General features: G+C 42.5%; 1 protein-coding gene across 1 annotated transcript; it reads left to right on the top strand.

The window, feature by feature from the left end:
* The first annotated feature begins 93607 nt into the window (after positions 1-93607).
* Positions 93608-273901, top strand: C8H1orf21 (chromosome 8 C1orf21 homolog). Its single transcript, XM_065409039.1, has 7 exons — positions 93608-93664; positions 165261-165466; positions 204930-205024; positions 252846-252922; positions 254002-254073; positions 257582-257642; positions 273165-273901. The coding sequence occupies exons 2-7, from the start codon at positions 165373-165375 to the stop codon at positions 273201-273203; spliced, it is 438 nt and encodes a 145-aa protein (XP_065265111.1). The 5' UTR covers positions 93608-93664; positions 165261-165372; the 3' UTR covers positions 273204-273901.
* The last annotated feature ends 14457 nt before the right edge of the window (positions 273902-288358 follow it).

Below are 288358 nucleotides of genomic sequence, written 5' to 3'. Positions count from 1 at the left end.
GCCTGGAGTGGCCATTATTAATTTTTAAAATCCTTGTGGGCCCCCACCTTCTGCACTCAAAGTGCCAGAGTGGGGAAATCAGCCTTGACAACAAGTATCCCCTCCCCATCTCTCTCCTTTAATGTGGAAGTTCAGTGCCAACTAGAATCTAATCTGGATGAGTTTTGATGTCACTGGGCTGCTGAGCACCTTCCTCAGTTGTGTAACTGAACATACTGTGCTTTGGGTCTATCAATACCAGCTCTGTATGGTTGCTTTGAAGGCAGGTGGGAAGACAATGACTGTCTAGGGCAGCAGGAGGGAAAGGTAGGGAGAAGAGAATGACCTAGAGGAGTTGGTGCCTCAGAGCAACTTCCCCTCTAGCTTGCTGAGATAGATATTGCATTAACACTTCATTAGAGATTACAGGCCCAATTTCCCATTGCCTTACACCATGAGACCCCTTGGGACTGTCACCTGATGTGCTGAAATTACCTCTGAGCCTGTTTTTCCTGATTGCTCGGGACTCCAGAACCCTGCCTTGTTGAGCCAGACATGCTAGCCTGCTGCAACACTGACCCAGGTCTGAACTATACCCCCAAAGCTGCAAACTTTAACTGAAAACCACTCAGCAGGTTACCTATCTCCAACACCCAGTTCCCAAGGGGATCCAAACCCCAAATAAATCCATTTTACTCTATATAAAGCTTATACAAGGTAAACTCATGAATTTTCTGCCCTCTATAACACTGATAGAGAGAGATGCACAGCTGTTTGCTCCCCCAGGTATCAATCACTTTCTCTGGGTTTGTTAACAAACAAAAGTGATTTTATTAAGTATAAAAAGTAGGGTTCAAGTAACAACAGAACAAAGTAAGTTACCATACAAAACAAAACACGCAAGTCTACGCCTAATACATTAAGAAACTGAATACAGTTAAATCTCACTCACAGAGATGTTCCAATAAGCTTCTTTCACAGACTAGACTCCTTCCTAGTCTGGGCCCAATCCTTTCTCCTGGTACAGTCATTGTTAGTTCCAGCTCAGGTGGTAAGCAGGGGGTTCTCATGACTGGCATCCCCCTTTGTTCTGTTCCATCCCCTTTTATAGCTTTGGCACAAGGCAGGAATCTTGTCTCTCTGGATCCCCCACCAGGTCCTCTTTCTAAATGGAAAAACACCAGGTTTAAGATGGATTCCAGTTCAGGTGACATGATCACATGTCACTGTAAGACCTCCTTCTTCATTACCTAGTAGCTGGAAGACACATACATAGGAAGGCTTGCAGGTAAACAAACCCATTCACAGTTCATTGATTCTGAAGCACCCTTAATGGCTTCCACTTAATATGTTTACATCATTAATACAAGTTTATATCTTATTCTCCTAACTCCAGACAGAAATAATACATGCAAACAAATAGGATGAACACACTCAGTAGATCATAATCTTTGTAACGATACCTTACAAGAGACCTTTTGCATGAAGCATATTCCAGTTAAATCATATCACACTTATATTTCCATAAAATGTATGGAGTGCAACGTCACAGGCCCCTCAAAAAACAAGTCAGTTTTAGGGCCAACCTAAATTCCTATCTGCAGATGGTCCCTACTGTGGTTGCTCATGGGAAGAGATAGGCCAGCTGAGAGACAACCTTCACTTCCTCCTTCTTCACATGACTTGGCAATGTAAAGGAATCCAATGTCGGCTGTTTTTAATCCTGAAGTAGGAGATGGTGTGCCTTAGTGTTGAGGGATGTACCCTACCGTATAATCTTCCGACCAGTATCTGTTCTCCCCTAAATGTGATAGCAAAAAATACTTCCTAGCCATAAAAGTAGCAATTTCACAGCACATTTTATGGAGTTCCTAGCTTTTGTCTACACTGAGTATTTGGGTTGGTTTTTTTGTTTGTTTGGGGTTTTTTTTGCACGGATATAGCTGAACGAATACACTGGTCTACAATTTTTGAGAAGTCGTCTGCTTCAGAGATAAAATGTGCTATTTATTATGTATTTTGATGTGCTGAATTCAAATATGACAATTAAAACAACTGATTGGCTACTGTTTCTAAGATATTTAAGTTTTTACATTTTATGTCTATGTATATTGTGTAGATAGAGTTTTAATCATAAATTGTAAACCTAGGTCTTTTCATGTCTTTATGGTTGCTTTACATGATAATATTTCACCTGTCCTGTTTATGTAACACTTTAAAAATCAGCAAAAGGGCTATATAAATAACATTTATTATGAAACAAAAAGGCAAAAAACTATTATGTACATAGTTTAGTCCTATTCAGTGTCTACTCGGCGCTTCTTGGCTTGTCTCTTGTATTCATTAAATGGAGCATCTCTTGTCACTGTCCAGCAATAGTCTGCAAGCATTGATGGGCTCCATTTGCCCTGATAGCGTTTCTCCATTGTTGCAATGTCCTGGTGAAATTGCTCGCCGTCCTCGTCACTCACTGCTCCGCAGTTCGGTGGAAAAAAATCTAGATGAGAGCGCAAAAAATGTATCTTTAGTGACATGTTGCAACCAAGGCTTTTGTATGCCTTGAGGAGGTTTTCCACCAACAACCTGTAGTTGTCTGCCTTGTTGTTTCCGAGAAAATTTATTGCCACTAACTGGAAGGCTTTCCATGCCGTCTTTTCCTTGGCACGCAGTGCATGGTCAAATGCATCATCTCGAAGAAGTTCACGAATCTGAGGACCAACAAAGACACCTTCCTTTAGCTTAGCTTCACTTAACCTTGGAAATTTTCCACGGAGGTACTTGAAAGCTGCTTGTGTTTTGTCAATGGCCTTGACAAAGTTCTTCATCAGACCCAGCTTGATGTGTAAGGGTGGTAACAAAATCTTCCTTGATTCAACAAGTGGTGGATGCTGAACACTTTTCCTCCCAGGCTCCAATGACTGTCGGAGTGGCCAATCTTTCTTGATGTAGTGGGAATCTCTTGCACGACTATCCCATTCGCAGAGAAAACAGCAGTACTTTGTGTATCCAGTCTGCAGACCAAGCAAGAGAGCAACAACCTTCAAATCGCCACAAAGCTGCCACTGATGTTGGTCATAGTTTATGCACCTCAAAAATTGTTTCATGTTGTCATAGGTTTCCTTCATATGGACTGCATGACCAACTGGAATTGATGGCAAAACATTGCCATTATGCAGTAAAACAGCTTTAAGACTCGTCTTCGATGAATCAATGAACAGTCTCCACTCATCTGGATCGTGAACGATGTTGAGGGCTGCCATCACACCATCGATGTTGTTGCAGGCTACAAGATCACCTTCCATGAAGAAGAATGGGACAAGATCCTTTTGACGGTCACGAAACATGGAAACCCTAACATCACCTGCCAGGAGATTCCACTGCTGTAGTCTGGAGCCCAACAGCTCTGCCTTACTCTTGGGTAGTTCCAAATCCCTGACAAGGTCATTCAGTTCACCTTGTGTTATGAGGTGTGGTTCAGAGGAGGAGGATGGGAGAAAATGTGGGTCCTGTGACATTGATGGTTCAGGACCAGAAGTTTCATCCTCTTCCTCTTCCTCGTCTGACTCAAGTGAGAATGATTCTGGTGCATGAGGAACCGGCAGTCCTTCTCCGTGGGGTACTGGGCGTATAGCTGATGGAATGTTTGGATAATGCACAGTCCACTTTTTCTTCTTTGACACACCTTTCCCAACTGGAGGCACCATGCAGAAGTAACAATTGCTGGTATGCTCTGTTGGCTCTCTCCAAATCATTGACACTGCAAAAGTCATAGATTTCCTTTTCCTGTTCAACCACTGGCGAAGATTTGTTGCACAAGTGTTGCAGCATATGTGTGGGGCCCACCTCTTGTCCTGATCTCCAATTTTGCAGCCAAAATAAAGGTGATAGGCTTTCTTAACCATAGTGGTTATACTGCGCTTTTGAGATGCAAAAGTCACTTCACCACAAACATAGCAGAAGTTATCTGCACTGTTCACACAAGTACGAGGCATCTCTGCTCACTTTGGCTAAACAGAAATGTGTCCCTTTGCAAAATCAAACACTGACAAATAAGAGAGCATGACACTGTATGATTTCTAGAGCTGATATAGGGCAATTTGTTCAGCAGAGTGATGTAAGCTTAGTTATGATTGCATCATCCATGACTTCTAGGAATAACATGATGCAATTCATATAATGTATGACGCAATACCAGCTTCAGAGTGCATCATTCATTGTTTTGCCTAAAAAGCAAGTACTGTCCAAACCCAGTCATAGATTTATTCATAGATCCAGTCAAAGTTGTATTTTAGTCATTTCTGGTTTAAATTGAGATCCCTTCCCTTTATAACTCACTTATCCTCCGCCATTCCCAAGTCAAGGGTCGTATATACTGACCCAATAGCATATCTTGAAAACTAGAGCCAATCAACAATTTTAAGCGTCACTTTCGTTCTCAGTGACCCAGAATTAGTAAAGTTTGACTACATTTATTTCAGAAGCATTTTGGCTGTAGAGCAGTGATATCAGCCTGCTAGATGTGCTGCTCCAGTGTAAGAAGTGGCATCTTACCTTGTCATTGAGTAAGACAGCGACAACGTTGGCTTTAGACTTTTTTGGTATGCAAATTGGGTTTATATAATAAGTGACAGTCTCTGCATGAGAGGTCAGGGTCTGTATGTAACTGGCCTTTCAACCCTGTGATCCTCATATGTACCAGTTTGCTTTATTGTGACTATTTATGGATTTTTTTATTTTGAATATGGTCTTGTCAGTTACCAGAGCCTAGCCACTGTAAGAAAGAAATCAGAAGAGAGGAATAGCAATGCAAGTGATTTATGCTGCTCATGCTTGAAAGAGAGGCTTCTGCAGGCTAGAAATTAGCTCATCTCAATGTGCTAGTTTGCACTGAATAACTGATGGAGGGAGAAAGCAACTGACTCAGGACCTCTCAGTTGTGTTAACTACATTTTAATATTGTGTGTGATTAAACAGAGTTTAGTTTCTTATTGGCACCATCTTTTACTAAAAAAGTATCCTGTGCCTGTTCAGTTCATAAACCCTCCACAATAAATTTGCAATACATCTTCAGTTTTGAAGAACATTTTGACATCCACATAGCAGGAAATAAAAAGCCACCTTCCAATCAGTTTCAGCTCTATAATATAAACATGTCCCCTTTCAGTCATTTGCTCATAGCAGAGATTTTTTTGGTACCAGAATTGCTCAATTTTTGCACACAAAAGGACTGGGAGATTAATTGTTTCATAGCAACCATAGATAGAAGAATGAAGCAGAAAGAAGTTACACTTCTGACCAATCCACACATTCACCCAAAGGCTGCTGATATAGTACATAGCAGATCTCGTGCTTTGTACTGTAGAACCAAAAAAGAGCCACTGTGGCTAAACAAAGTAAAAAGCAGTGAGAGGCAAAAAGGCATCTTTTAAAAAGTGGAAATTAAATCCTAGTGAGGAAAATAGAAAGGAGCATAAACTCTGGCAAATGAAGTGTAAAAATATAATTAGGAAGGCCAAAAAAGAATTTGAACAGCTAGCCAAAGACTCAAATTTTTGCTGTTACTTTTTAATTACATCAGAAGCAGGAAGCCTGCTACACAACCAGTGGGGCCACTGGATGATTGAGAAGCTAAAGGAGCATTCAAGGACGATAAGGCCATTGCAGAGAAACTAAATAAATTATTTGCATCCGTCTTCATGGTTGAGAATGTGAGGGAGATTCCCAAACCTGAGTCCTTCTTTTTAGGTGACAAATCTGAGGAACTGTTCCAGATTGAGGTGTCATTAGAGGAGGTTTTGGAACAAATTGATAAACTAAACAGTAATAAGTCCCCAGGACCAGATGGTATTCACCCAAGAGTTCTGAAGGAACTCAAATGTGAAATGGCAGGACTACTCACTATCTGTAACCTATCATTTAAATTAGCTTCTTACTAAATGACTGGAGGATAGCTAATTTGATGCCAATTTTTAAAAAGGACTCTAGAGGTGACTCTGGCAATTACAAGCCGGTATGCCTGACATCAGTACCGGGAAAACTGGTTGAAACTATAATAAAGAACAAAATTGTCAGACACATAGATGAACATAATTTGTTGGGGAATAGTCAACATGATTTTTGTAAAGGGAAATCAGGCCTCCCCAATCTATTAGAATTCTTTGAGGGGGTCAACAAGCATGTGGACAAGGGAGATCCAATAGATGTAGTGTATTTAGATTTTCAGAAAGCCTTTGACAAGGTCCTCACTAAAGGCTCTTAAGCAAAGTAAGCTGCCATGGGATAAGAGGGAAAGTTCTCTCATGGATTGGTAACTGGTAAAAAAGATAGGAAACAAAGGGTAGGAATAAATGGTCAGTTTTCAAAATGGAGAGCAGTAAATAGTGGTGTCCCCCTGGGGTCTGTACTGGGCCCAGTCCTATTTAATATATTAATATATGATCCGGAAAAAGGGCTAAACAGTGAGGTGGCAAAATTTGCAGATGATACAAAACTACTCAAGATAGTTAAGTCCCAGGCAGACTGTGAAGAGCTACAAAAGGATCTCAGAACTGGGTGACTAGGCAATAAAATGGCAGATGACATTCAATGTTGATAATGCAAAGTAATGCACATTGGAAAGCATAATCCCAACTATACATATAAAATGATGGGGTCTAAATTAGCTGTTACCACTCAAGAAAGATCTTGAAGTCATTGTGGATAGTTCTCTGAAAACATCCACTCAATGTGCAGCGGCAGTCAAAAAAGCAAACAGAATGTTGGGAATCATGAAGAAAGGGATAGATAATACAGAAAATATCATATTGCCTCTATATAGATCCATGGTACGCCCACATCTTGAATACTGTGTGCAGATGTGGTTGCCCCATTTCAAAAAAGATATTGGAATTGGAAAAGGTTCAGAAAAGGGCAACAAAAATGATTAGGGGTATGGAACAGCTGCCATATGAGGCGAGTAATAAGACAGACTTTTCAGCTTGGAAAAGAGATGACTAAGTGGGGATATGATAGAGGTCTATAATCATGACTGGTGTGGAGAAAGTAAATAAGGAAGTGTTATTTACTCCTTCTCACAACACAAGAACTAGGAGCCACCAAATGAAATTAATAGGCAGCAGGTTTAAAAACAAGCAAAGGGCAGTATTTCTTCACACAATGCACAGTCAACCTGTGGAACTCCTTGCCAGAGGATGTTGTGAAGGCCAAGACTATAACAGGGTTCAAAAAAGAACTAGATAAGTCCATGGAGGATAGGTCCATCAATGGCTATTAGCCAGGATGGGCAGGGATGGTGTCCCTAGCCTCTGTTTGCCAGAAGCTGGGAATGAGCGACAGGGGATGGATCACTTGATGATTACCTGTTCTGTTCATTCCCTCGGGGGAACCTGGCATTGGCCACCGTCGAAAGACAGGATACTGGGCTAGATGGACCTTTGGTCTGACCCAGTATGGCTGTTCTTATGAGCAAAAATTGTATCAGACATATTTATACAATCCAGAGCCCCATAATACTAGAAATGACTCTTCTAATTAGTTGCTTTAGACATTGGTAATCCATTGGAGGTGTAATGGGGCACAAATCTACATTAAAATCAAGTATATCTGGTGCTATATTATGTCACTGATCAGGATTTAAGTATTAGAAACAATCTCACACTGAAAACCCTGTAACTCTGTAGAAATACTTGGCATTTCTCTTTGCTTTTTCTCATTGTTTGTTCACCTCTATTTCACTGAATATATTATACAAATATTAGCAATGAGTTTTCAGTTGGCTACTAGAAAACCTTGTGGATTCCACACTCCTTTAGTTGCTGCACTGTTTTGAATGACAATACAGTACTAATGAGTTGCTTCTCAATAGCTGCAGATGTCCAGGGAACACAATAGAGGCCTTCAAATAGTCCTTTTCTGTTTTGGCCTGATTAAAAAAAGTCTAATACTAGCAACCATCCTTGTCTCTGGAGACTCTTGAGATGGTTCAGATGCCCAGATAAAGTGGCCCCTATTCAACAGTACCTACATGATGGCATGGTTCGCAGAGTCTGGCAGCTAAAATTATATCTAGCCCTTTGAGTATTATAAATGGAATTAAGCAGGGTGTGTCATTACCCAATCACTAGTTTGAGCTTGTTTGCCAAATTTAGATGAGGCAATTTGTGGCCTGCAGGTGGGAAAGTTGATTAGACTCTGCTCAGGCAAACTCTTTAATGAGAGCTTCCAGCACCTTTGTTGACACATGCAAGTGGCTGAGATTAGAGTACTCTTTACAGAAGAATGTGCACTTGTAGCCCATTCAGAGCAAGACCTGATAACATCTTGCTTTGCAACTACCTCTGTAAACCTGCACTTGACAGTCAGCTTTTCAAAAACGGATTTACCAACCAGACCCAAACAAGACATATCAGGATTAGCTGTAATGCAGAGAGACAACATTTACCTGCTGTGCAATTGGCCTAACCGTGCTCTCTGGAGGATAAGAAATCACTTATCCAACAAGTAACATGTCTACACAACCAAATGGAATTGTTAAAGCAACACTGCATTCACCTTCATATAAAGATTAAACTTTACAGGGCAGTAGAGCTTTCCCACATTATTGTGTGGAGCAGACACACGCTTCAGTCAATCGTGGATATAAAATGGCAAGGTAAAACACACAATGCTGCCTTTGAGCATACTGGTCTCCTTAGCAGGCAGGCAAGGCTGGATGATGGAGAAGCCAATTATATGGAGGTCATCTCCTATAAATGGAGGAGTAGGGTTTCCCCACTTGTCAGCTTCTCACACAATTGCTTCTAGGCCATTTTTCCATGCGACTGCTGCTGCCACCCCCTTCTTCCCCCCCATATATAAACTTCTGAACTAAATCACCAAAGTCCTTACTCTGCCCACATTTAAGTCCCTCATACAAATCCAGTACTGCTATGCTCCCTACAGGAATCCTGTTGACTTGTGTTTTATATTCTACTTTTAGTCTTTCCTAGAGATCATGAGCTCCTCAAAGCAGGCACCATTCCTCCTTGAATACTTTGAGAGTGCTTAGTACATTTGTCACTATAAATTAAAATAGACCAGTGCAATTTGCTCCATAGTGAAGTTTCTCCATAGGGAAAGTCACATGGTCAGAAAAGGAAAGACTGAGATTTATCTCAAAGGGAAATGACACTATTATGTAATACTCTCCTGGGGCCCCCTTATCCCCAAGGTGCTAGATCCCTTCATTGCACCCTCTTTAGGACCAGTGGGCCCTGAGTTCAAGTGTGGTGCCTCCACTTAATGGCCAGATGCATAAACTAACAAACTAGAATATCCAGGAGGGGTTCTAATAGGGAATCAAGAGATCAGAATAATTACATTGCTTTCTGGGTATACAGAGAAGTGAATTACAAGAAGGGGAATGGAATGCTTGTTTGATATCCTTCAAAGACCCAACCAATCCCATGGCCACAGACATTAGAAGCCCACAAACTAAGTCAATATAACAAGAGCCTCCCACACCCACAGAGTTATTTCATGGGCCTTATGTGGGTGACTGAATTGGAGATCAACATGAAGGTCTGGTGTCCCTTACTGGAAGCTAACAGCTCTTCCTTTTAGCAGGAGTGAGTCCGTGGTGACCTCAAGCTCTGGCCATCCACTGGCTCCTGGTGCAGGGAGGTCTACAGGGTGCTACTAGCAGGCAGTTCTGAAATGGACTCTTGTCCTGTGTGGCAGAGTAGCTCAGGAGCCATGTCCTCTCTGGCTGCTCTACCCTGACCACCAGCAGCCAGCTTTCTGGTCACAAGGTCCCTCCCAGGGTCAGCTCACATGCCTGGGCAGTCCCACAATGTGAAGGCTCTGTGGTGCCTGCAGGTAATTGCTCTACTTTTCTATGGGACTCCTGGTCGAGGCCCCACAGTCTGTATGTCCCTCAAGCACAGGTGAAGCAGGAAGTCTCTGTTCCAATCTCTGCCTCTGGAAGCTGATGAAAGATGTTTCACTATGGCCCCCAAATTGGCAAGGAGACTATGTGTATAATAGCCACAGACATTCTCTTAGGTTTTGTCTGCACTAGCACTTTTGTCAGTAAAAAGTGTCAGTCAGGGGAGTGAAAAAAAAACACCCAATCTCACTCCTGACTGATCTAAGTTTCACCAACAAAAGCGCTGGTGTGGACAGCGCTAGGTCAGTGGGAGATGCTCTCCTGCTGACATAACTACTGCCACTCATTGCGGTGGTTTAATTATGCCGAAGGGAAGCTCTCTTACCTGTAGATAATGCTACCCTGGCAATAACAGATAAAAATTCCACTGAAAGAAGCATCACCAAAATTCCCCTTCACCCATGCCCATCTCTCTGGGCCAGGGAGAAGAGATGTCTTCCCGTTCTCTGAAGGTTAGTTAGTTTGGAATGTGGTGGACTAGGTACAGGGTAATGGAGGCACAAGAGTTCCAAAGGCAAGGGCCCAAACTGACAACACCCCCACAGCTGTCCCTCTTTTTAATACCAATGGTGCTCTAGCACAGGTGCCTCTGTCTGCAACTCTGGTAGTACGCACATCAGTCATGTGGAAGAGACAGGCTTTGTGGTAGACCCTAGAGCAAAAGACATACAGAACATGACAATAAGTCAAAGCTGCTGGAGAAGCTTAGGAATGCTTGAGAGGGTGGTGTTTTTTTGTTTGGTTTGGTTTTTTTAAAGAAGAAAAGTGCTTTATTGGAGCTGTTTGTCTCTCTCAAAGCCAGCTGCTTTAGTTTGGCTCCCACCGCATCTTAACTAAAGACCTTTCTGTTGCACTGCTGGGGGGTTTCTGGGGTGGGGGGAGCCTGACAGCTTTCATACTTTTTTGTTTGTTTGTTTTTAAGTGAGAGGCAAAATAGGTTCTTCTCTGAACATTTGAGCTTTCATTTGAAATGTTCCAACTTTGCAGTGCTCTTATAAGCAGCTGATCTTTGAAATAAAATCCTGCCTTGAAGACAGAATGCAAGAAATCTTGTTTTCTTAGTTTTAATAAAAAGTCATTAAGGGAATCTGACAGAAGAAGAGGCAGTTTCTTCACACAAAGGCTCACAAAAAGGCTTATGGAAAAGCACTGTTCATCTGATCCTATTACTTTACCAGTGGATAACAAACTGAACAATTGACCTCAGCTGAAACATCTTATTTAAGGTTGAGACCACTGAAATGAGTGGCCTCCAGAAATAAGTGACCACAGCAAGAGTGACAACAGAATTTAATCAACTTCCCCATTATTCTCCAGTTCCAGCTTTAGAAGAGAGGAGATACCTTTAATAATCTTTTCTTTGGGCTTCTTGTGATGCAGTTTAACACTTTCCCTTTTGGAATGGGGGGTTGGATGGGGATTGTGTCATTTTGGCAGGGTTGAGAGAATCTTTACATCAATCAATCTATGATGTTCGGCACATGGCTTGGTTTTTCCTGTAATAGCTACACTATAGCAACTCGTATTCTTGATCCCTGTGGGGGGCTATTAACCCATTAATAGGATATAGATATTCCCTGAATGGATAATTATCTTTCCAATCGAGATGAGCAGAGATGGTATATTGGATGGCCAGTTCAGAGCAGCAGGGAGTTGGTGCTGTTTGCACAGGAGGTGATACTTTAGAACTGCATGAAGTCTATATGCTGCTGGCAGAGACCATAGTGTCAGTTCTCCAGATGCTTTATGTAGCTATTTTAAAGTACTGAAAAACCTCATTGGATTCCACAGACAAATGTTCTGGGGGCAGAGGAATGGTTACCCATCCCAGCTCATCACTTCTTTGTTCTGATCAGCTGGAAGTTCTTGTGCCATGTGATCAAACCTGCTTCTGTGGACTAACAAGATGGGAAGGCCAAGCTGATTCTAAGTAATATGTGCTGCTGGCTACATTATACACACTGATGTACCTTGTACAGAGACAAATATTATGAACTAGGAATGTACATGGTCTATTTATTGAAAGGGCATTCACTAGAAGACTTGGATTCTGTTCCCAGCACTGGCACTGATCTGCTCTGTGACCTTGCTGTGAGCCCTGGATTCCCTCAATGCCAACTGGCAGAGGGCCCCCATACCATAACTCATCATGCCTGACAGTCCCCCACACTGCACTGTTGTCATAATATACATCCCAAAGATATCAAGTAAGTATCACATGTAAACAGGTAACATGCTGGTCCTGAAAAAAACATTGTACAGTGTATGTACGGACTGTATACAAAATGTTGTGTGTTGGAAATGTGTTCTTAAAATGTGATTGGGAGGCAGAGCCATAGACAAAGGAATGTGCATATTTACCTGTCTGACTGACTGGCTTGGTCATAGGCACACAGCAACAGAAGTACATTTACACAGAAAGTAAACAAAGCCCTCAAGCTAGACAAGCAGGGGAGAAGGCTGCTTAACAATCTCACTGGGAGACAGAATCTCTCTTCCCCACCCCCCTCAGAAGCCTTCCTGGCTCTTGAAACAGACAGTCCATTTTGGATAATAAGGTGGCAAAAAAAATGTGATTCATCACTGAGGGGACAATACTGTACAGCACCCTTTGAACTACTTATGACACTGGTAGACTAGGTGCCAGCTCATGCCAGAGCTCCAGGCTGATTTACTTGTGTATTAGTATAGATCAAAGTGATTGTTAAATGAATAAGTATTTGGTATTTAAACTTCATGAAAACTAATGGGATGTTATTTGCATAGTTTTCACTTATCTTTATCCCCTTATAATATAGTACAAACATTTACATTGTGTATACCCCTGTAACTAAATAACCCACCAAATGAGCAAGAAGCCTAGTAAAATGCAAATGAAGAACTACCAGAAAAGTGCTAATTTCAAAGCAAGTAGTCATTGTGTGTGATGATCAGGGGTCAAAGACTCAAAAAGCATTCCTCACTCTCCATCACCAGAGGAAGAGCTGATGGGGGGGGGGGGGGAGGTAGTGACCCTGGCAACTTGTTTTCTCTGAGAAGAAACTATAAGTATGGATTCAGGGAGAGATCCTTCATCTCTGTACTGTTTGGATTCTAATAGTGCGGAATAACTGAACAAGACGACCAATCCCCTGAGTTACTCTGGGTAGCCCTGAAAGACTTTTGGGAAACTGACAGATGACTTACATTTCTGCCACCATTTGGAATTATAGACGGTTATTCACCTGTACATATATTTTACCTACTTTAATCTCTCAGTAACTCACTTCCTTTTCTTAGCTAATCAGCCTACAGCATTGGCTACCAGCATTGTTTTTGGGGTGAGATTTAGAGTACCAGCTGATCTGGGGTAAGTGGTTGGTCTCTTGGGACTGGGAGCAACCTGAATGTGATGTGATTTTTGGTGTAAGTGACTTTTTAATCAAACACTCCAATTTGTCTGGGTGGTCAGATAGACTGCAGTGTTTAAAGGGGCTGTCTGTGATGCCATGGTAAGATCGGTATAGTGATCCAGGAGTTCACGTTTGTTTCTGGCTTGGTGAAATCTAATTATAGAACACACCACCAATTTGGGTGTCTGCCTTGTTTTCTGACAGTCCGCCTTGAGGGAGCCACTCCAGACAGTGTGACACTTATGAAAGCCAGGGCCGGCTCTAGGATTTTTGCTGCCCCAAGCAAAAAACATTTTGGCCGCCCCCCCCCTTTTTTTCGTGTCCCCTGCCCCCGGCCTCGCCCCAACTCCACCCCTTCTGAACCCCTTCCCCAAATCCCCAGCCCCGCCTCCTCCCCCAGGCATGCCGCATTTCCCCCCCCCCTTGCTTCCTGCGGCCCCTCGCGACTTCCCGCCCTAGCTCACCTCTGCTCCGCCTGCTCCCCGGGGCGTGCCGCCGCTCTGCTCCACCACCGCCGCCTCCCCTGAGCACCCCACCACTCGGCTTCTCCTCCCTCCCAGCCTTGCTGCGTGAAACAGCTGTTTTGCGCCCGACAAGCCTGGGAGGGAGGGGGGAGAAGCGGAGCGGCAACACAGCCTTGTTGCTAAAAGTCAGCGTGTGTAAATGCTCTTTGTTGGTACTTTGTCGACACTTTTGCTGACAAAATACTTCCAGCCCCACGAGCGGCATTAGCTTTGTCAGCAGGAGATCACTCCTGCCAACAAAGCTGCATTCACACTGCCACTTGCATCACCAAAACTTTTTTGTCTTTCATAGGGGGCTTTAAGTACCCGTGAAAGACAAAAGTTTTGTCGACAACTTTGCAATATAGACATACCCTAATAAGAGAACTGCTTAGGCAAAGATTGTAACTTGCTAAAATTAAGTTTTAGTCACTAGAAAACTTGTTTTGTTTACTTGTAACCATAGTTGTCTTTTATTCTTCCTTAGTATCACTTAAATCTCCATTCTTTGGAAATAAAAACTTAGTTTTGTAATAAAAAGAATCTCTCAGTACCGTGTATTAGGTGAGCTGAGGGCTCACCCTCCACTACTAATGGGATGGTGTGTACACTGTCTCTTAGAAGGCAGCTAAGAACTTTTGAGAGTGTCTAGTTGAAGGGACTGGACACTGCAGGGAGACATCGCTGGGGAACTTACAAATTGGGGTTCACTGATTTGTTACCTGCAAGGCAAGGTTTGAACTGGCAGAGTCTTGAAGAGTTTGCTGGCGAGACAAGCACACTGGGGTATCACAGAACCAACACACAGCTAAGCAGCAGCAGACCTCACTCCTGCTGAGACAGAGGGGTAACAGTGGCTTAAGTTCTGGTCCACAGCAAGACGTCACACTTGGACACACACAGGTGCCGACTTTTCAAAGTGTGTGTGTGGGGGGGTGCTCGACCCCCAGCTCTGCCCTAGGCCCCACCTCCACTCCACCCCTTCCCCCAAGGCCCCACTCACACCCTGCCTCTTCCTGCCCCCGCTCCACCCTGCCTCTTCCTGCCCCCACCCCAAGCGCACTGCATCCTTGCTTCTCCTTCCCCCAGTCTCGCACACACTGCAAAACAGCTGTATTGCAGGAGGCACTGTGAGGGAGCGGGAAGCGCTGATCTGTGGGGCCTGCTGGTGGGTGGGAGGTGCTGTGGGGGTGGAGGAGAGCTGATGGGGGGGGGCTGCCAGTAGGTGCTCAGCACCCACCATTTTTTCCCCCGTGGGTGCTCCAGCCCTGGAGTGGCGTCTATGCTTGGACAAGCCAATTGACCCCTCTGTGCCTCCATTTCCCTTTCACGCTTTGTTTTAACTACTTTTACTCTAAGCTCTTTGGGGCGGGACTGTATCCGATCATGTTTCTGTACAATACTGAACTCAGTGGCCTGATCTTAGTTGGGGTCACTATAATTTAAACAAACATGTCAGTGTTGAGAAGCTAGATTTCTTGGATTATAAACTCTTTCTACATGGTTTTTCATGCAAGTTGCATAGAAGTGATTTTTCTTCTCAGGTAGTTGTAACAATTAAACTCTTGAATGCCCCATGCCCAGCCAAAGCTTGAGTACGTGGGCCAATTTTTATTACTAAGCAATGTTTTGTTAAACAGACTCAGTGTTTAAGAGACTCTGGGATGGGGGGAGGGGGTGAAGAACAAGCTTGTTTGAATTTTCCCCCAGTACAACCCGTTGTATTAAAGGAGCACACACACCCATCTAGAACTCCATTACAATGCAGTTAGTTCAGTTACACTTGTGGAGTCCCTACCAGTTGTGTACAGGGTACTAACTTATGAATCTTGTTATACCATCCCAGCTCTCCTCCTTTCTTTGTCCTGCAGTAGGAGTAAACTGAGTTAGAAAGAAAATGAATATGCAACACTGAGAATCTGCCTCAGGGCTCTTAGTACTAGGAAAACTCCCGATCATTTCAACAAATTGTTAGGGGAAGGAATGAGTCAGGAAATGCCAATTTGTCGTTGAAACACTGTGGAAGTGTCTGAATTTTGAGAACATCTGCCAAACACAGGCAGGGTTCTGATTGACTAACCTGCCAGCTTGCCTGGTGGGCTGCTGGAGAGCTCATGCTTCCAGGTTTGCAGCAGCCCCATCATGTGGGCAACCCTGTTGTTGGGGCCCTCAGACTTCCTGCCACAGAGCCAGGACCCTGGAAGTCCCAGTTCTAGCCAGGCTTCCCACTCCATAGCAGGATAAGGATGCCACAACCCTCACCTCCTGAGTTGGGGAAGCCAGATTCCTCATTTGGGGGAATGTGGGGTGGGGGGAAGAACCAAGAATATTTCAATTGTTCTGAGTGAAATTTTGGAAATGTATAGATTTTGTGCTGAATTGGAATGAAAAAGTTTCCATGTCTCAGAATTTCCCATGGAATGGAAGTCTGAGTTTCAATCCACTCTACTTAGGACTTGTCTACACAGGGAAATTTACCAGTACAATTATAGTAGTAAGTTTATCAGTATTTACAAGTTCCTACACATCTGCACTATAGTAAACTCTTCCCAGAACATTGGGAAGTATATTGAGGTTTCAAACACAATCAGAACCCATTCAATTACACTCTTGGCAATTTTCCCCCAGTGGCTCATTTTGTACTTGGAAAAAATGCAACAAGTTTGCCATCTAAATAGCAATTTTCCTATAGCTAATAATTGACATGTGTGTCTATAGTGCCTTTCAGCCAAATGAGCCCAGACTGCTCAAGTTTCAGAAACCACACACTGCACATGCACAAATCATTTCCCCTACCTCTACAGTGGAAGTTAGCACCCAGCAGCTGATCAGTATCCACCAACACTATACAACTCTTCAGGGCAGAAAGTGAAGACTACTATATCCATTTGAAGCTACAGAGGGAATTTAAGGTCAATTTAATGATGATTACTCAATTGAAATTTGGCTAGGAGATCTTAAGTACCATATATCAACTCTTTGCAGTTCAGGACTTGATTTCATGAAAGCTTGATTTGAGCCAATACAGAGGGGATGGCATACCAGTTCCTCTCTCGAGCTGCCTTACTGTTTTCCAGAAAGTCTTCATTAAAGAGAAAAGAAAGCTAACTCTCTAGCTATTATGGTTCCAAAGAAATACTTGGTTTAATTTTTTATGGCTATCTGTTTGAGTCTGCAGAGAGTCTGAAGCAGCTGAGAAGTGTGAACTCCACTTTCAAATGGGCATTAAATGCCAATTATGCTTTAGATGTCAACATCGCTAAGCATTTCACTGCTCAAGGTATGTAAGAAAGATGAGAAAGTGTCATATTATGAAGATCTACACAATCTATTCCAACTGACAGCTCGTTTGGATGTCACAAAATGCATGGCATCTCCAAGGCTCTCCATTTCTAGTCCCCTCCCATCATGTCAAGAAAGAGTCAAACTCAAGTAGCTGGCAGGCCATTTGATCCCCACCAAGGGGAAAGCTAAACAATTGCATCTGAACCTCTGGGTGTATTCAAACTTCAGTAAAGGGGAGCCAAGCAGAGGCCTGACAGCACATGATCACATTTTTGATCATCTGCAGAATTTTGGTGCCTCAAGTGGCCAGACTATACTGTGAGTATCCCTTCCTCCTCTGCCCTCCCCCGCCACCCCCCAAAAAACAAAACAAAATAAAACACACCCACACCCACCACTCAATCCTTGGTTTGATGTCCCACCTGAGAACCAGCATGCAAGGCAATATTATATGTTTGTTCAGCAACAGTTAAGGACAGCCTACTGTATCACTAACCCTGCTTCCAATAGGACATGTTTTTTTCCAAGCCTATTCCTTCCTAGTTTGTGATCTTACAGGATCATGGGCTGTTGGCATGGATGCAGGCCACTTTGTGTAAGTCACTTGGTTTACTTGATTATTCCTGAAGATACCAGGAATAGCATATCTCCTGTGCTGTTGAATTTATTAGAGATACTGTGCATCCTATCATAGGAGTTTCAATGCAGTATTAATGAGCAACAGCAGTTGCCAAATAAGCACAGAAGATCAGCAGTGAAAGTTAACTCTCCCTATCCTCTCACTCCTTCTCTGTATCTCCAATTTGGCTAGAAGTTACCCAGCTACCTCAAAGTCCTCATACAAGAGTTCTAAAGCTGAACTTTAGTGGGATTTAATTCTAGATGGAGTTGAATGCAGCTTCTGAACATTGACAAGGTGGTTGCTGTCTTGTACAGTTAGACACTTGTTGGAACATAACATGATTAGCATGCAGTAGAGAGATATTTAAATGCCTTAATATGACCTCAGTAACTGGAGTCAATTAGCTGTACTTCTTCCTGTCAAAGAGCTTGGTCTAGTACAGGGGTCGGCAACCTTTCAGAAGTGGTGTGCCGAGTCTTCATTTATTCACTCTAATTTAAGGTTTCGCGTGCCAGTAATACATTTTAATGTTTTTACAAGGTCTCTTTCTATACGTCTATAATATAACTAAACTATTGTTGTATGTAAAGTAAATAAGGTTTTAAAAATGTTTAAGAAGCTTCATTTAAAATTAAATTAAAATGCAGAGCCCCTTGGACCAGTGGCCAGGACCCAGGCAGTGTGAGTGCCACTGAAAATCAGCTCGCATGCCGCCTTTGGCACCCGTGCCATAGGTTGCCTACCCCTGGTCTAGTAGTAGGATAGCCCAGGAATTGATAGTTCAGACTGATAAACAGTAACAGTTGCCAGTGGAGGAGATTAGCTGTTAGGGGGAAAAGGCTGCTGAGCCAAGCTGTGTAAAATATTTTCAATGAAACCTGAAACCAAGCAAGATTCACCTGGTGTTGAGTTTCGCTGCAGACATGAAGCTGAGCCCAGGTTTGTTTAAAGATTTCATGCCTTTCAAGGAAATACAGGCCCAGCTTCAAGAGATTGTTTTGAAGTGAAACTATTTGGATCTCAGTCAAGCCAGAACCAGGTAAAACTTGTGAGGTTTCATTTGAACATGAGTCTAGTAGATATGACTATGTGGAGCTAAACCAACAGTGAGATTTAGATTAACACACAACCCCATTCCCAGAGATCGAGTTTGCTGAGCTGCACACAATTTTGCTACAATGTAATTAATGCTGTAAGTTACCCATTTGTCCCTTTTAAAATGATATGCTTTATGCAACTACCTTAAAGGTTTCATTTGCAGAAGTTTTTTTTCCAGGATAAAGTGAACCCTCAATCAGATATTGCCTCCTGTTAGATTGTTAACTTCAAACAGTCTTCAAGCTTCCTTATGCTTTGACAGCTGCTTTTCCCTGTGTCATTGGTACACAGATGTCCCTTGCTGACAGAGCAACAGAACCAGATCATTTAGAATTTGCATCATTTGATAATATTGCTGTATTTTTTCCCTTTTGATAAAGCCTTACTCTGGGAGAAGTAAGCCAAGAGCACTACTCATTTAAAAAAAAAAGGGGGGGGGATATACATGCATCATTGCTTAAGTGGTTAATACTCCTAAGAAATTTCCAGATAGTTTGGATTCTTGCTTTTGTAGAGTTAGCTTGGCAGCACTGCTGACCTAGGATTAGAATAGTCACTTTGTGTCTTCCCCAGGAAGAAGGGAGCCTTGCCCTCTAATGTAGAGCTCTATTAGTTACAAGCCAGGCTGACCCTCATGAAAGCCTGGTTTGTGTGGAGTCAGAACTCTGGCTCCTTTTAAAAAGAGCAGTATCCTGCAGGGCCCAGCCTGTTCCATTGGGACCATTTGGTGACTTTTGTCTGGTATCTAGTGTTTCCCTCAGGAGTAACTGCCTGCTTAATTTGGAATCAGTAGACAATGTATTTTTAAAACTGGGATAACCCAGTTTATCACCTCAAAGCAGCGCTATACGGAATATAAATCTGAATTAATTTATTCACACTTAGACGTTAGCATTAAGTTAAGGTGGTGTCGCCAATGCTCATGATTTAATTGCAGGTACTATGATTTGGTGATTTATTTATTTTTTCTTCTGAGAGACACAGCTCCTGGAATTCTGCTATTCATGAGAATTTCATTTAGAAATAACATTTCTAGTCCTCATGGTTTGAGGGGGGAAAAAAACTTGGAAATGAGAACCCTTGAAAATTCAGAGGCAGAAGGCAAAGAAACAATTGGATTTAAAAACCAATCTCTGACTTTGAGGCCTGACTCATGGTTTTTGGACACTTGGGACTGGCAAACTGAGTAACTCTGTGGTCTCTTGAGGTTTAAGGACTTGCATATATCTTAGCAAAAGTCCGATACAAGTTTTATTTTCCCAGTCCCTCACTCCAGAAACTAGGCTATATTAAAGTCATAATTTCATTCAATATACTCCAGGAGAACCTTATCTGGTAATTTATAAGGGTATCCTGAATAATACATTTTGTAGTTTTCCTACAGGTTCAATCTACAACCAAAAGACATAGGAATTTACCATGCCCATCTAGACTTCACTTGCACTTAGGGTCACAACCTGTTCAGTTACATCAGTGTAAATCAAAGTTCTGAGAGCAGAATCTAGCCCTTCATTCTAATATGGACAAGCACACAAAGGGCCAGGTTTTTCCTGTTACGACTGTGATACTACATTTAAACCAAAGGCTCAAAGTCGCTTAATGCTAATATAGGAAACACTAGCTTTACAGACTCTTCTCCCTCCCCTCCCCCCCATTTTAGGTAGCCCAGGTTACAGTGAGTGGACAAGGGAGGAAGAAAAAATGAGACAACCCCTTCTTTCTCTCCCCCCACCCAGACACAGAAATGTTGGGGTCTTTCCATTCCTAGAAGAACAAATATCTACAATGGTATGCTTATTGGAAAGTGACTACATGTACCATATATTCAGGACTTCATTTATCTGGTGATCATAATTTTAGGAAGGCAATAAAACATGTACTCCAAGATTAATCTATTACTCTAGACAGTGTTATCTGGGGACCATACACTCTCCAGTAACCATCTGAATCACGCAACTCATTACAGAATGGCCTGTTTGAAAGGTCTTTCCTCATGATAATCACTGATTTTAGCAGATATGGGAGCTGGAATTTGCTGATACCATCTATTGTGTGTGACAGATGGACAATATCCCGAAGAAGCCTTATGGAATCAAGATAAAGTTTAACTTAAATCAGTAAAGATTATCGATTAGGATTAACACCTTTGGGGTACCTTGTATTAAAACAGTTATGTATGTGTTGTTATGGCATTGTACGTACCTTCTCTAGTAGGGAGGCAGATGCAAATGTACCTCCATTATCAACACGTGAAGCCACCCCACCCAAAGAGATACGCATAGACCAGTACAACCTGGATTCTCCAGGGACCAGGAGATAAAGAAAGGGGTTTTGGATAAACAGACTGATTTTAAACTAGCTCACAGCCACCTTCTTGATTCAGCAAACAGTTGAGATCCCTAGTCCATGGAGGGCCCCAATCCTTAAAGAAGGATTGGAAGGACTGGGCCTACTTAGGCCCCTAAGACTGGGTGCTTGTTCATCACAGCTTCAGCTCAGAACTTGTAACCACAAGAAATTGCCCTTGAGTGGGACTTTGAAGGACTGCTCTTACCAGAATTAACCCAAACCCTAATGTGGATTCTATCAAGATTAGCATGCACCTAGATTCTTTTACTATGTTTTCTCTGTAACACTTTTTACCTTAAGAATAAAGTAAGCTTGCATAAGAAGTACTGTGTGGTACCTTATAACTGTGGCAATTAGACCTGTTAACTATCTCTGAAGTGAAAGCAAGCAGATGTCCTTAGGTATCCTATCTGTGTTGGGAAATACACAGTGAAGACATGGACCTATGCAGCCTGGAGATACCTCGGTCAAAAGGGAGAGAAATGCAGGCCTTCACCCAAGAAAGATGACAGCTGAGGGAGCTGGAAGCCTGAGAGCAGGTGCCCTTGCTAGACTACAAAGGGGAAACAGTGCAGATGCTCTGAACTGTGAAGCTGGGTATCGGGAGAAATGGAGGAACTAGGAATGCATCAATCTCCCTTTCCTCCTCATCTCTGCTCAGTTGGAGTTATTGAAACTTGTGCTGTTTGCCATCTTCTTTCCCCCACACACTGCTGAGCTCTCTGGAGCATGGATCACTGTACCTGGGGGTTTATGGGGAGCTTTACAATCAAAGATATTTGGTTGTGATTATCTCATCTCTTCCATACCACTTGTGGGGGCAGTCTTTTGCCGACAAGAACAAGTTGCCAGATTCATAATTCTGAGAATTCAGAGAACTCAAAGGATTTTTTAACCTTGCAGTGAGTGAAGTTATCACATCACTCATTTAATGAAATATTTGAGAAGAGGGGTGTTCACAGCTGGATGAAATATGCTGTATGTACTACAGTAATTTAATACTTTGCAGCTACCTTGCAGTCTGTTTATTCTATTGTCTTTCAGCTCAAGATCCCAGAGTGCACTCTACACAAGTCTTAACGTCCTTCTGAGTACTGTATTAGTACATCTATTCTAGAGAGGGATAAACAGAGGCCGGAGAGATTGTGCCTTGTCCCTGGTCACTATCAGAGCAGCAAAGGGAATTCAGGATTCCCAACTCCCCCCATCAACCTCTCCCCCCCCCCCCCCCCCATCATCCATGCACAGCAATAGTAATTAGACACACAACAATTTTGGGACCAAATCCTGACTCACTTTTTCTGTGGTTTAGGAGCCTGGCCACACCACTGTGCCAGTGGGTGCTAGTCTGATCCATAGGTGAGAGACCCCCGATGAACTGCTTCATAGCCATCCAAGCCCTGCCTCAGCTTCTGGAGCCTCACAATCCCACTTGGCTTCCAGGGGGACAGCATCTGTGGTGCAGGAACCAAATGCGAATGGAATACATCTTGCAGGGCAGGAAGCCTCCAGCAGGTCAGGTGGAATTTTAGGGTACAGACCTCTGTGGCTGTTAAGGTGAAGGAGGTGACATGGGAGAGGGACTGCCTCTACCATTACCTCTGCATGAGGGGCGATGTCTCCTCAACTGGGTGACAGCCTGGAGACCTGGAGGAAGCTGTGCAGCCCTCAAGCCAAATCCAGGATATAGACCCAGAACAAAGCTTTCAGCAAGCAAGCCCTTCCCCCGCTGTCTATATCCCCATATACACCATAGTATCGGAGTGCTAAGAACACATTAATGCCTTTATCAGCACAACATTCCCATGAGGTATCCCCATTTTACACGTGGGGAATGGCGGCAGAGACACTAAGTGACTTACCCAAGGCCACCCGGTTTGGTGCAACGCTGGGATTTCAACCTAGAGGTCTTTAGACTCAGGCCAGTCCCCCAACCATAATATTCTCTCTCTCTGGATGCACTTAATTTCTCGTCCCCACACCCTTCAGCCTTCCTCAGCCACCAGATAGTGTTTTACATGCTCTGCCTGAGCACCCTCAAGTAGCCCCCCTCTTTAGATTCACAGGTGACTATACTAGGGCTACAGCCAACGCAGGACTCCCCATGAAGCGATTGAGGGCAGGGATGGTAGGATATGTACTGAAAGAGTGACAGATCCACACTGCTAGAGGTCCTGACCATGAAGATGCTGAGAAGTTTGCACTCCATACCACGATGTTCTAAAGAGAAACCAGGCCTCCGCAAAGCTCCCGTGATTATTTAGATATATACCTCATCATTGTAGTAAGTACATAGACAGGAAATACAGGATTTGGGCCCCAGACTTTGAAGTGCAGGAAACTTTAGGTGCACCACTGCAGGGCCAGCAGGCAGCTCTCTCTCTCTCTCTCTCTAATGTGTGGGAGGCATAGTATTATTTCTTGTATATTTCTAGTGTTGTCATAGAAGCAACTGGTATATTTTTCAGAAGCAGATCTGCTTTGGTGCTTCCCAAGCTGGTATATTCTGTGCTTGCATGTTTGTGGCTTGTCTTTTGGAGAGAGTTTCAAACCCACTTGAACTTTCAGGGTCTCATAGCATGCTGCTCATTTTAATAAGACCCATGTGACTTGTCTACAGCTCCCAGATTTACTTTGCATGGGGTGGATAGTAGGGGACAGAGGGAGTATGGATGAGACATTGCTCAGTAGCTTTTAATTATTAGTACAAAAGTTAACATTGTTTACTGAGAATTACTTAAATGTCAAATATTTTTGGAAATAGTGTAGTACATTAAGTAAGTCAGAAAGACTGCCCAGGAGTTGAATTCATTGAGTATAAGCCAGCCCAACTCCCCTGTAGGATTTTCCCCATACAGAGGAACAGAAATTGTTTGAACTCAGAGTTAGGCCAGGGCCATCCAGGCAGATACTCTCAGCCCCATCCACATCCCACTGGGCCCCAGAGCAGCAAGGTTCCAGGAGCAGCTACAATATCATAGGCTCCCTTGCTGGTTGCTCCACCCCCTTGAAAAGGGTGGGGGAATTCAGAGTCATCATTATCTCACTTGGGTATTTCCTGCCAATATGTGAGAGGTGGGGAAGGCTGTGGAGAAATAAGACAGAGTGCAGCCATTCCTGCCGCCTCTGGCCCAATCCTAGCACAACACCCTCCCAGGAGCTTCTCTGGGGTTAGGAAATGGGGACAACTCTGTAAAGACATTGATCTCTGAGGGCGGAGAGGAGCGAAACAGGAAGCAGAGTCCCTTCCACTCATGGAAGTGACAGGGATGATCTGGCCCTCTTTAATAACCAGGCACTGCAGGTAGTTACTAAACATCACAAGTTCTGGTGATACAGGGAAAATGAAGAGCTTCACAAAGGGCATTTGTAACTAGTACTGAGTTCAAGTTCTGCCACTGTCCACATTGACTTAGGGTATGTCTACACTATGAAATTAGGTCAATTTTATATAAGTTGATTTTTAGAAATCAACTTTATACAGTTGATTGTGTATGTCTCCACTAAGCGCATTAAGTCAGCGGAGTGCGTCCTCACTACCATGGCTAGCATCGACTCACGGAGCAGTGCACTGAGGGAAGCTATCCCACAGTTCCCGCAGTCTCCAATGCCTGATGGGGCAAAAACATTGTTGCAGGTGGTTTTGGGTACATGTCGTCACTCTCCCCTCCCTAACCTCCATGAAAGCAACTGCAAACAATCATTTCGTGCCTAGGTTACCTGTGCAGACACCATAGCATGGCAAGCATGGAGCCCACTCAGCTCACCACTGCTGTTGCTAGCATTGTAAACACCTCGCACATTATACTGCAGTATGTGCAGAATCTGGCTAAGAGATGGCAGCACGAGGACGATTGTGATGAGGATATGGACAGACATTCCTGAAAGCACAGGCTGTGGCAATTTGGGACATCATGACAGCAGTGAGGCTGGTTGATACAGTGGAACGCTGATTCTGGGCCCGGCAAACAAGCACAAACTGGTGGGACCGCATAGCGTTTGCATGCGTAAGGCTACTTTCCTGGAACTCTGAGTTGCTTTCCCCCGTCCTGAAGCGCAGGAATACCAAGATGAGAGCTGCCTTGACTGTTGAGAAGCAAGTGGCGATAGCACTGTGGAAGCTTGCAACACCTGACTGCTACCGGTCAGTCAGGAATCAATTTGGAGTGGGCAAATCTACTGTGGAGACTGCTGTGCTTCAAGTAGCCAATGCAATCACTGACGTTCTGCTATCAAGGGTAGTGACTCTGGGAAATGTGCAGGTCATACTGGATGGCTTTCCTGCAATGGGTTTCCCGAACTGTGGTGGGGCGATAGACGGAACGCATATCCCTATCTTGGCATCGGACCACCTTGCCAACCAGTACATAAACCAAAAGGGGTACTTCTCAATGGTGCTGCAAGCACTGGAGGATCACAAGGGACTTTTCTTGGCCATCCCACGTTGATGTCGGTGAAACGTGCATGACGCTCCCATCTTTAGGAACTCCAGGCTGTTTGAGCAGCTGCAAGAAGGGATTTACTTCCCAGACCAGAAAATTACTGTTGGGGATGTTGAAATGCCAATAGTTATCCTTGGAGACTCAGCCTACCCCTTGCTCCCATGGCTCATGAAGCCATACACAGGCAGCCTGGACAGTACTAAGGAGCAGTTCAGCTATAGGCTGAGCAAGTGCAGAATGGTGGTAGAATGTGCCTTTGGACGTTTAAAAGCTCACTGGCACAGTTTACTGACTAGGTTAGACCTCAGCGCAACTAATATTCCCATTGTTATTACTGCTTGCTGTGTGCTCCATAATATCTGTGAGAGTAAGGGGAAGATGTTTATGGCGGGGTGGGAGGTTGAGGCAAATCGCCTGGCTGCCAATTTTGAATAGCTAGACACCAGGGTGATTAGAAGAGCACAGGTAGGTGCGCTGCGCATCAGAGAGGCTTTGAAAACCAGTTTCATGACTGGCCAGGCTATGGTGTGACAGTTGTGTGTTTTTCTCCTTGATGCAAACCCGCCCCCTTTGTTGATTTTAAGTCCCTGTAAGCCAACCACCCTCCCCCCTTCGATCACAGCTGGCAAAGGAAATAAAGTCACTATTGTTTTGAAACCATGCATTCTCTTTATTAATTTTTTTAAAAAGTGAGATAACTGACAGGGTAGCCTGGGTGGGGTAGGGGAGGAGGGAAGGACAAGGCCACATTGCTTATTGTAGCCACACTACAAATCAAAACTGTTTGAATGACAGCCTTCTGTTGCTTGGGCCATTCTCTGGAGTGGAGTGGCTGGGTGCCCAGAGCCTCTCCCTCCCCGCCACGTTCTTGGGTGTCTGGGTGAGGAGGATATGGAACTTGGTGAGCAGGGCAGGCGGTTGTACAGTGAATGCAGCAAGGGTCTGTGCTCTTGTTGGCTTTCCTGCAGCTCCACCAGACGCCTGAGCATGTCTGCTTGCTCCCCCATTAGCCTCAGCATTGCATCCTGCCTCTTCTCATCGTGGTCACTTAATGCTTTCCTGGACTCTGCCACTGAATGCCTCCATGCATTCAGCTGTATCCTATCAGTGCAGGAGGACTGCTTGAGCTTGGAAAACATGTCATTGTAAGTGTGTTTTTTTCCGCCTTCTAATCTGCGATAACCGCAGGGAGGGAGATGATAGGGGGAGCATAGAAACATTTGCACCTGCGGAGGGATAAAAAGGGAGAGTAAAAATTTAAGATACCTTTCTGAGAACAAAAGGGAGACTCTTTCACAGTGAATCAAGCAATTCACAGCAGACAGCACATGTGCTTTAGGTACAAGGTCGCATTTTGCCTTTTATATTGAGCGCCTGCCAGTATGGTGACACATCACACATGGCTGGGCAACAGAATTCGGTTTCCAGGCAGCCATGGTAAGCCAAAGGGTACGTGGGGTTGGCTTCTAACGCCTTGATAACATGTGGGAATGTTTTTAAACTACGGCACCCTCCTTTCCCATAGCAAGCAATGCCAGTTGGGTTTTCCATTTAAAAGGAGGGGCTGTGGTTTTTAGGTGGATGTGCAGCACACACACTTCTCCCCACCCCACCGCATGGCTATTTTCTGGGATGATCCCTTCATCCCACCATGTGGCTATTCTCAGGGATGATCCCTTTTAGCCAAGCGCAAACAGCCCAGCATGAATGGGGTCCTTTTACTGTTCCCTTACAAAAATTCCCTTATTTCAACCAGGTGACCATGAATATCACTCTCCTGAAGCTAACACAGAAAGATATAGACCGAATGTTGCTTGAATGTGACCAAAACCCATGACCATTCGCTGCCATGGTTTGTGCTGCAATGATTCCAGACTACTTGCTACTGGCTTGGCGTGGTAAAGTGTCCTACCGTGGAGGATGAAATAAGGCAGCCCTCCACAGAAACCTTCTGCAAAGGCTTTCACAGTACCTCCAGGAGAGCTTCATGGAGATGTCCCTGGAGGATTCCCGCTCCATCCCCAGACACATTAATAGACTTTTCCAGTAGCTGAACTGGCCGCGAAGGCATCCCAAGTCTTTAGGGCAAATCAAACATTAAACACTATTGCTTTTAAACCCTGTACTGTAGTTACAAATGTGCACTCACCAGAGGGGCCTTCTCCGCCTTCAGGGTTGGGGATCCCACCTTGGGAGGTTATTGGCTCCAGGGTGATGAAAAGCTCCTGGCTGCCAGGGAGAACGGATTCACCGCTTGCCTGCTGAGCATTCTCCTCCTCCTCATCCACAAAATCCTCCTCTGTGTTGCATGAGTCTCCCCCCTCCCTTGCAGGTGTCCACAGACAGTGGGGGGGTAGTGGTAGTGTCCCCCCCCAGAATACCATGCAGCTGATCATAGAAGCGGCATGTATGGGGCTCTGACCCAGAGCGACCATTTGCCTCCTTTGTCTTTTGGTAGGCTTGCCTGAGCTCCTTGACTTTCACGCAGCACTGCTGTGTGTCCCTGTTGTAGCCTCTGTCCATCATGCCCTGTGTGATTTTGGCATATATATTAGCATTTCTTCTTTTTGATCGGAGTTCTGCCTGCACAGATTCTTCTCCCCATACAGCAATCAGATCCGGTGTCTCCTGTTCGCTCCATGCTGGAGCTAGTTTGTGATTCTGGGGGGACTGCATGGTCACCTGTGCTGCTGAGCTCACCACGCTGAGTGAACAGGAAATGAAATTCAAAAGTTCCCAGGGCTTTTCCTGTGTACCTGGCTAGTGCATCGGAGTTGAAAGTGCTGTCCAGAGCAGTCACATTGGAGCACTCTGGGATAGCTCCCGGAGGCCAATAACGTCGATTTGCATCCACATTACCCCAAAATCAACCCAGCAAGGTCAATTTTAGCGCTACTCCCCTCACTGGGGAGGGGAACAGAAATCGATTTTAAGAGCCCTTTAGGTCGATGGACTGGGTCTGCTTGTGTAGACTCATTCATTATAAAAATCGACCTAACTTTGTAGTGTAGACCAGGGCTTAGTTTCAGTTGATCTCAACAGGAGTTGAACATGCTTATCTGAGGGCAGAATTTGGTCCATGGGTAGTTGGTTTCCTTCAACACTACTGAGAGCATGAGTAGACCTATGAAGTCTGCACCCTTAACTAGCTTTTCACCTTACTGAAGGGGTCTTCTGAAAAGACATTAATACATGCAGGGCCGGCTCCAGGCACCAGCAAACCAAGCAGGTGCTTGGGGCGGCACATTTTCAAGGGCAGCATTCTGACAGTCTCTTTTTTTGCTTCGGGTGGCAAAAGCCTAGAGCCGGCCCTAGCAGCAGCAGCGTGTTGTGTGCAGTGGTGCCCTGGGGCCACTGCAGTTCGCGCCGCGGGGGAACAGCACCTGCACCTTGTGGCTGGGCCGGGCAGGCTCCGAGCAGGGGACACTCGGGCTGGGGGCCACCCCTCGGGGCACATGGAGCCGGCTGCAGATGCCGTACAGCAGCCACCCCCTCCCCCCCCCCCAGCGCCGCATCTGGGGCTGGGCAAAGCGGCCCGAGCCGCCCAGGGACTGCGGCAGGGCGGCCAGAAGCAGCAGCAGCGGGGCCATAGAGGGCGGGGCGCTGCCGTGCAGGTCCCACGTCCCGCTCTCCGGGGCTCCACTCCCTCTGGGGCTATCCTGCCCTGACTCTTCAGCCCCCTGCCGGGGCGGTCCCCCGGCTCTGCCCTCCCGGGTCCCAGCCGGTCCTGGAGGTAGGAGTCCTGGCTGGAGGGACCCTGGGCTGAGGCGCGGCCCGGGAGCTCCGCTGCTTACCCTGACCCTGCCAGCGCTGGACCGGCTGGAGGAGAGGGGGTAGCGGGCAGAGTCAGCACTGGTGGGGGGGAGCCCAGGGCTGGGGTGGCAGGGGGGTGCGGGTGGGGTGGGGGAGAGAGCCCAGGGCTGGGGCGGCAGGGCGGTGTGGGGGGGGGGGGGGGGGGCGGCCAAAATTTTTTTTGCTTGGGGCAGCAAAAAACCTAGAGCCGGCCCTGAATACATGGACCATTTTACCCACTTACTGCTTCTCCAGGATTATAACATTCACCTGCTTACACTGTTTTGTTTGATTAGCATGCCTCTTCCTCTGGAGCCTGTAACATCAGCTGATAGTGTGCCCTTTATCTTTTGTAAGTCACCAAAGCTCCACTGACATCAATGAAGCTATACTGATTTATACCAGCTGAGGTGTAGCTTGAACCAAGTAATTCAGTCTAGGAGTGCAGTCCTGCTGCACTTACTCAGAGTTTGATCCTGTGATGTGAGACTGCCTCTCTGGAGGTGCTAAAGTGCACTTAATTTCTCTTGTCTCGGCTTATGAAGTGCTTTGCAACCTCAAATGCCCTTGAAGACATCAAGTGTCTACACTGTGCCTTGCAAGTCTGGAATTCCAAGAGATCATAAAATGACCAATTCCCTTTCTACTATCAGAAAAAGCTATGGATTATAGTCTCCCACCCCCCCTTTAGGTGAGGGTCTACAGCAGTGAGCACTTTTCCCCTACAATATGTTAGCTTCACTAGATGGCTGTTTCGGCACATATATCAGTGTCTCAGATCTCTTACCTCAACCTAAAGTGATCAGCAGCTACCTCCGTTTCTCTTTCAAATAAGAAACGGTTTAATCCTCCAGCCACATTAAGCAGCACTCCTTCCAGGTTATTGGAGATCTAAAACTAATGGCTAGCCTGGCCACAAGAGTCCAACCAAATAAACTACCTCCTCATGGAGTTCTTCCTTCCCAATTGTTTCTCCCGAGGCCTGACTCATGGCTGTGGCTGGGGTACAATGCTCAAAGGTAACTAGACAAAAGGGTCCAAATAAACAGTATCCAACCACATCTGGTCCTGAACTCTGTGACACTAAAAACCCCTCAATGCCAACTGGCAAGGGGGTAAATAGATTGAACCAGGATGTACATACCAGAATCAGGACAAAGGAAAGCCAAGTCATACTGCTTATTAATATCTTTGTAAAAATCTATGTACTGATACTATTTAAGGCATTTCATATACATAATGGAAGTATGCTCTTATAGTTTGTATCAAGGAGTTAATTCTCAGCGAAGGTAAAGAACTGAGTTCCTGCCAGACCAGAGTTGTTTATCCATTTATCTGTAGAAATGTGAATTGAGTATTATCACAATCACCAGTCAGATTGAAAGACAGTTGAAGGATTGAGAGATTTAACAGGAAGAGAAGAGCAGTGGGGGCAGGGGAACGGGAAGAGAAGAGCCTTATCTGGGGATGCACTTCACAGGTTTACTGGACAAAAACTGGGGGACAAGGAAAGCACCCTATTATCCTTCACCTAGGAAGTAAACAAACTGCATCCACATTCATGAAAACAGGATCACAACTAGCCTTGGTTGGAAATGCTGCAAAAGACTTTGGGGGAAGATATAACTGCTCTAGACAGGGGGTTAGCCTGTTAAGTTAAAGCTCTAAAAAGCATGTTATGATTTTGTTTTCTATGTAATCCTTTTGTTTCCATTATTCTTACCAACCATCTCTTAAATTTTAACCTTTGAGAATAAATCTGTGGTTGCTTTCACTGTAACATAACTCAGCGCTCAAGGAGTTGATCCTGGGTTGACTCATTCAAGCTGAGTATGTTCACTGTTCTATTGGGCCCATAGACCTGGTATTACTGAATGTTCAGTGGATAACACTCTTCAGAAGGTAAGCTGAACACTACCAGGGGAATGCTTCAAAGGACCTCGAGGACTGGGGTGCACCTATTGTTAGCCTGCAAGGCAAAGTAAGGGCTGGCATAGTCCAGAAAAGACTGGTTGGGTGGCGAACAGATTGGAGGTGTCTGGGAGCTGGGCCCCAGTTATGCACCAGCAAGTCTCTCTTGGAAACAAGGGGACTCTCGGTCCTGGGTACTCCAAGAACCATCATAGACTCTTCATCAGGAATATAACCAGCTTCCCGTACACCTATAGCAGGAAGTGGATGAATGGGGATATCCTTTCTCCCTCTTTGGAAGCCTGGACTCTGGAAAGCAAGTAGATACTCACCCTAGGCTTTCCACATGCTACTACAGAGTCTACCCAGAACACTCTTCAGACAAAGCGCACACGCACACACACACACACACACACACACACACACTCTAAATAAACTCTTTTGCCCAACATTTCTCCTTCCCCACTCTCAGCTTTAAGGCACCTTTAGGTACTATCCAGGCTCCTTCCAAGGCCCATTCTGGAGAGGACCCCACACACACCCAAGCAGCTACCACTCTCACCACATGTGTGTCAAGAGTCACCTAACAGATATACCCACTTTCTGTGTCTTATATGCCTACCCTTTCCCGGAACACACTGCTGCACATCCACAATTCTCAACAGCCTTTGGAAAAACAACTCCTAAAATCCCCTTGTTCTCAGGTGAGAGGGAAAACAAGCTACAAACCTAGCACAGCCTCTCTTAAAGGGCCACTATGTCCTGTCAAAATATGGAATTGCATAAATGTGGGCCAAGTTCTGTTCACCCTAGTGCAATTCCAGAGCAGCTTCACCTGACTCTGGGTTTATACCAATGTAAACAAAAGCAGATTTCGGCCCTGAGCGTATAATCAGTTCAGAGGATCTGGCAGCACAAACAGGCTTTGTTTTTTCTCCTTGACACAGGAGAGTACAATGTGTGACTCCACAAGAACTTGAAATTAAAGATTCTGGATATTACCGCATAGTACAGAAACAACGGCTTCTGGATACTGCTGCAGGCAAGCCAGCCTGCAGCACTACCCACGAGTTACCTAAAGGGGAAATCAGTAGTAAAAATTCAGTCAGAGTTGACTTTTTGGTTATATGAATTAGCAGTAATTATATACTAAAAGCAAAACTGCAGTGTAATTGTGATGTATCTACGCTTCAATTACAGTGTCTATTTTAGGAAGTGAGAACTAAAGTAGATTCAGTAAAGAACAGAAACAGTAAGCAAGTTCTCAAGTAATAGTGCATATTATAAAAGCAACAGACTTATAAGTAAGGAGTCACTGAGGATTAAGGACTGAAAGGTGAAGCTATTGCTATATTAGATTTTTGAAAAATCTAAATATTTTAGGGAGAAAATATGAGTCTGATCTATAACAGTTTCATATTAGCAAGTTATTCCTGGGCAGAAATGGTGGGAAAACATTGAAATTGGTCTTTCTTCTAGAATCATAGAAGAGGGGGGCAAGACTTTAGGTCTTCCAGATGCAGTACCTTCTTCTAGTCCTTTGTCTAGTCTAGTTGTAGGTCTCCAGTTATTTACATCACTTCAGAGCACACTTCATAGATACAATCAGGAAAAACTTCCTGACAGTTAGCCTAGATTTACCTTTTCTTAACTAGGAGTAAAAGGATGAAATTCTCTTTGTATCATCCTAGATAATTCTCCTCCTTCCTCGGTATTCACACCCTTCAGATATGTTTATAATGTCCTTAGACTTTGATTTAAGCATATGCTTAATGGTATCCCTCTTCAAGAGCACATTAAGTGCATGTTTAGCCTTAATCACATGCTGAAGTGCTTTCCTGAATAAAGATGAAAGTTAGCACTCAGCCTAGCTATAGCTTTTAATATTGTCCTCAAATCAGTTTTCCCTGATTTTTGTTTTACTCTTCTGTAAAACTAATGGTATAACATAGATAGATCAAAGATGGTGGAAGTCACAAAGATGACGAAAAACAAAATATTGGACAATATGAAGGCTACTTTGGAGTCATTACAACTGTCTCAATGTGACTGCTACATAGCTTACATACAAAAAAAAATCTGTAGAGAATTTTAGCTGGATGTATGTTGCTGCTTTCCTTTAATTAAAAAAAAAGTGTTCTCCAAAATAATCAAAGACATCAATCTACAATAAGTACCAATGGCTTATGATTCTAAAGTTTTTAAAGGCAGCTGGTCAGAAATTATTTTCAGCAGCTTCTAGCTTTTTTCTTAAAAATCTTAGAGCATCCTTTAATGTTGTACTGTCTCTGCCTCTGTTGAAATCCTTTAAGGAAAAAGTCAGGCTGGAGGGAATTTTAATGGCTAAGTTATGCCCTTTTGAAGACATGAACCCCACAACAGTTTTAAACTACCGCATCACTAACAACGTGATAATACTAATACTGTTATTATCTAGGAGGAGCCATGGCTACATTTGACAACACAGAGCACAGTATACCAGATGATGCTCTAGAGTAGTGTCATGCAAAATAATAAACAAAACTTGTACTATCAGTATTATAGACACTACAGGAGAAAAAAGACAAGCCATCATACCTTTCAGACTGGTACCTTTCCATTTGTATGTTGCCATCCAATCTTGAGTGGATAACTCATTCTTCCCCCTCCCAAAATTATGGCTCTGGGAAAGTCTCATATTAAACACATGCCAGGACACAAACCAAGCATCTATTTGGTACACATAAGGCTTTATTCCCTCTCATTGCCTACCAGCTCAGCCCCATGTTATAGGGCAACTCTCACCCCCAAATTCCATTTCACCTACGCTGCTTTTTCATTCTTAAGATGATTTTTATTACAGTAGGACCTACACACCCCAATCAAGGCCCCAGTGTGCTAAGCACCATACACCATAGTGAAAAGATAGACCTTGCTCAAAAAGCTTGCAACCAAAGTTTTCTTCCTGGATTAGGAATTCTCAATATAAACTTTTAAAAATAAATAAATGCTCAAACAGGCATCCAGATTAGCTCTCACTCTGCAGGTTAAATGACTTAAATTTTACATACTATATGTATTTAAAAGCCTCCTTACACTTAAAATCCATGTACTAAACATTGGAACAAGGACTTACCAGTCTAGCTTTGGGTCTATCTTTTGCCTTAGTTTCTCCTTACACAGGGGAGTGCTCTCAATCTTCCAGCTGAAGTGATTTAGACCTTCAACCAAGTAGAGAAGTCCATCCTTTCTGGATTGTTAAGAGGTGGGGGGAGGAGTTTTTCACTCCAGTCTTTAACTGGGCACAGTTATTGCTTCCCAAGGGTCTTGTTTCTCTTCCACAACACTGTCCCCGGAGTTCAGCTTTAGCCTCCGCTAGATTAGACTCAGTATTTCCATATGCCCCTTGTTTGCAAGGGTCACTACCTTACTTCGCTAAGCCTAGGTAGCATTACAGGGCAAAGTCACATCTATCTTTTTATATAGGTTCCAGGAATGCTGGAACACTGTGCATAGTGGGGGCAGGGCCGGCTCTAGGTTTTTTGCCACCCCAAGCAAAACAAATTTTGGCCACCCCCCCACCCCTGGGCTCTCCCCCACACCCCCCCTGCCGCCCCAGCCCTGGGCTCTCTCCCCCACCCGCACCCCCCTGCCACCCCAGCCCTGGGCTCTCTCCCCCACCCCATTGAACCAAACTGTAAACCCTGTATAGCAGAGAAACCACTTCAAGCCAGGGGTTGCAACAGCACCCCCTGTTCCAGCACTTATGATGGAATCCCAGTCCTCAGAACCCTAAACAACTAGTCCAGCCACACCTCTAGAGTCTCAGCTGTCTCATCTTTTCTTCCCAGGAACTCTTCCTACACTCCCAGCCCTTTCACTCTTATAGAACCCTGACTTTCCAGGGCTGCGCTCCCGGAAATCCATCTTCATTCAGACCCCTCAGAAGTTGCTTTTCACTAGACCCCCCACAGACTGTTCTTATGCAGGCCTAGGTTAATCACATGATCCACCTGCTACATTACATTGCTCATTTCCTACACCTGGGGAGGTGAATAAAGTGTGGCACAGGTGTAGTTGAGCCCCAACCCTCTTAAAGGACCAGCTCACCCTGTGACAGCACATCCCTGTTATAGAATTCTTACCCGGTTTTTATTCATTTTGGGTCAGACCCTCTAAGGTATTTAGGCTTCTAACTTCCATTGATTTCAGTAGAAATTTGGAGCCTAAATATATTTGAGGATCTGTTCCTTTACCCCAAATACTAAGGGCCAGATTCTCAGCTGGTGCAAATCAGCATAGCTCCACTGAAGTAATTTACACCAGCTGAGAATCTGGCCCTTAGTATTCAGGGTAAAATTCTGGGCCAATTAAGGTCAATAACAAAATTCTCATTGGCTTCAGTGGGGATAGAATTTCATTCTTGATATTTAATAAATGTCTATTTAAAACTAAATATTTTTAATCTACTACTGATAAAGTTTTTAAATTTAAAAAAATCTGCCATTGCTATTAAAAGATAGTTGACACTGCTCGTTAACCATATTTACACTCACATAATATAACTGCAGGCTAAGGGATGGGCTGATCCACAATTACAGAGATAGCACTGCTAAATTTCATATTCTGGGCTTTAAACTTTAGTAGATTTTTATGGGAGTAGAAGGTCACTTTACTAGCTATATTTATCACTTGACAATTAACAGAAAGGAAAAAATAGGGCCTTTTGCTCTCAAACTAGAACATAAGGTCAGAATCATGACTGGCATTGGCAAGGGTAGGAGGAATCCAGCGATATTAGTGGTTCCTCAGAGCACAAATAATCATCATTAGAATGTTGGCAGCAGTCATGCTCTGATACGCTGTGTCGAATGGGCTAGCAAACAGTATTTTTCTCATGTCCTGAGCTGTTTCCCAGTTGTAGACACAGTTCCTAAAAAAAAATTAATAACAACAAATTAAAAACAATGTGCTCAATCTTTCTCGTCACTTCCTGGCATATGAAATTTAAAAAACATCAGGAGAAAAATACCATTTGTTTCCAGAGTCCTTGGGGAACAGAGACACGAAACTTGGACGTGACTCAGAGGCTCGTCTAGAAGACAACATTTGTCACACTTCCCAATATTTAACTGATCGAAGAAGCTAGTATCTGTAGCAAATACGTGAACTATAATTTAAGTCATTTCCCTACAGGGGGATCTATTCTGATCTCTGTTCACAACTTAACTCCTATTATTAGCAATGATGGGCGCTGTATGCATATTGAAGGAAATTCACACTTATGCTGTTTTGGTAGTCTGTCTCCAGCATACTCTTGTTTGGTGCTGGCTATACTTAACCCTGCCAGTGCTAATAATGGTTCCAGCTTGTGGACAAATTCTTGCAAAGTTTTGAGGATAAACCTTTCCTCTAATCTCTTCTATCCCTCATCTAATTTCCTCAGACCCCCACCATCCCATACATTCCTCCTCTTCTCCCCAGGAGAAATGTATGATGCAAAGTTGAGATTTTAAAAACTATCCTGTCCCTAGTTAAGATATAACATAACCAGCTGGGCAGTGATGATACAGTTCATATACATCAGATGCTAATTCTGCAATGTTAGTGAAAATAATGCAGTGTAAGTAAGGGACAAGTGCAGACTTAGAGTTAAGGGGAATGTTCATCTGGGACCGGCCTTTTTTTTTTTTTTAAAGTTGTGTGGGTGAAAGAGGAATGGGTGTCCTACCTGCAACTGGCCTCTTCACTGTAGGACCAATCCTGTGTTCTAACTTCTATTCATCTTTGACTTTAGTGACAGCTGCTTTCGTACAACCAAGAACTGAGTCTTGGCTGAAATACATTGGTCACGATTAGTCTTCAAAGTGCATATAGGCCCCTATCAAAAGACACAAGTGACATGGTTGTGTTTCCTCATTCTTTGTAGTGTTTCCCCAAATACTCTTCATTACTCAATAAGACAGAAGGCAGAGGCCTACTCCTTACACTGCCAGACAGGGGAGTTCACCTCAGACTAAATCTCCTGCTGCCCACATACCAACAGCTGGAAAGGGTTGGGGTGATGAGGCAGTGTTCCACACTTAGGCCCAGATATTCAAAGGTATTTAGGCTAACATTGAAGATTTGGGCTTTACACCACAATCAAGATCTAATTGTTTAAACTAGGGAGCTGTATAAAATAGCTGTCTAGGACAGAGACAGTATCATTGAATTAGCTCAAGTTTAATAGAGAAGAGAGTCTGTTATAATGAGATAGGAAGGCTCATTTTAGTTTAGCCAAGAGGGCAGGTTTGGGGTGGGATTTTTGGCTTCTTGATTGTGTTATTTTAAACATTTTTATCTAGAGCTCCCTGATACACCCTTCTAACAGTAAGCTTGATACCAGGGTCTGTTAGACTTAGAAAACACTTCTCTTGAGAGGCTCTTCCACAGTCCTGCAGATCTCACTCTTGGGACATTTTTCTTTATATTCAGGCTGGTTTATTCCTTTGGTCAATGTCGTCCTATGACTCCCATAAACAGCTCATGTATATTTAACATACTAGAGCGTCTTTCGTGCAAAGATTCCAAATAGGATGACAAACTACACAGAAACTAGCATTAAGGCCACATCCAACAATTATCCTTCTCCCTTAAACACCCACTTTAAAGTATGCTCACAGATTCCAATACAACTTTGGCTGACACTTAGGGCTTGTCTATACTTACGCGCTGGTTTGGCGGCAGGCAATCAAACTTCTGGGTTCGATTTAGCGCGTCTTGTCTGGACGCAATAAATCGAACCCAGAAGTGCTCGCCGTCGACTCCGGTAATCCTGCTCGGCGCGAGGAGTACGCGGAGTCGACGGGGGAGCCTGCCTGCCGCGTCTGGACTGCGGTAAGTTCGAACTAAGGTACGTCGACTTCAGCTACGTTATTCACGTAGCTGAAGTTGCGTACCTTAGTTCGAATTGGGGGGTTAGTGTAGACCAGGCCTTAGAGATCACTATTCTAGGAATCTAATTTTGCTGACCCCTTGAGTAGTTTAAATTGATTCTATACACTGGGATCACTACATCTGTCACTGAAATGCACACACCTCTGATGTAGAAGGCAGTAGATTTTAAACAGCATGCAGCTGCATTACACACAGTCCAGATCAACAAATGAAATATATAATCTTCATCTGAAACCATTAGGGGCAAGGGCGGTGTCAATTTTTGAATACAAATGAGATGTTAGTCAGATTGTTGTGTTCTATCTTCTTGATTATTTGTCCGGTGAATCTAAGGCTATGTCTACACTTTAAACACTACAGTGGCACATCTGTAGCACTGCAACTCTGCTGCTGTAACACTTCAGTGTAGATAATTACTACAGCATCTAGAGGGGTTCTCATGTTGCTGTACGTAATCCACCTCCTCAAGAGTCAGTAGGTAGGCCAACAGAAAAATTCTTTCATTGACCTACTGCTGTCTGCACTGGGGGTTAGGTCGGGTCAATTAAGTCTCGCAGGAGTGTTAGAGATGTCGTTATGCCGATGTAACTTTTCAATATAGACCAGCCATAAGAATCTCAGATGTTGCAACAAATAACAGTCAAATAGTTTAATAATTAATTTTCCTTTCTGTCTAGTCTGAATGCCCCGTTAAATACATTATACAGTAGAACCTCAGAGTTATGAACATCTTGGGAATGAAGGTTGTTCGTAACTCTGAACAAAACATTATGGTTGTTCTTTCAGAAGTTTACAACTGAACATTGACTTAATACAACTTTGAAATTTTACCATGTAGAAGAAAAATGCTGCTTTTAACCATCTTAATTTAAATAAAACAAGCACAGAAATAGTCATCTTACCTTGACAAATCTTTTTTTTAAACTTTCCCTTTATTTTTTTAGTAGTTTACATTTAAGATGGTACTGTACTGTATTTGCTTTGCTTTTTTTTGGTCTCTGCTGCTGCCTGATTGCATACTTTCAGTTCCAAATGAGGTGTGTGGTTGACTAGTCAGTTCGTAACTCTGGTGTTCATAACTCTGAGGTTCTACTGTACTGGCTAAAGATAAGAGGAATACAGTTGATATGCCCAGTATACATGTGAGATCCCTTCAGATGTGTGAATCAATACAATATTTATGCTGTATGAGACCCAGAGAATCCAGATGATCTCAGAGTAAAATGAGTCTGGAAGTTTTACATCACTCTTATATAGATTTTATTCTTTAATACAGCTGCATAACAAAGTATAGCTATTGTAGGATTCCCCAGTGGACAGTGTTAGGATATCCTGAAGAAATTTCTCTGCAAATCATGTGGAACATGCTGAGGTTTGTGCTAAGTTTAAAAATATTTATGTAGCCCATTGGAAGAAGGTTAATATTTCATATAAAGCATGTTTATTTGTAGGGCAAGTGACTTTTAAAAAAAAAAAAAAAAAACCAAAGATTCGAACATGCATCTTGATTTGTTTCTTTATGACAATGAGAACAGCTTTCACAGCTGAAAAATATGGGAGAGATTTTCTAAGCTGCAAATGGCAGCTCAGCATCTAACTTCCAGGAGCCATTGGTGCCTTTGAAAATCTCTCTCCAAATGACCTATTTCATTGAACGTTCGAATAGAATAATGCTGAAAAGGCTCTCCCTTTTGATGTGATTTTCCACCTCCCTAGGAGCTGGTCCATCCAATGTTTTCTGGGTTTACTGCAACATATAAACTCTTGTATGTTGTAGGTACCAGCAACATGCTGGAAGTTAGGATGTTCACCCTTCCAAGCAAGGGCAGAGTCAATGGGTGTTCCTTCATTAAACCGATTTGACTTGCTCCTCTTATTTTCTTAGATAATTAAGGTTTCTGTGGTCCCCTAACCTATAAAAGGACCCAGAATACTTGTATGAAAATACAAGTGGGGCTTTAGGAGCTGTGGTTCTGATGCAGCAGCCCTTCCTCCACATGTGACCAGTGACTGGAGAAAGCTGAATAGGGAGCTGCAGGAAAACCCAAAGCTGCAGATCCATTGGCGTTGCACAGCCAGACAGGTGGACAAAGGGGAGCAATAAGTGGCCAGAATCCCTGCAGAACCTCAATAGAGATAACCTCCTCCCACAAATCCCATGGGATCCACCATGTTTGGGGATCATCTTTAGAAATACATAACGTCCAGCCTGGTGCAAATTATGTATGCTTTGTGTCCTCTTTGGGCTATTATTTGCACATTCACATATGTAGTCTCTGTGTGTGTCTGTATGTATATATATACTCACTACATTGTGTTTAGATGTATAATGGATCTCATTAAAAAAAAAAAACCACAAAGCGCTACCCAGGGTTCTAGGTGCCAGGGTTCTACCAAAAGTTAAAAATACAATTAGAATGAAAGGGAAATCTGGCAGCTTTCACATACCTTCAGCCACAAATCTAGCCAATCATAAGTAGACACCAATCCCCAACAAAACTTTATTTCTCTAAAAAACAGCAGCAATCATGACCCAGCCTCTCCCATTCCTTCCCCCAAAGCTACAGGGTTGGATTTTCATTAGTCCCACTGGAGTTAATGGGAGCTTTTTCATTGACTGTAGTGGAAGCAGAGTTAAGCTGGTGCTGAGTGTGTTTGAAAATCCCACCCTAAGCAAAAAGGAAGGCCTTGCCATACCTCTGGAATTTGGGTTGCACAGGTGACAGTCTCTCACTGAGAATGCCCTAGTAGCAGATCCTTCCCATTTAAGCCAGGGGGAGTCCAACTTGAACTTCTTCACTAATAAATAGCAACTGTTGCTCAATGCTCTGCTCTAATCACTACACATAGTTGGGATTAGTTTTCAGTTTTGGTTCAGTAAAAGTGATCATATCATCTACTGAATAACAAAATCAAATATATAGAGCCCTGCATGGATACAAAATTTGTATCCGCATCTGATCCGCGATTTGCAAACATGGTCTGCGGATATCCGCAGATTTGCAGGACTCTACATATACTCTTTGATCAGCATCAGTTATATTTCTCTGTTGATTCCCATGACATGCTGCTAATTGCTAAAGTCTTATTCACACAGACATGCATCTTAGCTTTGTCCCAGGGCCTACCAAATGTGAAGACATACTTTTCTTTTTCCTTGGAAAAATCTTGTCATGCTGGACAGATCTAATACTTAACTGTAATGTCTCAAGCATGCTGAGTGTAGTGGGACAACGCGACAGATATAGTACAGTACGAGTGTCACACTGAGCTGAACTTAGCTGTGAATAGAAATAAAAGACTATGCAGGCCCCCCAAAAATGGGATAAAGAAATACGGCCTTTCCCAAAGGCCCACTGGGTTAACGTGGAACTGGGATAATCACAGACTCTTCTGTTTACAGTGCTGCTGTTTTCCAGTGCTTGTTCTGTATCGGTCCAAGACTGATATTCTGTACTGCAGTTGCTTCGGGAATTTCTCCTGATATTATTTAATAATGTGTCATGTCCCCGTGGGGATGTGGATCGTGGGTAGAGCTCTGCAAATAATGGATTTTTCAATTTGCTGGCAATGCTGAAAAATAATTTTTAAAAATGCTTTGATTGACACAAAACTGAAAATTAAAAAAAACCATTTCATTTGAATTTCAAGCATTTTTAGGATAATTTTTACAAAAAATTAAAGGAAATTTCAAAGAAAAGTAATCTCAAATAAAAAATCAAAATGTTTAATTTCAAAATGTTCAAATAAAATATTAATTTTGGGGAATGATTTGGTTGGTGTGCTTTTTACCCCCCAAATTTGGCAAAATTAACACTAATTTGCAAAATGTTTTGGTTGACCTGAATCTGCATTTTTGCCAAAAGAAGTTTCACCCAGCTCTAATAGTGGGACAGTTTGACACAAGAAAAACAATACCTGTATCATTCAAGGTACTGCTTCTAAAACCTTTATAAACCTGGCCCTCCTCCATAGCTAATCAGAGCTCTAGTTGCAATGGAATGGAGGGAGTTTTGCTGTTTGAGGGTGGGGGTAGTAGAGCTGTTGCTGTGGGGAACCAGCAGTCACTAGAACAGGGGTGCAGCAGGCAGGGCTAGTTCATCTACAGGAGCTGTACAGTAAGGGTTGTTGAGTGAATCTGAGGCCACCCAATGGAGAGCTGGGAAGAACGGAACCCTCCACCGGGGTTGGTGCAGCATAAGGATTAGACCCTGTGTGATACTTTAAAAATTAAGTTGAATGACAGGGAGATGTAGACTGACTAACTGATCCAGAGGATCCCAAGAGCAGGGAAAAAGGGGGATTTATTTCTGTGGCTCCTCTTGATATAAATGGGAGGAATTATGAAACTCTACCACCTTGTACTCTCCTCTCTTTGCAGCAGTTTGAACATTTACCGCTCCCTAAACTCCAAGTTAGTCAAAAATCAAACTAACCTGCCTTCCACTGCATGCAGTTCTTCTGACACCCATGCTGAGCTCAAAACTCCCATGAAATCATGCAATTTTTTCTATATTTCTTTTCCTATTATTGCTGCTTCCCAGGATATTTGTGCAAACTGAAGTGTTCTGCTTTGTAACCAGCCTCTTCTGCCTATGCCCTTTCTTTGGAAATGTAACAGTTTTTGACAGTTTGTCATCACAGAAGAGACTTTGATATCATAAAAACTGGTGAATTGAGAAAGAAAAGGAAGTGGATTGTGAAGCAGTTTTGTACACACATTACTAGATGACCAGCATTGATAGACATGAAAACGCACATAAAAGTACATGCTGGTGTGATGAGATTTTTAATATAATATTTTGTCAAAGGTTTTGACAGAGGGTATCTGTGGCTGATGAATCCAAAAGTTGAGACATGTCAGAGGAGCAGTTCAGTGGATAAAACACTGGCCTAATCTACCAAAAATTTGGTCCCAGTCTATTCTAAATTGAAATGAGTTTTGTGGTCTCACCCTAGTCTAGATTCTAGCTGACACCTCTGAATAATTCAGCAGAATATCTCTCTCTTGTCAGTAACTGTTCAGGTCCAGGATAACTCTCAGAGAACCTAACTGATCGAAAGTGCTCACCACGTCTCTCCTCTTACCCTGTCAGAGGGTGGTTGTGCAGGCCAGAGGTGAGGTCACGGCAGTTATGGGTAGATTGTTAGAGGCTTTTTCACTCTGTCTCCTGCATATACAACCTAAGATCTCAGCTTTCTATGTTACTCAGGCACTTTCAGATGGTAAAGGGCATAGGTGGGAGGAATAGCCACTTCTCCACATTTACATTTTTTAAAGATAAACCATGCTGTTTAATTTAATATTTGCCTTTAAAGAATGAATTGCTGCAGTTATAAATCTCATACCAAGCAATGGATTTGCTAAAGAAAAACAACATATCTACACATGCAGAGAGATGGACACAAATCAACAGAGAAGAACTCTTTTTTACTCAGATCCTGCTCTTTACAGAACTTCATTCTAAGCAGAGGATTGCTATACTCGCACACGGTAATGCAGTGAAACAATTTGGGGCTTTCATTTTACTTCATTCTAAGTCAGACTACAGCCAAATTTGCTGTGCTGTTTCCATTGCAGTCCCAGCTTCAGACAGTGAAATGTCAAAACCTCACAGAAGTTTTAAGGATTTATTTGAAGACCTTTGGAAAATTGATCCCCAAGGCTTCTGGACATGTTTTTAAATGCTGTTTTGTTTCTGCTCTTACAAGCTATTGTTGAGACTTAACTGCCAATGACTCAACTGCATCATGGAAAAAATGGGGGAAGATCCCAGGTCACATCTGTTGATGGGTATAAATAGGCAAATGACTGGAGATATTAGTACAAATCAAGAACAAAAGGCTACGGGTTGGATTGTGCACAATCCCCCTCTATTCTTCACTTGCCTTACATCTCTGGAGCCTGATTCTCCTCTGCATTACAACAATTTTATGCCAATATAACTATTGAAATAACCACTGTGGTATTTAAGCACTGCACAAGTAAATTATATCTATATAGTTACAGCCCTAATCGTCTACTCATCAGTCTTTCCTACGTATAGACAACACTGATTGGTGTCAGTATGTGTTATGATAGGCAGGGCTGGTAGCACTGCATTTATCAAGGTTGCCTGACATGTCCCGTTATAAGGCTCTGTTTTCAGTTGCTTATAACCGCCACATTTCAACTATTCGGGCTGAAATTTTCCATGCCAGGTCACTGTCCCAGGCAGAGTTGGTTTTTTCTGTTTTGTTTTGTTTTGAAAACAGTTTAGCTGTTTCTGAGAATGAGGCTAGGGAAAAATACATTCTTTTGCCCATGTTAAAATATTCTGGGGAGCTTTTATTTGAGACACTCCAGCACCCACCCGCTTTGCAGCAAGAACTTGAAATTCAGCAGGAGGGTGGCCTGTGTCAGTCTTTTTGCTGTTCCTGTGAAAATATGCCCAAATTTGACCAAGTTATAAGCCTTTGAAAAATTGCAATTTGCAAATGCTCAGTAGAGACTTTTTAGATTTTTAGTAGCTAAATTCCTGGAAGATTCGATTCACACCGATTGTGCTCCAGCCTTGGGCTGAGCAGGACTTTTCCTGCAATTGCAGCTCTGGGATGCTGTCAGCCGGTAGGGGGCCAGGCACTAGAAGTCAGAGCAAGGAGTCTGTCTCTCCTGTGCCCTCAATGCCCCTCCTGTTGGGCTGAGGCAGCATGGAGGAGGGAGCTGCCTGATTTAAATGCAAAAGGGACAAGAATCAGAGCTGGGAGATGTGGGAGAGACTGGACTGGAGGCTGGTAGTGGGTGAGAAGGAAACTGGGACTAGGAATTGGGGTGAGAGGGAAACAGAGCCAATAGTTTTGACAGGGAAGATTACATTTGGATGAGGAGCTGGAGGAGAATGGGATTGGCAAGGCAAGGACACTGGATGGGAAGGAATAGGTTAGGAGAAAGGAGGTGGGCGAAGGGGAGACTGATCTGAGAAGGAACCAAGGTGCAGGGTGGGAGCTGGGAATATATGCACAAGGACAAGGAAACTGTGACTGGGAGTCCGGAAGAGAGAGACTTGCTGGGCAGACTTGCTGGGCAAAGAGACAGGGACTGGAATAAGAAGCTGGGGGTGGAGGTGGCAGCAGAGACAGGATTCGGACAGGGCCAGAAGGCTCAGGCTTGGGGAAAATGGGTAGAGCATGCTCCCATCCAGAGTCTGGAATGGAACCCAGGATTGCTGAGTTTCACTATTCCTCTGCTTTCCGCAAGTTTCTATGAAACCCACTAGCAAAGTATCTCAGGACCATCACCCTCCACTGCTGGTCAATGCAGGAGATGACAGTCTACTTCTGCTATCAGTTACGCCATTAGCTTATGTGGCAGAGGTCTGTGCAGTGGAGCTAAAGGTTCCAACCCTGCTGATGGCCCATGTGGGTATCAATATGATGCCACATGATTAAATCTGTTTTTTCAGTTTGCTTTTTCAAAAACCTAGGATATTACACATAAAAATACATTAAAATGTTGCCGGTGTGACCTTAATTTGGCCCCGTAACAATCTTTAATTACATGATCACAAATTATTTTTTCCACAGGTCCCCTGCCCTACTCAGTACTGAGAAAGGACACGCTCTGGAGATGATTTAGAGCTGTGTGGTGAAGGAGGCTGTTGTCTGTTGGACCCCTGCTTCATTAGCTGAAGAAGTTGGAAGATGAGTAGTGAATGAGGCAGGGGATTACTGGAAGAGAAAGGGTGGTCTCATGGTTAAGGCAATCGAATGCTCCCCTGGAGAACTAGATTCTATCCCTGTCTCTGCCACAGAGTTACTATGTGATGCTGGGAAAATCACTTAAATCACATGTGATCACTGATTAGTTGTTCCGCATTTTCTGGGTGCCTGATCTGAGACCCTGGGGTCTGATTTGTAGAAGTGCTCTACTGACATCAATGGAAGCTGTACTATGAACATATAAAATGCTATACACTGCTATGCACTCTGAAAAAAATCAGGTCCTAAATGTCTCAGATTGGATCCCATTTTGACGTTAATCTCTCTGTGTGTCAGTTTCCTGTCTGCATTTCCTAACTTTTGAGTGTTTGACTTTGCCTGGAGCTAACAGAGATGGATCAAGTCACCAATGATTAGATTTGGTGACTCCTCTTTATTTCCAGGTCACTTTGTGCAAGATCAATGCTATGGACATACAGCATGTGTCATACCTGAACACTTGTTTCCCTCTGAGATTTCCTATTATTGCTATTAATCCTTTGTTTGCAGTGAGATAAACAGCTTTCCAGCTCATTTTTAGGAACCATGGACAAAGAATTGCAAGTGATGGCGCAAAGGAGGAGAGCTTGGATCTCAGAGCACTGCAGGCAGGTCTTCAAACTAACAAAGGGCAAATACTGAAGAGGAGAGTAGTGCTTTTTAAGGATGAGTTTTGTAATATTCCTTCCTTTAATTTTCAACTTTTTAAATGTGTCCCTCTTGGGAGAGCCTCAGAAAATACCAGATTTTAACCTCTCTTTTAGCTGATTCTCCTCTGATCCCAAACTGTAAGATTGTTATCTTGATAAGAAAATGTGCATAAACTGTTTTTCTGACAACTTAGCACAGAGCATCTTAATTTCTCTCTCCAAGAATCAAAGTGAAAATAGTTTCTGGTGATTACCCTCCCCCCTGGCCCCAAGACCCCGGAATAGGCCAGCCACTCAAAGAACCAGACCCAATACCATGTTCTACAATCCATGTAACCAGTCTCAACATCCACAGCCTGAAACCTGAAATCACACAATTTAAAGCTCCCTAGGAGGTCACGTTCAGGGTCATGCTTTCAGCTTTGCAACAAATATCTTCTGCACAGCCCTAGGTAATGCCAATGGCGGCTGAATATGTTCATCCAGAGGAGAAATTAGTACACTGTTGGCTTCTGATAGCAAATGCAACTCCCACGCAGTAGTAGGGCATATAGCATGCTGTCCTCCACCCTTTCATACAGCTCCAATTGCTGATAGTGACTGAGAGCATGATATGGCCCCGAGTCAAATTCACTGACATGCTACCAATATTTTAAAGTCTGGTTGGACTATGAAAAGGCACCTTCTTACTTAACAGAAGTGCTTCCTATGTGTGTATTCATGGTTATATCTACTGGTCCAAGTGATAAAAATGAAGGCTTTTACTGCTCTTTACTCTTCTCAGTCCCAGAGAGCCTGAACAGCTAACAGGGAGTGAACTGGATTCTATTCCAGCCTGAGCATCCTCTACAAAATTGAAGCCAATGGTTTTGAACAGGTTTTGCAGAGGGACTAATTTTGCAAGCAGAACCTTTATTACAGTGATGATACCCAAGAAGAAAAGAACCTACTTGGATGTTCAGAGCACAAGCTAGCAGCTTGCAGGGCTGACAACTAGGAAAATAATCTCTTCTTACTCATAAATGGAGCACATTTGATACTGAAAATGGTGGCCAGACCATGAAAGCTCATGATGACCTTTCAGAATAGAGCACTTTAACAAGGGGCTTCCACACAAAATATCCCAAAACACAACAATGTCCAGCTTAACTTGTGATAAAGCCTTTGCACCAGGGATGGATGTCTCTGCTGAAAGGAGGGATGAGGAACTGAAGAAGGTCTTTATTCATCTTCCTGTTTAAACATAAAAACACTTTCTCTTACTCAAGGACTGAGGCAACTATACTTGGCAAACAAATGCATAGTAAGCTGCATTTAGACAGTAATGTTTAAAACTTGTTTCTAAAAACGGTCCTCAATATGTCATTGCACCAAATGGCAGGTATTTGGGGAAAAAATGCTAGACTCCAGAGCCTCCTATAAGTGAATTACCCGACCTGCCTACTTCAGCTGACATAAATTGAACTCTTTCTGGTGTTATCCGGTCTATTCTAAAGGCCAAATTGCTCTGCAGGACATATTTTTATAAATCCCAAGGACAAGTCATCTCTGCCAAGGAGGATTTAACCAGAGAGGGGTTAAACTTTAGAGGCCCGGAAATCATCCCTCCCTCCCTTCATTTTGGTGACCGAATTTTAACCAATGTCTCCCCTCTCCAACACATCACTAACCAATTCAGTGGTGAGTATAATTTGCTGTATTTATAACCCCATAACAGGTACACTGCAGCCACTTAGACTGAAATTTTCAAAGGCACCTCAGGCAATTAGGTGCCCAAATCCCAGTGAATTGCAATGGGATTTGACTTGTGAAGCCAGCTCGTGCCCTTCCTTATGAAAGAGATTAATGAACAACTGGTGCCACTCCTGACTGAAACCAATGACTCAGAGAAGGAATCATCTCTTCCTCTTTCAAACATGCAATAGTCCGACCAAAAATGAAGAAGCCCACACTGACTACTTCAGTCTTAGCTAACTACCACCCAACATCAAACCTCCCACTCTCATGCAAGCTCACAGAGAAGCTAGCAAAAGGCCAAATATAAGCTCATCAAACTGAAGCTAATAATCTACATCCAGCCCAGTCTGGATTCCGGCCAGGAAATGGAACCGAAACCACTTTAGCGGCACTGACTGGATGATCCCCTCTTGCCAATGAGTAGAGGACAGATATCCATTCTTATCCTGATGGACCACTGTGCAGCATTTGATACTATTGAGCATGAAATTCTCCTGTGTTGCCTGAGAGAGGTGGCAGGAGTCCAGGGTAATGTGCTAAAATGGTTTGAGTCCTTCCTGCACCCACGCTCCCCACAAGTAGTGATGGGAAACTGCACCTCCACCACTAGACGCCTCACTTGTGGGGTTCCACAAGGATCAATTTTTTCCTCTGGTCCTTTTCAACATCTATATGCAACCATTAGATTAACTGGTCAGATGACATGGACTCAAGTGCCAGCAATATGCAGATGCTAAACAGCTCTACCGGTCCTTCCCCACATACAACCACACCACTACCATCACAATGGTCTAGTGCTTGGATGAGATCAGCTCATGGATGAACAGCTGGCTGAACCTAAACCTGAGGAAGACAGAGGTGATGCTGGAGGACAGAGGAAAGTATTTTCAGGGGTTTGTAGCCCCGGTCTAGTCTAAGGGCTGGTCCACACTACCCGCCCAATTCGGCTGGTAGAGATCGATCTTCTGGGATCGATTTATCGCGTCTCATCTGGACGCGATAGATCGATCCCAGAAGCGCTCCCCCGTCGACTGCGGAACTCCTGCTCGCTGAGAGGAGGAAGCGCTGTCGACGGGGGAGCCTGCCTGCGCCGCGTGGACCCGCAGTAAGTAAATTTAGTTCGATCTAGGAAACGTCGACTTCAGCTACGCTATTCTCGTAGCTGAAGTTGCGTTTCCTAGATCGATCCCCCGCCCCAGTGTGGACCTGCCCTTTGATACATATCAACAATTGGTGAATTCAGTCCATAGTTTAGGAGTACTTTTGGATTCCTCACTGATGCTGAGCTCTCATGTCACAACAGCAGCGAGTAATGCTTTCTACATTGCTGGTTGACTAGAATACTCATGACAGAAGAAGACTTGGCCTCAGTTATTCATGCCTCCATCACCTCTTGGCTGAGTTACAGCAATGCAGTATACCTTGGAATGAAGCCTTCAGCATCTAGAAAACTCCTACTAGTACAGAACACTGCAGTGTGTCTTCTCAGCAACACAGGCTACCATGGGCATATCACACCTGTCCTCCACTCACTACGCTGGCTCTCCATAGACTTTCTAATCAAGTTCCAGGTTTCAATGCTTATCTTCAAAGCGCTCCAGGACTTGGGCCCAGGGTAGCTAAAAGACCATCTCAAGCTGCAGGACAAAGACCACGGCCAACAACTATGCTCCTTTGGAACTCTCAACTATAAGTTAGCACTGACCCCCAACTTGGTAAGGCAACTCCCATCTTTTCATGCGCTATATATTTATACCTGCTTACTGTATTTTTCACTCCATGCATCTGATGAAGTGGGTTATAGCCCACGAAAGCTTATGCCCAAATAAATTTGTTAGTTTCTAAGGTGCCACAAGGACTCCTCATTGTTTCAACTATAAGAGTAAAACTTGTCCGTGCAGGAGACAGAACCATCTCTGAAGGCGGGGAGGGTCCAAGACTGTAGAATGAACTCCCTAAGGAAATAAGGACCTCACAACTTTCCACTCCAAGAGCAAGATGCATTTCTTTGACCCAGCCTTCTCCAGTAAAAACACATGCCAACAAGTATACTGAAGTTATATAAATAAATGTAAAAAAACCACTAAAACAAGACACTCCTCTGCACCCTCTGGGAAGAAGATGAGAACAAACAACACGTGACAGATGAGTAGTCAACTGGCTTAATGCACGACTGGAAGGTACTCAGTTACTACGGTGATAAGCGTGGTATAAGAACCTATGAAGAACAGAACAAAGCACCTAACTCTCTGAGGTGTCCTATCTATTGCACCATGCTGAATACCACAGAGCAGGGGAGTGGTTCTGATAAATAGTCACACATCCAGGAAGAGCTGGTCAAAAACAGAACACAATCCAAGATTGTGTTTTATTAGTAGCATTATACTCAGCATTGTACACACACATAACAAAAAGATGGTCCCCACCCGAAAGAGCGTACAGTCTAAGAGACAGATACCGCAAACAGCTGGAGGGAGCCGAAGGCAACACTGAGACAATACTGACTACTGAACAAGCAGTGGACACAGTGCACCAGCTCCCTGGCCTTTGTCCAGTGCTTTGTAGACATCGCAGCAGAGGGAAGGAGAGACGTGTACATTTTGCATCAAAACTTTAAAGTTTTGGAAATTCTCCAACCAACTACATCAGAACCAAACCTTCAAACCCTTTGAGGTTTAACTATCCCTGACTCTTCTACAAGAAGAATGAAAGAATCCTGCTAAGAGTAGAGATGGGCTGGAACCAAAACCATGAATCCAAATACCTCCCAGACATTCAAAGCTGCATATGTCACCTTTCAAACACAAACCAATCTGCTGTTAAAAAGGATAATTAATAGAACTTACATTAGAGCTACTTTGCAAGTGTCCAGCCTTTTCGCTTTGCCCTCAAATGCTGAGCTGCATTTTCTGAGTCTTTAATCTACATCAGAGTGTCAAGATGGCACTTTTCTATTTTAATTGTTAATTATACTTTAAGAGACGTAGATTTCTTTTAGTGATTTCCTCTCCTTTGCAATTACTGCAGATAGTAGTGATTAGAATACTGAGAGTAATTAGAGGGCAGTTTTTCTTTAACAGGAGGAAATTCTCTATTGATTATCAGACACTAAGGCCACGAGTAAGGTAGTGGAATGCCAGGTGCTCCTTTTGGCAACTTGATTTCATGTTCCTAGCCAAGATTTGTTTTACACTAGATAGGGGGATTGCAATGCTATTGTAAAACCAAACAGGTGAGGCTGACCAGCTATTTCAGGCCATCATGGCTGTTGTCATGATAATTGCAGATTGCAGTCTAAAGGTATAAAAATTTTAAAGTTAATGTTTGAAATCAAATTTACACAAGTTAAGAGGGAAGGTACTATACATCTGGGGTCAGGTTTGGGTTATGGGGGATTGCGAGTATCGGTTACAAAGTTCACGAGGTACATACATATCACATAACCAGCATAGATCCAGATTGGGGTGTGGGAGTTTTTAAAGCGTCAGTGGATAGGTGGGCTAATACTCATCGAAGTTGATATATATGCATCCACTTTCCCATTCTCTTTCCAGGATGATACTGCTGTTACTTTGCAAAACCACCTTCTTTTATCTATTTTTCATTTGTGGTTTAATATTGCATAAGTTTATATTGTTTGGGTAATTACCAATATACAGGATTTCCAGGCTGTAAGTACAGCAGCTTTCGGCAGGCATTTTAGTTTATTAGCTATGGCACCCTGGAAACATAATTAAGCACTTTTCATTTTCTTCTTAAAATGGTATACAAGTACTGGACATTAGAATCAGAAAGATTTCCAAAACAGAGCATTAGGGTAGCTTTCCCTTGGCAAACTGCCATTGACAGGGGTCAGCAAAAGTTCAAGATTTCCTATTGTGTAACCTTATGTGCTTAATGTTTTTTATGGTTTTTTTTTTTTTTTTTTTTTTTGTGTCTGAAATGGCCTTGTCATGTGAAATCACTACATAATTTTCACTTGGCTCTTCACTCACATCTGAGCTGTCATTCCCACAGAAGCCAGTTTGACTTTATGCTTAATGAGAACTTGAACAAGTCCTAAGTAGATAAAGGTTTATGAAATGCAGTAACTAGTGAGCTAAATTAGAGAGCCAGCTAACTTCCAAAAGGATGGACTAAGTTTAGGAATCTCAGGAATTTTTGTAAAACCAAAGACCTTTCTGAAGGTGCTTAAAAGAGATCCCATAACTTGACTCTGCTAGTCCAAGTGTCATGGTCAGATTCCAATACATCCTAACTAGATATTTTTAAAAAAAATCTCCCCACCCCCAGTCCTAAGTGTTATGTAGCGTTGCTGGATGGTGTTAAACTATTGCAACATTCCAACCCCTGTGAGTGAAATGATTCATATATTGTAGATACACATCATTTGTGATGCACTTGGGGATCCTTCTATGTGAAGAGCGCTATATAAATATAACTCCTTATTAACATGCCTTGTTTGTTTATTATATGTGATAAACTGACATCTCTCCAAATAAGCTGACATCTACTGTATTTATATAGCATGGGTTACATTTTCTGAATTCAGCTGGGGACTCAAATCCAAATACACCTCTACCCCGATATAACGCTGTCCTCGGGAGCCAAAAAATCTTACCACGTTATAGGTGAAACCGCGTTATAGCGAACTTGCTTTGATCCACCGGAGTGCGCAGCCCCGCCCTCCTGAAGCACTGCTTTACCGCGTTATATCCGAATTTGTGTTATATCGGGTCGCGTTATATCGAGTTAGAGGTGTAGCTGTACCTCCGGTTACCAGACTTCAGACTATAAGTGGTGCAAGAACTCAGATTTGGGCTTGAAGTTAATAATGTAAACCAAACCAATATACACTGGTGTCTTCCCTTCTTGTAAGGCTTCTTTAAAAGAGAATTTGTTGGAAGAGCTTACTGAAAGCTTTTCACAAGTGACATTAACAGATAACATTACTAATTTTTGAGTGAACCCATTCCTTTCTACATTTTTTTTGTACTGCTTCTGTGGCAAGCATATTTTTAAATTAGACTAATGCAATTACATACCCCAACTCCCACTGAAAGTCCATGGGTTTTGGATTGCTAACTCACTTAGAATGTGTCTCTCTCTCACACACACACACACACACACAATTTTTTTAAATAAGGAAGGGATGTCTGTGCTCAGAGCTATGAGGCAGTTGCTGTATGGCATTAATTGTCAAGTTGTAGATTCTCTGAAGTGCAGAATGTAGTAGTAGCTTTACAGGGGGCCTGGACTGAACTTCTTAATTATGTACCAACTACATAACTCATGTGACCAGATCCTCTTAGCTTGTTAGATCTGAAGATGAGGTGACAGTCAAAAAGAAACAAGTTATACAGATATAGCCTGTTCAAGAGAGCGCACATAATTTGGAATAATTTGCCCAGCCCTATAATGTTGCTACCCCTCCCTTCCTCTTTAGTATTTTCCCAACACAGATATCAAGTTTGCTCCCTATTCCAAATAGAATTACATCCTTCCTCACTCCACTCAAGAGTCCAGCTATACCGCCTGCGTCCAAAGACCTGCCAAGGTTGTGCATTATTAATAATCATTTTTAATTTATTGGTGCTCTTGACCAAAGGCCTCTTGATGTTTTAATGAAGGACTCAGCCTTGAATTTGTAAAGGGACCAAGATTCATCCTAAGAATACTTCTGGTGCCTAGCATTCTACTGTGAAACATTGTGAGGAAGGGGCTGTTACCAGTATTCTCAGCTTTCAGCTCTCTCTTAAGTCTTTCACCTTTTTGGCTGTGAGCATTACAGCAGATCTTATTGCTGACAATTGACACCGCAGCAACATCTTTCTGATGCCTCACCAAATTTACTGTACCTTTATTTCATTCTGTGATACTGCCATACACCTCAGATGTCAGCGGAGAGACAGGCTGTCCCCAGAAGGAGATCCATTTGGCTTGACAAGAGGTGAATAACTTGACATGATTGTAAGAATTAACAATCCTGAATGTGTCTCAGTGAGGCTTTTGGCATGTTCTTGATTGTCAGATTTATTCTACTAGCAGCTTCTAGCTACAGTATTATAAATGTCCCACATTATTCAGTCTTCTTCGATGCTCCCGAACACAGTTGAGTTGTATGCACCCCTTATATAGGGGATTCCCCAACTTTTCCTGTTCTCATAGTTGAGTGATGCATGTCTATCTAATCTTATTCAGAAAGTGCGTATATCTGGCATTTGAGGGCCATAATTGGATATGGTATATTTCTTCACTACCCATTCTAAACTTTTGGATAATGTTGCTCAATACTGTTAAACAGCTGCTACATTTTATCCCAGAGGTAGCTGCTCAGTGTATGTATAAGTTTGAAAACAAAAAGTTCAAATGAAAATTTCTATATAAATATTAGAGCTGGTTAAAAATGCCAATAATTTTTGCAAGACATTTTTTTAACAAAACATTTTTTTAAAAATCCCATAAGAGTTTATTGGGTTTCAAAAAAACAAAACACATTTTGTTTAATTTGGGGGGGGGGGGTTAATAAAAATTCAGTTTTTGAAAACCAAATCTCAAAATTTTTTACTGAAAATTTCAGGTTTGGTTTCTGGTTTTTCAGTGAGGGAAAAAAATCAGAAAATTTCAATCAAAAGGAAAATTGGGAAAACTATAAAAATTTTCATTTTGGTCAAAAAGGCATTTTTCATTTTAAAAAACTAAAGAAAAAATGTCAATCCACGCTAATAAATATAAAGCGTTATTATTAGTACTGCATGTTCACTTAAATTCCTTCTCTGTTAGTAAGCGTCTCAGGTTGTCATTATTTTTAACACTGCACTTTTAAGCTACCAAATACTGTTATGCAATTGGAAACATTCTATTTTCTACGAATTAGCTCTGTACTGTAATGTAGTCATTGGTTACTCATAACACATTTCTTTCAACAGGAGTAAGGTGGAAAGTTTACGTAAAGAAAGCAATGAAACATGCAAACCATATCAAAATCCCACAAGATGCAATTTGTAGCAATTAGTGCTTTTGGTTTTGTACCTCACTGATACTATCCTTTCATTCTTTCTGCTACTTGTCTACTACGTACAGTTTTTCTTCTGGTGTAACTACGTTGGTTAGGGGATGATTTTTTTAAACCGATATAGTTATACTGGTATAACTCCTAGTGTGGGTACAGTTTAACTAAATGTGCTTATACTAGTTTAGATTATTCCCCTTCCAGTATAGGCATAAGCTATGCCAGGAGAAGCACTTTTACACTAATGTAACTGCATCCACACTAGGGGGTTTGTATTATACTGGTATAATGAAAGCTGTACAACTTGTGTGTGTAGAGAAGGCCTAAAGTGTAACTGCTTTGACTGTCACCCCACTTCCTGCCCAAATCTAATTTACTTGTATGTTTACGGCTGTGTCTATTTTTACATGACTTCCTATAAGATTACCACTGTGTTGATCTTTACCACTGTGTTGATCATAGCACAGAATACACCTGCTGTTATACTAGAGCTGATGTTAGCATTGCAGATGTCAACCTTGGAGTCCACACCACCTCAAGTATGCACATACATAATTCCTCTATAACGTTAGTGCCAACACCAAGATGGCTCTCATAACTTTGCCCCTCCATTGAACCAGTTACAGAGAGGAAGGGAACTTAGGGTATGTCTAGACCACAATTAAAAGGTATGACTTCAGCTTGAGCCAACGTACCCAAGTAGCTTTTATCTAGCTAGCTCAGGTCCCAAAACAGCAAAGCCGCAGCAATGTGAGTTTCAGTGTGGGCTATACAAACCCACCAGAACCCGGGGTAATTGTTTGCAGGGTTAGCTGTGTTTTATCTCGCACTGCTATGGCTTTACTGTTCACAGCTTCACTGTTCTAGCTCAGGTATGTCAGCTTGAGCTGCAGTCATGACTAGAGATACCTTCAGTTATTCTAGTGCAGAAGTAGGTAGCAACAGAGGTGCTTCTGTACATATGACCCTCTCCTGAAGACAAGATAGTGACTATCTGTAGTTATCTTTCCAGCTCTCAGAAGCAGATTGTGGTATACCATCATCCCTATTGTAGTTGCAACCAAACTTTTAACCCTTCTTCCTGGTGGACTGATAACATGATTTTTAATATAAAAGTTGGATGCTGACTAAGAACCTGTAATCTCTAGTTTAAGAACACTTTCATTGTTATTTCTAGGATGTCTAATATGTTAATCTCCTTTTCTCAACACCTTCCCCCACATTACCTCCTCCTTACCTCTGAAAATAAAAGGTTGAAGTATTAGGTGCATTTTCTCCAGTGCATCTAATAAAATTCCATTCACAAATAGTATATTACATTAAAAAGCTACAGTAAAAAAAAAACATTTTTCCTCCACCTACTTTCATCTCTCCCTGCTAATGAAATTGCCATAGTATTTGATTGGGGGGGGAAAAGCTAAGATTGAAATGTATGTACTTCAGCTTGCTTTAAAATAAGCTTCACTGTAATGTATTAAATTCCTCTATCCAGCTTACAATAGCAGCTCTCATGCTTACATGAAGTGAGACTATGGAATTCTAAAAAGCAATCTGAGTCAGAGATGGCTAAGAACTGAGTCTAAAACACAGGAAACTGGCATATTTGCTTTAAAACTAGGTAATTTTGTGTTAAGACCCATGAAGAAAAACAATTAAAAAAAATACACACTCCTTCAACCATTAGCTGTTTGTAGAATTCACACTTTTTGTTTGGAAGCATCCACTTTTCTAGTTAGCTTCCCTCTACCTTTTTGGACTGATTTCTGATGAGGACCGGAAGTGCTGAAACGCCATGAGTGAAAGAGACAAATCAGGTGCTATTTAAGGCCTGTGTGACGTTGCACTCTATACGTTTATGGAAATATGCTTATGAGTGTAAATATGACATAACTGGAATATGCTTTGTGCTAGATATGCCATGTAACATATCTTTGCAAAGGTTATGATCTATTGAATATATACGTCCTATTTGTAAGCATTTATCATTTTTATGTCTGAAGTTATGCGCGTTGTCTCTGTGCTTGTATTTGAAGTGTTTGCTGTAGGAAACACATAAGGGAAGGGTTTATTCAAGTAATTGGGAGTACTTAATTAACAATAGGGTTACCATATTTTCACAATCAAAAAAGAGGACACTAGGGGGGGAGGGGGAGCCCCGCTCTAGTCCCGCCCCCATCCACTCCCTCCCACTTCCCGCCCCCTGACTGCCCCCCTCAGAACCCCCAACCCCCCCCGCTCCTTGTCCTCTGACTGCCCCCTCCTGGGACCCTGCCACTAACTGCCCCCTAGGACCCCACCCCCTATCTAAGCCTCCCTGCTTCTTGTCCCCTGACTGCCCCCTCCTGAGAACCCCCCACCCTAACTGCCCTCCTAGGACCCTACCTGTCCCCTGACTGCCCCGACCCTTATCCACACCCCTGCCCCATATTCACACTCCCACCCCCAGACAGACCCCCAGGACTCCCATGCCCTATCCAACTGCTCCCCGCCCCCTGACAGGACCCCCAGAATTCCCGACCCATCCAACCCCCTCTGCTCCCTGACTGCCTCGACCCCTCTCCACACCCCCGCCCCCTGACAGGCCCCCCCCCCAGAATCCGTGACCCATCCAACCCCCCCCCACTCTCTGTCCCTTGACTGCCCCCTCCAGAAACCCCCTGCCCCTTCTCCAGCTCCCTGGCCCCCTTACCCTGCCTTACCTCAGAACAGGGTGTTGGGCTCCGCGCGGAGCCCGACACGTGGCTGCGCTCCCCAGCACAACACACAACCCGGTCCCTGCCCCCGCACAGTGCTGCCGGAGCGGGGCACTGGGCAGCAGGGGAGGGGGAGCAGGGGAGAAGGAGAAGGGGGGAGGAGGAGCTGCCGAGGCCCGATGCGAACGGCCTGGCCAGCCGGCAATCTGAGAATGCAGGGAGGGAGGGGGGGAGTAGCTCTACAGCTGCCGGAGTCCAGCCCGGCCAATGATCTGAAGCTGCGGGGGAAGGGCTCTGGCTGCCGGAGCCCCATGCGAGTGGCTGAATTTCCTGCAGCCCTCCCAGCCACGCCTCGCTCTGCATGGGGGGGGGGGAAGCCTGGACATTTTTAGCTATTTACAAATTTCCCCCCGGACACTATTTTTAACACAAAAAGCCGGACATGTCCGGGAAAATCCGGACGAATGGTAACCCTAACTAACAATGGACTTTGGGAGATGCCAATCCACATCGGAGATTTCCTGGGAACGTTCAAACTAACATGTAAACAATGATGTCAGCTTGCAAAAAGCTGAATCATTCATGGACATGTGACTTGCTCAGGTGGCTACAAACTCCATCTTGTTGCTGTGATTTTGCACAGAAGAACAAAGGGGTTTCTGCCCACAAGAGAGAGAATATAAAAGGCCCTGGAAGCCTCTCCATTTTTGTCTTCAGCTGGCTCAAGAGAGATGGCCTCTCCACCCCAAAGAGATGCCGGAAAGAAACACGAACAAAGGACTGTAACGGTGTCCTTTGTTCCTGTTGTGTGTGAGTGATTGCTGGACCCAGGCCATAAACTACAACGTTGGTCTGAAAAGGATTGTACCTGAGATAACATCTAGGGCAGGGATTGGCAACCTTTGGCACGCAGCCCGCCAGGCACGCTGCTCCAGGCCAATGGGGGCTGCGGAAGTGGCGCGGGCTGAGGGATGTGCTGGCCGTCACTTCCCGCAGTCCCCATTGGCCTGGAGCAGCGAACCGCGGCCAGTGGGAGCCGCGATTGGCCGAACCTGTGGACGCGGCAGGTAAAAAACCGGCCCGGCCCACCAGGGTACTTACCCTGGCAGGCTGCGTGCCAAAGGTTGCCGATCCCTGATCTAGGGTGAGAAGTTAGTATTTGTAACTAGATCCTTAGTGTATTAAGTTAGCCTTGCATACTTTGATTTATTTTACTTAGTAACTTACCTTGTTTTGTCTGTTATTACTTGAAACCACTTAAATCCTACTTTTGATACTTAATAAAATCACTTTTGTTTATTAATTAACTCAGAGTAAGTGATTACTACCTGGGGGAGTAAACAGCTGTGCATCTCTCTCTATCAGTGTTATAGAGGACAGACAATTTATGAGTTTATCCTGTATAAGCTTTATACAGAGTAAAACGGATTTATTTGGGGTTTGGATCCCACTGGGAGCTGGGTGTCTGAGTGCTGGATACAGGAGCACTGCTTAAGCTGTTTTCAGTTAAGTCTGCAGCTTTGGGGGCGTGGACCAGACCTGGTCTGTGTTGCAGCAGGCTTGTGTGTCTGGCTCAACAAGGCAGGGTTCTGGAGGCCCAAACTGGCAGAGAAAATTGGCTCAGAGGTAGTCTCAGCACATCAGGTGACTGTCCCAAGAGGGTCTCTCTGACTGAACCCGTCACAGCCTGTGCTTGTTGTAAATTAATTTCACAATGTTGTGAACAACTTTTCAGGATAATGAGTGTACTTGGGGCTTTTTTGTTGTTGTCTGAAGGAAGGCAAGTACTCAACTGTATTAAAACATTTCAGTTGGGTGATGGACTTGCAATTAACTCCATAGATAGTTTAGTGATGGACTGCAAATTTAGTGACACTTATACAGTAACATCAGTCCAGACCTTTTTTAGCATTCTGCTGTAGCGAAGCAATTTAAACCTGGAATTTTCAGGAGAGATCCTTTCTTTAGGTCTGAAATGTTTGTCTGCCAGTCCATCTTTCCTTCGCAACTGAGAAATTCTATCTTTGCCAAGAATCAATTTCTGCCACATCAATCATGTTTCAAAGGGAGATGTTCAGTTATCCCAACTCTGTGACTAACTAGTTTACTTGCCAACTTCAAAGGCATGGTGTTCTCTATGCATCGCACCACTTTGAAGGATGGCTTTAATTTGAAATATTTCCATTCTTTAGATCCACATTTTACTGGGCTAGCTAAGTAAAGGATATTTACTCCCCAAACATTACTTCACCTCCTTATAATTGCCAGAGGAAAATTTGTAGCAAGGGGCAAGGGGACTGAAGCTGAGTGCAAAAAGAGTTATTTTTGTTCATAAAAACAGCAAACCTATCAAAGATGCACAGCTTATAAAGGATAGGTGCTTCACATCAAATAGAAACACAATACTTTATTTATTTAGATAGCTCATTCTGAGCCAAAGCTTTGGGTAAGGGTTACTGAGGGACACCAAAAACAGGCCACTAAACGATAGCCACCAAGAAAAGCAAGCTACTGGACTTACAAATGTAACCCTTCTGCCCATCTGAGGCAGAAGGGTTACATTTGTAAGTCCAGTAGCTTGCTTTTCTTGGTGGCAACAAGGGCTGGGTTCAGTATTTAGAGGTTCCGTTTCAATAACACAATGCAAAACCAGCTCGAGCCCCCACCCAGTGACCTTGGACAATTATATACCACTCCCCGGGCGCCTCTAAGAGGCAATACTTCCCCTCTCGCAAGCATGGAGTCTGAGTGTAGCAAAATCCTTTTAATAAAGGAGGGAAACAATGCGGCATTATGTTGGGGAAACACCACAAACAGGATTCATAACACAAACCATGAGCAAAAGACCCACCCCCCCAAGTAAGTTTGGCAGCATCCTTTTCCCCTCAGGGTCTTAAGTCCAGCAACCCAAAAAAATCACCCAAAGTCCCAAAAGTCCAACACCCCTAAAGTCTCTTGAGTCCAGCAACCCAAAAATCACCCAAAAGTCTCTGTCCCTGGTCAGTGCAGCCCCAGAGTTCAAAAGTTTATCTGCCGAGTTTTACCTCCCAACCTGAGGGGGGGGGGGTGTGCAGCAGTGTTAAGGGGCACCTTACGTGGTCCAAGGCCGACTGCCCCGCCTCTCCATGGGGTTCTGCTGCAGCTTTCACCATGAGCCACTCCACCAGCCCATCCACTCCACCAGCCATCCCGTGAGTCGCTTCACAAACTGCTCCACTCCGACAGCCACTCCGCTCCACCAGCTGTCCCGTGAGCTGCTCCAGTCGTCCCGCAAACTGCTCTGCTCCACCAGCTGTCCCAGGAGCCGCTCCAGTCGTCCCGCAAACTGCTCTGCCAGCTGCTAAGCAACATATCTTCAGCCCCCCCCCCCACAGCTCTCAGTGATTTTAGCTCTTTAGTGATTTCAGCTTGTAGTAGGGGAGCCTCAATGCTGGTGCACCATTGGCCCAATGTAAATTCAGCTCAGCAGCCTGTCACTAGACTCCTAATAGAATTAAAATTAGCTCTGATATTCCACAGTAGAGAGAGAAGATGGTGCAATTGGTATTTCAGGCCCTCAAAAGGGGCTCTTACCATCAAGTACAAATATCTGTCCCCAGCCTCTCTCAAGTCACTGGGTTTTGGAACCCATGTCCCTTGTCTAGCGAGTGCTACTTAGTTGATGACGAGTCCCTCTGTCATAAAACAGTTTCATTGTCCTTGAGTCACATAATCAGGGTAACAACACTTTAGTCTTCCTGCCCCAATAACAGAGAAACTGGGGATCCCACAGCAGCCAAAGTGACCATTTGGGCTCATGCTAGGCGGGGTGGGTTTGCCTATGCAAACAAGATCAGCCCCTAAAGTTCTTTTCCACAACTCGCCACAATTCACCACCAGATGTCAGGGTAGAGCTCATCCTGACTCTGCTTACACAAAGAGAAGAGATGCAAAATCCTTCGACAATACGGTGCCAGGAAGAGCAGAGAGGTGTTGAAATGGGATTTTCAAATGATGAAGAGTGTCAGAAAAATGGAGAGAGCTAAGGAGAGTTCCAAAGACCGGGGATTGAAAGCTAGAACAAAACAAATACCGGCCTTTAGAAACTGCAAAGCAAGGCTACACCGTAGAGAGAAGAAAGGCTAAGACAGAGCCGTAACTAGGCATTTTAGTGCCAGGGGAAAGCAAGCATATTTGTGCCCCCTACCAGGGTTTTTTTTTTGTCATTTTTCCACCCCATTCATTGGTAACTCATAAATGTTGATAGTGGGAGGAACACAACTTAAAGGTTTGAGGAGGCAATGTGACCACCCCACAGAGGTTTTCAAACTGCAAGGCCAGCCCCCTAAGGAGGCGGGGCTCAGGAAGGGAGCACCACCTCCATCCCCTGATTCACCTCAGCAGGTCACCTAGCCTGTCTGGGTTGGGGGGGTGCAACCAAAAAATCTGGGGGCCACATGACCCCAACATGCCCCCTCATGTGTCACCTCTGGCCCCATTTTTCTGCCTCTGTAGCGTTGCGCCCTTGGTGGCTGTCTTGCTCGCCCCACCCTGGTTACAGCCCTGTGCTAAGGAAGCAAACAAGCACATACAGCATGCATACCAGAGAATGGCAGAAAAGACCAGGTTGTGTGATTGTTAGAGTCAAGACTTTGACCCCGAGTCTAAAGTCTACCAAGGCCCCTTTACATCACTGTGGCAGTGCAAAGAAGCCTTACATAACTCCCTGAGACTGTTCCCTGTACATAGTCTCCCTGGCTATCAATGTTTGTGAGATGCTCAAATGCTACTGTGATGAGTGCCACAGAAAATCATACAAAAGTATAAATCATTTTGTACAGTACAAAGAAGAGCAATAAATAAATACAGTAACTCCTCACTTTAAGTTGCCCCAGTTAACGTTGTTTCGTTGTTACGTTGCTGATCAATTAGGGAACATGCTCATTTAAAGTTGTGCAATGCTCCACTCTTATGTTGTTTGGCTGCCTGCTTTCTCCACAGTAGACAAATAGTATTATCCCCTTTTTATTGAAGAATGGTAAAATGAGTCACTACAGTTAAGAATTCCATGCATGAACAACTTAGTCAGTGGCAGAACCAGGAGCAAAACCCAGGTGTTCCTGGCTTTTAGTCGTATGCTCATTTCTGCATAACAGTCCTACGAAGTGGAATAGAGATAAGCCCTTAGTAAGTTGTGCACTGTCAGGCTCATCAGTTGCAAGAGAGGGCCCTGATCTTGCACTGAGAAACACAGGCAGTCCTGAATGCAGGATAGAGGAAAAAGTGTATGATGGTGAATGTTATTCAGTCAGATTCTCTGGTGTATCTCTGTCAGTCAGTGGAGTTATACCGGGGTGAATTTGGCCCATTATTTCTACCACTCAAGCATCTAAGTGTCTAACAATTGTACATGTGAGCCCATAGCTGCTGTGCAGTCTCCCTCTCCACACCAGTACTGTATAATATACAACAATCCACTTAAAAAGGATGTGGCCAAGGAAGCCAATTTTCTTCTATGAAGTCGAATGAGTGTTCTGTTACTCTATTAGGACAACGTAGGGCCAGATTCTGCTCCCATTGAAGTCATCAAGAAACCTTTAATTTCATATTGAAATCCCTTTTTCCATCTTCAGCTGGGACATGATCAGTGCCCAAGCCTCTTTCATGGGAGATATTTTTTTCCTAATTATCCCTCCAGTTAAAATCAGAAACGTAAATGTGTCTGTTTAAACAGTACAAATGGCACAGAGCTTTTTCTCTCACATAAAAGGGACCAATAATGCCTGGCTCTTAGATAATGCTTTTCATCAGTACATCTCAAAGTGATTTACAGAACAGGTAAGCAGCATTATCCTGGTTTTACAGATGCGGAAATTGAGGGACAGGGAGGCAAAGTTACTTGCCCAAAGTCCCCAGCAGGCCAGTGGCAGAGCTGGGACTAGAACCTAGATCCAGGGCTCCATCCACTGGAAGACCACACTGCCTCTCTAGGCACTAGGATGTGTCCAGTACTATATTGCATCAGATCTTCATATTTACTCTTACTATGTTTAATAAATTATCAAATTGCAAATGAATCCATTTTATGTAATAATAAAGTATAGGCCATGTTGCAGATTAATAGAGTTGTAGAGATGTGAAGTGATAATAGGAAATACAATTTAAACATAAGTTTGAACTATAGTGGTGACACTTAAAAAGTTTCTTGCATTTTGAAAGATTCAGCAAGGCCAAGAAATGCTCCCTATCCTTAAATGGGAAATACCATTATTACCAAGCAATAGCTTTCAAAACAGAAGAACCGTTTAAAGCAGGGGTTCTCAAACTGTGGGGTCGGGACCCCTCAGGGGGACATGAGGTTATTACATGGGGGATTGCAAGCTGTCAGCCTCCACCCCAAACCTCACTCTGCATCCAGCATTTATTATGGTGCCAAATATATAAAAAAGTGTTTTTAATTTATAAGGGGCATCGCACTCAGAGGCTTGCTATGTGAAAGGGGTCACCAGTACAAAAGTTTGAGAACTACTGTTTTAAAGTGTGACCATTAAGTAATCAGGATGAAACTGAATCTACTGCATTGTCCCTATTAAGCAACTTGTCTTACGAAGTGTAAAACTCTTAGGTCTGAATCCTGCACTGAGAACTTCAGGGCCTTCATTTGTAAGTAAAGGGACTGTTACCAGATTTGCCTGTTACTTTGGGGTATGCTCATTTATAGGGTTACTCTTCTTGGGGAGTGTTCTGTAATTCTATCAATGTACTGCTTGTGTCACTGGTGTTCTCATACGGAGCTCTACTTCTCCCTTCTGCAAGTTCCCTCCCAATGGAGCTACCCTGCAGGACCTAGGTACCCCAGGGCTGGGTTCTTCCAGCCCCAGAAACAGACAAACACACACACACATTAACAGAGCATGTCTGAGAGGACCGGGTTAATCAGCACTCTCAAGCTGACCCCTTATATGTCCCTGGACTCAGTAGGCTGGGTCAAGCAGCACTTCCAAGCTGCCACCCTCATATGCTCCAGGTTCAGCATGTCCCTATCCCCACTTTCACGTTACAATTGTTCTGGTAGTAACCCACTTGATGAGCAAACCCCACAGGATTTTTGGGCGCTGCAGGGATCTTTAGCTTAGGTATGAGGAGCGTTGCTGTAGAGAGAGAGAGAGAAGCAACCAGCTTAACCATGAAAGTTATTTATTGCCAGTTATTTAATAACCATACAAGGGGAGCCAAACAAACAAAACAGTTATAATATTAAATCTAACTTAAATTTGATTATAAAAGTCAGGTTTAGAAAACTATAACTGACCACACAAGTCAGGGTCAGAAGGCTATACCAAGAGCGAGAGAGAGAGAGAGAGAGAGAGAGAGAGAGAGAGAATTAGGTTCTCACCACTCCATGAAGCTTGAATCGATAGGGGTTCCCAGGTGATGGTGGTAGCTAAGGGTCTGGAGTGCTGGAGACTGCCCCCAGCATGATCAGTCAGGAGAAGATGAAGTCCCTATGGAACTCATGCAGATTTTGGATCCAGGCATCAGAACACTTACTTGAGCATGGATAGGGGTTTTTGTAGGGAAAGAACAATGGTTCAAGGGAGAACACTAGATTTGTTTATGGGTAAAATGATGGCTCAAGGGAGTATACCAAAGTTGATTTGTTCAGGCTAGACAATAGGATCTGATCATTCCTGGCTATGAGTGGTGTTCCTTCGAGGGAGCTCACAATGCAATTAGCCAGCTTCAGTATTTTGGATACCAATAAAGGATTCATTACTAGAATTGGTCTGATAACTATAGAGCTGGGGATGGCATGGATTCATTAACATCTGGAGCAGAGATTCCCCATCATGCAGTGCTTTTCTGCTCACACTGTTCAGTGTGGTTCTTGCTTTGAAATCTCTGTTCTCCATTCTGCATGCTAATGAAGATGCCTCCCTATCACATATTTAATACAAATGAGGCTAGGGGAGTTTCCTTAATCCTGTCACCCTTGTCCGGAGGGATTTAGGTGTGTCTTTCACTGGCTTTTAATTGCTTTTTGTAAATCTTTCTTCTGATCGGCTTTGGTTCAAGCAGAGGCAGGGAGGGGCGGGGGAGGTCTTCTGTGAGTCAGACAGGCTGGATGCTGCGCCTTGGTTCCCTAAGAACACAGAGCTGATAGGTTACAGGACTGACAAATAACAATTTATAAAAGGCTTGTCTTTTAGGGCAGGTCTTCACTACCTGCCGGATCAGCGGGTAGAGATCGATTTATCGGGGATAGATTTATCGCGTCTCGTCTAGACGCGGATAAATCGATCCCTGAACGCGCTCCCCATCGACTCCAGAACTCCAGCTCGTGAGAGGTGGAAGCGGAGTCAACGGGGGAGAGGCAGTGGTCGACTCGCCGCCGTCCTTACGGCCAGGTAAGTCAACCTAAAATACGCCGACTTCAGCTAGACTATTCGCGTAGCTGAAGTTGCGTATCTTAGGTCGACACCCCCCCCCCCCCCCCCCCGTGTAGACAAGGGCTTAGCTTCACATCTTACAACTGTTGTGCAGGCATCAACTCACATGGGGAAATACTCCCTGCTGGCCCCCACCACATATGAATGAGAGAATGGATATTTGTTTTTTTTAATTACAGCCTTGCAAAATTGTCAGGGACTTCAGTAGCACATACATGGTTTATCCTCCTCCCCCTTATAAAGACAAGGACAATGAAAAAACCTGATATTTTACATGCCCATTGAAAAACTAACTCACTATGTGAATGTAGAATTTTGCACAGCTGTTGCATCATATATCTTTGCATCTTCATAAATCCCAGTTTTGTGCCTAATTGCACCTGGATTTTTTAATTCTGAATCACAGTAAGCCTCACAGGCTGACATCTGATAGAAAAGTGAACACCAAGAAACCCATTAACAGCTGTTTGCAGCATATCAGGCTTCCTAAGTCAGAACATTTTTTACATTGATGCAGTAGTTGGGGGTAGGTTAATATTTAGTTTTGCTTATAGCTTCTTCAAATTCCCAGGGCAGCATTCACCCCAGGGGAGAATCACACTTGTTTTTTCAAACCACCCCGGTGGTAGGTGCCTCCACTTGGTTCACTGCCAGGGATGCTTTGGGGTATCTCATCACATGATCAGGCCCCAGCAGCTGGAGCTGATGCAGAAAGGTCAGCTGCTTTCCTTTCTTTTCCCCTACTACTGTCAGCAAGGCTTTCATCTCCTCACCTCCTGCTGAGTAAAGTCTGCATTCCCTCTTTACTTGGCTTGATCCTCTGGCTGGGTGTTTAATATTATACTCTTTATGCAATAATGTGTTCATCACCTACTTCTATTGTGGCTCACTGTCTTGAGGAAGCTACTAGCAACAGTGCGGTTCAGAGGGATGATGATGGCCACTTAGTCACCTGCTAAGACAGTTGCTGAAATGTCTCATTTGTTTTCTAGGTCAGATGCCTTTCCATTCCATGCACCCTCTGGTGACATACATTCATGTGTGCATACGCCATCCTTTGCCCAGTGGTTAGTTCATTGCAATGTGCATCTAATTACATTTAGAGCTGGATCCCTCCCCCTCATAGATGTCCAGCTTTTTCCTAGCCCTTGCATGAGAGGAGGGTAGAAGGCACCTGCTCACATCTGGCACCCTGCACATGGGCTAGGAAAGCACACTGGTACTTCCCGTGCTCCAGGGGCCTTCTATGCATGCACTAGGGTACAAAGTGCACCAAAGGGGACAGGGAAGATTGGGGTCATAATACAGCCTTCTCCACACCAGTCTGTAGAGCTGACTAGGAAACCCTGGGGAACAGAGGCTTATCAGTACACTCCCCTGAGCCCCTCTGCCCCCATTCCACTACAAAGCTAGGGTTCAGCACCACCTCCAAAGTGGGCCAGATTGAAAGTGCGTTGTCTGATGAATCAGAACACTAGCAACAATACTGAAAGCTGGACTGTGTCAGACCATTGCTGTGCAATGCTGGCTTATTTACTTTGAGAATATAGTGCTACTGTTTGGTATTGTCTTTTGTTAGTTACTGACTTTTCAGCATGATTTCAACATGGTGTTTAAGGAGGGATGAGCCAAAACCGTGACATTTCACCTGAATGCTTTGAATTTTGGGGCTGAATTTGAATCTCCAGCTCCAAACTTGTCCCTGCTGGTTTGGCTTCAGCACAAAACTACAAGGAGCAAATTCCGCTTATAACTGGATACGGGTGAAAAGACAGTTACCTTTCCGTAACTGATGTTCTTCGAGATGTGTTGCTCATGTCCATTCCACAATAATTGTGCGTGCTCACCGCATGCACAGGTGCGGGAAGTTTTTCCCTTAGCAGTACCCGTAGGGGAGCGCCCTAGCAACCCCTGGAGTGGCGCTGCTATGGTACGGTATAAGGGGTGCTGCGTGCTCCTCCCACCCTCAGTTCCTTCTTGCCAGACAACTCTGACAGAGGGGAAGGAGGGCGGGATGTGGAATGGACATGAGCAACATCTCGAAGAATACCAGTTATGGAAAGGTAACTGTCTTTTCTTCTTCGAGTGATTGCTCATGTGCATTCCACAATAGGTGATTCCAAGCTATATCTGGTGGAGGTGGGTAGGAGTTCACAGACACTCAGGGCAGAGCACTGCCCTGCCGAACCCAGCGTCCTCCCTGGTTTTGGAGACGATCACATAATGCGAGGTGAACATGTGAACCGATGACCATGTGGCAGCCCTACAAATGTCCTGAATAGGGATGTGGGCCAGAAAGGCAGTTAACGAGGCCTACGTCCTAGTCGAGTGCGCCCTCACAATTGGTGGCGGGGGAACTCCCGCTAGGTCATAACAAGTACGGATACACGAGGTGATCCAGTTGGAGAGCCACTGACTAGAGATCGGCTGACCTCTCATGCATTCGGTCATGGCAATGAACAGTAGTTGCGAAGACTTCCTGAACGATTTTGTACGTTCCAGGTAAAAAGCCAGAGCCCGTCTTACATCCAGCATGTGGAGACGGTGCTCCCCACTGGACGCATGGGGTTTGGGACAGAGCACCAGCAGGAAAATGCCCTGGCCCATATGATATGCGGAGACCACTTTAGGGAGGAACAAAGGGTGTGGGCAGAGCTGGACCTTATCCTTATGGAACACCATGTACGGGGGTTCGGAGGTCAGGGCCCGGACCTCCGAGACCCGGCTAGCAGACATGATCACCACCAGAAAGGCTACTTTCCACAAGAGATGTGACCAGGAGCACATAACAAGCAGCTCCATTTAACCTGGCCAGCACCAAGTTCAGGTCCCACTGGAGGACTGGGGGTCTAACATACGGAAAGAGGCAATCCAAGCCCTTAAGGAATTGACCTGTCATGGCATGAGAGAATATCGTGTGGCTCTGCACTGGCGGGTGGAAGGCTTATATGGCTGCCAGGTGCACCTTGACGGATGAGGGTGCTAGGCCCTGGACTCTAAGATGAAGGCAGTAGTCTAGTATAAGCTGGATCGGAGCAGCCATAGGCGAGACGCCCTGATCAGCGGCCCACCAGGAAAACCGAGACCACTTCGCCAGGTAGGCCTGACACGTGGAGGGCCTCCTGCTCTCCAGGAGGACGGGCTGAACTCCTTCCAAGCAATTCCTCTCCTCGCAGCCTAATCATTGAGCAGCCACGCCGTGAGGTGGAGGGCTGCTAGGTTCGGGTGGAGGAGACGACCTTGGTTCTGGGAGAGCAGGTCCAGGCGGGTTGGCAATGGCCACGGTGGGGCGACTGCCAAGCTCGTGAGAGTCCCGTACCAATGTTGCCTGGGCCATGCCGGGGCGATCAGGAGGACACGGGTCCAGTCCGTTTTTATCTTTTCCAAGATCTTGCCGATCAGTGGGACTGGGGGAAAGGCATAGAAAAGCTGACCCGCCCAGGACAGGAGGAAGGCGTCAGAGATCGCGCACACACCCAACCCTCCCCTGGAGCAGAAGCGGGGACCCCGGTGGTTTTGCCAGGTCACGAAAAGGTCCACACGGGGAGTGCCCCATGTTTGGAAAATCCTGTGCACCACCTCTGGGTGCAGCGACCACTTGTCCTGTTTGGAGAAGTCCCAGCTCAGCCAGTCCTCTCCAGAGTTCCGGACACCCGGTAAGTGGTTGGCTTCCAAGTAGATATCGTGGGCTATGCAGATGTCCCACAGCCTGAGGGCTTCCTGGCAAAGGGCTGAGGAGCGGACCCTGCCTTGCCTGTTGATGTAGAACATTGAGGCCGTGTTCTCTGTGAGGACCCTGACCACTCTGCTCACTAAGCGCAAGTGGAAGGCCATGAAGGCTAGACAGACCACCCTGAGCTCCTTGACATTTATGTGTAGGGCAAGGTTCTGCACGGACCACAGACCTTGGGTCTGGAGGTTTCCCACGTGGGCTCCCCACCCCAAGTCCGACGCATCAGACACCAACTCCACAGACGGGGGCTGGCCCCTGAATGGGACCCCTTGGAGCATGTTCCCCGGGGAGGACCACCAGCGTAGGGAGGCTATCACCGGTTCAGGCACAGTGAGGACCTTGTCCATCCTATCTCTGGACTGGGAGAATACCGAGGCCAACCAGAGCTGAAGGGGCCGCATCCTGAGTCTGGCGTGATGAACCATGTACGTGCACGCTGACATATGACCGAGGAGTTGGAGGCACACTCTGACCAATCACCCCAAAGAACTCTATGCGTTGCACCGGTACCAATGTGGACTTGATGTTGTTTACCAGCAGCCCCAGTGTGGTGCACGTGGACAGGAGGAGTGTTACATGATCCTGTATCTGTGACCTGGAGCTGCCCGTGACCAATCAGTCGTCGAGGTAGGGAAAGATCTGGACCCCCTGATGCCTGAGGTAGGCCACTACCACAGACATACACTTTGTGAAGACTCTGGGAGCCGTCGATAGGCCAAATGGGAGGACAGTGAACTGGTAGTGCTCCTGCCCTTCCGTGAAGCGGAGGAAACGCCTGTGGCCCTCGAATATATGAATGTGGAAGTATGTGTCCTGTAGATAGAGGGCGGCGTACCAGTCTCCGGGATCCAGGGAGGGGATGATGGAGGCCAGAGAGACCATGCAAAACTTGAGCTTCATCATGTACTGGTTCAGGCCTCGCAGGTCCAGGATGGGCCTGAGACCCCATTTGGCCTTCGGGATAAGGAAATAGTGGGAGTAGTACCTCTTGCATCTGAACTCCGCTGGCACTACCTCCGCCGCTCCTAAGCCAAGGAGACGCCCCACCTCCTGCTCGAGTAAGCTCTCGTGAGAGGGGTCCCTGAAGAGGGACAGGGAGGGAACGGGGTGGGTGGGATAGAAAGAAACTGGAGGGTATTGCCCCGGGAGATGGTGCTGAGGACCCATCGGTCAGAGATCAGTCGTGACCACTCCAGAAGGAAAGTACATAAGCGGTTGGAGAAGGGAAGGTCGGGTGGATCCCTGGTACTAACTGGTAAGACACCCACAGGCATCCTATCAAGATTGGCGCTTACCCGCCTGCTTGCCCTTAGAGGGCCCAGGCTGGGGCGCAGGCCGGGATTGCCTTTGAGGGCACTTTTTATAGTCCCTTCATTTTTTATACGCGGGCTCATATCTGGAGTGGGTGGCCTGACTGGGAGCCTGCTGCGGTTTGAACTTGGTCCTGGCTGGGGCCGGAACATAGAGGCCGAGGGTCTTTAATGTCGTATGGGAGTCCTTCAGACCGTGTAACTTCACGTCTGTTTGTTCCGCAAACAGGGCCTTGCCATCGAACGGAAGGTCCTGTAAGGAGTTCTGTGCCTTGCTGGACAATCCAGACAGCAGGAGCCACGACGCTTTCCTCATGGACACCGCGGAGGCCATAGATCTTGCAGCCGTATCCACAGGGTCCGAGGCTGCCTGAAGGGCCGCCCTGACAACAGCCGAGTCTTCCTCAACCAGAGCCTTGAACTCCTTCTTATCCCGCTCCTGGAGAGAATCCGCAAATTTGGGCATTGAGCTCCACAAATTGAAATCATATCTACCCAGCAGGGCTTGGTGGTTTGCCACCCTCAGTTGGAAGCTTGAAGACAAATAAACCTTTCTACCAAAAAGATCTAGCCTCCTCGAGTCCTTATTTTTAGGAGTAGGAGCGGGTTAACCTTGACACTCCCTATGGTTGGCCGACTTGACCACTAGAGAGTTGGGGGCAGGGTGGGTATACAGGTACTCATGCCCCTTGGCGGGCACAAAATACTTCTGTTTTGCCCTCTTAGAGATGGGGGGCAAGGAAGCCGGGGTTTGCCACAGGGCATTTGAGATCTTTGCCACCCCTTCATGGAGTGGGAGAGCCATCCTGGCCGGTGCTGAGGCCGAGAGGACATTGAAGAGTGAGTCCGAGGGTTCCTCCACCTCCTCAGCTTGTAGGTTGAGGCTTGATGCCACCCTTTTCAACAGTTCCTGGTGGGATTTTGTGTCCTCCTGCGGGATGGGCAGAGGAGGGGCTGTGATCGCCTCATCAGGGGAGGATGAGGATGGGGGTGCAGTGCTCTGCGTTCCCACTGGTGCCACAGGTCCCACCACTTGGTCCCCTTCTGAGTGCGGGACTGGGGATGAGCGCTCTGCGGACCCTTTTCTGGGAGGCTGGGAGAGGGAGGCTGACGGTCTTTCTGAGGCTCTGGCCACCAAGCAAGCCACCACCGGGGGCTTTGTTGGGGCCCCTGGGGCCCATTGGTACCATGGCACTGGCCAGGGAGCCTGATGCCTCTGCACCTGCTGTGGCACCATCGGAGCAGACTGCCCCGCCTGACTTGCCTGGCCTATCAACTGTTGACTTCGAAGGGAGGCTGGGCTGGCATACGATCGACCGCTATCCCGGGACAGGGATGAGTGATGACATCAGGAGTGGTGCCGAACACAAGACCGTGATCTTGGCGTGGAGGAGCGGGAGTACCGTCTGTAGCGGCTGCTCCGCGAACGGCTCTGACGGGCAAATCCGCGATGGCGGGGTGCCAGTGATCGACGCCTGGGGCTGCAGGAACGGTGCCGCGGCAGGGACCTCGAACGGGATGAAGAGCAGGAACGGCGATGACATCTGTACCACGAGGGGCTACGATAGCTTCTCGGAGATAACGACCTCTGGTGCTGTCTGTCCCGGTCTTGGCGGAGCACGCTCTCATCGCAAGGTCTACGTTCCCTCGAAGCAGAGTGGTGCCTGGAACCCCTGTTGGTCGGCACCCAGCTAGACAACCTGGTGGGGGTCGACGGGGACCAGCGTGGGCTGCACACGGGGCGGTCACAGAGTGGAGAACAGCGTTGGGAATCTTCTCTCGACTGTGAGCGGTACCGTCCAGGCGGCGACTGTGGGGGTCCGAGTGGCGGCTTGCCTCTGGACCGGGGAGCCGTTGACGGCGGTGCTACCTGTACCGGTAGAGACGTAACGTCTCGAGCCGTCTGCAGGGCCTCCGGTGTGGAGGGCACCCAAATGTGGCCACTGGTGTCTGGGGAAGTTGGTTCGGAGTGGGCCGGGCTACTCCGCTCAACTTGAGTCAGAGGCCGCGAGGCCGATGGGGACCGAGAGCTGCCCAATGCAGGTCTAGTCTCTGCCCCCGCCTTGCTCCAGTGCCTTGGCGGAGAAGACCTCTTCTTCGCCTTTTCAGAGTGTCCTGTGGATGGAGAGTGACTGGTGGAGGGCACCATTGGGTTGCCGCACACCGATGCCGCGGTGCTTGGTGCTGACTTGGAGCAGTGCAGCAGTGTCGGGGTCAGTGCTGACTCCATCAAAATGGCTCAGGGACAAATGTCCCACTCCTTCTTGGTCCAAGGTTTGAAGGATCTGCAAATTTTGCAGCAGTCGCTGAGATGGGTTTCCCCCAGACAGCGTAAACAGTCCGCGTGCGGGTCACTCACAGGCATAGGCCATTTGCATGTGTCACATGACTTAAAGACCGGGATACGGGGTATGCCCCAACCCGGGCACACTTAACTAACTCTAACTAAAACTTCTTCTTCTTCTTTTTTTTTTAATTACAGGTACTACTAACTAAGAACTAGCAAAGTCCAAGGAGGGAAAGCTACAGGAGAGCTGTAGCAGAGCAGTTCTGAAGCACCTTCACTGGCGGCAAGAAGGAACTGAAGGTGGGGGGAGTGTGCAGCACCCTTTATACCGTGCAATAGTGGCACCACTCCAGGGGTTGCTGGGGGCACTCCCCTATGGGTACTGCTAAGGGAAAAACTTCCGGTACCGGTGTACGTGGCAAGCACACACACCTACTGTGGAATGCACATGAGCAATCACTCAAAGAAGAATATCACAGGAGCGGCTTATGACATTTTGACACTGTCTAATTTAAACCCTAACCCGATTTGGCTTCGGGGTTGACCCAAACCCTGATCAAACCTAATCTAGACTTAAATTATGCCACCTCCACTACTCTCAATTTTTAACCACCATGCTTTTCTATCTTGGTTTTATTTGTAATATATTGTTGTAGATTACATCTAAAATATTATTTTCATTCCTGTTTGATACAAGTAGTCAGCTAGAATAGAGCCTTCTGCCAGAGAACTAGCTACAGGACATGTGAGTTAATATGGCTATATGAAAAAATATATCTTTTATATCATTTCTCATCATAAATCTCACAACAGCGTAAACATCTTTACACATGATATATACAAGACAGTATTTCCACCAAGCTTTACCACAGCAGGCTCTTCAGAGAAGGATGTTAGTGGCCCATCACCCTTGTCTCCCAGGAATAGATTTTTAGGAAGGCCACTATTAGCCCACTTTCTTCATTTCCTCTCCTTGCTACTCTGGCAGCAGCAATAATTGGGGAAGAACATTGGCAATATCCTCTGTCTTGTTTTGATGCAAGATCCCATTCCTCTACTAGCTTGTCTTCCCTTCGCCTGCAAGAGATGGACTTTCCACTTCCCAAAGAGCAAATGATAGGGAAAAGAGGCACCAGAGAGCCAGATAATTGCCTAAAGTTTCACACTGATCTTGAGAACAGAAACTAACAGTCCTGGCTTAACTACTAAAACCACTTCCTCTTATTTGAATATTGAGTGTCATTATCTAGATATGTGCAGAATGGAATAAATAGATTTGTCTATATCATTTTAGTTTAGACATGGAAATAAAAATATGCGAGAACATTGACATACCATTGTGTGTTGACTTCATTGTGCAATATCTTACTATTCTTTTTTCCTTCCCAAACCAACGAAATGGAAGAAATAAATAAAACCAACAAGCCCCCTACACCTACCACTACCACTATACCTGTGTTATGGCTGAGAATTTAACTGCATAAAAATCAAGGCAAAGTTATGGCTCCCACAGTAACTATAACTTGGACACATACCAAACATAGTATGCTAATGCATAAAGGTTATCACCATGTACATTTCCACATATGTAGTATTTTCTGTTAAAGGGTTGAGTTACAGCTGTTGTGGGAACCGTAACTTTGAATTTCATGACTTTTGTGTGTAAATTATCAGTCAGAATGTTGCATGGATACATTTTTTAAAAAATAATTAATTTTTATATGAATATCGTGATTCAGAATTTTAGGGTGAAATTCTCTAATCTTGACTCAGGGAAAATTCCCACTGTCTTCAATGGGAGTTTTGCCTGAATAAAGACTAAAAGACTTGTCCTTTCTGCCTGTTCCCTTTTTTACTGTCCCTTCAATCTTCTATGGAAAGGGGACAGCCCTGCAAAATGAATAGTAACTTGAACACTCTTCGACGCAGAACACTGAAATGGAATACTGCAGTCTCCTAATTGATCAGGGCTCAGGCTGCAAAATTGTGGGGTAGACGTTCAGGCTTGGGCTGGAGCCTGGGCTCTGGAACCCTCCTGCCTCCTGGGGTCACCGAGCGCAAACATCTACATTGCAATTATATAGCCCTGAAGCCTGAGCCCTGCAAGCTCAAGTCAGCTGACCCGGGCCAGCCGTGGGTCTTTTATTGCAGCGTAGACATACTAGTACAGTAGTGTCAGTAAAGGGCTTTTGGTAAGAAGCACTGAGGATGATATAGATGCCAAGGTTGATTTTTTTTAAAGAGACTTTATTATTTGTTTGAATTTTTCCACTACCATTTTCCTCACTGCATTTAAAAATATTTTTCCCCTTGTTATTTCAGGTGCTAATTTTTGTTTTAAGATCACTGGAGCAGTATTTCCTATAAAACCTGTAATGACTGATTTACAATTTAACAATGCCTATCATGCTCCAGAAGTTGCAATACTCAGCATCAGCAATCAAGATAAAATAAATATTAATGGAGATATCCTATCTCCTAGAACTGGAAGGGACCTTGAAAGGTCATCAAGTCCAGCCCCCTGCCTTCACTAGCAGGACCAAGTACCGATTTTGCCACAGATCCCTAAGTGGCCCCCTCAAGGTTTGAATTCATAACCCTGGGTTTAGCAGGCCAATGCTCAAACCACTGAGCTATCCCTCCCCCAAGATCTTATCATATCATATCATATGATCAGATCTTATCATAATCCTGTAATAGCAGTTCAATTATCATCACAGTCCTGCCGAGTATCATAGAATCATAGAATATCAGGGTTGGAAGGGACCTCAGGAGGTCATCTAGTCCAACCCCCTGCTCAAAGCAGGACAATTCCCAACTAAATCATCCCAGCCAGGGCTTTGTCAAGCTGGGCCTTAAAAACCTCCAAGGAAGGAGATTCCACCACCTCCCTAGGTAACGCATTCCAGTGCTTCACCACCCTCCTAGTGAAATAGTGTTTCCTAATATCCAATGATACTACGATTCTATGTTATATGGAATAAGGACCTCGGAATTTGGCCCAGTGACACTGATCTTTATTCTTATTTACACAGCACCCAAAGCGCCATAATTTAACTGAGGACAGTTTATTGGGACTAGTTTGTCCTACTTGGCCCAAGTATTCCAGCAGAATGCCAAATACAAAGAGGGTCATTGAAAAGTATATTTTAACAATCTGAAGAGTAAACAAAGGTCAAATCAAATTTGGGTAAATAGAGACTTTCATAAAACTCCCTGGTATATCTGTGGATGGCTTTCACCCACTCTGCTAAACCTCCAGGCATGCTCAATTTCTGTCCCTTGATCCCCACTCTGTGATTGGTTTCACCTACATATTTGGGTTGAAACAAAATAAGAAAACATCAGAAATATAGAATTACTTAGCCCTAATTAATGTAGATTCATTTATAGCTCATGTTACTATTTCAGGCTGCTTTCTGTCCTCTGAACACATGGAGTTCTCATTGCAGTAAATGAGAGCAATTCATGCTTCCAAGGGGACAACTTGATCCTAAGGTCATTATATATTGCATAAGATGCACTATAGTTTTCTGTCAATTTACAATGCACTTTTAAAATTGCAGATTAACAATATTTCAGTGTTTTATAATTATTCTGAATGCAACGAGCAGGGCCAGATTGTACAAAACGAACATCTACTAATTTGTAATCATTTAAATATGCAAAGCTAGACTTTGATGTTAATGCTCCAGTAAGAAGAACCAGTAAGTTCACACTTCTGTTCCTATATTGTTTGTCTAGCAGAAGAGTAGTCCCAAACAGCAGTTCATTGATTTAGAAGTATAAGAGCCACTTTAGCAAGTTTGCCATGTTGTAACATTTTTTTTACATGACATCTTTAGATTTTGCAGTACAGGGAAGATGTATGGAAGAAGAAAAAAATCTACAGAGGTTGTGGATTTCTGTTGCCTATCTTCATTATCATACAGTACCAGCTCTCGCATGCAAAGAAGCCTAATTCTGATTTTCCTATAGTCCTTGGGGATGGATGGAGGGTTTAATCATCTAAGCTATCAGAATCCTTTCACCATGACTGTTACTTTCCAACATGAGATTGTATTTAGAAAGACCTTTGAGTATCAATGTATGTGTGAAAAGGGCCAACATTTTCTTATAATTTTTAGAGGAAAAACATTTTTGTTGAAGTTTATATTAATATTTCCAAAGCATGATTAAGATGATCCCAATTGATTAGATCAACCTGTGGTCCACAGACTCGTGGGAGTCTGCAGACTACGTCTAAGGGGTCCACAAAAGGTTGTCCTTACCATAGAACAGTGGTTCTCAACTAGAGGTATGTGTACACCTGGGGGTGCTCAGAGTTCTTCCAGGGGATGCATCAACTCATCTAGATATTTACCTAGTTTTACAACAGGGTTACATAAAATGCACTAGTGAAGTCAGTACAAACTAAAATTTCATACAGATAATGACTTGCTTTTACTGTTCTATGTACTATACACTGACATGTAAGTACAATATTTATATTCCAATTGATTTATTTTATAATTATATGGTAAAAATGAGAAAGTACACAATTTTTTAGTAACAGTGTGCTGTGACACTTTTGTATTTTTATGTCTCATTTTACAAGCAAGTAGTTTTTAAATGAGGTGAAACTTGGGGTACGCAAGACAAATGAGACTCCTGAAAAGCGTATAGTAGTCTGGAAAGACTGAGAGCCACTGCCATAGAACAGCGATTTTCAACCTGTGGTCCGTAGACCCCTGAGGGTCCGCAGACTATGTCTAAGATTTCCAAAAGGGTCCATACTTCAATTTGAAAGTTTTTAAGGGTCCACATAAGAAAAAAGATTGAAAACCACTGGATTAAATCTTTAAACTATGCCTGCCTGCAATCTGTGTGGTATTTTAATATTTCTGAGTTATTAATTAGTGCTTTGGGGAAAATGTACAGTCAATTATTCTGTTAATCAAAGCAAATTGATCCATGACTTCTCTCATTCTTCTTGTTTCTGAAATGTGGGCATACATGAGAAAGCAAAGGAAACTTCCAGTATCCCTCACAATACATATACACTATACATTTGTAGTGGGCCATAAGGTCTGATCTACACATAGATTTTGTTCTGGTATAACTATGTTGATTAGGGGACTGATTTTTAAAAAAGCAAATAGTTATAGTGGTAGGGTTGCCAACTTTCTAATAGCAGAAAACCGAACACCCTTGCCCCGTCCAATGTCCCGCCCCTTCTTCAAAGCCCCGCTCCCACTCACTCCACCCCCTCCCTCCGTTGTTCGCTTTCCCACACCCTCACTCATTTTCACCGGGCTGGGACAGGGGGTTGTGGTGCAGGAGGGGGTAAGGGCTTCAGGGGATGTGGGCTCTGGGGTGGGGCCAGGGATGAGGGGTTTGGAGTGCAGAAGGGAGCTCCAGGCTGGGGGGTGGGTCCAAGGGGTTCGGAGTGTGGTAGGGGGCTCAGGGCTGGTGCAGGAGGTTGGGGTGCAGGCTTTGGGAGGGAGTTTGGGTGCAGGAGGGGGTTGGGGCTGCCTGGAGCCCATGCTACCTCAGGTAGCTCCCGGAAGCAGCCAGCATGTCCCTCTGGCTCCTAGGTGAAGGGGTGGCCACAGGGCTGTGCGCGCTGCCCCCGGCTGCAGGTGCTGCCCCCACAGCTCCCATTGGCTGTGTTTCCCGGCCTATGGGGAGCTGCGGAGCTGGCGCTTGGGGCAGGGGAAGCATGCGGAAACCCAGTGGCTGTCCCTCCACCTAGGAGCTGCAGAGACATGCCAACTGCTTCTGGGATCTGCATGGAGCTGGGCACAGAGCCTGCCAGTGCCACCAACCAGACTTTTAACAGCCCAGTTAGTGAGCCACCAGAGTCCCTTTTCGACCAGGTGTTCCTGTATAGTGGTACAAATCTTAGTTTGGCTGCAGTTATATTGTTATAAAGGTGCTCTATAGCAGTCTAGCTCATTCCCCTTCCTTACAGGAATAAACTACATCAGAATAAACACCTTTATTCTTATCATTCACATTAAGGATTGTAACAGTATAGCTATATCTGTAAAAATCACCCCCCTAATTAAAATAGCTATATGGTACACAAACTGTGTTTAGACCAGGCCTAACAATAACTCAGAGCAAGATTCCATGGTCCGTAAGGTACCAAGTCAGGAAAGCACTTACATTTAAGCATGTGTTAAGTTCCCTTGAAGTTTTGTGCTGGCTCTGGGCCTAAATGAGCTGAACTCTCACTGACTTCAATAGGAGTTTTGTTTGATGAGGGCCTCTTGGTCCTGCACCATTGAGAACAATGGCAGATTTCTTCCCATTCACCTCACAAGAGGTAAGACATCACACTTGCAGCGCTTAGAGCCCCTGCAGCTTTACATGGGCGAAATTAAGTCTGGCATTCAACCTAGTCTACTTCCTACAGTACAAGTCAATAGGAAATTGCTTCTCTGCAGTTCCTGGAGCAGCCATACCATAGGTCTCTGTTTAATTATTCTGACCCAGGTCTATTAGCTAAGACTGTAGCATGATCATGTGGCTTACCACTATAGGGGGACACAGCATCACAGCGAGTGGGTGGGGGGGTTACGTTAGTGTTAAATATGTACATAACACCATAACTTTGATCCACATTTTATCATTTTCCAATTTCCTCTAAAAGACGCATCAGATTCAGTGCCTCAGCTAAGAAGTGACTAAGACAGACCACCAAAAATAGAGGATTAATTCCTTTCTGCTTTTAGAAAGGACAGTGAAGTGGTTATTGTACTAGTCCACTAAACAAACATTAAAAAATAAGCATGTGTGGGTGAGAACATTGATTACATATAAATACACCTCTACCCCGATATAACATGGGTTCGCATACAAGGCGGTAAAGCTCTGACATGCAGAGCAGCGTGTTAAGGGTGCAGGGCCCAGCTGGGCCCGAGGGTTTGGATAAGGGGCAGAGGGTCTCGGGGGCGGTCAGGGGCTCCCCCCGCCCCAGGGTCTAGGAGGCAGGAGCTGTGGGGGGGCAATTTTGGGGGCCCCGCAGTCCCAGAGTGGCCAGGGGGATTAGCGGGGGGCCGGGAGCAGCCCGCTCCGCTTCCCTCGTCCCGGCCCCAGCCGTGTCGCTCGGGGGAGGGGGCTTAGGGGTAGGGATCCCCCCGCACTCACTGGCAGCGGCAGAAGCGGAGCAGCCCGGCCCCAGCCCGCTCCACTCTGCCAGCTCCCAGCCGCGGCGCTCTGCTTCCTGCCACAGGTGAGTACGGGGGGCGTCCTTTCCTCCAACCTCCCCACACTCACCTGCGGCGGGAAGCGGAGCACCGCGGCTGGGAGGTGGCGGAGTGGAGCGGGCTGGGGCTGGGCTGCTCCGCTTCCGCCGCTGCCGGTGAGTGCCTGTCAGGGGTCGGAGCAGTCAGGGGACAGGGAGCAGGGGGGTTGGGTAGGGGGTGGGGTCCTGGGGGTGATTAGGGACAGGGGTCTCTGGAGGGGGCAGTCAGGGAACAAGGAATGGGGGGGGGGGCAAAGCAAGTTCGATATAATGTGGTCTCACCTATAACGCGGTGAGATTTTTTGTCTCCTGAGGACCGCGTTGTATCGGGGTAGAGGTGTAATTTGTAGAAAGATTAGCTAGCTGCTCCAATAGCATCAGGATTTAAAAAAAAACAGAAGTTTGGTCTCGGAGACTAAACAAAATATGTTTAGTTTATGCTGCTCTTATATGGTCAGTAATATCTGAAACAATGTATAGCTATGTAGCAATCATATCTTATCCACCCTGCAAGTGCAAAATACCATTTGAAAAGGGTTAGTAATATGCACAAGACAGTGTAATGATCACTTTTTTGTAAAATGGAACCTCCCTGGCAGAGCAGAGAACGTTTGTACTCTTGGAGTAGCTTCCCTGTTTTTATGTCTGTCCTTCTGAGACAAAGGACTTGTCTACACTTAAAATGCTGCACTGCTGCAGCTGCGCCACTATGCCACTTCAGCAAAACCACTACCTACTACACTGATGGGAGGGCTTCTCCTGTCGGCATAGATAATCCATCTTCCTGAGAGGCTGTAGCTAGGTTGACCAGAAAATTCTCTGGTCAACCTAGTGCAATCTACATTGGGGGTTAGGTCAGTTTAACTGTGCCATTCAGGGGTGTGAATTTTTTACACCCCTGAGCAACAGTTATAGTGACCTAATTTCCTAGTGTACATCAAGCCTTATTTCCAATGCAGAGAAAAATAATAATGTTGCCAGAAAAAGGAATGAAGAAATAATCTTTAATGAGATGCTATTAAGGATTTGAGTCCTAACATTTTACTTTCCTAAAAAATGTATAGTTTCATAGGAAAAACTCTGGAGTTAAAGTATGTGCTTTGGTTATTTAAATATACTACAGCAGAGAAATAAGACACAAGCTAGCTACTGGGCTGGTCTACACTAGAAAGTTGGTCGACACAGCTACATTGTTTAGGGGTGTGAAAAATTCATACCCCTGAAAGACATAGTAGTTAACCCATTGTAAGCCCCAGCATAAGCAGGACTAGGTCAATGGAAGAATTCTTCTGTCAACCTAGTTAACACCTTTCAGAGAGGTGGATTTACTACAGCAACGGAAGAACCTAGTTTCTACACAACAGCAGTGCAGCTGCAACTGTGCCATTATAGCATTTCTAGTGTAGACATACCCACTGTGTTTCTACGGCCTAAGATGGCACTGTGGCTTGTATCTGTTTTCCTAGCTCTGCAATAGCAGCTCACTAAAGTACTATAGCTACATTTTTCAAAGGAACCTCAACCTAGCCTCCAATGTGCTGTGTGAATACCAGCATTTGTACTTGCAGATGGCACCCAAGGAGGCTTGCCCTAGTGAGAGTGTGCCCTGGGGACATAAAAATGTTTTTATATGCAGGTTTGAAGCATGTCATCAGTTCCACTCATCATCATAGTTCCCCTGGGCATCACATCATGGCATTGCAGGGGTCTTTGCCTCTAGTGCCCCCTGTTGATTATCTCTTTGGTCCTGCACTGGCCTGTTTCTAACCACAACTTAGCCATCTGACTAAGCCATGTCTAATCCACCAGACCCCCTTTCAGAGTAACAAAAGTCCAAACATCCTAACAAGAGCTCTTTTTCACCCCTCCAAGGCTTTTTCATCCCCTTTTCTAGGCTCCTCAGCTCCACTCTGGGCTCAACAGTCATTGTATTGGTTCTTATGTCTCTTTCTTGGTGCTAGTAGAGGAACCCAGCCCCACCCTCTGCTTCGGATTCCAGCCCAGGGACCCTGTGCCCTGGTCTACACTATGAGTTTAGGTCGAATTTAGCAGCGTTAGATTGATTTAACCCTGCACCCGTCCACACGATGAAGCCATTTTTGTCGACTTAAAGGGCTCTTAAAATCGATTTCTGTACTCCTCCCTGACGAGGGGATTAGCGCTGAAATCGACATTGCCGGGTCGAATTTGGGGTAGTGTGGATGCAATTCGCAGCTAGGTCTGTTGTTTCCTTGGGTCACTTCCTACCTCCAAGCTCCTTGTGCTGTTTCCTGGTAGCCTGTGGTTAATACAGCCTCTCCTTTGGTTCCCAGCCTTCTCCCTCAGTCCTCTCAGCTCCTTGTTCCTCCCCTGGAACACTAGCCCATAGGGCTGGCTGCCTCACTGGGCCAGGGCCTTGCCCTTCCAAGGCCCATCACAGGGACTAACTCTAGCTGTACAGCCTTTCCCAGAGAGAGGGAACTCTATTTCTCCTCTTTCCTAAGTCTCCTTTGTTTGACTGAGTTCACCTCTCTCTCTATGTAGTCCACCCTGAATCTTTCACAGCTGGGGTCCTATTGTAACAAAATCACCAGATCAAGATGGGGGGGGGGAGGGAGGGGGAATAGCTCCTATGTCACAAGCAAGTCTGAGCCCAACTCCCATTAAAGGGCCAGATAGCCTATGACAGGGCCCTTCTGCAGTAAAACTCACAGATAGTCTCATGGAGGGTTCTTTCCCTAAGAACTCACCATCTTAACAGAGATCCCCTTTCCCCTCACATTGCCCTGTTGGGTGGGAGTAGGGTTTGCCACCCTCCTGCATAAAAGTCCATGAGGCCTGCCCCCTAACTTCCTGATCAGAATGCTAGGCCATCCACATGGAATCTCTGTGCCTCTGTCCAGGTTCTGGCCCTTGGCAGTTCAGTGCCACTGGCTTTGGCTATCCCTGGGGGATTCTAGAGAAAAGATAATACAGCTTGGGCCATGTTTGTCATCTGTTCTGAGTAAACTCCATGGGTCTGTAGAAGGAAGAAAGTGCATCCCCATTGGCTCTATCCACAGGGCCGTCCCCAGGGGAGTGTGGGGCCCGGGACAAATCAGATCCCGACCGCTTGGGGGTGCCACTCTGCATTGGTGGCTGGGCTGGCGGGATGGATCTGGTCTGGTGCTGGGCTGCCTGCTGCTGCTGGCAGTTGCCAGCGCCTATCGCGGGTCTATTGTTGGCCACAGTGGCTCAGAACTCCGGCCAGGGCGGGGGACTCGCTGCACTGAAACGTGGGCGGCAGAGCCCCAGTTGCGTGGGGCAGCAGCCAGGATCCCGGTCGCAGGACAGCAGCAGAGATCCTAGGCGTGAGGCGGCAGCCGGGAGCCCAGGCGCGGGGCTATCAGCCGGGAGCCCGGGGGTGCTGCAGCACCCTCCGCACCCCTAGTTCCCTCACCTATGTCTTCCGGAACCAACCATGCTGGCCAATCGCACCGGCCCACGGGGCCCCCCAAAGCGCGGGGCCTGGAGCAGACACCCTGATTCACCCTACCCAAGGGACGGCTCTGTCTATCCAGGCCAGCCCACCCCTCACTCCAGCACATCCAGTCCTCCCACCATTCACGCACTGTGGACCCTGGATACAGAGAACACCCTCTGCAGGGCCAGGACTCTGGGGATGGCACTGTAGAAGTGGCTGAGCTTCCTTTCTTCATGGGAGGTGTGGGGGGTGAAATCTGCATGTGAAAGGGTTTCCTGAAGTCACAGATCTTGGGGGGATAACTTGGGCCTCTATTTTTTGTGCACAGAATTGCCCTTGTAAGTGACCAAACTGCACACAGAAATGCTGGTGCATGCAAAATCAGAGACCAAGTAATGACATTTTGGCCTGATGTGATCCCATTGCTGAGCTGCTTTTATCCCTGAGGCACAAACCTAGCTGCCTTGACACACCGTAAGACAGTGTGAATGAAGTAGTTAAAAACCAAAGTGCCAATGTTAATTTCAATTTCATTTTAAAAAGTCAAGAGAAAAGGACAAATTAATTAGTGGGAACATATTTTCAGAAGATGCTATAAAAACTGCACAATTACTTTACACGATCCTTTTAAATTACTTTTGCATGGAACAAAAAAGTAGGGTGTGTTTTTAGAAACAACTTTACTATTGTTTAATGGGTGGTTATTGAGGCTTTTCATTTTTAATTAAGGATCCACTCTTAATTAAATCATCTCTTTCAGCATCCTGTGATGTGACTATTTCAAAATTTCAGTATCATATAAGCAGAATATGCTGTGTAGTCAGTCTGCAGTATTCAGATGCCTCTGGGTTAGAGCATTTTGTAAGTAAAAATATATTATTATGCCATCTAACTATTACCTATCACCAGTGATTTATTTGTGAAATTCCTAGAGGGAGGAAGCCGCATAGAAAAGTCTCAAAGCTGTGGACCGAGGTAAATAATGTGTCATAATATATGTAGCAAACAGTAATGCAAACCACAAAATACATGCAGAAAGGAGTGGAGGAAATACAGTCCCCTTGCGGGCTAGAAAGTTACTCAACATCTAGAGCCATGGGATAGATAGTTTAGAGGGGTGGGAGCCTAGAGGAGGATTTTTTTTGGCTTCCCCCTCTTACAACTAAAGCACTGCCTGTCCCTGTCAAGATGCCTCCTTTTCAACACAAGCTTCACTATGCATAAATGTGGGGATGCATTTATTCCTCAAATGGCAGCCCTGTGCCTCCCTTGCCAATCCTGTCTCAGAAGGAGACAATCTCTCTCTCTCCCTTCTGGATGATTCATTCACTGTGCAGACAGTGCTGATAGAGAGGAGACAGGCTTGTTTGTAATGCCTGAACTGGGCAGTAGCCAGAGGCAGCTCCAGCAGCACAGCTGTGCCTTTGCTGCCTGTTATCCAGGTCAGGCTGCGTGTGCCAGTCAGTCACTCAGTCTGTCTTGTTTCTCCCACCACAAGCAGTGACTAAGCAGAGAAAAGGTCTGTATCCTTCTCTCTCGAGCCCCTTTAGTGTATGAGTGATTGCATATTGGGGGAGGGATAGCTCAGTGGTTTGAGCATTGGCCTGCTAAACCCATGGTTGTGACTTCAATCCTTGAGGGGGCCACTTAGGGATCTGGGGCAAAATCAGTACTTGGTCCTGCTAGTGAAGGCAGGGGGCTGGACTTGATGATCTTGCAAGGTCCCTTCCAGTTCTATGAGATAGGTATATCTCCATATTAAGAAACCAGTCAGTCTCTTTCCATGCCATCCTGAGTGTCCTGAGCAGACTGATATCTGCTTGCTGTTCTTCCCTTCTAACCCAGGGATGGAAGTGAGCAGGATCAGGTCACTTTGGTGTTCCAGTGCTTCTCTGGTGGCCCCCCAGCAGTTTCTGCAGAATTTGTTGTCATTTAAAAATCACTAAATCCGTAGCCCTTCTTGCTGTAAAGAAAACCCTCCAAGTGTGAATCAATGCCATTCAGTCTTGTTGGGCCTGTTTACATTAGGCAAGTGTACCACTGCAGGGATAGTAATTATATTAAATTGCTGGTTGTGCTGCTTGTATGTGCAGTAACTCAGGTTTTGGAACACCCATATTGGCATGTCCATGCTCAGTGCACTCTAGACACCATTACTCTACCAGGGAATGCAGCACTCTGAAAGGAACCTGGGAGGACTGGTTGTACAGGTGCAACTACAGTGCCTGTGACTTCCTGTCCACACTGGAGGGGAAAAACAATACACTGTTGCAGCTGAATATGAGCTAATGATTTTCTCTGTGGTGATGCAACTAATCAATGGTTCTAACATATTTACTGCTCTGTGCAGTATTTTGAAGGTATTACACCCTACATTTGATAGCAATTACTTTTTACCTATTTAGATGGGCCTGTATAAATCTGAGCGTCATGAATTGCCCCTTCATCTCAATAGAACCTTGACTCTGAAACATAATAGTGCCATTTTCCCATCTGAGCTGTTTATAGAGAACCAATCACTGTAGTATATAAGCGCTGAACATAGTCAAATAAGAGCGGATAAGAACTCTGATTTCCCATTTCTGGAGATTCATCATTTGGATTTTGCTCGATGTTTCATGTGGGGGTTTTTACGTAATTTCCATCACCCCTCCTATTGCTGGCTGGCTTTTGCAAATGAAAAAAGATGCGTTTGGCATTGGACTGTGAAAATGGTTAAATCAGAGTGCACTCGCCAAAAGAGCATTCCACTATGTAGGACCTCCCACTAGATATGCATTGCTTCCAGCTCCTGACAGTCTCACAGTGGGCAAATGGAGTATCTCTGTCCCTGATGATCACAGTTGTCTCAGGGAGGAGAGGTTGCAAATGACAAGGCAGTCATTCAAATAACCTGGTTCAGGCCCATTATAAGAGCTTTAAAGACTATGACAAGGACTGTGAATTGGTCCTGGTATCTGATGGGGTAGAGGGCACAGCACACTCATGTGTTCTTTAAAGTTTACCCCACTCAGGAAGAGGTAGAAATTTCATCACTTTCTGAGAGCTTTGAGATCGAAAGATTAAAAGCACTGAGAATTATTAATAGTAATTCACTGCTGATCATTTTAGTAGCAACATCCAACTGATGTTCTCCTTCCTCTAATTTCGGTATTATCCAGTTACAAAGGCTAAGAAGCATTATTTGTCCATTACTGCAATGTTTATATTTCATGATCACCTAGACCCCTTCCAACAGAGATCAAGGCCTCAGTGTGCTAGGCCACTGGTTCTCAACCAGGGGTACATGTACCCCTGGGGGTACACAGATGTCTTCCATTGGGTACATCAATTCATCTAGATGTTTGTCTAGTTTTACAACAGGCTACATAAAAAGCACTAGCCAACTCAGTACAAACTAAAATTTCATACAGACAATGACTTGTTTATACTGCTCTGTATACTATGTATGTAATATACATGTAAGTATGATATTTATATTCCAATCAATTTATTTTATAATTATATGGTAAAAATGAGAAAGTAAGCAATTTTTCAATAGTAGTCTGCTGTGACACTTTTGTATTTTTATGTCTTATTTTGTAAGCAAGTCATTTTAAAGTGAGTTGAAACTTCAGGTATGCAAGACAAATCAGACTCCTGAAAGGGGTTCAGCAGTCTGGACAGGTGGAAAGCCACTGCGTTAGGCACTGTACATATTTATAATCAGAAAGGCCCTCCCTTGAAAAGTTTACAGTGGAAGGACACAAAACAGACAAAGGGTGGGAAGGAAACCCAAGGCACAGAGAGATGAAGTGACTTGCCCAAGGTCACCCAACAAAGCTGGGAATAAATCCCCAGTTTCAGCGGTGTTGGAACAATTTTTATAGTGGGGGTGCTGAAAGCCATTGAACAAAACTGTAAACCCATTATCTGATGGAAACCACTTAAAGTCAAGGGGTGCTACTGCACTCCCAGCGCCCCTCATTCCAGCACCCCATCTCCTGAGTCCTACTTCAGTGCCCTAGTCACTAGACCGCACTGCCTTTCAGGTAGTTTCATCTCTTTGCAGCCAGTTTAAAGCCTGGCTCTCACCGTACGCTTTCCAGAGTCCCTTCTAGTTTTAAACACCCCAGACACTGGGGTTCCTTCCATTTCCCTTGGGAGATCATGCCACAGACTTGTCGGGACGTTCTTCTGGAGCGTTCTCTGCCTTTGTTCCTAGTTCATCCCATTTCCCCTAGTGCTGCCCCAGGGCACAGCCAGGGTCGGGGGCACGAGGAGATATTGGGCGGGAAAGGAGGGAGCCAGGGAGAGAGAAGGAGGCAGAGGGGCAGCAAGCAAGAGAAGAAGGGCGGGGATAGCACATTTCCCCCCGTTTCGCTCTCCCCCCCTCCTTCAGCCAGGCCTCTTCCTGCCCCTTCTCTCTCCCTCCATCCCTGTCTCTTAATTCCCTCTCTCTCCCCGCCCCTGCCTGACCGGGCGGAGCGCGCCCTCTCTGTCCCTCCCCTTCCCCGCTCGGTCCCTCCCCCTGCTACCCCGAGAGGCCGCTCCGCTGCCGCCGCCGGGAGCGCCCCACGGAGCCGTCTCACGGAGTTGTAGCTGCTCGTCGCCCGGCCCGGCCCTCCCGCCGCCCTGGGACTGGGGGACCTGCCCCAGCCGACCCGGCAGGAGGCGGAGGGGCTCGGCGGCCCCTGAGGTGAGTGTTGCCCCGTCTCCCCGCTTCCCTGCGTCGGGAGCTAGTTGCGGCGAAGCCTCCCCCGGGGGCCTGGTGGGGAGGCCTGCACGGTGGGGAGCGGGGAGGCGCTGGAGCGGCCGCCGGGTGCCGAGCTGCTGGGGAAGGGGGCAGAGATGCTGCCTCCGCCGCCTCCCGCAGCCCCTCGGAGGCCTGGCCATCGCATTTGCCGCTGCCCTTTGCGAGCTGAAGCGGTGGAACCCGCCCACCTCCCCAAGCCGAGTTTCCAGGGCGATTCCGCTCCCTGCAGCCGCCTGTGGGTGTAGGAGCTGGGGGATCCCCCTTTGCCTTATCCTCCCCCCAAAGGCTGACCTATTATGTGTTCATTCCTGTGCCTCTGAGATTCCTCTTCCCTCCATGTATTATTCATATCCCTGCTAGGTAGGCTGGCTGGAACAGATTTCATTCCTCCTCTGCAGTTTGCAAAGTGCCCCTGCTCCAGAGAGAGGATTCAGGGGTTTGGGTGTTCCTCTCCTCTGCATTTAGCTGGTTTTGTGTCCGTTTTTAACCTAGATTGCTTTACAACCCATTCTTAAAGGAGCTGACCATAGCATGTGTAGCTGAAATGGACATTAATATCTAAAGTAAGACACTAATGTTCTGTGGATTGTTCTCAGATCACAGGAGTTAGACAGTATAAATAATTGGCTGGAGATTTCTTATCCTCATAAGGAATGGATGTCCAGGGAGAGGCCCTCCATAACGATTTTTTTAAAAAAATATCATTTTTAGTGTTTAACAGAAAATGCATTGCAACATCCAACGGCTGTAACGCAGCCAGCACTTACACCATCACTGACTTAACTGTAGATGTCAGACTGTGCTTACCCTGATGTGATGTCAGACTCCTAATATACATTGCAATGGTCAGTTTAGCGCTGGCTAACGATTCTGGAGACAGTTTTCTGTTGATTTGTAGAGGGGGAGTCAACATGGACAGAAGTAATGCAGCCTCCCCTTTATTCCCCCCATAGAGTTGGTTCTGCTATAGAGGCAGAGAAGGCAGTTCCCTTGGGGGCAACAAAATATTAGGGGCAGCAGAATAATCAGTAACTATCTACAAGGGTGACTGCAAGCTGGTAGGAGTGGATATTTGCCAGTTTGCCTGGGGCAGAGCTAGAGTTGGCCACCTTTCCTTTGGAGCCCCAACAATACTTAAACGGATCACCTCTACAGGTTAGAGCAGTAGTTCTCAACTCGTGGGCTGCTTGTGGCCAAAACAGCATACAGCTGCGGCCCGTGTGACATCCTCCGGGCCATACAGGTAGTACATATATTATGTGGATGTAGCCCACATAACACATAGAGCGCTGAATATGTGGCCCACAATGGTAAATAGGTTGTAAACCACTGGGTTAGAGGGTAGTTTGCTTATGTCTGTCCAGTCCTTTGCTTCTCTGCTGAGGCTGCCAGTAAGGGTGTCAGTCATGATGATGACTTTTGTTATGTGAATGTTTGTGCATTAGAAACTAGACTGAGGCAAACAGCTGTTTTTGTATAGGCCCCTAGTAATGACTCTTGGCTTCTACTGACCTGGATGTGGACTGGTGAACTAGGGGTAACTAGAAGCCCAGAGCACTATAGCCTTGCTATTGCACTTTGTTATGTTAGGGGACCCCAAATTATGTTTGTTGCATTTGGTTTTGGTGTTTATTTTAATTAATACTTCATTATGATATTAAAAAAACCTTTTCACTGCTCTGCCATTGATTGAACAGCATTTAAACATAGAGTATATCTTGGGAGGTATTTACTGTGTCTGTTTATTTCCAAAAGGCACAGACATGGATGAAAAGTGTCAGAAATGGCAGTCATGCTCATTCTGGGGTGGGAAAGCCAAAGGAATTTTGCATTGGTATAAAGCTGTAATTTACACCTGTGATGTCAAACACATGAATGATACATTTTTAGCTGACATGATGTGTAAATTATGGTTTTTGTTTTTATATGTGCAATCATTTATTTTGAAAATCCTTGTTGTATAGTTGACTTAATATTATAGTTGGAACAAGATACAACAGGATGTGCTTTTATTATGCAATAATGTTCAGTGGTTGAAAACATTCTGCTTTATGTTGTGCCTTACAGTGTACACTGGGTGTGAGGTTATTACACAGCATCTGCACACCGTGTCATGTTTTGTACAGTACATAATTATGAAAGCATTTACCTTGTGCTAAAATTTTGCTTTTGTTCTGCGTAATATCATTATGTGTTGCATACTGAATTTAAAAGAATGGTGTTACTAAAAGTGAGCAACTTCTATATATCTTTCCTGGAGAGAGAGTAGCTTAGTTGTTCAAGTCTAATGTAGTTTGTTGTGCAATCACTCTAACAAAGGTTGACATGATTGTTCAACTTTAGGTAAACAAATTCAGTATAACACAATAGATTAGAATTAATATTAATACAGTTGAGGTGTGTGCTGTACTTTATTGTTGAAAATACTTTACAAAAACATGTTTAAAAGGACATTGTTGCATATTCAAGATCATATTTAGAACAAACTTTTATGCCTTTATCATTCTGTAGTATTACTGATTATATGTATTCCAGTAGCACCAACAATGTGTTGGTACCGTCCATGCTCACAGGTAGAGTTAGTGCCTGCTCCAAAGGCCCTAACCATGTAAGCTATTGCATGTGAGCAGATCCCTGAAATTGTGTGGAGTCTGATTGACTTGAGTGGGGCTCCATGTGGGCACATACTGATCACAGTGCAGGATCAGGGCCTAAGAAGACAAGCAACATACAATCAAAGGTGTGGTTTTGTTTAAAATTAATATACATCAGCTGTACTTGGCAACCCCTCAACATTATGAATTGGCCAGTTTCTTGTAGTTGTCACAGAAGAAGTGTTGTTGGAGGAGCTATTTAAAGGAGTGGTCTTATGGATCAGTTCAGGGAGGAAGGTCCATGCCTGGGAGCAGGGTGAAAGAAGATGTGAAGATGGCTGTGGGAGAAGTAGACAGTCAAACCTGGCATTATTGGTGGAGCAGAGTTTGGGAATTGATAAGAGACAAGAACAGATAAGAAGGGAAGAACAGAATTGTGAAAGGCCTGGAAGGTGGTACCAAGTAACTTGAACTTAATGTAATGGAAAAGAGGGGAGCTATAATTATTATTTAGTATGAATTATCTTATGGGCATTACAGTAGTTTGGTGCAATGGATGTCTTTTTTCCCCCTGTGTTTGTACAGTGTCTAGCACAGTGGAGTCATGATCCATGACTGTGGCTTCTAGATGCTAAGTAACATCCAGTTGGGTTTGGGGGCCCTGTTGTGTTAGGTGCTGTACAAATTTAAAGGTAAACATAGTCCTTGTTCCAAAGATCTTATAATCTAAGAATGCAAGAACTCTTATTATCCTATGTGGTGGTGTCATTTCTTTTTCAGGGAGAATGGGATGATTTTATTGTTGCCAATGCAAGTTATAGTTTCATTTTGATTTTCATCTTGACATGGGGCCCAGTCTGCTCCCATTGAAGTTAATGGGAATTTGGCCATTGACTTTGGTGGAGGTAGAATAGAGCCCATGTTGTCACTGTCTCCATGCCCCTGAACATCCTTTATCATAAATTAATGGAACAGCATTAAGTTTCGGACATAAACCCACCAAAGCAACTATGCACCCAAACAAGGCTGAACCCTTATTCTTCTCTGGTTGTGTCTCATCTATGCAGCATGTGTGGTCCTACATAAATGGGTGCCACAATATTCATGCAAATATATTATAGCATTATTGGGTTGTCATGTGTGCAGTTAAGGTTATGTGGTGTACCAGGTGCCCTTTATAAATAGATTGCAATATAGATGAGGACTTTCTGGGTTAGGGGATATTGTCCCGTGATGTCGGGCCCTCTGAGAGGGGACAATGTGTAGTGCAATACCAAAGCCCTGTAATACAGTTGTAATTTTAAAAGCAAATTTTCTTGCAGGTGTGGATCTGTGTCAACTGTATTATACTAATATAGTATTTTTCTTGTTTTGCTGTCTTAAAAATATGTGGTACAACCTCATCTGCTGTCCAAAACTCTGTCTTTCTAGTTTAAGTGCCTGTCATTGTGGTATCTGAGGGCTGGGAGAATACTTTCCCTCTTATCTCTGTACAGAACAGTAATATGATTGGTAGTACAATACTTAGTGATATATCTCGGACAGAAAATTACAAGCCTTAGCGTTTACGTAAAAAAGCTAACTTAGTCACTTTGATATACAGTACTTGTACTACAGTATTTTCTTCACTACACTTACAATCAAATACCAAAGATACACTCAATTATAGGCATTATACATGGCTTATTTTATTCAGTGAAAAGATACAAATGCTAAAAATAAAGGAATGAGTTTTCTGTAGCAACATGTTTCTTCTGTACATAGATTTCAGTGGGTTTTTACCCAAAACCAGAGTACGCAAGAACTGCTGTATGCCAAAGAGGGACTTGACCAGTTTTTGTTTGAAGTTTCTCCCAAGGTACGTTTTAGTAAGATATCTGGTGTAACATCTTGAGGGATGTATGTCTGAGGAGGGTGGGGAATGGAATTGAAAAGTTGCATTAAGGAGCTTTGTGTTAAGAACCAGAGAATCAAATAAGGAGAGCATCCTTCAAATAAAACCAACAGCATGGTGCCTGAAATTATTCTTTGGCTTAGGTTTCAACTTAATGTTCAAATCATACTGAGAAGATGTGTATCTTACCAAGTTTCATTTTACATTCCACATTCCTCTGAAAACAATTCCTTGGAATTGTGGTTTGAAGAATTTCCACTGAAGAGGTTTCCCTGTCGATGATCGAGGAGTACTGTGCGAGTCTTAGTGGTCACTTGGGTGACCGAGATTGTTTAAATTAGACTTCGGAATTGGTGGCAACTGCAGTAGTTGTATAGCATGACTTAACGCCCTTTCTCCCAAAACTTCTTAATGACTGTGCTTTAAAGTACTGCTGCTTCCCAAATGTGTGTGGCAATTCCTTAAAATTACATTTAAAGTGAGAGGCATTTTCCAGGCTTGGGCAAGCATATTCTACTTTGTTATTAAAGTAGGGAAGCTTAATTAATGATGCTAGATGAAACAGTGATACATAAACATGGTTAAAATCTAATGGATTCCAGTAAAACAGAATAATAGTCCAACAGCATCTGTTATCTCATGTGTGCATAGTGTAGTTCTTCTTAAGGAAAAGTAATTCTGGAATAAAGATAAGATGCTACAAAATAGTTTCACCTGAATATTGATGGCCTGATGAGGAGGCAGCATGGTCCAGTGGATGGGGCAATGGAGTAGAAGTAAGGAGATGTGGGTTCTAATCCCATTTTGGCGACTGATCTGCTATGTGACCTTAGACAAGTCACTGCAGCCCTCTGTGCCTCTGTTTCTCCTCCCACCCTTGTCTCCCTTGTCTGTTTCAATTGTAAGCTCTTTGTGGCAGGGATTATCTCCTACTATGTGTTCTGTACAGTACCTAGCACAATGGGGCCCTGTTCTTGGTGGGGGACTCCAGGTTCTCCTGCAAAACAAATAATATATTTGAAAAAGTCCTCAGAGAGCATAGAAGACATCAGGACCTCTGTGTAAGCTTACTGTGAGCAGTCTTAGGTTTGGCTGCCGCCTATCATTTATTCCACCAATTACAAGAAGTAATAAAAAATTCCAGGATTGAGGTGTAAAGCGCTGAGGCTTATGAAGTATATATTTAATGGGCAAAGTGCTGCAGGATTTGTACATACAAGTGGGCTATTTAACAAAAGAGTGTGTTAGGAGCCAGAACCACTTTCGTACTAACCAGCATTTTAGCCCTTTAACATATCTGTAAACATGACATAAATACCATAGCCTCATTCACTCGATTCCAGTAAATGAAGCATAACTATATTCCAACTAAGCATCAGAATATAAAAATATTCTGGACAACTTATGCTGTATAAATAAATGGGAAAATTTACCCAAATTTTCCAGATTTGTGCACTGAACATCAGTGGGGAGAGCCTTAACTCGTGGACTTTCGTTCTTGGGTTTCTACCCCGGCCTCCTTCCAAGTCCCTTTCAATAAAATGAAAACAATTTTTGAGTTCTTAGTAGTGATGCATGTTTGGCAAACAGGCCTTGAATTTTAGACTTGCTCACTAATCAGGATTTGGGGGGTATGCACAATTAAGGACACTGGGTAGTGAGATTGTTTTAGCAAAGAAGAGATAGAGGAAAGAACAGAGGATCCTTCCTGCCTTTCTCATGGGAGCAACAGCCTTTGCAGTGATTGCAGTGCTTCTAGATGGTATGTGAACGTTGATGTGTAGCCAGTGGGGATTTGGGCCTGTCATAGTTCACTCTTCTATAATAAGAATTTCTTTTAACTGCTATGAACAGCTAGAAAAAGTTCTAAATATCAGATACTGACTTTTTGGATACCTCTGCCTATAAAAGTAATGGAGAAAATGCAGATGAGCGAAATTTGTGTAAAATAAGACGAATGTAAATGTCCTGGGGGTTTGCTGAACAGCCACTCCATCCTTGATATCCATTAGGGGAACAAGCTAGGCTTCTTCTCCTTTCTGATGATACCCCAATAGGATCTGGTGTTCACCTGCCTGTTAGTGTAAATACAGGTGCTGTGCAGCATTGATGTGCCAGCAAAGTTTGCCATGGCTCAGTCTTATGTTGAAAGTAGATTTGGGTGTATCTCCTTCACTTAGTGGACATCTTCAATTCCATGGAGTCCTGTGAAGTAGGAATGGACAGCGACCCTGAGTTTGTGTTGTGCTATTGAGTGGATTCAAATGGCTCAGGAGAGCTCTCGGTGCTATTCTTGAGGGCGGTGTTCTTTTTTCTCCAGACACTACTCTTGGTAGATGGGCACAACTCAGTAGCTGAGGTCTGGTGGATATTGGAGATTCGTCAGAGTCTGGCATCCATAATAGCAGCTGGGACCAGCTTTCTCTTATGTGATTCTTTATTTTTGTGGCAGTCTCAAATGGCAGATTGGAGATACTGAATCTTCCAAAAGAGATCATGTTGAGAAGATGAAGTGCAGGGCCTTCCTTGTTCAGGCATGAAGCTATGGCATTCTCATCCCCTCAATTATCATGAAAGTACATTAAGATGTATTCTTTAGTGGTAGGCTCAGGACTTGTCTTAGTTTTAGGGTTTTTTTTGTATTCGCTGCATTATATTTTTCCTTCAAGCTTTGTTTCCACTCTGGTATTTAACTGTGCATGTTGCCTGTTTCTTACAACATATATTTTTAGTTTATTGCATAGCCTCTGGGTGTGGGTACCTATAAATCAAAGTTGACTCTAGTGCTACTGAAACCAACCTGAAAATCTCCCAATGAACAAGTAGTTCAAAAGCATTGTTTTTCCAGTATTCAAAAACCTAATAGCTCAAACTGCATCCCCTCTGTCTCAGTTGTGTCGAAAGAGAGAGATCTTCAAGATGAAAAGCTCTTCCTGATTTTTGGGTGCTTCCCATCTTTCTCTTTGTGTTTCAAATTCTTTAGGGGATAAACTAAGTAATCCTCAAATTGATGTTTGGGGAGTTTTCCTTTCTTAACCTAATTAAAGTGGTTTACTTGGAATGATGTTCGTGATAGTCCTTCCCTATTCCCCCACCCCATCCTGGAGGCTGCAGATTCCTGCCTCAAATCATCACGTTTCAGTCTGCAGAAATATCCTCAGAAAGCTTTTAAAAGCGAAACAGCCAGTCTGAGTGTTCTGGAACAGCTTGCTCTAGCAGAGGACCATGGTACAGCACTGGGTGAAGATGTCAGCAACAGGGAGTGAATCTCTCGCAACTAACGCAAACAGTCATACTCTGTCAGTGTCACAGAGCAGTGAAGACTGACGCATGACTGATGGGTAGATTATTTTTTTTTTCCTCAATGACAGAAGCTGACTTTGGTGTGTACTTCCTGTAATGGTAACATTTTACAGACTCAAAACACTGTCACAAGGGTGTGTGCTGCCCATAGAGGGTAATATTCCTCAAGTTTAAAAACAGCAAGAACTTTAATGCATGATTAAGGTTGAGAATGTATTCCTCTCCTGTGAAGTTAAATTCACTTGCATGCACATCTGTGAATTTAGGCTGGGGTTTTCAAAATTGCCTCAGGGAATTAAGCCCCCAATCTCAATTGACTTGCAATGGAATTTGGTCACCTAGCTTTCCTAAGCCCCTTTGGAAATGCCAGCCTTCATCACTTAAATGTAAGGAAGTTCTCAATTATGGTTCCAAACCCAGTCTTGATATAGTGTCAAGTATCAGGGGGTAGCCGTGGTAGTCTGTATCCACAAAAACAACAAGGAGTCCGGTGGCAATCTGTAAGTCTTTAAGGTGCCACCGGACTCCTTGTTAGTCTTGATATAGGCTCTGTGCCCCTGCTGATCCTCAACAGGTGCTCAGAGACCCCAGGTTAATTTAAATATCTAGATAGAACATATAGGCTACGCACTTGTGTGTGTATGTGGCTAGTGGGAAGAAAGGAAGTTGTAACTATAAAGGGGGTTGGGAGGCTAGGAGCTTGTCACTAGGTACAGGGAGTGGGTGAGTCAAGTTTGGCACCAGGGCAGACAGGCTTAGATATTTGTTGCTGGTGTGATTAAAAAGTTGAAGGGCAGATGACTGGGGAAGTGGGCTGCACATCTTATTCTGTGAATGGTTTCACAAAGCAGGAAACTGCCTTGTTCAGCAGTGGTCCAGGGTGAGGTTGACTTTCCAAGGTTTACATCTTGCCTAGCCTTATTCCGTAGAATGCGGCTAGTTATCAATATTATTTCACTTTGCTTATGGGTAACTGTTGGGAGTATTGTGGACTCACTCCTTACAACAATTGATGAGGTTCACAGTTTCTCAGGAGATGGCTTGTGATGTTAAATTTCTACTATTTGTAAAGGATCTCGAGTTTAAGGTAACACAGATAACAATGCTTTCCAATTATTAATTGACATAATGTGTGTTGTGGTCCATTAAGAGTGGGTGTCGGTGCACAGTGATTCTACTAGCTGCAAATCACTAGCTTCTGTAGAAGTCAGAAAACATTGCATAGGCTATGTAACTCTTGTAGTTAAATAGACTCATCAGTTAATCAAATAATTCAAAGGACAGTTACACTTAGCATAGTTCAGGAACATACACAAGCTCTTATTCAGAGTAAATAAAATATTTCAGCCATGAATGCAACTGTAGGATTTGGCTCAGACCTTATTGTGGATCTTAGGCACAGCTCTGGGCAAGAAATAGAACGTGCACTGTACCACACAGGAATAACAACAGGAGGCATGATGATTCAGAGACACTCCTCCAATTTCCTCTTTGCTTCTGGGAGCTAGTAATTTACTCCTGGTCTGTAGTAGCAGTAAATTATTACCTATGCCATGCTGGCTCATCTGCTCTGACCAATGTAGCTAAAGGAGTGGAACTAAGGCTTTGCCCATTCTCTGCCCCTCCTGGATGACTCCTCACCCACCTGCTCTATGAAGGGAGTAAACAGGTGAATAGCCCGGCTCACTCCTGTGTGCCTTGACCTCAAACCAGGTGGTTCATGAAAGGCTATAAGAGAGGATCCTCAGTCCTTTGTCCAGGCCAAGGCACAAAGCTCTTGTTGAGTCAGTGGGCGTTTTGCCTTAGCAAGGTTTGCAGGATTTGGCCCTTAGTGTCTAACGTAGCCTTGGATCATTTTGGGAGACAATAAATTCATAGGTTGATAATCTAGAGAAATGATTGATTACAGTCTATTTGTTCAGCTTGGAGGCTAGGGAGAAGGAACTCTGGGCTCCCCATGATTATTGAAGGTTAATTGGAGAATGGCAGATATTTGTTGTACAAATGTGTTATCTCCTCTCTCTGTAAAAAGGTGTAGGTATATTATAGGGCACAAATGGGAATTAGCAGTCTGTCTTGACCCTGCAAACACATGTGCTACTCCTGAGGGTATTTTGTGCCAAAAAATTAAAAATTCTGCAAATTTTATTTGTCAAATAAATGTGGAGACTCCAGCATGGCATTGGGGAGCACAGGCCACTGGCTGCACAGAGGTGGGAGATCACTCTGCAGCTCCCCCTGGGACATGGACTCAGCAGTGAGGCTGCACCCAACCCTGAGATAGTGCAAGGACTGGGTTTGCCCCAGAAACACCCCAGGGTCCTGCCCCTCTGTGCCAGGTGTGGGCAGGCAGGCTCAGCCCAGCAGGATCCAAGTATGGAGGGGGGATCCAGGTGTGGGTTGAGAGGGTTCTGTGTGGGGCAATCTGGGTGTGGGCAGCTCAGTGGCGAATCCAGGTGCGAGGGGATCTGGATGCACAAGGGTTTTTTTTGGGGGGGGGGGGGTTCTGGGTGCAACGGTAATGGGACTCTGCAGGGGGGTCCAGGTGAAGGTGGTTGGAGCTCAGCAAGGGGGTGGGGTGTCTGTGTGTGTGGGGGGGTAGAGCTTGGCAGGTGGGTCTGGGTATGGAGGGTTCAGTGGGAGGGGTCCTGATGCTGGTGGAGTGGGGCGCAGTGGGGTGGGGATCCAGGTGCAGTTGGTTGGAGCTCGGTGGGGTGGGGAGCTGGCTGCGGGTGACTCGTCAGGGTGGTCCAGGTGCAGGGGAGTGGGGCTTGGAAGGGGGAGTTCTGGATGCCGGGAGGGGGAGGAGGGAGGCTCGGTGGGAAGGTGTGGGTATGAGGGGGTCTGGATGCATGGGGGTTGGGCGGATGGGGGAGCATCTCCCTGTATAGTGATCCCTCCCCCTGCAGCTGAGGGGCAATGGGTGCAGGAAGCGGGGGAGGGGTGGAATTTGCAGATCTTCCTGCAGCCTGGGGAGAAATCTGGTGGTGGGTCTGACCTGGCCCTAGATGCTGTGTAGGGGAAGAGGAAGTCCCATCCTCCCAAGCCCAGCTGGGACTAGCAGCTGAGCCGGTGCAGAGTAGGAGCCACCAGCTGGGTCTTCCCCTGTCCCAGCCCCTGCCCCACAGTGATTTACCTCTCTGCCAGCTGCCTTGGGCACCCAAAATATACTGCTGGGGGGGGGGGGGGCGAGGGGAATGTCGCATGACCACTCTTGTGGCTTCCCTTTGCTTCCCTGTCAGAAAATCATTTTTCTGCGGGGAAGCAAAGAAATCTGCGGGGGACATAAATTCTGAGCATGTGCAGTGGTGCAGAATTCTCCCTGGAATAACAATGTGCTTAAAATTAAGCATATGTATGTTTACAAAATTGGGGCCCTAACAGGTGCAGTTTTCCTTCCATTGTACCACCATTTTCAATTATGCCAGTCACTGCTGTGATAGAGGAGAATCATTTCTCCCTTTGTTGCTGTAGAATTCCCATTACAGTAGTTTGATGGGAATTAAGAGAGTGGGGTTGTAGTGCAGAATAACTCCCCACCCGGAGCTGCTGTTAAGACTGGCCTAGAATAGTGATATATTTGTGCACAAAAGGATATATTTGTGTCCCCATATTTATTCCTTAATCTAAATGGAGCAGAAATAGAGGGGGGCGGGGTTGGTGGGGGGGGGAGGGGCGAGGTGCCTGCGAGAAGAGGGAAACACACAATATGGTCACTTACAAAAAAAGGATTAGCTCCAGGATAGTTCCTCTCCCATGCACTAAAGCTTAGGGGAGGGTAAGACAGGGCTGGAGATTGCAGGCAGGCAAATCAGGTTCACCAGGGGAGGAATACGAGACTATCAAAGTAGCTGTTTGGGAGACAGAAGAATGTTTTGTAAGGAGGAGGACCAGGCTAGTCATTACCAGGCTAGGGATTTCTGGCATCGTAAGACCAGTTCTGTTTTGGTTTCAGTAGTGCACTATGAACACACTGAGGACTAAAAAGCCTTAGGATAGAACACAGAAGACCTGAAAGATTTGGTTTTCTTTTGATGGTTCTACCTGATGAATTACTCTGCCCTGCTTATGTTTCAGTTTACTAATTCTCTTAGAGTTGATTGCCAACCTATTCGCTTTTTAGCCTGTGCAGCTGCTTATCCTTTCCCCCACTTGCTCTGTAATCTCTCAGTTCCTCCTCTTTCTCCCCTCTGCCACCACTAGACTCTCATGAAGTTGCCTAAAGAAAGTTTTGTACTGCTTGAAAAGCCTGAGGGTAGTTGGTTAAAGTGGGTGTGAGTATGCTGCTTGGTGCCAACAGAGTCAAAGGCTAGAAGTTATAATGGGTGTCGATAACATATCTTAAAGCTGCAAACAGAGCTGGGATGGGAGTGGATGCTTCTTTCATTCTCTCTGGGGGACTGTAGTCTTAGAGTCAAGGAAAAAAGTGCAGTAGTTTCTGGAAGGGGCATGTGGGCCTTTGTGCATCATAAGGCTGTGCCACTGATTTTGTGCCTCTAAATGAGTACGAAGTAAGAGTGGATGGAAAATAGAGAAGGAGAATTACCTTCACCCTTGAAGTAGTATAAAGTGTTAGGGCTCCTTCAGTTCACATGCCAGGTTACTGACAGAAATTTAGACACTCCTGGCGGTTGGCCAATAAGTTCAGTAAATTTGACTGGTGAGGTGCTTAGCAAAGATGAAGTAGGTCAAAGTTGGAGGTAAAAAAGGAATATGGCGGCCATCTAGGGTTCTACATTTTCCGTCTCTTCCCTTACTTACTGTTACGTAATCTCCAGTTATGCTGCATGCAGCTATCTTTAACAGTCCTTCTGTTGTTTATCCTGTACACTAACTGACATTGTGTTAGATCTGTACGAGAAATACTAAGGAGGAATACAATTTTACAAAGTGAATTTGGAGGGGAAGGGAGGAGAAAGTAGAGGAGGAAGAGCAAGCAAAAAAGGAAAAGGAAATGAGGAAAAGACTGAAATAGCCTAGAAGCATATGGTAGGGAGGGAAATAATAGAAGGAAAACATGATACTTACAAATATAGGAGAAATCTTTTGGAAAACAATAAGAAAGATATTGTAAAAATCATTCTACCGTAAAAACATTGTTCTGGTCATCCGTTTAAAAATAACTTTTACAGAGCAGTGAGACTGGTTGGTGAACATAGAAGAGCAAATCTAGAATGGTCTCTAGCAGTACACCTAGTTGAAAATTTTTGAATGGAAAATTGGAAAATGGCCTTTTTAAAAATTTTGCAAAAAATATAGACTCTTTTAATAGAATTCTATTTAATAGAATAGAATGTAAATGTATATAGAAATTTTTCTGTCACCCCAAAACCAGTGTTTTGATAAGTGAAAAAGTTTGTTTTACCAAAATTGGGTTTTGAATAAAGAGCCTATCACAGTTTTGATAATGTTTTAGATGTTCATGACAAAAATGCTAAAATATTTTGCACTTGTTTTTTTTGAAAAACAGGCCAATTTAGAAACTTTTTGGGGAAAAAAACTTCAGAATTTTCCATAGAATGAGTTTTTCATTTTTTGGCCAGCTCTACTTAGTAGTAATTTTACAGCATCTAGCTTGTTGAAAGAAGTTCTGAGAAGAAAGCAATTTTGAATTGAAGGATAGTATTAATTTAGTTTTCTGTCCAGTTCTGGACCCCCATCTTAACCTAAGCTGCCTGGGTTTTTTACAGTGATGATGTCAAGGCTTTCTAAACTCCTTTGTCAGAATAAACCCTGGCAGCATAATTCTGCTGCAGCAGCAAATCTGCTTTCATATAAAATGTGTCCAAATTTTGGAAGAATGTTCTATGACTCCTCCCCTTCCCCCCCAACCCTAACCCATTTCGCTGAATAATTTATGTGTTTGTGTGGTCACAGCGTAGTAAGTATAAATACCTAAAATGCAGCCCCAGGACCCAGTGTGTCTTGTGGAGCTTACTAATAATGTTGCTCACAGCCACTCTGTCCCTGTCATGGCCTGGTGAAGACAAAGCTGATTGATCGCAGGTTTTTATTGTTAATAACCACAAACAAGCAAATTCCTGTTAATTTGTCTTGGATACAGTATTATGGGCATGTTAATCTAGTTTTATGTAAACAAACTATGTAATTATCAGTGCAAATTTGGTTCTTCCTTCTGTGTTCCTGTGTTTGAATGGATACCTTGGAGCCAGATTCTGGTGCTGCTGAAGTCAATGGGAGCTTTGTCACTGAGATTAGTAGGCCTGGGATTTGACATCCTTATGTTTAAAGGCAATTTGGAAAAACAAGAATTTTGAGTAACCCTAATTGTATATTAAAAGGGGTACTTGAGGGATTTACCATAGCTTTAAAAGCCTTTTTTTAAAAAAACCCTGTACTATAACAATATCTTAGAAGGGGGAAAATATGTTTCTTTACCAAAAATACTTCCCCATAGTCTTGTGGGCATGCTGTTTAGGTGGCGTAGGTGTTCATATGCTCGCTCCCATGTGGGTTGTGGCACCTGACATAATGGCTCCAGACCTGCTGTCATACCCCTACCTCATTCCACAGTATGGGCAGGAGCCCACACCATTTGGATTAGCGAGGGAGGGAGTTGATACGTTTCCCTGCTGCCCCATGGGAGAAGGGTTTCAGAGCAGTGGTTGGGGACGGTAAGCCAGCAGGGTGTTCAGCAGAACAAAACGTTGTGGGCATCAGGCCTCCTGAGAGGCATTCTCCCAGCACTATCATGTGGACCAGAACAGCTAACTATTCCTCCACCCTTGAGCAAGTATTGATGATGGAGCAGCTACAGCCAAACATCTCTACCAAACTAGCCCCAGGGGTTGGCAGTGTGCAAAGGGATTTGAGAGGCAGGTTGCAGTGTACAGTAAGGCAGAGGGTGGGTGTAGCTGGTTGTGAGCTTATTAAATGAGAACAAGGGAAGGTATTGGGTTAGCTGTCGGTCAACAGTAAAGTGTTAAACAGTTGATAGGTAAGGGGTGCTATGAGGTGGTGAACGAATAGGTGAGGTCTAAAGAGAAAATGTGGTGTCAAAAAACAAAACTAGAAAATACTTATAACAAAAATGAAAGGATAAGGTTTGTATATTGGCAGACAGGTGTGGCTTACATGGATATCACAAGACTTAGTTAAGAATTAATTTAAAGGTGGGGGAGGAAAGGCAGATATTTAAAATAATAAAGATAAAATGCTTCCTTCTTTTCCTGGAGCTCTCTGGGTGAGGAACTTGTTTTACTCTGTCTGTAAAGCACCTAGTATATTTTTGGTGCTATATAAATTCTACTAATAATACTAATTATATTAGGGCTATCCACTGGCCTTTGCCCTTTTTTTTTCTTTCCAAAAGAGAGCATCAAAGTAGCAATCTGCCCAGAGGGCAGATCTCATACCCAATTAATGGGCAATATGATTGACTTTGAACCAGGAAGAAGAGAAGGAAAATAGAAAACTCAGTGTAGGACAGAAGTTTTCCACAATCCCTATAGGTTAAGAATCAAAAATTAAAAGATGGTAAATGTTCCAACTGTGAACTGCAGTGTTTTTGTTCAACATGTTATCCTATTGATTCTTGTTCTGTCTACTTTTCAAGTCTCTGAAACATTAATATTCCATTTATATCATGCTGGAGCTGTGTTTCCTCTCTGTTCTCTTGTCTTCATTCTTCATTTGTTCCCCAGCATTTGTTTTCTCTCTCTTCTTTTGTCTGGTATTCTTCCCTTAGATGCTCAGATTATTGTTATTTTACCATAGTGCCTGCTTGCTATGTGTGGGTAGACACTTTCCAAATGCTCATGGAAGATGGTTTCCTGCTCCAAGAAGGTTGCAATCTAAAGACAGCAAGTAGATGGGGTTAGGAGGAGTGGAACAGGAACAAGAGGCAAATTGTATGCGATGCAAATACAAGTCAACTTTATACACTACAAGCAGTTTGGCAGAAATGAGTCTTTAAGAGGGACTTAAATGTGGAGCAGGTAGGGGCTTTGTGGATCAGCTTAGAAATGATGAACTATGCTTAGGGGGCTGTGTGAAAGAAGGCCTGCACGTGATACAACAGTGATGAATGTGATATAATACCTTCAGACCTGATCCTGTGAACACTTTACATGTGAGTAACTTTACTGTCATGATTTCAGTGGCGCTACTTGTGAGTAAAGTTATTGATGTGTATGTTAGCAGTATTGGTAACTTGCAGACTGTCTTGGCACATTTGACTGGAGCAGTATCTGAAATACTGTCAGGGCACCAAAGAACAGGAGCTGTCTTGCAGGCCAGGCAGCTGTGGTGCAGGCAAGGCACTGTGCCTGCTGTAATAGGGCTCGGTACCCTAGACTGTTGTCGAAGCACTTAGGAATTTTTTTTTGAAAGGGGTATATGTGTCTGTGTGAAATATACATACAGAAGTAGCCAATGCAAGAGGAAAAAAGGTGTAACGTTTTGGATCTGTGAACTTGAGAGTGTAATTTTAAAAGTACTGTTAAATCTAAAGTGCAACAAAATGCAAGAAAACAGTTTTTTTCGATATATCCATATGGCACACCATGCTGAATATTAAACTAAGAATGTTTGTTACATATAAAAACCTTCTTGGATTATCTTCCTTATGGCTCAGAATGCATAACTTTCCATATGATGAGACTTGTTATCCCTTGGCCTTCCCATTACTTTCCCTGGATTCTCGGCCCCCATCCCCAATCCCTCTCTGTATTATTAATTATATTACAGTAGTGCATGGAAACCCCAACAGAGATCAGAACTCCATTGTGTTAGGCACTCTACCAGTGCCTAGTAAGAAACAATTCCTGCTCTAAAGAGTTTACAATCTAAATAGACAACACAAACAAAGACTGTGTGGGGGGAGAGAGGCGCAGAGATGCCAAGGTCTCAAAGTAGATCAATGGCTGAGCTGGGAATAGAACCCAGGTCTCCTGATTCGCAGCCCCACTAGGTCCATGCTGCCTTGATGTTCTCTGTTGTCTAATTTAAGGCCAAATCCTAATTGCCATACTCATGCAAGTAGGACCATTGATTAAAATAGCAATACTCACATGAGCAAAGCCCTTAGTCCATAATTCTGCAAGTTGTTCTGCATGGTTGGGCACCCATTAAAGTCAATGTGATGCGATTGAGAAAAAGGCCAGTACAATCCTAGGATGCATCAAGCGAGGTATTTCCAGTAGAGCTAGGGAAGTGTTATTACCATTATACAAGGCACTGGGAGACCAGTGGGCACAGGATCTGCCTTCATGGAACAAATTAAAGGATGAGGACCTCAGACCGCAAACTCTTTGAGATGGGGTCTTCTCTTCATTTATCCATTTGTCTGTCCATTGCCAGGTGTGCTAATGGAGTAATAAATAATATTGATAAAGGAAAATAAGGGCACTGGCAGGTTAAAAATTGCGTCTTTAAAAAAATAGTTTTCCTTCCCAGCAGAGAACAACACAGAATTGGGAGTCAAGAGACCCAGGTGGTATTCCCAGCTCTACCATTGACATGCTGTGTCACTTAACTTCTCTGCACTTGATTTCCCAGTCTGTGAAATGGCATTAATAATGCATATCCACCTCGTAGACTTGCAGTCTTTAAGGCCAAAAGGGACTATCATCTAGACCAGTGGTTCCCAAACTTGTTCTGCCGCTTGTGCAGGGAAAGTTCTGGCGGGCCGGGTTGGTTTGTTTACCTGCCGCGTCCGCAGGTTCGGCCGATCGCGGCTCCCACTGGCCGCGGTTCGCTGCTCCAGGCCGATGGGAGCTGCTGGAAGCGGTGCGGGCCGAGGGACGTACTGGCCGCCGCTTCCAGCAGCTCCCATCGGCCTGGAGCAGCGAACCGCGGCCAGTAGGAGCCGCGATCGGCCGAACCTGCGGACGCGGCAGGTAAACAAACCGGCCCGGCCCGCCAGGGACTTTCCCTGCACAAGTGGCGGAACAAGTTTGGGAACCACTGGTCTAGACTGACCTCCTGCACATTGAAGGCCACAGAACCTCACCTACCCACTCCTGTAGTAGGCCCATAACCTCTGGCTGAGTTACTGAAGTTGATTTGAGGACTTCAAATTGCAGAGAATCCACCATTTACTCTAGTTCAAAGCAGCAAGTGATCAACAGAGGAAAGCAGCCTGTCCTGCCCCCCCTCCCTTCAGGGCTCTGCCAATCTGACCTGGGGAAGATTCTTTTCCAACCCCAAATGTGGCAGTCAGTTAGATCCTGAGCATGTGGATGAGACCCACTCGTCAGACAGCTGGGAAAGAATTCTCTATAATAACTCAGAGCCCTCCCCCTCTAGTGTCTCATCGGTGACAGTTGGAGATATTTGCTCATAGCAGTTGTGGATGGGCCATATGCCATTGTAGGCAATCTCATCATACTACCAGCCAGGCAAGGCGTCTTAGTTTTACTTTGTTTTCTCAACTTGTAAATGTACCTTTTACTAGAGTGTTTATCTTTGTTTGCTGTACTTTGAACCTAAGACAGAGGGGGGGTCCTCTGAGCTCTTTAAGTTTGATTACCCTGTAAAGTTATTTTCCATACTGATTTTACAGAGATGATTTTTACCTTTTTCTTTAATTAAAAGCCTTCTTTTTAAGAACCTGATTGATTTCTCCTTGTTTTAAGATCCAAGGGGGTTTGGATCTGTATTCACCAGGAGTTGGTGAAAGGAAGGAGGGGGGAAGGGTCAATTTCTCCTTGTTTTAAGATCCAAGGGGGTTTGGATCTGTATTCACCAGGAGTTGGTGAAAGGAAGGAGGGGGGAAGGGTCAATTTCTCCTTGTTTTAAGATCCAAGGGGGTTTGAATCTGTATTCACCAGGGAATTGGTGAGAGGTTTCTAAAAGCTTCCCAGGGTAGGGAATGGTGGCAGCGGACCAGAACTAAGCTGGTAGTTAAGCTTAGAAGTCCTCATGCAGGCCCCTACATTTGTACCCTAAAGTTCAAAGTGGGGATACAACCAATCCCTCAGATAGAGACAAGCACCTACAAGATCTCTATCAAGCATTCTTAAAACTACAATACCCACCTGCTGAAGTGAAAAAGCAGATTGACAGAGCCAGACGAGTACCCAGAAGTCACCTCCTACAAGACAGGGCCAACAAAGAAAATAACAGAACACCACTAGCTGTCACCTTCAGCCCCCAACTAAAACCTCTCCAGCGCATCATCAGAGATCTACAACCTATCCTGAAAGATGATCCTTTACTCTCACAGATCTTGGGAGACAGACCTGTCCTCGCTTACAGACAACCCCCCAACCTAAAGCAAATACTCACCAGCAACCACACATCACTGAACAAAAACACTGACCCAGGAACCTATCCTTGTAACAAAGCCCGATGCCAACTCTGTCCACATATCTATTCAAGTGACATCATCATAGGGCCTAATCACATCAGCCCTACCATCAGGGGCTCGTTCACCTGCACATCTACCAATGTGATATATGCCATCATGTGCCAGCAATGCCCCTCTGCCATGTACATTGGCCAAACCGGACAGTCTCTACGCAAAAGAATTAATGGACACAAATCTGACATCAGGAATCATAATACTCAAAAACCAGTGGGAGAACACTTTAACCTGTCTGGCCATTCTATGACAGACCTGCGGGTGGCTATCTTAAAACAGAAAAATTTCAAAACCAGACTCCAACGAGAGACTGCTGAGCTGGAATTGATATGCAAACTAGACACAATCAACACAGGATTAAATAAAGACTGGGAATGGCTGAGCCATTACAAACATTGAATCTATCTCCCCTTGTAAGTATTTTCACACTTGCTTCTTATCAAACTGTCTGTACTGAGCCATCTTGATTATCACTTCAAAAGTTTTTTTTCTCTTACTTAATTGGCCTCTCAGAGTTGGTAAGACAACTCCCACCTGTTCATGCTCTCTGTATGTGTGTGTATATATATCTCCTCAATATATGTTTCACTCTATATGCATCCGAAGAAGTGGGTTGTAGCCCACGAAAGCTTATGCTCTAATAAATTTGTTAGTCTCTAAGGTGCCACAAGTACTCCTGTTCTTTTTGCGGATACAGACTAACATGGCTGCTACTCTGAAACCTGTCTTTATATACTTGCAGTCTCAAAAGGACAGGCAAATTTTAGTCCTCAAGATGTTGATTTATATCCCTTTTAAAATGAATCCTGGGCTGTGTATGTTTGTCTGCTCCTTGGATGTTAGTATTCAGCTAACATGGCACATGAATGCTTGCTAGAGTGAAATGTCATTGTCATGTTTATACATTTAACACTTCGTTTTATTCAATATTTATTTATTTATTTGGAAAGTTTATAACTTTTCCTCATGCTTAAAACAGTCTAAAAATAAAATCTACAGTAAAAACGAAGTGTAAAATAAGGTTATACATTATTTTCTGAAGATTGCAAATAACTTTTTTCAGATTTCCTGCCCCTCCACCCTTCCCCATAAAATGCAGACAGGTGCTTCCACTCCCCCCCTGGCCTGCCCAAGTTTCATTTTCATGCCAAAAGGATACTTTATTCTTCCCTCCTTATCATCACAGTACTGTACAGTATAAATTTCAAGCCTTTTAAACATAAACGGCTGGTAATATGGGAAACCAGCTAATCCTGCTGAAATGGACTGGAGTGAGCATGTTTATCATTGCCTTCTACTGGATAGAACAATTACACACCTGCTTATTGTACGTGAATGTCACCCTCTTATGGCTTTCACTAAGTTTTAATACTACCACAGCCACTGCAGCTTCCCTTTCAGCTTATGTGACAGAGTCATGTTTTGGAGCTGAAGGTTTTAGGTTCTGTCCCTTATGCTCATGTGTGTCTGAGTTGGCATTACTATAGTGCTTGAATAAAATTGTAGATTTGTAATGAATCTGCAGTTTTATATGCACTTTCCGGATAGTTTCATATTGACTCCATGTTCCATAAGTTAAGGAAACTGACTTTGGGGATTTGAATTAAATCTTTGTGTTGATTTTTGTGATGATTGTAGAAAAAATACATAATAAAAGATAAATACAAATATAAGATATGTTGAGGTGATAAAAATTCACACAGAAGAAAGTTATATTTTAACAATGACCATATTTGGGAAATTGTAATGGAAACATACAGTAATTTTTATCAACATACAAAAAGACAGTGTCACATGTATCTTCAGTATGGATATGCAATATGTAAACAATAATACAATCATATAAAAATGAGTGGTATACCACCAGGAGTCTGGTGGCACCTTAAAGACTAACAGATTTATTTGGGCATAAGCTTTCGTGGGTAAAAACCTCACTTCACTTTACCCACGAAAGCTTATGCCCAAATAAATCTGTTAGTCTTTAAGGTGCCACCAGACTCCTTGTTGGTTTTTGTAGATACAGACTAACACGGCTACCCCCTGATACTTGGTATACCACCATCTTTCCACTCCCATGAATATCAGGCCACCTTAATTTAGGTGCTTACCCATGGATACACAAGTGTCAATTTTTTGGCCTGTATTCCTGTTGAGACGTCAGTAAATATTTGGCACATCCTCTACTGACTGCTGCTGTAGTTTGTTTTGCAGCTATTATTTACAAAGCTGTGTCACTTTTACTCATGGTGCTGTTGCACAAAGATATACCTTGGCTTTAAATAAAAATGAAACTAATTGAAAGCATCTACAAGAGTTTTCGGGACCAGCAGCCAGATTTCCTCTGCCCTTCCTCACGCCTCTTGCTACAAATGCTTGAATAGCTTTCAATCAAAATAAATGAGGCAAAGGGTGGAAGGGAAAAAAAGTAGAAGTATTTAACCCCTTTTTACAGTTCAGGAAATGAAGATCGAATGACCTGCCCTAGATCACATGGTCAGAGCCAGAAATCGAAAGCAAGTCTGCTGAGTTCCAGTGTAGTGTCTTAATCACAATACCATCCTTCCTTTCTAGAATTATCCTTTTCTTTCACTGAGGAGATAACCTGCATGTGGGTTGACCTCCTAAACCAACAATCTGAGAGAAAGATCAGAAATGCAACATCCTCCTTCCAAGAATTTAGCCCATTCACACAAGTAGTAGTAGTCACCGAAGTATCAGTGGCAGTCAGGGCTACTAACTCTGACCCCTACTTTTCTGGATGCCAAAAGAAAATAGAGAACTTTGACACCTCATGGTATCTTCTGCTTTTATCATTTTGAGTTAGTAACAGGTTCATATGCAAATTAAATTGGATTGAAATGATTACTGGTGCATCTTGAAAAAAACAAAAGCAACAATGTGTGCACATGAACTACTTCAAAAGCATGTGAGAGAAGCAGATGGACAAGGTGCATGTCCGATCACAACCGTCCTGGGCACAAGGCTTTGTCTTTATCTCTACTGGCCTCATTATTTTTGGAATGGGTACTAAACATCTGCTTCTTGCTCACTTAAAAACAGAAAGGACGGTGGAGGTTCTCAGTGTGCTAATTGGCTTTTAGTGAAATCAAAGCAACAGTGGAAAGCCTGCTGCCGAGCATTTTAAAATTCAAAACCACTCTAAACTTAGCAACCTGTATCTAGTTAGACAGCATTTTATGTAGGGGTTGGGGTGATCTGTGGAAATGAATAATAGTAATGTCAACATCTCCATCTGTGCGCTCCCACTTTCTCATGTAATTTGAATTTCTGAAGGTCTCTTTGGTTGTGTTTTAGTGGCAGTAATTGTCTCATTTTAGTGGGTATCCATTTCTGTTTCTCTTGTTTGTCTGCATCGGTGCGAAGGGGTGGGGGTGGGGGCGGGACAGAGACTTGAGACAAAATGAAAGGGCAAACTTTGGTTAAACCATAAGTACTTTAACATTTTATGATTTATTTCCTTGTCTAAGAAAATAGCTATTTAATTTATATGGGATTAGGATTTGCTAGGTCTAGCAAGATACCAGAACAAGGAATGTTAAGCACTACATAGCATTTTATGAGAGTTTATTTTGTTGTTTCAACAGTGAGTCATCTCCATTACGATGTATCCATCTGTCTCCTGACTCTGTATCTGTACATGGAAAAAATCTGATCAGATAGGCTGAGACTTCAAAGCCACTTACGAGAATTGTGTGCCCAATTCCCATGAATTTTAATGGGAATTGGGCATCTAAGTTCCTTAGGTAGCTTTGAAACTCTCATTGTAGCACTTGGAAAGTTTTTTAAACTCTATTGTTTATGGCAAATTGAAGTTTGCTCCTTTTCTGTTCCAATTCCACATTGCATGTCTTATTTAAAGAGGAAAAACACAGCTTGTTGATGTTTTTCCCCCCCTCCTGTCTAGTGTCATTCTGTCATCCATTTCACCAAAGACTATTGACAGGGTCATTAATGCAGAACTTAGGAGCAGTTGTTGTTAGAACTTCAGCTTTTGCTTTTTGATGTATTTAGGTTTAATGGCTGCTTGATCTGAAATTTAAAGGTCAGACTTTTAGTACATCTGTTAAATATTTTGCTTTCTGAAATAAGCATTCTGAAATGGCTCCATCTTCCTTTTCCCCTCACTCCAACCCTTCATCCCCAGAAGATAGTGACAGGTACAAAATCAAGGAATGGGAATAACCGAAGAGTGTTTGTAATTTAGAAGTGGTGGGTGGGTGATGACAGAAAAGAAACATTTCTCTGATTGAAGTATTGCTTGCTGTAAAATAAGTCAGAGGTGAATGAGGCTGAAACCAGTACTGACATACTTTTTCTTTCTTAAGTATTCTCTCTGTTTATGATTTCTGTCTAGAACCTGTTTTCAGAGCCCATAAACCATAATACATTAGAGTAGAAAGAGTACTAGGACTGATGAGTTTGCAAATTGTATAGGCATGATGAGAACAATGAAATTATTAAATAGACTTCTCTAGGAAATGGAGGATGGCAACCCCTTTAAGTTTTATAAGTATTACAAAAGACTGGACAAAACAGTGGCAAATGTGCTCTATGGAACCATTCTGCATTGCATGGTCTAGGCTAATGATTTAATAGATTGTGAAAATATTGAATTGTATAAAAAAAAATGATGATGATCAGGATCATTAAAGCTTCCCAAAAGTTTCATGGAAGGAATAATTTCATACAAGATGTACTTCTTCAGATGAAAACTTCCTCTCTCTTTCCCCACAAAGATTTTTCTGGATACTTCACAGGTTGAAGGAGCAGTCTTTCTGCATACTTTTTATAATCAGTATTGCTGGAAAAATGTAGCTGTGTACAGAAATATGGACAAAGGTTAGCGAAATGTGGATTTGGGGGGGGAAAATGGCATTGAATTACTGCCTTCTTGATTTTACAAGCCTCAGCATGGGTTTTATATCATATGCTACCTAATTCATCAACATACTAATGCCTTTCCTCCCTGTGTGTGCATTGCAGCCAACACAGCTCTATTTCATGACACTGTAGCATAGCGTTGACTCAACACGGTCTGTAACTCCTTCTGCAATAGATCATTTGCTGTTGATACAGTGCTTGTTCTTAAAAGATGGGTCAAAGGGCATCCTCTGGCTCTTCGTGCTCAGAGAAAACCCAGTTTAAATTCTTCAAGTGACTAAGCTACTTGGGCATATGTTCACTCACCACCACCATACTGTGTGGGTTCATTAAAGGGAGAGTCGGCCAAAGAAGGCAGATGAGGACGATGCTGCATATTATCAGTGCCTGTTGAGACTCTTGGGGAACTGAAACAATGGATGGCTTTATAATCTGGCTTCACATTTCCACTAAAAGAAAATGTGGGCAGGGAAAAAGTCAGTTGTGAAGGTGTCTGTCTGTTGGTTTTTGCATCTGAAGAAGTGGGTTTTTTACCCACGAAAGCTTATGCCCAAATAAATCTATTAGCTTTTAAGGTGCCACCAGACTCCTCGTTGTTTTCATGGGAAGAGAGTGCAATAAGGGAATCCCTCCATGTAAAGGAAGTTTCCTAGTAATGCTGCCAAGGTAAGCTGACAGCTGTAGGCCTATTCAGTGTTTGAGAATTAGCATCACTAATGTGGTTAGCCTTTTTGGTTTGTTTCCAGCACAGGAGAGCCCCATGAAAACATGAGTACCTGTGTTGTGGAAGCCTGAGAATTCAGAAATCATTTAGGGAATAATAGGCTATGGTGCTCCCATGGTTTGTGTGCCAAAAAAGCATAGAGACTTACTACAAAGCCTCAGAATTGTGTGCTCAAGCTCAGCTGGTTACAAACCTTCAAAATTCTACTCACAAACTGAAACCACTACTTGATATGTTTCTGTTCTAACTTGCAACGGGAGACTGGTACCGATCTGCTAAACACCTACAAACTGATACATAGAGTGTCATCTGAAGGAAGTCAAGTATCAGAGGGGTAGCCGTGTTAGTCTGAATCTGTAAAAAGCAACAGAGGGTCTTGTGGCACCTTTAAGACTAACAGAAGTATTGGGAGCATAAGCTTTCGTGGGTAAGAACCTCACTTCTTCATCTGATGAAGAAGTGAGGTTCTTACCCACGAAAGCTTATGCTCCCAATACTTCTGTTAGTCTTAAAGGTGCCACAAGACCCTCTGTTGCTTTCATCTGAAGGAAGATTCAGGGTAAAGCACAAATTCTACGGATATTGCCTTGGAAAAGCAATATAGGTGCCCAATCCTGCAAACACTTCTGGCTGTTGGGCTTGCTAAAGAGTGTAGTTTCATTGAAGTAAACGGGAGTATTCACATTAGTAAGTCCGTTCATTATCTGGTAAAGCTCCAGGACTGAGCCCTAGGTTTCAACAACAAAACTGATTCTTCTCAGAAATCTACACCATAGTTTGAAAAAGTATAACTATTTCATTGGTTAGCTAAGCATATATAGGATCCATGTGAAAATGGAGTGAGTATATACATTCTAGGAGGAAAGCCAAAGAGTTCAGAAAAGCTTTTTTCACATTTCTGTGGTCCAGAGAGGTAATTATGGCACAGGGATGGGAGACCCACTCTCCCTCACAACCCTGTCCCTTTCAGCCTGAGGGGACAGTGATGCCTTTATTCCTACACCTTCTTCTCTTCTCTCCCCCTGCAACTTTCATCATGTTGTGGAGAGGAGGTATGAGAGGCAGTAGAGGGGGTTAGAGAAAAGTGAGTGCTGTAAGTTGAAGGCAGCTGCAACACATCCTCTTATCACTAAGGATGTCCTGCTCCTGGTCTGGAAGCAGCTGAGTCCCTTCTCTTTACCTTCCCCCCACTGTGTCCACAGATTTGTGTGAAAGAATCTCTTGGGGACCAATCCTTCTCACAAGGAAGACAATGGGAGTCATTCTGTGACCTCGATGAATATCTGGTTATTTCTAACCATGTCCACTGCTAGTTATTATGAGCAGTTTTTCTCATGAATACATAATGGTTTTTGCAGCATATTTTTGTAGTAGATCTTTAGCTCTTCCTTCACTGCTTTTCTTATGAAAGGAATCATGTGGCCTAGTGGTTAACAATTTTTTTCATGTAGCTTTCACAATAAGTTAAACTAGTCCTGGGTTAAAACCACTGGGAAAAAAAATACTTGTTAAAAAATTGATTTATGGTATGGAGCATGTAAATTTCACAGAAAAGTATAGTAATGTTTGATTTGATTTTGTTTTGTTTTGGCTTCAAAACCAGTGCTGAAAAATGCCTGCCAAATGTAATTATTTTACTGGAAAACTGAAGGTCTAATCATAATTGCCTGGAAAAAACACAAGTCTAGAATATGGCATATTATGTTGAATGATGATGATGCCAAACATATTTGAAGGTGACCTGACTTGCTTTTTAATTAAATAAACACACACAACTTCCAGTCCTAAATTGTGAGCTGACTACATGGATACGCAGCTGGTGAGCCTGTAGTTTAGGCTGTCTTGGGTTGTCAGTCTGGCCTATTGCAGCAAAGCACTTAAGCACATGCTTAACTTTAAGCCTTGAAGTCAATGGGACTTAAGCATACATGTACATGCTTTGCTGAATTGAAGCCTAAGTGATTAAGAGACTGAAAATATTAAAATTTTCTTAAAGCACGATGATCCTTAGTGGGATTTAAAAAAAAAATATATCTTTTTCATTGATGAGAACTGTCACTAGCCATGCAGAAGCTTTGCTATCAAAGAATCCTCTGCAGTGATTCTAGAATTTTGAGACTAATGTGTTCTATTAATGTATTTGTTATCAGCAGAGAAAGGAAAGAGAGGGAGTTTGGAGAGGGGGAAATGGGGCCAAATGTAATAAACCCAAACTCTGAACTCTCCCCACTTTCAAGTGCTGCAAATGGGAAAGTATCCAGTTTCTGTCCCATTCCTGACAATGCTTCCCGTGATCAGAGCTGCAAACAGTTTGTTTTAACAGGGGAGTTTAATTTGATAATTTAAGCTCGAACCAAAAAGTGTTTGTTTATCTTTGTACCTGATGGGAATGATCTGTCTCCTAATCCTAGAATTTCAGTTCTATGTGTGTGTGGATAGTGGTCAGTACTTTGAAGTTTTTCTGACTTTATTCAGTACAAATTGCATCAGTTTTCAAGGTAATTTCAATCAACGAAAGACTAAAACCCTGAATTTCACACCCAGAAGTCTTAGACACTTTCCCCAGATGCTTTCTACATAACACAAGCCTTCTTGTTTGTTCAGTACATTATTACTCCCAAAGGCATGTACACAAATGGAATAATATTGAGGTTATTGATATTTTCCAAGTGCTATTGAAAATAAGGATCAGAGTACACTGAGGTTTTCAGACTTGCTTTCAGGAGGTGTGTTTACAAAGTGGAGGGGTGAAAGACTGCAGCAGCAAATCATGTGTTTTCCTATTTAAGCAAAAATATTTTGAAACTGCTAACCAGAGAGGCAGTGTTTTCACTTAGTTCTTGAAAAGTATGTGGAGTTTGTTGATACTGTAGCACAGGGTTTCACTTGTGCAGTTTGAAATCAGTGTGTATATGAAGAGAAGTTGTTGTGGGGGTTAACAACTCTCCTCCCTCAAATGTTTTTAGCCATTTGAAATATTCTTCTAAAGGCAAAACATTATGTTCTGCAGAAACTTTTTTATGACCCACAGAGAGAAATCCTTTCTTCCAGGGGTGCTTCAGCTATATCTATATGGTGGGCACTATCAGAGGCAGGGAAGTCATCCCAACCTGTCCTTCAATTCTGTGGCAGAATTTTTAGAACATAAGAACGGCCTTACTGGGTCAGACCAAAGGTCCATCTAGCCCGGTATCCTGTCTACCGACAGTGGACAATGCCAGGTGCCCCAGAGGGAGTGAACCTAACAGGTAATGATCAAGTGATCTCTCTCCTGCCATCCATCTCCACCCTCTGACAGAGTCTAGGGACACCATTCCTTACCCATCCTGGCTAATGGCCATTAATGGACTTAACCTCCATGAATTTATCCAGTTCTCTTTTAAACGCTGTTATAGTCCTAGCCTTCACAACCTCCTCAGGCAAGGAGTTCCACAAGTTCACTGTGCGCTGTGTGAAGAACTTCTTCCTTTTATTTGTTTTAAACCTGCTGCCTATTAATTTCATTTGGTGACCCCTAGTTCTTGTATTATGGGAATAAGTAAATAACTTTTCCTTATCTACTTTCTCCACATCACCCATAATTTTATATACCTCTATCATATCCCCCCCTTAGTCTCCTCTTTTCCAAGCTGAAAAGTCCTAGCCTCTTTAATCTCTCCTCATATGGGACCCTCTCCAAACCCTGATAATAGTGGCTCCTGCAAGTCCCCTCTAGAACATTTCACATCACGGTATGGTTCACATTTACCTACAGAAAGCTTGTCTAGATTCTGTTGCTGATTCTGTTTATTATATGTGATATCAGTCACTGTGCGTCTCTCCTTGTCGATAAATGTCTGGCTGAACTTCTTGCCTTATGCACCTGCATTTACCAGAATTAAACTTGTGCTCTTGAAGCTGCTCATTTAGTGCACAAGATTGGTGAGGAGACTATGGTTGTATTTTTGGCTTTACCACAGATTAGCGTCCCTTTTAATTTTGGGTGCTTCAGTTTGAGATGCCCTTGTCTAATTGTTTTCAGATGTACGGAATGCCCACAACATTTGCTGACTTCACAGAGCTGTTTAAATTATTTTTGGTGATGCTTGTAATACTATTTGAGTACTTCTGGTAGGTGCTATAGAAGTGAAAATAGTTAGTTATTTAATTGCATAGAACTAACTTCTCCCCTCCCCTCCCTCGCCTCTGACATACGCTCTGGTCTACTCTTACATCTGTCTGCTTTTGAGGCCCTGTGAATTGTGCTTGGCATTTTTCTGAGCTAATTGGAAATCTTACTGCAGCCCATTTTTTAACAGAGGTGCTACCTTTACTTATATATTTGTAAACCAAAACACTTCTGCACATTAAACAGAAACACCCCTGCACACACAAACTAGAGACTCCAAAAACACATGAATGACAAACAAATATTTTCCCTTTTCAAAATATTACAGTACTTATTTTTGGTCTTTAATCTGCCAGAAACATTCTTAGCAGAGCACACACATGGGGGAAAAAGATACTAATACAAAAAGTTTAGCTAGTGATTAGCAAGTCAAATACCTGTGTGTGAGGTGGATATATTTATATTCTGTGTTGGCAGCTGATTACAATAGATGCATCACTTGATTATTGTGTATCTGGTTTATCTGTTCCTAGCATAAGTGTTCAGCATTTTTAATTAATGATTTTGCATTAATATTATCCTGCAATAAATTCCCACATTCTGTATTTTAAGCCCTCGGTTCTTCTTTGCTATATCATGTGTACCTATTGCTTTAAAGTAAAAGAACTAAGCAAATACTGCAGATTTTGTTTCAGTAGCAATCTGTCAATGCTAGCAATATGCTTCTGAGTTAAAACAACAGAACAAGCCTGCACAGTACTACTGACTCAGTTTCCCATTCTTGCTTGTAAATTCTTACCTTTCGACGAATGAGTGCTGCAAAGTGCAGCATGCTGCCATGCACATCGGCACACAGATTCATGATGATGCTTGCATAATCTGATATTCCTGACCTGATTAGTAGTGCTTTAGAATCAGAAATATGTGGTCTTGTATGAATAGTTATCTTCCATTGCCAGTCCATTTGAATCACATCAGATATTGGTTTTCATGGTTGGCTGAACTTGATGAGGTTTGAAATTGGGAATTAAATATACATTTTTCTTTTTTGAGGAAGTATCTTCCAGTCCCTTCCTATGTGGAAACCTCATTTTTAAGAAGGTAGGCTTTAGTTGTTTGATTTGGCTGCCAGTCAAATCAATGACTGGGAGTTGACTTGGGTTATCATTTCCCCCCCCCCCCCCATGATGGGTAGCCAAAACTCAGATTTTCTTCCTAAAATTAAATGTCTTCCTTCCCGCTCCATCCAAGAGCAGTCTTTCCTGCGGTTTGGATGTTTTATCTTTTTTACACCATCCTTGGCTATTCACCCCCCCCCCCCATTCCATTGTCTCTCTCATAGTTTGCCTGCATTCATTACCAAAAGTCTTGTCTACGCTAATTGTCCCAGCCACGGCTGTCTTGTACATTTGGTCAGTATTAGCAGTTTTCTGTTTGTACTATAGACAGGACAACATGGGTATAGAACCATGACCCTAGGTTTGAGTGGCAGAATAGAATTTGGATTACTAGCCTATGTCACGATTCCCTGCATGGTTCTATAATTGTCTGTGTTAGTTCTGTTCATACTTGAAACACAAAAGCCAGTTGTTTTAATAGAGAGGCCCTAACTGTGCCAGACAGCCCTGTGGTGGTTCAAGTGCAGACAAGACTTAATTTTCCCAATGCTACTCTGTTTTATGAGCTACCTATTGCAAGTGAAACTTCCCTGCAGCTAACACAGAACTGATGGATAAGGAATAATCAACCAAGGAATGATAGGGAGCCTAAAGGGATTGGCATGGGAGAGCTCCACAAAGGTAGATAGGAAAAGGAGGCTAAATATAGTTACAACTGAGTTAGCTGTCCAGTGGAAGGCAACTTCTCAAAAACTAATGATACCCTGTGTGACAGATGTGGAGCTGATATGTAATAATGTAATGAACACTCTGTGACCTGGTCAGCGAGGGGAAGTTATGGTGTATTAGACTATTAGAATGTCCTGTATGATTATTTTCATCTAACTTAATAGAGGGGGTCTGTGGGAAGAACAAACAGGAACATAACACAATAAATCTATATATGGATAACCCAACACACACTTGGAAGATAATGGGGCAACCTGTTAGCGTCAGGAATCCTATCTCTCATGCGTTTGTAGCCATATTTTGCCAGAGCTAGGAGCCTGGAGATCAAAATACAAAAGAACTAAAAAGTGCTTCTTAGAGGGAGAAGGGGAGGATCAGTTGTCAGAAGCTGCCACTTTTTTTCAGGTAATGTCTGTCCTGTGGCATTTTGAAGGGAGACAGTCTGACGCAGATGGAGAGACACTGCAGAGGGAGTCTAAGAAGTTGGGCTTTACCAGAGCCAGGGAATGTACATGTAGGGAGAAGCTAGCTATGAGTACTGCGTGTGTTATTGCTTTTACGGTATGTTTTCTGTGAAATTCTGCTTTTCTTAATAAATGGTTTGCCTTAAGGAGGTTGTTTGGGCACCATGTATCCCTGAAATGACTCTGAAGGGAGCAGAATTGTAAGGTCTGGACATAAGTCAGGCCTGCTGAGGTAAATCACAGCTGATAGACAGGGGACTTCAACCTAGGGCCCAGTCTGAGAGTGGGAAAATCACGTGATGCCACTCCGAGAGACAGGTGGTGACTTGAGGCCTGAGACCTAATGGGGGTGCACTCAGAGACCAGGAGGGGTCAGAGATGCAGTTAAGTCCAGTAACTGTGACACCCTGTAAAGTGTGTACTTGCCCAGAGAGGCACCTAGCTATTTGAAATTTCAGGCCTGATACAGGTATGTGATTTTAAAAAAAAAAAAAGTTTTTTCAAAACAAGTAAAAGGTGTTTTTACTCTGGAAAGTGACTGTGAGACTAGTACTATAGGTAGTCCATGTTTTATTGCATTTCAGTGCCTCCCAGATCAACTACGACCTGTAAACTATTTTTGGATCTGAAAGACAAACTGTTATTTTGGTCTTGTGCATCATCACCAATATTGAAAATTACACAGGTAAATTCTGTGCCTGGTTCTATTCCTAACTCTGCCACTGAACACGGACAAGTCACCTTGCCTCTCTGTGCCTCAGTTTTTCATCTGTAAAATGGGGATAATTGTACCAATCTTCTTTGTAAAGTGCTTTGAGATCTACAGATTAAAAGTGCTATATGAAAGGTAGGTGGTACTATCTCAAATCCCTGATAAATAGCTTGAGTCTCTTCGTTTGCAGTTTTAGTTTATAAAAGTGGTTAGACTTTGTTTCAAAATGCTACTGTTTCTCTGTACCAGCAACATAATTTCAGTGTATTAGAATATGCACTCTATAAATATTGAATTATGCCCTGTGTTTTGTAAAAGAAACACAAGGTCATGTTAAACAATTGCAGGCGGGTTTTTCTGTTCAGAATAGGTCATTTGACTGTTTTCCTGTGGGAGTGCCATTTCACTGAGCTGATTGTGGGACTTGTAAGAATTAAACACTTCATCCGTTAAAACTAAAGTCCTGATCTCTAGGGGATGATTTTGGAGAATGGTAGGGAAAACGCGTACATATCCTAGGATTCTTCCAAATATGATTATGCTACTTCAATAATGTTGCACATGGCAGAAAACCAAGATTATCCTTTGATCAGTTGAATAGAAGTATTTATAGATCTGTGCAACAATTTTTGAGTTGTTTGTAAACATAAAGAGAATTTTTTCACTTTGTATTTCTCAGTGTTTCCTGTGTTGCAAAATAAACATTTTATAGACCAATAAATTCTAGACTAAGAATTTCCAGATTTTTATCCTACTCTTCTCTGTTTCCCATAACCTTTGGCATTTCTAGGCAAATCTGGTACATTTCTGAGTGGTAGTAAGACTGACATTTTGTTGTGAGCACATCCAACCAAAAGTGTTGAAGTAGTATAAGGCTAGCAAGTCAGTTTCTTTTTACTTCTTTTAATCTCTTTGGTGCTTTTGGTAAGCAACCTCTTTCTTGTGCTAAGAATTCTAATTTAATTGTCTCAATGACTGAATGCACTTGTGCATTAGAATTTGAGGACACTTCAGGAATTTGGGGAAGCTTTGGGTTTTATTTTAGGCATTCACCCGTTTTGATTTACGAACTGTTCTTAGCATTCACTCAGAGCTTCTACTCCTTGGTCTGTCTCTGTGTATATCTTTATTTTTCAAAGCTCATGAATCTTATGGCTATACTATTGGTATTGTGATTATTTTGTAGTTTAATTATATTCAGTGTTTTCTTTAAACAAATACATAATGTATGTAAAAATCTATAATGCGTTTATTTAAAAAGTTCTTTTATGCAGCTAGTGAATGAGGCTGCTTCTTATATCAGATCCAAAACCATAACTATTATTTCCAGGGAAAACATTGTTAGACTGCTTTGACTGCATCAAACTGTAATTTGGTGTATAGGTTAGCAGTAGAAACTGGAGTTGTGTACATGGAACCTGTTGATAATATGATCTTTTATTTTTGTCTCACAAGATGTAATTTATAGAGCACAAAAGATATGCTGTGTTATTGTGATACTTATTATGAGAGTAGATACCTTTTTAGCTGATGTTTAAAGGATATATTTAGGACAATCAGTTAACCTCCATTTTAATTATGATTTAATATTTATGTGACAGTAGAATCCAGAGGCCCTATTTGAGCCCCCTTAGTGCTAGGGGTTTTATAAACACATTTGAAGACATGATGCCTTCCTAAAAGAGTTACAACTCCATTAGAGTTTCTGCTAATTGGCAGAAACTCCAGCTGTTGTTGGAAAAAATTAAACATGCCAGGTTTTAAAATTTGGGGTTTTTTTTGGGTACAACTACATAATGGCTGGGTGTATTTTTATCATCTAAATGAGTTTCAGATATTAAACAACACAGTATGTTACAAATTTTAATAAAGAATGTAATGTACGTTTTGAGGTAAAGTTAAAATTATCAAAGGACAATATCTAAATATGGTTGAAAGGGTCTGATTTACATTGGATACTATAAGGAACTCAAAAGGTGGCCTCATCTCCTAAACCTCTTAAGTTACTTCCTGCTGTAAGGGATTAGTGGAGATTTCAATTTTTGCATGGTTAATTTTTTGGCTGTTAGAGATGCCTGGAGAAATCATGTTTCTGCAGAAGTAGTATTATACACAAGAACTATACAGTAGCTCCTAATCCTGACCTAAGCCCCCCCCAGCACAAGAGACTGTATTGGTCTGTGTTAGAGGATCCCTGTATAGGACCTTTAGTTTAAACTAGGGCTGTCAATTAATCGCAGTTAACTCACGCGATTAACTAAAAAAAAATTAATCGTGATTAAGCGCCATTTTAATCGCATTGTTAAACAATAGAATACCAATTGAAATTTATTAAATACTTTTGGATGTTTTTCTACATTTTCAAATATATTGATTTCAATTACAACACAGAATACAAAGTGTACACCGCTCACTTTATATTATTTTTATTACAAATATTTGCACTGTAAAAATGATAAAAGAAACAGTATTTTTCAATTCACCTCATACAAGTACTGTAATGCAATCCCTTTATCGTGAAAGTGCAATTTACAAATCTAGAATATTTTTTGTTACATAACTGCACTCAAAAACAAAACAATGCAAAACTTTAGAGCCTATAAGTCCACTCAGTCCTACTTCTCATTGAGCCAATCACTAAGACAAACAAGTTTGTTTACATTTATGGGAGATATTGCTGCCCACTTGTTATTTACAATATAACCAGAAAATGAGAACAGGCATTCACATGGGACTTTTGTAGCTGGCATTGCAAGGTATTTATGTGCCAGATATGCTAAACATTCGTATGCCCCTTCATGCTTTGGCAGTCGTTCCAGAGGACATGCTTCCATGCTGATGTCGCTCGTTAAAAAATAATGCGTTAATTAAATTTGTGACTGAACTCCTTAGGGGAGAATTGTATGTCTCCGGCTCTATTTTACCCACATTCTGCCATATATTTGATGTTATAATAGTCTCGGATGATGCTTTAGCACATGTTCATTTTAAGAACACTTTCACTGCAGATTTGACAAAACGCAAAGAAGGTACCAATGTGAGATTTCTAAAGATAGCTACAGCACTCAACCCAAGGTTTAAGAATCTGAAATGCCTTCCAAAATCTAAGAGGGACAAGTCGTGGAGAATGCTTTCAGATGTCTTAAAAGAGCAACACTCCAATGTGGAAAATACAGAACCCGAGCCACCAAAAAAGAAAATCAGCCTTCTGCTGGAGGCATCTGACTCAGATAATTAAAATGAACATGCGTTGGTCGGCACTGCTTTGGATTGTTATCGAGCAGAACCCGTCATCAGCATGGATGCGTGTCCTCTGGAATGGTGGATGAAGCACGAAGGGACATATGAATCTTTAGAGCATCTGGCATGTAAATATCTTGTGACGCCGGCTAAAACAGTGCCATGAGAACATCTGTTCTCACTTTCAGGTAACATTGTGAACAAGAAGTGGGCAGCATTATCTCCTGTAAATGTAAACAAATGTTTGTCTGAGCAATTGGCTGAACAAGAAGTAGGACTGATTGGACTTGTAGGTTCTAAAGTTTTACATTGTTTTGTTTTTAAATGCAGTTATTTTTGTACATAATTCTACATTTGTAAGTTCAACTTTCATGATAAAGATATTGCACTACAGTTCTTCTATAAGGTGAATTGAAAAATACAATTTCTCTTGTTTTTTACAGGGCAAATATTTGTAATAAAAATAAATATAAAGTGAGCACTGGACACTTCGTATTCTGTGTTATAATTGAAATCAATATATTTGAAAATGTAGAAAAATCCAAAAATATTTAAATAAATGGTATCCTATTATTTAACAGTGCAATTAATTGCTATTAATTTTTAATCACTTGACAGCCCTAGTTTAAACATCAATCCCACTTTATAAATTTACAGAAGGGGTTCTGGGAACATCTTTCTTTAGTTGTGATTAGACAGTTGCAACCCTACCCCCTAGGGTGGCATGGAGTAATGTTTGGCGGGGGGTGGGAGGGTGCAGCGCAGCAGGACCTGGGCCAGCCTCCACAGGGGTCAGGGAGGGAGCGCCCTCCAGGCCCACTCTGCCCCCAGCCACAGCTCTGCTGTCATTCCCTCTCCATCCTTAGACCAACTCCTTTTCATAGCCCCAGCTCCTCCCCCATCCCCAGCTCTGCCTTCAGTCCAAGCTCCTCTGCTTAGTCAATAGTACAGTAATGGAGGGGGGACGCAGACAGATTCAATTACTGGTAAGGGGAGCGGTGCAATAGGTAAAGTTTGGGCACCACTGGTTTAGAGAGGCAAGGACATATGTGATGACTGGCAGGTCTCTGACCAATTTTCTGTGGGAGAAGCCATTATAAATAGTTGCAGGCAGAATCTCTAAACTCATGATGAAGTTTGTATTCCCCTACCTGTGTTCTTACTGCAAAGGGGATAAAGGAATTTTAATAGAGTTCTACTTTGTAAGCAAATGTGGAACTGGCTTTTATCAAGGTCCTGTTCCCCCTCAATTAATCCCAAAAGAAAATGGGGTGATTTTTACACAGTATAATGTTTCACAGAAAAACTATACCTTTTTTGTAATCCTGTTTGCCTATAGTATGGAAACTTTGTTGGTTTCTGATGATAGGCTGTTCCATAATAACACTTTAGTTATAATCAAAATACTAATATAAAGGTTCAGGCAAGGGAAGGCATATAAAGTAACAGTGAGAAGGGAACATTCTTTTGTAATGGGAAAAACCTAATGCTAGATGAAAAAGGGGATAATGTCAGTGGTATTTAGAGGGGTGAAAGGTTGACTCTTTCTAAACCAATGACATTTTAGGTCTACATTTAAGCACAGGATCTATTCATATCATCAGTTTAAGCTAACAATTTAAATTCATATTAGCCAACATAAATATTGTGCTTTTACTGTCTCTTCTGGTAATAATCACAAGAAGCTCAAAAATCAAATTAAACAGAATCACGAATCAGCTGTATGGTGAATCCCTAGAGGGATTCCAAAAAGATTACTCTCAAGCAGGAACTATTTTTAATTTAAAAGAAATAATATCTAGCAAAAGCAAATAGCCAAATAAAGAGAGAAACTGGCAGAGCAGCATGACATGTCACAAATATCTCAGGCTATTTCTAAGCATCCCTCAAGAGTTTTAGAGCTAGGAATAACATGGATGTAATCTGCTGGAGCTAAGGAAGGTATCCCTAGAACCACCCTAAAAAGTTACAGCATTTTAATTTGAAATAATTCAATGCAGTAAAATAAATATTATTTTCCATCTCATTCAGATTTCTGAATATACAGTAAGATTGATTAGAATCATTGAATGTTGTGCACCAATAGCCAGATTGCTGTTACCTAAGCTGAGTGGCTGCAGCATCATGCCCACAGATAAGGATCAAGGCGGTCCCTGATCAGTACCTCTGCTGTTAATTAAATGTCTGTGGAAAGAACATCGCTGGCAGACAGAAAAGATGATGGGTCAATACAAAGGAGAGGGGTACAGAATTGTAAAATACATTTTAAAAAGCCAAGTATTATAAAGAATATATATGAAGAGAGTACACAAGAACTTCCTATTAAATGCCATTAGTCTTGTGCTTCAAAGAGCAGGAGACGCATTAAAGAGCCACTTGGGCTTGCGAGCTTCAGTCGGAGTATCACTGGTCTAAAACAACATATCCATACATGGGAGTCATTCTGTTAAGCAGACATGGGCAACCTTAAAGCAATATTTAAAAGTTATTTTTCTTTCTTTCTTTCTTTCTTTCTTTTTAACCAGGAACACTTTATGAATTATATTCAAATATAATTACTCTCACTATTTTGCCACATACAGTTTGATGTTTTGTTTTTTTGTGGAGAGCAGGGTGGGTAATATTTGTGAAAGAGCAGAAGGCTTTGTTTGTACTGATGGATCACAAGGCTTTTTTATTTCTTTAAGTATAAATGTAAAAAAAAACCCCAAAACCCCTACTAGAATAAAAATATAAAACACACCCTAAGATTCTCTAAAGTGATTCCTTGCTTTGGGTTTCCCAGTATGTTTTCTTTCTACATCTGCTTCCTAGTTGTAAGCTCTTTATGGTATGGAATATGCAAAAATTTTGTACAGCATAAACATATTGTTATTGAATAACAAATAAAAAATGTTTAACTTTTACTTAGAAAATATTTTCAAATAGTAACGTTCTAGATCTCAAAACAGCAATGAAACCAGCTCCAGGAAAGCAGCACTCTTCTTAGCTCTCAAGTTGAGGTTCTTAAAACCCTAATTTAACTAATTGAAACACAGGTGCTGGTTAGATCTTTTGTTGCAACAGGTTTCAGAGTAGCAGCCGTGTTAGTCTGTATCCGCAAAAATAACAGGAGTACTTGTGGCACCTTAGAGACTAACAAATTTATTAGAGCATAAGCTTTCGTGGGCTACAACCCACTTCTTCGGTCTTCTTGGTCTATTTCCAAGAATGTCTTGCCACTTGAATCTGATGTTGAGTAAGCTATGTGCAGTAGACTGACAACATTTTAGCTGCTGCATGAAAATGGTGTGGAGAGCACACCTCTGATCATATGAAACTACTCTTTGGTGTGAGGTCCCGAATTTTGCTCTGAGTTTTTTGGGTTTTAATTTACCCAAAATTTAAAACCAAAACTCAGCTGAAGTCAGTGGTTGATGTCTGGGTCAGGTAGAAACTATGCAAGTCTACTAAATTTTTCATGATTTTAATCAGAAAGCAAATTATACAGATTCACTGAAGTTTAGCTTGGGTTCACCAGAGTTTCAGCTGCTTTTGGGTTTTGATTTGAAAGTTTTCCACAGTTCTAACTGGGATCTTTTCATGCTCTTTCATGGAACTGCAAGCTTTTGTGGACTCTTTCTTCAATGGAAAATTCTAATTACTAACTTTAATTTCAAAACACAGTACATTATTATTAAAAAACGAACAGATCTTTGCTTGATCTTAAAAACCAGGTCTTAACATGATAAAAGATTGATCAAACATACTCACCACCTTAAGAGTCTGACATAGGTTGGGATGTAAGAAATGCCTCTAACTATTTGAATGCACATGGAATTATTTTCAAAGTAATTTTAATTTTTTTGTTTTAAACAGCTTTTTTGTTTAATTTTACAGTGATAAACTAACAAAAATTTTTGAAATAATTTGCCATACAATAACTTTGAAAATCAAGGCCTTTGCTTCCAGTTAGTGAAATGCAGCTCCTGTATCTTACTTTGTCAGCAGAAGTTCTTGTTTGGAGAATCATTAAAATCTGTTTGAACCAAGAGAGACTAGCATCATCCAGTTCCAGAAGCAGTGAAGTTTTTGGACAGGTATTTTGAAAAATTGTTTTGGAAATACAGTGTTACTGTACGTTTGTAGCTAGTAAACATTTTGTTTAGCCATCTGAGGCATTTATAACTATTCATTGCAGTTTACCCTTAAGGGAAAGAGCAAGTATGTATAAAGAAGAACTGTTATATATCCCAAGATGTGTGAAAATGCACTGTACTATCAACAGTGTTACAACCACGCTAGCAGAAAAAGTGCTACGGAGAGGGGTAATCTCTGTAGCATGGTTCCTGTAGTAATTCTTTAAAAATAAACTTGCCACAGTGCATTCTGAAAGGGTACTAGCTACAACCCTGTTTGGAATACTGCTGCAGCTAGCTAGCTCTGCTCCTGTGTTGACAGAGTGTAGAAGCCATTCAGGGAAACCCTGGGTCTATTCCTTTTCCCACAACAGGTGACTGTGGGAGGAGGAACTGAGGTTCTGCCTTATCCACCCACAACCAGTGGAAGCGGATTTGTGGGGGAACCCAGGGGTCCCTCAACACTGGCAGATGCAGCTACTGGATGACTGCTACATCATGTTCATGGTGGCTCTTGCCCCTCTTCAGGTAAAGCAGGAAGTGGTGGTACAGTGGGTGCTTAGATATGTTCTGTAGTGGTAGCTGGGTCACATTTGGCGATGCTTACTGGTAAAATTACTGAAGTTTAAAGGTGACCTGCAAAGTTAAAATAAAGACAATGGGGACAATGGTTAGAATCTGTACAGTGGAGTTAGTTGTGGTGAAATCTTGTAGGGAGGGATGTGGGAGAACCTGCATAGGCTCATGGGAAGTCTTCACTACAATATGCTACTTCCTGCAGAGAGTAATTTTCAGCAAACACTGCTGTGTGGATCGATTTCTCTTGTGTCAGAAATACCAAAATTGGCACCTACTGTTACATGACTTACGGAAACCCTGTGTGGTAACACTAGGTATCATGGGTTGTGCTAATTTGAAAGGTAAAGAACTTGGAGATAACAAAGGTTTACACTGTGTGTATCCAGGAAACTGAAAGATTGCCTTTTGGTATGTTGCATCGAGAGTCTGATAGAGACTGTAAGAATACTGCAGGTGGAAGGGATACTTTCCCCTACCTGCAGATATATTCCAAAGTAGGGTGGGTTGTTCTGGAACTGAAACCTGAGTTGAATGGATTAGTTTTAAAGCTTTTAAACCTTTCCCTTCATCCCCCACCCCCACCCTCAAGTCCTGATGCTACTGAAAAGTTTAATTTTTGATGCTATTCTTCTGGTACAATAGAAGTTATTTTCTCTGACAACTTGTCACACTCAGGCTATTTTAAAGCATTTCTCAATAATGAGTTAGTTACTAATAGCACAGCAACTGTGTAGGGAAACGCAGCAGCTATTCGTCATTCAGCAATAGGATCACTGTAGTTGGAAATAGGAAAGACCAATTAGAGTATACTCTCTCATAAGTATTGGACATTAGAGTCTGTTTATATATTAAGAAGGAATTTAAGCCAAGATGATGAAATTATCAAGGATTCCAAGCATCAGGATCTACCTTTACTTGCTGTATTGCTTTGGGCAAGCCACTTCACCAAAAAGTGCCATGATTTCCCTATATATAAAATGGGTATAAGTTGCTATTTACAGGTGTCTTGAGACTTAATCGGTGAATGTTTTTGAAGCACTCTGTGGTAGCTGATTGGGTTCTTGTTGGAGAATATAGAAACCAAATTGTTAACTTTTCTATCAGGTTTTAAGAAATAAATTGGTAAGTGCAGATGGAGTCTGCCATGCCTGGCAGTTCTGGTAGATGAGGCTACATCTACACTATGGGGGGGGTCGATTTAAGATACGCAAATTCAGCTACGCAAATAGCATAGCTGAATTCGGCGTATCGCAGCCGACTTACCCCGCTGTGAGGACGGCGGCAAAATCGACCTCCGCGGCTTCCCGTCGACGGCTCTTACTACCACCTTCGCTGGTGGAGTAAGAGCGTCGATTCGGGGATCGATTGTCGCGTCCTGACGGGACGCGATAAATCGATCCCCGAGAGGTCGATTTCTACCCGCCGATTCCGGCGGGTAGTGTAGACCAGGCCTCAGATACCTTAAAATAAACCTGAGAAGCTCCAGTTCTTGGAAGACTGATTCAGTAGATACAATTCTTGGCCTTGAATAGTGTACCAAGGCAACAGTCCTTTGGCAGTAACAAAATTTGAGATGATGGCATTTTGAAGAACTACCTCATCTTATTGGTATGTCTCAATATATCAGCCCTTCCCAGTGTTGTACTTAGGCTCAAGTTGTAGTATAAGATGATGCTAATCCTTGAAGAGGAACTTTTTGAAAAATAGTTACTCTAGAGAACAAAATCTGTTTGTAAGAGTATCTATTCAATAATTATAGAATATTTGGGTCTGAGGCCCTCTGGTAGTAAGGATTTCAGTGGGATTTCTCATGTACGTAAGTTAAACATGTGCATAAATATTTACAGGAGAGAGTCTTTAGTTACTGTTATGTTTTATTGCAGTAAATTTCACTAGTTAAATATGCCCTTTAATTAGAAAACTGGTGCCTTTCATTTTCATTGCACATTCTCTTCTTTTTTTATGAGAGGGGGTAAATCATAGAAATAGAGGGCTGGAAGGGACATAAAGTGGTTCTCTAGTCCATCCTCCTGTGCTGAATTAAATCTATTAAATTAAATATATTAATTATATCTAGATCAACCCTGACAGGTGTTTGTCTAACCTGATCTTAAAAACCTCCAATGACTGGGATTCCACAGCTTCCCTATCTAATCTATTTCAGTGCTTAACTATCCTTATAGTTAGAAAGTTTGTCCTAATATCCAGTCTAAATCTCCCTTGCTGCAAACTAAGCTAAAGGGTGTGCCTGGTTGACTTTCTCTCCACCAGTTGCTATTTTATATATCTATCATGTTCCTTCTTATTGTCATCTCCATATCAAATATTTTTCAGTCAATATTTCATTACATAGAGCACAGTCCAACTTCCACTGAAGTCAAGGGGAGTTAGGGTCCTTAGTTTTCTTAATAGCCTCTTGTTGAGGGACTTTGACTTTATTTAAGACAATGACAAAGTGTCCCTAGCCTCTATTTGCCAGAAGCTGGGAATGGGCGACAGGGTGGATCACTTGATTACCTGATCAGTTCATTCCCTCTGAAGCACCTGGCATTGGCCAATATCAGAAGACAGGATACTGAGCTAGATGGACCATTGATCTGAGCCAGTATGGCCGTTCTTATATACAACCACTTTTATCCACTATTTTTGACACAATCAAAGAATCCTGGCAAATTATAGTGGCACCATTTTTCATTTACTGAAGCTGTGTAGATTTGTCCCGGTTATATCATGTTCCTCTAGACATTGTATAACTCTGCTTTTAATTCTAGTTTTAACTGACGTGTCTGGTACAGAAGCAAGGCTTACTGCTCTGTAATTCCAAGGATCACGCACCTCCTGGCATTTTTTAAAAGATAGTTACAATATTTGCTACTCTCTAGTTCTCCAGCGTAGTGGCTGATTTTAATGAAAGATAGCATTTTCTTATTGCCAAAAGCCAGTAGGTGAACACTTCAACCTCCCTGGACATTCTATAACAGATTTAAAAGTAACTATTCTTGAACAAAAAAAACTTCAGAAACAGACTTCAAAGAGAAACAGCAGAACTAAAATTCATTTGCAAATTTAACACCATTAATTTGGGCTTGAATAGGGACTGGGAGTGGCTGGCTCATTACAAAAGCAGCTTTGCCTCTCCTGGAATTGACACCTCCTCATCTATTATTGGGAGTGGACTACATCCACCCTGATCGAGTTGGCCCTGTCAACACTGGTTCTCCACTTGTGAAGTACTCCCTTCTCTTCCTGTGTCATTCTATAATGCCTGCATCTGTAACTTCCACTCCATGCATCTGAAGAAGTGAGATTTTTTTACCCACAAAAGCCTATGCCCAAATAAATCTGTTAGTCTTTAAGGTGCCACCGGACTCCTTGTTGTTTTTATATAATACTGTTCACCAAAGAATATTGAAACATGTTAAAAACATTCATTCATTATGCTTCATCAGTCCCATGGTGTAGCTGTTATGCCTCTTTTACAGATAGATAAAAGGAGGCACATAGCAGTAAAGAGAAACACAGTGAGTCAGTGGTAAACCCAGAGTAGAACCTACAGTCATGACTTCTGTCCAGTAGACACTGTTGTTCTTCATATTTGGTTTTGTTTTAATCTTAGCTGCTGTCTCTTTCATTCGAAACTGCCTTCTCCTCTTATGTCATTCAAGATTTTTATTCCTTTAAAACGATATGCCCTTTGTTGGATAAAGTTCTTCACCACACTGAGTAAATCCATATATAAAAAGTGAATTATTTTAGACTGTATGCACATGGACTTCAGGAGGAGTCCATGTCAGTTGTCTTTCTGTTGCATAGAAGTCTCTTGGAGCCAAGATGATACATTGCTGCAGCTCATGTTCTAGCTGGCACCTAGGAGAGAGAAGGGAGGTGTTTTGGCATTTAGTTAATGAAATTCAAGTGGGTGCTTTTGTTGCTTCTTTCCCCATTTTCTTTGCTGCTTCATGTTTTCACTATCTAATCTATCAATCCTTGTAGGTTTTAGTCCAGATCCTCAGCTGGTGTATACTGACCTAGCTCCATCAAAGTCACTTGAGCTATGCTGATTTACATCAGCTGAGGGTCTGGCTCTCAATCCCCTCCTTACTGCTCATAAACAAAATGTTTTTCAGTTGAATCCCTCCTCCCCTTTAGTTCTATTTCTCTCCCCCCAACTCAGCTGTCAGAACCATCTAGTTGCTTAGCAACATCTTCCCCCTCTTTTCCTTGCTGCTGTGGTGCTTCTCCTTTTTTCATGTTTCGGTACGGGTGGAGAGAGCCTTCTCCTTGCCATGAACCAGTTAATACTTTATAAAACCTCACTATGTATGGTCACTGCTGTTTGGTGAGATGTGACCATGTTAATTGGATCTGAATGCAAGGGGATCTTTCTACCAAATACTTACTAGACTTGCTGTTCACATTTCTAGATTTCTCTAATGAATAGACCTTGCAGATTGTTCCTGGGAAATAAAAAGTTGAATTTCTTTCATCAGTGTCCATAGTTAAAGTAAGACTAACATTTTTTGGGGTTTCAAACCCCAGGATAGATCGGTATAAAAATTTCCTTGTGTCTTTCAATTATTTTGCTTAGTTCCTGGCAGAAGAAAGCATGCAGGAATAACATAACCAGGAGGGGGACAAAGAGTCCTGCGGCACCTTATAGACCAGGGGTCGGCAACCTCTGGCACGCGGCTCGCCAGGGTAAGCACCCTGGTGGGCCGGGCCAGCTTGTTTACCTGCCGCGTCGGCAGGTTCGGCCAATCGTGGCTCCCACTGGCCGCGGTTCGCTGTCCCAGGCCAATGGGGGCTGCGGGAAGCCGTGCGGGCGAGGGATGTGCTGGCCGCAGCTTCCCGCCGCCCCCATTGGCCTGGGATGGCGAACCGCGGCCAGTGGAAGCTGCGATCGGCCGAACCTGCGGACGCGGCAGGTAAACAAACTGGCCCGGCCCGCCAGGGTGCTTACCCTGGCGAGCTGCGTGCCAGAGGTTGCCGACCCCTGTTATAGACTAACAGATGTATTGGAGCATATCGACATGCATCTGACGAAGTGGGTATTCACCCACGAAAGCTTATGCTCCAATACGTCTGTTAGTCTATAAGGTGCCACAGGACTCTTTATCGCTTAGTACAGATCCAGACTAACCCGGCTACCACTCTGATACATAACCAGGAGGATTATACTTTGGATATCTGTAAGTTTCTTAGTAGAATTACTTGGCTGACGAATAGATATAATCGTTGTGCATAAGCTTACATTTCAGAAATTAATGGATTCAAGTTTATCCATGAACTTAATGCAGTTCTAATAAGTTATACTTGTGCTGTCTGGAGATCACTCTGTTTTTACAGAGGTAAAATTCAAGGTAAAATCAAATCCCTTATGGCAAATCAAAAGGGAAATTACCTTGCAAATGACATGTGCATGACTTTCACCTCCTAGTAGTTAGAGAGGTTTGAGCTGATCTTCAATATTTTCAGAATACCCAGCTTGCATATATAAGCCCCTAGTCCAAATGCCAAGAGCTTTGAATGAGTGAATTTGTGAGTTTTCAGGGAGCTCATTGCAGGATCATTGTGATTGAAGCTATTCAATACTTTGGAAGCTCTTCTGTGAAAACTGTGGTGGCTATTTCTTACATAGAAAAGAAAAGTTTCTACATATGGAAGAATAGAATAATGTAATAAAGGCTATTTATTACAATAGCAGGTACTATATTTTCAGTTAGAAGTATAACTTTTAAAAAAACAACAACGACGTATGGTGTCCCTTTGAAGCCTCAACCTGCAGACTTGTTTCCGTTGTGACATCCAGAAAAATTAACTTACCATCCCAGTAGTTAACCTTCTCGCTAACACTTTGAGAAAATTTTGTCTCAATCACCCAAGAAGTTAAATGTAATAAATGGGATTCTATAAAGTTCTGTCCCTGATGTCCTTCTTGTCATACTATAGTATGCGAAGGGGGCAGTTGAAAAGCCTGTTGAGAGTTTAATTGCGTTCAGTATTGAATTTTCCCCACATTGTTCCTCAGTCAGCCCTTACAGAGAAATAGAAAGATCATCTTCTTCCTTGCCCTCCTTTTATCCTAAAGTATTAATGTTGGAGGCCCTAGATTTACCCTCCAGAGTTTCTAACATCCCGTAATGAAGTGTTTGATTTATGAGCACAAAAAGTGTGTATTGAACTACTATATATGGCGAAACAATATTTGTATATTTTGGCTATGTTCATATACATATAACATTTTAACTTTGAAAAATGTGATTCAAGACATACGTAGCAAGACACATCCATGCAGAAAATACCTGTTGTTAGTTTATCTCCTGCATGGTATTGTATGCCTAGTTCCAGCCCTGATTACATTTTAATAGTGAAATATACACCCGTGTAACAAGGTGATTTAAAATATAAACTCTCTGCTACTGTACAGTAATTCAAATGCACAAAATTTACATATAGTATGTGGTTGAAAAATACAGAATATTGACAATGATATTAACTGAAGAATTAATTTGTTGGGGTGTTTCTTTTGTTCTTTAGAGTAGACTGATTTCCATTATGCTATATTTATCAGTTGTCTGAAGTTGTGCAATTTATAGCAACTATAAATGATGCCATCAGTTGCAGTTATATTGTTCTGCTGAAACGGACAGAAGTTAAATACAATTGCTGTAAATTGGACTCAGTTTGTATGTTACTGCTTTATAAATAAAACAGAATTAGCTCCCAGGTTATGCCATCCTTATTCAGTTGTAATCATCATCATTCGGCCATTTGTGATGATGAACACACAATCTTTGTAAGCTATTGTACAGCACTAATTTATACTTGGGGAATGTAGCTGCCCTGTTTAGAAGCCATTTTGTGTGGTGCACTTGCATTTAAAAAAAAAGTGGTCTTTTTATAGATAAGTAGTCAGTAGCATGAGCAGTTTTTACAGTATTATAAGCAGGAAAGCAGGGAGAAGCACTTTAGAAGGGCACAAGGTTGCTGATTTAATTGCTTTGCTTCAGTTTTTAGTCAAAAACTATCAAATCATTTTTGTCTGCAGGGACTGTATATCAAGGACAGGTGAGTTATGTTTTGCTGTGGCAGTTCTTCTCTTGTAAACAAGCAGTCAGGCCAGCTGGGTGCTCTAGCCTTTTTCTGAGCAGCTTAGTGAAATATTCCTAACTGCTGAGAAGCACAGCTACCATCCTCTTGAAGAGAGAGAGGCTAGAAAAATGGGCTCGAGATCTAGGACCCGAGTTGGTGAAATGTGCTGAATGTGAACTCCACAACTGGGAGATCCCGGGTGATTGTGAAAATCACTGTAAAAAGGGAATTGAGCTTCAGGTAAAGTACAAACCTTTCTCCTTTTCTAGATTGCACTTAGTGTCAGCCACATACCTTGGAAAAGAGAGGTTCACTGTATGTTTCACTTATTGCAGTTCTGTCATCCTGGAAATATTTTGCTTCTTGTGAGCTTTCTAAGGACTCTTCAGTGTTAATGTTTAGAAAAGTGCTGGGATTCGAAGTTCTCTGACTTCTTTATTTAAACTCTCAGATCTGATTTATTTTAAATCAAGAGTTGGTATTGCTTTACTAATACAATAAAATCTTATCTAAGAGAGCCTACCTGTTGCTTAAATTCATAAATTGTGCTTTTGTAACCTTAAAAGAAATCCTCCTCAGACTTGAAATTTCAAGGGGGAGAGAAGTTATAAATATATTGGAGGGTTTGCTCTCAAGAAAACAGCTGCTCTTTTTCACATGTGAAAAGCTAACTGCAGGAGTAAAGGGCCAATATGTCTGACATTTTACAGCTGTTTGCTGGCTATGTTTTAAGGTTTGATGCAGCTGCTTTGAGGTTTCACTGTCTCACACAATCTCAGACCCCGATCCTGCAAGATGTTTCATGTGGTTTGAGCCCATGCAGAGCCCCATTATTAAAGTCAGTGGAACTCCCAGTGGGCACAGGGTTGAGGCCATAGACTATTCAGTCAGAAAAGCTTCTGTAGTTAATTCTTGTAGGACATAGCCAGGGGGATCAACAATAATAATGCACATTGAATTAGTGAACAAGGATCAAAGCTTTAAATGAAAATCTACCATTTCTTGAAAATCTTATCAACATGCCAGTAAATGTACATTTTGAGGTAGACCCATAAGGAAGACATATTGGCGTGACATATAGCACTGTGTAGAGCTTATATTACAATACACACAGCACTGCCGAAGCAACAACTTCTGTGTTGTTTCACTACCAATCTGAACAATACGAGGAAAAGGAAAACATTTTGATTTTAGTACCAAACCCAGGTCAGATAATTTTAGTGATTTATTATTATTTTTACTTCTGTTATGGATAACATGTAGGGGGGCCTCGTTGTACTTTAGTGCTGTGCAAATACATTAGACATAGCTCCTCCCCTGAAGAGTTTACACAGTGGTTGTTGTGTTGGAAGAGGGAGAATATTTAGTATTTGTCGTAATAAAATCATTCTAACAAAAGTTTTTATTACTGGCAGAATGGAACCTGAGTCAAAATAGCTAATATGGGGCCAGATTCACCAGTGCCAACCAGTTAGAATGGCTGATTTGGGCTGAGGTAGAAATAAGAATTCAGAGCTTGGATATGGATCCAGCATGAAGGTTTTCTTTTCAGCTGACCACTGTATTCTGTTCTTGTGAATTAAACAGTCACGTAACTTTTAATGTTAATCAGTTCTGCCTAGTTGGGGGAACAGTGTTGCATGCAACATACAGTGTATAGGGTTGTCCTCCATCTCCCAATTTAAAATTTTGGAAAACTAGCTGGCTGCAAAGATTATGTCAGCCAGTCACTTTTTCCCAGTCAGGAGGTTTTAGCAGCACTGTTGATTATCCGGAAGTTCCCATCTTATTTCAACTACTTCTTATTGTATTAGCAGTTTGAACTTGTTGAAATTATTTAGTACAAATGTGACCGGTTGGATCACAGAAACCCCCTTGGGAGCTGCCACCCGATGTACCAAGACTACCTCTGCTCCTGTTTTCCCTGCCAGCTCAGGACTCCAGCACCCTGTCTTGCTGAGCCAGACACTCCCGTCTGCTCCAACACAGACCCAGGGTCTGAATTACTTGCCCCAAAGCTGCAAGTTTACCTGAAAACAGCTCACAGAAGTGTGCTTGTCTTTAGCACTCAGATGCCCAACTCTCAATGGGGTCTAAACCCAAATAAATCCGTTTTCCTCTGTATAAAGCTTATACAGGGTAAACTCATAAATTGTTCGCCCTCTATAACACTGATAGAGAGATATGCACAGCTGTTTGCTCCCCCAGGTATTAATACATACTGAGTTAATTAATAAGGAAAAAAGTGATTTTATTAAATACAGACAGCAAGATTTAAGTGGTTCCAAGTAGTAACAGACAGAACAAAGTAAGTCACCAAACAAAATAAAATAAAATGCGCAAATCTATGTCTAATCAAACTGAATACAGATAATCTCACCCTCAGAGATGCTTCAGTAAGCTTTTTCTCAGACTGGACACCTTCCAGGCCTGGGCACAATTCTTTCCCCTGGTACAGCTCTTGTTCCAGCTCAGGTGATAGCTAGGGGATTCTTCATGATGGCTCCTCTCCCCCTCTGTTCTCTTCCACCCCTTTATATATCTTTTGCATAAGGTGGGAACCCTTTGTCCCCTTGGGTTTCCACCCCCCCTCACTGGAAAAGCACCCAGGTGAAAGATGGATTCCAGGTCAGGTGACATGATCACATGTCACTGCAAGACTTCATTACCCACTTGCCAGCACACACATATACAGGAAGACTAACAGGTAAACAGAGCCATCTGCAGACAATGGTCCTGGTTAATGGGAGTCATCAAGATTCCAAACCACTATTAATGGCCTACACTTTGCATAATTACAATAGGCCCTCAGAGTTATATTTCATATTTCTAGTTTCAGATACATGAGTGATACATTTATACAAATAGGATGATCACACTCAGTAGATTATAAGCTTTGTAATGTTACCTTACAAGAGACCTTTTGCATGAAGCATATTCCAGTTACATTATATTCACTTCTTATTATGTTTTTTATAAAACCATATAGACTGCACAACGTCACAACAGATTTCCTCTGTGTTTCAATGGAGTTCATGTGTTTTTTCTGCTTCATGTGGCTTTCTGTGCTTTGGCCTCAAATGAATCTGTAGACTTTTTAGATGGTCCATACATTCCATTTGTGTTTTTTCCTTGTGGCGTCTTGCCAGGGGTGTGCTGATGCAGAGGGCAAACAGAACATACAAGATTTCAGCTGGATGCCCCATTAGATTCATGACTTCCTCACAACTAAAACTTATCTACTCTTGTCTCTGATTTTGGAATTCCGGCATGACATATTCATCCTGGCTGACATTAGCCCTCCCACTCCTCTTGTACTACTACACCTCCCCTTAGAGGAGCTGTGCTTGATATTTCTTGATGACACATAGGAACATTATAGCAGGAATTAAATATAGCTCACTAACAGTTTCTGAACATTTCTTGGTCTTGGGACCCTGTCATTTTCAATTTCATTTTGAATAGTGAACAGCACTGGTTAATAATTTACCATTTTGAAGGTTGCAGAAGAGTAATTAACAGATTCATTAGAATGTCCACACTCACCCTCTTACAGGAGAACTTAAATTGCCTGATCTTTTTTAACGTCACATAGCTTTTGCACTCGCAACATGAGCTATCTGCATGACATCTGGTAGTATATGTACTTAACTAATGAGTTGTCCAAAGGGAAAATTGTGCCAGTTTAACTAAAGAGGTGATTTTAAATCATTTGTGTTTAAACTGGTGCAAAAGGCTGTGTGGACCTTCGTATATCGGTTTTAAGAGTAACTTTCATTGTAGTTTAAGTTGATCGGGATCAGGTTTGAGCTAAACCAGCATAAGCCACTTCTAAACTGAAATAAGTGTCTGCACAGGGTTTGCCCTGATTTTAACTAAACCAGTGCAAGTTTGTGAGTAGACAAGACCTAAGCAGTCATTTAAAGTGAACTAGTGCATCGTCAAAGAGACATTGTGAGGTTGTTTAGATTCCAAAATTAAAAAGGTTTCTAAAAATATTTTCACCAAACTTTGTGAATAGAAATGTTCCCACAATTTTTTTTAAAGTCAATGAAAATATTTTTCTGGGTTTGAATACATCCCTGCAGCATTATGAGTTAAAGCACAACATCGCTGTGCTAGTGTGAGAGAAGCTGAAAATGAAATTGACTCCATTATGAACCAAAAGTGAACCTGCACACTCCTTCTGGAGAGGGAAATTAGACTGAAGTGCATAGAATATTATTCTGTTCAGTGCTACACAGGTTTTTGAACTGTGCTTATCACTGTAGTTATAAGTGCCTCTCAGTAGTGCATCAAGCAACATGATTACACATCTGTCACGTTTTGTTTGGTTTTTTCATCCTCTACCCAGAGGTGAAATGTGTGCTATGGGGTTTTCTTGTTTTGGTAAGTGTGTCGTGGGTTTTTTTTAATATGTATATTCTCTCTCTCTCTCTCTCTCTCTCTCTCTCTCTCTCTCTCTCTCATATACACACACACACACACACACACACACACACACACACACACACACACACACACACACTGCATGCGCTCTCACTCTCACACACACAAATGTGTTGCATACTCTCACTCACCCTCTCACTGCTATGTCTTTATATTAGAAATGGCAAGGTCAAAGAAATGTCTTGCACTTGGAGTACAAAGTGGTGAGGTTTGTGAGGGTACTAGTATCTGGGGGAGTTCATTCCACAGTCTCAGACCAGTCCAGTAGAAGTTTCTGTCTCCCACACAGACAAGCTTTACTCTTACTGTTGAGAATTCAGCTGTGCCAGAGAAGCATAGTTGTCAACTGTGCTCTTTGTCCTGGAGCTTTAGATGATCTTTTAGATATTCTGGGCCCAGAGTGAAGACAAGGACTTGAGACCTCGAACTTGATTCAGAATTCTGCAGGGAGCCCATGTAGAGAGCGGAAGACAGGTCTGATATATTCACAGTAGCCTATGTTGCTGAGGAGACATGCTGCAGTGTTTGGAACTACACCGCTACCTCGATATAATGCAACCCGATATAACATGAATTCAGATATAACGCGGTAAAGCAGTGTTTCGGGGGGGGGGGGGCTGCGCACTCAGGTGGATCAAAGCAAGTTCAATATAACGCGGTTTCACCTATAACACGGTAAGATTTTTTTGGCTCCCGAGGACAGCGTTATATCGAGGTAGAGGTGTAGTTTAAAGTTTCCCAAGTGCTGAAAGCTTCATTCCCAGGTACATTGCATTGCTGTAATCCAGCCAAATGGTGACAAAGGCAAGACGAAGTCCATCAGGACGGAACAGAGTCTCCTACCCAACTGGACCTGGTAGAAAGCATTACTTGTGATTGTTGCAAAGTGAGAGCTCAGCATCAGTGAGGAATCCAAGCGTACTCCTAAACTTTGTACTGAACTGTGGCTGTAAATGCCTCAAAATACTTTCCTCCACCCACCAGCATCATCTCTGTTTTGCTCAGGTTCAGCTAAACAAAGGGCCATCTTGGTGGAAGTGGGGAAGGATAGGTAGAACTGTGCATCATCTGCATATTGCTGGCACTTGAATCCATGTCATCTGGCCAGTTCACCTAGTGGTTGCATAGATGTTGAAAAGGACCAGAGTGAAAATTGACCCTGGTCAGTTGGTCAAGTGGTTGCATGTAGATGTTGAAAAGGACCCTGGTGAAAATTGAACCCCACAAATGAGGGGGCTAGTGGTAGCGATGCAGTTTCCAACAGTACTCTTTGGGTGCATCCCTCCAGGAAGGACTCAAACCATGTTAGTGCATTAAACTGGACTCCTGCCACCTCTCTCAGGTGAGGCAGCAGTATCTCATGATCAACAGTGTTGAATGCTGTGGAGAGGTTCAGGAGGATGAGAATAGATGTCTGTCCTCTATCCATTGACAGGAGATCATCCATCAGTGCCACTGAAGTGGTTTCCGTTTCATGTCCTGAGTCTAGATTGAGCCAGATCTAGAATTTTAGCTTCTGTTATATGAGCTTGTAGGTTGGCCTTTTGCTAGCTTCTCTATGAGCTTGCTCAGGAGTGGGAGGTTTGTCATTGGTGGTAGTCGGCTTGGACTGAAGTATCCAGGGTGGGTTTTGTTAGGGTTTGTCGGACTATTGCTCGTTTGAAGGAGGAAAGGAAGATTCCTTCTCTGAATGACATTGGCTATTTCAGTCAGGAGTGGTGCCAGCTGTTCATGTCTCTCTTTCACACTCCAGGAAGAGCATGGGTCGGATTCACAAGTTTTGGCTCAAACTCCTTTAGGATGCGTGATGAGTAGGTGTACTGACTGCAGGCAGGCTGTTGCTTGATCGATATAGGCAGAGTGGATCCATGCTGTTTGAGAAGCATTCCCAAATGTGAATGATTGTTCCAACTAAGTAGGATGATAGATATTCACAGAACTTGGTGCTATAGGCATTCAGGATGAATGAAGCGGGCAGCCACCCTGGATAACTGCTTATGGAGGGATTTGGCAACCTCAGTAGAGGTGGACAGGAAGGTCCTCTTGGCCTGTAATACAGCCTCAGCATAGGCTTTGAGGAATTTGTTTTATCCTGTCTGAATCAACCATTGTTTTCTGCTGTCAGTGTTCAAGTTTCCATCCCTCTCTATTCATCCAACCTAGGGTATCAGAAAACCAAGGAGATCTGTGTTGGCAGTGGGGAGGAAGGGGCCATTTAGGGGCCAGTGTGTCAATGGGCAAGGCTAGTTTAGAATAGTAATGATTCACCAGGTCCTCAACTCCTCATCCTGTGGGTGGATTGCTGTTGTCCGTCATTTAGCAGACTTTGGAACTTGTTGGAGTCGTCGAGGGAGCTGTAGCAAGAGCAGATCTCCTCACAAACTAGGATGAGCCAACAAACAATTTTCTGAGTGTCCGCCAGATCCTGTCTCTGTAGCCTTAATTTTGTCAGTCCAGAGAGAAGGGATTTCCGGTTCCCCAGATATCGCACCAAGAAAAGAGCCCCATTAAATTGCTGTCTGCTTGTACCCAGAAGAGCAGCATCAGAGGGACATATGGCAGAAAAGTGTTGCCTCTCTGACACATTTATAGCAGGTCGCCTGGTATCCTGCCCCCACTCGTCTCTCCTGACTGCTTATGCACAGCTGAATTGTTTTGTTTTAGTTTTAACTTAAGTAGAGCATTATAGCAGTTCTTGGTGTAGCTCTTATTATCACAAATGCATAGGAGGCAGCCTTGGGGCGACCTGCGACTCGATATTGCTGCTCAGCATTGCTGTAGAGAGGTTCAACAACTCCATTTTTATTTGCAGCTGCCACCCCATTCCTGTGTTCTGACTGGTTGGTATCTTGCATTGTATTGTGACACTCATTAGGGAGCATGAAGCTGTTCCCAGGCGAGTCCTGACAACAGTGTAACTAAAGGACAGATGTACAGGGGCTTGGGTTGCAAAGCCAATGAGAGGGACTAAAGGCCATTCCCAAGACAAGGTGGAATGATGCTGAACAAAGGATGATGGTGGGGACTGAGTGGGGAGATTAGTTAATTTTTGTTCTGTTTCTGTAGTCGCTGGGTAATTTGAATATTGGGGTAACTGGCAAGTCTGTTTCTGTATTCACTTACTTTAAAAGCTTTTTGGGGCGCCCAAAGAGCTAGATGGGGGTGGGGAGGTGGTGCTGTTTTATTGTAGAGCAGTAAAAGTCCAAATGGGTAAGTGGGGCCAGAGGAAGAAGAGAAACCTGATCTTGGAAATGTGTAATAAAAATAATTCCATTTAGAAACTGTTAAATTTACTTTTAAATACCATTATTTGGCTTTTTAAAAGTCCATAGGAACTATTTTACATGGCACAAGGGTGTTTGGAAACTATTTTAAACTTGCCATAATTTGGTAATGAAAAGGCTCAAATTGTGATCACAATGAGACCCTTCAGATGGTGCTGCAGTGTTGATTAATGCACACCTTGGGTGCCTTGGAGGCACTCGACTAGAGCCCATGCATCACTATGCACCTGAGGTATTCATTAATCAGTGCTACTGCCCAGCCTGCCATGTCTCAGTGATTGATTAACATATGGGGTATGTTCAGACCGTTGTGGTTAGGAGACATTTAATTTTTCATGGCACCGAAACCATAGATCAGCTGGTATATATGAGCTATGCAAGTCTGTCTGGCAATTTTTATTTCATTTTATTGATTTTATTTGTTCTGTACACGTAGTATCTAGACAAATGACATAGATTAAATGCAAACAGATGTTAAATGGAACTATCTGCAATAGGCTGCATAAACAACCTTCTTCCTTATACTGGCTGCATCTAACCCTAAAGAGCCCTCTTGTGGTCTGTAGTTAAGAAATGGCTGGCCAAAAATATTTCTTGCATTGCTCTTTGATGGTCGATAAAGTCAAACTCTGTCTGTTATTTAGAAGGAAGGTGCCGCCGTGGCAAAAGACTCTCCATAGAGCGTGCCCTGCATCTGAGTGCACATCTAAGAACTGTTAGAAAAAGCAATTCATATGGTGATCTCAGCCATCATTGTGGTACATGGAAAAGAGGGTGGCCAACTGCATTTCAAGGAAATAAAAAAAAAAAAAAAAACTGCATGGGGGACAAAATACAGTATAACCAGGTGTGGCCAACCTGAGCTTGAGAAGGAGCCAGAATTTACCACTGTACATTGCTAAAGAGCCACAGTAATACGTCAGCAGCCCTGCATCAGCTCCCCGCTCCCAGCGCCTCCCGCCCACCGGCTGCTGTGCTGATCAGCGCCTCTCCCTCCCTCCCCGCACCTCCCAATCAGCTGTTTCATGGCATGCAGGAGGCTCTGGGGGGGAGGGGGGAGGAGCAAGGGCACGGCAGGCTCAGGGGAGGGTACGGGAAGGGGTGGAGTGGGGGCAGGGCCTGTGGCAGAGCCAGGGGTTGAGCAGTGAGCACCCCCCCCAGCACTTTGGAAAGTTGGCGCCTGAAGCTCCAGCCCCGGAGTCGGTGCCTATACAAGGAGCCGCATATTAACTTCTGAAGAGCCGCATGTGGCTCCGGAGCCACAGGTTGGCCACCTCTGGTATAACGATTATTTTAAAAGAACAGACCCCAGTCACACTGTAAAATTGTACCACGTGCATTGGAATATATAGTGCTTTGCATGATTACTGACGAAATGTGGGGAAAAGTGTGCCCTGTTTTGATTTGATAGGGACATATGATGGTTGGTTTGTCACCCTAATGAAAAGAGAAACAATCCCTAAAGTAACAGGAGTACTTGTGGCACCTTAGAGACTAACAAATTTATTAGAGCATAAGCTTTCGTGGGCTACAACCCACTTCTTCGGATGTAGCCCACGAAAGCTTATGCTCTAATAAATTTGTTAGTCTCTAAGGTGCCACAAGTACTCCTGTTATTTTTGCGGATACAGACTAACACGGCTGCTACTCTGAAACCAATCCCTAAAGTAATTAGGTCCAAGGCAAAGCAGGGCTTCAGAGGTTAGAACCAACACCTTGAATTGAGTCTGAAAGTAGATGAAAAACCAGCATGCAGTTTGTAGAGCACGGTTATAATGGAGCCAGATGAGTGAAGAGTTGTTCTGTCACAATCTTGATATTAATCTTCCCCAAAAATTTGTTTCTATAGTTAATGGACTTTTCTTGGTGACACGGTTGAGATTACTGCACAGTTCAGTCTTGTTTTCGGGTTAAGCCAACTGAATGACAGACAATGTGATTGGGCATAACAATTATTCTTTTCCTGAATACGCTAATCATTTCGTCTCAAAATAATAATCCACTTTATGACTGCACTAAAAAATCTGAAAGGCTCTGTTTAAGCATTGAGCTGAATTTACACTTTTTTTTCCCCCCCTCTTGTAGGGTGGAAAGGTTTCTTGTAACTTTGAAATAATGTGAGGAGATACCACATAATGTTTACACATATAAGCTAAGTACCAGGTAGCAGAGTGATAGCTTCGGAAAGTAAGTTCATCTGAATTGTTGGTTTGGATAAAGATGAGTGACCTTTAGAAACATGCCTTAGAAAAACGTTATCAGCTATAAATGGCCCACACCCTCTATCTGCTATTACTATTAGCAAGAGCTTTTGGTGTAATATAATATGTGTGTGTTTTGCTTTATCTTGCTGGCCTAAGCAGGTTACACAAGCTAGTAGCTACCGTAGATACTGTGTGCTTCCAAAAATCCTTTGGAGTCAAGTAACAAAACAAGAATCTTTCTTCCATGAAACTGTTCTGTGGTGGGGTGGAAGGTGTCTTGGTAACTGGCTACCTCTGACACAGAAGTTCTCGAATGTTTTTTTCATAGCAGGTGGAGATGTCCCCAAGAGTTTCATGATTCCATAAAATCCTGTGATAGCTACAGCAATTGCTTGTGTGAAAAAGAACTGATAGGAAGGTATTTAATGTATTTTAGCTTCTTTTCATGCAATTTAGATTGACAAAGGTGCCAAATACCTTGACTGAAAGAGGAAAAAAAGATAAGATAAATGTCCAGTCCTTTTGAAAGTCTGGAAGTATAAACACCTCTTACACGATACAGATATACCATACCAAATGCAATGATTGTAAGGAGGAATGGGAAGTACGGGTGAAATATACTGTTGTCATATTCTGGTTTCTCTCTGGGTACTGCTAAAGCATCATATTTCCAGTTTGCATAGACCAAACTAAATTTACTGTGATATCACCAATTCATCATCCTGTAAGATCTTCATCATCTTCCAATTCCTTGATGTATTAATTTTCTGGGAATTAAAAAAAAAAAAAAACTTTCAAGAGAGAATGTGTTGTAAAAGCCATGTCAAGTTAAAAAAATGCTCTGACTTTAGGTAAGCGATTGACTGACTTTCTTGTGGATGATGATCAATTATGTTGTAACATCTCAACCCCACCCAGCACTTGGCTATTGTATAAATAGTTAAAATAAAACAATAATAGCTTTTTTATTGTGGGTTTTTTTTGCAAACTGCCAGAATCATTGGTCTTATGATCTATTTTCATGCTCATTAATTTTGATTTTTTTTGCTTGTGAGTCTTAATTTGCAAATAGTGGGATTACCGTGACATAGGTAGAGGAAGATCCTCCTCTCAATCGTATCTTATCATGGACATAATGAAATCTTTAGGGAGGGAATCATTAGTACTTACGGTATATGTGGACTAAATAAGGAGAAAATGTTCCCTTGACATAATATCATACTTGCGGCCAACATACTTTATATTCAGAAATTATTATTTGTAGCTTAATGGATCGAAAATATGTACTGAGGAAATGTTTATTGTGAAACAAGGATATGAGATGAAACAATGGGACAAATCATTTTGCTCATAAAGACAGTATGATGGGCCTCCATGGGGCAATGGTACCAACTGCATCAAGTAATATAACAAATAACACAGAGGTACTAATTAGGGGCACTAAATCAAGCCAGTTCACTCCCTGCTAACAAAATCTAGCCGGCCTGCTTGTGTATTTTGTTTCTTTTTATTCCTTAACTTTAAGATCACAATGTTCTTGAGATGTGTTTTACACTGAGCATAGTTTCACTGACAAGGTAAATGCAAAGTGCCTTTCCAACAATCTCCCACCATACTGGGGATGATTTTTAATACAATCTTAGCAAAATCCTATTAAACTTTATTTTCCTTTCACATTATTGCTGATAGTATTTGTATGGTAAAGTTTTCTCCTTGTATAATTGGCTAGATCATCCTTCCAGATTCATCTAGCAGGGCTACAATATGGTGTTTGCAATAGGATACTGAAATGTGGCAATAAACATGGGAATATAGCATCATGGAAGCAACCAGATTTCATAGAGAAAGAAGATGACTTGTTCATGTTAATAGCTTCATTTCATGGCTATTAACATGAACAAGTCAAGGCGAGCGTATTCTGGTTCTGCATTCAAAGTAAAGGAATACCATTATTCACGTTGACTTTTCTTTGTCCCCTTGTGTTGCTGCTTATGTCATAGAATGGATTTTCTTTAAATATATTGCACAGAATACTTGTTTAATGGTTTATTTTAACAGACTAATTTAAATGCACAACGGGTCATAGTGTGTTTTTAAGACACGATGTAGGAAATGGAATAAATGCCTGCCACCTATGTGATTACATTGTAACATTTTTTTCTGCTTATTTAGCAGATAAATTGATTAATTTCAGCATTGCTTTATGTTGCCTGCTAACAGTGTGAGTTTGAACTGTTTGCAAAGGGAGGCAGGGAATAAAGTCCAGGTGTTACCTGCCCACCCTAGGGGCACCCACCTTTACCCTGTTCCTAGGGCTCAGGGCATAACCCTGTTAATTTAGGCACCCACCCTTACCCTTCTGTGAGCTTAAGGTGTAACCTTATACTCTGTGGGTTTGCGGGGTCTTTTACCCGTGAAAGAACCTTACACAATAATATTCTTAACATCTATTTATTAACAATCACCAAAATAGAATTGACATGCTTAAGCATACAATGTTCCCCACTCCCAATAAGGCAGACAAACTTTTCCCTTCTGGCCAGTCAGGATCAGGTCATCCAGAGGCTCCAACTTCTGCACGATATAGTTGGCAGGGTGTTGAGGTCTGGCAGCTCTGATCTTGGGCTGTGTCCTGGAGTTGGTTCCAAAGAACTTCCTTTTGGACTCCAGTTTATATAGTGAAACTAGATTCCTGCTTAGCTATACCTTAACCAATCATTTTACTAAAGTATCCTGGCCAATGGGAGCTGCAAAGCCAGCACTCTGGGCAGAGGCAGCGTGCAGAGCTGCCTGGCCACGCCTCCACCTAGCAGCTGAGCGAGGGGGATGTTGCCGCTTCCGGGGACCCCCCCAGGTAAGTGCCGCTCAGAGCCTGCCTCACCCCATCCCGTGCCCCAACCCCTGCCTCCTCCCACACCCAAACTCTGCTGCAGGGGGGCGCGCTGGCCCAAGACTGCCCCAGCAGCTGCCTGAGCTGCCCCTGAGCCAGGCGCACCTGGCGCTGCAGAAGTCACGGAGGTCACAGAAAGTCATGGAATCCGTGACCTCTGTGACAAACTCGCAGCCTTATTGATAAGTGATTCCTTGCCAGACAGAATGCAATCAAAGAAAGTTTTCTTAAACATCTGAAGATCTGTTTCTTTATCTGGTGGCAATGGGTACTATTAGGACAGGATCGCCTTCTTAACAACCCGATATTCCATTGTTTTAATGGCATTTAGATGGAATGTGAGGATGTGACTTTCTGCTTCTTGGCTCATGGCTGCTGCCTTCCTAATATGGCTGCAGAAAAAGGCCTCAGACCTTACACAGGGTGTTGTTGTTTTTAAAGGCAACATAGGCCATTTGGTGCATTCCAAAGACAAAAATTATGGTTGTCTGCCTCAGAGAGAACTTTTAGTCAATTAAAAAAATCTTTCCTGGCACAGACAGTCTAGGGCAATTTAAGAAGGGGGATAGTCTTTGATCAAGGATAGGAAAAAGGGGAAGATCCCTCATTGTGACTCCCAAGGGTCTTCATTCAATGCAAACACAGAAATATGTGTTGCCTTTATAGTTCTGAAAATATTTTCTTCAAAATTTAAATCAAACTGGTCTGTGTATTGCAGTGAACAAATCTAATAGCACTAAGTAAAATGCTTGGGTTTTTCACTGGCTGAACTGTTACAAGAAGCTAATGTGGTCTCTTTTAAACTTTTTTTTTCTCTCCTTGTAAACTTGTTCAGCACTTACTGCTCTGTGATCTCTAATACTTTGTGAAATTATCACCTGGTTTCCTGAGTGGTCAATATGGGAGGAAACTTTGTGTGTTTGCAACCCCCATAAAATGAAGTTCTGGCTATCTCAGTGCAGTAAACAAAGACTAAAACAAATACAGAAGCACCTGCAAATTCTTCTGTTAAGCATTTTGTATTCAGCTTTAGAGTTGCTCCATGAGACCCTAACCCTTAACTAAGTTATGGGAAACAAGATATACCTTGCAAAGTTTTCAACTTTGGTACAGAATTATGGGAATCTAGTTTACTTGTGGGACCCACTATGGTATTTTAAAAAACTACTCTGCAAGAAAATTCGTTAGGGTAGGATAGTGCCTTTGGCTCCCATCCCGCCAATAGTGTTTGCTCAGAAGCTCCACCAGGAACAGCAGAATGAAACGGGCAACGGGCTTTGTTGCAAGGATAGGTTCCTGGGTTAGTGTTTTTGTTGTGTGGTGTGTGGTTGCTGGTGAGTATTTGCTTCAGGTTCGGGGGCTGTCTGTAAGCGAGGACTGGCCTATCTGCCAAGATCTGTGAGCGTGAGGAATCGTCCTTCAGGATAGGTTGTAGATCCTCGATGATGCACTGGAGAGGTTTTAGTTGGGGGCTGAAGGTGACGGCTAGTGGCGTTCTGTTACCTTCTTTGTTAGGCCTGTCCTGTAGTAGGTGACTTCTGGGTACTCTTCTGGCTTTGTCGATCTGTTTCTTTACTTCAGCAGATGGGTATTGTAGTTGTAAGAACACTTGATAGAGATCTTGTAGGTGTTTGTCTCTGTCTGAGCGATTGGAGCAAATGCGGTTGTATCTTAGAGCTTGGCTGTAGACAATGGATCGTGTGATGTGGTCTGGATGAAAGCTGGAGGCATGTAGGTAAGTATAGCGGTCAGTAGATTTCCGGTATAGGGTGGTGTTTATGTGACCATCACTTATTAGCACTGTAGTGTCCAGGAAGTGGATCTCTTGTGTGGACTGGTCCAGGCTGAAGTTGATGGTGGGATGGAAATTGTTGAAATCATGGAGGAATTCCTCAAGGGCTTCTTTTCCATGTGTCCAGATGATGAAGATGTCATCAATGTAGCGCAAGTAGAGTAGGGGCGTTAGGGGACGAGAGCTGAGGAAGTGTTGTTCTAAGTCAGCCATACATGCCAACATGCCAACATTTTTATGGCTGACTTAGAACAATGCTTCCTCAGCTCTCGTCCCCTAACGCCCCTTCCCTTTCCTGGGCCAGCAAGAACTTAGAGTCTATAGAGAAACCCAAGAAAGATCACTAGAAAAGTGATTTAAGAGCATCGTGAAAACAGTCTGTACCCTCACCCCCTCGGAGGGCAGGAATGCCTTGCACTTCTCATCAAGGATTCCCTTTGACCAACTGAAGGAGCAGCATTGTGGGCTACAAAGAGAAGTTTGTCCAGCCTTCCTTGACTAGAGGGAAGATCACTTCTATATGCAGGGCCTTTGAGAGGTACTAAAAGAGGAAATGAATTAGAGGAATTCCAGGACACAGACAGAAAAAGACTGAGAAGAAAGATTGGAAAAAAAAGAAAAGAAAGAAACATGAGGGAGAAAAACAGTGCAGAAGGGTTGATGAGAGAGAGTCAGGGAGAAGTGGAAAGTGGAGAAAAATTAATTGCGTGCATTTAGAGTGGAGGCTGTACTCTAGTTTCTCAGCTCCCACTTTTAATGGTGGTAATTGCTGGTAGTCAGAAGGAGCTCTGGGAATGAAGTCTTTCACCTCCCATTTGGAAGTGTATGTCTAGCCTCTTACCATTTCTCCTGGTGCCCTACACACAAAACTGTTAATCTTAAAACTGCTATGTTTTAATCTGGGAAATGTAGACATTTTTTTGAGCTTCCTAGGAGATTTTTCTTACTAAGATTTTATAGTTTGAAACTTGCAAATTGCATCTTGAATCTGGATAATTGGCAATGTGGGTGGTGAACACAACTGCAAATGGCTTGGGGGGGGGGGATTTCTAGTCTGTTTATTTTTGGCCACTGGACTATGTATGCCACTAACACTCTAGAACAACTAAAGAATATTTCAAGTTAAATAATGTAATTATAACAAAGCTAGGTGGAAACTTCCATTGTGTCCTAATAATGTTTCTTAACACGTGAAGTACAGTATTGCATTTTACAGGTTCAAAACACCATGCATACATTAACTAATCCTGAGAAACATCCATGTGAGGGAGACATGTGGTAACATGTAGTAATCCTCAACAGTGCCTGAACATCACCACCATGGACTTCTATACAGTGAGGCAATAAAGGTTCCCTCAATAATGGAGGCAGTATCAAGAAGGCTTGATCATTGTAAGGTGTCATGTATCATGGATTATGTTTGTTCTGCAAAATTAACGCTTGGGACAATGCTTGCTATCCTTGTTTTTTCCATACTATCTGAGTGTCACAGTAGGTATCTGTGTTCTGAGCATTTTACCACTCTGTAATCATGTTAACACTCCAAGGTTACTAAAGATTTAGGAAATATTTAATATTTCCAGTCCTAATAGTAAACTTTTCTCAGTGTAGTTTTTTATTAACTCACTTTATTGCTTACCAGAGCAGATGGACACGCAGACCAATGATCATCTATTTGTATTTTTATTTATAGGTACCATTACACTTATTGTCCTTTCCTCTAATCTAAAAAAATGCCAAATTCTAGTTCTTGTGTTCTAGTTACTCTGTTTAACTATTGTGTGCTTTTGTGCACAGCCCTTCTCGTTAATAAGTTGGTGTATGCTACCTGAGCGTAAAAAGAATAAAACTCTGTTGTGGTTCTCTTCTCCCACAGAAACACTGCATACTTCCTGAGATTCTGGGGTTTCCATTGTTTCATCCTAGTCATCCTTGAGGTAGCAGATTACGTTCACTAACATTCTGGTCATGGATGATAAGATCATTTTCCAGAACTCATAGGAGCTGGTCCTGGACCAGCCAGAGGTATTGTTGCTGATTGACACAAGATATTTTCGGGTGAAGAGCTTTGCCATTTTTCTCATTCCCACAACCTACCAATGCTCAGGGTTGTCAAACATATTTCCCTAGCCTGTATGTGGGTCACTCCCACCCTGACTTTCATCAACAGTTCATCTAACTCAGACCATTTAGGGAGTCCATCAGGCATACTACTGGATCATTACTATTGCCAATTACACCAACCACGTACCTTCATGACTCCTTGATACAGGTCATGCCAGGAAGAAATAGTCAGATGAAACATCAGTCGGTGCCTATAAAGATGAATCCTTGATAGCTGCCACCTGTCCTCTGCAGTCAGCTATGTGGGCCCACGAGAAGCACCACGACCATAGCTTCCTATTGATAACATGTTGTTTGTAGTCAATGAGCCCTTCACCATCCATGATCTTATTGCTGACAAGGCACTTCACCTGATCTGCCTTGCAGCAACATGGCTGACTGACATCACAGGCCTGGTTCTCCATCTCTCTTCTCCCAAGGATACTCTAGTAACTACAGGTTCAGAACTACGAAATTCAAATTTGGAGGCAGGATAGCCATTCTATTCTCTTACAGGCTCAACTATTGGAAAATCTCACCCTTTGGCTCTGTCATAAGGGGGGAAAAGGTTGTATCCTTTGAGTATATGTTAGTGTGGATCCCACTGTAGATGTATGGGCGCTTGTGCGTGAGACTTGTCTTTTGAATAGCTGTGTTCCTTGAGGGGGCACATATGCCCTGTACTGCCTCATGCTTCCATATGAGGGCATAAAGGGTGGGATGCCTACAACTGTCCCTCAATTCCCTCTTATTGCCCATGGCAGAGAGATGGGACCCAGTGAGTATCCAGCCCTCTAGTCTTTAGCTCTTGCTAAACTCTTCATCACTCTTTCTACTTTCCATAGGAAAATAAAACCAACTCAACCCATCTGGACTGATCCCTGACAGTCAGCATGCCTATATAGGGCAGCTCAACTATTCCTGCCTAATGGCAGACTCTAAGTCAGTGGTTTTCAAACTGTGGTCGCGACCCAGTACTGGGTCGCAGAATGTAAGGCACTTGGTCGTGGCGGCTCTGGTCAGCACTGCCGACCGGGCCGTTAAAAGTCTCGTCGGCGGTGCTGCCCGGCTGTGGCGGGCTAGTTCCTACCTGTTCTGACACTGCACTGCATCCCGGAAGCAGCCAGCAACAGGTCCGGCTCCTAGGCAGGGGAGCCACAGGGCTCTGCGCGCTGCCCCCACCCCAAGCACCGACTCCGCACCCCCATTGGCCGGGAGCTGCACAGAGAGCTTGCGCGCCTCTGCCTAGGAGCTGGACCTGCTGCTGGCTGCTTCCGGCACGCAGCGCAGTCCACGGTGCGAAGGACAGACAGGAAGCCTGCCTTAGCAGCCCTGCTGCGCCGCTGACTGGGAGCCGCCTGAGGTAACCCCATGCCCCAATCCCCTGCTCCAGACCTGAGTGTCCCCCAAACCCGGAGCCCCTGAGTGCCCCCCAAACCCCTCATCCCCAGAGCCTGCCCCCCATCCCCCACTACACCCCAACCCCCAGCCCTGAGCCGCCTCCTGCACCCCAAACCCCTCATCCCCAGCTTCGTTGGGTCGTGGGCATCAACAATTTCCTTCAACTGGGTCTCCAGAAAAAAAGTTTGAAAACCACCACTCTTAAGTCGTCAGACCTGGCAGAGGCTCTGATGCTGAAGATCGTTGACTATGTGCTGTACTCAAGCATGCTGGCCTAGCATTCAGCTCTCTCAAGGTCCATCTCACAGCAAGAGTAGCATGTCACATTCTGGTTCATTCATGCTTGTTTGTCTCACATCAGCCTTATGCCCTAATGGAGGGGTTTGAAGCTATTCATCTAAAATAACATTCTGACACTTACGTTATTAGGGCACACTAATGTAGATACACATTGTTATAAGCAGTGACTCTCACTGTTATAGGAATGTAAGATCAGTTAAGATGATTTAAATAAAATTGCTGCATCTTCATTTCTGTGGTTGCTCTTTAAATACTTACAATGTATATGAATGGAATTAACTTGGTGCTTTTTTGCATACTAACTGGTAATATCTAAATGTTGTTTAATGAGCTGACTGATAAAATCAGGGCTTGAAAAATCGCCTCAGGCACTTGCCCAAGGCAAGTAGGAAGCTTTTCCAGGCAATAGCCATCATCTATTACAAAATCTAAACTTCCTTTTAAAAATTAGTAAGTTTCCAGTCCTCATGGGGACAAAGAATATATTTTGCGTAAGGAAGATTAACTGAGGATGTGCTTAGTCCACAGACTGACAATTCCAGTGCCTCTGCTGGGATACTGCAAAGTGAAAATTTGAACAGTCTTGTCATTTTCACGGCCACTATTTAGAACACTATTTAGCATGGGGATCGGGTCCATTTCATTCTGCTGCTGCTTGGGAAAGCTATGAGCTATAGCAAAGGTGGGTAATAGAGCTTTACTGGAGAGGGAACCCCAAACTGAAAGCTAGGTGATATTATACAGTAGTGGAAATTATCTCCCTTCTGGCAACCAGAAAATGAGGGAATGTTAGAGCTGCATTTCTTCTGAACAATGGGTCCCTATCTCTGTCTACAGCTAGTACATTAGTTCTCTGGCTACTAAGAGTCTGGTAAAATTTCCTATCCTGTGAGAGGGTGGATGGGAGTAAGAGGAGAACAAATTGATTGAATAAGTTAGAAATCTGTTGGGGGAAGGGCATTTTGGGGAGGGAGGAGAAAGAATGCAGAAAATATATGGGGTTTAGGTAGAGGATACCATGAACAGAAAGTGTATATGGAGGGATGGGAAACAGACATTGTTTGGAATGGGATTTCAGTGTATATTTAGATGCTTTGGTGAATCAAGGCCCTTAGCCATTAAATTGGGAGAGAGAGTTGCCTTTGTGGGGGTTTGATGGCACAGCTGTTTTTCCACCCTGGATAGTAGGCTCAGTCCTCGGGCATGAAACTGGTCTGTTTAGAGGAAAGAGAGTTTTGAATTCAGAATATTGGCATAGTACTTGTAGATCAGAAAAGTGTCAGTATAAAAGTATCAGTACATTTTTCAAGATGTGGATGAAATTATATAGTTCAGATTTTGGTTACAAATTATGAACAGTCAAGTGTCAGAAGGAGGCTGGCCAATGCACAGTGTCTGGGTTTTGAACTGTAATGGGATTTGAAATCTCATTTTGCATTTATATCGGCCCTACCTTCATAGATAAACTTTGTCATGATGTATGTGAAATAAACAGGTCTGCGACTATTAACATAAATAGCTGAGAAATACTGGATTAAAAAACATAATCCACTAAGTGACTTTGAATTGTATAACCTTAGAAATAAAAGTAATAGTGGGTGTGTCTACACAGCAATTAAACACCCACAGCTGACCCGAGTCACAAACATCTACACTGCAATTTTACATCCATGCAGCCTGAGCCCCATGAGCCCGAGTCAGCTGATACAGGCCACCTGCCAGTGTTTAATTGCTATGTAGACATACCCAGAATGTCTGTCCCCCACATTTGGATACTCATATAGGCATTTAAGTACAGATGAGCATTTGTGTGTTTGTATGCAGAGTTGTACTGGTTTAACTAAAGGTGTGATTTTTACATCAATTTAGTTAAATGAGTGCAGCTTTGTGTGTGGACACTCTTTTATATTGGTTTAAACTTTTTTTTTTAAATTGGTTTAGCTTGAAGAGTACCCACACAGCCATTGGTATTGGTTTTTTAAACAGATTTAAGTTTAAATCAGTACAATTTCTGTGTGTATATAAATCTTAAACATGGGATTTAGACATTCCCTGAACATGCTCTCATTTTGAACATGGACTCCCTACAACTGCTGTCAACCAGACTTTGAAGTTGCTTTTGTCTGAGCATCAGAGCATTTGATTATTAAATAATTTTATTTTTAAATGTATTTATTAGCCTATAAAAGATCATAGGGATAAGCATTTTTTCATTGTGTATGGTGTGAAGTCCTGTTGTAGTATTGTTTTTTGTTTTGTTTTTGTGTCAAATTTATCAGGCACATGGACTGCTGGAATATTCTTTTTAGGAGTGCTCTACTTTTGTGGAGATCATTTAGTGCAGGGTGGCCTGAGAAGGAGGCAGAATTTACCAATGTACATTGCCCCCTATCAGCTCCCAGCGCCTCCCGCCCACCAGCAGCACCGCCGATCAGTGCCTCCCGCTCTCTTCCTCCCCGCACCTCCCGATCAGCTGTTTTGTGGTGTGCAGGAGGCTCTGTGGGGGGAGGAGCGAGGGCATGGCAGGCTCAGGGGAGGGCACGGGAAGGGGTGGAGTGGGGGCAGAGCCAGGGGTTGAGCAGTGAGCCCCCCCGCCCCTTTCCGGTACATTGGAAAGTTGGCGCTTGTAGCTCCAGCCCTGAAGTCGGTGCCTATACAAGGAACCGCATATTAACTTCTGAAGAGCCGCATGTGGCTCCGGAGCCACAGGTTGGCCATCCCGATTTAGTGCAATAAACACTTAAGCAGGCAAAGGATTTAATGCCATTTACTTTCATCTTTTGCATACAGGGACATAAGATCTTGATTGACTTTTCTTTTTGTCTGACCCAGTGTTCGACACTTGCATGTATCAGTTCCCAAGCACTAATAAGCTTTCTAAGAAAATTAGCAAAAAGAACAGGAGTACTTGTGGCATCTTAGGGTATGTCTACACTACGAGAGTAGTTAGATTTTAGTTAAATCGAATATGTGGAATCGATATTACAAAGTCGAACGTGTGTGTCCACACTAAGGACAGTAATTCGACTTTGTCAGTCCACACTAACGGGGCAAGCGTCGACATTGGAAGCGGTGCACTGTGGGCAGCTATCCCACAGTTCCCGCAGTCCCCGCTGCCCATTGGAATTCTGGGTCGAGCCGCCATTGCCTTCTGGGTAAAAAAATGTGTCGAGGGTGGTTTTGGGTAACTGTCGTCATCCAACCGTCACTCCCGCCCTCCCTCCCTGAAAGCGCCGGCGGGAAATCAGTTTGCGCACTTTTCTGGTCAGTGACAGCGCGGACGCCACAGCACTGCGAGCATGGATCCCGCTGCGACCATCGCTGCAGTTGTGGCCGTTGTCAACGCATCGCAGCTCATCATCGACCTTTCACTGAGGCAGATAGAGAGAAATCAGGCGAGGAGGCTACGGCACCGGGGTGAGGACCTGAACTCCGAGAGTAGCACACGCCTGTCTGAAACCACGACACACAGTGCCGAGGACATCACGGTGGCAATGGGTCTTGTGGATACTGTGGAACGGCGATTCTGGGCCCGTGAAACAAGCACGGACTGGTGGGACCGCATAGTGCTTCAGGTCTGGGATGAATCCCAGTGGCTGCGAAACTTTCGCATGCGGAAGGGGACTTTCCTCGAACTTTGTGAGTTGCTGTCCCCTGCCCTGAAGCGCAAGGACACCCGGATGCGAGCAGCCCTGACTGTCCAGAAGCGAGTGGCCATAGCCCTCTGGAAGCTTGCAACGCCGGACAGCTACCGGTCAGTCGCGAACCAGTTTGGCGTGGGCAAATCTACCGTTGGGGTTGTTGTCATGCAAGTAGCCAAGGCAATCGTGAAGGTACTGCTGTCAAAGGTAGTGACCCTGGGAAACGCGCAGGCCATCATAGATGGCTTTGCCGCGATGGGATTCCCAAACTGCGGTGGGGCTATAGATGGGACTCACATCCCTATCCTGGGACCGGACCACCAGGCCAGCCAGTACATCAACCGAAAGGGCTACTTTTCAATGGTGCTGCAAGCACTGGTGGACCATAAGGGACGTTTTACTAACATCAACGTTGGATGGCCGGGCAAGGTTCATGGCGCTCGCGTGTTCAGGAACTCTGGTCTGTTTAGACGGCTGCAGGAAGGTATTTACTTCCCGGACCACAAAATAACTCTTGGGGATGTGGAGATGCCTACAGTGATCCTCGGGGATCCAGCATACCCGCTAATGCCCTGGCTCATGAAGCCCTATACTGGCGCCCTGGACACAGAAAAAGAACTGTTCAACTACCGGCTCAGCAAGTGCAGAATGGTGGTGGAGTGTGCTTTTGGCCGTCTCAAGGGGAGATGGAGAAGCTTATTGACTCGCTGTGATCTCAGCGAAACCAATATCCCCATTGTTATTGCAGCTTGCTGTGTGCTCCACAATCTCTGTGTGAGTAAGGGGGAGACCTTTATGGCGGGGTGGGAGGTTGAGGCAAATCGCCTGGCTGCTGATTACTCCCAGCCAGACAGCCGGGAGATTAGAAGAGCCCAGCAGGACGCACTGTGCATCCGGGAGGCTTTGAAAGACAGTTTCCAGACTGAGCAGGGTCACCAGTGAATTTTAAGTTTGTGGACTCAGAACCTGAACTTGCCACCGTTTCTTTACCCAGTTACCGTTGACTATCCTCTCCAGTTACATACCCCCTTCCCAAAAAATAAAATCTGTTCTGTTTTGTTAATGAACACCGTTGTCTTTATTACTGTTTTCGCGGGAATGTTTTAAACCTGGGACGCAGACTGTGGCGGGGTGCGGGTTTAGTGTTGTGATGCAAATGATGCTTCTAAACTCCAGGAATGACGGGTTCCGCAGTGGTGGACTGGTTGTTTCAACAGAGCCTACCAGCCCTCCTGGGCGGGACAGCGTGTATGTGTCGGCTATGTGACTGTCTGGCAGGGGGAGGAGGGTTACAGCTCCCCTGCTGCGGGGCTCTGTGATGCATTAGATCTGTAACTGCCCTCCCCCGCCACAAAGTCACAGAGCAACCCCCCCCCCAGAACATGAAAACCACCTCCCAGATTGAACAGGGTCACTAGTCACTGCACTGGGTATGTGTCCTGATCCTGGACCTGACCCCGCCTCTGTACCCTGGTAAAGGTGACTGTCCTGTCCAATTACCATGCCCCTTCCCCTCGTTCAGACAGACTCTCCTCCAAAATAAAATCATGGAAACAGTAATTAACAGAAACGAATATTTTATTATGAACCAGACATGAAACGTGGGGGTTGAAACTTGCACGGGGGCTTCTGTGAGGTGTGTAGGAAAGGACTTTTAAAATTTTGGGAAATGAGAGCCTTCTAGTGCTAGAGCAGTCTGCAGGGGTTGACTGAAAGTTTTAACGGCCCTTGCCGCCCCTCCTTCTTTGTACTTTGGGTGAGGGGGGTGTGGGACTTGGTGGCGGGGGAGGGCGGTTAGAGATAGACTGCAGCGGGGCTCTGTCCTCCTGCCTCCGGTCTTGCAGAACATCCACAAGGCGCCGGAGCGTGTCCGTTTGCTCCCTCAGAAGTCCAAGCAGCTTTTCAGTAGCCTGCTGGTCCTCCTGACGCCACCTCTCCTCCCGTTCCATGACTGCTCGGTGCATTTGGGACAAGTTCTCCCTCCACTGTGTCTGCTGGGCTGCCTGGGCTCGGGAGCAGCTCATTAGTTCTGAGAACATGTCCTCCCGCGTCGTCTTCTTCCTCCTCCTAATCTGCGCTAGCCTCTGGGAGTGTGCTGACAGGCTGGGTTGGGAGACAGTCGCAGATGTGTCTGTGTGAATGGGAAAAATGGAGTGAATTCCTGAGACAGATAAATGAAGTTGTGTACAAAGAACCTAGTCTTTCTCTGTGAACAAGACCATGCACTGCACCTCTCACATGCGCACTCAGGACAAGGTCGAATTTTCGGCCCTCGCCTTCAGTGCCTGGGGACCTGCAGTGGTCTTGCAGTTATCTGAGAAGCGTGGCAGGACACCTGAACTTCTGTAGCGTGCAATCATGGTAAGCCGTAGACTTCTGGCTGCTTAAAACTGTACTAGTAGCACTGGCCTCCTTTCACATTGAAAGCAATGCCGGTCTCTGCTGCCAGCAATCAGGACAGCATGAACTATGCCCCTGTCCCACCCCCTCGCGGCTGTTCCAGGGAAAGATCCCTGTATGCTGCCCCTCTCCCTCCACCGCGTGGCTGTAAAGCAGTCCCAATACTAACATTCCCCTCCCTAATTCAAAGCAGGGCGTAATGAGCGACATCACCCTGCTGAGGATCTCGGAGTCCCAGAGGGAAAGGATGTTTCGAGAAAGCCTTCAGAAACCAGGGCCGTTTGCCGCTATGCTCTGCAGGGCAATGATACCAGAGTATCTGATGGTGTCGTGGCGCGGTAACGTGTCCTACCACGGAGGGCCCAATAAGATCGCCCTACCCAGGAACCTGATGAACAGGCTGGAAATGTACCTTCATGAGACCTACGAGGAGTTCTCCTATGAGGATTTCGCCTCCATCCCCGGCCATATTGACCGGATTTTCGCGTAGGTGCACTGGGACTAAAGAGTGGAGCGTCTTGGGCAGCATAATCATGACTTACCGGACATTGTAAAAAATTTTTTAAATACTTGGGACTAAATTGTGAAGAGCCTAAGGCAGACAAATCATGAAAAACCCTTTGTTACTATTGTAAATATTCCAGTTTTTTTGCAGATAATTGTTTACATGTTTAAGCACTTTAAGAAACAGCCATTGTTAATATTATAAATATTTCAGTTTTTGTAAAAATAAATGTTTAGATATTTAAAGCACTTACTGCTTGATCCTTCCCCTGATTCTGTCTCCGGGGTAAGGGATGGGGACGGTTGGTAGGGGATCTCGGTAAGGGTGATGAAGAGCTCCTGGCTGTCGGGGAAATCAGCGGTGCCAGCGCTGTCGACTGCCTCGTCCTCCTCATCTCCTTCTTCATCTTCCCCGTCCGCTAACATGTCCGACGAGGAACCTGCCGCAGACAATATCCCATCCTCAGAGTCCACGGTCAGTGGTGGGGTAGTGGTGGCAGCCGCACCTAGGATGGAATGCAGTGCCTCGTAGAAACGGGATGTGTGGGGCTGGGATCCGGAGCGTCCGTTTGCCTCTTTGGTTTTTTGGTAGCCTTGTCTCAGCTCCTTGATTTTCACGCGGCACTGCGTTGCATCCCGGCTGTATCCTCTCTCTGCCATGGCTTTAGAGATCTTCTCGTAGATCTTTGCATTCCGTCTTTTGGAGCGCAGCTCTGAAAGCACGGACTTATCGCCCCACACAGCGATGAGATCCAAGACTTCCCGATCAGTCCATGCTGGGGCCCTCCTTCTATTAGATTGCACGGCCATCTCTGCTGGAGAGCTCTGCATCGTTGCCAGTGCTGCTGAGCTCGCCACGCTGTCCAAACAGGGAATGAGATTCAAACTGCCCAGACAGGAAAAGGAATTCAAATTTTCCCGGGGCTTTTCCTGTGTGGCTGATCAGAGCATCCGAGCTCGGACTGCTGTCCAGAGCGTCAACAGAGTGGTGCACTGTGGGATAGCTCCCGGAGCTATTACCGTCGATTTCCATCCACACCTAGCCTAATTCGATATGGCCATTTTGAATTTAGCGCTACTCCTCTCGTTTTGGAGGAGTACAGAAGTCGAATTTAAGAGAGCTCTATGTCGAACTAAATAGCTTCGTGGTGTGGACGGGTGCAGGGTTAATTCGATGTAACGGCGCTAAATTCGACATAAAAGCCAAGTGTAGACCAGGCCTTAGAGACTACCAAATTTATTAGAGCATAAGCTTTCGTGGGCTACAGCCCACTTCTTTGGATGCATAGAATGGAACATATATTGAGGAGATATATATACACATGTACAGAGAGCATGAACAGGTGGGAGTTGTCTTACCAACTCTGAGAGGCTAATTAAGTAAGAGAAAAAAACTTTTGAAGTGATAATCAAGATAGCCCAGTACAGACAGTTTGATAAGAAGTGTGAGAATACTTACAAGGGGAGATAGATTCAATGTTTGTAATGGCTCAGCCATTCCCAGTCCTTATTCAAGCCTAAGTTGATTGTATCTAGTTTGCATATCAATTCCAGCTCAGCAGTCTCTCCTTGGAGTCTGCTTTTGAAGCTTTTCTGTTGTAAAATAGCCACCCGCAGGTCTGTCATTGAATGACCAGACAGGTTAAAGTGGTCTCCCACTGGTTTTTGAGTATTATGATTCCTGATGTCAGATTTGTGTCCATTAATTCTTTTGCGTAGAGACTGTCCGGTTTGGCCAATGTACATGGCAGAGGGGCATTGCTGGCACATGATGGCATATATCATATTGGTAGATGTGCAGGTGAACGAGCCCCTGGTGGTAGGGCTGATGTGATTAGGTCCTATGATGATGTCACTTGAATAGATATGTGGACAGAGTTGGCATCGGGCTTTGTTGCAAGGATAGGTTCCTGGGTCAGTGTTTTTGTTCAGTGATGTGTGGTTGCTGGTGAGTATTTGCTTCAGATTGGGGGGTTGTCTGTAAGCGAGGACAGGTCTGTCTCCCACGATCTGTGAGAGTGAGGGATATATGATTGGGTACAGGTGGGTATTGTAGTTTTAAGAATGCGGTTGTATCTTAGAGCTTGGCTGTAGACAATGGATCATGTGGTGTGTCCTGGATGGAAGCTGGAGGTTTCCGGTATAGGGTGGTATTTATGTGACCATCGCTTATTAGCACAGTAGTGTCCAGGAAATGGACCGCTTGTGTGGATTGATCTAAGCTGCCCTAATGCCCCTACTCCACTTGCGCTACATTGATGACATCTTCATTATCTGGATCCATGGAAAAGAAGCCCTTGAGGAATTCCACCATGATTTCAATAATTTCCATCCCACCATCAACCTCAGCTTAGATCAATCCACACAAGCGGTCCATTTCCTGGACACTACTGTGCTAATAAGCGATGGTCACAGAAATACCACCCTATACCGGAAACCTACTGACCGCTATACTTACCTACATGCCTCCAGTTTCCATCCAGGACACACCACACTATCCATTGTCTACAGCCAAGCTCTAAGATACAACCGCATTTGCTCCAATCCCTCAGACAGAGACAAGCACCTACAAGATCTCTATCAAGCATTCTTAAAACTACAATACCCACCTGCTGAAGTGAAAAAACAGATCGACAGAGCCAGACGAGTACCCAGAAGTCACCTCCTACAAGACAGGCCCAACAAAGAAAATAACAGAACACCACTAGCTGTCACCTTCAGCCCCCAACTAAAACCTCTCCAGCGCATCATCAAAGATCTACAACCTATCCTGAAAGATGATCCCTCACTCTCACAGAACTTGGGAGACAGACCTGTCCTCGCTTACAGACAACCCCCCAATCTGAAGCAAATACTCACCAGCAACCACACATCACTGAACAAAAACACTGACCCAGGAACCTATCCTTGCAACAAAGCCCGATGCCAACTCTGTCCACATATCTATTCAAGTGACATCATCATAGGACCTAATCACATCAGCCCTACCACCAGGGGCTCGTTCACCTGCACATCTACCAATGTGATATATGCCATCATGTGCCAGCAATGCCCCTCTGCCATGTACATTGGCCAAACCGGACAGTCTCTACGCAAAAGAATTAATGGACACAAATCTGACATCAGGAATCATAATACTCAAAAACCAGTGGGAGACCACTTTAACCTGTCTGGTCATTCAATGACAGACCTGCGGGTGGCTATTTTACAACAGAAAAGCTTCAAAAACAGACTCCAAGGAGAGACTGCTGAGCTGGAATTGATATGCAAACTAGATACAATCAACTTAGGCTTGAATAAGGACTGGGAATGGCTGAGCCATTACAAACATTGAATCTATCTCCCCTTGTAAGTATTCTCACACTTCTTATCAAACTGTCTGTACTGGGCTATCTTGATTATCACTTCAAAAGTTTTTTTCTCTTACTTTATTGGCCTCTCAGAGTTGGTAAGACAACTCCCACCTGTTCATGCTCTCTGTATGTGTGTATATATATCTCCTCAATATATGTTCCATTCTATGCATCCAAAGAAGTGGGCTGTAGCCCACGAAAGCTTATGCTCTAATAAATTTGGTAGCCTCTAAGGGCTTGTCTATACTTATGCGCTGGTTCGGCGGCAGGCAATCAAACTTCTGGGTTCGATTTATCGCGTCTTGTCTGGACGCGATAAATCGAACACAGAAGTGCTCGCCGTCGACTCCGGTAATCCTGCTCGGCGCGAGGAGTACGCAGAGTCGACGGGGGATCCTGCCTGCCGCGTCTGGACCGCGGTAAGTTCGAACTAAGGTACGTTGACTTCAGCTACGTTATTCACGTAGCTGAAGTTGCGTACCTTAGTTCGAATTGGGGGGTTAGTGTAGACCAGGCCTAAGGTGCCACAAGTACTCCTGTTCTTTTTGCGGATACAGACTAACACGGCTGCTACTCTGAAACCTAAGAAAATTAGCTTGATGGACAGATTATGAAAAGTAGCAAGAGAAGCAAATGTCTCTGATTTCTCATATGTGCTTCAGGGGGGAAAAATGTGTGTGTATTCTTTGAGACAGTGTTTTTCCTGCAGTTCTCTCCCCAAAATACCATCGTGATATTTTCCTGTTTGCCAAAAAGTGCAACCTTCTTAATGATGGCTTTCTGTCAATATGCTTAGAAATATTTTTCTCCTCTTTTATCTGCAGGTAGAAGTGTCTTGACAACCAAGCAAGAAGGTGGATTATTTTTAAAACAATGCTTAGGCATCTGTAGAGATGATTTGTGGTTCAGTCCAGCTGGAGCTGACTGAATGAAGCTATGGGCTGTGCGTCAGCCAAGCATGTTTCTACTGTTCAAAATGAAGAGGAAGCTCAGAAGGGGAAGAACTACCAGAATGGAGATGTATTTGGTGGTGAGTGTTGTGGGATCTTATCTTGCTTACGCATCATTAATGTTTTTGAAATTCTAATTGGCAGTCTCACCCTTCTTATGAACTAAGAATGAAAAAGAAAGTTGAACTGAATCATGACAATACTAGTGGAGTTATCACATCTAAGGGATAGTATCGGAAGAGTGTTGAAATTATGTTGTTGTTCAGATCAGATGTGAAATCAGAGCGTTTATTGCAGATCTGTGGAACGTTCTGCTTCCAGCGATCTGAAGTATGGTATCATCTTCAACTCCACACAGTGTAGGGAAATTTAAGGGCAACCATTCACTTCGAATTCCCAAGTTATACATTTTATTTTTCTGCTATCAGGTGCCAAATGTAAAATTTGCTTTAAAACCCCTACTATGTAAGCAAAATAAATCCCCCAATCCCCTCCATCCCGCTATAACAGGAGAAAAATGTCAAACCCTAAGTCTTCTAGAGAGCAGAATATGAAAGTACTGTAAAATTAGAAGTGGGAAGTTATCAATAATATTTAAATAATCTTCTGTGAAGATTGAGGTGGTAGAGGAAGATTTTGAACATGGCATGGTAACATAAAGCTAATCTGTGTAGTTGGAAAGAAGATTGTTTTGAAATCAGAGTTTTGCCATGGTACTTAAATGCTAATTATGGTAACGTCAACATTGTGATTTTTTTCAGACTCTATTAGCATATGTTTAACTATTTTTGTAATTGATGAGGAGTAGATTATGAAATGTGTTAAGAATGATTATAGAAAAATGTACACAATGTGAGGTTTCCAGGCCTGTCCAGACATTATAAGGAAAGTATTTCCTACTACAAGGTGATTTGGTATTGGATCCTTGGATTCAATATTCTTAAAATAGTTGCACTGCTATTTAGAATGCCAAGCGTCTCTTCTGTGGTGGTTGTTATAGCAATTATTTGTGCAGAATTAAGAATGCCATTCTGCAGTAGCAAAGCTATCACTGCTATTGAAGTAAGGAAGGAGGAGGAGCTTCACTTCAACCTGTCTGTTGAGGGTATGTTTATTCCCAGCAGCAGACACAAAGTAAAACTACCTCAAATTATATCTGTAATCTGAATTGAGGGTCTTCAAAAATGTGAACCTCTATGATGAGGGTGTTTTGGTTTTGGTTTTTTTTTTTTTTGGTTTATGTTTTCCTTTACTATCTTGTAAGATGATACATTTGGAATTCTGATTTCAGTATTTGAACTTTTATATAATACAGACTTTATGGATATTAAGAGCAAAATTTCCTCTTTTGTTATTAAAGGAATATTAAGATAGATGTTAACTGATATTTAAGCAGTAAGACTAGTCAGACAATGCCTTTCTAAGGCTTTGTCTTCACTACCCGCCGATCCGGCGGGTAGCAATCGGTTTTTCGGGGATCGACTTACCGCGTCTAGTGAAGACGCGGTAAAATCGATCCTTGATCGCTCTGCCGTCGACTCCGGAAATCCACCTCGGCAGGAGGCGGCAGCGGAGTCGGCGGCAGCGCGGCAGCGGTCGACTTTCCCGCGTCCTCACCGCTAGGTAAGCCGACCTAAAATACGCAACTTCAGCTACGGTATTCACGTAGCTGAAGTTGCGTATCTTAGGTCGGACCCCCGCTGTAGTGTAGACCTAGCCTGAGAGATTTTTTTCATTGCATGCCTTTAGTACACAGTAACACAAGGGCATATACCATAACTTCAGTTACATGAGAACCTAAATTATGTTTAAAAGGTAAGAGGAATTTGAGGGCACAAGGGATTGTAATGGGATGTAGAATCTTGCCCCTTTATGTTGACACTTTGCCACCCTGGGCTAGATATGAAGCTACTGAAAGTTATCACCATCAGATGTTCAGGGGACTGTTTCAAATTTATTTCCTTTTCCATCTTCCTATAAAGAGTTTCCCATACCATCTTTGTTGTCAGTCTAGGCAGGCAATCTATGGTTTGGGGCCCCAATTCAGCAATCCATCCCTTCTCTCCAAAGCACTTCAAACACGTACTTAGGTCCCATTGAATTCAGTGGCACTTCAGCACATGCATAAATGCTTTGCTGGATTGGGGCTGGAATGCACCTAGAGACCAAGCTATCCTCTTATTTTTAGAAGTGGGCCCTCCAGATTAGGTTTGAGACATTTTGGAATGGCAGTATGGGCAGGGGGGGAGCCTTGTCTTTTTGCTGTCCTTGTTGCATCTGTTCTGTGGATCAACGGAACACATTGGTCTCCAGGTTTGGCAATGTGCCGTACTTCCGTGTGCATGGCATGTAAAATATGTCCTGCACAGTTTTTAATATAAAAAAGAGAGGGAGAAGTTTACACCTGAGCATAGGGTCTGTGCAACCTCATCAACAACCAATCAGAATTCCCTAGATTTCTAAGTCTGTTTCATAATAGACTGAACCTCTTGCTTCACTCCTCCTTTCATGTTTTAAATTATCCTGGGCAGTTGCATTGTGTAAGATGAATTGGATCTGACATTGCAAGGTTTTTTAAATTTCCTATTAAACATTTATGTTGTTAATCCAAAACAAAATTCCATCTGACACATCTGTAGAGTTATTCTTTCAGTAAAGGCAAAAAGAAATACAGTAAGCACTGTATCAGAGAGCTGTCACAACCAATCCACTACAAGCATAGAGATTAGCAATGCTAGATTTTACTGTAGGATGTCACCTAGGGCAATGAATCTTAAATGTAGCTTCAAGGGATGTTGGTGGTCCATGGTGCCACAGCCAGCACTGATTGCTAATGGTGCTTCATAGCACTCAAGGGAGCCACAGCACTGCCAGTGCTCAGCCTCTCCCTCCTTCTGCCAGCTGCCGAAAAACTGCTGCATGTTCCCCTGTCAACAGCTGGGAGCCATAAAAGCAGCAGTACATCTGATCCAACCAATAGCTATGGGCAGGGCATTTCTGCAGACCATTGGGAGCTAAGCTTATCTTCAGGACAAACTAGGCAAAGTAAGACCAGGTTTGGATGGAGGAGAGAGACTGGGGAGCATACATCTGAAATGGAATGAGACTCTGAGAGAGAATGTTTTAGGTGCAGTTACATGAAGAAGAGAATGTGGGGAGTGAGGTGAAAGAGAAATAGAGATAATGAATAGCAGGAAGGAGGGCTGATGCTATGGTCGCAGCATTGATTCTATACAAAGAGAAACCACAGAGATGCAAATGTATTTGTAATTAGTGATGCCCAAATCTGTAGTCATATCGGAGACTAATCTGTCACAAAAAGATCTATTCAAAAACAGGCAGTGGGCTTTGTAGTTGCAAGAAGTCCACATGTACCTTGTTTAATTCTAACTGTGTTAATCGGGTCATATAGAAAAATGCTCTGGCCAGATTTATGAAAGGCCAGGATACTTTTATGACCGCTAATAGCATTTGTAGCTATGCAAGATAAATTAAGGTAATCAAATCTCCTATTTTGGGGGAGATTTGGTTATGTACAGCATAACCAACAGTTGGTTGGTTACAGTTGCCTCTAAGTGCATCATTGTTTCACTTTCTTCCAAAGCATCAGGTTTTGGGTATTGCCAAAGCTGAGGTGTGAAACTGAATAGACCAACAGTCAGATCTGGTTTAATGAATCCTATAGTGTGTTTTTGAGCAAGAGTTCCCATCTGTTCTATACATACATCATAAATTAAAGGGTGAGATGAAGAATAATAAAAATTGCACCCTTGAATTAGTTAAAGACAGCTTTTTCCTTTACTCAGTGCACAGCTTTTGTCTATTAAAGTTCAAATTACTTCTTGAAGCCAGGATTTTATGTGTGTGCCTACACACATCACTAATGCAAATGTAGGGAAATGCTATATCTTTTGGTGCTGGGATGTCTGAGGAATATTCTCTGGGGAGAGGGGATTTTGAATTTCATTCTGCTGGATGTTCCAACAAGTTATTCTAGGCTACATTTATCTACCTCACAGAGGGGTTCTGAGGATTAGATTGTCAGCACTGGTACAGTGCCTTGAAGATGTAAAAAGCTATATATAAGCTCTAAATACAAAGTTCCCTAGCTTTAAAATGTTTGCTTGCTCAGAGCCCTCAGTCATACTCCTTCATTTTAGGTGCCTTTTGTTTTATTATTATTTGTATGTTCAGTTCCTTCCTCAGACAGGTGAAAGAAGGAGAAATCTGTCCCGGATAACAAGCTGTGCTTGATTTCCATTTCAGCTTCTCTGATAGATGCTCCTGAGAGAACTTGAACGGCCATGTTAGGTGATGATGAGGAAGACAGGCTTAACTCATTGTTAGTGCTATTCTTCTCTTGGTGTTGAGTCTAATTTGAATGCACATGACATGCAATATTTTGCCCCTTGTTGCTCAGCTGGAGTCTGGAAAGCAGGTGACTTCCCCCTCACACTTTCTTCATAGAGTAGAGTCCCCTAACTGGGGCCCAGTAGTAAGTGCCTTCAATGTTGAGAGCTTGTAGGGTACAACCAGTGTGACTGTTTTTACAAAGAATTGCGATGCTGAGCGACCAAGGAGAGGCAGTACAATCTTTCACTTGACTGTAGCCTACTCAGCTTTACTCAACTCAGCCTGCTTGGTTTAACCTTAGAGAATTTTTAGAGGGGTTCTGAGTCTTGTCAACATTGGAGTAATTTGGTGATGCAAACCCATCCCACACCTGTAATGCAATGCCCATCCACAAATGAAAATGCTGGCAACAGTGCACAACATTTCCACTGCTGTTATGGTTGCTCTTGCTCTGAGCTCTGTCTGCACTGAGAATTTTTAGCAATTCTACCTTTGGTCTAGCACTAGTACGGCCCCACCAATCGCAACCAGGGAAACACTAGAATAAACTGGGCAGTGCTGTTATCCCCACTATGCCATCTAACCCATAATGCTGTGGTAAAAAAGTTTAGACTGGTACCTAAACTATTGCTAGCATTAAGCACTACAGATGGAAAACATTATATCAAGAGCTAAGTGTTCTTGTTATTGTAACTAAAACTGGGTAGGTATTAATGGTCGGAGTGCTAATGTAAACAAGGTGTCATTGGTTGCTAGTGTGCTAATCACATGTCATCTAGACTTGCTCAGAGCCGGTTTAGATAAAAGTGGTGGTTTAAAACCACCTGGATGCTCCGCACTAGCTCTATTATCAATGGTAATTAGGGCTGTTGATTATTAATCATAGTGAACTCACGCGATTAACTCAAAAAAATTAACTGCGATTAATTGCAGTTTTAATCGCACTGTTACACAATAGAATTCCAATTGAAATTTATTAAATATTTGTGGATGTTTTTCTACATTTTCAAATATATTGATTTAAATTACAACACAGAAAACAAAGTGTACAGTGCTCACTTTATATTATTTTATTACAAATATTTGCACTGTAAAAATGATAAACTAAAGAAATAATAATTTTTCAATTCACCTCATACAAGTACCATAATGCAATCTCTTTATCGTGAAAATGCAACTTACAAATGTAGATTTTTTTTGTTATATAACTGCACTAAAAAACAAAATAATGTAAAACTTTAGAGCCTACAGGTCGACTCAGTCCTACTTCTTGTTCAGCCAATCGCTAAGACAAACAAGTTTGTTTACATTTATGGGAGATACTGCTCCTGGCTTCTTATTTACAATGTCACCTGATAGTGAGAACAGGCGTTCACATGGCACTTCTGTAGCTGACATTGTAAGATATTTACATGCCAGATATGCTAAACATTCGTATGCCCCTTTATGCTTCGGCCACCATTCCAGAAGACATGCTTCCATGCTGAAGATGCTTCTTAAAAAAATAATGCATTAATTTTTAACTGAACGCCTTGGGGGAGAATTGTATGTCTCCTGCTCTGTTTTACCCTCATTCTGCCATATATTTCGTGTTCTAGCAGTCTCGGACGATGACCCAGCACATGTTGTTCATTTTAAGAACACTTTCACTGCAGATTTGACAAAAGGCAAAGAAGGTACCAATGTGAGATTTCTAAAGACAGCTACAGCACTCGACCCAAGGTTTAGGAATCTGAAGTGCCTTCCAAAATCTGAGAGGGATGAGGTGTGGAGCATGATTTTAAAAGTCTTAAAAGAGCAACACTCTGATGCGTAAACTAGAGATCCCGAGCCACCAAAAAAGAAAATCAACCTTCTGCTGGTGGCATACAGGGTGGATAAAAATCAATGATTTAAAAAAAAAAAAATTGGATTTTTTAAATTAAATCAGATTTTTTTGATAAAATGCGTTTTGAGGAAAAAACCTATCTAAAGATAGTTTTAATTAAGATACATTATAGCTCAAAGATATCTCATCATGGAATAGTGATTATAAATACTAATTCTGTAGTATGAGACAATATATTCATGGAATATTTAAGAAAAGTTTTGTAAATGAGTTCCAAAAGTTCCTGGATTAGGGACCCAATTTTATGGGGTACCAGTGGCTTCTGTATAGATTATTTAGGTTAATCTTTCTATCTACCCAATGGGATTCAGTGCTCAGTCAGTTCTCAAACTGTGGATTTGTGTGTCCAGAGATAACATGCTTGTTAACAGAAGTCTGGGGATAAATGTGAGAAGGGAGGGACAGGCAGTAGAAACAAAAGTGAAACTGTTTGAGCAGCATATTCCAGAAGTCTTGAGGTCTTTCTGAGTGTAGCCTTCGTTGATTTGAGATCTACCGTACATTCTCTCACTAGAAGGGAGAACCTATAATGGCAGCAGGCTGTAAAAGAGACGCAGTTTGGGAATATTTTAATGAAGTTCCTCTACCTGTGGATAAGACAGGCATGCGTGCAAAATGCAAACAGTGCAACAAAGAAAAACTTGAATGCTTAACTAAATTCAAAAATTCATATGCTTGTTTTGTTAAAATATTATATGTTTGCTGTTGAAGAAAAAAGTCCAAATACATAACATTGTTGTTTTAGTTAAATAAAACAATTTAAATGTCTGTGTGGTGATGTTCTCCTCCTAATTCAGCATGGCAAGAAAATCCTCCAAATATTAATGATTAACCTGTTGAATTGGAGATAGTTCACCTCCCAATGACTTCATAAATATCTGCTTCAATTACCTTTGGTAAATGAAATAACCAAACAATCATTCATTTTCTGATATAGCTGTAAAACTAATCTAAAAAGTTTTCAAAATAAATCACTTAAAAATGTATCGTGTGTACCTTCTAAAAATGAAACCTACATCTATCTCTGAGTTGTGAAGAATATGTATTAAGGTTATAACAACAAAGAAGAATGCACTTTTATATAGAAATCCATGATTAAATCGAGTCTTCCTGACTAGTGATTTAAATCAATTTAAATCAAATCCACGCAACATCTGACTCAGTTGCTGAAAGTGAACATGCATCAGTCTGCACTGCTTTGGATCGTTATCAAGCAGAACCCGTCATCAGCATGGACACGTTCTCTGGAATGGTGGTTGAAGATGAAGGGACATATGAATCTTTAGCGCATCTGGCACGTAATTATCCTGCGACTCTGGCTACAACAGTGCCATGCGAACGCCTGTTCTCACTTTCAGGTAACATTGTAAACAAGAAGCAGGCAGCATTATCTTCTGCAAATGTGGACAAATAAGTTTGTCCGAGTGACTGGCTCAACAAGAAGTAGGACTGAGTGGACTTGTAGGCGCTAAAGTTTTACATTGTTTTATTTTTGAATGTAGGTTTTTTTGTACATAATTCTACATTTGTAAGTTCAACTTTCATGATAAAGAGATTGGACTTGTATGAGGTGAATTGAAAAATACTATTTCTTTGTTTTTTACACCACAAATCTTTGTAATCAAAAATAAATATAAAGTGAGCATTGTACTCTTTGTGTTCTGTTTTGTAATTGAAATCAATATATTTGAAAATGTAGAAAACCTTAAAAAATATTTAAATGGTATTCTATTATTATTTAGCAGTACGATTAATCACAATTAATTTTTTTAATTGCTTGAGAGCCCTAGTGGTGGTAATAGTGGGAAATTTAAGGCGTGATGGGAATGGGCACAGCGCAGGGCAATAAGGTTCCCGGCAGCAATCGATAGAAAAGAGCTGTAACAGGAATCAATTTAAAAAACACACCCACTCTGCCTGGATACAATTAAAAATAGATGCTTGCTGGGGTGGAGGACTTCTCTGCATAAAGCAGAGGCAGAGGAACTGCATGCAGATTTCTGGGTTGAAGGACCGGGAGATATCCAAATTTTGCTGGTCCCAGAACTGTAAATGGAGAACTGCCTTCAAGCTTTTGTTTTGGGATGAGTTTAAACCCATGGCACAAGGCTTAATTAATGCATAAAGAGAAAGTAATAAAACTAATTCAAACTGTTTACACTTAGGGCATCAGGAAAATAATTCTGTTCCCCTGGCATAACTTCTGTTGGCATGAATAGGTGTTTTCCTGAACTCTGTCCAATCAGGATGCAGGAATTTCCATGTTAGGCTCCACCCCCTGCTGAGCTCTGTGCAGGCAGACTCCCCAGTTTCCTCTTACCTCCCATGAGCAAACAGCTGTTCCCTCAGGCTGAGATGCCTTATTGCTCTTTAGGCTGGAGAAGCAGGAAAAGAAGCCATCCAGAAACAACAAGCTCTAGCCCTTTGTTGTGTACCTGTATGCATACAGTACACCATGTTCCCATCTGTGCAGATCCCCTTTTCACCCTCAGTAGGTGACTGTGGATTGATCAGGAGCAGAGGGAAATCAGACCTCTCTGAGGGAGCAGGAGGTCTCTCTTAGGCTCCCTCCCCACCCTCAGCAGGAAGAAGAAGAAAAGGAAAACAGTTTCCAGGAGTAAGATGTCTGGATATTTTTGCTTCTCATCCAGTGTAGATCAAGCCCCACTTCTAGGAAAGACATATCTACAGGCCATTGCCAGGATCATCCAGAATTACCCAGCTTTCCTCTGTCCCCCTTCATCACAATTTTCCAATAATTTCCCACGCTTACTTCATAGTAGATGGTCATTTCTCAAGGTAATGTGGTTCCTAGTTAGGCCCACCACCTTCTTGTGACATTTTAAAATGTTCCAGACATACTAATATGTATGTAAGGTTTGCTGGACTTTTAAAATTATTGCAAGTTAAGATTCCTCTTAAGTACCTTATTATTTTAAGCATCTTATCCTCCAGCGTATATCTGCAGACCACGTTTGGTACAAATCTGTTTGACTAAGCTGGCTTCTGGAAGGATCAAAGCACATGTGACTGAGTCCTAGCCCTTACAAATATATAGAAAGCAGGTTTCAACAGAACTTGAAGACAGGAGCTGTTTTCTTGGACTGACAGCGGCCTACGATACAGTGTGGCACACCTGTCTTCTGGTAAAACTGTCAAGAGCTTTCCCAGCATGGGTGGTGGACATTGTTGAACTTCTACTTCATGACAGGAGTTTTCGCATACATACGGGAAACAGAACAAGCTAATGGAGAAGACAATCCAGTGGCTTGCCTGAGACTTTGTGTTTGTGCCCACCCTGTTCAATCTGTACACAAACGACCTGCCACTGACTCAGTCATGCAAGTTTATCTATGTCAGGGGACGGCAACCTTTCAGAAGTGGTGTGCCGAGTCTTCATTTATTCACTCAAATTTAAGGTTTCGCGTGCCAGTAATACATTTTAATGTTTTTAGAAGGTCTTTTTCTGTAAGTCTATAATATATAACTAAACTATTGTTGTATGTAAAGTAAATAAGGTTCAAGAAGCTTCATTTAAAATTAAATTAAAATGCAGAGCCCCCCGGACCGGTGGCCAGGACCTGGGCAGTGTGAGTGCCACTGAAAATCAGCTCGAGTGCCGCCTTTGGTATGCGTGCCATAGGTTGCCTACCCCTGATCTATGTAAATGACATCTGCTGTGGTACCCAGTCACACTCTTTCACCAAATTGGACAACATCTTGAACGCCAACCTGGCCAAGATGGCAGCCTAGTGTAGCAGTTGGTGCCTCCAACCAAGCGTGACTAAGACAGTTTTGAGCGTCTTCCACTCCACAATACAAGTGCTAAATGTAAGTTAGGTGTCCTCCTCAATGGAAAACGAGTGAAGCACAAGGCAACACCGGTCTACCTTGGTGTCACGCTGGACCACTCTTTGACTTTCCATGACCATTTAGAAAAGGCTGATGCCAAAGTCAGGGCCAGGAATAATCTAACCAGCAAATTAGCCAGTTCGACATGGGGCACAGGCGCACAGACACCGCACATTGGATCTGTCACTGTGCTACTCTTCAGTAGAATACTGTGCCACTGTGTGGTGGTGTTCACCTCACACTAAATTGGTCGACGTCGAATTGAACTTGACTGTTGTATCATCACAGCCACCCTGCGCTCCACTCCTGTCCCATGGCTACCAGTTCTGAGCAGTATAACCCCTCCACACATTCATCGCAGAGAGTCTGCAGCCAGACTGGTGGAAAAGCTGTGTGCCAATCAAGGTGTCGCACTGTACATGGACATTTTCAGTCACCCCAGAGGATGACTTACGTCAAGGCATCCATTGTGGTTTCAACTGCCAGATCAGAATCTGTCAGCAGCAAGCTTGTGGCACAATGATTGGTTGGCTAAAGACGTTTGGAATGGTTTCCTCGTCGCTGATCCGACCGTTCGACCTCCGGGATTTGACCTGCCATATCATCTTTGGGCTCCACTGAACAGATTCCCACTGGCCAATGAATGTGTGCCGCCAACCTCTACACATGGGGTCTGCGCGACAACCCACTTCGTCAATGTGGCCTCCATCCATCAATGGTTCTTGTTGTTAAGTGTCAACTGACTAGATTTCATGGTAGCCTTAGGGCCCTTCATTCTGCTGATGAAGCTGCTGTCAGGTGGCTCAGGAAGCACTGCAAACACTAGAAGAAGTGCCTTATTGACCCCCAGGCTCTTCAACTTTTGAAGCTGTTTTAAATTACGCAGAGAAACTGAACTGCAAAGTTTACTGTGCACTTGCATTGCCAGTTTTCTAAGGATTAGATGAAACCAAGAAAGCAAACCAAAGCCTCTGTCTGTTTTAGAGAAACTTCAGTGCACAGAACTAGGGAATCAATTTCCCTTAAGCTAAGCTTGTTCCTTAGGTCTCACTGATTTCTACAAACAAGGTGGATTTAACCAATATTTTTTTCCTGGCTGTGTGTCTGCAAAATTTCTGATAGGAACATCTATATAAGGTTTTATTGTAGTGCCCATTGCTGTATTATTTAAGCATTACATTTAAGGACATATAAGACAATCATACACAGAACTCGAAAACATCTGATGGATTTTTCTTAAAATATAAAAATGAATAAATAAAAATGTGTCTCTAGGCAGAGAGGAATATACAGAGTTCAGCCCATAGGAACTTTGCTTGAGAAAGTTATGATAAACTGAAAAAGAAGGTCATTATGGAACTTGCATCTTATCCTTAACTACAGCAGTCCCTCCTGCTCCTGCTGCAATATATATAATTGAAATAATTGAGTTAACAAGCCAATCAAACAGATGTTCTAGAAAAGACTGAGTATAATATGAGTATGCCTTGCTTGACTCTAAAGATTTTAAAATCCCTCTATTAAGGATAGTAACAATAAATCTTCCTTTATTCAACATTTAATTTAAAAGCTTATTGTCAGTGCCATACATAAGTACTATAATAATGTAAATAGCAACAAAGAGCAAAATGCTATAATGGAGGCTTGAACGTTGTCATGTTCCAGATATTGTTTCATTGTGTAACATCTGTCATAAGTGTTATTTTTTCATAGAAGAAATTGTTCTTCATCTTTGGGGGCATATTGATCTACTAGAGTTATCAAACCATTTAGTATGTGTAATAAATAACCATGTTTATTACAGAAAGAACAAAGTTAGGAAATGGTTTTAGTTTCTGTCTATTCATCTGTCTCTGGTGTATTCATTTTCACAACATCCCTGAGAGACAGGACAGCATTTGTTTTACAGAGGACAACTGAGGCCCAGTGAGACTAAGTGACTTGCCCAAGGTAACACACAAAGTCTTTAGCAGAGCAGGGAATTGTATGTGGATCTCCCATATTCCACACTAGCACTCTAACCAGTGGCCTATCTTTCCTCTCTTCTTCTTTTCTTCACCATTTTTCTCTGTGTTCATCATCTTTACCCTGAACCTTTGTAATGCTGTCTGCAACTCCTGCAGAAAAGCCTAGCATGTCTCTCCCCCCCCCCCCCCCTCCAAATATTGACCTGATTCCATGGTTCCAAACAGTTTGGTACAAATCTGATTGATTTTTATTAACAAAATTACCAAATATCTCCCCACAACAGGAGGGGCTCACTTTAACCACCAAATGAAGTCAGTTCAGATTAACCATCAAAAACAAGTCTGCTGATTTGAGACATTGGTTCAACTAGAGCAGCCACAAAGAAATATTTATTTGGATCTTGCTCAACCAAGACATAGAAATGAAAATAAATAAATCTTTTGGATGCAAGTAGTAGGCCCTCTCATGGGACTTTCAAAACCAGGATTCCAACCTTCTTCCCTCACACTCCCATTTGTTGAAAGTCATCTGTAAACCAAGCTGTTTGCTCTCCTCTCCATCTCAAATGTAGCACCAGGAGCACATGGGTGTTTCATTTTGGAATCTTCTCTGCATCCAGAGATTACTTCATTTCCTCTTATCTTTAGGTAGTATAGTAGAACCGCAGAGTTAAGAACACCAGAGTTACGAACTAACCAGTCAACCACACATCTCAGTTGGAACCGGAAGTATGCAATCAGGCAGCAGCAGAGACAAAAAAAACCCTAAACAAATATAGGTTTCAGAGTAGCAGCCGTGTTAGTCTGTATCCGCAAAAAGAACAGGAGTACTTGTGGCACCTTAGAGACTAACAAATTTATTAGAGCATAAGCTTTCGTGGGCTACAACCCACTTCTTCGGATGCATCGGATGCATCCGAAGAAGTGGGTTGTAGCCCACGAAAGCTTATGCTCTAATAAATTTGTTAGTCTCTAAGGTGCCACAAGTACTCCTGTTCTTTAAACAAATATAGTACAGTACTGCATTAAACATAAACTACTTAAAAAATAAAGGGAAAGCAGCATTTTTCTTCTGTATAGTAAAGTTTCAAAGTTGTATTAAGTCAATGTTCAGTTGTAAACTTTTGAAAGAACAACCATAATGGTTTGTTCAGAGTTATGAACAACCTCCATTCCTGAGGTGTTCGTAACTCTGAGGTTCTACTGTATTTAGCAGAGCACTTAAGCCCATACTTAGGTCCCATTGGAGAGGTTGAGAGGTTCTTTGCGAGGAAGCAAGTGTGTTGCTGGGCGAGACTAAAATATATTGGTAACAGTATGTGGAAGGAGATTGTACAGCACCTTCTAACATTAATGCCAGGCTTTAAAATCCCTCACTTTTCATGAGCACTAAATCATAAAATTTTATGATCACACAATAAAATGGGGGGAGGGAAACCACAAGAGTCAAAACAGAAAATCTAGAAGAATGATACGGCACTGTGCTCTTATTAGAACAAAATGAGATTTATCAGCCAAACAATTTATACCCTTCTTTTCTCTTTTTGATTAGATTTTCCCTTGTTTTCCTCTCAACAAACACAGTTTGATACTGAAGACACATTGTCCAGGAAGAGAAACACCCCCCCCCCCCAATACTGTAATAAAATTACAGTTGTTATCAAAGTTTATGGTTTATTTGTTTAACCAGGAGAATGCCCTTGACAAATGTATTTACACGGAGATCTAACAAGGAAGCTGCTGAACTTAAAATTAAAAAAATCAAATCCAATTTAGATATTTACTGGTGATTAGTGTAGGCAAAGTAAACACCTTCCTCATGAATTCAGACTACTTTGCATTTTCCAACTTTTTTTTCTGAAAAGTGGTCCACTATAATGCCTTTTTACAAGTTTAAAACACTCCCAGAATATGTATATATTTCAATGGATTATTAAATATAAAAAGGTACTTACAGAATAGCAACAAAATGGACTGTGCATGCTACTACAGCAAGTAAATATATAGTAGGAAACAGAATCAATAAGATCCTTTCATGCCAGACATAACAGGCCAATTTCTTTACATTAATCATGACTTTTGTGTAGTGATAGTAGTAAAATTGTCCTTTCTCTTCCCCTCCCCATTTCTTTTTTCTACTTACTTCCAAGTAGAGCAGTTTTGAGCTGGTAGTCACTAAAGGCCTGATCCAAAACCCAGTGAAGTCAGTGGAAAGGATCCTGTTGACTTCAGTGGGTTTTGGATCAGGCTCCAGGAAACAATAACCATAAGATGCTCCGCCACTTTAACAGTATCACTTTTCAGTGTGTGGCTTCACTAATATCCCATGAAGGAAAATTATTTCCAAGTTAGTGGTAGAATGGTTCTTTATTAGAAGGGTTATTGGAATATCAAATGATCTTATTTAGTTCTGAATTTTTTCTACTGTCCTGAGATGCTCCAGCCATGTCAGATCACCGTGTTTGAAGATTAATCCCATCCCTAAATGGGTGCAGTACTCTTGCCCCCACCCCCACGAGTGATCTGAGTAAATAATAGTAATAGGCTATACATGCACACATCTAGGGTTACCATATGTCCTGGTTTTCCTGGACATGACCTCTTTTGTGATCCTCTTCCTGGGTGTATTTTTCAAATAAGAGGCAATGTCCTGGATTTTTGTGGAGCAGACATTGCGGCTCAGAAAGAGCTGTCTCCGTGCCCTCCCCTGCAGTCGCCCACCCAGGCACCAGCTCCCATCCCTGGGATGGGAGAGAGGCCCATAGGGAGGCGCTGACGGTCGGGCCGGTGCTGCGTCCTGGGCCTGCGCAAGCCACCTTGCCACCAGAACAGGGAGCATGACACTGCTCCCCACCTTGAGAGTGAGGCCGCATGTTCCCTCTTTAGCACTCCCAACTACCCCCTCCAGCACACCCACATACACCCTTCCTGCACTCACCAACTACCTCCTCCAGCATCGCCAAACAGTAACACCCCCCTCTAACTTCCCCTCCCCCTCCGGCAGTGTCCTCCTTTTGGGAACCTGAAATATAACTGTATGCATATCCAGGGCTGAGGTGGTAGTAATCACTTTCTCCAGTGTGCTTTATATATTAATAATGATAATTTATATTATGGAAGCTCCCAAAGGCCCCAATCAGGATTTGGAGCCCCATTGTGCTCGGAATTATATAAACACAGATGAGATGACTTCCCTACCCTCTTAATATCTAATTCAGTGGTTGCCAACTTTTTTATAGCATGGCCCCCATGTTACAACAGGACCACGCTCCCATCTAGCCATAAAGAAAGGGGAAATAATCGCGACTCTCAGAAGCTATTCATGTCCACCTCGATTGAGGGCCCATGTTCTAGTTAGTAGGTTATCTGAGAAGATGCACTGAGCTACTCTGTGTGTTACAGAAATGTTCTCAATTGCTGGCAAGTTGTAGAATTACATCACTACTGTCCAGCTATGTTGTAATGCTCTTCCTGAGAAGTACTTCATTTACTGTATATGAATCAGAGTGGATAATAGCTGGTTCACCTTATCATGTCTTCCAGTTTTGGGCCACCAATCCAAAAGGTGATAAATAAAGAAAAAATGCATACTCGAAGCTAGCTCTCTCCTTGTTGTTTCAAGTCTCCTCATTAAAAAAGACATCAGAGAGAAACCAAATAAGATTCCCTTTCCCAAACAGAAAGCAATGTTTGGCCGTATAAAAGTCATTGTTGATGTTTTTATCTGTAATCTAAGAACAAATTGCCAAATGTGTATGAAATAGGTTTTTTATTTTGTGTTGTGGTTTATTATATTTATTCCATCAAAATCACATTGATAAATAGTGTCTGTTCTTCAGCTTCAAATATATTTCTTACAACTGTAAAAAAAAAATTTGGTATCCAGGCAGGGGATTTGAAAGTTAAGTATCTGCTGAAAGTTTTTTTTCTTTTTCCTTTGGCCCTGGTACAGATTTTAAAACATCAAATGCTTAATCTAAAAATGTTTACTTTTAGCTCAGGAGGAGTTTGAAAACGCGTTATGATTAGTTACAAAGCAGGAAAAATATTTTTTTCCAACATTTTTGAAACCTCATATTTCTAAATTGCTCAGGAGCATGTTTAAAATGTCAAATGTTTTGAACACAATTGGATATGAAGCAGATCAGGTATCCATATATTAACTGTATAGACCAAAGACTTAGTAGATGTCCTGCAGCACCAGTTAATCACCTTGCAATGTTTTCATCTCCTCATTGTGATGTTAAATGAGTAAATGATACTGCAGTGTCATAATACATAAAGTAAATAAATATGTGTAAATACCTATAAGACACCTCTAATATAATTATCTGTATTACAATAGTGCATAGACTTCCCGTGTGATATCAAGATCCCATTGTAATGATTATACATTTGTAAGAAGAGACAGTCTCTGCTCCAAGCAGCCTACAATCTAAATACAGAAGACAAAGAGCGGGGGGAAGAAGTGGTGGTATCCCCATTTTACAGATGGGGAGCTAAGGCATGTTGATTAAGTGACTGCCCTGCAAGTTGATAAACGATATAAACTCAGCCTGAACCTCTCTCTGCTCCAGTACCCCAAAGAGATGTATATGTGGATGAGGACAGGCAGCATTTGTTCTCCTTGCAGTTGGGCCAAGGGAGGGCAGCTTTAATTTGCAGTCATGGCTCTGCAGGAGCTCCAGGAGGGAATATATTAGATCAGTGCATTCCTGGTGAAGTCTCCTGTACTGACTAACAGTACCACCCCAGAGGCAGAGGAGGAGGGGTGCAAGCATTCTGAGTTGTTGGATCCCTCCTCCCAGCAAGCGTCCTAGTCCTATATTTTCAATTGTCTTTGACTGAGCTCTTTAACGAGCATCCTTTTGTGTGCATGTCAAAAGTATATTACATTAGTGTCTATCAGGGCCAGATCTGTTTGTCCCCATTTGCTGGGAGAAATCAGGAAATGTTCATGGCAGCCTTTATGCCTAAGGGAGTCCTTTTATCTTAAGTTTAAGACAAACTCAGTTTTCTCAGAACAGGATGCAAGGTTAAGTCTTTTGAAACTCATTACATCAATATGCTATTCTAATTTTGAAGTAGAAATATTTGATGTATAAATAAAAATATAAGAAAAATACACCCAGCTGATAGACATTTGCACAAACTGATGTGTGCGCAACCAAAGTGTCTTTGCAGCCTGTCCACTATATAATGCTTGTTGCTAAAAAAAACCCTGCTTTAAATATATATTTATCCTATATGCCAGGAATCCAGTGGAATGTGTGTGTTTTTTAAATAAACACACAAAAGACCTGCCCAATTACATATTTCTCCAAGACATTGAACTATTCCGGTTTTTTTGGATAAGCAATATTTTATATATTCCAGGGACTGAAAATTACACTGGCCTGCTGAAGCTCAAGCAGAACTAGAATGTGTCTGTCTACCCACACTGAGAAGTGCCTTCCCAGCTTCTGTGTACATGTCCCTTTATTTATAAACTAGTGGAGTAGGAATAGGACTAAAGAAGAGAAATAGTAGGTGAGCAGTATTTGAAAGGCAAACAACTAATAAATCAAGGTGTAAAACCTGCCTTTCATCAACAATAGGTCCATGTTTTTACTAAAATCACACACAACACTCTCTGTTGCACAAAAAAGTTGATTTAAATATATATTTAAATATATTTCAAAACAATTTATAAACAATCAAATCTTCTCAGAATTACTGGAAGGGAGGTATTATTCTTATTTTACAAATGAATTAACTAAATACAGAACAGTTAAGTTATGAGCACAAGGTCACACAAAGAGTCTGTGGCAGATGGGAATAAAACCCAGGAAACCATTCTAATCACTAAACCACAGTGACCCTAAGAAACTATTTTACCTGAGTGGTTACATAATTTCCTAATGTAAGGCTTTACCTATCTAACCTTCTAGGTTTTACTATAATCCTGATGAATAACTATCCAGTTATATCATACAAATTTAGTGAATGTATTCTGATTACATTAAAACCTTCTGAATTAAGTTGGTAGGGCTGGAAGAGCAAAGAGAAGGGTCTGAGTATGGTGCCATCATCCCAACTTTTCAGACAACTCTTTTTGGTACCAAACAGAAGGGTGCCAACTAAAACAATCTAGAGAGAACAGTACACCTAGAGTGGAAAGGTTATTTCAGTTGCATTTGGCTGCTGAAGCTTCAAATTTTCCTTCAAGAAAGCTGGCCTACTAAATTAATAGATAGAGGGGTGTATGTGTTTTAAATCCTCATGTGTGAAGAGCTCCGAGTCCCTGTTGGATCTCTGCCGTTCTTCGCCTCCCATCCCCCACTAGCAATGGCCCTCTCCACTACTACATTGCAGCATTCATCATTCCATCAGAGAGCTGGACAGGGACTTCTTTCAGACACTAGTTGAAGCCACTCTTTTTCAGTGCTGCCACTACTGAGCAGCATAAGGGACATACATTAACCTCGCGCATACAGTGAGACTGCCTCTGTAGCCCAGCTGGACAAGGTGTCAAGATAGCAAGATCTCCCATGGTGCTGCAGCCCTACCACTAGCCCATATGAGCTAAGAATTATTAACTCCCACCCCCAGATTTACCTAATAAGATATTCTCTGGTGCTTTGTAAATAAATACCTGATGCCTCTTTATCTGGCAAGTAATTAGGCTGTATTCTTAATGAGTCAACTGTTAAACAAGACTGTCAGCCCACAAAATGTGAATTTAAAAATGTACTTTCATATTCTTCCTGTTATAGAGCTTCCTCCTATTAATGTAATATTAATCTATCAGGGCATATTGTTCATGCAGCATGGAAAAGAATACCCCTTCTCACCAGCTATTTAATTTTATTAATTGCAATCTGTTCATTTTAATGGATAGAATAATTAATCATTGAAGTCTCATGAGGAGTTGAAGCAGCTCGTTACTGCTAACATTTCTCTTCAGTAAACCAAAGCCAAAAAAGAGTAATTGAAACTTATAACACACAGCACAAATCTTCCAGACATAAAAGATATACCAGTTAATAAAATGTCTTTAGTTACGGGCCATATAAATAGCTGTAAAGTTAACTCACTTTAGCACACAGCATAACGTTTCCCTTCTGTAGGCATCAATGACTGGCGGCAAAACTGTGAGTTATTGCATTACCTTTGAGAGCCACCTACTCTCTACAGGAGCACCCATTTTACAGATCTTCTTTCAAAGACACTACAGACAAAATTATGCCTCCTACAGGACAGTAGTGCACTGAGCAGCAGGCACACCATCTAAACAACCAATGACACTGAGGAGAGCACATAGGCAAGCAGTTCTTGCTACGCATTTTATACGGTGCTCTCCTACCCGAGCACAGTTGTTAGTCTGCCCTCCCCAGTCTATCCCACATACAATCCTCTGGAACCTCTAGTACTTCTGACAGCTTTGTTTACTGTCTACACTCCCTGTATCCTTTCAACCAAATCACAGCTTCCTCTAATCAGGTACATAGTGAGGGCACAGATGTTAGGCATACTGATTTCCTCTCCACACTCCTTCCCAAAGAATGCAACATATGAAAGGTGTGGGAGAGGGAAAACTCTCAATGTATGTACAGTTTTTATATAATATATATATATATATATATGTGTACACACACACACACACACACACACACACACACACACTAGTGAAAAAAATGACTGGTCCTGAGTGTATTTACTCTGGTTTGCCAAGTGTTTCTAGTAGGGCTGGCCCAAAAAACAAAAGTTCCATTTTTAGTGAAAAAATTTTGAGGTTTTGACATTTAGTTTCATTTGGCATCAAAACAGAGCTTTCAAAAATTTTCACAAAAATGAGAGAGAGAGAGAGAGAGAGCGCAAGCAACCAACCACCCCCCAATAGTTCAAGCACTCACCTAAGACATGGTAAAACCCTGTTCAAGTCCCTGTTCTGAATGTTAATTTAGGTGAATTCTATGCTATAAAAAGCCTACCTAATTCTTATCTTCATTTTTATTTTTTAAATGCCCAGAAGAATTCTGAAACTTTAGCTGCCAGAATCATGATAAGAGCTCGAAACATTTATACCCCATTTGTCAACTGAGATTCCAAGCTCTTTTCTGACAGTGTTGTAATATTGGCTGCTAAAAAGGGGAGGAGGAGAAAGAGATGCTTAAAAGTCACCTCATTCTGATTTCCGAGTCCACTGTCTCATGGCTAGAAATGAAAGCTGTGTGGCATTGCAAGATCCCTTCCACCCAGCAGCATTTAGCATTTTGTTTTTATAGCCCTGATGGTTCATGAAATATCAGATGGTAAAGTTTCACTGGTCCCCGAATGTAGCAGTTTTTTGGGAATAAATCCAAGACTGAATATAGCCAGTTCTAAACCTCATCAAACTAGTGTAATTTTCAGTCCTTGTAATGTATAAAATATTGCATACCCTAAAAAAAACGGAATGGTTCAGAGTCTTAGAGAAATATGTAATTGGGCAGGTCTTCTGTGTGTTTATGAAAAAAAAAAAAAAACATTTCACAGGACTCCTAGCATTTAGGATAAATATATATTTAAAGCAGCTTTTTAGGTGCAATAGAAAGTGGTGTGTATATTTCACTTATTAGTAAAAAAATTGATCTACTGTTGATGAAGGGTAGGTTTTACACCTTGATTTGTTATTTGCTTTGCCTTTCAAGCACTACTCAAGTGCCACTTCTCTTCCCCAGTCCTCTTCCTATGCCACTAGCTTATAAATTAGGGGACGTCTACACAGCAGCTGGTAGGATGCTTCCCGGAGTGGGCAGACAGACACATGCCAGCTCTGCTTGAGCTGGTATGCTAAAAATAACAGTTTGACTGCAGCAGCACAGATAGCTAACCACCCGAGTCTGTACCCATAGGATTGGGCAGGGTGGTACTCGGGTAGTTAGCCTGAGCTGCTGCCCATGCTGCTGCTGCCACACTATTTTTAACACACTAGCTCAAGCAGAAAAAAACGTGTCTGTTTACCTATGCTGTGAAGCACCCTCCCAGCTACTGTGTAGTCACACCCTATGTAAGAGATTTATCTGTGTAAGGTCTGCTCCTTGTTCTCTGTTTTTATCGTTCCTGAGTGATGCAAGGTTTTCTTTGGGATAGAGTCACTGTCTTTATATGTACTTATAAACGTCCAGACCAGGGGTCGGCAACCTTTCAGAAGTGGTGTGCTGTGTCTTCATTTATTCACTTTAATTTAAGGTTTTGCATGCCAGTAATACATTTTAACATTTTTTAGAAGGTCTCTCTATATACGTCTATATATTATATAACTAAACTACTGTTGTATATAAAGTAAACAAGGTTTTCAAAATGTTTAAGAAGCTTCATTTAGAATTAAATTAAAATACTGATCTTACGCCGCCGGCCTGCTCAGCCCGCTGCCGGCCTGGGGTTCCGTTCACCTAGGCCGGCAGAAGGCTGAGCGGGGCCTGCGGCCGGGACCCCAGACTGGCAGCGGGCTGAACGGGGCCGGCACCCCAGAGCAGCAGCAGGCTGAGTGGCTCAGCCCGCTGCTGGTCTGGGGTTCCGTCCGCTGGCTCCTGCCAGCCAGGGTCCCGGCTGCCGGCCCCGCTCAGCCCGCTGCCGGTCTGAGGTCCCAGCCCTGCCCACATAGTGGGTACCTTCTCCCTGGTTCTGGCCCATTCTTTTCCTCTCTCTCTGCACTGAGCTGAGGGTAAGGGTGCACTGAGCACAGGGCTGGGGGTGAAGGAGCAGGCTGGGGGTTGGGGTGCAGGGTCTGGCCAGGAGCTAGAATGAGGGAGGGGGCTCAGGGTTGGGGCAGGAGGTTTGGGTGTGGAGCGCTTACCTGGGCAGCTCCCATTTGGTGCGAGGGATGCAGGTGGGAATGTGGGGGGTGCAAGAGTCAGGGCAGGGGGTGTGGGGGGGCTGGGTATGTGTGGGGAGTGCAGGAGTCAGGGCAGGGGTTGGGGTGTGAGGAGGGTGCAGGGGTCAGGGCAGAGGGCTGGGGGTGTGTGAGGGGGTGCAGGAGTCAGGGCAGGGTTGAGGGGGGCTGGGTATGTGTGGGGAGTGCAGGAGTCAGGGCAGGCTGTGTGTGAGGAGGGTGCAGGAGTCGGCAGAGGGCTGGGGGCGTGTGAGGGGGGTGCAGGAGTCAAGGCATGGGGTGTGGGGGGCTGGGTATGTGAGGGGGGTGCAGGGGTCAGGGCAGAGGGCTGGGGGCGTGTGAGGGGGTGCAGGAGTCAGGGCAGGGTTGAGGGGGGCTGGGTATGTGTGGGGAGTGCAGGAGTCAGGGCAGGGGTTGGGGTGTGAGGGGGGTGCAGGGGTCAGGGCAGAGGGCTGGGGGCGTGTGAGGGGGTGCAGGAGTCAGGGCAGGGTTGAGGGGGGCTGGGTATGTGTGGGGAGTGCAGGAGTCAGGGCAGGGTGTGTGTGAGGAGGGTGGAGGAGTCAGGGCAGAGGGCTGGGGGCGTGTGAGGGGGGTGCAGGACTCAGGGCATGGGGTGTGGGGGGGCTGGGTATATGTGGGGGGTGCCAGAGTCAGGGCTGGGGTCGTGGGGGGGGGGCTGGGATCGGGAGGTGCTCCCAGCCCCCTGTCCTGAGTGGCTCACGGCAGGGGGCTGGAGAGATACGCTCTGATTCCACCCCCCTTCCCCAAGGCCCCAGCCCTGCCTCTTCTCTGCCTCCTTCCCGGTCTGAGCAGCAAGGGCGCTGGGGCTCCTCTTCTCCCCTCCCTTGCAAGGGCCATCGGCGGCAGGGAGGGAGAGGAGGCGGGGCACGACGCAGCACACTGGGGGAAGAGGCGGGGGAGGGGGAAGCTTGGCTGCTGGTGGAGGCTGCCCAACAGCAGCAGCCGGCGGGACCAAGCTTGCTTCTGCCCCCTGCCCCCGCCAGAGAGAGCAGTAGGCGGGGGGCAGAGAAGAGCAGGCTGGGCCGGGCAGGATTTTAAATGGCACGCTGCTGCCTGCTGGGGTCCCGGACGTCGGCCCCGCTCAGGGTTCGGCAGCGGTCTGAGCGGGACCCTGGCAGGCAGCAGCGTGCCATTAAAAATGGGCTCGCGTGCCGTCTTTGGCACGTGTGCCATAGGTTGCCGACCCCGGTCCAGACACATCTGTAACGTTATAAATGTAACAAATGACTGGAAAGGTGTTTATGAACTTTATGCCACTCTAGGATCTATTGTAACACCCCTCCGTGGACAGTCCAGTACTGAACAGCATGCTATTATTGAACATATATGTCTAGTAACGCTGTCACGATGCCCCAGTCCCCTCGCCCCAACTTACCTGGATATTACATCTGACTGGCAATATTTTCAAAACCACAGACCATCCCTTCTCTTCTCTCTGTTCCTTTTAATACCTTCTTCTTGTTTCCTCTCCATTTCTTGACTTGATCTTTTTAGTGGGCTGTAGATAATCACATTTACGGAATATTCTTCCTGCACAGCACCATGTCAGTAATCTCCTTCACCTGAGGAATGGCTTCCTTTGAAAAATGTGGTAGCAGACTCAGAGCTACATGTTAATTAAATGGAAAAACAAAACAAAACGGACATTCATGTAATGTTAAGTTTCATGGTTTAAGCACCAAAAAGTCAGAATACAGTAACTCCTCACTTAAAGTCGTCCCGGTTAACGTTTTGTTGCTGATCAATTAGGGAACATGCTCGTTTAAAGTTGTGCAATGCTCCCTTCTAATGTCATTTTTCTGTTTGTCAGAATCTGGGAATGGGCAACAGGGGATGGATCACTTGATGATTACCTGTTCTGTTCATTCCTTCTGGGGCATCTGGCATTGGCCACTGTCAGAAGACAGGATACTGGGCTAGATGGACCTTTGGTCTGACCTAGTATGACTGTTCTTATGTGTGTATCTTGAACACAGCTGTAGGAATAATTACAGTACCCAGTAGGAATAATTACAGTACAGAGAAATTTGCCTAACTGTGTTGGACAAGAGGTTCGTATTTTACAGAGCAGTAATGTGTGTTATAAGGGGTGAAGGATAAACTTAAATGTCATCTGATCTAAATGCAAGAGACATTAAGGAAAATTTGAAGCACAGAAAAAAGAGTGTGATTGAGAAACTTTCTCCTCAGTGCTGTGACTATAGAACCACATGCCTCGTGTCTAATGCACAGTACATCACTAAAAATAAAGAACAAAGGCTTATCTTAACCCACGTCTATTTTTTTAGGATACAGGCAAACCTGCCATTCTGTACATGTCTAAAATGGAAATGCATTGTAGGGTATGTGTCATACAGCAGGGTGTAGGCGGAGTTACTTAGTGGTTGGAACAGGAATCTAGCCTAGTTGTCGGAGCAGAATCAGAGGGCAGAACTGGAGTCATGGTCAGGAGACAAGCCAGTGGTCAGAGTCAGGAGCTAGAACAACCATAGATGCAGAGCCAGAGTCATGGTCAGGGTCAAGCCAGTGGTCGGAGCCAGAAGTCAGGAGTTCTGAGGAAGGTTGGGACTAGGGGTGGAGCAGAAGCAGGTACGGGTAGGAGCAAGGGCCAGAGCAGGAACCAGGTCTGGCACAGCTGCAGATGTGGAACACATTGAGCAGCCACTGCGCTGCTCTTGGTACAAGGCTTAAATGGTGAGCTGTTGGCCCTTCAATCCAATCAGAAAGCACAGTCACGAAATGAGGGTTTATTGGGCTCAGCCAAGCTCATTGGGTTGCGACTGCACCAAGAGCCAGCAGAATTCTTGACAATATGTAGTAGTTCTCACTGCTCTATTTTAGGGCTTAATAAATAAAAGAGACATTACCGAAAGTCACAGCATGCACAGGTGTGTTTGGGGGGTAAGGGATTCCTGCCCTTTATTGACTGAGCCAGAATGTAGTGTCATCATCACCGGAAATACTCTTGTAGCATTATAGTTGTGCTAGTTGTCTCCCTTATGGTCAGTATGGTCACAGGAATCTGTGAGTCCTAAAGCAATTCTCCACACTGTTTTCCTATACTTTTTTTCCCCGGTAATAATTGTTTCAATATTATAAGTTGATATGCTCATTTATCATCCCGACCATTATTAATGAGCGCTGTTTTTCTTCATTACATTGCTATGGTAACTGTGTGACACATTTGAGCAGAATTATCTGTTTCCAGATGGAGAACTTCATTCAGAGTATTTGCCTTTTGAGAATGCCAATGGCATATTTTCTTTTAAAATGCTTTTCCCCACCCCCCAAAATTGTTTTCTGTTTAGGGCTGTTGCTGCCTTCCTTTTTTGTATCGTGATGGATTTGGGGGAATTTGTTGTACAAGTACAATGATTTGTCTAGCTTTTATTTTCAGCTTGTTTGCTTTTTGCCTCTTTGTATCCAATTACATTGTTTTTCTTCAGTACGTTTGCAATAGTGGCAAAGTACATCCCACAAAGTCCTCCTTCTTCCTTTTTCATTGTTTGTGGCTTTCTCTCCATATAGAATATTCCACACTGTGCATGACAATATCATACAACTCTGATTCTGTCCAATACTTGCTTTTTTTTTACCACGTAAAAAGAAAAGGTACTTAAAGATTTGACTTTTTATTGATTTTTGTCATAAGAGTGTGTGTGTAAAATATATGTTACTATTTAGTGTTAATCTGTATAGCAAAATAAATGTAGATAGAGCTTTAGGTATCACACATGTCCTTTCCCTGACCACCTTGTAGCAGGGGTTCCCAAACTGTGGTACGCATACCCCTGGGGTTATGTCAGACATCTCTGAGGATACACAGGAGTTATTGTGTAATAGTGAATTTTATTTATTAATTGTTTTGTTTATTGCATTTTCATAATAGGCTACTTAGATGAAGCTTTAAAACTCTGTGGGAATTTGTTATAAAATATCATAGTTAATTTACTTTAAGATGTACAAGTGAGAACATAGATATACAGAGATGCTTACATACAGAGCCCTCACCTCCAATCACTGTATAGCATGGGTTCAGTTGCCACGCAACTGTCCAGTCTAACTGAGCTCAGAACTTAGGGGTTTTTTTCAGTTGAATACCTCACACTATAACAATATCTGTATGTAACAGTGAAATATGGACAGATGGCTGAAAACAGGTAGTGTTAAGAAGAACACACAAAGTAACAGTGATGAGAAGGGTATAGGTATGCGGGCAGCTGTAGGGGTACACAATAAGTAAACTTTGGAAACCACTGCCTTATAGTTTAAAAGTCTCACCCTAAGAAGTGCCAAGTATCCATAACTCTTACTGAGGTCAGTAGTCGTTTAGGTGCCGTGCACTTCTTAGGGTGAGACCTATTCTTAGAAAAATACAGCACAGGCCCATCATAATGGACACATCAGTATAGCTTTACTTCGTAAGAGCAGGGAAGATGAAGGGATGCATGGCACATAGGAAATGAAAGAACAATAGAATAGTGTGTGATGTATTAGGCTGCATTTTTCTTAAGCCTTTTGTTCATGTGTTTTTATTGTGCCTGCCAACAAGTGAGAAAAATGTAGTATTTTAATATGCACTTTGGATTTTGGACTTACTGGTTTGTAATATTCAGCAACCAGGAAAGGCACCAAATATAAAACTCTTAACTCTAAACATTAGCCTCTCTCTGAATCATAAAGGGCCTGATCCAATGTCCACTGAAGTCAATAAGAGTTGTTTTCTATGGGTGTCAGTAGTTTCAAAGTGGATATTCCCAGTTATACTTCAAGCTATCCTACAACTGCCTATGCTACTGTGGAGGCTGCAAGGCTCATAATCGGTCACATATTTTCTTTTCTTTTCTTTTCTTTTCTTTTCTTTTCTTTTCTTTTCTTTTCTTTTCTTCTGATGACACTATAATTACCTAGAAAGCTATATTTATCTTTCATCGGGGAATTATATTCATTTTTACCTACCTCTAGCAAGTGATTCTTCAATATGTTGGCATCACATATGTTTTTTACTGTATTTTTGTGTATTATTCTAGGAAGAAGTGCTTTGTGTATAACCGGAAACCTGGCTACTTATGACAGCATATCAATAATCCACATTTCTCAAAAATTGGTCTTGATATATTCCATTACTGTGCATCAATCTGTGTGTGTAATATATATATATAAATATATATATTACACACACATATCAATGGGAGTTGCTGCTCAACACTTTTGAAAACCAGGCCATCTGTTCAGGCACCTTCATATGGATTTTAGGCATCTAGTCCACATCTTGACTGATAAGTTTATCTTCCTAAGTAGTCATTTTACATTCAAGGTAGATTGTCAACTTTATTTTTTACCAAATGTACAATGATTTTTGAGAGAACAAATATAGATTTTCTCATGCATGAGCAGATACTGTATTATGGAGCCATGATAGCCTTACAAAATTAGGGAGGTAAGACAGTTTCCATTAGATGGTTTATTTGTTTATACTCTCAAACTGAGCAACTTCTAATTCCTTCTATGTGAATAGAACCCCCCCCCGAGCGCCGCGCCCCGTGCCATCCCCCCGAGCGCCGCGCCCCACACCGCCCCCCCCGCCGAGCGCCGCGCCGCCAGAACCCCCCCCAGCGCCGCGCCCTGCGCCCCCCCCACCGAGCACCGCCAGAACCCCCCCCGAGCGCCGCGCCCCGCGCTGCCCCCCCCGCCGAGCGCCGTGCCGCCAGAGCGCCCCCCCCCGCGGAATGCCGCGCCACGCTGCGCTGCCCCCCGCCACCCCAAGATTGGCCGCCCCTTACCAGGCGCCGCCCCAAGCATGTGCTTGGTTGCCTGGTGCCTGGAGCCGGCCCTGTATAGGGCCCTACCAAGTTCACTGTCCATTTTGATCAGTTTCATGGCAAGAAGGTTTTAAAATTGGTCCATTTCATGTTTTCAGATGTTTACATCTGAAATTTCATGGTGGTGAAACCAGAGGGGTCACAACCCAAAAAGATGCCCAGAGGTGGGTCTGATCTCTCCCCTTCCCCCTGTCCCCACCCCAGAACAGCCATGCAGGAAAAGGACAAATCCTGTCCCTCCCCAGGCCAGTATGGACAAGTTATGTCCCTCCCCAGGCCGTCTGGGACTTGTAAATAGCCCCCCTCTCCCTTCCCAACTGGGGTACTCCCAGCAGCAGGGGGAGATCGGACCCACCTCCACAAGCCACCTCCGGGGCTACTGCCAAGCCCCAGAGCTTCCTGCAGTGGGGGAGGCACCGGAGGTGGGTCTGATCTCCCCCCAAGAGTGATTGTGCAGGGGAAGGACAAATCCTATCCCTCCTGGGCCAGGCCAGGACTCATAGCTAGGAGCCTCCCAGCAGCATGTGGGAGATCAGATTTCACGGGGAAGGGGTTAGCTCACGATCCGTGACATGTTTTTCACTGCCATGAAATTGGTAGTGCCCTATCTATGTACCTTTATTTAACCAATTATATGGTAATTTATATTTATTCCTATTCTTAATTTTTACATTTTATTATGCTAGAAAATGGTAAATGATGTATTTCTTTACTAGATAATGATAAACTTTTTAGTTGTGATTTGTGTCAAGCTCTATTTAAGTGGCAATTAAAATTCAATTAAAAATGCATAAAAACAGCATTTAGAAAAACCCTCTACCTTAAATGTGCTGAATACATAAGAAAAAAAGGTTTATCAAAAAGGTTATCAAAACTAACTGATTTATTAAACAAAGGAAGTACTATCTGTAGTCAGTGAATTGAACTGTTTGTTTCTGGTTACCAGGTCCTTTAAAGATGTTAGAACAAGTACATCTCACCATCTCACTCCCAATGTTTTTGCATAGATGTGGGAGAGTAAAACAAGCTTTTCTGCTTTTTCAACTCTGAATTGGTTTCTTAACTTTGAACTAGTCATTGAACTGAAATAGTTGAATAAACTGGAAATGAAGAAAATATTCTCTCTGTGCCTACAATCAAAGGCTTGTTTAGTATGTCAGAAAACTGGTTACAGGTGCTTTAGCCAGTGACTTCCACAAGTTCAGTGATTTGAACTTCTTTAAAACGTGTCAATTTTAAAGTTTAATGTTATTTTTATATTTAATTTTAATGATTTTAATAGATTATAATACACTGAGGCCTTAACATAAATTGTACGTTTCTGATTTATTTTTAAATAAATTATTTAAAAAAAAATAAGCCTGTATTTAATTTAAATAAAAAAATCCAATTTAAATTTTAAAAATCTGTTTATTTTTTAAATTGACTTTTATCCATCCTGTCTGATATTTGACTTCCTGGTTGAGATGAATTATTCAACCTGTTTGAGAGATGTGATGTAAAAATGACTGTTTCGTTTTTGGAAGAGTCCTCTAACACTTATTTCTAAGTGCTGTGCATCATTTCAAGGTATGAAGTATTTCTAGGATCAGTGCCCAAGATCAAAGTGAATTTAAAACACCTGGTTGAGAAACCTATGTTGCTTATAATCTCTGAGGAGGAGACTCCTGCAGAACTTAAACAAGCAGGGAAAGAGCTGGGACCAGGATTTTTGTGCTGCTTGTAAATTCCATAAAGAGTGAGCGGGACAAGGGCAGGATTCCTGTGGAGCTTCTAAACTCTATAGACATCCTGGCTCCAATTCTCTGTTGCAACTTGTTGTGTGACTCTTCAGCATCAAGCTCTCACACATCCAAAATCTATGCAAAACTTACATAACTAAGGGAATTCCCAAATACACAAAATTACTCGAGCAATTAAGGCTGCCAGTGCTATAAATATTAATGCCATAATAATTATTAGAATGTGGTTATAACTATACATATTTGAAATTAGGTAACTGGAAGTTTGTAGCTCAAATGTCAGCGGCACTAGGTATCACCTTTACTTAAGGTCCCAACACCATCTTTATCTCCGCTCTCTTACCCCACCCTACCCTGCCCTTATCAAACCTTTATCGGCAAACCACAGCCCACCTACTGTCTCATGGAAAACAATACTACTTCTTCTCATGCGAAGAGGCAGGAAGCCCAACTGTCTCCATCCGGAGACTTTTAAAAGGGTAAAGGGTCTCCTGCGAGATCCTTACCCTCCGTGCTGGCAGCACCGAAGGCAGGTGCCTCCGACCGTCCCAGCATCTCAGCCACGGCTTCTGCGGAGCGCAGAGGCAGGGACCCGACTTCCCCTACCGGGAATGTCTCCTCGGCCCCGGTCCCCTCGGCACCGAAAATAGACCCGGTGCTGACAGCGTGTTCTGCCCCGGTGCAGTCCTTCACACTATGAAAGACTCTAGAGCAACCCTGCGCACCCTGGGCATTTACCCATCCCTTCCCAGGAGACAACGGTATCAACCTTATCAGAGGCCATGCACACAACAATATCACCGGTCCCAGCCCAGACCATACGATATAGCCAGGAATCGCGCTAGACCTCCTAGCGCAGACAAAACCAAGCGCAACCAGCTACCTCCACCCATCGGGGAAACACACAACAATTTTGAAGCATTGGTCGAGGGTCTGCATGACCACCCCTTGACTCCACTGCCTATTTGCCCATTTAGCCACTGCCTCCAGGTTTTCCACCATGCCTGGCAGCAGATCACACAGGACCGTTGGGTCTTGGAAATAGTTCAGTCCGGTTACTCCATCCCTTCCCAGGAGACAACGGTATCAACCTTATCAGAGGCCATGCACACAACAATATCACCGGTCCCAGCCCAGACCATACGATATAGCCAGGAATCGCGCTAGACCTCCTAGCGCAGACAAAACCAAGCGCAACCAGCTACCTCCACCCATCGGGGAAACACACAACAATTTTGAAGCATTGGTCGAGGGTCTGCATGACCACCCCTTGACTCCACTGCCTATTTGCCCATTTAGCCACTGCCTCCAGGTTTTCCACCATGCCTGGCAGCAGATCACACAGGACCGTTGGGTCTTGGAAATAGTTCAGTCCGGTTACTCCATCCCTTTTATATTCTACCCTCCTACCTTTCCCCCTTCCCTGTCCCTCTTCAGGGACCCCTCTCACAAGCACCTACTTCACGTAGAAGTGGCTTATCTTCTACAGCTAGGTGCAGTGGAACCTGTGCCGACACAACATCGAGGAAAAGGGTTCTACTCCCACTACTTTCTGACCCAAAAGAAGAGCGGGGAATGGAGGCCTATACTAGACCTACGCTGACTGAACAAATTCATACATGTACAGAAATTCAAGATGGTCACACTGGGCACAATAATACCCACACTGGAACAAGGGGACTGGTTCACAGCCCTCAACCTACAAGACGCCTATTTTCACATAACCATTCATCCAGCCCACAGATGCTTCCTGTGATTCACACTCGGATACAGGGTACTTTCAATACAGGGTACTCCCTTTCGGACTCTCCACAGCACCGAGAGTATTCTCCAAGACCCTAGCCGTAGTCGTGGCCCACCTCCGCAGACACGGGATCAGACTTTTCCCCTACCTAGGCGATTGCCTCATCAAAGACAACTCATACGACGAGACATTACGAGCTACCCATTTCTCCTTCTCCCTCTTCCACAGCTTAGGTCTGCAACTAAACTTCCAAAAATCCACCGTGACACCTACACAGCGGATCGAATTCATCGGAGCTCACCTGGACTCAATCCGAACCAGAGCCTCACTCCCACACAACAGATTCCTCGCTATTGCACATCTCATCCGCATGCTCTCCGTTCGTCCCAGGATACAGGCAAGTATTTGCCTACAGCTCCTTGGTCACATGACAGCCACCATCTTTGTGGTCAAGTATGCCAGGCTGCACATAAGATGTCTTCAGGATTGGCTCAACTCCAGCTACAAACCCAGCAGACACAGCTTCTGCATGATGCTAATTCCTCCAGCGAACGTACTAGCTTCCCTACAATGGTGGACAAGACCAGAGAACCTCTGCATGGGCGTTCCCTTCCAGCAATGCTCCCCGGCACTCATGCTCGCCACAGACGCTTCCCTGATCGGTTGGGGAGCGCACCTGGGGAGACACATGGCACAGGGCCACTGGTCCCTGCCAGAGACGCATCTGCACATAAATCTCCTAGAGCTCAGAGTAGTGAGACAAGCTGCCTTCACTTTCTTCCCCTCATAAAGAACAAATCTATCCGGGTCCTAACGGACAATATAGCATGTATGTTTTACATCAACAGACGGGGAAGCACGATCGCACTCCCTATGCATGGAGGCCATCCGGTTATGGAATTGGTGCATACAACACCACATAGAAATTCCCGCTTCATACCTACCTGGATGTCTCAACACTACCGCCGACACACTCAGCAGACACTTCTCCAAAGAACACGAATTACATCCCACAATACTACAAAAGCTCTTCTCCCACTGGGACAGCCCATTTATAGACCTCTTTGCCACAACCCAGAATCACAAATGCCACCTATTTTGCTCCAGCGTGGGATTTGGGACTGCATCCCTAGGAAATGCATTCCTCATCCCATGGAACAACTCTCTCATGTGCGCCTTTCCACCGATCCCTCTGATACACAGAGTTCTACGCAAGATCAGAGACAACAAGGCCCGGGTCATGCTTATTTCCCCGGCTTGGCCAAGACAGACATGGTATCCTTACCTGCTCCGCATGTCTATCCCTCCTCCACGGACTCTCCCCAACAGACCAGATCTGCTTTCTCAGGACAACGGCCGGCTTCTTCACCCGCAGCTCCAGAAACTCCACCTGACGACGTGGTTCCTTCATGGTTCCAGACCCATGAATTAGCCTGTTCTGACCAAGTCCGGTATGTCCTCCTGCATAGTAGGAAAGACTCCACTCGTAAGACTTACCTGCAAAAGTGGAAACGCTTTTCCGTGTGGTGCTTCCATAAACACTTGGCACCCCATACTGTGACCCTCCCTAACATCCTAGACTACCTTTTGAAACTAAAACAGGACGGGCTCTTGCTCAGCTCCATCAGAGTACACCTTGCGACCCTCACCACCTTCCATGATTTGCTGGACGGATATTCACTCTTTGCCCACCCCACAATAAAACGCTTTCTCATGGGCCTGCAAAATCTCTACCCTGAGATTTATCCATTGGCAGCTGCCTGGAATCTCAACCTAGTTCTTCGTGGTCTTATGAAACCTTCCTTCGAGCTCTTGGCTACCTTATCTCTTCTCCACATGTCTGTGAAGGTAGCTTTCTTGGTTGCTATTTCATCAGCAAGGAGAGTAGGGGAAATAAGCGCCCTGATGGTCTACCCTCCCTACCCAGCCTTCTCTAAAGATAAAGTTACCCTGCAACCCCACCCTAAATTTCTCCCTAAGGTGGTGTCCACCTTCCACCTTAACCAACCAATATACTTTACCTGCATTCTATCCCAAACCTCATGAGATTCTGCACGAAGCGGCTCTACATACCCTCAACATCAGACGAGCAGTCGCATTTTATCTAGACAGGATTAAACCATTTCGTAAGTCCCTGAGGCTATTTGTCTCCACTACCGAGAGATCAAAGGGTACAGCTATCTCTAAGCAACGCCTTTCCAAGTGGATCTCTAACTGCATCAGATCCTGTTACCACATTCAGAATGCCCAACCACCCGAAGGTATCAGAACTCATTCTACTCGACCTATGTCAACATCCGTTGCCTTCCTCCATAACATACCTATTCCTGATATCTGTAAGGTGGCCAGATGGACATCTGAATGCACATTTACCAAACATTATGCTATCACGCAGGATACCACAGCAGACACCATAGTAGGCCACACAGTACTGTCTACAGTCGTCACTACTTTGGAGTATTATTCTGACTTCTCCACAGTAGAGAAGGAACTGAGGGGGGCTGTGGAATGCGCGCACTCAGGCAGAATCTAACGAGACCGCGAGACAGCAGCTGAGCGTGTGCATCCCGACCAGGTACTGCTACCAAAGATCTCCGATCAACAGTGCCGGGACCCACTGTCACCTGGAGTGGAGCATCCACAGGGACACGCATCTCGAAGAACCTCAGTTACTGCAAGGTGAGTAACTTTCTCATACTGGCTTGTAATCTGTAAACTCACTAATAAGGGAGTTCTCCTCATGTCCACATCCTCTCTCATGACCCTCTATGTACGGTCCATACAAGTCCCTGCCCTTGTCCACTACCCCAATGTAGGCTGGATATCCACCTCTCTTCGATTTATCCTCCCCTTTTTCTCAGTATTTGTCAGGGATATTAGGCTCCAGATTCAGCTCAGAGATTAATCTTTTCATGTCCACACTGAACATATGGGCCACAAGCACTTGATACCCTACTGGCCCTTACAGTCTGGCCTGAGATTCTCTCTATACTCCATCAATGATATAGGAATTGTTGCAGGTTATATGAAGCATATAAAATCTTTTCTATTCTATTCTATTTGTCTTCTGCTCTTTTAATTCATATATGCAACAAGGTTAATTTTGCAATCTTAACTCAGTATTTCCAGTCTTTATGGTGTTTAGGGCTTTTTGAACGGCAATTTTCTAATTTCTCAACTTCCCTTTTTGATGGAATTCAGAAATAGGACTTGGTTTATATTTGCTGGTATAGTAATACTACTTTAAATTATCAGTACATATCTATTTTCAATATTAGCTCTGTTTTACTGAAATCATTGCCAGCTCCAGGCACCAGCTAAGGAAGCAGGTGCTTGGGGCGGCCAATACAAAGGGGCGGCATTCCGTCCACTATTGGGGCGGCACGTCCGGGTCTTCGGCGGGAATTCAGCGGCGGGTCCCTCAGTCCCTCTCTTCCTCTTTGAGCTGCCGCCGAAGTGCCGCCGAAGAGGAAGAGAGGGAGTGAAGGATCTGCTGCCGAACTGCCGTCGAAGAATGGAGCGGCGCAATTGAGCTGCCGCTGAAGTGTCGCTGATTGGCGTTCTTTTTGTTTTTTTCCCCCACGCTTGGGGTGGCAGAAAACCTGGAGCCGGCCCTGACTGAAATGCTGCTGTTTGGCACATTTTTACAGCCATCCTAGTTTTATTTATGTTAGTTAGAAACACATATGGACTAGACCAAATACAAAACCACCAAGTAAATTAAAAACCAATTACTGTCAGTTTAAAACTACCCTTTTTAAAAGTGAGCTGTTTTGGGGCTGAATTTCTTTTGCTGCCAATAGTTGCTGGTATAATAAGTAGCTTAATTTCCAGACTTTACTTTCTGTTGCAATAAAACCAGGAAAACTCTTTTTTTTTTTTTTTTTTTTTATTGGGAGAAATAAACTGTATGAAAGCCCAATAGTAAAACAGAAGGGTTTTCCCTGTCTATTTTACCTGCCTATTTTGTGCCTTCTTATAGCCCAGTGTATTTTATCCTGTTTCATTCTGTGTTAACATTTTATCATTGTGTCTGCTGTAAAATCCTAATCTCTGTCTGCAACTGGGAATGCTGCTGTTCTGCAGTATGCAGGAGTCCAGGAAGAGCAGAGATAGACTTTCTCTCTAAATGCCCATGGAGGAGGTATGCTGTAGGGTAAATAAAAAGGGATAATTAAAAAAAAAACAGTTTTTTAATTTGAGCTGGATTTTTGATGAAAATTAAATATAGGGTGGCTGTGTTTTTGTTTGTTTTTTTAAATAAAGCTATTTAAAATTAAATTTGAAAATGACAACCTATGGTGTAAGGCCTAACCGTACGTACTATAATCTATGAAAATCATGTAAATACAAAAAATAAGCAGTACATGTTTGCTGCAAAGTTTTAAAGAATGTCCAACTACTGAACTGGTGGAAGTCACTGGCTAAGCATCTGGAACCAACGTTTGTAGAACTGCTAAACCAGCTTTTGGCATCAGTAGCCTCTTTTGCAGGTACAGAGAGAATATTTTCTTCGTTTCAGTTTATTCACCCATTTCAATTCAATGACTGGTTCATTCAAAGTTAAGAAACTGATTGGGAGTTGAAAAAGCAGGAAAAGCATTTTTCCTCTGCCAATCTATGAATAAAAACTAGGTGTGAGAGGAGGAGATGTACTAGTTCTAAAATCTTGAAGGTCATGAGGACGGGAAACAATCAGTTCATTCACTGACTACAAATAATACTTCCTTTGTTTCACAAATCAATTAGTTTTAACCATAAAACATGTTTTGGTAAAACTTTTTTTGTGTCCAGCACATTTAAGGTAGTTTTATTTAATAAAAAAATAATAGTCTGGTTTTGTGCACCTTTAACTGAATTTGAATTTCCATACAACTAGCGCTTGACACAAATCGCAACTAAAATATTAATCATCTAGGAAATGCATCAATCAACATTTTCTAACATAAAAAAGACCAAAAATTAAGAATCTAAACAAATGTAAATTAAGCTATATAATTACTTAAATGAATATGTATAGATATAATCTATCTTCCTGGTTAGCAAAAAGGAGCACCAAATTTAGTGGAAAGGCTATATTTAGTTGCAAATCAACATGTTTTAATGGATACCAGCCAATGTGAATCAATCTGTTTACAAAAATAACTTAAAAGTTCAAATGCAAAACACAGTTAAAATCGATGATTTAAATCAAGATTTTCTGCTTACTGATTTAAATCACTTTCTTTTAAATCAATCCACCCTGATGCTGTGGCTGGGGGATGATCTTTGCAGAGCCCTGGTTTCATCTCCTGTGGATCCACTGGCTACATGCACTACATGGCACAGGATCATAGTAGCAACTGAGGAGTGCTACATTGGAAAAAACAATAACACTGCCGCAAGTTTTAGAGCCAGGGTCAACTGACTTGATCTCACGGGATTCACAAATGGAGCTAGAAATAGCAGTGTAGATATTCACACTCTGGCTGGAACTTGGGCTCTGAACCCCAGCGAGGGGGCAGGTCTCAGAGCCTGAGCGGGAATGTCTGCACTGCTATTTTTAGCCCCAAGGCATGAGCCCCAGGAGCCCAGGTGAGCTGACCTGAACTCTGAGGCTTCCTGTTGCATTTTGTTTTTGTTTCTGTTTTTGCAGTGTTGATGTACCCTCACTGTACAGGTACCCAGGGCACTGCCTCGTAGCTGGGGGAAAAGAAGGAGGATTACTTCTTCCAATCCCTGCATTGTCTCAGGCACAAGATCCATTTACTCAGGCTTTGAAGGAGGCTGTTCACATTTCTCACTGTATTATAGCACGCACATGTAATAGAATGTTGATAAGATGTGAGCTTTGAGTTCTGGATAATTCACTAATGACACTTGAATAGGCATTCATTATTTAAAAATCAGTTCCCCTTGGAAATGTGCAGTTGAAAAGTATTAAACTTATTAAGTAATAGCAGAATGAGGTTTCTTTTTTCTCAGCCCTGTAGGTCTGTCTGTCTTCAAATTTCACTTTCAAGAAAGAACATCCTTTGAAAGGGAAAGGCTTTTTGTTGCTTTTTCCCTCAGAGTTCAGCATATAACTGCACTTTGTGTTACCTTTGCTCCAGCCTGTTAAAACATTACAGCAATGTCATTTCAAATTACTTGTTGAAAAAACAGCTTGTCTTATTATTTTGTTCAGTAGTGCCACGGAACTAAAAAGGCTTTTTGTGGTCCAACAGGGGATATTAGACATGCATCTCAATAATCAGCAATACTGGAAAAGGAAATACAGAAAAAGTATAAAAGTTCACTGGAATTTGGGTAAATTTCCAATTTTAACTGTGAATCTGTAACTTTTTTTTCAATCCAGACAGTATATAGGTAAACTCATATATAATAGCTAGTATGCATCACTTGTTTGCATGCCAAAGATGATACAGAGATTGCAAGGACTGTAGAACTCATTCATTGTGGGACACATCACATAGAAAACAAAGGAGACTATGCAGTGTAATTCCGTTCCTCCACATGTATAATGTCCATTCATAGTGCTGTGATGGCAATGTTGGAAGGAGTAGGTATTGAACCATTTATAAAGGCCAAATCCTGTGGTCTTTACTTTAGTATTAGTCAGACTAAACTTCCTTTTGACTTCAGTGGGATTTACACACGTTTAAAGTTAAGCATGCCCTTATATTTGCTTTGCTGAGTTAGGGTCATATGCTGGAACCAGGGGGGCCCAGGGGCCATGCCCCCCGCCCTTTAAAAAAAAAACCCCAAAAGAAACATATGCACTGTGGGAAAAACATGATCGTGCCGCTAAAGGCCAAGATGCACTATGAGATCGGATCAGATGCATTCCTAGATATCCACTGCAATCCTAGATAATCGCGTGATCAAAATTGTATTGTTTACATTTTTTGCTTAATAGAGATCGTATTCCTTCTATCTCTACAGCCTGTTGATGGTGTTTGTTAGGTTTTCTAAAAATATATTTTAGATTTGGTTTTTTATAAAACACTAGAAAAAAACATTTTTATGGTAGCTGTCATATGGGGACATGTTTACCTCCCTTCAAAGCTGTTTGTTGTAATTTATTTGGCTGATGCCTTTTTCCAAGGAGATTTACAATTTAAGGTTACAATTTTTAAGTTATGCATTCTATATAAACAAGGATGATTTGGTTGTAATGTTACAGAATTGCAAGTTACAGTTCAATAATATTAATTAGTGCAGTATGAATAGTGGAATGTATGTAGTAAAATGATAAATGCAAGTGAAGTACAATAAAAGAAGTGCAAAAATAAAATGCAGTGCTGATGTTTAGAATTAAAGTGGTCTTTTTTTTTTTTCATTTGTGCATACTATAATTATACCTTAAATGTTATAATATGGCTTCCTTTTGTATTCTGGTCACTTATGTTACAGTTGTGCTCTGTGGGATATTTAAATAGTATTTTAATTCCCCTGCCACTTTGACCTTGGCCACCCTCCCCTCCCACTTCTACAAAGGTTGCGACGCCTATGGTCAGGGTTTATGTAAGGCTCTCAAGATTTGGGCTTAAATGAGGATATGTTAGCCTTAGACATGTGAGTGATGCTTACATGAATCATTTCCTCCTCTCCTCAGTGCAAGCATAGACTTTACTCCAGTATCACACAACTCCTCAGTTTTCCTTCCCTATCCCATGAAACACTACACTGCCATAGGATTTTTGTTAGCTCTAAATTCTCTTTAGTTCTGTAATTCTAATCTTATGCTCTGTTTCTATATTTTAAAATTGCTTCATGTTTTCTTTCTGTAGTAGTAATAAGCATTTAAGTTACCTTGGGCACACTTTGTGTAGGTTAGAACTGTATCAAACAATATCTTCCCACAAATAGGGAGCATGCGAACTTTCAGAGCAGCAGACCATCTTCCCTGAGAGGATCCATGATGACAATAGTAACTTGAAGACTTAGATGATAGAAAATTTCAATGCCTGAAGTTACTGGAAAACCTAAACAAAGAGATGTGCCTTACGCATTGCTCTAGATCTGGGTCCAAGATGCACATCTGTTTGGGTCAAATTCCAGAGACAACTGAGAATTTTTTGCCTGTGATTCCCCATGAGATTTACTTTTGAGTCACTTTTTTGAAGTGTTCTTTTATAGACTTGTTTCCATGGTGGATGTTAGGAAGAGAGCAGACGCTGAGATTACTAGGGTCTATACCATTTAGGGCTTGGTTGATAATAAGCAGTATGGTTTTTTTCCAGTCGGCTGTTTTTCCATTTACTGAAGTACACTGGTACAAAACTTTTCTTTCTTTCTTTTTTTCTTGGTACTCAGATGAGTATAGGATCAAACCAGTGGAAGAGGTCAAATACATGAAAAATGGGGGAGAAGATGATCAGAAAGTAGCTGCCAGGAACCAGGAAAATTTGGTAAGGACTTAACGTATCACTTATTTAACAAAATTAACATGAACATGACTCTGCCTTTGTAATGAAATATGCAATGTGCAGTATGTTTATATTACAACTTACATGCTGCAAAAGGATTTTCTTGAAAATGCCATAACTATGTATAGCTTGCATGGAAGGTGCAAATATTACCTTTTCCTGCCTGTCTTTATGCATTAGCCTGTACTTGATCTTGTGGAGAGTGCTTCAGTGGAAGTAGTGTTTGTATTCAACTCCTTTGCAAATATAAATATATGCAGGTCATGATGAATGTGTCTGTGTGCAAAGGAGTTCTTAAAAATACTGAAATTCACTGGTGATCAGAAGAAAACTATCTACTTTAGGAACACATCTATACTTTACTTTGTGCTTCCCTACTGTGAATTTTAAAATTTGCAAAATCAGGTGCTCAGAGTAAGTAACATACCTATAAAACGGGATTGTCAAAAATTGGTGTTCAGTAATTTGATTGGAGATCAGTTATTTTCTTGTTTATCATCACATTAGTATTATCCTCAAGATTTACCCTTATATAAAAGTGTATTCAGGTAAAGCACACAAAGGCACTCTTAGTGCAGACAAAGAGGGAGTTAGCGTGGAGTAGGTAATTTGCTGTAATTTAAATTCACACCCTCGCTGACTCCACACTAATTTCCCTATGTAGGCGAGTTCTAATTATGTTACTGTTGTTTATTCTTAGGGGGGGAAAAACAGGCTTAGGTGAATCATGTCAGGCTTGACTTTCATGTGGAAGTTTCTTTTTCTTTTTAAGCTCGAAATAGAGGGGTCTGGAGGATTGATCTAGGTACTACTTTCAAAGACATTTTAAAATGCTGTATTTTGTCTATGTAACATTTCAGATTTCTGGGCCTATTTCTTCAACTGAGCTTTTTTCATACAGTTTTTTCCCTTCAAGTATACTGAGGGGAAGATCGTCGGCTAACTTCAATGGAGCTATAACCATTAACACCAGCTAGGGAATCTGCCTGTCAGAGTAACTAGATGACTCTTGGGAATGTCACCATTTTAATATTTTTTCATCACTGGTGCTCCAGGCAATCCCACCTACTGTACATTTCTCTCCTAGGTGTGTATTCTGGAGATTGCAGTACAAAACTGCAGTACATTACTGTAGGTAAATATCTCTGTTTACCACCTTGTGTGCTGTTCCAGCCTGATATTTCAGATTGTGGTTGAAGGCCACTGAACAGCACAGAATATGATTTTCCTCAGTCTCTACTCTAGATATGATATATGATTTCCAGTTTGCAGTTTTGCATTGGTGATACTCCATTGGACAGCACAAATTTAGCTTGCAGCAGGATGTTTTTAGTGTGCCTAAGAAACATTGCTGAGAACATCACTTTTTCTAGCAGTATCTGCAGTGTCTTCAGCCTTATCGCAAATGTAAGCGTGTTTGTTTTTGTTTAACTACTTTTAAGAAATGCTGCTGCAAAAATTATCAGTAATTTTGAAGTCAGAGATGCTGTATTGGTGAGTGCAATGGAAGAGAAATTGAGAGCTGCTACTAGTTTTCTGATAAATGGAAAGATGCAGATCAGTGTGGTTGTTAAGGTGACCAGATAGCAAGTGTGAAAAATCGGGACGGGGGTGGGAGGTAATTGGCACCTACATAAGAAAAAGCCCCAAATATCAGGACTGTCCCTATAAAATCGGGACATCTGGTCACCTTGTAGATTGGCTGCCAGCCTTAAGTTATACAGCATAATTTAGAGAAGAATAAGATTCCATTTAAATGACAACCAGGAAGAATTCAGAAAGGCTTGAGTCACTTTTAGAAGTCTAGGTGACATTTAGAAACTGGATTGATAATCTTGTGCTTTATTAGTGCCTGCTTTCTTGTTGTAACGTTTAATTCTTGTATTGGTTATATTTATTAAAAGAGAGATTTCTGTAGAAAAGTTTAATTTTATGTATATAATGTATTGACAGGTTGTTTTTGAGTGGGGTCGCAGATTTCTTGGGAAAAAAGTTTTAATATGAGGATTGGGGAGAATGATACCACTCCCTAATCTATAGAAATCTACAAAAACAAAGTGAAACCCTTTAATCAGAGAGGATGTTTATACTTGATATAGGTTTTTTAAAAGATAAAAAAAATATCTCAGACATCCAGACAGTTGGTTTTTCACTTTCTTCTCGTCTTAGTTCCATTATAAGGATACAGCATCTCCCTCTGTAAATGTGTACAGTTTGTTAATCCTAGGAATTGACAAATCATTGACATTTTAGATTTTTAAAGCTGAAGATTCCCTCTAGTAAACTTAAGTTCACAACTTAGAAGATAGGTTAAGTCATGTATCATTAAGGCTTTAGTTTTCCTAATGGTTGTAAAGTTGACAATCATCAGTTATTTAATCTTGACTCTTCATCAGGCACTTCTAGGCAACTGAAGTTTTAGGCTATGGCTACACTATGCAGCTTTTAGCGACACAGCTGTGCCGCTACAGCCGTGCCACTAAAAGCCACACAGTGTAGCTGCTGTTTGTCGGCAGGAGAGAGCTCTCCTGCTGACAAAAAAAACCTTCCACCTCCCATGAGTAGCAGCAGCTTTGTTGGCAGAAGAGTGCTTTTTTTTAACACTCCTGAATGACAAAAGTTTTGCCGACTAAGTGCCAGTGTAGACATACCCTTGGGAACAAGAAAAAGCTCTGGGAGAATCACGAAGCCCACATCCCAACCCTTTTTCTTAATCCCACATTTCTGCCTTGTCACTATGCTCCCCAAACTCCACCTCCTGTGGAAAAGGAGTTAAGATGAGGTGGGTAGCTTGGATTCAATTGTATTCTGCTTCAATCACTTTCTAGGGTAACTGACTCTGTGTTACTTTTGCCTGAAGTAGTTCTGCTTGAATTTCCTATTTACTCTTAGTTACCTATGAAAGTGGCTGGTGCAAGTGAATTCTTACTGCAATTTATTCAGTCCTCCTCCACTCCACTGTTATGCTACAACAAAACAAAAAATATAGCACCAGCTTTTCAATGTTCAGGTGCAATTGTGTGCATACATTTGTGCGAGCATAATGTATGCAAACACACAGAGCCCTCTTGGTACCTAAAATGGCTATTTGTGCATGCAAATACATGATTTGCACGTACACACAAATGAGCAGTGCAAGGCTGTTGCACCTAATTTACAAACTCTGGCCCATAATTTCAGTCACCTATCATTAAATGAATTAGTCTTTTATTAAATCAATGAATTATCTTCACGGGACTAAGGTTTTTATGCCATACTAGCTGTAACCCCAAATGGAAATAATTTTTATCAGTTGCTACTTTTAGATTGCTACTCAATAGATTTAGCTAATGGATCTATCTAGAAGCAAAAGCCAGTGGTGCGTAGTCAGCATGCATAATGTACTAGTTTATTTGTACTTTAAAAAGGCATGGCTAAATAATAAAACTGGGACAAACTAATATTTTAAAAAGCAAACAAAGTCTTGGTTGAAGACATCTCTAGTACATGTGGGTCTTACTGGAATAAATAACACAAGTTTGCCAGCTTTAAAGACCCATTAATCTTTTCTTTAGAACTCATTGTTTAGCTTGACAGCATCATATTAGGTATACAAAAGTACCATCATAACAGACTAATTAACATTCATAATAGGACTAATTTAATTGTCCTCATTTACATACTCATGGAGTGCTAATGGCATTTCATTGTGAAATTGTGAAATTACACTACTGGATAAGGTAAAATACCTTAAAATACCTTAAAGGTAAAGTACCTTCTATTCATGCAGCTTGGCATTCTTTTTCCAAAATGTAATGAGCTATATTGGTTTTAATTTGAAACAGTTTGCTACGGTACAGATTCCTCTTTCTATAATCATCTTATGTTTTCAAACATTTAACTTAATAATCTTGGGGGGGAGGATTACATCTTGGATTTTTTTGTGCAACTTCTACTTGTCAAAATCTCTACTTGCTATATATATAGATAAATAGATAGCCTATAAGGGCTATATGCTAGGATTTGCACACATTATCAACTAAACCTACCAAACAGTTTGACACAACCACACATCTTGACTTGAGAGAAGCTAAGTACTGGAATAGCAGGGAAGTTACAGGTCAGGGCTAAGACAAATTCACAGAGGAGTTTGTAGACAATTGAAGGAGAATCGCTTATATACCTGATTGTTGCCAATATCTCACTCAGTTTCATGGGGGGGGAAATCACTTATTTTTCTTTCAAGATGTATTAGTTTCCACAGCAGTTACTTGAGAATGTAATTTGTGCCACCTATACCTACGCGGTTACTTTTAGGCTATGTTTTGAACTCAGACCAGAGTCTAGTCTCAGTTGGATCCAAGCAATCATTTACTTAATTGATGCTTAGTATTTCAGAACTTCAGTTTTCACTCTTCTGTAGCTGATCATTGTCATCATCATAATCAATTATATGCTTTTTAAAAAATTAAGTAATAGCTAGCAAATAAATGAATTGTATCAAGTTAAAAACCCAGTAGAAAATGATGATACTTCAAAGGTTTATTTAGTACCTTTAGTAATATAATATTAAATATCTATATATTTATAATTATAAATATTTAAATATATGTATATTTTGTATTATATATATCAGTATAGTATAATATAATTGTTTCTATATACTACAAAAATACTGATATTTACATTTCTGTATTATGAAATATTTTTTTAAAATACCATTTTAAAAAAGATTACTAAATTATCTACAATGGATGTCATTTAAAACAATAAATAAGTTATAGTACCACTCGTGGTAGTGAAGTTTATTGTGGCATTTGTGGTATTTTCCATTCTAAATATGGGGAAGACTGCAAATGCATCTGCAAAGTCAAAAACCACAGTGCAGTAAATGTTTTCTGTTTGTTTGTTTTTTAACAATGTCCATTGTCTGAAGCTTCCCTTGATTACTATTTTTAGGTATGCATTGAATGGCTATTTATGTTGAATGTATTGCTGTATAGTTTTCATAGTTTCATGCACTCATGCGGTGCATTGGTGATGTACACTGCTGTATAAACGTTGGTATTGTATAAATGCTAAATGGAATTATACTAAGAGTTCAGCATGTGCGTTCTTATGTAATTTTTTAAAACTTTACAACAATACTGTTCCAGAAGAGCTTATTACAAGATACAATAGAGTGCACACACACAAACACAGGATGTATCATGGTACCCAGGAACTTCCACTTCAAAATCAGTCCACCACTTGAACTAAAGAAAACTCTTTGGCCTTGTCCACCTGGAAGAATTTGGCATGCTTTACCGTATCAACCCCATAGTATGCTTGTTATTCATCATGGGGGGGGGCCCAATAACAGTCTTCAACTATTTTAAGGGCTGTTATAAAGAGGTTTGCGATCAATTGTTCTCTTTGTCCACCGAAGGTAGGACAAGAAGCAGTGGGCTTAATCTTCCGCAAAGGAGATTTAGAATAGATATTAGGAAAAACTTTCTAACTCTAAGGGTAGTTAAGCTCTGGAATAGGCTTCCAAGGGAGGTCATGGAATCCACATCATTGGAGGTTTTAAAGAACATGTTAGACAAAAACCTAGACCATCCCTGATAGGTGAACTTGGTCCCGCCTTAGAGCATGGGACTGAGATAGATGACCCCTCAATGTCTGTTCCAGTCCTACATTTCTATGATCCTCTGAAGGTGGCTGCATGCACGTCTTGGCTGCTGTCAGCTCTGCCTGTTCCTGACTCTCACCATCTCCGATTTCCAGATTTTAGACCTCAATTCATCAAAGCACCAAAGCACATGCTTACCTGTCATTGATTTTATTGGGACTTAAGCAAATGCTTCAGTGCTTGCTTGAATTGATTCCTAAAGGAGGACACAAAAGCTTAATAGAAATAAAACTAATAAAATGAATTAAAAAAAACACTTTTGCTTTGTTCCTCAGGAGTAACAAAAAGGGACAAAATCAGTGCAGACATATAGACACCCACAGAAGCATTCAAACACTCACTAATGTACATACTTTACTGGTGGGTTGTCACAGTTGTCCTCCCACTGGCTCATCAGCTCTACTGTACTCCTGAGATCTAAAAAAGAGAAGAGAACAGAGTCATTAGCTAACAGAGGCACATCAAAACGAATTCCGTCTTTCCCCCAAGTAAAGCCACTTGCCTCTCCCCATGTGCTCCAGCACCCATTTGTCCCTGCTGCACAAACCTGCGTCCCCTGGGGGCTCCAATGCAGTAGGTAGAAGAAGAAGGATGGAGGGAACTCACTGAGCTACACAGAGCAGCTTGGAGGAATGTCCTTCCTCTGGACTGCTCCTGTCTTGGCTTGTAGAAAGAAACCACAAGATAGAAGAATCCTTCATTCAGCTACAAAATGAGAAAAGAAGAAAAACAGGAATGAACATTTAAAATTAAAAAATGTAAGAAATGAATTAAAATAATGAAATCAAGCTTCTTACCCCCTCAAGAACCCTAAGGTGACAGGGCTCGTCCTACTATATGTACTGGGCCTCCATGCCTCAGGGCTTGTCTACACCAGTGGTTCTCAAACTTGGGCCGCCGCTTGTTCAGGGAAAACCCCTGGCGTGCCAGGCCAGTTTGATTACCTGCCGTGTCCACAGGTTCGGCCGATCGCGGCTCCCACTGGCCGCAGTTCACCGTCCCAGGCCAATGGGGGCTGCGGGAAGGGCGGCCAGCACGTCCCTCGGCCCGCGCCGCTTCCTGCAGCCCCCATTGGCCTGGAGCAGCGAACTGCGGCCAGTGGGAGCTGCAGTCGGCAGGTAAACAAACCGGCCCGACCCGCCAGGGGCTTTCCCTGCACAAGCGGCGGCCCAAGTTTGAGAACCACTGGTCTACACTACCTGCCAGATCAGGGGGCAGCGATCGATCCAGTGGGGTTCGATTTATCACGTCTAGTATAGATGCGATAAATCGACTGCTGAGCGCTCTCCTGTCAACTTCGGTACTCCACCAGAATGAAAAGCGCAAGCGGAGTCGACGGGAGAGTGTCAGCTGTTGACTTACCGCAGTGAAGATCCCGTGGTAAGTAGATCTAAGTACGTCGACTTCAGCTACGCTATTCATGTAGCTGAAGTTGCGTATCTTAAATCGACCCTGTGCGGTAGTATAGACAAGCCCTTAGAGTCAGTCTGGCAGTAGCCACAGTGAGAACTGCTTACTCTCCGTCCATGATATTTGCAAGTGCCAAGTCAGAGCCTCTTCAAGGCAAAACCATTTAAAGTACACCTCTACCCCAATATAATGCTTCCTTGGGAGTCAAAAAATCTTACCACGTTATATTGAATTTGCTTTGATCTGCCGGCGCACGCAGCCCCCCCCCCCCGGAGTGCTGCTTTACCGCATTATATCCGAATTCATGTTATATCGGGTCGTGTTATATCAGGGTAGAGGTGTATTTGGGAACAGCTCGAACATATCCTAGACATATTGCACATGGACCTGGGAGCCGGGCTGAGCAATGTGAGATAGGTGTAGCAATCCACAGGCCCCGCAACATTTAGAGCAGTGGTTCTCAACCGGGGTACACGTACCCCTGTGGGTACGGAGAGGTCTTCCAGGGGGTACATCAACTCATCTAGATATTTGCCTAGTTTTACAACAGGCTACATAAAAAAGCACCAGTGAAGTCAGTACAAACTAAAATTTCATACAGACAATGACTTGTTCATATTGCTCTAGTCTATACACTGACATGTAAGTACAATATTTATATTCCAATTGATTAATTTTGTAATTATATGGTAAAAATGAGAAAATACGCAATTTTCCAGTAATAGTGTGCTATGACACTTTTTTGTATTTTTATGTCTGATTTTGTAAGCAAGTAATTTTTTAATGAGGTGAAACTTGGGGGTACGCAAGACAAATCAGTCTTCTGAAAGGGGTATAATAGTCTGGAAAGGTTCAGAGCCACTGATTTAGAGGGAGTGCTCTGTGTAGCCATGAGTGCATTGTGTGCACTTGAAATGGGAAATCCACAGTGAACATATAACACCATTACAGCTTATACCAGTCCAGTCACATCAGTGCAAGTGACAATGGTGCAGTTCACTAGTGTAGACATATTCTGTTAGGTGTAGTAATAGGGCTTGTATCCTCTGTAAAGCAGCCATTAGAGGGCACTGTGTACAAGTGCATGCATTTGAGGATGGGGACCATTCAGTGCAGCAAAGGAGGGGTGTGTGTGTGTGTGTGTGAGTGAGAGAGAGAGAGAGAGATGTGTGTGTGTGTGTGTGTGTGTGTGTGTGTGTAGGGTGACCAGACAGCAAGTGTGAAAAATCAGGACAGGGGTGGGGGGTAATAGGCGCCTACATAAGACAAAGCCCCAAATATCGGGACTGTCCCTATAAAATTGGGACATCTGGTCACCCTATGTGTGTGTATATATTGTATATGTACACACAATATACATACATGTACGCTAGATGGTACATGACATAATCATGCTGAACTCTTCACCATCAAGCAAAGCTCATCCACAAGTGTCTGGGGCTCATAGGAGTTAAAATCCAAAAATAGGATGCCATTTTGTAATGATGCAGTTGCTGCATAGTCTTCTTATCATCAGCAGGACTGCCATTCGTGACCTACTCACGGAAAGGGACAGATTTCCCCACCATCCTCTGAGATCTTGTTTGTTTTGTTTTGTTTTGTTTTTAAATCACCTGCTTGGTGAAAAAAAGAAAAAGTCAGAAGCACCTTAAATTAACTTTGCCATTGACTTCTATGGGATTAGGCCAAAGATGTGCTTTTTGGAAGTGCATAAGAACATAAGAATGTCCAAACTGGGTCAGACCAATGGTTCATCTAGCCCAGTAACCTGTCTTCCGACAGTGGCCAGTGCCAAGTGCTTCAGAGGGAAAGAACAGAACAGGTAATCATCAAGTGATCCATCTCCTGTTGCCCATAGTACAACAGATATATTTGCCTGTAGTCTTCATTGGTACACACGCTGGGTTGGTGTCCTTCATTTCCTCCCTCCCCCCAGTTTGGTCCCCCTCCCAACCCTTTGCATGTTTGGCTTTGAGTTTTCCTCAGGAGATGAAAAACCACATATCAGATTTTTAGCTCAGTTTGTCTTATTTGGGGTTTAGACACCACTTACAGATGTATTAGATACACCAGCGGCGTATACATTAAAATTAAGTAGCAGTACACTATATCAGATGTTATAAACTATTCTGTTAAGCTTGTGTCTCTGAATGGAAAGAGATGCACTTGGAGTGAAGTAGAAATTCAGGGAAAGGACGCTGTTATGAATGTGTCTATTATTTTAAATACATCATGCTATTTCTTATTTCCTTATTTAAATAATCTTTTTTATTTGAGAACTGCTATGATGCTCTTTAAAAGATGATTTCTCCTAATGAGCTTATGTCAGTTTAACTCATTTCAGTTATGGGTCACTGCAAATTACTTAAAGATCAAAGCAGATTATTACATTAAGTATTACTATTCTTTTTTTCCTCCCAATTCCTATAAAACAGTTTTAGGTGAGGGAGGTTGATGTGTTCTCTTTAGTGACCAGCATTTGAAGCAAAATAAATTCATGGTATAACTGGATATTTTGACAGGGCAGAAAATTATATATGGATATGGGAACAAATGCATGTTTATGACCTACATATCTTGATTTAAAATTAGTATTAATTTAAATCTTCACACTTTATTATGAAAAACCTTGCATTGTGTAAAATACTGTTGATTTGTTCACAGCTTAGAATGGTAGTTTTTATTGTGGTCTCAGTGCACACTCATTTTTAAAGTAGGAAGTATTAAAAAATAAAGTGATATTTCTCTGTAGCCTTGAAAATGCATTTTTATGGGGACATCCAGTAGCCAGACGCAGTTATAGATCTGCCAGCGTTCGTTAGAAAAACCCTATTATTCTGGGGTTTTGAAGTAATTAAGGCCATCAAATATGTTTTGGTCAAACTCATGTGTCTAGGTGTATATCTATGATTTTTGTGCCATTATTTTCTGCTTCTCATATACTTTATCTTTGTATCTGGTTAAAATAATTTAAAATAAACAGTTAGGAGTATTTTAATAATTGTTATGCTCTTAGCGCTTGCAGCATTTTAGCTCATTCCATTTCAGATTAACCTTTTATTTAAGAAAAGAAGAACTAACTTTCCAGTAAAGCTTTTAACTGCTTTTTGTTTATTATACTTTGCTGTTATGAAACACAGTAAATGTTTCTGAAGTGCTCAGTTTCTTTAAATGCAAATACAGTATGTGTCCAAACTGTCACTTTGATTAGGCAGCTTCTCTAGAGAATGTTACTGCTGTCATGGGAAGTTTGCATTCACTTAAGTCTCGTGTAAGGTTTTAGAAAAGGCGCATTTTCAGGGACAGCTATATGACAATATAACAGTTTTTCCGTTTAGACCCTGAATGAAGAGACATCTAGTTTACTTCAGGAAGCTGATCACTTACATGTGGGGTAGATTTTTAACTGTTTTTTTTCTTTGTTGCAATGACCATTCTATGTTTGTATCCACCCAGTTTTCACTCTGGAAAAGTTGATGCCTCGGAGAGAGAGGACAAAAATTCATTTGTGAAACAGGAAAATAAACCTCATTTACTGTCAATAATGGACAATAATATATATGGTACTATGTACCATTTTTTAATTTCTAACGATTCCTAATCCTTGCCTGCCAATGCCCTTGTCTCTGGGTGTTTTTGATACGATGGGCTAGATACGCTGATGGTGTAAACTAGCATAGTTCCATTTAAGTCCACTTCAGGATCTGGCCCAATAACTCTTTCTGTGTCAGTCATTGATTTAAATTCAGTTGTGATAAATCCCACCAGAAATTCATTGGTAATTTCTGCTGAGAAAGTCCAGTTTTTCTATAAATCCTACCCTGAGAATAAATTGATGAGTTTAAACATTGTAGCTCTGACTAAAAATGTGTCAGATCACTTCAGTATTCTGCATACAATACAATAGAACCTCAGAGTTACAAACACCTTGGGAATGGAGATTGTTCGTAACTCTGAAATGTTCGTAACTCTGAACAAAATGTTATTGTTCTTTCAGAAATTTACAACTGAACAATGGCTTAATACAGTTTTGAAACTTTACTATGCAGAAGAAAAATGCTGCTTTTAACCATCTTAATTTAAATGAAATTTTTTGGTCTCTGCCACTGCCTGATTGCGTACTTCTGGTTCCAAATAAGGTGTTTGGTTGTCTGGTCAGTTTGTAACACTGGTGTTTGTAACTCTGAACTGTATTTATAAAATGTCAAAATGTGAAACCTAAATTGATTGTCACTTCAAAACTGACAAATGAAAATGGGAGTACTAATTTAGAACTACCAAGAGCAAGTTCTTAATGTCATACCTGATTAGCACAATCTAGTGGATAAACTCCATCTATAATCATGGTATGTTTTTCTTTTTTTAAAAGTGAAAACATTATGGCATATATTCAGGAAGAAGTAGTAATATCAAAACAAACAGCTACATGTAAAAGTCCAGGTGCCCCATCTCATAGGCACAAATTCTACGTACATACAAGTTGGAGCTGCATGTTTGTGTACACTCTGTGCGTGCGTGTGCAATCTCAGCTTTAATGTGTGCATGATGGATTTACACATCTAACTGGTGTGCATTAAAGTGCACGTTTATTTTTTGTGTGCAGCCGTTAGAAAATTTGGGTTATCCTGTTAAGGCTGATAGGCCACAAAATTTACTGGTCTCAGTAGCTGTTGGCCCTATTACTTCAGGCCTTTATTCAATAAGGTTCTTAAGCTGTGACTAGCTATAAGGACACGAGTAGTCCCCATTTACTTCAGTGGGATTAACCATGTATTTGTTAGGCATTTGCTTATATACCTACTGAATCAGGGCCTGAAGTATTACACATATGTAGCATTACACATAGGTATGTTTATGCATATGCCTTTTTTAAAAGTGATTTTTGCTGGGGGGGGGGGTAATACATTCCTCCTGCTCTTTCCCACAAGCTTAGTGTGCAGCGTATATTCCAATGTTGCAACTCTAGGCATTCAAAAATCATGAATCAAGCCTCAAAATCATGAAATTAAAAATATATTATTTGGGGCTCCTGTTATTTGCATTCTGATGTTGGAGCCCTATATGTTCTTGTTTTCAAGCTTTCCTCCACAATCACAAGGACTAAAATCTTAAAACAAACAAACAAACAAAAACCTGAGTGTCTTGCATAATAACATGATTCCAGGAGCTGGGACTTTAATAAAAACAACCAGTAGTGCAAGACTTGCAATACAGTCATGAGGGTTGGCAGCACATTATGTCTTCCATTTCCTGTCCCAGCATGCATCCACTACCTTGTCTGTGAGTCATGTGATAAGCATTTGATAGTTAATTCTGCTGGAACAGGAGGCGAGGCAAGAACAGGGAGGAGTGAATACACGCAGAAATGCCTAAAACAATGTGAAGTCACCATTAAAAGAATAAGGCTGCAACTGCAGTCTCTGAAGTTATAGTAAGTGTTAGCAGCTGTCCCTGTTACTAGCGTGGAACTCCTTGAATAGCAGCACAGCTGCTGCTAGCTCTGTCAGGCTTCTCTCTCTTGATCATCTCCCCTTCCCCTGTGCAGTAAGCCCCGATTCACCCCATCTTCTCTTATGTAGCTGCAAGATGAGGAGTTCCCTGAATCCTTGACCCTTCCTACCTCATGACATGGAGAGAAACCCACTTCTTTTGTAGCAAGCTTGGGGATAGCAAAGACACCTCACATGTCCCCTAAATAATGTTAGTTATCTAAAATATATTTGTGTGTTACTGTGTAGGAGGCAAGGAGGAGTCTTCTACATGCATGAAGTTTTTAATGATGCAAGGCTTCCTTCAGTTCACATGGAGAACCGTAAGATTCTTGGTGTGCTTTGTTTCAGTCACTGCTCTCTTTGCTCCTGCCCCAGTTCAGAAAAGCACTTGGAGCACAGGCTTAAGTCCATCCTTATTCATGACAGCATTTACGCACAGACTACTGTACTGGGCAGCACAGCGTGGGGAGGAGGTGACCCAGCCCTCTGTGGAGAAAGAAGTAGTTCAGGACTATTTAGAAAAGCTGGACTTTCAGCCCCGCGCTGTTCCTGGCTTCAGGGGGGGAGGGGGAAGGGGAGATTGGGGTTTCAGCCCCATGGAGGGGGTGTGTGTGCCAGGGATGGGGCTACAGCCCCGCGCTGCTCCTGGCTTCAGCCCCTGCAGGGGGGCATCAGGGACGGGGCTGTCAGTCCTGCGCCACTCCCGGTTTGAGCTCCACGGGGGGGGGGAGGCGACGGGGCTTGGGGTTTCAGCGGTGGAGCCCCCAGGGGGTCTGCATACCCCCAGTTGAGAACTGTGGGTCTAGATCAGTTTACAAACACCAGAGGACCAGGAGCAGAAATAAAACCATAAATCCACAAGCTATTTTTGCAACTAAAAATTCAGCATCATGTCCACTCCTTTTAAAAAATAAAACATGTTCTTGATCTTTAAGATGTAGGACTTTAAGCAACTGCTTTGAAGCTAGTTACATGAGAGTCCCACAAGTCATCTGAAACACAGAGATCTGAAGACTGGCTACACATAACTCAGGCACTCCAGATGAGTGAGGGAGTGATTCACTACTTGTGTCATCTAAATCTGAAAATAGAGACACTTGGCACATATGCCAGCATTTCACCAGAAGCAACACAATGTTCTGGCATTTTTTGTATGTTTTTAAATCATGCCCCCATTCCCTTTCATCTTTGGTCTTTATAAGAACACCTCTGAGGCTTGAAAATGAAATCTGTTCCTTGACACCTTCATCTTTCACTCACAGTAGTTTCTTGTTTGCTCATGATAGCCAAACATATCTACAGTCAAAGGGGAAACTGGAAGCTCTGCAGCATGCTCCGTCCACTGCCCAAAGTGTCCCTGATACCCAGAGTTGTGGGTCCACATGTTTGGGCGGATGGATAATTGTCTCACTGTTACCTTGTGCTGGCTACATCAGGAGTAGCAGAATTTATTCCAGTAATGCCGCCTTCATATTTATAAATTGGGCAGTAGGTAGTGACATGTTCGATGGTCTGTCGTGGGGAACCACACTCGCACACCGGGGAGTCCTTGATTTTCCATTTGTGCATTAGATATCAGCATCTACCACAGTTGGTTCGAATTTGGTTCAGATGATCATGGAAGGTCAAACCCAGGAACCTTCTGCGTGGGATCTGGCACAAGGTGCTTATTTTTTAAGTCTTGTTTAGCCCAATCTGCTTTCCAAGCCTCCTTCTGATCAGATGCTAATGCTACTCCTGATGTAGCCATTTGGCTCGATCAACTTCAGGTGAAATTGTAGTTGCTGTTCTACACCAGCCATACGAAAGAAGCAGCATCTCCTAGCCCCCTTTGACTGCCCACGCAGCCGGTCAGAGCTGTCCAGGCGGGGACCTGGCTCCGGTGCTGGTAGAGCCCTCGGGGAGCAGCCACCGGCACATAGCCCCACCCAGGAGGCTGGCCTGCTGAGGTGAGGGGGTGGAGGTGGCGCTCCCTCCCTGGACCCTGCTGTGCAGAGCTGACTCGAGCCCTACCGACCCTTACTGCCCCAAAATAGAAGTCAAGCTATGCCTATGCCCAAGGATCCCACCCCTGGCCCCGAGTCCCCTCCGTCCCCGCTGGGCTCTGGAGTTTTTATAGCATGTTGGGGGGCGGGAGGGCTCAGAAAGAAGAAGGTTAAGAACCCCTGATCTAGGCTGAATATATTTTTGGAAAATCTTTCAATCATTGCTTGCTTCATTTGGACAGTTAATCTCCTGAACAGCATATCACTGCTAATCTGTAGGTCCGTGACTGACATGGAGTTCATGGTTCCTGTGGAGTTTAGGACTGCAGGAATGGGGGTATAGTGGTGCATCCTTCCAGGACACATACACTCGAGTACATGAAATACTATGAATTGTATTTGCCATATCCTTTTTTTCAAAAAAACAAAACAAAACTTTTCACTGGGTTTGCACTATAGAACAAACATTTGATAGCTTTGCTCTGCCATGGAAGGAGGCCTTGTAGCTGAAGTCCTCCAGTGCTGGCTGACTGCCAATGCATTTGCAAGCTGTATCCTACATAAGACAACTACTCTAAGAATAAGCCCCTTTGCTTACCCTTTTAGATGTTAGAAACATACCCAGTCTCATCTAAACAGTGGATGTTGCTAGTAAGAGGGTGGGCTTTTTGTTTCTAGTGTTTTCGCAGTAATGCCTCTTTCGTTAACTTACATCTGAAACAAGGTATCGCTATTCTAATAAATGTTTTTGTCTTTAATGCAGTGGATCAGTACAGAAGCATAACTTGATCATAAGATAAAAGGATACATATTTTCTCTTTCTAAGTGTCTTGTTTCAGGGAGTCCAGAAACATGGACAGTTTGTTTTTGTTTTTTTTTAAATTAATGCTAATTGATCTGAAAGTTTCTTCAGACTTAACGTTGGAATGTTTCTCTAACAGCGTACATTGACACTTCATTTTAAGATTAGCATGAAAGAAGTCTCATTTTCAGTCACTAAATATGTCGTCATATATTTAAAACTGCATTTGTGAATGTGTCAAAATAAACTAGACTATGAAATGATAAAGATATGTGAATGTCCTTTTATATCAGTGATTCTCAATTATTTACCATTGTGGGTCACATCCAATACAACCTATATGGCCCTGAGGATGTCTCGGGGGCCTCAGCTGTGTGCTGATTGGGCCGCAGGTTGAGAACCACTCCTTATACTATCAACAAATTAAAATGTACTCATCAATTGGACTTGAATCTTACTCCGGGCTTATGCCTCCTGGCTTTACCAATTAATGTTGACTGCAGTTACATTTGTAGAGGTGACAGTACTCAAGCAAACTCTAAAGAAGTGACTCTATAACCATATTGATTTGGAAGCCCTACATCACTGTTTTTTACTAGTCACTTTACGATTAAAATAAAAACCAAATGATTAAATCCCCTGTTTTCATTTTTAAAATAAACTGTTGTATAAAGGGCCCACATTTGCTCCTCCTGTTATCTACACACACATATTCTCTTCCAGAGAAGCAGTGAAGTCTACTAGCAGACTGAGCATGAGACCGGGATCCCAAGTAGTCCTGTTTTCTAATCACATCACTGCCACTGACTCACTGTGTGTCCTTGTGAAAGTCGCTTAGCTTCTGTGCCTGGATCCCCATCTGCAAAATGAGGTCTGCAGCTACTGAATATGAATATTATTACACCATGGCAAATATTCTCTTGTGAAGGGAGGAGGGGAGATTGTTTCAGACAATGCCCAAAATTTTCAAACGTGGATACTTAACATTAACCTTCTAAATCTATATTTGGGAAACTAAATAGAAATGACCTAATTTTCAAAGGTGGTAAGAATCTGCAGCTCACATGGGTTTTGGTGAGACTTACAGATGCACAACACCTTGGAAAATCAGGCTATTCCTATGTAGGTGCCTAAATATAAGTTTAGGAGCCTAACTTTAGGCACCAGGTTTAGAACATTTGGCCAATTTTTTACTTTCCTTTTCTTTAGAACTGTTTGTCTTATGATGAACTGACACAATCACATTAAGTTCTCAAATTACACTTCTACAAATGTTTTAAAATAGACAAATCCTGTACATAAGTCAACCAGCAATCTTTCAAATTTATTTTGACCACAAACCTTGAGTATTTCCTTTAGAAAGTATCATGTCAGTCTGTCTTCTTCTTAGGCTCATTCATTTTGATGTAAAATTGTTGAGGCTTTTTTGATTGTTATCTGAAGAGGACACAACTAAGTTTTATTGTATTGTAATGCTTTTAATTAGCTATCTTTGTAGATGTTTCTGGTTTTAGTATTTGTATTTATGGGGGTTGGATTACATATCTTTCTGTTATTTATTGAATTCATTTTATGATAATGGCAGAGACCAAAAAGCTAAATTAAGTTAAAGAAACAAATGTAATATAAATACAAAACATGGCAAATAATTCTGCATGATATGTATCGTTTCATTATCAATCAAAGTGGAATTTGTAATTTAGTGTTTCAGTTCGACCCATCTTTGTTGGAAAACCATGATGGGGCTATTGACCATTAAGTCTTAAATGTCTCGTAACTTCTGGGCCATGTACCTATGAGAGAACATTTGTAAGTTTACAAATGCTGAAGGTTTAGCCTGAAAGGACAGATTACATATGTGTATCGCAGCCAGTCTGAATTGTCTAAAAGTGACATACATCTGGGGCAAAATGAAAAAACCTGTATCAAAGGAATAGCTTAAATAACTACTATTGATTAAAATAGTACAGTATGTGAATTTAATAGCCTGACTTCAAGAGCGGAAAGTGGTTTCTGTTTTACTTTGGCATATCTCTCTGGCAAATGATGAGTTACCAAAGGATCTGTGTGATTAATTGAATTCTCTTTTCTTGACTAAAGAATTTAGCATTGGTGTGGGAGATAGGGCAGTCTACAATTTTACTCTGGATAAGTCTTCTTTTCTTGCTTGAAACTCATTCTAAAACTTCATTGTTAAAGTTGCCAGGAGGGAAGCTGAAGGTTGTGGCAGTCATGTAGAGACCAGTTGGGTCTTTCAGTACCTAGGAGGCGTGGAAGGCAGTCTGAAGTTGTAGAATAAGCACATTAGTTGGATTCTCCTGTTAAAATTATGATCAGTGAAGTAGCTAGCAGTATTGACTTTCAAATTGTCAAAAAGGTTTCAGATTTACCCAACTGAGATTAATGGGGTAGTTCACATTTTTCAGAGTTATTGTAGGGTTGTCCGAAGACAGTTTAATGGTCTACCTCAAGGCCTGGTGTATACTTAGGGTCTGTCTGCACTAGTAGCTCTACAGCAGCACAGCTGCAGCTACACTGCTGTAGTGTAGACTATGGAAGGGGGTTTCCATTGCCGTAGACAGTAAATCCACTCCCTGGAGAGGCGCTAGCTAGATCAACAGGAGAATTCTTCTGTCAACCTACCTGTGTCTACAGTGCAGATTAGGTTGCTCTAACTGCATTGCATCCCTGAGCGATGTAGCTAGGTCGACATAGATTTTAAGTATATACCAGGCTCAGATATGTGAAGAATCTTGTGTCAGGGCTTCTGTCAATCTAGCTACCGTCACTCAGAGCTCGATAAACCCCTTCCATCACTGTAGGCTGCATCTACGCTATGGAGTTATGCCGGCAGAGCTATGGCGGTAGTGTGGACATGTCCTCAGGAAATGCATATTGAAGTAAGCTGCACTAGTATAAGCCCTGCTTTGTGCAGTTGCGGTGCTGTTACATTGAGGGTTTGCTCTAGAGTAACTAAATTGATGTAGACAGAGCCTCCAACACTGTTGATTCACACTGGGTTCGCATTTTTATGATTTTCTCAGCAAACATTAGGGCTAGGAAGGGAACCTTTCTTTAAAACAAAAGCTTAGATTCTGGAGCATAATTCAGAGCCATGGAGTGGATTCTGCTAGCAAATTCTGTGACCGTAGCATTATGGAAATGCAATGCCTTGGTTATACAACTCTATCATAAATAGTGAAGCATGTATTCAGTCTGAATAATTAACCTTGCTGTATAAGTATATTTAGCTTTCAGGAGATTGTCTGTAACATACCAGGGCACAATCCAGACTAGTGGGGGGCTGTATCACCCCTGCCCTGCAGCCTTGCGTGCCTTACAATGTCTTGCTGTAATAGCTCCCACTTGGGCAGCTCACAGCCTTTCAGCATGCAAGCCACACCCTGAGTACCTGTGTGTAACTGCAGCCTGCCAGCTACACCCTGATTCTCATCAGCCTTGGTTATACTGCAGAGTGACCCCCAACACACACCCTGACCTGGATCTTCCCCGAGAAATGTATGTCCTGTACTGCCCAGCCCACACTGGACAATACAAATATATTAAGTCCATGATTCCTTTAAGCGAGTAATATGACAGTTTATTATTTTAGATAGTTACCCAAACATTTCAATTTAAATACACTGGATTAGATGAAACAGTAAAACAAGTGTATTAACTAAAAAGAGAGAGATTTAGATAAAGATAAAATGCTTACTAGTATCTATTTAAGAAACTAACTTTGTTGCAAAGCAAACTTTCTCACCACATGTTTCGAGCAAGGTTACTGACCAAACTCTTCGGATCAGGATCCCTCCCTCAGAGTCCAATGACTGTTTCTGTGTGTCTTCTCAGGTGCATAGAATGAAGTGGGGGGAGGGGGGGAGAGGTGCATGGGGTGTTTGTCCCTCCTTTTTTACAGTTTCAGTTCCTTTCTTGAAAAACATTTCCAGTTGATGCCCAGGAGACAGAGTCTATGTGGAAGGATGTTCCCTGATGGTTTTTTTTATCTATTTGTCTTCCTTTGTTTTCCCTCCCTGCTTGATGACTCTGTTTACTGCTTAAATTCAAATTCAGGCAAGCACACATTCCTTCCTTTGTTTAAGATGGACCTGACTTCTGCTTGGGCGGGGCTATGTGATGTGGAACATGTGTTAATAACATAATACAGCAAATAATGAGTTTTTAAATGATATCTAACAAGGCATAACTTTGTACAGAGATTATTACAATAGTGTATATGATGTGAGTACAGGGTTGTATTTTATCATAATGTCAAAATAAAGTTAAAAAAGGCAATAAATGTTATTTCTTGTTCTTATTTAGAATTATACCAAATCCTACAAGAAGAGTCTCTAAGAAGACCTTCTACAGAAGGAGCACACAGCCCTTCCTCCAGAACCAGAGTCCCGTTAGCATCTTAAAAATATTTAGGATTTATCTGCATTGTGGATTTGCCCTAATTCCAGCTGTGGGGTAGTCAGCCACTACTGCAGGTTTCTAGTGTAGACAAGCAAATCTGCCATTTGAACTGGTAGTTGTTATTTCTGCTTGTAATTGAGGTAAGATGCACTAGTAAAAGTTGTGACTTTTCGCAGTTTATCTTGTCTGCACTGGAAATCTGTGGTGGTACAGCTATTCCAGTGGGTGAAATTGGGTCGGATCCCTAGTTTACACAAGGCCTTAGCTTGGTCATAATTAAAAAAAAATTCTTAGGTCTGTCCAAAATAGCACAGATTACCAAATCCTGACTTTGGGCCCATTCCTGCAAACACCCCACAGCGGGCATAGGATTTACTACCAGGGGAGTACGCTCACTGAAAGCAATAGGATTATCTATGGTTGTCAGCACCATACTCTGTATTAAGTACTTGCAAGGGGATATTTGTGTCAACGTAGTACCTGTGGTGTATGGATTTTTATTTATTTTACAAGCTTGCCTCTCCAGTCACACCTGGTCGCAGGACAGTGTTGTTTTCTGTTTTATGAGTATTTAGAAAAATCAGCGAAAGCTATTAGTATGGCTGAGGGCTGACTCACCTTAAGTCTGATATTGCAGTATATATGCAGTGGAAACATCAATAGATTCATTCCAAGGTAAAATTATCTAGTTCTGTAAAGTAGAATGCTACCATGTGTGTAGCTGAGTACTGGAAATCATTGCCTCATGTTAATTGGATAATATCCAGTAGTAGCCCAGCTGTAATTCCTAAGCAGTGTGACACTCATAGGGCCACTAAAATCTAAATGAAGTGTATTTGTCATACTACAGTCCTATAGGATTAATAGCACTTGGATTCATTTGATCTGATGTATTCCAACAATCTTAAGTTGCCAGTATTTGTTTTTATTGTCCTTTGCACTTTTTTTTCCTGGCTCTGTAAGCCTCGTATCTTATTTTTTGGAAACTGAGCTGAGACATGACACACATTTCTGGCCAGTATTACTAGCTCTGGCAGAGTTGAAAAGTTCTTGGCAGCCTTTATAGGTAGGCAAGATGATAGCTTACATCAAGTATAACAAAAAGTATAGTACACTATGTAGAACTTTCCCACTTTTTTCTTTTTCTCTTGGGATTAGTAAACATTCTGTTTGCTTTTTGTACTAATAGATGAACTGTGAAGTCTTTCTAAATTTTTGTACATCACTTGCAGTCCCTAACAAATATGTATAGAAACTCTGACATTTTAAAACAAAATATTTGAAAGAGATCCTTTTGTCATTTATCTACATAGAGAAATTTACCATCTCTCTAACTCACCCTGGGAGTCATTTCATTAAATGACTTTGAGCTGGAACTTGTTCCCAGTTTTATAGTTTCTTTTATGGAACTGTATTTATTTAGCATCTCTGGTGTGTATGGCACTTTTCAGACATGGAAGGAGACAAGGTCCCTACCCAAAAGCTTTACAATCCAAATAGAAAATGAACTGGGGGTGAGAGGAACAAATACAGCATGAATGCAAAACCATTCATTAGTGGTGAGACATACAATTTGTTAATTTTGCTCTTAATTTAATTTTGTGTGAATTGTACTGTGAGCCATAAACAAAGGAGTATGAGGTGAAAATAAGTACAAAGGGTGACAGTTCATGGTGCAAAGCTTGCCTAAAGAAATGAGCTCTGCAGTGGGATTGGATAGAGAAGATTGAGTACTCGGTGTAGGGAACAGGATGAAGGGCAAGGGGCCTACCAAGAGAATTATGCTTATCTTTGCCTTTCTGTATCTTTCTTTTTCTTTTTCTCTACTTGTTTATTTTCCTGTTGTGCTATGAACCTTATTGTATGTTGTTAATTATTATTGTTACCTTTGTTGGCTGAGATTTTCAAAGGGAGTTAGGGGCGCAGTTTGAATGTTTAACTCCTTTGAAAAGCCATGTTCTTGATATTTGTGTCTTCTGCAGAAAGTCCTCTTCCTAACATGTTTATAATCTATAGCATGCTATAAATTTTGGAAGAGATTTTAAACCTCATGATTCTGGATTTTAAGACAATCTCTGTTAGGGATTAGGAGGGGATCTAATGGTGGGGTGGGGGGCATTTTATCCCTCATCAGCTACTACAGGGTTCTTCCACTTTCCTCTGAATCATCTGTTGCTGATTGTTGTCAGAGATGGGATTCTGGACTAGATGGACTTCAGGTCTGATCAAGTCTGGCAATTCCTATGTTCTTAGTACATGTGTATCTATAGCTAAATCATCATCTTTCTGAGATAATGGTCTGTCTGTTGGGCTCACTCTGTACCTATTATAGGTTAGAGTTGCCTAAACTGTCAACTTCAGAAGCTTAAGTGACAGGGAAAATAGCTATGCAGTCCCATCTCAACTTCAAAAGGGAGGCCAGAAGTTGGCATTGTCTGTGAAGTGCCTGTCTGAACAAAGGATGTGTGTGTAGATAGATAGGCTTGGCAGAAAGGAGGCACAGTGAAGTCATGTGAACATGCCTGTTCATACAGTTGTCACATCTGTATAGCTAATCCTTTTGTAAAGGGACATGATGGGCATAGCACAGTGAGGACATCCGATATGTGCTGGAAGAAGAGAGCCAACCATGGAAATAGTGAGGAGTGACATGTATATAGTAACAGAAAATCTGTAATAACCGTAGAAAAATAGGGTAATGCTATGTTACTGCCAGTTTTTATCTGTAGCTTGAAATTTAAGTTGATATATAATTCTTTACATTTTGTTAGAGGAAAAAAGTGATCAGGTGGTTTTCATCTAAGAACAACTATTATTGTAGACTGAGTCATTCGGTGATGTTTGAGCAGAGTTTAAACATCACAAGACCTGCCCATTGTGTTCTCCCCTCTAGCATTCTTCTAGCAATTGTCGTATGAAAATTATTTTATTATTATCTCCCTGCACGCAGCCCTGGCATCTCATCCTGGCCTTCTGTTTTGTTCCTTCCCTGTAGCCACCTGTTCCACCACCTTCTGTGTAGACTTTCTTTTAATTATGCAGTGCATACACATTCAGCCCATTTTAAAAATTATTTAATGATGCAACAATAAACCCATAACAATGCTGGGTTACAGGCTCACAACTTTTAGCTATTAGCATAGATTCATGATTAGTGACACAATTATGGCACTTTGTTAGCTGTTGTAAAATTAACCCTCAACAAAACTATTGTCTTACAATGTAACATGCATTAGGGCCACAATTCAGGAAAGCACTTAAATATGTGCTTAAATTCCATTATGGACCTAAGCACATGCTTAAAGTTAAGCAAGTGCTTACATGCTTTACTGAATCAATGTTCCAGTCTATACAGATCATTTAATTTAAAGTGTAAGTTACTGTGTATTTGCATGTCTCTTCAAATGAGAAAAAAAAACATTCCAAGGTCTCAGTGGTGCTGCTGCTTGGTATATGATTAAACTATTGCATATTTTAAAGCAATTTTTTATCATTTTAGAATATAATAGAAAATTTCAGAGATCTAAATCATTATGGTTAGAAGTATCGTAGATTGGACCAGACATTGTGCTTGATAGCGCTAAGTTAATTAAATCAGTTCTATTGAGAGAAGTACCCACCACGCAGCTGCAAGGGTGAAGGGTTCTAGTAGTAGTAAGTCCTTTTTAGAAGAAAGGGGGAGGATGCTCTGCATTCTCAATTGGGTTTTCAACTTGCATAAAAATGTAAACAAGAAATAGTAATTTGAAGGGATGTAGTTGATGTGGTTATTAATCTGTACAATGCGATGGCAGTCCTTATTTGTATCTTCCCTTCCTACATGTACATGCTCTTTCTCGATATGCTCCAGATTTGGGGGTTTATCTTAAATGGCTATTTGCTTATTTTTTGTTGTTAGATTCGTTAAAATGCTAAAAAGAGCACCTATTCATGTGCTGTAGGCATCCTTGGTATAAATTCAAAATACATTGCATGGAACAAAAGTGCACCAGTCAATTCAATATAGCCCACCCCAGCAACTCAAGCTCCTTAGGGTATATGTACACCAGTTTGGGGCAACCTGCGGCTCATCAGGTAATCTGATCGCGGGCTGCGAGATGTTTGGTTTACGTTGACCATCCGTAGGCACAGGCCCCTACAGCTCCCAGTGGCCGCAGCTTGCCATTCCCGGCCACTGGGAGCTGTGGGGAGCCATGCCTGCAGACGGTCAACATCAGCAAAATGTCTCGTGGCCTGCAATCAGATTGCCAGGATGGGCCACAGGTTGTCCACCACTGATCTACACTGTAATCACAATAGGAGGGCAGGTCATGTAGACATACCTGAGCTAGTTTTAATCTAGCTAGCTAGGGTGTTGGTAGCAGTGAAGCCTCATCTGTGTGCGAGTAATTACTCAGTATTGCATGCAGGCTTATTAGTCTTATAAGAATGTATTTAGTGTTTAGACTCTATGAAATAGTTGTAGGTTGCTGCATGCATTAACCTCACTTACAATGTCTGTATTCCATGCTATAAGAAAATATGTAAGTTTTGCTTTATATCTTTGAAAATGTTTGCTCTGAACTTGTTAACTAAGGTATGGGAATTGTTACCCCTCCCTGCCCAAAATCAGATGGGCTATCAAGAAACATTGCAATACAAAGGATTGGTTAATGGCCCTATCAGACTTGGGAAATGATACATGCAAGGAAGCTGTGGGCTTGGAAGCTGAATGAAGGAAATAAAACAAAGCCACAGGAAAATTTCCATCTTTTTGGCTGTTTGAACTCTGAAGGGCCAGAGATTCTAAACTGCCAGAGATCTCCAGAGGCTGCCTCCTAGGTCCGCCCTGAAAGACACTTGGAATTGACAGATCAGTACAACTCTGTCATTCTTAGGATTTAGATGGTAACTCATTTTTGTGTATATGGTTGCTTGCTTTAACCTGTACATAACTCTTATTTCTTTTTCCTAGTTTATAAACCTTTAGATAGTTTGTTACAGGATTGGCTACAGGCGTTGTCTTTGGTGTAAGATCTAGAATACCAATTGATCTGTAGTGAGTGACTGGTCTCTTGGGACTAGGAACAATCTGAATGTGGTGTGATTTTGGTATAAGTGACCATTTATCACTAAGTCCAGTTTGTCTGGGTGGCAAGATAGACTGGAGAGTCTAAGAGGACTCTCTCTGACTCCATGGTAAGTCTGTTACAGTGATCCAGGAGTTCATATTTGTTATTGGCATGGTGAAATCTAATTATAGAACTCACCACCATTTTGGGGTGTCTGCCCTGTTTTTGACAGTCTGCCTTGATATAGGTACTCATAGTCATGAGCCACTCCAGACAGCATGACAATATCCTTCTTTGACGGTAACAATTCTTGCGGATAGGGGCAAAACAGTAGATGTCATATACCTTGACTTTTGAAAGGCTTTAGATACTGTCTCACATGACCTTCTCATAAGCAAATTGGAGAAATGTAACCTAGACAAACTACTATGTGGTGGGTGCACAACTGACTGGAAATCCATACTCAGAGAGTAGTTATCAAGGGCTCACAATCAAGCTGGAAGGGCATGTCGAGTGGGGTCCCGCAGGGATCTGTCCTGGGTTGGGTTCTATTCAATATCTTCATAAATCTATTGGATAATGACAGAGAGAGTACACTTATAAAGTATGTGGACGATAGTGAGCTGGGAAGGGTTGCAAGCGCTTGGGAGGACAGGAAGTTCAAAATGATTATGACAAACGGTCTGAATTAAATAGGATGAAATTCAATAAAGACAAATGCAAAGCACTATACTTAGGAAGGAATAATCAATTGCAGATAAAAAATAGGAAATTACTTTCTTGGAACGATGCTGAAGAAAAGGATCATGAGGTTATAGAGGCTCACAAAGTAAACATGGGTCAACAATCTAATACTGTTGTAAAAAAAATGAACATCATTAGGTTGCATTAGCAGGAGTGCTGTAAGCAGGACACAAGAAGTAATTCTTCTGCTCTACTCTGCTCTGATTAGGCCTCAACTGGAGCATTGTGTCCAGTTCTGGGCACCACACTTCAGGAAAGATGTGGACAAATTGTAGAATGTCCAGAGAAGAGCAAAACAAATTATTAAAGGTCTAGAAAACATGACCTATTTGGAAGGATTGAAAAAACTGGGTTTTTTTAGTCTGGAGAAGAGAAAACTAAGGGGGGGACATAAGTGTTCAAGTACGTACTAGGTTGTTATAAAGAGGAGGGTGATAAATGTTCTCATTAGCTACTGAGGACAGGACAAGAAGTAATGTGTTTAAATTGTAGCAACAGAGATTTAGCTTTGTCTAGACTATCACTTTTGTTTGTCAGGGTGTGAAAAAACTACACCGTGACCAACATAAGTTACATGGCCAGAAGCATCGGTGTGGACAGCACTATATCAGCAGGAAATGCTCTCCTGCCAACATAGCTACCACCGCTCGTTGGAGGTGGTTTAATTATGCCAACGTGAGAACTCTCTCCCGTCGGCATAGAGTAGCTACACAGGAGACCTTATGGCCATGCAGGTGCATTGGTACAGCTGTGCTGCTGTAAGGTCTCTAGTGTAGACATAGCCTTCGTTTAGACATTAGGAAAACTTCCTAAGGGTACGTCCAGACTACCCGCCGTATCGGCAGGTAACGATCGATTTATCGGGGATCGATATATCGTGTTTCGTTAAGACACGATATATCGATCCCCGAACCCGCTCCCCGTCGACTCCGGAACTCCACCGGAGCGAGCGGCAGTAGCGGAGTCGACGGGGGAGCCGCAGCCGTCGATCCCACGCCATGAGGACCCAAGGTAAATCGATCTAAGATACTTCGACTTCAGCTACGCTATTCACGTAGCTGAAGTTGCGTATCTTAGATCGATTCCCTCCCCAGTGTAGACCAGTCCTAACTATAAGGGTAGTTAAGCACTGGAACAAATTACCTATGGAGATTGTGGAATCTCCGACACTGAAGGCTGTTAAGAATAGGTTAGACAAATACCCGTTAGGGATGATCTAGATCAGGGGTGTGCAAACATTTTGGCCCGAGGGTCACATCGGGGTTGTGCAACTGTATGGAGGGCCGGGCTGTGCCTCCCCAAACAGCCTGGCGCCTACTGACTGCCCCCCTCAGACCCTCCAACCCATGCAACCCCCCCCCGCTCCTCGTCCCCTGACCGCCCCCTTCCGGGACCCCCCGTCCCTAACTGCCCCCCTGGGATCCCACCCCCTTATCCAACCCCCCCGTCCTCTGACTGCCCTCCCAACCCCTGTCCACATCCCCGCCCCCTGACAGGCCCCCTGGGACTCCCACTCCCAACCCTCCCTGTTCCCCATCCCCTGACCGCCTCCCCCCCCCCCCAGAGTGCGGCCCGCGCGGCGGCGTGGCTGCGGGGGAGGGGCCGGGGACTAGGCTCCCTGGCTGGGAGCTCAGGGGCTGGGCAGGACTGACCCGTGGGCCGGATGTGGCCCACGGGCCATAGTTTGCCCACGTCTGATCTAGATAATACTTAGTCCTGCCTCAATGCAGGGGACTGGACTATATGACATATTAAGGTCCCTTCCAGTGCTACATTTCTATGATTATCAAAATAGTTTTGGATACTAAAATTCCTTAAAAGCAATCAGGAAAAGCTCTTGTCTCTCACTAGTTCTGATTATTTTATTTTAGTTTGGATTGTTGTAATAGGGAAGAGGACTGTGATACATGAACTTGGACATACTGTATTTAACAACTTGAACCTACCTTGAGTATTGACAACATTGTCGTGGTAGATAATGTTAGGCAAGGTTTTTATTATCATATTAAGAATAAACAATGAGCTAATTAAGTTTAAGGGAGTAATCAGATTATAGTATTGCAGCACTGCAGTTAATACTGAGACAATACTTCCTTTCTAAATCCTTATTTTCTTTTAGTTATAAGTGCCCTTCCACTCACACATTCTTCCTAATAGTAAATGAGCCATGCAGAAAAAGCTAATGTTGGTCTCTGCCCAGACATCAATAATATTAGCATTTAATGAAAGACCAGCCATATTTTGAGAGTTCCTGTTGTGGAGAACCCCATTAAAGTTTACAGATGCTTTTCTTTTTCACTCAACTAAAAAAAAAGAAAGAGTGAGTTAAAACTACATAGTCATCTATATAGGCCTGAAATGAACTGGTACCTCTAACACTATAAAAGAAATTTGGTTTAGGAATAAGCTGCTTGAAAATGACACTTTTCGTTTGTGTGGCATTTTATTTCTTGTCTTCAGAAAGACCCACCCGACTGTGATGCATGGACTGTTTGGAGGTGCAAGTCTTTTATTGCCTGCCCATTTTCATAGCTCAAGTAATTAGTTGATTTAGCAATTCGGTGACGGGGGCATGAAGACTGATCTGGGCCTGTCAGTCTTTCAGCTCTAGAGAAGGTTCTTGAGTATCATAACCACAAATTTATATTCCTGCTAAAAAGCTTGACCATTTTACTGACCAATTTTCCTTTTCTTCACCATTAACTCATCTCATCTTTTCAGCTATTACTGGCAGCTGAACAGATGATAATTTTGGCATAAGAAACACCAAAAATGATTTACGGTAGCAGAATAAGTACATCTTGGGAAGACATTCTCTAGGAGACCCAGATATTTGAAGAGGCAGGAGCTGGGTGATTGAAAGAGTGGGGTTCTGTTAATCTGAATATGCCTGATACGTGTTTTTCAAAATGAAGAATGTTTGGGCTTAGGATAAGTACTTGGACAGGAAAACTCCAAGTTAAAAAGGAGTCTATGGAACAACCTGTACTTCCTGTACATCACACATTAGATTACAAGCCTCAAATGGGACTGCAGCTGACAGGAAAATGCAGTTTCTGCTCTAACACAATAGGTTAATCCTAATGTTTTGGGATACAGAAGTTCCTGGAATTATTTGGATTTATTTCAAATGAAGATAGTCCTTCATTTCATGTTTGCTCATGTTGGATACCGTCCTGTATTCTGCACTGTAGCCAGCAGTCATAGCGTTTGTTATTTATTCTTTCTGAAATACACTATTTTGTTAGTAGTTCTTATTTTTGCTATGCTGAGGAGGCACATTCATTCTATATCTAGGCTCTTTGGAAAATCCCAAGAGAGTTAGAGGCTATCTCCTACTGAAAGTATTTCTAGTTTCAGTGGTTTGTGATGCTTTAAAACCATCAGACATTTGTCTTTCAGTCTAATATTTCTCATGGATATTCTCAGCTCAGAGTAATTTGTTGGGAGTGTAGACAAATCCATGTTTATATGTCTGGTGATTGGAGGTTCAGATAAAGGCAAATGTGTGTTCTTGGTGCAATACTAATTGATTATTTTCTGTCTTAACTCAAATGCAAAATCTGTATCAAAACAATGAAATGATTGCACAAAAGACAAATAAATCAGAGTTAAGATTCTCACAGTAACCTTAATTCTGCCCTTTGTGTATAATAGTTATAGTACATATGCAGTGCTTCATCTGCAGTAGCTAATAATTGTGTACTTTGCACTTAAATATTACAGCTCTTTCAATCCAAGAATCTCAAAGTGCTTTATAAACTTTAATGTAGTCTAGTACCCCTCCCTCCCTATTTTCCCATAAGACAAATAGGCTTCACTGAACCTGCTTAAGAGTACACCCTTACTAGACAATACCCTTTCTTAAGAAACCACCCCAAAATATCCTACCTGTATTGAGAAGAATCCCCCATCTTTATTAAAAGCAATGGATGTTTATCAGTCCCTTCTTATTATCCCCATTTTCCAGATGAGTAAATTAAGACACAGATTACGTTGTGTTTCAGCCACCATTTGTTGGGCTAGGTGCAGGAATCACTGAGGGAAATTCTATGTCCTGTGTTATGCAGAAGTTCAATCTAAATGATCATTATGTTCTTGTCACAGCTCAGCTCAACTGCACCTGTATATCCCCTTCCCGGCCCACCAAGGGCACCCACCTTTAGCCTCTTGGGTGGCTCCCAGCCATTATTTCTCTTGGGCAGGGACCCACATCTGTCACTCTCCTGATCAGGGTTTTTCCAGGATGCACAGTTCCCTGCCTACACTGTGATATCCCCAGCAAGCCAGACTGCCTAAGCAGGCCAGTGTCTGCACTTTGCTTTCTCTTTGAAGGCTATAAACAGTATAATTGCCAGCAGTTATAAGTTACCATTCAGCCCTTTCTGAGGAAGCATATTTATTCTTAGATGAAAGCATTACAGAGAAGACATATTAAAAACAATGAAAGAACCTACGCATATGCTAATAAGCTTTCCACAGATCACACACCCCCTCCAACGAGGAATCAGTCCTTCAAACCCCATAAAGGGGTTTTCTGTGGTTAACAAGTCTGCTTCAGAATCAAAACAAGCATGAATAGTACAGTCTTTCTGTTATACAGCTTGGGTCTTTTGATCTTGGCCTCATGTACCAGGTGATTAGCAGATAAAGGCCAACTCCTCGGGGTGTAGTTTTAGCATAACCAAAGGTGGAGAATTTGCAAAATCCACTTCACACATATTGTCTCAGAAGTCCATTCTTGTCTGCCACACTGTTCAACATAGTCCTTTGATCATCCATGCCTTATAATAATACATATATAACCTTTGCATTTAATACAATGGACTCCAAAGATACTTAAATTTAATTCAGTAAGGCTTTTCCAGGATACTGTAGGAAATTGCTATATCTGTCACAGTTCCTTCCTTTAAAATCTATGACTTACGCATATTCACATTGAAGTTTGCAGTACAGCAAAGAGAAGAAGCCAGGTTTCTGGGGCCTAATCCTCGAGCACAACTGTGGGTTGAATGGGGAGAATAAAATGAAAGATGAGAGAAACAAATCATAGGAATTGAAAAGATATGTTACTGTGATGGTATTTGCATAATTTAGTCTTGTGCATGGTACTGCAAGAATGAGCACTTATTATATGGTAAGTCTTGCTTTTTAGAAAGATACATTACTATGTTTTTCTCTTCCCTGGCTACAAAACACTGCAAGTGGAAAATGTGGGTTACCAACAGTATCTGTTCTGTGTGAGCACGCAGCAGAGAATACATTATTCTACATGTTCAAAAGCTTCATGTGAAGTAAATATGTGGGTATTGGAAGCACATTGTGGGGATAATTGTTGTCAGTTGCAAGAATGCGCATTTGATTATTAGTAATAGATCCACACAATTGATAGTATTTTTGGCAATTATGTTATTGCTTTATACGTGTGAATGATCCCTGCAGGCAGTGAATGACCAAAATCTTCCAGCTACAGAACTAAATTCATATTGATGTTTAAAAGGGTTGTCAGTTTTCTCTGTCTATTACCCTCTCACTGCTGTCACTGTTTTCCTAGGAAAACTGTCATATGTTTTGCTTTGTTTGCATGTTGCTTAGTCATTCATATGGGGCATCTTTTCAAGGGTGCTGTGTTTTCTAATTCATACATAGAGCATAGTGTAGGGTTCCTACCTGTTAAGAAGCTGCCAGCAAGGGCTGCTTCCCTCACTGGCTTCTCTTATTTTTCTGTCCATTATGGGCCTTAGTCATGAACACAGGGAAAATGAAAGCATTGTGTCCTGTATAAAATATCAGACACTGCATATCCCACTAAAATTGGATTAATAGGCCATTTACTTAATAAATTAAAAAAAAACCTCTAACCACTTTATGAAACTGCTTTGATGTAACCGGGAAGTGTATGTGAATTTGTGTTATTTTCAGCCCACTTAATCAAACATTTCATTTGGGGGTAAATTACTCCAACCAATATAATTGCAGCCCTTAGGAAAAGTGACACTATTGCCATTTTGCAAAAGAAAGAAATTGTATTCCTCTCACTGCCTCCACAACATGGCTGTACGCTGGAGAATCCATTCTTGCCAACTGGTCCAAGCCACAACATAATGCAAAGCAGAGCAATAAAACACCACGTTTAATTAGACACATTGATCATCAGAATAAGGACTGTGCAAGTGGGGTTATATTTGTGAAGAATTTGTCATGATTTTCAGAGAGAATGTAGTGAGCATGTTCTGAAAAATCAGGCACCTTTATAGTGTCTCAGATGGGGAATCTGAAAACTGAAGCACCTGAAATCACTAGTGACTTCCGAAAATGTAAGCCTAAGTATTTAAGAAGTGGTGCAATAATATATAGTCCTACAGATTCACGTCTACTGGCATTTTTGGAGGCATCTAAGTTGCTTGAAAAACCATTACAAACTCAACAGAAATCTTAGCAGCCATAGCCTGCTTACCATTCTAGCACAATATGCTCTTGAGGGGAAACTAATGGAGGCATGTCACTATTATAAATGGGCTGTTTGATATACCAATTTACTTTTAAGATTGTCTGCATAGCTTATGCCTGAATATAAATGTTTTAGGAGTTTCATGTAATAATGTTGTTTCACGTTTAATGCCAACTTTGAACACATTTCTGCATTTAGTGGAACATTGACTTCAGGAGACACACATGAAAAAATTGAGAGCATGAATAATATATATGTTCATTATAAAATTCTTTCAGTTATCAGTTTGTTGAGAGATGCATAGTAACTGTAACAATGTGGGATTAGTAAGTGGGTTAATTAGTTTTGAGTTGGGTTTTTTACCCAGAATGTTTGTAGTATATGACCACCGAGATGCACACAAATAAAGCAAGATGTGTTGAGCTTTTGCTTCTAATTGCTTTGAAACCTATAAAATTGCCCTGAGAGTCAGTGCAACCTTTTATGACTTGTTAGTGATGCAGTTTTCAGCTTTTGTCCATCTATATTTAATTTGCTAGCTAAAACTGTACTTGTTTCGATGTACAAAAAGCCATCTAGGGTCTGGTATATTAATGAGAATTAGATAACACATTCTACTTGATACCACTCAGAATTTCCTTTTAGTCTTGTCTGGGTATTTTTTTACTACAGAAAACTCTTCTTGAGGTTTTAGTTCCCGGAAGCAACTCATATCACCTAACTGTGTGTGTGTAATTATTAGGAACATTTTTCAACTTGGAAAAGTAAACCATGGAGACCCATTGCAAAATCATGTTGTATACCAAAGGTTCTCCGACTTCTTCATATTGTGAACTGTCATTTAAGATAGAAATTTCCTAGGCACATCTCCTACCTTCTGAATTCTGATTCTCTTTCCTGCATCAGGTGCGGTGGTTGGCTTTGTGAAAAAATAAAATGAGGACAGTGTTGAAGAAACACAATGAAAATAGTATCAGAGGGGTAGCCGTGTTAGTCTGGATCTGTAAAAAGCAAAAGAGAGTCCTGTGGCACCTTAAAGACTAACAGATGTATTGGAGCATAAGCTTTCGTGGAGCAGAGACGAAGTGGACATTCACCCACGAAAGCTTATGCTCCAGTACGTCTGTTAGTCTTTAAGGTGCCACAGGACTCTCTGTTGCTTTTTACAATGAAAATAAACTTTGATAAAAGACATGACTACAGTTGTTTTGGTTATGACCCCTCATTTTAGTCTATATTGTTTATTTCCTTACTCGGTGTGTTATTTTTAAGTATTGCAGAAGCCTTGGAAACCAGAAAACCCTGATCCTGAAAACAATGTGAACCAATATTGTGTAACTGGGGAGGTTTCTGAATCAGGATATTTCCAGTGCTCTATAAGGGACTAGCTGAATTATTAAAATTTGGGAATCGGATTACAGAAAGGAATTTTGAGACAGAAATGGTCCAAAGGCGATAAGCCTGCTAACCTTCCTGGCCCTTGTATCATACCTACTACAGTAGGTAGAAAAACTAGGAATGTAATCACTGGTAAAGAATCAAGGATATGTTTGGGGTTCTTCCAGATACTAAAGAGGATAGGATGGGTAGGTGCAAATACAAGCTTCCACAGGAGTGTATCCTTGGCCCCCTCCTCCTATGGCATTTATATCCCCTTTGGGTAAGTTCATCTGCTCACATGGCTTCAGTTACCATCTTCATGTCAATTACTCACAAGTCAACCTCTCTGCTCCAGTCTTGTCCACATAGATTCAATATTGCATCTCAACCTATATCTCTGACATTTTCTGGATGTCACACCATCAAAATGAACTCCAGATCTTCCCACTCTTCTCCTACCAATCTCTGTTACAGCTGACAGTTCCACCATCCTATCCTTCTCGTCACACAGACTTACCTTAAACTCCTTCCTCTTTGTCTTGCCTCATTTAATCAGGGTGTCCAAATCATACCACTTCCTCCCCTGTAACACTCCTGAAATCTAACTTATTCGTTCTATCCATTCAGCTAAAACTCTTGTCCAAGCCCTCAATAGCTCCATTATTGCAACTTGCTTCTCCTCTGTAGCTTCTCAGGCCCCCTTCTTCAATCTGTACAAAAGTCAGCAAATATTTTCCTTACCCATCACTTTGAACACTTCACCTTTTTTTCTATTCCTCATTTGGCTCTCCCTCTTCCACTATGTCAAGCTCAAGCTTCTGGTACTAATCCTCATTGCCCTTCACAATTCTACCTCTCCCGATTTCTTTTCTCATATCTTATTACATCACGCTCTTCCTCCCCTCTGCAAGCGATGGCAGCTTCAACCACCCACTTATTTCACTCCTTCCACCGCATCTTTGCGCTTTCTTATGTGCCATTCCTTATTCTTGGATCCCTCCTTGATCTGATCTGTTAGGCTTTTGCTATCTCCTCCTCCTCCTATTCCAAGATCCTTCTCAAGACCCCACCTGTGCTATGCAGCCTGCAAGGTATCAGTCACTCATGAGGAATAGGCTGAGGAATAGTTGCGGAAGGTTTGTACTGGATGTAATCACAACACAAAATCACAAATAGCAAATCGTAGAATCATAGGACTAGAAGGGACCTTGAGAGGTCATCCAGTCCAATCCCCTGCACTCATGGCAGGACTAAGTATTATCTCTAGACCATCCCTGGCAGATGTTTGTCTAATCTGCTCTCAAAAACCTCCAGTGAAGGAGATTCAACAACCTCCCTAGGCAATTTATTCCAGAGCTTAACTACCCTGACAGTTAGGAAGTTTTTCCTAATGTCAAACCTAAACCACTCTTGCTGCAATTTAATCCCATTGCTTCTTGTCCTATCGTCAGAGATTAAGGAGAACCATTTTTCTCCCTCCTCCTTGTAACAACCTTTTATGTACTTCAAAACTGTTATCATTTCCTTTCTCAGTTTCTCTTTTCCAGACTAAACAGATTTTTGCGATCTTCCCTCATAGGTCATATTTTCTGGACCTTTAATCATTTTTGTTGCTCTTCTCTGGACTATCTCTGTCCCATTGGTGTTGAAATTGTGAAATGCTCTCCAGAGAGTTTCAGACTGTATGGACAGAGGGGTTTTTGCTGAATATTGATTTGGATGTGGGTGTGTGATTGGGAAGGGAAGGAAAGAGGAGTGGGAAAACACAGAATCAGAGAGAGACACAGGCAGCCTGAACAAATCCAAGCAGAAGCATAGGCGCCGACTCCGTGGGTGCTCTGGGGCTGGAGCCACCCACAGGGAAAAATTAGTGGGGGCTCTGCACCCACCGGCAGCCAAGCTCTCCTCACCCCCCCACCCAAGCACCACCACCTCCTCCCCTGAGCGCACAGCGTCCCTGCTCCTCTGCCTACCTTCCAGCGCTTCCCGCCCAGCCGCCACCAAACAGCTGTTTGGCAGCGTTAGCACGCTCCGGGAGGCCTGGGGAAGAACAGGAACGTGGCACGCTCAGGAGAAGAGGTGGGGCAGGGATTTGGGGAAGGAGTTGGAATGGGGGCAGAGAGGGGACAGAGTTGAGGCGGGGACTTTGGGGAAGGGGTTGGAATGGGGTGGGGAAGAGGTGGGGCAGGGGCGGGGCCTCATGGAAGGGGTGGAGTGGGGGCGGGGGCAGAGTGGGGGGTCGAGCACCCACGTGAAAGAGAGGAAGTCGGCACCTATGAGCAGAAGCCTGTAACCATAGTGTGGCAATGGAAGACGCTGGAGAAAAGCTTTTGGGTCCGAAAGAGGCTTTGGGCAGTAAGTAAAGAAGTTATCCCTTGTTTTTGGTTCCTCCTGCATTTGGAGAAACAGGACTTTGTACGGTTCCTTGTAAATAAACAAAATTGCATCAAAGAAAATACCAGATTTCTGTCCCCAACTGGAACATCTCCAAGCCGATCAGTTATTACATGGAAGTAGGGAATTCTCTGGATACCATAACTGGGCACTCCAGAGTTATTAGGGATGAATTATGTGCTTGATAGGAAAATTTTAAAAAAAATTAGGGTGTTAGCTGTACTAAGGATTACTGTCTGTTGAACAAGCTTTTGGGAGGGGTGAGGGGTGGTTTCCTGGAATTTTTAGTTGGTGCAGATACTTCTGCCTTCTTTTATAATTTCCATGTAACAAATGAGGAAACTGTAGCATGGAGATGTTAAGAATTGGTAATTTGAGCAGGCAAAAATGCAGTTTGCATGGTAAGAATAGGTGCATAATTGTGTGTTAATTTTAAAAATCAGGTTCCCACCATCCTAACTTTGACTGAGACTGTCATCTCTGCATATCTCAGGAAGTGTCTTACTTTTGACTTAATGGACTTTGGATCATGCTCTTAAAACACAACAGAAGTGATTCCATGCCTGTTCACAAATAATGGGAGGTAATGTGCATATATTTCTTTCTGCTCACTGAAAATATTTCATTTACTTACTTTTCACCAGGAGCTCGATATTCCTCTAAGAAAGTTATACATACTGCTGGGGGGCTTGCGAGCCGCACTTTTACAGAGTTTGGCCACCCCTGTTATATATCAACAACCTGGAGATCAGTAGTGACTGTAGATCAAGGTTTTTTCTTTTTCTAACATTTTAAGTTTCCGTGAGTATACTGGAGAAGTATTAGGTCTAGCCTATGTTTCAGTTTGGAATGGTGTTTGAAAACAAGGTTAATGGTTTGAATACAGTTTGGCTGGCTGTTTATGCATGGGCAAGCCATGCTTACAAACCATACCTCTCACAAGGTCCCACACCAAATTTTATTTCAGACTGATTTAGGGAGTTGTATTTGACCTTTTTTAAACATACACAGCTTGGCTCTTGTAGTCACAGTAATAAACTTGTTTCATCTGCAGGTTTAGCACCATGCAGACTGGCACCCTGCTCTCTTCCCTGTATCGATCTTCCAATGTCCTCTTCAGTGACATCTGATCTGAGGTTATTTAGTTTCTGTTAAGATTACCACCTGGCCAGCTTTCCACTGGCTCAGCTGTTTGTTTTTGCCTGAAAGCAGCAAGCTGAAGCTAAGCAGAAGCTAGTTTTTATTTTCAATTTTTAAAAGACTTCAATAAATAAAAATATAGCGCCTTATTATTAGAAGAGCTGAGTACCTGCTGCTCTCACTGACTGGAATTGGAGCTGTGGGGGCTCAGAATTTCCTAAAAATCATGCCCAGAGGCCTAGTGGTTAAAGCACAGGACTCTCCATTTGGAAATCTGGGTACTATTTCCAGCTTTTGCACAGACTTGCTGTGTGATCTTGGGTGGCTGGGACCTGATTTTCCAAAAACAAAAACACCCCCCAAACCCATAGTTGTGCATGGATTTTTACCATGACTTTGCAAGGAAACTGCATGTTTGTGTGCTCAAAAGGCCAGTCTCTTAACATCTCTGCTTCTGTTTCCTCATTTGTTACATGGAAATAATAAAACTTACATATCTCACAAGGGTGTTGTGAGACTTAATTCATTAACGTTTGTAAGTTGCTTTGAGACCATCAGAATGTACTATAGAAGGGCAAAGAATTATGGGACAAATCCTGCTTTCTTTGCTCATGGAAAATTCTCATGGTCCTGTGGCTCCCTCCCCCGCAACCCTTCCCTCTTTAGGACTGAATAAAGATTTGGTTCTACATTGTCATTTATTATTTACCAAAATGGACCAATAAATGTTAAGCAGCTTTTATTCTGAAGATGTTTGAATAAAGCATGAAGTTACCAAATAATAACTTGTAGTTGCTTCCTACCTTTCTCAAGAAGAGTCTGCTTTTATTAACAATCTGCTTCAGTCTGATTTCCTGGCTCTTTACCAGAGAGATTTTCCGTTTTTGTCTTTAATGTGTTCAGTGCATTCTTGTATTTCAGGTGGATAAAAGACACACAAGGCCATGTTCTAACAAACATTGTCAATCTGTTTCCTGTTTGTTAAATCAGTAGATGGCTCATTCTTTGCTTGTAATACAAACTTCAGCCCAGTACTGTGCGTGTTTTTTTTAACACGTACATGAATATAAGCTGTATTTTAAAAAGGGTTTTTTGTTTTTTTTTAAGGACCAAGGTGCTCCATGCAGCAATGTTAAAACACACAGTGAAATGAATAGGCCAGACACCATTGTTGCTCTAGTGGCAGGTCGCAAGCCATATTTTCTAGCAGCCTGGGGCAAAATGTGAGTCAGTAATGGAACAGTGCCAGTCTATTCACTATGTCATGGTTGTATGTACAGGAGTCTACATGACTGAATCCACATTGTAAAATTATCATAGCCTAGTGTGTGTATAAGGGAGGCTGGGGACTTTGTAATGTTGTTGGCGTTTTTCATTAGCTTTGGCTGTTGATAGAAGGATGCTGAAGTCCTTACTTTAATTTAAAAGAAGTATAACTGGTGGTTTATGTATCCCATGGGTCAGTGTGTGTTGCATATTCCTCCTCTGTGTCTGATCCACAGAGGATATGGGTTTGTTACAGCTTCCAGCTACAGAGCCTGGTTGTTTAGCTCAAGCTGTAGACATATGTACTTTCAGCTCTGGAGTTCAGTCTCTGATGTTGGCCAAGATGGAAGCCATCAAGTATGCACAGTATAAGTGTGTGTGTGTGTACATATGCCACATGTAGTGGTGATGTCGTGCGATTTCTTCTGGTAAATTGTAGAAACCATATGATAAACTGCTTTTATTGTGTACCTTTGACCAACAGCCAAAGCTTTTAAATGCACTGTCACATGTTCCGCTCTTCACTGTAAAGTTATAGCCCAATAACCAGCTGACATAATTAACAGTTACAAACTGCTTTGTGTTGTCATGATTCTAGGAAATGAAGAATGTGGTCCTATTTACTCTGGGTAAACTTCTAGCAAAATGTTAACTTAATTAGAAGAACAAATAATTGTTCATGTAAATATTAAACAAAGAAATTCAGGTGGAATCTAATAATAGTGTTGCCAGGTGTCTGGTTTTCGACCGGAATGCCTGGTCGAAAAGGGACCCTGGCAGCTCTGGTCAGCACTGCTGACCAGGCCACTAAAAGTCTGGTCAGTGGCACAGCAGGGCTAAAGAAGACTCTCTGCCTGTCCTGCTCTGCGCGGCTCCCAGAAGCGGCCAGCATGTCCAGCTCCTAGGCATAGGGGCGGCCAGGGAGGCTCCGTGCACTGCCCCCACCCTGAGCGCCAGCTCCGCAGCTCCCTTTGGCAAGGAGCTGTGGGGGGCAGCACCTGTGGGGGCGGGCAGCGCCAGAGTCCCCTGGCCCCTCTGTCTAGGAGCCGGATGTGCCAGCCTCTTCCGGGAGCCACCTGAGGTAAGTGCTGCCCGGCCAGAGCCCACACCCTGAACTCCCTCCTGCATGCAAATTCCCTGCCCCAGGTTGGAACCTCCTCCCGCACCCTAACTCCCTCCCAGAGCCTGCACCCCTCACCCGCTCCAGCATCCCAACCCCCAGTGCTGAACCCCCTTCTGCACCCCAAACCACTCATCCCCAGCCCCGCACCAGAACCCGTGCCCCCAGCTGGAGCCCTCACCCCTGCCCACACCCCAACCCCCTGTTGCAGCCCACTGCCCCCTGCCGCAGCCCAGAGCCCCCTCCCACACCCTGAACCCCTCATTTCTGGCCCCATCCCGGAGCCCGCACCCCTAGTCGGAGCTCTCACCCCCTCCCGCACCCCAACCTCCTGCCCCAATCCAGTGAAAGTGAGTGAGGGTGGGGGAGTGTGAGCGACAGAAGGAGGGGGGGGATGGAGTGAGTGGAGGGTGGGGCCTTGGAGAAGAGGCGGGGCCTCAGGGAAGGGGCGGGCCAAGGGTGTTGGGTTTTGTGCAATTAGAAAGTTAGCAACCCTATCTAATAAGCCAGCAATTCTCTCTTGAATACATCCTGATGTAACTAGGTGAAATGGTACATCTCTAATGTAATATCACCTGCAGATGGCTTTGGCTTACTAGAGGAGGTAAAAAAATTCTGGTCTGATGTTGTTGAAGTTTTTAAGTCTGAGGACTTGTCTACACTTACACTGCTGTAGCGGCACAGTTGCAGCGATTAGTGAAGACACTACGTACGCTGATGGGAGAGCTTCTCTGGTTAGTGTATGTACTCCACTCCCTGAGAGGTAGTAGCTGTGTTGACAGGAGAATCCCTCCCATCGACATAGTGCTGTCTACACAATGGTACTATGGGGTTAGGTAGGTATAACTATGTCACTCAAGGGTGTGGATTTTCCACACCCCTGAGTGGTGTAGTTATACCGACATAAGTTTGTAGTGTAGACCTGGGCTAACTTTAAATGGTATTTCAGGTCAGTTTATTTAGGTTTTCTTAAGGATGTGTCTACACTAGCACTTTTGTCAATATAACTTCGGTGTGGACAGTGCTATGCTGGTGGGAGATGCTCTCCCACCAACATAGTTACTGCCGCTCGTTGGAGGTAGGTTTAATTCTGTCGATGGTAGAGCGCTCTCCCATTGGCATAGTGGCTACACGAGCGATCTTACAGCGGCACAGCTGCATCGGTACAGCTGTGCCCCTGTAAGCTCGCTGTGTAGACATGGCCTAACAGTCATTTATTTTAAGTACTACCATGCATATAAAAGTGCAAATATTTGACCTTCAATAGTAATTACTGTTGTTGTTGTGCTGTTAAAAAGCTGCTGCATTTCAGTAGTGAATGAAGTGATCCCAGCATATAGTTTGTTTGAGAAGTGTTTTGGGATCCTACAAAATGATGAGTGGTATATAAATATCAATCATTAAAATATTTATAAATATTTAAATAGTTGTGAAAGACTTAAATGATATTAAGCTGTAAGGCATTCTGAAGCTACCTTTGAGATTTATGTTAAAATGAATGTATTTTGGCTCATGTGCTAAGGAGGCACAGTCATCTTAATAACTCAAACTTCTTTCTGAGAATTTGTTACCTGCTATTGTTACAAATAACATCCAAGGCCTAAGATCATTATAACTAAAAGAGTTAAAAATGGAAAAAATCCTCTTTTTCTCAGTCTGTTCGCTTAGTGTATTTTGACGACACTTTGAAGAATTAGCAAAACAGATTTTATACAGTTGTTCTCCAACAGGGGGAAAAAAAAGTCTTAAAGAATAGGAAAATATGACTCTAGGTCCACAAAAATTTGCATTTGTTAGTATCTGAAACTGATTTTAACTAGTTTTTTTAACAAGCTGACTACACTTCTTGTGGACCATGTCCATTAAAAAAAATCATATGCATACAATAATACGTAACTTACCTTGGAGCTATTATCTGCAATCTGGTAACTAAATATTTTAGTACATGCTCTGCTTTGGAAACCATGTCCTTTTAAAAATCAATCCACCTTATCAATAATTTTAAGTTCTGTTAAAGATAGAATTTGTATCTAGTTACAGGATTGATATCATGCATGTGCTTAAGTTTTTGCAAGATCAGGATCTGCAGACATGCATGTCAAGCACCTTTACTCTCAGGAACAGTCCCATGTTAGTCAATGGGACAACTCACATTAGTAAGCACTATGCTGCTCATCGGTAAGTGTTAGCAGGATGGGTCCTTAGTTAATGTTTCTGAGTTTGAAGTTCAACTTTCTATTTATTTTTCTTATACATTTCCTTAAAAACATTATGAACCAAAGGAACTTTTACATAGCTTGGTATTGGCGGGGGAGGGGGAAAGGGGGAATAAGAATCTGCTTCTGACCTGAGTCTTTCTATGCCAAGGTTCTGCAGAGAGAGAATATTTAAAATTAAATTAATAAACCTCTTGGAAATTGGTTTGAATGGAAACACTGACAGACATTTAATTAATGTGGCACTAGTGGTTGCCGCAATGCTAATAGCATCTGGCAGTACAGTCATTGCCATCTGTTAATACCCAGAAATTCTGGTATAGCATATCCCTTTTGGTGGAGCTATCAATAATTAAGAAACCTATCAAATGAAATCATCTTAATTTGATGACTGCTTTACCTTGATTGTGATAAGGTGCAACATAATGGGGAGATATATCTTTGAAGTACAACACAAAATATCCATGGTTGTTGTAAGACCTGACCTCCTTTTTGTTGTTGAATATCCAATACAAATATTCAGGCATCAAACTCTGCTTTTTAAAAAATATATATGTTGTAAGGGATGGTGTGGAAGTAGCTACAATGTTGTGAATTTGCCACATCCTTACAGAGTGTGTGATCTTGGGAGGGGGCGAGGGGAGCCAAGGTCCCTTTTAAAGTTTAGTTTAAATTTATAAAAAGTGTGTTCATTTCTATTGCATTCAAATATGTCATATTAAATCCTTGTTAGTGGAAGAATATTTTAAACTTATGAATTATATAGCTGCCTCAGCAGGACATGGAGCACAACAACATGGTTTTTAAATTGTTCACCCACACATACACACATCCTAGATACCATTTAAAGAAAAATAACTTTTCTGTTTGTACTGGTTTCCCAAAACACGTTTATGAAAGAATCTTTTGTAGACAATCACTAGAAAGCAAGGCATCACTTAAACAGGTTGCTTTTTTAATCCAAAGAAAAATGAAAAAGAGTGAACCATACATCTATATATTTTTTAAGCATTTTATGGCGTGGGACAGCTATACATGTTCTGTTGTGTTCTCTATATATTTTTATATCATGCTCATCACTATGGTGTTTATGGCACGCTGGGGATGGGGAGAAGGTGGCGAAGAGGGGGCAGCTTGGGTGCCGGTGGGTGCAGAGCACCCACTAATTTTTCCCTGCGGGTGCTCCAGCTGTGGCGCACCCACGGAGTGGGCGCCTATGCATTCCACAATCTTCACCTCTGGAGAAGCTTCTGTCTCCTGCACAGACAAGTTTTACTATTATTGTTGAGAGTTCCATTGTGCTAGAGGATCATAGTTGTCACTGCAGTCTTCATCCCAGAGCTTTAGAAGGGCTTTTGGTATCCTGGGGCCAGGCCACGGAGCATTTTGAAGATAGGGTCCGAGACCTTAAACTTAATTCAAAATTCCATGATAAGCCAGCGTAGAGAACAGAGGACAGGAGTGATATTCTCATGGTAGGCCATGTTGCTGAGGAGACGCGCTGCAGTCTGTACTAGTTGGAGTTTCCTGAGTGCCCAGGTATATTGCATTGCTGTAATCCTGCCAAGATGGGAGATAGGCATGAATAACTGAGGATCGGTCTTCATCTCCCATGATGGGACGGAGTCTCCTATCCAATCAGAGATGGTAGAAGACATTACTTGATGCTGCTGCGATGTGGAAGCTCTGCATCTGTGAAGAATCTAAGAGTACTCCTAAACTACGGACTGAATCGACCAATTGTGGATGAGAACCTTCAGTAAAAGGAGACTGCACTGTGGCTGCAAACTCCTCAAAATATTTTTCTCCACCCACCAGCATCATCTCTCTTTTGGTTGGGTTCAGCTTCAGCCGGCTGTTCTTCATCCATGAGCTGATCTCATCCAAACACTGGGCCATATTGGTGGTAGTGGTGTGGTCATATGAGGTGAAGGATAGGCAGAGCTGTGTATCCTCCGCATATTGCTGGTACTTGAGTCCATGTCCTCTCACCATTTCACCTAATGCTTGCATGTAGATATGAATAGGACTGGAAAGAGAATTGACTCTTGCAGAACCCCACAAGTGAGGGCTCTAGTGGAATGATGTGCAATTTCCCATCACTACTCTTTGGGTGAGTCTCTCTAGGAAGGACTCAAACCACCTCTTGCAGGTAAGGTTGCAGTATCTCATGATGAACAGTGTTGAACACTGCAGAGTGGTTCAGGAGGATTAGAATGGATGTCTATTCTCTACCTATTGGCAGGAGGAGATTATCCGTCAGTGCCACTGAAGCCGATTCAGTTCTGTGTCCTGGCCTAATCCAGATTGTGCTGGTTCTAGAATGTTGGCTTTAGTTAGCTGAGCTGGCCTTTTGCTAATTTCTCTGGGAGATTTCGCAGGAATGACAGGCTTGACATGCTTACATGCAGTTGAGTACTATTACATTCCTTTCTTCTACTGTCGCTGTTTTTCATTTTGTGGTAATGCCCAAAGGCCCCAATGAGGATGGACCCATTGTGCTAGGCCCTGTACAAACATGTAAAAAAATACACAGTCCCTACCCTAAAGAGTTTACAATTTGGGGTTCCAGTTCTTCAAAGCTTTAGGGCTTGCCTGTATGCAGAGTTGCACTGGTTTAATTTAAGGTTTGATTTTTAAACTGATTCGGTTAAACAATTGCAAGAGGCTATGTGGAAACTCTTATTCTGGTTTAATCCAGACTCATTTTGATTTAGTTTATTTTGATTAGGCCTGATCCACACAGGAAAATTGTACCGGTTTAACTTAAATCAATTTTTAAACCAGTATAGCTGAACCAATGGAAACCCATCCTTATTTCATTTTAAAAGTAGCTTATTTCAGTTTAGTTTGTTGAGTGTGAACAGGTTTAAGTTAAACTGAAATAAGTAACACTTAAATAATAACAAGTTTGTATGTAGACAAGGCCTCACTCAATTGCTTTAATTCATGCTTGTGAGTAGTCCTGTTGATGTCAGATTAAATTAAAGCAAATACATATTTGTTATATATATGTATATCATATTAAGTATTATCAGGATGGGTGCCTGAATTAACTCGGCACACAATAGGGATGTGTTTATGGGGGTGGAGAAAGTAACATAAATAGCACTGCATAGTTACATAGGCTCACCAAATACATAGCTTGATAGTTCCAAATCATTTGTAAGTTTTTGTTGGTTGGTTTTATTTGATATAAGAATTCAGACAATTAATTATTACTGAATTAATTTGTCTTCCAAATTATGGGAAATATTTGATTTATTTTGTTTATGCTTTGGAGAACTATTTCTGGAAATCTATTTTTATAGAGCAAATATTTGTCCTATGTTACAAAATATTGCTGGTAAATAATAGCTATAAACATAGTGATGAGCCAGCTTAAGACAGAACCTTACAAGAATGATTTGGGCGCAGTTTTTATTTGTTTTGGGGGGGGGGGGGAGGTGTTTGTTTTTTTTAATTCCTTTTATTCTGCCCATTACTCCAGCTGAGCAACAGATGGAGAATGCAGGGGAGAAGAAACATACTCTGATTAGATAAAATAATTGAAATGTATTAATTATTGATGCCTATTTCGTAGGGTAATAGAAATTGTCACAAAAACACAGGACTGGAAGTCGAGATCTGGGAATCTGTTCCCAGCTCTACCATGAATTTTTCCAAAGTGACCTTGGTAATCTTTCTGCACCTGTTTTGTCATCTGTAGCATGGGTATAAAACTATGACCAGGGCAGTGGGGGCTACCTTAATTAATTTTTTGTATGCTGCTTTCAGATCTATGAACAGAAGTATCTATATAAAGGCAAATTATTTTTTTCTCTGGTCCTTTAATTGCTCTTGATTGACAAAAGTTTCTCCTCAGAAGCCAACCAAGGCCTTGTCAGTAGTGGGGATTGTCCTGATTCCAGCCACCCATGTAGCTAAACTACTTTTGGGGTTTGTACTAGACAAGGAAAGTTGTGATTTACACTGATGTAGTTTAGCTCTGCTTGAAACCAGAGTAAGGTGTAAATCACAGCTCTCTTTTCTTTTACTTTGCACTGGTGATAGGAATTGGCAGAGACATGGTTTGTATCTTTGGGAGGAGTGCAAGAAGTGGTATGAAATGAGGTGTGGCATATGAGTGTTGAGAAAGTGGGGATCACAGAATTCAACTTCTATTTTCATTACTAGGTGGTGTGCACCTGTAGCCACTGAACTTGCATACTTTGGGCTGTATTCTAACTCCAGATATGTGATACACATCACTGTATGTCTCCAATATTCATTATCACATGCTGGCTAGCACAGCAGCAGATATTTTGGGATACAACAGCAAGACGTGCCATGTATATGAGACTGGAAGTTGATCTTGTACCTCTGTTTCTGCTAAGTTACCAGCCTAGCATCTCTCTTTCCCTCTGATTAGCCTTGAGATCTACTCGTCTTTCACTTGACAATTGTATTGGCTTATCTTATCTTACATACACAAAAAAAGTCATCGACAAATAACTGTTGAAGCAAGATTTAAAAATGCTATGAAAGAAAATGAATTCAGAAGGTGGGATGCACTCTTTATCCTGATGCTTCAGCATTGTTCCATTGAATAATGGTGAGATAATGACTGGTAAGATGTAAAGATACGAGTGAAGGCCCGAGTTTAGGCTTGTTTTTTCCTGAATTTTATTAACTCATTTTCAAGTAAGATACCACTTAGTCTGCAGTCCTTTCAGAAAGGTTACAGTGATTTGCACCAGAAAAAGTGTCAAGCATGTATAGAAAGTTGATGCTTCCAGTCCTTATGGAATTATTCATTCAAGAATTAATTGTATAATGACCCACTTTTAAAATCAATTAACTCGCCAGCCTATTATTAAAAATAATTTAAAGTGATTGATCCATTCAGGTTTTTTAAATGAGACTATAGAAGACAGACAAAATCTAAAAATTAATTTTTTGTGTTTAACTTTTCAAAAATGGTCACAGCAGCCAAGTGCCAAGGAAATTAGATTGATTTATTTAGTTGATAGACTAACATTTGACTGTTCTACACCATCTGTACTGTCAGATTTCTCTAATGCAAATCACTTTAATAATATTTAAGTAAAAAATGACCATATTCTTTTCCAAATTTTGTCAAGGTAAGTGACACCTTGTATGCCAAGTTTTTTGATTCATAGCAAATTTTTGTACTGAAAACAAGGTGTTACCTTGAAATGCTGTCTCAAAGCCAAGCCAAGGATTTTCTCTTTTTTTGCCCTTTTTTTTTTTTTTTTTTGGTTTGATTATTCTGTGTACAGGACACAATTGTGTACCTGCACATAAGCATATTGCTTGATTTATTCTTTTGTCCCTTTCTGTCTTATTTTATGTCCGAATAGGTAAAATCTCCATAACTGCTCCTTTATTAATTTTACAACCACATTTGATTTTTTGTTCTCCCTGTGTTGCTCGCTCTGGTCAGCTGCACTACGACAAATGCATGCCTACAGTTTACTCCTAATATTGACTTGACTTTAATTTAAAGCTCTAACAGTTCTACATAAAGAAGTTTCTTCAGTGATACTTCTTTCCATTACCATGCCCCCAAAATTTGCTGCTGCTGCTTTACTTATCCACCCACCCATGTTTTGAGCTACAAAAGAACTAAAGTGTGCATGTGCATGAGAAAGAGAGAGAACTTGGCAATTTAGTGTGTGAGTGTGATCTTAGCACTTTCAACAAGGTGCTGAATTGACAGCCTGGGAGACGGAAGTCTTTAACTCCAGCCCTGTTTTGAGAGAGCTATCTCTATAGGTAGGAGGTTAGTTCAGTCTCTGTGACCATTCAGTATTTTGCCTCACCACCTCATTAAAGCTGCCAATTAGTGCTACTTGGCAGGTAACCTGTCTACGAGTAACTAGACTCAGATTTGCACAGGCCACTAGACAGTCATCTGATAATAACAACTTTGATCACTACAAGCCTGTGTTAGATTTGAACCAGTGACCTGGAGACCCACGGTTCTGTACCCTATTACAAATCCTCTGAGCCATCAGGTCCACGTTTGTCATTTTTAACAAGAGTATCTGTAGGCCGCTAGCTGTACTATTACAGAACTGTTCTAGATTTCCTTAAAAGATTTTTTTATTTGGTTTCCTCATGCTTAATGCTTTATGTTTATAAATACCTGGATTTTTACAAATCCATTTGCAGAGACTGGTTTCTCTGTACTAGAGAGTAACATTCTGAGGACAAATATACAGAAAGTATGTTTAATAAATGCTGATTATATATGTGTTTTTGTGTGTTTCAGGAAAAAAGTGCCAGTTCAAATGTAAGACTTAAATCTAACAAAGAGGTCCCAGGATTAGTACATCAACCCAGAGCAAAGTAAGTTACACTCCATAATTTTAATAGAAATGAATGCTTATTGAATTAAAACAATACCCCCAAAATACCCAAACTTTGCCCAAGTAAAGGCTGCATTGGTAGCTCCCTAGCAACCGAAGGGTCACACCTAGCTTAAATAAAACAGAGAAGAATGCAGCCATCCTCACATTTTTGTTGCAGATGGATGGCCTATTGAGAACTGCTCAGATCAAGCTGAGGCATTGCATGCCAGGATATTTAGTCTCTGAGCATGGCTGTATTCATGATGGAAGTACCCTTGAGACATGCTGTACAATTCCATAGGTATTAGGTGGGTCAGAGGCTGAACTTCAGCCATCCTTGCAATACCTTGTTCTTGGCTTGATTTTCAAAGATGCAAAACTTTTTTTGTTTGTTTGTTGTTGAATAGATTTACCCTGCCACACCTTCCCAGGGTACCTCACTACATTATAGTTCTCATATGATACATTTGTTTATACACATAAATAAATACACATTCACCCGCACCCTAACCAGGTGTTATTTACAAAGATTCTGTCCAATGTTTAGGCTTACTTTGGTAGATAAACAGCATAACAAATTTGGGAATTAGACTAAACTACTTCCATTTAAGATGATGATGGTGTTTGTTATATGCCGACAGTGTGCTATGTGGCAGTCAGTTTATGCAACCCTTAGATTAAAGTTCTCTTGCTATTTCCTTTTGAAATCAGTCAGTATTAAACACAGCACTGCCTTGCCATATTTACCTCTTGTGACAGTATTAGTTGCCAGTATTAATTATTTGTTTCATATCTCAATCACCATTACATTTTAGTCACCAACTGAATTGAAAATAAGAGATTTCATGATAGCATAGATTTGGTACTTAACAGTGAAATGATAAAGCAGTGTTGTTGCATCCTAAGCAATAAAGGAGACACTGTTCTTTACTAGAGATAAGAGCCCTAAAGGCACAGTATAAACTTAAACTTGCTGCATTCAAAGTACATTGTGCAAATTGTCACATCATATAACTTTTAAGAGAGTCCTTGAAATACAGTGCAGCTTTTTTTCTTTTTCTTTCTTTTTTTTTTTAGTCTAGAAAACAGATATAAATGGAAAGAAATTCATTTGGGTGAGAGGGACAATTTGTACCCTTCAACAAGGCAGTAAGTACTGCAGTATTTTACTTCACTCAAAGCATGTTCATGGATGTAAAGACACGCTTGGGTACAGGAGCACAATGTAGCTCTTCCTCTCTGGCTGCCACTGCTAGCTGGGTGACTATCAGATTGGGTTAAAGGGAAAAAATTACTTTAGTCAGCCATCTGTTCAGCTGCATCTGAGGCAGGAAGAGATTAACGATTTATTTTTTATGTAATTTGGTTGATCCTTTTTTGTTTTCAAGCAGGAGTTTAAAAAGTTCCTACAGAAACCAGATTTAACAAAAGAAATGCACCTTGATAACATAATAGACAAGTTCTGTTGTCTTTCTACAAAAATAAATATACTGTTATCGCTTATAACATTAGGCTGTTCTGTAAAACCTGCACTATTTATCCAACATGACCTGATCCTGCCAACACTTACCCACTGACTGGCTTTACTTACAGAAGTATTTCCACTGAATTCATGTATACATTCACACAAACATCTTTGCAGGTCTTGGTACCAACTTACTAGCTAATCACTTGTTAAATATCAGTTTTTTGTTTTTGTTTTTTTTTAATTTAGAGATTTAGAAGCAGAAATAAAACCTTAAAATACCCAACTTTGGATTACAATTGGGTGTTGATGTATTGGATGGAGAGGGCTGTTACACTTGAATATTCAAAAATAGTTTTGTAAAATGTTGTTTGTTTTAAAAAAAAAAAAAAAGCCCAATTTGGACCAAATGTTATAAATTGAAGCATAAATTGAGGATTTTTAAAAATTATTTGTTGAATTAAGTGTACAAGTACAATCATGGAGATTACTGCTACACCTAGCAGAACTTGGATTTTACAAATCAAAGCCCAGAGCTTGCAAAGACTTACTCAGACAATTATCTTCTACATATGTGATTAGTCCCATTAAGTAATTGGAACTACTCACGTGCATAAATCTCAGGATGGGGACTTTAGGAAGTATAATGAAAGAAATAATCTATTTTGTACTATTGTATCTAGCCATGGAATCCAAATTTTTGTAAAACATTATTTCCCTGTATCAACTCATTCTTAACTGGTGGCACACTATGAAACTTATAAAATGCATACACATCAAGATAGTTTCAGATTTCTCGTGATGTCTAACACATAAAATATCACAAGAAAAAAGATTATTCAGACATTTCTGTTTGTCAAAAGCATTTTCTTGAAGAGGAATACCCCAGAGTACCATCTTAGATCCTTGGGTAGTTTTCATTCTCTTCCAGTAGTTCATTCACTCTTTGCTTTATGTATTCCCAGTATTATTGTAATTTTACACAATTCCAGAGAGTATCTATTAAGTCAGCATTTTCTGTATTGCATCTCCAACATGATGGCAATTTTACTGCCAAGTTATGCACTTCTGAAGATAACGGTTTATTACAGTGACAGTTTATACAGACTTTTAATGATAGAAGTATTCTAATAAACTATTTTGAATGATCTTTTTACCCACATAGCAGTAGATAATTTTTTTCCTGTAATTAAATAGTCTTCCTGAAAATTACATCTTTGGTAGGCCCTGAAAGTCTCTTATTATTGTGTTGGAAGCTGGCACTTTGAGAGCTGTGGAGGCAGACATGAATTTCAAATGCTCTTTCCTCCTAAGAAAATGTAGTATGATAACTAGGCTGTCGTGGTTGTTTGCTCATTCTGGTTGTCTCTGTCATACTTTGCATGTCAATTGGGTTATCTGCTGGAGCTAAATTGCTACGTTATCTTATAAATGATGTATCAGAGTTATGTTTCTGTCCACACCAACACAGTGTGTGTGCTGTATCTCAGATAGAGAAATTAGTTTGTGACCTATATATGCCCTTACTGAAAACTGGTTGGCAATGTAGTAAGCCTAATAGTTATAGAAAGCAGATTTTGAACAAACTGTTTTCTTTGGTTCTAAAACTTCGATATTATTCACTTTTTTTAATCCACTCTTTAAAATTCTTTCTTGCTTAATAAATTGACCTAGATTGTAATTTAACTTCCAGCTTCCCTCTAAGAACTTCTCTTTCAAACCTATTTTTCATTCAAGGTCCCAACATGAGCAGAGCGCTGTATATCCTCATCCTGATAGCAGATACAGCATACATGCATGGCTTTGTTAGACCATGTCATTGGGCATTTGAGTGGGTTATTAACTTGTTACAGCTCAAAGCATCATACTGAAAAAGTCAAACCTCGGGACAATTTGGGAGTTGAATTTAACAAGCTGGATCAACTTTTCATATTAGTTAAATAGTGGCATTATTAAACTGCAGTTTCTCTTTAACTGTCTGACAGCATTGTTAAGATCTGCACCCCTCTTCTATTTCTCACTCTTCCTTTATGCTTTGATCAGTGACTGGCATTCCTGCCCTATCCTAATGTGCCAGACACCACACCAGACCCTCTTTTCATTCAAATCCCACCTGAAAACTCACTTTCCTGTGAGCTCCACAAATAGGCTTATCCACATCATTAAAAATGCTCTCATCGCCCAATACTTTATTGTTGTTTTTTTAAAAAGACCCCTCTAAGCACAATCCTCTGAATGTCCCTGTCCTTTTTTTGTGTCTGACCTTTCTGTATTTTCAGATTGTAAACTCCCCTGGGGGCAAGGCCTGTCTGTTGTCTTTTGTGTCTTGTTCCATACAAGCATGCTGTCAGCGCTTTACAGATAACTAATAATAGTATTTTCCAATGCTGCACACTAATGCAAAACACAGTTTCACTAAAACGTGAGCCTCCTGGTGCTGCGGAGTTAATGGAAGTAAATGATCTGAGTGTCTGAGAGCAGTGAAACTCCCGTCTGGGGATAAAAAAAGAGAGTTGTGCAACAGATTCCCGACTATTTAACATGGAGCTTGACTGTGGTAAGACCGTGCTCTACAAAAGGACCTTTCAGGGTAAAGTTATAAAATGGGCTTTAGTTTCACATTGTAGGCCTCTGATTGGTGTGATGGTGCACTCTACAATCTTAGAAATCTTCAGTTTCAACACAGAGGGGTCTGTCAGTACTTGGCTAGTTCAGCCTCCGCCTCTGGAGTATGTAGCTGAATATTAAGTTCCTGCAGTCTGTCTGACAAAAAGAAAAGATGCTGAAGGAGTTCAGTCTCCTCTTGATATGCACACAATTCCTAATAGCATTAATGGGAGTAATATGCATACATTCAGCCAAATCCTCCAGTCCTTATATGGGCAAAACTTTCTATCAGTTAATGGGAGTTTCAGCCTGTCTAAAGAACTCTCACTGATTCAGTACCTTGCACTACTGGGCCCTCAGACCGCTTCTGACAGAATTCTATACAGCTTCGGAGTGGGGAGCTTTCCAGTGTTACATATGCCATTTGATGTTACTGTCATTGTTGGCATAAGCACAAAGTACATCTCTTTCCAAGTTGTAATCCAGAGTCTGAGATTGGATCTCTAAATAATTTTGGAATACTGTATTAATTTGAAAATAGATAAATCTGTGCCTACATAGCCACTCTTCCCTCATGTCTTTCAGCATGCACATCTCTGAAAGCCAACAGGAATTCTTCAGAATGCTAGATGAGAAAATTGAAAAGGTAAGAATCAAATAAATAAATGTTTTTGTGTGATAACTACAGAGAGTACAGTAGATGACTGACATACAGGTATCCTAGCCACATGAAAGGAGGAAATCAGCCACAGTATATTTAATATTCCATGCTTTACCAGTCCTAGACGATACATCAGTTTTGACTTAAGGCAGCCACTTGTTGGCATAAACCATTATGGGAGTTAGTTGTCTCAATGACGCTTTTGTGTGCAGGAGAGATGAGAAAAGGCTAGGGCAAGAGGTTACAGAGTGAGAACAGTGTGGGAAGGAAACCTAATTTTGGAAAAGTATCCAAACCCATCATGAATGGCAAATTAAAGTTAGCCCAAGCATTAAGGGAGAGCGTGGATCAATTAATAAACAGAATAGCAAAGTAAGTTTTTATACCTCCTATGATTTTTATACCCTCTACTATTGAAGTTTTGTTTCATCTTTTTTGGGGGGAGGGGGAATTTGAAATTTAATCCTATTGTCAGAATTATCAACCATCATTTAAAGATCTTTCTTGAAATAATGCTGATGGTCTCATTTTATTTATTGGCAAGCCTTTTCAAATTAACCAGCCTTGCAAAAAGCCATGAATACAGACTGCAGATATAAGCATCTCTGCAACAGACCTTCACTGAATAGAGATGATAACACTAGAGATTTTTCAGAACAGTGTAGGAGATTTAGGCACATTAATCCTCCTAGCCTGTTTTGCAAATCTCAAAGAATATTTTTATAGCAACTTTCATTTGAGAATCTCAGAGCACTTTACACACCTTTATTAACGAAACCTCACCGCATCCCTGTAATGTATTATTACCAGTGGGAAACTGAGGCATTAGAAGCTAAACGACTTATTCAGGACACCTAGCAAGTGACAAGTTCAGGAGCCAGGACCCAGAAGTCCTCTTTCCCTTTCCCCTACTATAATCACTAGCTGATACTCTCTCATGAATGCGCATTTTAGGCTTAATTTGGGATGAGGTGCATCATATAATATAATCTTTCTATTTTCAGAAGCCAAATGAAACAGAATTAAGTATACTTAAAAATTGTGGTGATGTGTTAGAGGATGGGAGGGTATTGAATACAGCTCTACAGACACCAGTTTTTGCTCTGCAACTTTTCATATATGGAAAACAGATTCTGTGAGTTTTTACAAGAACTGGCATATTGGTTGATTGTGAGCTTCTGCCATTTCTGCCAGTGATCACAGTACTTTTGAAAACTGGCAACATGCCTCACTAAGCAAATCACATATTTGTCTCAGGCAACTAAAGTGTTCTTTATTCCCTGAAAAATCACATTTTATTTTGGTGAAAGGGAAAATTTAGAGGAGCTGCAAGTATTTCACTCTATGTGACACCAACAAATAGACATTACTATGTATTAAAGAGCCTTTTTTAAATACTCAGAGCTGAATTGTTAATTTGGAAAGGGAAAAAAATGTTTGGCCTTGAGAGAAGCAACATTAGGTATTTCAGCTGAGTAGAATTCACTCTTTGCTCCCTTTACGCCAAATGATTCCACAGTGACAATTTTACATCTTTTTTTTAATTTAGTTGGAGGATTATTTCCTTAAATGCAATAGTCCAGCCTGAAGTCTGTCTCTTTAATCTTCTGGTTTGGGAGGATGACAGGTAAAGTGTTACACCAGAAAAGGTGCAATGTTTGTGACTGGACTATTTGGCAGAAGAGTTCTCCGAACAAAGAAGTGTTTATAGGTTCATTATAAGAGCTTTCCCATCTCAGTACTCTACTGTTTCCTGAATATTTAATCAAACAAGGATCGTGGTTTTATTTTAATCTGTGACATACCCCATCAAGGATTGAAAAATAAACTGTCCTGTTCATCCACATTGCAGCTGCTTCTAGCCCTGATAAGCATGTTCACCTAATAAATATTTAAACACTTATTGCTTGTAGTTTATCATCCTTCATAATATTAAAATTTGTCAGTTAAACAGTAGATACTGTAGTAAAGGACATTTTAAAAGGTGTATCTTCCCTAAAGAGTGAACTCATTCCAGTGAGTTTGTCTGTGGTGTGGGTTCATGTTGTCCTTCATTTTCTGGATTTGTTTCAGGAGAACAATAGACACAATTCACCAGACAAAGAACTAAGAAGGGTGTTGACTCCTTGTTTTCACTGATGGGCAGAATCACTTTCTCATACGTTTATGGCTGTCTCCAGTGCTCCTGATAGTAATTTATTATCCCAAGGGCCAGGAAATCATTTATAGGAACAAAAGTTACAACTGTATCTGGTAAAACTGAATAAAGAAGATTCTCTCTTGCTTTTCAAACCAGTGACAACTCAAGAAGACTGGCAGGGATTACCGTACAGCGGAACCCTATATTTGTGTTGTTTGAGGAGTTCATTTGTCTGAGGAAATGCTATCTCAATTTTTACTCTTCTTTAAAAGATTTTTTTTTAAAGTAAATATTTGTCAGAAATGTAGTTTCTGAGTATCTGCCAACAAAGCAAAATGGATGGGAAAATAAGATATTATTTGATTTTTTTATATAACACTTTCAGTCCATTTTAAAGGAAAATACAGGACAATAATAAAACATGCAATTAAAAGGAACTGAAAAAAATGTTATAAATCTGATTTGAAAAATACTGAGTGAATTACTTGACTTTGTTTGAAGTGGACCGGCATGCCACCAAATTGAGATGGGAGGATGCACTGGGATTAGGACTCAGACCAGACCCAGACAACACCAGAAAAAGATTATGTCCATGTCACAGGTCCTGATGTGTCCAAGGCTTTATTGTCTGACTATACCGAAAGAAGGCCAGGAAAATTTGACGTGGGTTTAATCAGGCCACAACTTTATTATTAGATGTCTGGGACTACCCTGCAGATAAAAGTGTACAGTGGAGGTAACCCCATGTTTATTCCAGAATTATCTGGGGGGCTTTTACCAGCTCCCCCTCTTTTTCCAGCCAGGTCCCTCCAGCAAATCCATTGCTGGGACCTTGCCATCAAGGCCCCCCACCCCGCCCCCGGTAGGAGGGTTATGGTGGGCTATAATAATGGGGGTTGGCTCCCTGCTGTACCAATCATAGGAGTCCCCAACCGCCGCCCCCCCCCCCCCCCCCCGCCCCTTCACTCCTTTACTGAACACCTCTTTTTAAGTCCTTTTCCAAGCCATTTATCTGGTCACTGTATACCTTTCCTAGCCTGCTCCATGCAAAAGAGAGGGTTAAGGCACAGGGCTGCCTCTTTTAAACCTCTCATTCCCATGGGATGAGTCAGCAACCACACTGACTCTTTTCCAGTAGTTGTCATCCCCCAAGCCATAAAGCACTGTTCCCTTCATTTGGCCAGCCAGCCAAATCTCTCTCCCCCGCTTAAAGGTGCAGGGTGGTCAGTCTGGTTACAAAATGCAGTGAAGGTTCCGTCTCCACTACAAAACAGAACTGTGTTGTAACTGAGTCATGATGTAACTGCATCCACAGACACACTTGTATTTGTAGTGGAGATAGGGATGGAGACTAGCATTATCTAAGACTGGTATATCGAAGCTATAAAGTGAATAATTTTAAATAAGATAATACCTCTGAACTTAAATTTAAATCCCTAAGGCTGTTGATCAGCTAGTACAGTTGAGTAAATAACCCAGACATTATAATGTGAACACTATGAAGAATGGAAAAAGTTAAACTGATTGGGGAAAGAAAAAAAGATGACAACTGAATGGGTAGGAAGACTGGTTAAAATAGTAATGCTGCAATCCAAACATGAAATTACAAGAGCAAGAACTGATGTTTTAGCAGCTGAAAATATTGTCAATCATTGAGTTCAAATAAATGACAGTGATATAACTTAGAGAACTAGTATAAGATAGAATGAGGGAAGTCAGTGTCAAAAAAACCAATACCCAAGATCCTGGGGGAACACTAGGACAGTAGAGCTATACTTGTTACTGGGACAGTAGGGCTGAATTAACTTCCATAAAATGTGACCCAAGGGTAGAACACAGAATGTCATTCCCAACTAAGAAAGTTTCTGTCAGAACTTAGTGTAAAAAAAACAAAAACCATTGTGAGGCATTCAGATGGAGACATCTGTTATTTTTCTTTGAGTATCTGTCCTTGGTAGAAAAGACTGAAAAGGAATCCTAGAAATGGATATCAGCATAATTATGATGATGAAAACCATATGACTCAGAACACCAGAGGAGTAAATAAATATAAAATGAAGAAAGCTAAGGACCCAGTACTGAATTCTGAGTTATATCAACACATTTAGAGCATAACATCAAAAGCCTGAGCCATTTGTTGTGGCTGCATCCTGGATCTCACTAGGTTCAATGGAAGTTTTTCCAGTAACTTCAGTGGCATCAGAATTTGGTTCTTGATTCAGAAAAAAATGAAAGGTATACAATGGGAATCAAATAAGCATTAAGCCATGTGGAAACTTCAGGATGATCAGCACTGAAGTAGTGTTGAATGATCCACAGTATTGGAAACAGTTTACCTGTCAAAAGATCATTAAGCAATTCTAGTGGTGCTTTTTTAGTAGAGCAGCAGCTTATACCTAGAATGAAAAAGGTCCCTCAGCTCATGCAGTAGAAATTAATTTTAAATATTTAGTAAATAGAGTTCTGGGGATTCCATGACAATGGTTTCCCCTGCTGTTAGCATAGAAGTCTAGAGAAAGCAATAGTGCCATGGGACTTGCTTAGCCCTGTGGTACTGCTGGTTGGACCACCGTAGAGCAGGTACACAAGATAGTGGCTTCAATTCCTGCTTGATGCAAATATTAGATGTATAAAGTAGCTAGTGAGGAAGAACAGTAAGAGAAATAGGGAGTCTGAGGGTGTCTCCCTCCCTGCAGCAAAGCAAGGCCTGAGAGGAGGTTGGGTCAGAAATACTCCTACTGGTTGCTAGTATCTACAGTCCCAGTCTCATGACATTTTCATGCTGGCATGGAACTACTGTGAACATAGTCACAGGCTTTAAAATATGACACACACATACAAGGAGTTCAAAAATAAAGGGAAGAAGTGAGAGAGAATGAGAGGCAGATAGTTAACAATAGCTTAATCCAGTGACAGTACTTGTTAAAAGTGCTCACCAAAGCATGCCTGAAATCACATAAAAACTTCCCAGTGGAGAGTGAAGAATTTATAATAGCATCAATTAAGCCTGAGGAAAGAGCCCCTGGAGTAAATTAGAGAGAAATGGGTCAGAGGGACAAGTAATTAGCTTAACCTTAGAAATCAAGGCACAAATATTATCTTCAGAAACTCTAGATAGGGAAAGCAACAAAAGAGAAAAGAATAAAACAAAGAGCAATTCTCAGAGTCATCATAGATAGATGATGGTTTCTGCAGCTGATTAATTTTGCCAGAGAGAGAATGCAACAGAATCAACCAGAGCAATTTGTAACATATGCCTGAAGAGGAATTGTGGGGGAGGGGAATTTAAATAATCTCAGAATTGTCACAGAAATGGGCATTGACTGCAACATTGTGTTATTGTTGAGGATGTTAAATGGCCATTTTTTAAATGGCACCCACTGTAAAACCTCCAAGGAAAATAGATGTATTCTTGTAGGAGGTAGAGACTCCCTGTACAAACACACAATTTTGGTGCAGAATACAAAGATCAGCATCTTCAAGTGTTGCTCAGGATAATGAAGCAGGTACCTCAGCTCATGCTGTTCTGAGATTAATCAGGGTTGTAAAAATGCACGTGATGGAGCAATGCAAGGAGCAAAATTATATCTGAATTAACAAAGAATTGCTATGAAGCACAACATGATAATCAAGATCACTCAGAGCTGGTGATGAGGAAGAAAAGAATTTTCATGTCCTGCTTAAAAAATATTCCAATCTGTGCTCCCCCATAATCCAGCAAATAACTGAACAGGAAAGAGAAACCCAAAATTTACTTGGGCCCTGTTCCTACAAAGGTTTTATGGCACATGTTTACCCTTTAGCTCCAATAGGACTAGTCAGAGTACAAAGTTAACCATGTGATGCAAGTCTTTGCAGGCTCGGGGCTTTAGATTGCAAATTTTTGGGGGCAGGGACTATCTTTTCATTATGGATGTGCATATGCTTCTAGTACAATGGGGCCCTGATCCCTATCTGGGGTTCATAGGTGCTACCACAGTGCAATTATTATATAATGATAATGATGATTTTAAAAAAAGGATCTGAAGTGGGAAGTGGAATATATGCAAACTTGCCCTAATTAAAGTGTTTGGTGGGAAAAGAAAAATCCTGACAAATGGCCACCAAGCATTACTATTTTAACCAGATTCTGAAAAATGATTGTTTTACCTTAGCATCACAAGTATGAAGCATAATATTAAAATGAGAAACCAAATTATCTTCATTATAGTCAATATTTTATTTATAAATTATTATTGTTTCTATCTCAATCTGTAGGCACATTTAACATACTCCTAGAGCAAAAACATCAATGCTATGAGATATAATTACATACCTAACAATTAATGTCTGGTCTGTGCTGGGGATTTTTTTCATCAATTGTAGTTTCATCAATATAAAACCCTAGTGCAGACTAGGGCAAATCACTTCTTATACCAGTGTGAGATACCTACACTACATATTTGTTATGTCAGTGTAGCTACTCTTGTTCAGAAAAAGTAGAGTGTAAACAATTTCTGGAGCTGACTTTTTCATTGAGGACCTAACATTTTAGAGAGAAGCAGTAGGGGATTTCAAAGTTCCACAATATTTTTAAAGCCTTTGTTCCCTCATTTTGGTATATAACTGATTAAATGATGACACATTTTCTGTTGCCACTTGACTTCGGCAAACCCTGACTCCAAAAGGAGTTAACATCCTGTTCTTGAATCTCTTAATATCTTCTGAACACACACATTTATTTATGCATGTGAATCTTTTGTTCCCTTTCCACTTAAACAAGTATTTTATAAGTATACTTATAAAACTGCTAGCAGAGCACCTCACCCTCCCTGATTGAACTAACCTCGTTATCTCCATACTGATTTATACCTGCCTCTGGAAATTTCCATTACTTGCGTCTGATGAAGTGGGCATTCACCTACGAAAGCTTATGCTCCAATACTTCTGTTAGTCTTAAAGGTGCCACAGGACCCTCTGTTGCTTTTTTACAGATTCAGACTAACACGGCTACCCCTCTGTTATTTTATAAGTGACTTTGTTGCTCTTGAGAAATGCCAGATTGACAGCCCTAGACATTGAAGAACTCTCTCCACAAAACACACAAGGCAAACTTCTGCACAGTTCTACAGCAATGTGCTTCACCCCAATCTGGAGGGATCACCTCTGGAATTTGAGAGAAGCTAGGTCTCAATAAGAATTCAATCTTTGTCTTTTCTGCTGAAGACTGCTCACAACAGAACTGTTCACAATAGTGTTTTTTTATGTTTATACCTGTGCATTGGGAATTGGATTTAAGACCATCAACTTCCATAGGCCACCAAACAGTCATCCTATGGTAATGACTCAGTAGATCTCATTAGTAAAACTGTGGGCATGAGACCCAATCGGCAACACAAAGCAGCGTCTTGTACGGTGTGTAAAGCGTGCCATTAGAAATAAGTAATTTGCTAACTGAAACATATGTGAGTGCAGGAGTTTTAGAGTAAAACTCATTAGTAAAGTGGATTGTTCTTAATGCATCCTTTGATTTACCTTACAGAATAAGAAATGAAAAAATTAACTCAGTGTACAGTTATTTTGTGCCTCTTCTTAGCATTTTCTTCCCACCCCTTCTGTGAACACTGTAAACAAAAACAGATTGATGAAAAGAGTTCCCACCGTAAGAACCACTTTAATGTTTCCCAGCTTTGGGATCTATTCTGAAAGAGGCCACTGTGTAGCGCCAGCCCTTTTAGCGATAGAAGAAGAAAGGACTGATTGGTGCAATTCATTTTACCCCATCAGGCCAGCAGTCCTCTTCCTCCTTCCCCTTTATTTTCTTTGGGTTCCAGCTAAAGGATTCTGGTGCCAAACTTTGGAGTGATAGTGGAAGCAGTGTCTCCTTAGATACCTTTTTTTTTTTTTTTTTTTTTCTCTGTCAGCTGCACAAAAAGCCATTTAACTGGGAAGGCTTCAGTATTCCTGCCATGAGAGTTTATTTATCCGTCTGTCATCTAGAAAAACAGAATGAAGTTTTATTGTGTATAAAGGATACACTGCTCTACAGCCAAAATGCTTCTGAAATAAATGTAGTCAAACGTTACTAATTCTGGGTCACTGAGAACGAAAATGATGCTTAAAATTGTTGATTGGCTCTAGTTTTCAAGATATGCTATTGGGTCAGTATATACGACCCTTGACTTGGGAATGGCGGAGGATAAGTGAGTTATAAAGGAAAGGGATCTCAATTTAAACCAGAAATGACTAAAATACATCTTTGACTGGATCTATGAATAAATCTATGACTGGGTTTGGACAGTACTTGCTTTTTAGGCAAAACAATGAATGATGCAATCTGAAGCTGGTATTGCGTCATACATGATATGAATTGCATCATGTTACTCCTAGAAGTCATGGATGATGCAATCATAACGAAGCTTACATCACTCCGCTGAACAAATTGCCCTATATCAGCTCTAGAAATCATACAGTGTCGTGCTCTCTTATTTGTCAGTGTTTGATTTTGCAAAGGGACACATTTCTGTTTAGCCAAAGTGAGCAGAGATGCCTCGTACTTGTGTGAACAGTGCAGATAACTTCTGCTATGTTTGTGGTGAAGTGACTTTTGCATCCCAAAAGCGCAGTATAACCACTATGGTTAAGAAAGCCTATCACCTTTATTTTGGCTGCAAAATTGGAGATCAGGACAAGAGGTGGGCCCCACACATATGCTGCAACACTTGTGCAACAAATCTTCGCCAGTGGTTGAACAGGAAAAGGAAATCTATGCCTTTTGCAGTGTCAATGATTTGGAGAGAGCCAACAGATCATACCAGCAATTGTTACTTCTGCATGGTGCCTCCAGTTGGGAAAGGTGTGTCAAAGAAGAAAAAGTGGACTGTGCATTATCCAAACATTCCATCAGCTATACGCCCAGTACCCCACGGAGAAGGACTGCCGGTTCCTGATGCACCAGAATCATTCTCACTTGAGTCAGACGAGGAAGAGGAAGAAGATGAAACTTCTGGTCCTGAACCATCAATGTCACAGGACCCACATTTTCTCCCATCCTCCTCCTCTGAACCACACCTCATAACACAAGGTGAACTGAATGACCTTGTCAGGGATTTGGAACTACCCAAGAGTAAGGCAGAGCTGTTGGGCTCCAGACTACAGCAGTGGAATCTCCTGGCAGGTGATGTTAGGGTTTCCATGTTCCGTGACCGTCAAAAGGATCTTGTCCCATTCTTCTTCATGGAAGGTGATCTTGTAGCCTGCAACAACATCGATGGTGTGATGGCAGCCCTCAACATCGTTCATGATCCAGATGAGTGGAGACTGTTCATTGATTCATCAAAGACGAGTCTTAAAGCTGTTTTACTGCATAATGGCAATGTTTTGCCATCAATTCCAGTTGGTCATGCAGTCCATATGAAGGAAACCTATGACAACATGAAACAACTTTTGAGGTGCATAAACTATGACCAACATCCGTGGCAGCTTTGTGGCGATTTGAAGGTTGTTGCTCTCTTGCTTGGTCTGCAGACTGGATGCACAAAGTACTGCTGTTTTCTCTGCGAATGGAATAGTCGTGCAAGAGATTCCCACTACATCAAGAAAGATTGGCCACTCCGACAGTCATTGGAGCCTGGGAGGAAAAGTGTTCAGCATCCACCACTTGTTGAATCAAGGAAGATTTTGTTACCACCCTTACACATCAAGCTGGGTCTGGTGAAGAACTTTGTCAAGGCCATTGACAAAACACAAGCAGCTTTCAAGTACCTCCGTGGAAAATTTCCAAGGTTAAGTGAAGCTAAGCTAAAGGAAGGTGTCTTTGTTGGTCCTCAGATTCGTGAACTTCTTCGAGATGATGCATTTGACCATGCACTGCGTGGCAAGGAAAAGACGGCATGGAAAGCCTTCCAGTTAGTGGCAATAAATGTTCTCGGAAACAACAAGGCAGACAACTACAGGTTGTTGGTGGAAAACCTCCTCAAGCCATACAAAAGCCTTGGTTGCAACATGTCACTAAAGATACATTTTTTGCACTCTCATCTAGATTTTTTTCCACTGAACTGCGGAGCAGTGAGCGACGAGCACGGCGAGCGATTTCACCAGGACATTGCAACAATGGAGAAACGCTATCAGGGCAAATGGAGCCCATCGATGCTTGCAGACTATTGCTGGACAGTGACAAGAGATGCTCCATTTAATGAATACAAGAGACAAGCCAAGAAGTGCCGAGTAGACACTGAATAGGACTAAACTATGTACATAATAGTTTTTTGCCTTTTGTTTCATAATAAATTTTATTTATATAACCCTTTTGCTGATTTTTAAAGTGTTACATAAACAGGACAGGTGAAATATTATCATGTAAAGCAACCATAAACACATGAAAAGACCTAGGTTTACAATTTATGATTAAAACTCTACTATCTACACAATATACATAGACATCAAATGTAAAAGCTTAAATATCTTAGAAACCGTAGCCAATCAGTTGTTTTAATTGTCATATTTGAATTCAGCACATCAAAATACATAATAAATAGCACATTTTATCTCTGAAGCAGACGACTTCTCAAAAATTGTAGACCAGTGATATCATAAAACATACAGAATACTTGCAGTTTCTAAATGCAACAAAAAGGGGGGAAGGGGAACCCAGCTACTAACTTTTTATTATCCCCAGTGTGTGAGCTGTTGAAGAGAGCTGCATACCATCTTTTTTCCCCTTACACTCACAGACTTGTATTAAAGTATTTTTGTGGTGCAGGTAATCCTACAAAAATAAGAATTGAGAGGCCAAAAAAGTGATGTGTGCTGGAAATTACCTGGACTGTTTTTCCCCTCCTTTTATATTTTTACTTGATCTTGATAACTGATTAGTTATATTGATAACTTGATTAGTGGGAGCATTTTAAAACTTGTTCTTATTATATTGAACTGGCTATCATATTTATAAGAATGTTACCCCTTTTGACCTAAGCAGTTAGCCAATATTCAGGGTCTTGTGGGTTGTTCCCTTTAGAAAGAGAGTTTGATGCTATCCTGTTTATTTACAAATAATGTACACAAAGTTCGGTTTCCCTGAGTACAGTAGGAATCAAACAGCAGGAGATATTGTGTCAGGAAACTATGCCAAGCCTCTTTTTCTAGCCAACACTCTGAACAGAAAACTCTGTCTCTCAGTCTATTTCTACACAGCAAATGAAGGTGTGATTGTAGAGTGGGTAGGCAGTGCAGGCTAGTCACCTGAGTACCAGCTTGCTGGGGACCCTGGGTATATAATCAGGCAGCAAGCCCATCTGTGCTATAATCACACCTTCCTTTGCTGTGTAGAAATATCCGTAGCTTTCTCCCAGGGTCACACTGCAGGTGCTTCTCTGGCTGCTCTTGGCTTTCTGTCAGCTTCTCTCACAATCTCACACACCTCCATCAAACAATACCTAGCTCTCTGCATTTGCATTCAGACACTAGTGAAATCCCACTGTCTGTATAGCTCAACTCCTGACCAGCCTCGCGTGTGGCCTGGCACTTTGGGTGGTGGCTCTTAGTGTTTCATCTATCTTACTCCAAAAGCAGCGTAACTGCTTCTTGCATTTGTCCTGAATGAAGGCTGTCACACACACCAGCCTCAAGGAGGAGTCACCTCCCTTTCCCCCCTCCCCCGGTATGGCTGTAGTTTTTCATTTTAAATGTAACAAGTAATTATCTGACTGTGGACTTGATCTTTCGAAAGCACTGAGCACAGTGGGTCCTTTCTAGGCCCATTAGGACTGCTTACACACTCGCAAATGTACTTAAGCACATGCTAAATTTTAACATGAGTAATACCATTGACTTAAGTGGGGCCACTCACTTGCTTAAAGTTAAGCATGTGCGTAAGTGTTTTGCTGCATCAGCAACAGAGTGCTCAGTGCCTTGCAGGGCTGAGCCCTGTGTGGTTTGTACAAGCAAAGAGTCATATTTGAATTGCCTTAGGCCATGTCTACCCTTGGAGCGGTCACTATAACGACATAGCTATACCAGTATACTATATCAGCAAAGCACTGCTCATGTGGATTCATCTTATGCTAGCAAAACCATGCTTTTGCTGGTGTGGCTTATTCCAGCCCCCTCAAGCAAAACAAGTTACCAATAAAAATGCAACATCTACACTGCTGCCACCCCAGCCTTATTGGTCAAGGATTGCAACTCTTCACGCCCTGACCAACAGAATTCTGTAGCAGAGACCTGGCCTTAGTCTTAGGCTGTTTCTTCATTAGGGAAAAAAGGTGTGGTGTTAACTCAAGTTCATGAACTTGAGGTAAAATATTGGCACAGACCAGGCAGTTTTCAGTCTAGTATTGGGTTAAAAACCTAGTCTTTAACTGTACCTTCTAACTTGTGTAAAAACTACAAACTGGTTTGTCTTTAGTGGAAACCTTTATTACAAAGAATTCAATTTTATCCCACCCTAAAGATATGGGGCGGGGGAGGGAGCCTATTACAAACTTAAGTAAATAAAACTGCTGTTTGTCTTCAAACTAGACTGCTCCCTCTTCTTCTTGAGAGCTGGTGGATCTGTTCAATGCCATTCCTCCTCACTGTTCCATTTGAAGTTAAAGTGAGAAATGAATCCATATTGCGACTTGAAGCTTTTTAATGTGTAAGCACCGATGTGAGGATGCAGTGCAGTGCTGAGATGGCTGTTTATATTAATTCAAATAGGGCCTTGTTTTCACTTTGTAATTCAATTAGTGTGTTCCGCTGAAGTCTCTCCTCCTGCTAGTTGCTTTAAGGGATCGTGTGTAAAAGATCTACATGTCATGCTTCAGGAAAATATGGGCAGTATCCCTGGTATTTCAGCCAGCACTTTCACTCTTTCTCTTTCAAGTGCTTTTGCTGCCTACACAAGCTAATTAGAATCAGAAAGCTGACAGAATGCTTAAAAAGTAGATCAGGCATCTGAGCCGACTGCCACACCAGGCAATAATTACTTTAAAATGGTCATCACAAGGGAAGCAAACATGGAACTGCCCCATCTTTTAGGCACAGAAGTGAGCAATCCTTTATGCAGTGAAGCAGATAAATAAACAAAATGGCTGATGACAGTACCCCAACTTCAATTTAAATTCAAGGCTGGGGTGAGGAGGGTGTATGTCCATAACGCTGCTAAGATTTATTCTGTGTATGTCTTCAAAAACATTTTCCTTCCATCTTTCTGCTTCACTTTCAAAAATACAGTGGAAAAATGGAAGGAGGAAGAGGGGAGATGCTAGTTAACATTAAACAGCCTCTAACAGTAATAATGATGCTCGGGGCAGAGCATTTCCCATGGAATAAATGACCGGCTAGTGTTTCCACTTATCACCAGGAAATATCTTGGGCCTCAGTTATTATTCTTTAAGGGTGATTTTCAAGCTATACAGTATGTTGGCCCGTGTTGACAAGTACTTCATCATCAGTGCTTAATCAGATAGTTTTGTTAAGAGTTTAGGAATTGTGTCGGTCTCTGAAATAAAGGAAACCAGGTGGTTTTGGCCTTTCTGTAAAATGTTGCCCTGTCTGTCCCCTCCCCATCCTCCCCCCCAAAATCATATGTATTAAAACCAAGTGAATTTTTTAGCTTTTCTGATGACCACAAAGGTGGGACTAAATATATGCTTGTTGAGTGCTAATCTTTTTTTAATCTACTAACAAAACCCACAAATTTCTATCTTCAGACATTGACAATAAGGCACTGCTGGCCCTAGGGTTTAGACAGGGAGGACTGGTGCAAGGAAACGCCACTAAACCAAAGTGGACATCATTATCCCATGGCAGCTCAATGGGTTTGAGCAACAGACCCAGAGCCACTTTATAGCTTCTATTCCTAGCCAATGTATAGTGCGTGTGTCATGTGCATCAAATAACTTTTAAGCAGCGGCAAAAAATGAAACAAGATGGCTTTGAAGACATACACACACACACACACACACACACACACACGAATTATTGCCCGGATATGCCTTTATTCTGTACTTTGCAATTTTTAAACAATTTACTCTTAAAATTCTCTTCCTGAGCATAAAGACCTGGCAAGACTGGCCCAATTTCAGTTGTGGGGTATGGGCACAACTCTATTCAAGCTCGTGGCCTTTCACCCATTTGCATTAGGACTGAATTGGCCCTCTGTGCTTTCAGAATACTATCAGGCTTGTATTCCGGCTGGGGCCCTCTCTACCCCAGACTTCTCCAGAGACATGAGTTTCCTCTGTTTTTCCTCCTTTTCCTTGCCCCTAGTAACTAGTTCTTTGACATGCTTCAGCCAATAATTTTTACCTGTGTGTTTGTGCATGTGTTTGCTGAGTAGCCTGCACATAGGAACAGCCTTCATATAGGAACAGCAGATAGGCTTGTAATACTTGGACTTGGTTTCAAGGATTAATTTTGCCTATGGGCATTTGGGGTTTGCGTTTGTAGCATGGAGGACCAAGGTCCTAGTAGGAGCTTTGGTATTCACTGTGCCTTGAACAAGAGGCCTTGTCCCTTCCTGTCCAGCCCCTTTGGAGAGGCTAGTGGAGCTGAGGGTACTGGCATTGCATAGACCTTGCACTCGGGAATACATTGTGTCTAACTCCATGGTGGCACCAGATTGAGTGAGGCTCTTTGTATCCTCGATGCACCCATGCAGGGTGCCTGGCACAGTCTGGCCCTTGATGTAGAGTAGTTTTGCAGCATTAGAAATGTTTTTTAGCATGTGTAAATCTTTCGGTATTTATATGGGCAAGATAGAATGGCAGTCTCTGCTATGCAGTGCAGTTTGGCCACTTGGAAAGTGTCTGTGTTGCTCAGCAGGCCTTTAGTTACATTGAAGAGTTTAATAATAATAGTAAGCGGAATCTCCTCAAGTATTGGTGATCTAGCAAACCTTGATGAGCAGGTGAACTGTACTACTGGAAGTTTCATATTTCAGATGAGACAAAAAACATAACTCACCTGGTCAGTAAGGATTCCCTGAAACTTTTCACAAGCTTTAGGGTATTAGCCTCATTGTACTGGTTTAATTTCAATATGGATGTATTTTGCTCATATAAAAATCCCTTGTTGCTTTTAATGGATAAAGTATTCCTCTTCATTTTTCTGTTCCCAAAATGGTTGTCTTGTTTTGCTAACAGGATTATAATGGCTGCTGCCTTGCACTCCATAGGTTGCTGCATTCTAGTGGTGGATCTACATCTCTGCAACTATTTAGATGCATCTACGTGTAAAGTATCTTTGTAAATCAGTGTATAGAATCCACTGGGATATGTGGATGAAAGATGTGGGTATTATCCTGTAAACCTCAGTCATCTTACCCAATGTTTCCAATTACTTATTTGCTTTTCATTCTCTCTCTCTCTCTTGAATTGTTCATTTGTGTGTGTTTCTTTTTAAAGGGTCGTGATTACTGTTCAGAAGAGGAGGATATCACATAGTGCCAATTCTGCCAATCAAAACAGGAATACTACTGTGTAAATAGATTACAACCCGGTCAAAATCTTTTGGAAGTCTTCTAGAGTGAGCAGCACTACATAGCAAAAGAAGATCATTTCCACATTGTATTCTCCATTCAGTTACAGCGTTTCTTAAAAAAAACAGACAAGGAATATTGCTAAGAACTCGTATGGAACTGTGTTTGTTGCTGCTAGTTAAAACTTGTTGCAACTTTTCACTTTTCTGTGTCCAGATATGCAGGAAATCCTTAAATTTAATCTGAAAGACGCTGTTGATTTTACTAAGGTTGCTGGCCTATTTTCTATTGGATGAGGTAGTGTTATACAAAACTTCCATAACTGAACAGTCAAGCTTCTAAGAAATCCTCAAGCTGTTTGTCAGTCCACAGATGGGCTGGAGTGCTTAGTATTACTGGTGATTTCAGCCTTTGGAGATGGGATGTGTTTTGCCATGACAGGCCTTGTTTCTCTACTGGGAAGAAGTTGAGAAATTATTGTCCGTTAAAAGCATGTTATCACACAAATACTGGAAGTGATACAGGAGCAGAAATTTGTATTTTAAAGGGAAAAAAGTTTCATTTAATAGGTATCTTAATCAAGGACTAAGCTTTCTGAATGCGAATGGAAGTATGATCACAATCATTTGAATCCCTTTTTTCTAAGAAAATAAACATTTACTGTTTTTATGTATTCTTGTCTTTTACCATTCATACAGTTCCACCCTTTATGAGTCTGGGGAACTTGGGAAGGCAAAGGCAGCCCTCTGCAGTTACAACTCCAAGATGCTAACACTTTAAAGCACCTATGCCCATTTGGAATGTCTGTTTTGTGTTCTGTAGAGTTTTATTTTTCCATATTATGCAAAAGAGGATATTATCTTCTTACAGGCAGATGTAATATTTTTAACAAATATTGTCATGAGTAAAAAATAATCCTAAAGGGGGGGAAAACACCTTTTGTATTTATTCTTTTAAAGTAGTTAGGTAACTGCCTGTCTTTATCTTTATATGACAGTGTGTAACCCCAAAAGATGACCACACCAAGAAGAGATTCTGTTTTTGTCAGTGTGCTACCAGGACACAGGGGTTTCTGTATTAAGTTTGTTTCAGTGCTGTTTTGTTGGATTATATATGTGGAACATACTGTGGATTTTGAGATATATTCAAGACAAGATTTTCCAATGACTACTGATTTTAGGTGCTTCCATTTTTTGGTGCCCAATTTGAGGCATCTTAAAGAACCATTATTTTCAACTAGTCACATTTGAAAATCTTGTCTAAAGTTATGAATCCTGAGTATTTGGAGTTGTGGAGGGCCAATGATTAAAGAGATCTCCAGCAACAGAATGCAGTGATGCTAAGGGTAGAGTTAACAATCAGTATGAAAAGGCTTTGTACTGTTTTGAAGTTATGTCATAGTGGAGCAATTGATGCTATACTATTGCTTGAATGGTGTACAACGCGACCCTCAAACTTTTCCCTGCTCTCTCTCTCTCTCTCTCTCTCTCCCCCTCCCCTCACTTCCTCATTTTTCCCGCCAGACTTTTTCCTTTTTCCTATCTCTGAGAGCAGAGATAAAAAGCAATGAGGTAGAATCACATATTCCACCACATGTGCACTCTTGAATAGTCAACATAGTATATTAATACTTGTTACATTTCATCTTCACGCAAGACTGGTTCTAGATGTCTATAGCAAGAGTAATATGTCAGGAGGCTTTAACAAGACTGCTATATCAATCTGACTTTTTTTTTTTTTTTTTTTTTTTTTTTTTGAGAGTCCTAAATCCTGCCATCTGATGAGGGCATTTCAACCTGCCATCAACAGTACTGAGAGTTAAGTGCTCAGTACATCACAGGATAGGGCACAAAGTTACCAATAAGCAGCTAATATTTTTCAGGGTAAGATTCCAGGAACAACTGTCCTAACAGACAGGGATTCTACCAGATTGCACGGATTTTTATCCTGCTTGTGGCTGAAAATTGCAGGAGAATTCCAGTTTCCCAGATCTTCATTCAGTTTTATCAACTGATTTTAACAGTTTAATCTTGTTTATTTTGTGGCATAGCATATCCCAAGCTGACCAAAAGCTACATTTTCTCATCTGTGATCCAGGTGTCACATCATTTTTATCAGGATTGTCCTGGTTTCTCCTGGAGTTGAAGCATGACAGAAACACAGGTTTGTGTTCTCCTACACTGTGACTGTGCCTCTGTAGTACTGAACTTGTTTCATCAGTGGTGTCATCTCTCAGTAAGGTAGCCATCACCAGGAGGAGCATCAGGAACACTCATTTTAATTCCTTAAACAACTTGGGGCCTGGTTTTGCAAGCCCTACTCATGGGAGCAATCCTTACAAGATTAAACCTCACTGGCTTCAAGAGAATTATGAAGGCTTGCAGGATTGAGCCCTTTCTTTTCAAATATAGTTAATAGTTTCCATGTGATAAATGTTTCTTGCCATGCAAGTTCTGTGTTGAAAAACACATGTACAGCAGTCCTTAAATATATCAGCCTCCGTCAGTATGGAGTTACTTTCAGCGTGCTAATACTAAATGTAAATAAAAATGTATAGTTGTTTATAATGCTAAAAACAAAGTTGGTTGCTGTTGTATACTGTTGTAAGTCTTATGAAGGAAGAAAAAAACATACCTGACCCTTCTCATGTGTCTAATGTGACTGTACTGTTAAGCAGCTAGTGTTTTAAGCCTTTGTGTAAATTATAACCTGACTTGCGTATTGCTGCTTTCAAGTGACAACAGCAGCAAATGCTTGGGTGGGCGGTTGTATTGGTGGTTGCAATGGTGAGGGGAAGGAAGTGTTGGGAGGAGAATTTGGAGGGAAATTAATAGCTGCCAGTTGCTCTTTGTGGAATTCCAGACTGCCAATGGGTGTGGAGGGATTGTCAACAAGATTCATAGTTATTTACCAATTTTATTGTGAAGTAAGTATGAATAGAATTGAGAATTTTATTATTCCTGTTGTTGACATCTGGTCAGCAAATCCTGGACCATCGCAATATTTGTTATCATTGACAGCCACCATGCAAAAAAGAGAACTTTGCATTGACAGTTTTCTGTGTTCTCTCTTTGGCTATTGCCTGGTCATTTAACTAGCTGTCTTATTCTTTTTGTCATGAAAAAGCAAAGTTCTGCAGTTGTTGATAAAAGGAAAGAAACTCTGTTTCCTGAAACAACAAAAAAACATAGCAAAAGTCTCTTTTTTTCTAATCTCCAGTGTCAGACAGAGTTCTGTAAAATAAGATGGCTTCTGAACATTTTAAGGCTCTGTTTTGACATCCTTCTCTCTACACCTGAACCATTGAAAGCTGTCTGCTTTGTTTGGCAAAGCAAGAGGACTCCATTGGAATGTTTCTTGAAGATTTGATCAGTGAGGTACTGAGAGAACTTCATCAGAACAAGTGGAGAGAGTGCATACAGCTGGCTGGAAGTAATATGCTGGAAAGTGGGCAATGAACAACTGGACCTCCTTTAAGTTGAAAATGCCTAGGAGTGAGATGTTAACTAAATGCCTGTTCTGTTTTGCCATTGGTGAAAAATAGTATTTAATTTATTTATTGGTTTTTGTAAGAGAGAGAACTTGCAGGTACCAAAAGCAGAAGTGTTAAGCTCTTCATATAAATTATATTTTTAATCAGGTCTATTTTGTTTCCTTTGACAAAGACACATCAAATTTTGCTAGAAATCTAAAAATATAGTGCCAGTCCTCCTCTGCTAAAGGTCTATAATAATGTAAGCAGATTACTGTAGATTTAAAATTTATCTCTTCTCAAGTTGTACCTCAAAGATACTTTTACATGATCAAATACATTTGTGGGGAGGGGGAATTTAACTGTACACACCATATGTGCTGCTGATTATTTTTAAGGCATGTTATCCAAGAATCACCAAGAAAGTGATTCTAGACCAAAGTGTATTGTTAATAAGGTGCCTATACCCTGGAAGCTTAGGGTGAAATTCTGGTTCTCTGTACAGAGCCTGAGTTAAAGGGCTTTGTGTTTGAATCTGCACCATTTGAATTTTCTTTTCCACCCACAGAGCCCTGGTAAATGCTCACGTATATTGTCATAATTGATCTGCATTAAGGACCAAATCCTGGCCATAACCTCACAGGCTTCCTGCAGGTTTGTGCAATGTGTGGGGTGGGGCAGGAATTTCATAACCTATTAATAGAAAACAGCATCACTGTGCTAAGCGTTTGGGCTGGTCACTATAAAATCCATTAGCATTTTTATAAGGGCATTTATTTCTATACTCTGGATCCTTAGGTAAATAAAATATCAAACTTCTGAAGAGCATTAAGAGACACTGAAAAGGCAATCTGGCACCATTGGAGTGGGTTCACTACCTAACCCTGGCAGAACTGTGCTGAGTTCTCTGTGTAGTAGTGTTAGCACAAAGGCAGAGAATTTCACCATTATTGTACTTGATTCAGACACAAAGGGGGGGTGGGGTGGAGAAGAGTTTGGCAAAGGCAAAGCTCAGTTTTCAAAGGGTCTAGAAGGGGGATATTTGATATCATGTGCTGAGAAGTGAAAGGGTTAAATTTCTCTTCCTAGGCAAGAGGAGGTCTCCAGCTGTTGACAGTCACTGAATAAATGAGGCAGACTGCAGCTGGGGATGGTTTCTCATCAAGCAGATAGCCCTCTCCAAGGGAGGTTTGGGGAAGTAACACTTTCCTACTGAGAATGTCTCATGGAGTGGAGGGCTGCTTTGCCCACAGGACTCTTTATAGTGCTGTTTAAAGGGTTTTATTTTTATTTAACCATTGAAGTTGTTCTCTCTATCTCCTGAGACTAAGCCATGACCCATTTTTTCCAGGGATTCAGCTCTCTTTAGGCCTTCACATGGCAACAACCCCCCACCTGTAGCCTTTGCTCTCATGCAGAATTTTGGGAAATAGGTATTTACTTGCATCTCCAGAACAGAAGGAACTCTTCAGCATGAACAAGATGGAACTGTGCTTTGTACAGGAAATATGCCATTGAAGCTGAAGAAATAAATTGCCTGGGGCTGCACTGAGAACATGGACAAGAAGCTGCAAGTCAGGATTTTTATGTATGTATTTCTGTTTAAGTGAAATATTTTCTTCCAGCAATATCCTCGTGTCTTGATTTAACAAGCATCCTTGTGAAGTAAACACTAATACAATGTGCATATAAGTTGATCTCTGAAATCAGGGTATTGCTGAATGTTAAACTAAAGGTACGTGACTGGCAGGAGAGTATCACGCTTCTAAAACCTTAATCTTGGGTATTGTCTTGAATTGGTCATTGAAGGGAATCTTGGATCAGCTCTGTTTTTTGAACATCTGGCACTGGGGTTGCCAATTTTGGTTGGACGTATTCCTGGATGTTTCATCACATGACATAATCTTTAATTCAAGGTTAATCTTTAATTCCTGGAGACTCCAGGACAATCCTGGAGGGTTGGGAACCCTAACATATTATTTTAATACCTTTACCACTTACATGGGTGGGGGGGGGAGGGAAATAGACACGGAAATGCTGCATGTGTGCTCGTTTTGTGAGGCTTTCTCAATCTTTGCTTCCGCCAGTGTTCCGTCTCCGTTTCTGTGTCTAGTGCAATATATGTAGGTATATTAAAAGGTAAACTTTGGCCCAGCCTTAGTGTTGCTGCTTTGCACTGCCATGTGGAGAAAATCTAGTTTTAGGATCTAGACTCATTGACCAAGCCAGTGAGTTTTAAGGGGCATTGCAGGATCAGCTTTTTCACTCTCTGAGCATCAGGAATGTCATGTGTTGGTCTTCACTGACCCCTCAACCAATTAAAGGTGCTAACAAGATCGTTTCCACAATTGCTTTCTTAGTAGGATTGTGGCCTTGTGGCTAAGTGGAAAGGTGGGAAAGCCTCAGTGCTTTCTTACGTATGTCTAATAGCTGATGAGGGGGATCTGACTGTATCCTACACTTGTGATGGGGGTGGTCTTATGGGTCTTTTCAGTTGCTAACTTCCATGATCTCCTTGTCCGAGTACTCCAGCTGGCATTCTTGAGATGGCTGCAGTGTTCTCCTTATGGCTACAGAACCAGGCTTACAAGGGCTACAGAATTCCATTGACTCTTGTCATGTTATAGCATGTGAGTTAGAGGGAGATGGAGAGAAGAAAGCTGACTTCTTAACAGGATCCTGTTAAAAAACAGAATAGACAACTTTGTTCTTTGTATCTCTCATGTTGCCTAATATTAAAGCCTCTAGATTTTGAATGCTGAGACCATAACATGAGAAAAAGATTTATTGTCCAGTTGCTCTTTGTTACCTGGATGTATTCCCTCATCAGCACACAATGTCAGATGGCACTGGTTCCTCTCAGCTTATAATAAATTTAGCTGTGGTACTCTAAGCCCCTGAAGCAAGAAGTATTGCATTTGCACCCACATGCAAAACCATTATGTATTAATAATAATACCTTATATATAGTGCTCTTCTATCATGCTTTTCGTCTGTAGATCTCAAAGCACTTTACAAAGTAGGTCAGTGTCATTACCCTTGTTTTACAGATGGGGAAACTGAGGTACTAGGAGGTGAAGTGACTTATCTAAGGTCACCTAGCAGTCCAGTTGCAGAGTCGACAATAGAATACAGGTCTCCTGAGTCCCAATCCAGTGCTAAAGCTTTTAAACAGAATCTTATGAGAAACCCTGGTAAGGCCCGTAACTGCTTTTTTCAAATGAATGGCATGAGGTTATTTCTGTATGTGTTTGACATCACCAGATCTTTGCAGTGCTGACTGCAACAATTCAAAACATGTAGATTGCGTGGTGAGGTCACAGCAGGCAAAGCCAACAACCCCAGGTGTACATTTTTGTCTTAACACTTGAATGAAGTCAATCAAGCATCTCATGCTTAACTTTGAATATGCATAGTGTTGCTTTTTGATTAAGACTTACTAATGTTCTTCTGTCGTAACTGTTCTATCTCAAGGGAAGCCTGAGTCTTGCGTGTGATGTTTTTGTGTTATTCTGTGATACTGACAGTTGTAGGATGCTGAAAATGTCAATAGCCCAAGCTTTAATGGGGCTTGGAGGAAAATTCTGTTCTAGCCCAGAGTCACAGAAACAAATTCTGCTCTTTCACATTCAAGTAAATTTCAATCACATTGATTCCAGAGAAGTTACTTGGCTTTTATGTGCGCTTTTACTTCATATACCTGAGAACAGAATTTGACCCAAGCTCTGTCTCAAGTCATGAAAATCTACTTAGTTTAAAAAATACACTCTAGGTCAGCAGTTTTCTTTCTTCTCAGCGGACAGGAGAGCGGTGATCATTCAACTCATTCAAACACTGGGCACATTGACTAGGTTTCTCTAGAAACCTGGAAGCATAATCCAGTTGCTGGCACAGGTTGTAGCGACTGAGTCTGTCAAAGGATTTTAAAATCCTGCAAAAACAGATGTCAAATGCCACAGCGCAGCACCCTTGATTACTGTTGTTGTTGTTTCCATTGTGTAGCCTGCTGCCAGTTTCCTTGGTTCTGGGCTGCAGGTCTCGTATTTGCTCCAGCCTCCTCCTATGCTGGAGCTGAAAGCTCGTCAAGCTCATTCCCAGCCTTTGTTTCTGTGTGGTGAAACTCTTCCAGCTGCTCTGAACTGTAGTGCTCTTGAAGGGAGATTGCAAATGACTCTTTAGGTAGCATCTCGCCTTGACTGATGGAACACAGTGTTACAGAAGTGTTCCTATAACTTCAATGCCATTGTATAGAGCTAGTAAACTGGATAGGGTAGTGCCTAACTAGTATGGCAGTGCCTGGATGCTACAGTAATGGGGGATATGTTAAAAATAGATATACAAATTCTAGCATCAAGAGTCTGAAGGCAGCAGAGGTAAGAAGATGAGGTGTAACAAACCTAGGAAAGTACTCCCAGTAGTAAAGGGTCCTAGGCCCATAGCCAGAGACATCCCACATAGCCCTCCTCCCCAAACAGACACCGTCATTTCTGTTGATATCCAGCTGCTTTCAAAACTCAAAGGAGTGGACCAAAGGTTCCTGCTTTGGCTGCTGGACTCCATGGCTGGCTTCTCTTTGCAGCTGTCTCCCAAGCCCACTTGTTGGAGGTGAGAGATACCACCCTGGGTCCTAGTGTTCCCAGAGTCAGAGTGGGGTGGGGAGGAAGAGTGGCCCTGGCTGGGCCCCTTTTTCCCCAGGCCCCTCCGGTCCCTGCTTCGGCTGCTTCTGGTCCTACTGGCTGGCTCCTCCTTGCAGCTGGCTGTCAAGCCAGTATGGCATGGGGGACATGGGAGAAGAAGCCACCTGGGTCCTAGTGCCCCCCAGAAAGTGAGGGCGGGTCTCTTCCCCGGAACAGTTCAGAGTATTCCATTTGTGTCATGCAAGAAATACCAGGAAGGGACCCAGCATACCTGGCTTCTCTGTGTGTTATAATCACACACGAAACTGAGGTACTGTTAAATTAATATGTCCTACTCTGCTTGCATTTGCTACTTGTTGCCATAAAAAATGCGAACGCCTTATGGAATATGTATTATTAACTCTGTTGTTTCTAAGGAAGAAATAATTTATACAAGGAGGGAGGGTGGATAGACACTTTGCATAGCTATAGAGGTGCAACTGTGCTGGGGCCCAACCAGACGGAGTGGCGCTCCAGCCCTTCATCACGTGCATGGGGTCACAACACTACTCACTCAAATTTGGCCTTGCTGATCCTCTGTCAGGTGGAGGAGTAGCTGGGCCAAATTTGAGTGGCATTGTGACCAGGCGTGCGGGGGTTGCAGTGCCACTCAGGTTTGGCCTGGCTGCTCCCCTGTCATGAGAGAGGGGGCAGCCGGGCCAAACCAGAGTGGCGCTGTGACCCTATGTGCCAGGCATGCAGTGCTAGTCATCCCTCAAATTTGCCCACGCCATGTGAGTGCAGGTTGGCCAATTGGACCACTGGGATCAAGAGGAGCCACCCTAACCCAGGATGGGAATGGTGAGTAGCCAGGAGGCCCCAGGGACGATAGGTGAGAGTCTGGGGGGTGAGTTAGGGAGTGTCGGAAGGCTTTTGGGTGAGGGGTTGGGGGCAAGTGAGGGTACTTGTTTAAAGGTGGGGGGAATGTGGGGTGTTGGGGTGAGTGGGGGATGTTGGGAGCTGTGGTTGATAGGGCTAAGGTGTTGGGGGCTGCAGTGAGTGGGATGTATGTCAGGGCTGCTGGGAACTGTCAGTATAAGTGGGGGCTGGTAGAGGAAGGGTATATGTGGGGTTGGAGATTCATTCAGGGTCTGTGTTTGGGGAGTGGTAGAGAGGGGCATTCTGGGATATGTATGGCACTTTGCTGAGTGGCCTCTGATCAGAATCAATTTGTTCTCTCTGTAAGGTAAGCAACATTTTAGTTTTGGAAATTGGGAGGCAGGCCCTCCACCTATTCATGCACCAGCACCGTCTGGGCCCTTGTTACACCTTGGTAAATGACCCCTTGTGGAACACTATGGCGCAGGCATTGGTCACAGAACATGGAGTCTCGCTTCTAAGTCATTGGCTCAAATGCCCCCAAAGTTATTTCCATCTGATAGCTGTTTGGTGGTGAAAATGAGCTCAATCTCAATTCAGTTCCCTAAGAGAGAGGGGTGCATATCACAAGATCCAATGGTGTCACTGCTGCTGTCTGTGTCGTACTTTAAGCAAAGAGGCCATGGACTGAACTAGTGTGAAATACTGATTGAGGCAAACCGGATGAGTGGGGTCATGTTTGGGAACCTTGTGTCCATACATACTGCCATGCCAGTGCTGTGTACCGGTTCTATGTAGTAATCCTCATTGTCTAGCACTCTCCGTCTAGTACTCTCGGCGAGCATTAAAATCAGTAAAAACACACATTTAAATATAGATATTTTTGAAAACAGCTGACGGTTCTGATAACCCCCCCAGTAGAACACATCCATTTCTATTGGATGTGTTCTATTGGGGGGGTTATCAATAGAATAACCCCCCCCAATATATATATTCAATAGGGGTTGAATATAGGGTGTGTACACAAGTACAAAAATATAACCATGGAACTTAATCTGCAACAAATAATTCTGCAGAGGGACTTCAACAACCTTCCATCTTAGTCAGATCAGCCTTACCCTCCCACAAACTGAACTGGTTACTTGACTGTGGAACTATCCATAACAGGTATGTTGTGCACTCCCATTTAGCCTGTACCCCATCCCCACTGAGGCTGATGCCCAAATACAGTGTTTTCTAGGAATCCCATTGGGAACTGCAATGGTGTAGAGTTTATATTGATATATCTGGGCTACCTTTGAAACTTGGTAAAGATTAATGGGAAGTGCTATCATTTGCAGAGGAAGGAGAGGAGGGCAGAAGTACTAGGCTGGTGACAGTGTGTTCCCTGTAGTGTGGTAGGTTTCCCCCGACTTACAGGGAATGTTGGCTATTTGGCAAATGTCCTTTCTTCAGACAATCCTGTGTGGAGATGAATGGTAATGCAGTGCCATAAAAATCTGTCAGAAGGATTCACTTTTTGCAATTAGCTTTGAATGTTTCACTGCGGGGCAGTCTTGTGCAGCACTTGTGCAGTGCTTTTGAAACACCTAGGACAGATGGTTGGATGGTGGGTGGACAGATTTTACTGAAAACTGCAAGTAGTTTACAGCTTTTGGCCAAAGCAGCTCATATTAGAAACTGGAACAGAAAAACAACTGGCTAATAATGGGCTAGTAATATTGCTGCTCTGGTTCCAAATGTACAGAATTTTAGGCCCAAGGAACTATGAAATGGAAATCGATCCCACATGCCCTCTTCATGTCCACTGAGTTTATTTACATGGGTGTAAACCTTGCAGGATTAGTCTATTGGGGCTTGATCCAGTGGGAAGTCTCATTGATTTCAGTGGGTTTTGGATCAGGCCCTTTATAAAGAACTTAACTTTAGCAAGGTGACTTGGGAGGATGTCCAGGGGTGTAATAATTCTTGGCCATGCACATAGCATTCTTGATGGGGAATGTTTTGATAGTCTTCACTGCTTGTCATTTCAGTTTGGTAAATACGCCTGCTTTAAAAATCCAGGTTTATATGGAAGAAGAATCTTTTTTTTTTGCAGGAAGAGAAGAGAATCCATCTGTCTTTGCTTTTAATATAACATCTGGTCTGTCTTATCCTGTCTTCCCCCCACTTCTGCAAATATTTTCAGTAGTGTTTGAATTTTCAAATGTATCAATATGTATCTGAGATTTGGCATTAGATGCGGGTGGCAAAGGCTCAATCTAGATATGACCAAGGTGAGGTTGGTTGGTGGGATTCAACTGGAAAGAATTGGTGAGGATTATATTGACAACCCTAATCAAGGCTAAGAAGCCACCATTTTATGGTGCTGGTTTGTATTTTTGTGGTCTTGTTAGATCCAAGGTAGCTACTTGCTGTTCCAGTAGCAGCTGGAACCCTTTTTATTTTTATCCCCCTTTTCCCCACCTGGCAAGACAAGTGCGACAGTTTCTTTTGGATGTGGATCTCGTTCTACCAAGCCATGCTATTGCCACCGTAAGACTAAAATACCGCCATGTGGTCAATAGGCAGTTACATCTTGAGACTATCGAGAAACTAAACATGGTTTCTGATTCCTTTCAGAGAAGAAGGATCATCTTGTAGTTAAGGCACTTGTAATGGAGATGGCACCCACCCCTCGCGAGAGTCCCCTTCTGGTCGGGTGTGAGCCTGCTGTTTCTCAGATTTTGGAACGGGGTGGTACCCATCTCTTGCGAGTGCCCCCCTGGTAAATGGCATGTCCCTGCCTCAGCCCTGCCACACTGAGCTATCCATGGTCCTGCTGCACTGCCAGCCAGCCAGGAATCTAGTCCTCTCTCTTCCAGCTCCAGGCAGCAACTGACTGCTCTGTCTCTGTTGCTTCTTTTTCTATGGCCCTCCTGGCCCCTGATTGGCTGCTTCCACTGTAGGCCATCTTGAGGACTTCTCTGCTTTTTTCTGGGGCAGGGTGAGGCAGGGCCATGAGGCCTCCAGCAGGGGTCCTCTAGATCTAGTCCACCCAATCACAGCACCAGACTGAAATGCAGAAGGTCTGAGTCTAGTTTCTGGCTCTGTCATAGACTGACTGCTTGTCTTTGAGCCAAAGCCTAGTAATCTTGCTGTGCCTCAGTTCCCCATCTGCAAAATGGGGATAAAAGCACTTCTTTGTTTAGATAATATAAACTCTTTGAGGCAGGGACTGTGTATGTTGGCCAGCACAATTGGCCTCTGATATCATGTGGGGCCACTAGATACTACTTTAATAAAAAAACAATAATTTATTATAAGGAAATGTAGGCAGTCTGTAATATTACACATAATGGGTTGGGGATTTTTTAGAGTGTGCATTTTTAGTCGTAAAAGTGCCCAAAGTAATGGATGGGCACTTGTTACAAATTAAAATAAATATTTTAGAATCTGAGTTATAGTCTCTGCTATAAATAAGAATGAGCTGAGAAATTGAGCACCAAAAAGGCAAATTTGAGCTTCAAAAGCTGTTGCAGTTATAATATAAAAATTAGTTTTATGATAAACATTCAAATCTCAGTTTATATTTTAATTTTAGCAAGTTTATAAAACAATAATTATCTGTGATTTGATTTGGAGTTAGAGAGAGATGATTCATCTCAATCTGCTTGGTTGACACAGTGGGCCTTTACAATAAGGAAAGCTTCCTACTGCTTAATGTACTCGGTTACCAAGGAGTGAATTAAATGTAAGTTAAAAAGAAGCCTGATGCCCAAATGCTTTCGAGCTTTTCCTGTCCTACTAACAGCATCAGTTGCTCTGCTTCTTCACAGATCACGGGGCCCAAAGTGTTATTTTTCCTGCTCTCTTAGAGGACCAATCTGTTCTATAGCATCTGTAACATGGACATTTCTTTAAGAGGCCAATAATAATAATGCTGTGGTCTCACCAGTCAGTGAGGGTTTCATGTAGACTGTGTGCGTTTGTGTTTAATGTGCACATTTTATATGCATAATACACATTTCTATGGTGTGCATCCCCATAATGACTATTTTCCCCACCCCTCTCTAAACCTGAGACTCCCTGGGCATGCAGTTAGTCTTTGCAGAATAATTTGAACACCAGCAAACCTGAGCTCTGACAGACCAAAGGTGAAGTGGATACAACAATCAAGGCCCCTTCCCTGAAAGTGCCCTACTTCTGGGCCAAAGGTTCCCCAACTGTGGTATCTGTACCACTGGTGGTGTGTGAGCTTGTTGAAAGTGGTACACTGTAACATGGTGGTCTGACTCCTGTAAGAGGTAGTGGACCTGCTCCAGACATGATCCCTTTAAGGAAACAGGTATTCAAGAGAGCAGCAGACCAGCTGAGGAAGATTAGCTACTTCTTTAAGGTGATAAAACCGAGCTGTTAGGTGACACTTCCAGGAAGATTAAGAGGGAGAGGGCAGACTGCCAGGAAAGCAGAATTACAGGGGAGCATCAAGTCAGGAGAAATGCTCCCAGGGATGGGAACCAGAAGAGAGACTGGTGGGCTGAGGAAGCCTGCCTGAGTCACAGCCCAGCCCCAAGGAGGAGGAGTGTGGGGCCCTGTAATCAAGGGGAAAGTCCAAGGACCAAGGGAGGATCTGTGGAATGGGGCTGGACCCTAAAGACTAGTGGGCTGGAGAAGCCTGCTTGAGTCATGGCACAGCCCCATACAGGAAGGCTGCAGAAACTCTTAAGCAAGAGGTAGTTGTGAGACCAGGGCAGGAGGAGGCTTGGAGGAAAGAATCTGCAGAGAGGCCCGGGGCTGCAGTGGGGCTGGCAGAGCCCCCTGGCTTGGAGGAAACTGGAGGAGAACCTGAAGCCTTGGAACAAGAGTGAATTGAAGCTGAAGCTACCTGATGCCCAGTTAAAGCCCCACGCTTCCAGCCAAGACTCTCCCAGCCCTCTAAGCCCTCCCTGTCCTTTTCCCCCCTCACTCTCACATCCCACCAGATCCTTCTGTGCCCTTCCTTCCCAACCTCTCCCACACCACCAGTGCCTTCCCAACTCTTTTTTCCACCCCTCTTTTAGGGTACGTCTACACTGCAGCTGGGACCTTGCCTCCAAGTCCAGGTAGACAGGTTTGCACTAGCTGCTCAAGCTCATACACCAAAAATAGCAGTGTAGATATTGCAGCAAGACGGCTCAGGCTAGCCACTGGAGTACAGATCCAGGGGGTCAGGCAGGCTTGTACTCGGGTGGCTAGCCCATCCGGCAATATCTACACTGCTATTTTTAGCATGTTAGCTTGAGCAGCGCTAGCATGTGTTTGTCTACCCGGGCTTTGGCCTGCACCCAGCATGCACCCAGATGCAGGAGAGACATACCCTCTCCCACTGCCGGAGGCCTTGCTGCCCTTTCCCCCCACACTTACCCACCACCAGAGCCCTGCCTGTCCTTTTTTCCCTCTCTCTTTCACCCCACCAGGGCCCTCCCTGTACTCCAGCCAGAATCCTTACCCTCAGTCTAACCTGTTAGAGCTTGGCAGGAAATGGTTTTCCTGTCTTGTGAAACTTTTTATGATTTCTAAATTTTTCCCATTCTGCATTGGGATGAACTTGAGATCTTTTGAAGTTTTTCTCTCTCTCACACTCACATAGACACACAAAAACAGTGAAAGAGACAGACACCCACTCATAGCCAATAGCCTGGTGATCAGGGTACTCATCTGAATCAGTCAGGCCTGGTACTTGAGCCTTGATCTCTCACATCCTAAGTGCCCTGACCACTAGGCAGTGCTGGGGTGGGTCCTTTTCTCTTTGTGATTTTGACCAGAAATTGTATCCTAGACCTGCGAAACCTTTCCCAATGAAAACTTTCCCACAAAGTTCCCCCAAAAAATTGGTTTTGACAAATCGGCATTTTCTGACCAAAACTTGTTTAGCTGAAAAATTCCCAACCATATCTAAACCTTATGTTCTCTAATCCTTGCACCCAGATTTCCCCCTGCCAAACTCCCTTCCCTTCTAATTTCCCTCAAGCAGCCCTCCATCAGCCTAATTCAAAATTAGTTTTACAATGAGTCTCTAAATATTTAAGATTGCCTATTTAGGCCTAAAATAAATGTGCACAAAAGGAGAAATTTGCATCTAATACTTCAAACATTAAGAAGGTGGTATGTGAACCCGTAAAATTTGGGAAC

Source organism: Emys orbicularis, chromosome 8, assembly GCF_028017835.1.
Source record: "Emys orbicularis isolate rEmyOrb1 chromosome 8, rEmyOrb1.hap1, whole genome shotgun sequence".
NCBI classification, from domain to species: domain Eukaryota; kingdom Metazoa; phylum Chordata; order Testudines; family Emydidae; genus Emys; species Emys orbicularis.
Note: the sequence above shows the minus strand (reverse complement) of the source record. Positions and strands in the feature narration are given on the sequence as shown.

Bases quoted from the DNA above. Each gene is read 5' to 3' on its own strand.
- C8H1orf21 (XM_065409039.1), top strand. From the start codon at position 165,373: ATGGGCTGTGCGTCAGCCAAGCATGTTTCTACTGTTCAAAATGAAGAG. The intron at 165,467-204,929 runs GTGAGTGTTGTG...CTTGGTACTCAG, and splicing joins GAATGGAGATGTATTTGGTG to ATGAGTATAGGATCAAACCA. The intron at 257,643-273,164 runs GTAAGAATCAAA...TTCTTTTTAAAG, and splicing joins TAGATGAGAAAATTGAAAAG to GGTCGTGATTACTGTTCAGA.